The sequence below is a fragment of the Puma concolor genome, chromosome A2 (genome assembly GCF_028749965.1).
Source record: "Puma concolor isolate L17-30 chromosome A2, mPumCon1.1.hap2, whole genome shotgun sequence".
NCBI classification, from domain to species: domain Eukaryota; kingdom Metazoa; phylum Chordata; class Mammalia; order Carnivora; family Felidae; genus Puma; species Puma concolor.
In genome coordinates, this window is record NC_141668.1 from 87980986 (window position 1) to 88224778 (window position 243793).

Here is a 243793-nt window from a genome sequence, read left to right on the forward strand (position 1 = left end):
CAGCTTTGCTTTTCTAATATTGCTTTGGCTATTCAGGATTTTTGTGTTTCCATACAAATTTTAGGATTGTTTGTTCTAGCTCTGTGAAAAATGCTTATAGTATTTTGATAGGGGTTGCATTTAATGTGTAGATTGTTTTGTATAATATAGACATTTTAACAATATTTGTTCTTCCAACCCATGAGCATGGAAGTTCTTTCCATTTTTTTGTGTCATCTTCAATTTCTTTCATCAATGTTTTATAGTTTTCAGAGTATAGGTCTTTCACTTCTTTGGTTAGGTTTATTCCTAGGTATCTCATTATTTTTGGTGCAATTGTAAATGGGGTTGATTCCTTAATTTCTCTTTTTGCTGCTTCATTATTAATGTATATAAATGCAGATATTTCTGTACAATGATTTTGTATCCAGCAACTTTACTGAATTGATGTATCAGTTCTAGCAGGATTTTTGGTGAAGCTGTTAAGGTTTTCTTTTTTTAAATTTTTTTAATGTATATTTATTTTTGAGAGAGAGACGTTGTGAGTGAGGGAGGGGCAAAGAGGGAGGGAGACACAGAGTCTGAAGGAGGCTCCAGGCTCTGAGCTATTAGCACAGGGCCCAACGTGGGACTTGAACTCATGGACCACAAGACCAGGGCCTGAGCTAAAGTTGGACACTGAACCAACTGACACCCAGGCGCCCCAGCCTTTAAGGTCTTCTATATGTAGAATCCTGTCACCTGCAAATACTGTTAAAGTTTACTTCTTTCTTGCCAATTTGGATGCCTTTTCTTTTTGTTGTCTGATTGCTGTGGCTAGGACTTCCAGTACAATGTTGAATAGAAGTGGTGAGAGTGGACACCCCTGTCTCATTCCTGACCATACAGGAAAAGCTCAGTTTTCCTCCATTGAGGATGATGTTAGCTGTGCATTTTTCATTTAAGGCCCTTAGGATTTTGAGGTATGTTCCCTCTAAACCTACTTTGTTGAGGATTTTTATCATGAATGGTGTTGTATTTTGTTGTATTCAACCAAAATACTTGGAACAATTGAGAGAATAAGGAATATTCCAAAATAATTGGAATAATTTGAGAATAGGGATTCACTTTTCTTTAAATATTTGGTAGAATTTGCCTGTGAAGCCATCTGGTCCTGGACTTTTGTTTTTTGGGAGGCTTTTGATTATGGATTCAATTTCATTGCTGGTTATTGTCTGGTCAAATTTTCTATTTCCTCCTGTTTCAGTTTTGGTAATTTATATGTTTCTAGGAATTTATCCATTTTTTCTGGTTATCCAATTTGTTGGCATATAGTTTTTCATAATATTCCCTTATAATCCTTTGTATATTTGTGGTGTTGGTTGTTTATTTCTCTTCTCTCATTTCTGATTTTATTTGGGTCCTTTCTCTTTTCTTTTTGATAAGCCCGGCTAGAGAGTTATCAATGTTACTTTTTCAAATAACTTTTCCAAAGCTCGAGTTTCATTGATCTGTTCTATTGTTTGTTTGTTTTTTTAAGTTTCTATATCATTTATTTCTTCTCTAATCTTTATTATTTCCTTTCTTCTATTGGCTTTAGGCTTTGTTTTTGTTTTTCTAGTTCCTTTAAGTGTAAGGTTAGATTATTTGAGGTTTTTCTTGCTTCTTGAGGTATGCCTGTATTGCTATATACTTCCCTCTTAGAACCACTTTTGCCAAATCCCAAAGGTTTTGTTTGGACTGTTGTATTTTCATTTTGTTTCCATGTATTTTTAAATAACTTCTTTGATTTCTTGGTTGACCATTCATTGTTTAGTAGCGTGTTATTTAACTTAATGTATATGCAGTCTTTCCAGATGTTTTCTTGTAGTTGACTTCTAGTTTCATAGTGTTGTGGTCAGAAAGGTACATGGTATGATTTTGATCTTGAATTTGTTGAGGCCTGTTCTGTGGCCTAATATGTGATATTATAGAAAATGTTCCATGTGCACTTGAAAAGAATGTGTATTCTGCTGTAGGATGGAATGTTCTGCGTATATCTGTTAAGTCCATCTGGTTCAGTGTGTCATTCAAAGTCATTGTTTCCTTGTTTATTTTGTTTAGATGATCTTTCCATTGATGTAAGTGGCATGTTCAAGTCCCATGCTATTATTGTATTATTATCAATTACTTCCTTTGTTATTGTTTTATGTATTTGGGTGCTTCCACGTTGGGTGTATAAATATTTACAATCATCGTATCTGCTTGGTGGATTACCCTCTTTATTATTATATAGTGCCCTTCTGTGTCTCTTGTTACAGTCTGTTTCAATGTCTAGTTTGTCTGATATAAGTCTTGCTACTCTGGTTTTCTTTGGACATCGATTTGCATGATAAATGTTTCTCTATCCCCTCACTTTTATTATTCTCTTTTAAGTTTTATTTAAGTAATCTTTACACCCAACATGGGGTTCAAATTCATGACCCCAAGATCAAGAGTCACATGTTCTTCCAGCTGAGGCAGCCAGATGTCCCCATATCCCCTTACTTTTAATATGCAGGTGTCTTTAGGTCTAAAATGAGTCTCTTGTAGGCAGCATATACATAGGGGTTTTTTTTGTTTTTTTTTTTAATCCATTCTGACACCCTGTTTTATTTTTTATTTTTTATTTTTAAAATTTACATCCAAATTAGCATGTAGTGAAACGATTTCAGGAGTAGGTTCCTTAGTGCCCCTTGCTCATTTAGCCCATCCCCCCTTCCACAACCCCTCCAGTAACTCTCAATTTGTTCTTCTTATTTGAGTCTCTTCTGGTTTGTCCCCCTCCCTGTTTTTATATTATTTTTGTTTCCCTTCCCTTATGTTCATCTGTTTTGTCTCTTAAAGTCCTCATATGAGTAAAGTCATATGATTTTTGTCTTTCTCTGACTGACTCATTTCACTTAGCATAATACCCCCCAGTTCCATCCACGTAGTTGCAAATGGCAAGATTTCATTCTTTTTGATTGTCGAGTAATACTCCATTGTATATATACACCACTTCTTCATCCATTCATCCTTTGATGGACATTTGGGCTCTTTCCATATTTTGGCTATTGTTGATAGTGCTGCTATAAACGTGGGGGTGCACGTGTCCCTTCGAAACAGCATACCTGTATCCCTCAGATAAATACCTAGTAGTGCAATTGCTGGGTCGTAGGGTACTTCTATTTTTAAATTTTTGAGGAACCTCCATAGTGTTTTCCAGAGTGGCTGCACCAGCTTGCATTCCCACCAGCAATGCAAAAGAGATCCTCTTTCTCCGTATCCTCACCAACCTCTGTTGTTGCCTGAGTTGTTAATGTTAGCCATTCTGACAGGTGTAAGGTGGTATCTCATTGTGGTTTTGATTTGTATTTCCAGATGATGAGTGATGTTGAGCATTTTTTCATGTGTTGGTTGGCCATCTGGATGTCTTCTTTGGAGAAGTGTCTGTTCATGTCTTTTGCCCATTTCTTCACTGGATTATTTGTTTTTTGGGTGTTGAGTTTAAGAAGTTCTTTATAGATTTTGGATACTAACCCTTTATCTGATATGTCATTTGCAAATATCTTCTCTCATTCTGTCGGTTGCCTTTTAGTTTTGCTGATTGTTTCCTTTGCTGTGAAGAAGTTTTTATTTTGATGAGGTCCCAATAGTTCATTTTTGCTTTTGTTTCCTTTGCCTCTGGAGACATGTTAAGAAGTTGCTGTGGCCAAGATCAAAGAGGTTTTTGCCTGCTTTCTCCTTGAGGATCTTGATGGCTTTCTGACACCCTGTTTTTTGATTGAAGTGTTTAGTCCATTTACATTCAAAGTAATTATTGATATACATATGTATTTATTATCATCTTATTACTTGTTTTGTGGTGGTCTCTGGAGATTTTCTTTGATCCTTTCTTGTCTTTCTATCTTTCACGTTTTGCTAATTTTCTTTAGTGACATATTTGGATTTCTTTCTCTTTATTCTTTGCATGTTTATTAGTGGTTTTTGATATATGATTACTATTAGATTTGTATATAACCTTTTCTTTATATAGCAGTGTATATTAAGTTGATGGCTGTTTAGGTTTGAACCCATTCTTTTCTTCTTTCCGCCCCATGTTTTAGGTATATGTTACATTTTACATCCTTTTTTTTTTTTTTTTTCAACGTTTATTTATTTTTGGGACAGAGACAGAGCATGAACGGGGGAGGGGCAGACAGAGAGGGAGACACAGAATCGGAAACTGGCTCCAGGCTCTGAGCCATCAGCCCAGAGCCTGACGCGGGGCTCGAACCCACGGACCGCAAGATCGTGACCTGGCTGAAGTTGGACGCTTAACCGACTGCGCCACCCAGGCGCCCCGTCATTTTACATCCTTTATACGTGTGTGTGTGTGTGTGTGTGTGTGTGTGTGTGTGTGTGTGTGTATGTGTGTGAATTTCTGACTGATTTTTTACAGAAATACTCATTTTTACTGCTCTCGTGTTTCCTACTGTTATGTTGTCACTTTTGGTCTCCTCTTTCCATTCCAAGAGTCCCCTTTAATATTCCTTGCAGGGCTGGGTTAGTGGTCACAAACTAGTTTTTGTTTGTCTGGGAAACTCTCTTATTTTGATTTTTAAAAAAATGTTTATTTATTTTTGAGAGACAGAGTGTGAGTGGGGGAGAAGTAGAGAGAGAGGGAGACACAGAATCTGAAGCAGGTTCCATGCTCTGAGCTGTCAGCACAAAGCCCAACGCTGGGCTAGAAACCATGAACCGTGAGATCACAACTTCAGCTGAAGTCGGACACTAACCGACTGAGCCACCCAGGCGCCCCTCCTTCTATTTTTAATGATAGCCTTGCTGAATAGAGTATTCTTGGCTGCGATTTTCCCATTAAGCAGTTTGAATATATCATGCCACTCCCTTGTGCCTTAACAAGTTTCTGTAGAAAAATCTGCTATCTTTATGGGTTTTCCTTTATAAATCACTATCTTCTTTTGTCTTACTGCTTTTAAGATTTTTCTTTATCACTATATTCTGCAAATTTAATTACACTATGTCTTCACGTGGGCCTGCTTTTGTTCATTTTGATGGGAGTTCTCTGTGCCTCCTGGATATGGATGTCTGTTCCCTTCCCCAGATTAGGGAAGTTTTCAGCTATTATTTCTTCAAATAAATTTTCTGCCCTCTTTTCTCTCTTCCTCTTCTGGGACTCCTATAATACAGATATTATTATATTCGATGGAGTCAGTTCCCTAAGTCTATTCTCATGTTGCATAATTCTTTCTCTTACTCAGCTTCATTGCTTTCCATTACTTTGTCTTCTAGATCATTAATTCATTCCTCGGCTTCTTCCATCCCACTGTTCATGGCATCACGTGTGTTTCTAATCTCATTTATTGCACTCTTCATCTCTGATTCTTTTTTAACTTTTTTATCTCTGTGGTAAGGGTCTTATTGATGCCTTCCATCCTTTTCTCAAGTCCAGTGAGTATACTTATTATCATTGCTTTAAATTCCCCATTGGGCATGTTACTTATATCTGTTTCATTTAGATCTCTGGCCGTGGCCTTATCTTGTTCTTTCACTTGGGATAAATTCCTCTGTCTTCTCATTTTGTCTAGTTTCCACCTGCTTCTCTATGTTAGAAAAGCCAGTTGTGTCTCCTACTCCTGAAAGTAATGGCCTTATGAAGAAGTCATGTAGTGCCCAGGGCCTGGCACTTTAGGAGTGTCTCCAGTATGTGCCATGTGCTCTCTCCTGTTGTGTTCTGGATGCTCTATCCTTCAGGCCAGTTGTCTGCTGAGGCTCTCCTTGTTTGCTGTGGGCACTATTTGGTCCCTGGCCTGAATGTGGTGAGCTTCAACTAGGTGTGATCTGGTCTGCTTGTGAAATGAGACCTGTCACCACCTCCACTGTAAATGAGGCCCTGCAAAACTCTCTGGTCAGGAGATGTGCAGGCAGGGGTTTGTGTTGGTCTTCTTAAGGAGGGGCCCGCTGTACTGGGACTGAGGTATATGTGACTGAGAATGGCAGTTCCACCAGAGTACAGGGGGTGGGCCTTAGGATAAGCAAGTTAGGCAGCCAGTGTCCACAATGTGTTGCGTCCCACAGCTAACTCTGTGTTTATGCTGAAGGGCAGGGGAGGAGAAATGGTGCTGGCCAATTTTTCTTCCAGGAGAGGTGTCCCCGTGAACACTGCCACTCAGGGATATGCTCCAAATAGTCTCCACACCATGTGCTCCTGGTGTTCTTCAGGTCAGTTTCCACACTGTATATACCCCTGTATTGTTTGCTTGCCTTCTCTCTAGGAGCAGCACAGTGCTCTCCAGGGTCTATCCCAGCCAAGCCTGCTCATCTTTAAAACTTTAGGCCTTGGGGTGCCTGGGTGGCGCAGTCGGTTAAGCGTCCGATTTCAGCCAGGTCATGATCTCGCGGTCTGTGGGTTCAAGCCCCGCGTCGGGCTCTGGGCTGATGGCTCAGAGCCTGGAGCCTGTTTCTGATTCTGTGTCTCCCTCTCTCTCTGCCCCTCCCCCGTTCATGCTCTGTCTCTCTCTGTCCCAAAAATAATAAATAAAAAACGTTGAAAAAAAAATTAAAAAAAAAAAAAACAAAAAAAACTTTAGGCCTTAAGCCCCACTGGTTGCAAGAACTCACAAAATTCAGCCCCTCTCACTTTCCAAGCCAATGGCTATGGGGAAACATTCTTCTTGTGTGTTCCCCTGTGCATTCCTCTCCCTCTCGCCCTTCTGTGTGACTATGGCTCTCTCCCCTCTGCAACATCCAAAATCCATTTCTCTGCACTTCCTACCTTCTTCAATGTGGCCTCTTCTCGACCTTTAGTTATGGAATTTGTTCTGCCAGTCTTTAGGTCAATTCTGGGGTATTTCGGATGATTTGACAGTTATCTAATTGTATTCATGGGATGAGACAAGCCTAGGATCCTCCTACTTTTCCATCTTCTTTGTCTCTATAGAATATACTTTCAAAGGGAATAAAAGAAAATGTGGGTTTTATCATTAACAAAGTATAGCAACCTTGGGCAAGCTTCCTAACCTCTTTTGTGATGACAGGTTTTTTATCTGATAAGAACGTTGGACTAGGTGGTGTCTAAGGGCCTATGTGACTCATTCATTCATTCATTCATTCATTCACTCATTCATTCAATAGACTGAGATTTTTCTATGTATCAGGTACCATTTTATGTGCTAGGAATACAGTGGTGAATGCAGTTAAAATCTCATGGAATTTACATTCTACAAAATTCCTGATCATAAGGTAGTAATTCTCAAGGTGGTGAGGAGTGACAGGTGGGACAAATTTTCCAAGTCACTTGGGGAACACTTTTTAAAAAATATACTGCCTCATAGATCCACAGTCTCACCCCCAGTAGGAAGGCTCTGTGAGGAGCCAGTGCTATTGATAAGCATTTGAGGTATCCTTTGTACAGACTTGGCAGAAAAAGGGTTGAGAATCAGTGTTCTAAATGATACGGCAATTCAAAGACATGCCAGTCATATGCTCTATTTTGCATTCTGAAGGGAGACTCATTGAAAGAGCCAATTCCAAGCTTAAGGTAAGTTGGAAAGTGCAATTGAATTAAAAGTCCCTGATTAATTAAAGTCCTATGAACACTTGTACCAATCAATAGAAATATTAGAATGCTTACCCATCTTATTTTTGGCCATGATCTCTCATGCTGAACTCATGTGGCAAACTGTTTGATTAAAAATACCAGTATCCTTCTGACAATGAGCTTTAATATCCCAGGCCATGGCCAGTTTTCTGTATTTAAATACAAACAAATAAGCAAAAAAAAAAAAAAAAATTTAATGACATCATAGCATTTTGGTGGTGGAAGACCTGCATATTCTTTCATGTTGAGAATCATAACAAAATCTTAAATGTCGGGAAGTTTTAAAAAATTTATTTCCACTCGTCTGAAATCTAAGCATGATAACTAAAGTTTATGCTATAGTAAATACAACATTACCATAGAAATGTATATGAATTTAAAATGAAAAGAAAACAACAGAAAACCTTCAGTTTAACACTGTCAGCATAGAATATTTTATTTTAAACTTGCTGTTCAAACGTTCAATTACAACACATGTGGCAAAGAAACAACAGTTAACACACAACATCTGCCACAATTCTATCTCTGAACTGCCTTTTCTATATTATGTGATATGTTACAATTTCTTTCAATTTCTTACATTCACGGTATTCTTAAAGGCAGCAAATGTCAATTTTTTCTGCTTTGAAAACAATTCCATTAATATTTTGAAATTGCTTAAAATGACAACTTTTTCCTTTTGGTATTCTATTGCTGCCCACATTAGAGACATAATTCATAGTATTTATAGGTTGTTGAGAGGTATACTGTACTCAATAAATCAACTCCCAACTCTAAGTTAAAATGAACTTCAATCCAAAACAAGCATTTTCCTAAATCAGTATACTCAGCTACCTTTCTCAAAAATATTTCCATTCTGAAATAAGTTTTTTTTTTTTTTGTGAGATACAATAGTTTCATCTTTTATTCCTAACAGAACTCATGCTGTACTTTTTTTTCTCAAAATATATTTGATATATTCTGTGCAAAATGTTAAGTTCTGTATAGGTATGTACCTTATTCTGAAAAAGTTTATAAAATATAATTCCTAAAAACAACCTCAACATTAGACAATAGAGGAAGAAGAAACATATCAAACAAAGCCTAAGTTTCCACATGAGAAAATAAGTATGTTCTTAAAGCTCCAGTAATACATTCCTTGAAAGAACTCAGAATGCACTTTGGTCATTATTAAACATAGGAGAACATAGGTAATAAAACAAATTGCTTTTGTTGTTTTCTACATAAAGAAAATATACTACACAATGAGGCTGATCAAAAGGAATGGTAAGAGCAAAGTGATATTATGACATGGCTCTGTTCTCTACACATTCCTGATCTTAAGATTATGATTTGGGGATTAAAACTGCACCAATCAAATAAATCATTTACAATTAATTATTTTAATAAATTCCCTAAAACATGGTAAAAAATGTGAGGATATTCAACATGATATACCTTGCACCAAGAAAATTCTATACTGTTTCAAATAAATTCTTTGTTTTAGAAACTAGATACCCAGTTAAAAAAAAATTGCAAAAACATTTCATGTTGTATGTAATTCCTAATATATTCTTGATTGTACAAATGTAACAACTTAAAATCAAGGCCCAATGTAAGATATCACCATATTTGCCCTATCTACCTAACATGCCAACATGATATGTTTTCATTTGGACACTTGGCAAATTGTGTGTGCATGTGTATGTGGGGGGAGTAGGTAACTTTCCAGGTTAAAAGCATCTAAAATAGCCCTTATAAAATTGGAGGTGAGGGGGATGCACCAGGTTAAGTTTAGAGGATAGAATTTGCAAACTGAAGCTCTTTTCTGAAAATTTGGATATAGTTTTATAACTAGCAATCAAAGGAATATTTTATTGGTTCTTAACCTTGTTCTTAAGTTGTTCATTTGAGTGTGTATACACTATAGTGTACCATGGGGAGAAAATTATTTTACTTGAGTAAACATAATAATGTACTTTAGTAATATCAATAGGCACTTCACTTGTGAGATGAGTGTATACCTCACTCAAAAGGATACCATATCATGCCCTAGTACACTATAACATACCCCATATAAAGATACGCATTAAAAGTAACAATTTTAAAAAGTGCACATTTTGAGCATGCACAGTTGGAGCTGTGCAAACAGCCCAGTGTTTCAAATAAATACAATTATTACTAGTTAATTTTTATCAAAATATCTTACAGTATGGTAACCATTTACAATTATTGCTCTATTAAGAGTTTTATCATCAAAGAGCACTTGTTGACCTGTTATGTAATACCATATATATTAATACTGAAGGGTGTGTAACTGCAGCTTAATCAGTTCAGATCCTGGCATTGTTCCAAAATAATTCAAGAGAAACCCTGACTGGATCTTGAGTCACCAAAGAACACACTTTATGTGTTTAGCTGAGTCCAATGCAATATTCCAAGTTAAAGAAGTTTTCCTCAAGTAAGGCAAGTTCACGGCATTGATGGAGAAACGGGGCTTAGCAATGGCTTCTATTCTCACGATTTGTTATTTTGTCAATTATTTATGAACAATTACCAGGATCTCAAGTATCTGGATATCAGTTTTATCACCCTTTCGACAACTAAGTACATCAATGCTAAAAATAAAATATAAAGACTAAAATAAATGTAAAAAACAGTGAACAAGTAAAATAAATATAAGAATTGCACAAGACAGTCTGATGTAAACACTTCGATTTCCCAGCTGAGACTCCTGAAGCAAAGAGTCAGTGACTGCTTTCAGGCAGCTTAGTTGGTACTCTTATTCTGGAAAAGAGGCTACATCTTCTTTTCTCTGCATTGTCATGATTTAATCTTCCACAGCTAGTGAAAAAATAATAGAAGTAGTAACCATTAGAGTCAGTTTTTTTTTTAATGTTTTTAAATGTTTTTTATTTATTTTGGAGACAGAGAGAGAGTGTGCGCTTGAGCAGAGGGCAAGGAGAGGGAGGGGGACAGAGGATCTAAAGCAGGCTTCACGGCAACAGCAGCGAGCCCAATGCAGGGCTCCAACTCATGTACCACGAGATCATTACCTGAGCAGAAGCTGGACGCTCAAACAACTTAGCCATCTGGGCACCCCTAGAGTCAGTTTTAATACTGTAACTTATAAATTATATTACATAATGCTATTATCTAAATTTCATTCATAAACAAGTATAGGTTCTACTATTTTAAACTCTTTTATCCTTGCATTTTCAAGAATAATTCACCTTGGGGCGCCTGGGTGGCGCAGTTGGTTAAGCGTCCGACTTCAGCCAGGTCACGATCTCGCGGTCCGTGAGTTCGAGCCCCGTGTCAGGCTCTGGGCTGATGGCTCAGAGCCTGGAGCCTGTTTCCGATTCTGTGTCTCCCTCTCTCTCTGACCCTCCCCTGTTCATGCTCTGTCTCTCTCTGTCCCAAAAATAAATAAACGTTGAAAAAAGAAAATTAAAAAAAAAAAAAAAAAAAAAAAAAGAATAATTCACCTTAAATAAAAAAGTAAAAATCAGATTTCCCTTGCTTTCTTTTATTGGGAAGTAGCAATATACATATACCACTTGTTTAATATGAATAATCTACACCTTACTCACTAAGAGTTGTGCATATGCTGGGGGATATATGCATTGCTGTATAATAAATAACTTTTGGCCAAAAAAAGAAATAAGGTTCTTCTTTTCCTTTTTTATCACCTAAATTAGATTCAGATTATGAGTAAAAAATGAATACCTTATTCTATACAAGAGTCCTATTTGTATGAATACTGTTCCAAATTAGGAGTTCTATGAGCATTATAAACCAAGAAAATTATTCATTCTTTGTGCACAATATTATGAAAATTATTTCACCACTGTGCATTCGAGATCTCAAAAGACGGACGGGGTAAAATAAATGTCACAAGGTGTCACAGGGCACTAAGAAATAAAAATATACCTGGAAGGGGCACCTGGGTGACTCAGTCAGTTGAGTGTCTGACTCTTGATTGTGGCTCAGGTCATGATCTCACAGTTGTGAGATCGAGCCCCACCTCAGGCTCCATGCTGCATGTGGAGCCTGCTTAAGATTCTCTCTCTCTCTCTCTCTCTCTCTCTCTCTCTCTCTCTCTCAAAAAAGAAAAACAACACAAAAACTTGGAAACTCTTACCTTTAAATTAAATCCAAGCAAGTCACTGATAACGCCAGAAACAGCGGACAGTATGACAACCTGGGTGATGTTATAAAGCAGTGGATTCATTGTAAGCCCATATAATCTAAAGGGACTGTCCAATTCCTAGCAAAAGAAAAAACAAAAAACAAAAAACATGAGCCCAGAAATACATTAAGAATCAAGAGTTAAACTAATTCAGGGCAATATACAATGAGAATTTTTGAAAAAAACTTTCATAAAACAGTTACAAATTGTGGATAGTTTTAGAAAGGATAAACTTGGTTAAACTTAAACTATATATATATATATATATATATATATATATACACACACACACATATGTACATATACATATGTGCGTGTGTGTGTGTATATATATATATATATATATATACTTTCAGGTTTTTCTTTTCTTAGAAGTGACTTCCATTAAAAGAACTCTGTGATCTAAATTCGTAACTGCAATTTCCGTCTCAAATGAATGACTAGTAAAGTACTGGTCTAATAATTACCAAGAGGTATGAAAACATTTTCTAGTGTAAGAACAAAAAATGTAAGAGAATAATACCTTTTTGCACAAGAATTAGAAAAGTAGCCAAATTTTCTGCTATTATTAATACATACATAAAACTCCCTTTAAGACAATTACTTTTCAAATATAAGAATTAATTGATTCAAAGATTTAAAATTCTATGATTTATTTATTCTCAGATTCAAAGTTATATGGCAGGCCCTGTGTTAAGCTCTAGGAAGTCAGGATTTAGTCCCTGTGCTGACAGACCTTACAGTTGAATAGACATACAAATAAATAATTAATTGTGAGTCTCCCATAAAAGAGCTATTATTAAAAAGGCAGTGGGTCCTAGAGGAAGGTGCTCCTAAAACTTAGTGGGAGGAGGTATTCCATAAGACACATGAAAACATGGCATCTTTGAATGGCTACAGGTTGCCCAGCATTGTTAGGGGCCAACTGCAAGGAAAGAAATCCTTCAAATCTGTAAAACGGGCTACTTAGGTAAGGGTCATTCTTTACACAAATCGTACTAACAGACTGAATTTAATCAGGGAGAGTGTATCAGATGTGCACATGAGAAAGATCACAGGCAGTAGGGAAGCACTGTGGAAAAGGCGCTGGAAAACAGTGAGACTAGAAGCAGGAAGGCCTGCTTTGTTCAATGGATCAAAGCTCAAGTGAGAGACAATGAGGGCCTGACCTAGGATAGTACTGATAGGGAAGCGGAGATGAACTAGAGGATATTGGAGAGGTTAAATCAATGGGCCTGAGAATTTCTTGGCAGTGAAGAGTGACAGAGAAAAAACAATCTATATTAACTCCCAGGTTTCTGAGTAGAAGATTTGTATATGACTGTGTGTGATCAAAAAGGATCACATTGTTGTGCTCTGTATTTTCTCAAATTTCCCTCTACTCTGGGATTGAAGCTGCTTGTAAGTCTCATCCTGTCTAGCATAGTGCCTACACTCTGAAAATATTCAACACATATGTACCAGACAAGCCCACCCGCCTCTCTTCTGAACCTTGCTTGTCAAGGCCTATTATATACTGTGAGGCAGTACCTAATTAAGACTTTTTAATTGACTGAAGAATTAAACGTACTACTGAGAGACTACTAATTTTATACCATTCTCTGAAAACATTATATTCAATTTGTTACAGAAATTGAGATTTTAAAAAACATTTTCCTTTTAAGAAAGAAAAACATTACTAATACTGCAAAGCAATGCTAGAAATATTTTATCAAATTACCTCCAAAGAGTTATTATGACATCAAATATTTTGAAATTATATTTTCTGTCACCAAAAATGATTTGAAAATTTAAAGGTTTATTGGTGATATATATTTATTATAATTACTATGCATTACTAATTTTTAAGCTAACTCAGGCCACGCAGAAGACTGCTCTGAGAAATATAAAATGAGAAAATTTCCAAATTAACACCAAATCTCCCTTTTTGAAATCTATTTTAAGTACTAGGAGGCAAAATTTCCAAAGATACCAACCTCTAAATACTTTAAACATTAAAGTCTTAAATTTTCAAAAGTTATTAAAATTTCAAAATGATATGATTTGGATAACACTGGTTAGTTTTACAATAAGTAAAATGTACATGACACGAATGTGTTCAAATATAATTTGGAAACAATTTGGATAATCATAAAAACCAAACATAAGATAGGATCTGCAAACAAAAGACTAAGATAAAATGTCAGAACAGCATATTCTACATTATATCCATTTTCAGTTTTATTTTTACCTTTAGCAGTTTAGTAGCCAGCTTTAAAACATTATTCACTAGTGTCAGTTCCTCTTTTTTGTTAGGTTTCTTCTCCATTTTCAAGTAGAGGTTTATCTTTTATAAAAAAAGGAATGAAAACGAGGAATGAATAGTTAAAAATACTTAAAATTACAGCAAATACTCATTTTTAAAAGGAATTGAAAGACAGTCACTAAAACATTCATGGTGCTTCTCCGGGTATTGAGATTATAGATGACATTAATATTCTCCTTCATACTTTACTGTATATTCCAAATTTCTTACAGTAAACATTTTATAATAAAATTTTAAACTTTTCAGATTAAAGCTGACACAAGAAAGGAAAACTCGATTTCATTATTTAATAGGTGAAATACTTTACTCCTAGAGCCAAAACAAACAAAAGAGTAAGTAAATCTAACTAAAGTAGATCAATTGGTTTGTTTGCTGCTCTCCCCTTTCCCTTTAATTGAGCTCATGTGACAGGATTACTGATTCTTAAAAATCATACTTTCCCTGGCAAAACTACTCAAAACATTTTCACTGGCAGTAAGTTTCTTTAAGTAATTCCTATGGAATGGTAAGGAAAATATTAAACAAATTAATACACAACAAAGTCAACCATCAAAATTCTTATGCTTTATCCTTCCTACTGAATAAAAAATTCCTACTTCTTCAAATATGGCTCTGCTAGACTGCCAAGCAAACATATCCCACTAATGGTTTAAAGTTCATCACTTCTATAAATAGTACTTGCTTCTTGTCAAATCAAAGTGAAACAGTAAAACAACAGGTCAGACTTGAAAGCCGCATCAAGGCAGGAACATTGAAGAAAGGCTCATGTCCTATCAAATGTCAAGTTTTTCTTTGTAACACAAATGCAATCTAAAAACAGGTTCCTAAAAAACCTCAAGTAAATGAAAAGATTTTTAGTTTAATATGTAGATTATAGGCATTAACTTATAATAAACATGCATTCTCACCTGTTCAGTAAGTAATATTGAGGTATTGCTATATTTTTTACTTGTCTCTGATCCAAGGGTAACAAATCTTAGGAGAAAAAGTGTTAACGAGATGCACCAGATTACTAGTTCCCAATTGTAGTGACAATCAAGGAAGATCTCATGCACGTGAAGCAACTAAAAGTGTACGAAAAAGGCAACATGAAGCAGCAATGTGATTCAAACAATTTCTTTTTTAAAGGAAATAACATTTTATTTCATACAAATTGATCACGAATATAGTATTTTTATTTTAAAAACATTCCACATTTATTATGAAATATTTCAAACACATCAATAATGTAATCAAAACCCATAACAAGAAGGTAGAGAGGGTAACTGCCTTACTCCCAATTTTAAAGTAAATACCCCTAAGGTAATAAATATCGTATGTACAATGTCTGCTTTAAATTTTTATATACTTTAAGATTAAGAATAGTACTTTCCAGTCATTGTATTATGAATCTCCACTGAAATTCACCAATTTGTTTTCTGCATCTGTTAAGATGATCATATGTTTTCTCCCTTTTTAATCAACTACAGGAGCTCAAACCAGATTTGTGAGTTGAAAATCTTTGCATTCCGGGTATAAACTATATTGGTCATGGCATATTTATTGTTATTAAGTTGCTGGCTTCATCTTCCTAGTATTTTGCATTGAAGTTAATAAGGAAAATTAGCTCACAGTTTTCCATTTTTATACTGTCTCTCAAGTCAATTGGTATCAAGATTCTATTAGTCACACAAAATGAGTTGGGGAATAGTCCCTTTTTTTCTACTCTCGAGGTGTTTTGTGTAAGATTAGAATTACTGTTTATTTGAATAATTGGCAAAATTCAACTGTAAAACCACATGGGTCTAGAGGATTTTTGTTGGTGGCAAAGTTTTAAACTATTGAATCAATACTACTTTGTAGTTACAGGTCTCCTCAGGTTTTCAGTTTTTGAGTCAGATTTAGTACATTATGCATTTGTACCAAATTGTCCACCTAGGTTTTCAACTTTAATGATATAAAGTAATTTATACTAGCATTCTTTAAACAATTTCTCAACTGTGTCAGTAGCTTACAGTTTAATACACTATGCTTTCTAAATATTTGTTATTTATATGCTTTAAAATTTCCAAATGTATGAGTTTTTTTGCTGCTGTCATTGTTTTCTACCGTAACTGCATTACTGTTAGATTAAGTGGTCTACATTGTTTCAGCTGAGAATTACTTTGTGTCCAAGTACATAGGAAGGACAGTTTGTAAACTGTCCTTGTGTTTGAAAAGAATATGTATTCTCTAATTTTAGAACAAAATTTAAACTATCTTGTTTAGGTACATATCTTCATTGTTTTTTGTGTGTTTGTTTTTTGTCTGTTTAATCTATCAATTACTGAAAGAAATGTGTTAAAAACCTTCCAATGAGGTTTTTAAAAATAACTTCTTGGTGTTATTGATTTTGGCTATCTGTACATATATTTTGAAGTTACTGGATTACATGCATACAAGCTGAGAATTATTAGTCCTTGATGAATTATTCTTTTAATTTTTGTCACGCTTCCCTTTATCTCCCATTGAACTTAGATTACAGTCATTTCATCTGATATTAATATGAACTCACCAGCTTTCTTATAGCTAGTATTTGCCTGCCTCTTCCTAAGAGACAGAACTACTACAGGATGTACTTCAGGAACATGGAAATTAAGCTTGGAACAAAAGGCTAACATGCAATAAGGAACTGTAAGTAAAGAAATCAGTCTTTTCCTCCTGGTTGCTTTTAAGATTTTTCTCTCTGTTTTGGTGTTCTGTAGTTCTTCCACAATGTGTCTTGAGTGTAGATTTATATTTATTGCTCCTTCTTATTCTTGTTGTGCTTCCTAAATCCAAAGCTAAGGTCTTAGCAACACAGAAAAACTGTTAGCCATTATCTCTCCAAATATTGCTCTCCTTCTCCTTCCCATCTGGAATTCCTATGGATATATGTTGGCTCTCTCCCATGTTTCAATCTCCTTTTCATATTTCCATCTCTTTATCTCTGTCCTATATTTTGGGTAACTTCTTCCATCTCCCATTCACTATTTTTAGCTGTCTTCAATCTGCTATTTTTTATTGTGTTGTTAATGTCAATAACTGAATTTTTCATTTCTCTGAAGTGCTGTCAGTTCTTTTTCAAATCTGTTCTTTTTTCATAGCGTTATCTGTGTCTTTATCTTATAGTTCTTATCTGATCAGTTTATCATCTGAGGCAGCTAATCTCCTGCTTGTTGGTTCACTGACTGGCTCAACATGGATGGTTTCTTCAGTGTTTTGAAACCTCAAGAGGCTTCTTCATCTGTGGACATCCTGAGGCCTAGGCTGAAGTCACATTCCCCAAGAACCAATCTTGGTTTTGCTTCTGCCAAATATCCTAGGACCGCTTTTTATATTAACTTCTTGACACGGAGATTACAGGACAAGATCTGTAATGCACATTTTAAACCCTGAACCTCTAATAAGGGCAGACCTACAGTTACATATTCTTAGGGCAGAGACTTATCGCCCCATTCTAGTCAGAGTCCAGGCAGAGTTAGATGAGCTTTCTTATTATCCTCCTGGGCTGGTGGACAGGCTGTTTTTCTTATTCTACCTTTTCATGGAGACCGTAGTCCTGTAAGGGGTCTGGTTTACGGGGGGGAGCATGTATAAGGGTGTATGCAGGCTGAGGCCTCATCTTCTGTCCTCTTGTGGGCCTAAATCTGAAGTCTCTAGGATACGAAGATTGACAGTGTACCTCACCTCCTCATCCTAGCGCTCTCACAGCATTAACACATATACTTAACTGCTCTTTTTTTTTAGCTTTATCTTCATTTTTGGCCCCTTACTGTCTTATAAACTCAGATATGCATGTAATATGTACATAGAAGAGCTTATATATGAATATTAAACAGCTAAGTTTCCACCCACCCTCTGGACTATACAGTATTTTAAAGCAGAAGAATCTTCAGGTAATCTAGTATGTCACAGTACTTGAAATGGAAGTTTAATTTTATAACGCAGAATATCCTGAGATACTTCTGTGCTTCCTGACTAGTCTTGGACAATGAGAGTTCTTTCTCAGAGCCTGAGGCAGTCATGTCACAGTGACGATTCAGATATAAAATGAAAGAATACTACGTGTGAATAAAGCAGAGATTTGTGAAAAACAGTCTGAAACAATTTTGCAATTCTAGCCACTAATAAGTTTGTTTTGGGAAATAAAGATAACCAGGTAAGTGACTGAGAAAAAGTAATTACTATATATTCAATCAATAGACATCTGAGACTATGCTAGCCACTGCTCATGACACAGAGATGAATAAGACCCATTTATTTATTCTACTGAAAAAAAAAACTGCAAAAGGTCAATTTCAAAACTTGTATAACTAGGCTTCCTTATAATATTACTACTGTGGTTGTTTATTATTAGAAAGCCTTCTGGAGCCCAATAATTATAGATATGATTATCTACTTTCTACACAGAACAAGTCAACTCACCTGGGCACAACAGATAAATACAACTGATATAGTCAACAAGAAAGCAGATGAAACTATAACATCGACTGATCGCTGAGGACCTCGACGCTGGGGAAAAAGAGGAAAAATGCTTTTAAATATATTTACTAATTAGCAGCTAATTCCATGCTTTCAATTAAAGTGTTGATCCATCCCTGCAGGTTGATCATAGCTTACAATGTTGAAAATATACCTAATTTGTTGGATGAATTTTAATTACAAAGTGTTACTATTTCCTGAGGATTTGCAATACAGTAAACATGGTGAATACATAGCATAGAATTCTTAGCATAACTTCCACGTTTTTCATTTCCTTTCATTCCAAATATTTTGTCAAACACTAATCATTTATTCAACAGATATTTCTTGAGCACCTTCTCAGAATGAGGCGCTGTGCTGGGCACTGAAAATACAGCAGAGAACAAAACACACACAGTCCCTACCTTCACAGGAAGTAGCAGGAAGTCAGACATCAAGCTTATAGCCACAGATATAGGTGATCAGTTGTAATAAGTGCTATAAAGGAAAGGTAAAGGATGCTCGGAGAAAACTGGTAGAGAATTTGGTTTAAGTACCACTTCCTTAAGGAGATCTTTCCCAGGCTCACACTCCTAACTCTTACAGGCAAGTTAGGAAGATAACCTGGGAAGATCTTCCTGATACTGTGATGTTTATACCAGAATAGGGTGCTCAGGTATGATATAGCATATGGCAGTGTTCCTGGCAGAAGGAAGGACAAGTGCAAGAGCACAAAACAGTAAAAATAATATTGCATTCAAAGAACTGAAGCAGTCTGGTATGGCTGGAATGCAGAGAGGAAAGTGTTTCAAAATGAGACAAGGGAGACAGGATATCCTCAGGAGCTAGGTCACGAAGGGCATTGATAAGCCCTGTTCAGATTTTGTCCTTTAAGAGCAATGGAGAACCCTCAGAAAGTTTTAAGAATCACATAATGAGGGGCACCTGGGTGGCTTAGTCGGTTAAGCATCCGACTTCGGCTCAGGTCATGATCTCACAGTCTGTGAGTTCAAGCCCCGCGTTGAGCTCTGTGCTGACAGCTCAGAGCCTGGAGCCTGATTCAGATTCTGTGTCTCCCTCTCTCTCTGCCGCTCCCCTGCTCATGCTCTGTCTCTCTCTGTCTCAAAAATAAATAAAAACATTGAAAAAAAATTTTTTAAAGAATCATATAATGAAATCTACATTTTAAAAAGACCTCTGGTGGCAGACTGAGGAATGTATTGGAAGGAGGAAACCTGAATGCAGGGAGGACAGTTAACAGGCATCTATAGTAGCCCAAAGCAGATGATTGAAGGTTTCATTCAGGTTGCAGACATGGAAACAAAGAAGTAAATGGATCCAAGATATATTTTGGAAGTAGAAAGGGTGGAAAATGGTGATGAGTTGGATGTTGGAAATGCAAGAGAGGGGAGTAATAAATACCAAGGATAAATCCTAGGTCTGGGGCTACAGATTTTCCTTGCTAAATTTTAAGCTCCAAAAGGTAAGGCCTTGCATGTCATCAGTAGTGGATGTTAAGTGGTTAGCTTTAAATACATGTTTATTGAATGAAACAAACTATATACAAAAGAATACAACATCTACTTATATAACAGATTGATAATGAGGACGAATTACAGATGGCTTCTCACTAAGCCACGTAACAAAGATCATATTCATCCCTCCACATGACAGAAAAGTCACAATGAGTAAAAATAATCCATGCCAATTTTTAGCATTTCCCCATGGAGACTAACAAATTAAATCTATGAACAGAACAATGAATTTTTTAAATAGAAGGGTAGACAAATAGTGCAAACTTTTTTCCACTTCTTTCATTGTTACTTCAAAATGAAAAGCATTAAAGATCTAGGTATATCAGAGGGTTTCTGATCTTTTGGCCAGCTTTATTTAAGTACTGATTACTCCATGCATAATGAAAATCACTGCATCTTAACGTAGCAAAGAAATAATCCTCAGAAGAAGTGCTTTCCTAAACTTAATTCAGAAGTTCCCCATTTCCCTCCTGAGTTTTTATATCTTACTGCCATAATTAGGAAAGTTATTTTAAAAGATTAAGGGAAAAGAACAGCATGAAGAGAATGGCTTAGAACTGCAAGCTAATATTTTTAAATAGTAATAGGCCACTTCAGTGAGGATACTCACTGATTAGTTTTTTAAATTCTTTTTTAAGCAGTGGGCTCCCTCTGCTGGCTTCTGATAACCATTCTAGGTATGAATAAAATCTTTAAGCTTCTGAATGAGTAGAAGTTGGTGAGATTTATGAAAAAAACATTATTGTCAAATCTAAAAAACAAAACCTATGAATAAACAAACAAAAAGCAGAATCAGACCTATAAATACAAAGAACAAACTGATGATTGCCAGAGGGAAGGGGGTGAGCGGATAGGCAAAATGGGCAAAGTGGAGTAGGAGGTACAGGCTTCCAGTTATGGAATGAGTAAGTCGCAGGAATAAAAGGCACAGGTTAGGGAATATAATCAATGGTATTGTATTAGTGCTGTAAGGTGACAGACGGTAGCTACACGTAGCGGTAAGCATAGCATAGCATACCACACAGAGGTGAATGACTATGTTGTACACCTGAAACTAATGTAACACTGTGTGTCAACTATGCTTCGATTAAAAAAAAATTAAAAATTAAAATTTAAAAAAATTAAAAAATTAAAAATAAATAAAATATAAATCTATGACAATTTGATCTTGAATGATCTACATAAAAATGTATGTAAGCCTTTTAGGCCTCAGGTGTTTTATCTAAAGAACCAGTTAAACATTTATTTTCAATTTCTGAATATGGATTGAAAAGAACACTAAGTATGACCACGCAGCAGCATGTTGCGTACACAGGTGACTACACATTCAGACATACACCCATATTGAAAAAAGAGAAACTCTGAGAGGAAGGCAGCATGTTAAGAGTACTTTTATCACTACCATTCTACCTTAAGATAGGACCGGAGAGAGAGCCACATTTTTATATTCTGTACTTTCTTCAACCGGAAATGAGGAACCTCAGATTTTCGAGCCCTCCTTGCAGATGTTAAATGTCCAAACAGTTTTGCAAAAAGTAATCGCTAAAAACAGATTAGGATAAGGATTAATTTTCAAGTAGATTACCACAGAAAAACAAAAATCAACAAAATATGGCTTGTTATAGGATTGTATTTGCTTAAGTACTACAAAAACAAAACAGGAAAATAATTAGCGGGTCAAATGATTTAATGAAATACTAAAATACTTCAGGAATTATCTATTATGAAAAGGATAAAATATTCTCTATTCAAAATTCTATATTATACTCACCTGTTTGTAAGTTCTTTCTGCTACACAGAGCAAAAAAAAGAAAATCCACACAAGAGACACACGAACCACGAAACTTATTATAACCATAGAAAGAACTATGACATCTTCATTAGAACCAAATGCAATCACATAAAGTTCTGAAGCAGAGTGTGCTGTGAGTTGTTCCAAGTCTGTAGCTTGGGAGAGTCGGAAAACAAATGGAGTTAAACCCAGGATTAGAGAGATTGCATTTCCAAAAATCTGGTATCCTATTCCTGGTATATGGCTGTTCACCTATATTGAGAGAGAGAGAGAAAGAGAGAGACAGAAAGAAACCCAACCATACATAAATTTTATCTACAGTAAAATGAATTCCTATTAGGCATTATTTTATTTATAGCGGTATAAAATCATTTTGTTAAAATATATGAGTTTTAATACACGAATAATGAAATTTAAATTGACTCAAAGTTTGAGAGCATATTACAGGTAGATTGTAAGTCATTATATGTTCAGTTTTTAAAAACAGTTCATTATCAGATTTCTAATTCACTAAGTGGATGCAAAAGGATGAACTATTTTGGTCTTACCTAGGTCTGGGGAAAAAATTCTATAGATCTCACTATTTCAAAAGTTAGAAATATTCACAAATACTTCCATATTAAAAAGAATGAGATCTCATATCCACTTAAGCTCAGTACATAAAAAGAAAAATCTAGAATTACACTTATTTGATAAATTTGCAATCTGTGTTTTCCTTCAAAGAGCTCAGTATACAAATGGATATCTCCTTAATACTTTAAAACCATTTTAAAAGAAAATGTGTTAGAGGGGGGAAAATTAAATAAAAAAGGAGAAAAAGGGAGAATTATGAAAAAGGAAACTGGAAATGAAATAATGGGAAATATAAGACTGGTAGGACTGGGAGGGATCTAGCTAACTTTCTATCATCATATTATACATTCTGGAAACAACCTGCTAGTTCACAGACAGCTAAGGTATGGAGCACCAACTACATCCACATCTCCAGAGATTCCTTAGGAGTATGTCATAGGATGGAAATCAATTTCTAGAGCAGTTACTTTAATTTCTGTCCTCCATAAAGTATGCATAATAGTTCTTACATAATGAACAATGCATGGAAATTTAGAAGTGTAAATAAAATTTGGGTGCCTGGGTGGCTCAGTCGATTAAGCTTCTGACTTCGGCTCAGGTCATGATCTCACGCTCTTGAGTTTGAGCCCGGAGTCTGGCTCTGTGCTGACAGTTCAGAGCCTGAAGCCTGCTTCAGATTCTGTGTTTCCTCTCTCTGCCCCTCCCTCGCTCACACTGTCTCTCTGTCTCTCAAAAATAAATAAACATTTTAAAAAATTTAAAAAAAAGTCCAAGTTAAATCATGCCTAGTTGCCCAAGAGGAATCAGATAAAATTTAAAAAGTAGTAATGATTTCATAAAAGACACAATTTCATAACTGAAATTAAAACCCATAGTATTTGTACTCTACCTCCTGAAACTACTCAAGACCTGTTACCTCTAGCTGCATTTACTTCTATATATTTAAGTGGGCAAGCAAGTATCAATATAAATATTCTATTTTGATTTTTTTAAATAATAAATGAAGCAGGAGGGAGGACACAGGAAAATAAGCCTTCATCAACACTTGTGTATGTCTAGCACAATTTGATCCATGGAAAGCAAAAGAAAGGATAACATAAAAGAAGAAAATTTTATTTTATTTTATTATTATTTTTTTTTCAACTTTTATTTATTTTTGGGATAGAGAGAGACAGAGCATGAACGGGGGAGGGGCAGAGAGAGGAGGGAGACACAGAATCGGAAACAGGCTCCAGGCTCTGAGCCATCAGCCCAGAGCCCGATGCGGGGCTCGAACTCCCGGACCGCGAGATCGCGACCTGGCTGAAGTCGGACGCTTAACCGACTGCGGCACCCAGGCGCCCCAAAAGAAGAAAATTTTAAATTGCATCATCTGTTCTTGGTCAGAACAATGAAAACACTAAAGCATGACGGTGGTTTGGTGACAAATCACTGTATAAATCACAAACAGGACCAAATACAAATACTTTTTTTTCATGTTGAAAAAATGAGGTAAGTTGTAAACATAACAACCTAGTAATTATTTATTATATTAATAATTGCTGTCTTATTCTTGAACTAAAAGAATAATATTTAAGCACTCACTCTGTTCATTATCATTCCACTGATTTCAAGCACAGACATGTCTGCTTTCTTGCAGTCATTGCCTTCCCACACTATAGCACTTATTTTCTCTAATCCCGGGTGGGAATTATGGAGCCAGGGCAAATGACTCTATAAAAAATAAACAGAAATTGGTGAATACATTTATCACATTTCATAAATAAAACGTGTGTATATATATAAAATACACTAAAAAACAAATTGGTGAATGCATTTATCATATTTTATAAAACAGAACATATATATGTCTGAACATGGGTATACCTGTATCTACATACACCCAACTTCAAAGACACTAAAATTCTATCTTAACATTAATTAGCATATACATTGAACAGAAGGCATAAAAATTACAGTTATAAAAATGTGTACATTAAGAACTTCCTCTAATAGGTGTTAGGCAAGCTACTATTCAAAAATCCTCTAAAATGTGTCAGCAAAAGCCCTTAGTTGTCAATTGTCTACATAGCTACTAATATAGTAGTGTTCAAAAACAAATGGATATCAAATTGTTCATATTATTGACTCTCCAATTTACGGTCGTTCAATACAAAGCACATGACAGCTAAGATTTAAACCTCTCTGAAAGACTAAACAGTGATACAATCTCATCCTGGAAGAGACTCTTCCTCATGCCCTTACCCTCATTATTTAATTTAGTTACTTTTCTGTATTTTAATCTAGCATTTCCCCAAAGGATTAACTTTTTTTTGTTCCTTTGAGTATATATTGCAAATGGAAGCACATGATACTGAAAGTACTCTCTCAATGTTTCAAGAAATAGAAAAAGGCAAAAAAAAAAAAAAAAAGAAAAATTGAAAGCCTTAATACAAAGGATCAGATGCTTAAGTTTGTTTTTTTTGTTTGTTTTAGATAATTAAAATAATAAAACTTTGGGGTGCCTGGCTGGCTCAGTCAGAAGATGTGCCTCTTGATATTGTGGTTGTGAGTATGAGCCCCACATTAGCTGTAGAGATTACTTAAAAATAAAATCTTTAGGGGTGCCTGGGTGGCTTAGTCGGTTAAGTGTCCGACTTCGGCTCAGGTCAGGATCTCATGGTTCGTTGGTTTGAGTCCCGTGTTGGGCTCTGCACTGACAGCTTGAAGCCTGGAGCCTGCTTCAGATTCTATGTCTCCCTCTCTCTCTGCCCCTCCCCCACTCACACTCTGTCTCCCTCTCTCTCAAAAACAGATAAAACATTAAAAAAAATTTTAAATAAAATCTTTAAATAAATAAGTAAATAAATAAATAAATAAATAAAACTTCAAAATAGGATGGTTGGGGATTAAAGACAGCAACAAAATTCAACACTAATCTTTACCTTATCAGATATTCATGAGAAGTTAAAACATTAAAAGATCAGACCCAAAATGGGATGAATTTACATTACAGTATTACTTATTTTTATAACATATTTCATTAAAATAACTTCTAGCAATGAGTAGAAGAATCTACTATAGTTATAGTTATTCTCTGAAGGACAGAAATGTGATTAAAATATGGTAAAGGTAAGTTTTTTTAAAACTTAAGGAATGATTTTCCTGTAGGGAGAATAAAATTGCATTGATTTGTTTTGATTAAAGATATAAAATAGTCATTAATAATACGTAAGAAAACAGATATGGGTAGTTATTATCATTCTGAATCGAACATTAATTTTCTGCATGTAAAGCTATATATACCAGGTTTACTATAAGCAGAATAAAAATTGATGAATAATTACAGGCAAACCGTAATGCCACTAGCCATATTATTAGCAAAGTTCTTTTACATTTAGTTTACTTGACTACGAAAAAGTTTTCTCTAAAAATTTATCTTTTCCAAAGATATGGTATTCGGTATTTTAATATACACTAACCATCATAGCATATATTTCACTATTGGAGAGCCTTCAAAACTGTTAAGACACTAGTTATTAACTATCCACTTAATTCCACAAAATATTCTAACTAGGATAAAAGTTATTTGCTTTCCACGGAAATTTAATCATTATGAAACAACATGGGCTCAAAGGCTAGGAAGAAGAGCTAGAAGCTGAATGCAGAGTGTAAAGCCTGGAGAGACAAGATTTCAACCACTGATTTACAGGCTTCTAATCTTTTTAAACTCTCAGTCTGTTAACAGTGAATTAAAGCCTTCCCAATTACATGAAGCAAGGCATATCAAGGTCTATCTAGGACAGAAATAGGAATTCAAAAAGTTCACCCTCCAAAAGTATTCATTTTGCCCAGTCACCTTTGCAGTTACTTTACTTAGCATTTGATATCATCTTCCTATTTCTAGAAAGCCAACAAGTAGGAGAAAGAGAGCAACTAGAAACTGGTGAATTTAAAAAGAGTTAACTGGGGGAAAAAAAAAAAAAAAGAAAAACCCAACCCAACCCTGTATCTGTGTGTGTGAAATATATTCTGAAACCACAGTCTTGTTGCAACATGTGCTGTCTACAGTGTATGAAGAGCAGCATTACATGAAATGCTTTTTCAGAAAGGCTCAAGGAAAACTGAATAATTCCATTTCATAATTTTATCATATAGGTTCTTCTTGGTATATTTTTCAGACTAAAATCTGGATCCTCATTCAAAATCTCAACTGCTTTGTTTCATGTTCATTCAAAACTGCCTGAAAACATTAACACTTAATTGGTACCATGTTTTATTTCAAGTAAATTCACCATGACAACCGCTTTACTGCAGTTTCTACCTGTGGGAACTGTACCCATTAAAATCTGGCTTCACCTACTGCAAAATGAATTTCACTTGAATATGGCCTCATACTTTATTATATACTCAGCCACGACAGGGGGAGAGAAGTTTTCTGCTGTAGAAATGTTTCAGTTACTATTTCCAAAGAAAGTAAAACAAACAATAAAACAAAACTACAGATTTGGTGACATCCTGCCTAGAACACACAGATTCAGATGCTCATTGTTTCTTCGTAAGGAGGTATTTTTCAGTTTTTATGGTGGGCAGAAAACGGTCCTCCAAACCCAATACAGATCTTAGTCTAATAAGAAAAAACTGGTAGCTTTTCATTAAAGGGAGCTAATTTCCATTACATGGCTACTATTAAAACTGAAGATATGAGCTCATTTTTTAGAAGCCTGAGAATAAGAAATGTGTGTAAAATCAAGTCTTTAATCCGCAAGCAAAACCAATGTAAGTCTGTGATACTGTAATTAATATGCAGAGTAGAACATTAAAAATCGTACCAAAAAGGAGCAGAGTAGTGGGATAGATTTAGGGCCAACTAATTCTGTACAGCATTCTTTAAAAACAATTTGGAATGCTTTGAAAAAACTGTATTTCCTTTCATTCATTTACTCAATTTTTGTTAAACACCTACTAAGTACCAAGTACTGTGTGATACAACTATGAGCAAAAGAACACACAGTCCCTGTTTCTATGCCTCTGATGGTGTCACTGGGAAAATAGCTCACAGGCATTTTCCTAAACTTCAATTCCAGCTCTCTGCCCAGTGACTTAGATGAATATCCAGGTGACTCATCCAACAACCTATTCTCATGGATTGTTTCTTATTTTTTGCTTCTTAAATTCCAAGGACCTTCAGCTACTCCCATGGCCATAGTCTGGGCCTTGTCAACACACTGAATTGCTCGACTTCTCATCTTACCAGGTCTCACAAACCTTCATTCTAAAACACTTCTGAACACACCTATCCTTCAGTCTATCCCCTTCTTGGTTTCATTTTCTTCTCTGATATCTAACATTGTTTGGACTCTTAGCATTTCCATTATTTCATGGTCTCTCCTGTTCCTTGAATAACAACTATTTACTGAGCACCTACATTGTGTGACTTTGGGTGTGTTATTTAATTCTGAGCCTCAATTTTCTCATCTATGAAATAAATATATAACCATATATAAAAGATACACTACACTGTTGTAGGTTGTGAAAATTATATGACATAATGCTTCTAGATTACTATGCACAGTGCCTGGCATGTAGTGAATGCTTTTTAAATGTTTGCTTTATTGATTACCACAACTGTATTTCAGAGACTATCACACAACTGTGTGGACTGAGCAATCACAAATTCATGGTTTCAGATTCCATCTGGACCCTCAACAATATGGCAGTGCGACTCTTAATGTGTTCGTTGGCTTGAATACATGCACAAACTCTCTTCACTTTTCACAAATGATAACTATGAGCCGTCACCACCAACCCTATTATCTCACTTGTTGTTAACAGACCTCCTGGCCTCCTGCACTACATTAGGCAATAATCCTTTCATCATCTTACTAATTTTTCTCTGTGCACTTACTCCTCCTCCTATTTCAGCAGATGATGTGTTCCCCTTCCTATCAAAGGCAAAACTTCCTAATTATGGTTCCCCTCTAGAATCCTAAGAAATCTCATTCAACAACTTCTTCTCCTGTATCTCTTCAGTCCTTCCCTCCTGGGTTTCCCCTATGTACACAGGTGCTCAAGTATCTCACATCTTGGGGGGGGGAAGGGGGGGGTCAAAACATTCCCTCAATTCTATTTCTCCATCTTTTAACAATGTTTATGGCTTAATTTGTAGCCCAAAGTTTTAAATTTTAGGATATTTGTATTATTGACTGCCTCATTTTGATATTTGAATGCGTTTCTTGTGTTCTTCTTTAAAAAATTCTTCTCTTACCAAAAGTAACAAAGATTTTTCTCCTATATTTTCTTGTAAACATTTTAAGGTTTTGTTTCTTCACATTTAGGAACTATCTGGAATATATTTTTGTATATGAATAATCATTTGATCTATAACTATATACTGAAGAGTTCATTCTTCTCCCAATGGTTGTAATGCCACTTACGTCATATATTAGAGATCCATGTAACATGCACTACTTCAGGGTTTTTTATTCTGTCCCATTGGTCTATTTGTTTATACACTGCCTTGGTCTGCTTGGGCTGATATAAGAAAATACCACGGAATTTCTATGGCTTAGAAACAATAGAAGTCTATTTCTCACAGTTCTGGAGGCTTGAAGTCCAAGATCAAGGTGCTGGCAGTTTTGGTGTCTGATGAGATCCCACTTCCTGGCTCAGAGACTGCCCTCTTTTTGCTGTAACCTCATAATGGTAGAAGGGGCAAGGGAGCTCTCTGGGGTCTCTTTCATAGTGCACTCTACATATTCATGAGGGCTCCACCCATATAACCTAATCACCTCCTAAAGGCCCTATCTCCAAATACCATCACCTTGGGCTTTAGGTTTCACCAAAGGAACTGGTGAGTGGGAGGGGGAGGGCATAAACATTCAGTCTATAGCAGACGCCCATAGCATACTATCTTTATTACTCTATGTACTTTCTAAGTAAGTTTTTATATCTGGTAGGGAAAGTCTCCCTGTTGTTCTTCAAAACTGCTTCAGTTATTCTTGACATTTTGCTCTTCAATGTGGACTTTAAATCAGTCTAAGTTCAACCAGACAGACAAACAAACATAACTGGTGGAATTTTGATAGAAAAAGCAGTGATAATGGACGTCTCTGAGTGTTTCTGCCTTTAATAGAAACACTTCTAAAATCTCATCATTATAGGTTTTTAGAAGCTATAGCTCTTTGATAGCTACCTTTTAGTGGATTAAGGAAGTTCCCTTCTACCTCTAGGTTTCTAAGAGTTTAGTTGTTGGTTTTATTTTTAGGATTTGATGAAAAGTTAAATAAGAGAAAGAAGAGGAAGAGTGAAAATTTTAAATAACCACCGTGTTTCTGGACTGGTGAGTGGATGGATGGAGATGTCACTCACTAAGATTTTGAGTCCCAGAAGAAAAACAGATTTATAAGGGAAGATGGGGTGTTTGGTTAAATTTGAGATACTGGTGGGACATTCAAAAGAAGATATGCTATAGAGGTGTGCTGTCCAATATGGTACCCTATTCACATGTGGCTTTCAGTACTTGAAGTGGCTAGTCTAAATAAGTTGTGCCTGTCAGGGCTTACAATAGATTTTGAAGACTTAGTATAAAAAAAGCAAAATATTTCATTAGTATTTTTCACATTGGTTGTAAGTTGAAGTGAAAATATTTTGAATATACTGGGCTAAGTAAAACATATTAAAATTAATTTCACCTTTTTAAACATTTTAAATGAGGCTACCTGAAAATTTAAAATTACATATGTGATTCTCATTATATGGGCTCTTGGGAGATATAAATCTGGTATTGAGATATAGATTTGTGAATTACAACCTTATAGGTGGAGTTAAGGCCATGAGTGCTGGTCTGACCATGAAGTATGCTGAGGGAGAAAAGGACTAATGCATCTAAAACACAATTTGACTTACAAAACTCCATTTACCAACAACCTCTCAGTAGCAAGTCAGAGACACAACCATAATATAAGTACTGAGATTCTATGTTCCAATGAAGCCAGACCACAGCTCACATAAAAAGGAAAAAAAAAAAAAATCACAGGAATATTACTTTAATTGAATGTAAGCTTTTCTTTACCTCTATAAAATTTGTACATACATTCAAAAAAGCTGGACTGAGAGCCCCAAATAACCCAATGCTGTAAACTAACCTGATGAAAAGGGTCGTCTCTATATTCTTTTTTCACACTTGGATTAATTTGAGGATTTTCCATATCTGTCTCACTGGTACAAGATGACCGGCACTCTGCACAGTGTAACAAGTCTTCCCATAATACATCTTCTGTTTCAGATTCTGGCCTTGTACTCTCAGAATCCTGTCTGGAACTTGAACAGCGAGAGCTGCAACTAGTACCCGATTTAGGGGCATCCTGAAATCAAGATATTCTTTGACATTAATACAATTTATGTACCCTTTCCAAATCAAAGGATTCTATCAGAACCATACTTTGCTACTTTTTGTTGCAATGACAAGTACACTGTCAGATGACAGTGAAATAGAGAGCAAAACATTAAAGATATATATTAGTGTTTAAGGAGTAACAGAATTTTCTTATTATCAAAATCTATTTGATTTCACATCTCAGCTCAAGTGTTATTTTGCATGCAAAGGTTGTGCTTGTTTTCTCTTAAATTTTTATACAAAGTTCAGAATTCAGGCAAGCAGAGACCAGCCTAAGTTCATATGAACTGTATAGTCAATGAATATTAACCAACTTTAACTGATGTCTTTAACATATTTTGAGTATTAAGAGTATATTCTTACTCTCATTTTTTTTTTTTTTTTTTTAGCAACAGTGGCTCTCATGTACCTACTGTTTTTGTTTTTCAAACAGAAGTTCAAGAAACTGATGTAAAACTGGTAAATAATCTATACCAGGAAGATAACTACCAACTCATGTTTTTGAGGTCATCTATGGTACAAAAGTGAAACCTAAAAGGTAGAAGTTACATAATTTCTAATCAGTTTACTTCTTTTCCTAGGAGTTGTTATTGTACAAAATAAATATTCTGAGTAAAAGTTTGATTTAATAATTGAAAACGGAGTGCCTGAGTAGCTCAGTTGGTTAAGCATCTGACTCTTGGTTTTGGCTCCAGTCATGACCTTATGGTTTGTGAGATGGAGCCCCACATTGGGCTCTGCACTGACAGCACGAAGCCTGCTTGGGATTTTTTTCTCTTCCTCTCTCTCTGCCCCTCTCCTGCTCATATTCTCTCTCTCTCAAAATAAATAAGCTTAAAAAATAATTCAAAATAACTTTTACTGAATAAAGAATGGTAATCCTTACAGCCAAGTATGCTAAAATTTTCACATTTATTTTTAGCTATCCTATGTCGTCACTAAGACTGTCAATTTAACCTTTAAAATGTTTTATGTGTATCTCTTTCTCCTTCTCATGCTATCACCAGCTTTTATCATCTACACTTTGTTTGCTATAAAGAGGCTCCTAACTGACCCCTATCCGAAAGGGCTTCCCCACTTTCCAGATTAATCTTCCAAAAGTGCAGCTTTTTTCCATTCCTCTGACCAAAGTCCTTCTGTGACTTCATACTGCTCTCCTGGATAAAGTTCAAATTCCTTCACCAGCATGATTGTCTTCAAATGTGCTATTCTTTGGACTTTGGTTCTCCACTTGTCCCTACCACAACCTCTCCTCCAGTGACAAGGGGCTACTCCCCAGCCCCTAAACCTGTTTGTTCTTTGCCATTCTAGTCTCTAATTATGTTCCTACCTTGTATCCTACTCTCCTTTACAACCTACTCAACCAAGCGTCTGGAAAATGCCATCTGTATCCCTTTCTAGGTGGCTTACCTTGTTTCTGACCCTTAGTTTAGTCTTCTACCAAGGGGGAATAAAACCACCTATCTTAATTAAAGAGACACTGAAAATTAAATGAGCACTGTAGCTTTTAAGACAAACCAGGTACAAAGCAGGGGCTCCACCAATGTTAGTTCTGGAGCCTTCTATTTAAAAAAAAAATTTTTTTTTTAACGTTTATTGATTTTTGAGACAGAGAGAGACAGAGCATGAACAGGGGTGGGTCAGAGAGAGAGAGGGAGGGAGACACAGAATATGAAGCAGGCTCCAGGTCTGAGCTGTCAGCACAGAGCCTGATGCGGGGCTCGAACCCACGAACTGTGTGATCATGACCTGAGCCGAAGTTGGACGCTTAACCGACTGAGCCACCCAGGCGCCCCTGGAGCCTTCTATTTAGAGTGATCCCTTCGTCCCTGAAGTGAGGTATTATTATTATTTATTTTCATGACAATAAATTTTACATTCCTATTCAGCATCTATAATATTGTCTGTTATTAAATGTTCATGTACTTCATATTCTCAAATAAGTCATAACTCTCAATTACACTGTAAGTCAATGAAAGACAGAAACCATTTTTTTGCCACCCTCACCACAAGTTAACAAAATATCTTGAATGAATGAGACAGGTTGTTGATAATTAATTTACTGATATTAGAATGGAGCACCATGAAAACACATTTAGTGTGCTGATTACGGATTTGTGGGAGAATTATATGTTTGAAGGAGAAGTAAAAGTGTTTTGAAAGAGTTGAGCAAGAAAGTAAGTAAAGAAATCAAAATAAAAAAATACAGAAAGAAAAAAGGTAAAAATCAGTCTGCTTTGTCTTATAAAAAGCACTCCAAAAATATATGATTCACTAATGCCAACCAGAATACTTGAAGCATAAGCAGTTTTCATTACAACTGTTTTCATTAGCTAGCAAGGCACAGAATGCATTAAGAAACCAGTAATGGCTAGTTTAAATTTTTTGATAAAACTAGCTAATTATCTATCATTAATTTCTGATGTAGATTTGCTAATCAGATACAGAAATGAGTAACAGGATTAAAACCCTGATGATTATTTAACTGAAACTAATGGGTGATTTTAGGGATAAGAAATATCTCTAATTCTTTACAGATGCATTTTGCCAAATACTGATTAATAAGTGGGCTACTTTACAAATGTAAAATCTAAAAATTATGGTCTATAATGGATTACATGCCAAACAGAATTTTGCCTGCAATATTTAGGTGATTAATGGCCACTTTGGATTCCGCTACAAATTGCTGAATAAGGGCTAAAAATCAGAAATTTCTGAATTGAAGAAAACAGCTCAAGTTAATAGCTCATTTAATTTGGTTTGCTCTGCTCATTTTAAATCATTTTAGACATTTAGCTAAAACTGAGCATATAATCAAATTAAGGGGAGAAAAAATATTTATTTGAAAGGAATAAGAATTTATAACATAAATGCTTTGTGCCAGGCAATTGTGCAAATCTTATTTAATCCTAACAATCCAATGAGGCTTGTCTCTCTCCACTGTACAAACGCAGAAACTGAGACTCAGAGAAGTTAAATAACTTTTCCAAAGTCACTTAAATATTCTGAGTCCAAGCCCACAGTTTCTTTATTATGACTGCCATCAAAACTGAAACCTAATTTTCAATAGGGAATAAAAACTGAAAGGTATTTGTAGAGTTAAACAAAGCAGGATGGGGCAGGCAACTGGGCAAATGCCTAAAAGAAGATATCAATTCCACAGGACATCCCCTATGCCAGATAATCAAGTAACTCTACCACCATCTTCCCAACAGGAGACTAGAAGAAGACAACCAGATATACATAGTGGATAGTAGAAAAAGGCAAGAAACTGGGGCAGGAGTGGGGGTGGGAGAGTTGAGGGGTGGGAGGAAAGAAGGTTAAGTGAAAGTCTACATACTGAATGACAAGACCACCTCATTCCCAATCTCCTTGATGCCAAACATTACGGCAGCCTAATATAATATCTACCACCCAAACCACCAAAGATTGGATGATTCTTCCTGAAAAACTAAAATCCCCTAAAAAGTGTATCTATAGATACTGACATTCGAGAGCCTTATAACAAATGGCTGTATCCCTAAACACTCATTTTATAGTGAAGACCACCAGTTCCACCCAAGCACAAAGTGCTTCCCAAAATGATTCCTTTGTGCCTCACCCTGAAAGAAAAAAATATCACCAGTAATTTGAAAAGAACAGAATAATATATACATAAAGAAGTAAAACAATATTACAACACTATGGCTATCTGTCTCAATTTTACTTATTCAAAGGAGGTTTCGTTTTGCTGGTTTTTTTTTTTTTTTTTAATGTTTGTTTGTTTTTAAGAGAGAGAGAAAAAGAGTGCAAATGGGGGAGGTGCAGAGAGAGCAGGAGACACAGAATCCAAAGCAGGCTCCAGGCTCTGAGCTGTCAGCACAGAGCCAGATGCAGGGCTCAAACTCACAAGCCATGAGATCATGACCTGAGCCAAAATCAGATGCTTAACCAACTGAGCCACCCAGGCGCCCTTGTTTTGCTTTTTTAAAATACCCTGTGAGGTTGATTTGAGAGTCAAAATTTTCTTGAACTGAAATGTAGTTTTTAAAGAGATTTTTTTAAGTGTTTATTTAATTTTGAGAGAGAGAGAGAGAGAGAGACAGAGAGAGAGACTGAGCCCAAGCGGAAGAGGGGCAAAGAGAGAGGGAGACAGAGGATCTGAAGCTGGCTCCATGCTAACAGCAGAGTCCAATGCTGAGCTCAAATTCATGAACTGGAAGATCATGACCTGAGCCAAAGTCAGATGCTCAACCGACTGAGCCATCCCAGTGCCCCTGAAATGCAGTTTTTAAAATATGTTCTAGTCTAAAGCTCCTCACTTTACAGATAAAGAATCTGAAGACAAGATTTTATTTTTAGGTAATCTTTTACATCATTAAACAAAGATTGAAAACAATCAATGCCGATTTGCTACTTATCAGCCTTATTTAACCTGAAACCTGGAAGATTTTAAGCAACATATTTATTTAAAAGTTAAGATCAGTAGAATATTGTTCTGCCCTTCAAGAATCTCAATAGTTCAAAATATAGCTGCAAATCAAGAAGAGCAAAGATTATGGGGTGAAAACAGTACCTCCAAAGCCAAATAATTTATTCTCTTAGAGAGTGGAGACCTCTTTCTGTAAGAGGTCCTGAAATCCCTTCTAGTACCAACTGACTTCTAACGATACCTAGTGTAACACTGAGAAATTAACGAGACTGAATTTCACAAGTATATCAGATGATCCAGGTGAACAGGTGATCCAGGTGAGCAGACACACTGGCATTAGTGTCTGCCTAAAGGCAGCCACTGAGAGAAGAAACATAGCCACAGTCACCAGCAAGATTAAACAGAGCTACAACCACAGAGAAGAATGTACAAACAAGTAACTCTTCTAAGCTTAAAACAATCAAGGTATTCACACTCACAGCAAGCATAATATATTATTTTTCAAAAGTATAGCCCTAAATCATCCAGGAAAAAATTCTAACATAGTCTAAAAAGAGGAGAAGGCAATGTTTATCAAAAAGTGACACAAGTGACAACTGCCTTGAAGTCAGGTAATGAAGTCTTCTGTCCTTAGAATAAAAACTAAAAATACAATTGAATGAAATTCTTTTTCTATTTAAATAGTTTCAAGAGATGTGAAAAAGTTGGAAAAGGGTTTAGAGAAAACCAAATATTAATAAAGAAAGAATCAAAGAAGAAAAAATAATTGAATTTTATACTATAGGAAACTCAATAACTAGTAATAGTAACATGAAAGTCATTTGGAATGATAACTCTACTATAATCAAGAAGCTATAAAGCCTTTCATACTGTGAAAAAGACTAACACAGGCGTTCACAGATTCTCTCTCTAGGATGGTTGTCTTTAAAAGCAAACAATGAACTGAATGTATGAGAGTCTTTGGAGAAAATGCACAAAATGAAAACAAATGTGTAGCTATCTATCTATGTGTGGAATACACAAATCCAAAACTGCTACTCTATAAACCCAGGTCATATAACAAGGTATTCATACTGATGGGATATATTTATTTCAGTAATTTTATTCAATTGTTAAAAGAAGCTGTAAGTTAGTAACATATAAGTAAGTATGTATACATATACATAAGGACAAAATATATACCTCATTAGGGTAATGTTTCTTATAATGGTGTGATTTTCTGTTTCGAAGAATGCTCTCAGAAGTCCTGTCCACATGACGGCGTAATGGATATCCTGTTTCAGGGCCTTCTTCACTGGAGACTTCATCAGAAATATTTGTTATTGTCCTTTGAGTATCCTACGTTGAGAGTACAGGAAGAGACTTATTGGTAGTTTATGACTGAATTTGTTACTTTAAAACTGTAAGAGTTTAAATTATACATACATACACATATGTCTTCAAAAACCTCAAAGTGATTGATTAGTATTACCTGATTTTCTTTAAAAATGTCTTAAGTTAGTGACTATACTGTTATTTCAATTTTAAGAGTAATTCAACAGCTATTTGTCAAATACTGTCCTATAAAATTTCTGCTCACAAAAGGATGAGAAATAGATTCGAAAATTAAGAAATATAAAATAGGATAAAAGAAGAACAGAGACCATTTTTTTAAAAGGAACTGAGAAAACCGAGATGAACTTATTATACTATTTCTACAAACCCAAAATGCGGTCAGTTATAAGCCCATTACTGGTTTAATAATGGCTTATGAGGCAGGGGGAAGTGAATGGCAGTTGTATGTATGTGCATATCAGACAGACAACGTTATGTCCATACCAATTTGTAAGAGACATCCAGAATTTGGAAATTCTGAAACTGGGAGACTCCAGAGCTTTAGTTTTGATTTTCTCAATAAACTCATATAACTTTAGTAGGTAATACATAGCTAAAAATGTGTTTGAAAGCGGTAGGACTAAAAACTTATCTGGTGAATGATGATAGTGATGTGAAGCTCACAGTATTAAAGAGCTAAATGCTTCCAAAATCTAAAATCAGAGTAAGGGACTCTATTTCACTGCACCCCATGGTATTTATTGTATGCTACTGGTACTGAAAATACATGTATTGTCAAGTGGTAACACATATTTCACTCAAACCCAAAGAACCAACATAAATGTTCATGCTCACATTCTATATGTAACAGAAGCAAACATCTCTTAATTTGGCCATACTGTTTTATTGTAACAGTTTTTTAAAGAAAAAATTACTTAACAAAAAAAACTGAAAGAAACAAAGAGATATATAATATTACAATAGGCTTTGTTACAGTAAATGCTGGATTTCTTTATTATTTTGGAAAAGTAAACAATTGCTATCCTTAACAAATGTCATCAATAAGAATTTTTTTTCAAATTAAAAACAAAACAAAACGAAACAAAACAAAACAGAACAAATGTGCTGACACCAAAGGTAATGAAATGAAAAACAGGTAATATTTTCTTATGGAGAACATGGATGGAAAGCCACATTCCTAGTTCAGTTTCTAAAATTTAAATGTTCCATTCAAAACAAATTCTCACACACACAGAGAAACGAGGAAAGAGAAGGTAGGTTTAACAAACATCAGTTATAAATTATAAAGTGCTTTAACATTTAAATTTTTTTTTAATGTTTTTTAATTTATTTTTGAGACAGAGACAGGACATGAGCAGGGGAGGGGCAGAGAGAGAGGGAGACACAGAATCTGAAACAGGCTCCAGGCTCTGAGCTGTCAGCACAGAGCCCAACGCAGGGCTCGAACTCACGGACTGTGAGATCATGACCTGAGCTGAAGTCAGACGCCCAACCGACTGAGCCACCGAGGCAACCCCAAGTGCTTTAACATTTTGGAAAAATTGGAGCCATCAATCAATTCAGAAGGTACCAAATTACACTAGCAATCAAATTTAATCAAATAACTTTATTTTCAGCTTTATCAGTGTGATTTGTAAAGGCTACAGAATAAATTCTGGAAAAAATACATACTTCAAAGGTGATTCCGATGTCTAAATCACTTTCCATCAGCTGATAAAAGATCACACAAACAAACAATTTTAAAAATCACACTTACTTTGCTGGAAATGTTCCTCAGTGTTCCTGTGTGCCATGTTGTCTCTTCTGGTCCAACAGTTTCACACTGAGGTTCATGGCTTTGTATTCCCTCCTCACTGCTTTTAACAGTTTTTTTCCCTTCAAGGGATACATAGCCATTGTCAGTCTCAGTTGATTTATCAATTGAATTCTTCGCTTTCTTTGATCTAAAAAGAAGAAATTGCAGAAGCATGTTATGTAGACCTAGCTTATTTTCATGGGTTACTGATAGAAATTATGCTCTGTTAAAAATTAAATCTGGTAGTTATTTTTCAGAATTTTAATGGCTATCTTATTTTTTACAATAAATAATTTAGAAATAGAATACCTATCATAAAAAGTAAGTCAATAATTGTCAATCAATGTCCTAATTTAGCTTACTTGATTGGTTTTGAGGTCTTAACAAATATCAATTCTAAGAGACATGCCCTAACTTATCAAATGATTCTTGATTAAAATCACTTGGTCTTTGTGAAAAATCTATGATCAAAATTTTGCCCTTTTTATTACAGTTAATAATATATTTTAAAGTTTTATTTAAAAACTGTTTCTAAGGGTGCTTGGGTGGTTCAGTTAGTTAAGTGTCGACTCTTGATTTCAGCTCAGGTCATGATCTCAGGGTTGTGAGATTGAGCCCCAAGTTGGGCTTTGCACCGACAGCACGGAGACTGCTTGGGATTCTCTCTCTCCTTCTCTCTCTGCCCCTCCCCAACTTGCGAGTGCATGTGCTCTCTCTCAAAAAATAAACTTAAAAACAAAAAACAAAAAAACTGTTTCTATAATTATTAAATGGTGACTGGTGTTTTATCTTGGTTTTAATACTTTTGCTTACCCCAATACTTTACTATTAGTATATATAAATAAATATCTCTGATAAATTCATTGTAGTATACAAAGAAGCCGTATGACCTTTTGTAGCATAAAAATATGTGAAGAAAGGGAAAACTTTTTAATACAAGTTTCTGGGCGCCTGGGTGGCTCAGTCAGTTAAGCATCTGACTTCGGCTCAGGTCATGATCTTGCAGTTCACAAGTTAGAGCCCCGCATCGGGCTCTGTGCTGACAGCTCAGAGCCTGGAGCCTGTTTCAGATTCTGTGTCTCCCTCTCTCTCTCTGCCCCTCCCTCTGCTCTCTTTCTCTCTCTCTCTCTCTCTCAAAAGTAAACATTTAAAAAAATTAGAAAGAAATATAAATAATGGAAGAAGTAGACATGAACAACGCAAAGAAAATAAAGAAGTAACCTCTTTCACCCACTAGAAATACTCTGGAAAAAATATTAGCATCATGTAGCCATTAATTACCTAAAGGCTACCACTGAAATTCTTCACTTATAGGAATTTAATTATTTTCAATACATAAAATACAACATGTAAAATAATAAACAAGACTTTTTGATTAACAGGCCAATGCTTGAGGAGTCTTTTTCAGAAACTCTCAGAGACTACAGAGGGTGAAAGAATAGCTATCCAAAAGAAATAGCAGAAATATAGTGGAAGTCCCACACAAAATTAAAATGTGCTCAATGCAGATTAAGCCTAAATTATTAAACCTGTATTATTAAAAAGCAATTGCATTTAACTTTATTTAAATAAATCCCCTTGAATTTTCTGCAGAGTATCAGATTTGCAGGAAAAAAATTATATTGCTTTTTTAAAGGCCAAAAAACAAAAATTTTTTAAATTTCTCAAAACTTTTTAAAACAAAAGTTTTTAAAAATGCACACAAAAAACATATCTTTAATACTATAGTTAACTCAGTCATATTGGAATCTTTTAGAACTTTGTAGGACCTTAGAACTCACCTATTCTAAATGCTCATTTTGGAAACAATGGATCAGAGATATAAAGAGATCTAAGTAATCTAAGTAACTTATATAAGGTGACAGAACTAGTTAGAGGCAAAGCCAGCACTAGAATACAGACCTTCTGGCTATGAAGGTAACTATATTCTCCACACTACCTCCAAGTGCCTCCTCTTGGGGAAATTGCTGATAGGATTTCTTAACACACTCACCAAAGCCTAAAAAGCTTTTGTTTTATACAAACAGGCCTCTCTTCTTCCTGATCTTCTCCTGCAAGGTTACTAAATGGTACAGACCACACTTCCCATAAGCTTCGCAGATGTCTGATGCCTTCTAGTCATTCAGAACATATCTCCATAGAGTTGCAAGACTCAGAAGCCCAATCTCCTGACCCTTTTCTTTCTATATGACCCTAAGAGATGGAGAGACCAAGGGAATGAACCATCGAACAAAGATCACTTAAGAGTTACAGAGGGAAGGAGGAAAATGGATTAAAGTAGAGAGGAGAAAGGGCAAAACAGAAGATAAAAGACGCAGAGAAAAATGTGTGACCCTCTCTGCCTCAGGAATAAAGTGATAAAATCATCAGTTATTAATTGTTCCCTTCACATCTCTCCCTTAAACACTGCGCAACATGTGGATATAGAAAAAGACCTAGGGAAATACAGTCTTGATATCTCAAAAATGTGAGAATTGAAAAGCTAGACCAGTGTGCTGGAAAGGGATCTATGAAGGTTCTTAGAAATTACACTGGGGTGGAAAAACAGGGGGAAAAGGAGATGAATGGGAAGAAAGAAGACTGGAAAATTGGTAGAACTATTAATCAGACAGGATATGCAAGAGGAGAAATTTATCTTAGAAGATGGAAATGCTGGCCCTCAAGGGCCTAGGAACATCCTTAGAAAGATCACTAGGCAGTTGAAAACACAGGCCTGGAGGCCTATAGTCAAAGTAGAAAAAATAGCTGAAAACCTGCAGAGTGAACCAGAACCCTAAAGGGCAAAAAGATAAAGGCCTAGTGAAAAGGGCTTTGAATCAGTAGTAACTGCTGCCTCTGGGATTTTTCTGAGGGGAATGTACTCTTGGTGGAGGGGAGGATGGAAGTACTAGCAGTAACCCATTCCACATACCTTTCTGCTATCTCCCTTCCTCTCTTCTTTATCTCTACTTCCAATCTTCTCTGGGTTGTTTCTTTCCCCACTATCTCCTCAAAGTACATGGAACACCCTCAGGAGACATCAACAGTAAGTTACTAAGCTATAGCAGCTTTCTGATGTTTCTCACAAACTAAATGCAGAGAAGTTGCAAACCAAGCTGAAAGGACAAAGAAAATAGCAAATATAAGTACCACCCTCAGAGTTTACAAAGTAGCTCAAAATACAAACTGAGGCAGCTTGGCAGTGGCTGGTAGTAAGGGCTCTTGCTTGAGAAGTGCTGCAGTGGGGCAGCAGGGCAGACCGGTGGCAGCCAATAACAGCACCCCATTCAAGGACAATTCTGGGGCAAGGTGTCAGGTGTAGCTCAATGGGGTTTTGGGAATGGGCTACAAATGGAGACTAACTGAATAAATAAGTATACTGAGGACAATGGGAATCAGATTTTTCAGTGATAGAGAAGGAACATGTGAATATAAAGAAAAAATGAACTTTGAGGTACCATATTTGAATTGGAGCTATCATTGCAAAGTCATGGTTTATAATACATCTAAATATAGAAATAAAAGTAGAGGGATACACGCACACACACACACACACAGCACTTTCCAGCTCTGCCCACTAAGAAGGTCTGGGAGTTTGAACACCACAACAGCAATGAGCACTTTTAGAACTCAGATCTTGCTTTCTATATACCACCCTCCTCGAAGAAATGGATGACTCCAGGGCTGAGACAGAGGAAGTACAAGCTGAACCTAAAACATTTTGTTGTTCTAGAAAGTAAGAAAGTGATCAAGGAATGATAGGGAAATATCAAAAAGACAAACTGCTCAAAGGGGCTCCACTGGCCAAATTTAGGCCAATCTGATCATCAAAATGAATAATGACATTAACCAATTGAATAAAATGAAAATCTAGGAATAAATAAGGGAAAGCTTATCCTTAAAGCAGAATGTCAACTAATAAATGCAGAAGAAATGACAGAGAAAGAAAAATCACCATTTGGCAACCACCATAATTCAGGCAATAATCATCAAATAGATGCTAAAACTAGAAGGTGAAGGTGGGATGAGAAAGAAGTTATTTTTATAATCTTCATGTGTCTCCACACAGGAGATTTGTTGATTATAAAGGGAAAAGTAAATATACAATGGAGAAATCTGGTAGATATTATATTAAGTGATTAACGTCAATATCAGCAGTAAAGGAACAAATTTACTTTGTTTTCCATCTGATAGGATGCAATAAGAACTAAGTATCACTTCTCTGATATTCCTGCCAAAAATGCATAACTTGGGTTTAATCATGAAGAAACATCACACTACTAACTCAGTATTATGCTGCTAAATGTTAAACAACCAGCTCTACAGTCCTTGTTTGTAGTGTTTCCTGATTTCCATGGTGTAAGTAATCCCACCATGGCCAGTTTCAAGTACCAACCAACTGATAATGCTGACCTTGGAGTTAGGAAAAGATACACATATTTGGCACTCACAGGTCATTTGGAGTCAGATCCCAACCAGAGGCAAAACCTAAATTAAGTGACTTTGTACAAAATGACTTCCTTGTAAGTCTTCAGAAACGTTAAAAACGTGAAAGTTGAGGAAAGACTGATGTCTGTTCCAGACTGAAGGAGACTAGAGAGACATGACCCAGATTAGAGCTTCTGCCGGAAGGAACAAAGCTATTAAACAGAGACCATCAGAATTTAAATGGGGTCTCTGGGTGAAAGATATATGGGAGTTCTTTGTGCTGTTCTCTCAACTCTTCTAGAAGTTTGAAATTGTTTCAAAATAAAATCATATCTTTTAAAAAGTATAAGCTGATTTGTACCCTGATTAGGGTATTCTTTGGGTTTGAGCATCACAAAAATGCGGAAAGGAAAGAGAGAGTAGGAAAGCTAAATTCCAATTAATGGAGGTAAAGAGGGTCAAAAACTGGCTGCTCCAGGTGATGTTTAGTTCCACCACTGACTGCTGTGTTGTTCATAGTGCCATTAAGAGCTGAAAGTAAGAACCTCAGAGAAAAATATTAGTTTCTCAAAAGGAACACAGGTTACCAAGACTGAGATGCTTTCTTACCACATTCCATTGTTTTAGGGAGTAAAGATACTAGAGAAAGGGAGTAGGACTGAGAGATATATTTAAAATACTAATATTGTAAAATTCTACTTAGACTATTTTTTAAAGGGATGGGTACTTCATTCAAGTCAACTTTAAAATATGTACAAAAATAAAAGTAAGTGAATAGCATTTTGATTTTAAAACAAACATATGTATCTAAATCATCATTCTCTACCAAAAATAAAACACACAGTACAAAAAAAGCTGGTATTAGGAATTAAAGTACTGTAGTATAGAAATAAATGGTACCTTTTTCATATTATCCACAAAAAAAATCTACCTTTTGACAGCTACATTTAATGCATATAATACATTAACTTGGTAAAAACCAGAGTTAACAATTTTTTTCTTAGATCAACCCAAATACCATGAGTCACAGGCATGTGGGCAATGAGGTTAGCAGTGTGGTGAAAACAGGAGACATACTAGGCCATACTGCTCTTAGTTATTTCTGTGGTAGAAACAGTATTTCATGCGTTGGATTTTGAACAAAAAGCATTTGCAAAGAAACAATGTGCAATTCCACTGCCATGGTCAAGGCTTACCATGTTTTATTACTTTATAGTTAATTTTGTAACTAGCCTACTACATTAATCTTTGAATGGCATGACCTGTGTAGAATTGTTTTAAAAGTCTTATGCTTGACAAGTCAAGAAGGATAACTCTATGTCAAAAATACTCTGAGGAGGAAATGACTTTCAAAAATGTAAGCAGTATAATTAGCTTAGTTCCTTTGTGAGATGAATGATGATTTTGGTCTCGTCTGAAAAAATGCAAATAAATGTACAGCCTATGCCATAAATAAATCATGAAACTGGCTGCGTTTTTCAACACTGAAAACTTTAACCAAAAATGTAACACAACTTTTAAAGAATTTACTAGCTTATGAAATTTCAGATCTACTGTACCAAACATGAAAACCAGTGTGTTTCTATTTGAAAAACCTCATCAGGTAATCATAACATTCATGGTACTCTGTACTGCTATAGGGGGAAAAAAAGTTGGAAATGTTTGTTGGTGCCCTGGAAAACATTTAGAGGTATATAAATAGACCCAACTGAAGATTATCCTTCCAGTACTAAAGGATATTCGAGAGATGTTCCTATGTTTCGGGAAAGTTAACAGTAGCAAATAACTCTTATTCTAGAACATGGTATGAAATTTCTAGTCCTGCTGTCATTTCTACAAGGTTAAGAATCCAGAGGGAAAGGAAGATAGAGAGACAGAATGCATAAAATCTCAGACATTAGAAAATGACACAGAAGCCTACATATTACCTGTACTGTGTGCACAGCTATGCATACACCTTGATGACATGCTAACATAGCCCTTCAAAGACTTTTGGGCCCCTGTTTCCCTAGGTATCCTTTGTAACATGCAAATTTGAGAGGTGTGTACCAAATTATGTATTATGTACCAGGTTTATGTATGGTACCTGTAATTTTTCTAGGACTACTCCAAAACAGAGTGGCTCTAGCAGAGCTTAATGAATTAATCTAACTGTGACCTAAGATATAGAAAAAAATTTTTAACATTTATTCACTTTTTGAGAGAGAGGGAGAGACAGAGCAAGAGCAGGGGAGGGGAAGAGAGAAAGGGAGACACAGAATCCAAAGCAGGCTCCAGGCTCTGAGCTTTCAGCACAGAGCCCGATGTAGGGCTTGAACTCACGAACTGCGAGATCATGACCTGAGCCGAAGTTGAACACTTAACTGACTGAGCCACCCAGGCGCCCTTGGCCTAAGATATTTTTGAAAAATCTGTGATATACTGATATTTACATGGTCTTCATCCTTGTCTGTGGAAGACATGCTTCACCCAGTTCATAGCTTAAATGACTTAAATTAAAAATAAAATTTTAGGGGCGCCTGGGTGGCGCAGTCGGTTAAGCGTCCGACTTCAGCCAGGTCACGATCTCGCGGTCCGTGAGTTCGAGCCCCGCGTCGGGCTCTGGGCTGATGGCTCAGAGCCTGGAGCCTGTTTCCGATTCTGTGTCTCCCTCTCTCTCTGCCCCTCCCCCGTTCATGCTCTGTCTCTCTCTGTCCCAAAAAAATAAATAAACGTTAAAAAAAAAAAAAAATAAAAAAAAATAAAATAAAATTTTAATCCTTATACCAAAAATTTATGGTGGGACTGCATACCACTTTAATTCATTATGCAGTATACTACATTATGTGAAAAAAATAAATTTATTAAATCTTTAGGTGTTAAAAATAGTCAATATGGAGGTCAGCCATCTGAATTAACATATGACCAGTTTTACTCTGGCATCTGTCTCTCATCCACCAAGTCAATTTATATTGACTGTTTTTCAGTGATATTGTGATAGTAAATTAAAGGACAGGTAAGAAACCTTAGTATCTGAATTCTGAAGAAGGTATTATGCTGAAGAGATATACTAGCTAGATGTAATCCTTCCTATTCAATATTCTTAATAAAACTTATAATTATGCTAATTTATGACTATAATTCTTTGAAATTAAAGTACTAAATACTTAGGAAATATGGTTGATTTCTATATCTTTTTAAATTGCTACTTTCTTTGGCTTTGTTTTCTTAGGTTCATGGAATTCTTTTACAATAATTCCTAATTTTTTTTCAAATGAGAAATATTATGCCTTATCTAAAAAATTGTTTTATCCTGAAAATGAAATGTACTTAGAAATGATAAATAGGGCCTTCCCAACTTACAAATTCAGGACATAAAAATAAACAGTAGTTTTCATCCTAACATCTACAAAACCAACAGACACTCTACATGAAGCTTAAACATTTGTGTGGTCATACATTTATTTTCCTAGTTATGTTAATTCAGACACCTTAATGGAGGTATCTAGCTTTTCAATTTATTATCACCAGAAACAATTTTAAGTCTCAGTTGGTATTTCACTTTAAGGCCTTTCTGATTTATCAAAGCTTGAAAGAACAAGACATCATCAAGATTTCAGAACTCAGTTTAGAACTTCCAAAATTAACATTTTTCTTAAGATCTTTTTGTACCTAATATTTAAAACACTCTCATTCATATGCTAACAAACCCGTTCCAAAATCAGACAGATTAAAATAGTACATCTTTAAAAACATTTAGATTACAAAGTTGTCATTTTAAAGAAATAAATCCAAAGGGATTTAGCCATTATAATATCAGTGACTGGTAGTCAAGGTCATTCTATAGTCCAAAAGGAAGAAAATTGAAGTCTGAATCTCATTTGACTAGAGAAACATGGTAGAATTCCAAAGGCACTAACCTATTGATCTAGGGGGATTTTGAATACTATGTAATACAATTTTAGTTTTGGACAACCCAAACAACTAAATGATTCCCCAAAAGCAAAACATATATACTATGCTATTTATAAGTGCTCATCAGAAGGTCTTAAGAAACTGACTTCACAGTGATAAAACTTTCACATCCTACTGTTGGAAAGGACAGCTATTTATTAAAAAACAAACAACAACAACAAAAAACTAACAAAGACAATGAAATTCAAATTCAAAATAAAACCAAAGCCTGTATCTTTTCTGGACAAAGAACAGGTGGTTGGAATGGTCAGGGGATCCAACTTAATTTCATGTTACTTCAAACTTAGGCTTTGGTACAATTTCCCTCAAAATTACAAGCACTTGAAAATACTCCCAGGATACCATGGCTTAATTGTGTAACGTATGATAAACTTTATCATTAAGAGCACAATCACAAGTTGATGAAACAATGATACTAGTGGAAGAGTTAACAAAAGTGCTCAAAAATAGTTATGTGCAGTATCCCTTGATTTATTAACTTGGCAAGTTTTATCAATTCTGTGTTTTGATCATAGCTTTTTAACTTTTTTCAAACTTATTATGTCTATGTAAACTATTAATATAACCCTTACATGTTTTGAATCAACCATTAAAAATGACAATACAAGATTGAATTAGGTTTATTTTTGAAGTTTGCTGTAATTATATTTCCCTATTTGGTAAATCTTTGCTGTGATACAAACTATACAAAAAGCCCAATGTATAAAACCAGAATTTCATGCTATGGTATACATCTTATTATTTTAAATAATAATGCCTATATGTTTTATTTCAGATAATTTTACATAATTGAAGCAGGGATTAAAGAAAAATGTACAACTCACATGGCATTAATAGTCACTTTGACTAATAGTGCTGATAAAAATAAAATGACCAATTCAATAGAAGTCAAACAGTATTTGAAAAATCATTAAATAAACCAAAATCAAGAAATCCCAACTAAACATACTGTGATGGTATATACTCATTCTCATATAGATGTATTTACACATATCCCAAAGTAAACTTTATGGTCTCTGTTTTTCCATCATCTGTAGCATTATAATTTATCAAAACAAAATCCATACCAGAACTGCCATTTTTTAAAAAAATTTTTTAAATGTTTATTTATTTTTGAGAGAAAGAGAAAGAAAGACAGACTCTGAGCAGGGCAGGGGCAGAGAGAGAGGGAGACACAAAATCCAAGGCAGGGTTCAAGCTCTGAGCTCTTCAGCACAGAGCCTGACACAGGGCTCGAAATCACAAACTACGAGATCATAACCTGAGCCGAAGTGGCACCAACTGAGCCACCCAGGTGCCCAATTATAATATTGTGTCTTTGTGTCTTCCTTCCTTCCTTCCTTCCTTCCTTCCTTCCTTTCTCTCTCTCTTTCCCTCTCTCTCTCTCCTCTCCTTCCTTACTTCCTTTCTTCCTTTCCTTCTTTCCTTCCTTCCTTCCTTTCCTTTCTTTCTCTCTCTCTTTCTCTCTTTCTTAATTTTTTAAAATGTTTATTTTTGAGAGAGAGAGAGAAAGAGCATGAATGTGGGAGGAGCAGAGAGAAAGGGAGACATAGAATCTGAAGCGGGCAGGTTCCAGGGTCTCAACTGAGCCTAAAGTGGGGCTTGACTCACGAACTGTGAGATCATGACCTGAGCCGAAGTCAAGAGTCAGATGCTTAACCAACTGAGCCACCCAGGCACCCCCCAGAACTGTCATATTTAAAGTCATTAATAATCATTAACTGAGACTGAAGTCCCAGAAAAGGGATAGTGCATCTCTATGCCATACAAAGCCTTGAATAAATACAAACCCTGATAAAAAGAAAGCCGCGTGCCAGAGGTCTCTGAAGACAGCGCCGACGCCATAAGAGGTGCTGGTTCCGTGGCTCTGAACTGCTCCCTCCTGCGTGTTGTCTGTGGTACTAGAACCATCTCCTTCCCTATGTACTTCCAAATGGGCTGCTTTTCTTAATTTCCTTCATCAGAAGAGGTTAAGAGCCGATTAACTTTAAAATTTTAACAACCACTTTCTTGGCAGTACATTCAAAATTTTGATAAAACATAAACACAGGAACTTCAATACACAATAAAATTCAAATAAACTGGATAGAAGTTAATCCAAATGTTAAGGTACATATTCGAGAACAATTTCTATAAGTGTTAGGTATTGTTTCTTGCTCTTAATGACAGGTCAGTGGACATTAGGTTGTAAGGATAACACTGGACAGATTTTTACAAAAGCATTTCTTCCCTACTTGAATGCCACTTATCTGCAGAAGAAGGAAGAAGAAAGAAGAAAATTTAGATTGGAAAGAATTATAATCTAACTGATCAATAATGCTATTTATCTAATGAAGGTATTATCTTTTCAAAACAAAAAGGGCTTAAATCTCAACATCCCCATACTGCAAATGTCACAATCTCTTAGCAACGATATTCAAAAGAGGAATTGCTCCAAAAGACCCTTTAAACAGAACTCCATTGTGCTGAGTGGCCAGTGAGACTTGCTACGTTTACTTAATCAAGGGGCAATATGAAACAGCTTCAAGTAGCATTTAATAAATAGAATTTGACTGAAATTTTTTCTTGGCTCTTATTGTCAAAGTATAAGTACAAGATTTTGTAAACAGAGAGAATTATCAGCAATTCCAGCTAATATATTCCCTGCAATGATATTAGGTGCCTTGCAGATGAGCTTCAGAAAAGAAAGCAAAAACAACAAAAGTAGGTATGTGGTCTCACAATGGCCTTGAAGCAAATGCACAACCTAAATCTTCTGGCAGTTTACTCTGAAACTCCCTGCTTTATTTGAAAGAGTGACTTTACAAGATGACATTTTATTCAAGTCAAGAACAATCTTAGATTCAAGTTACAGACATACACAAAAAGATCACTTATAACAGAGTACCTCCTTCTTTTACCCCCTGTGCTCAGAGGAGGTTTCGGTGTTCTTGTTGACACAATCTGGCAATGCACAGTTCCCAGGAGCAGCATCAGCCATACTGGCCCAATCACTTCAGTCAGAGGTATGCTATGTGGGCTAGAAGCGGAACAGAATAACACTATTGCAGCAACTACAAAAAGGGAAAGAAAATATGTTTAATTATAGATCTGATAGTCACTTCTTCAAAACTTTAAAAATTGTTCTAACACTGCTTCTTGGCAGATTATTTTTCTAATTTTAAATGAGTTTAAGATGTTACTCCAGACAAGCTCTTTCAGACTATTTTTTCTTTGCCACTGGCTACCCACAGTATTCAGTAATAAACTCCTGGAACAAGATAACATCCAACATAGTCTCTAAAGTACACACTTTAACGCTATAGTGAAAAACAGATGCATATAAATCTAAGGGCATTCCTAGTAAGATCACAATCAAAAGAACCACTAACTTCTAGTGCTCTTATTTCTTTGTTTTCCAAACAAGGAAGTAAGTCTATGATGTGTGTAATAAGGCTATAAAGAGCTTCTTTTCAATAGAAGTTTATCCACTCAGAAATAGTAACATAAATTTACTTGGGTGTATTTTTCAGGAAAACCTCTAAACACTCACCAATACTAAGCACTGTCATACGAAGAAGAAATCTTGCTTTTGCCTGCTCAGCATCCTTTATACTTTCTAGACATAAAAGTGTCTACCTTTTGGGAGTCTGCCCCTTTTATCTGTCAATCAAATGGTCTTATTTCTCTGACTTCAGGGATAGAAATGTAATCTAGTCTTGCCACAGTCTTAATTCTGGGCACAGGAATTAATAAAAAGATGGGCGGGGCACCTGCATGGCTCAGTTGGTTGAGCGTCTGACTTCAGCTCAGGTCATGATCCCACGGTTCATGGGTTCAACCCCTGCATCAGGCTCTGTGCTGACAGCTCAGAGGCTGAAGCCTGCTTCAGATTCTGTGTCTCCCTCTCTCTCTGTTCCTCCCCCGCTCACATTCTGTCTCTGTCTCTCTCTAAAAAATAAACACTTAAAAAAAATTGTTTGTTTGTTTTTTTTAAATAAAAAGATGGGCATGTGCCTAAGTGGGGCCAATCAGAATCTTTTTCAGGGATTAATATAAGTACTTGAAAGAAGGCCTTTCTCCTAGATCACAAGCACTACTATGGAAATACAAAATTACCATACCACCTCAGCCACCACTCAGAAAAAAGCCTTCTTAAGAATGAGACCAGCATGATGAGAACAGAATCAACAACACAAAAAGACATCACCTGCGCCTCTAGATCCAGCAATGCTTTAATAAAGGGCCTAGGAGTTTCTAATTCTGTTTTGGAACAACTGGAGAATCTGAAAGTTAGGAGATTTTTGCTCATTCTGTTAGGTGTGATTGTTGTAATGTCATGTAATGTGCCTATTTTGAAGAGATGCATGTTGATGTATACTGGGGTAAAATGTCATGATGTATATAATTTACTTCAACAAATTATATTAAGTAAATATTCTAAAATATCAATGATTATTTAATCAAAGAGATGGGCATATGCTGTTTTGAATGACTATGCAACTTAACATGTAAATCAGGACTCTTTTGAGAGTGAAAGAGGAGCTGTGAAATAAAAGCCTCAGGACAACACAAGTAGACTTGGACGGTTGCACAGTCCCAGGCAAACTGGAACATACAGCCATCGGGCTATTGTTACTGACCAGTCTATCTAGTTTCCTTTTTTGTTTTTGTTTTTAATTTTTATAATAAGCAGCAAAAAAACAAAAACAAAAACAACACTTTTTGCAAAAGCTAGTTTGCATTTGGTTTTGCCACCTGCAACCGAAAGAATCCTGGTCTAGCACACCAAGATGGAAGCTTAACATACCACTTTACCTCCTAATATTTAAAGAGGTCCCATAAAAACAAATTTCAGCTTTATAATCTCCTAAGTAATAAGTTTCTTTAAAAAGAAAAAAGAGACTTAATTTTTTTTTTTAAATACCAATCATCTTTATGAACTACCCTGGAATTTAACTCAAAGTGTCTAGTTGTTTTATAACAAAGCTCAAATTTTGAAAAGTATAGTTTTTGATGTTTTTAATATGAACTCTAATGTGACCCTTATTAAGTCCCTTTACCTTTCTGAGCCTTGGTTTATTTATTTATTTTTTTGTAAAATAAAATCGGAGATAGGTACTAGAAATTCAAGTAAAACACTCTGAAAAGCTCCTTACATAGTGTGTATCTAACATTAGTGATAGTACTTCTATTCACTATCACTAAATTAACTATCTTTAAAAAGAAGGGGGACACAGGCTGCCCAGTTGGCTCAGTTGGAAGAGCATGTGACTCTTGATCTCTTGGTCATAAGTTCGAGCCCGAGGTTGGGTGTAGGGACTACTAAACAAATAAATTAAAAAAATAAAATAAAAAATAAAAAGAAGGGGGATGCAAATGCTACTTATGAGGTTCAGAGTTTCAGGCACAAAGAAGAACATCTTAAAGAACTTCAGATTTTATATAACCTCTTGCTGGTTATTTATCTGTATTCTTTCAGCCCTGTGACTACCATCCTCTCTGGTGGGGCTGGGAACCAACTTTATCCCTCTTTCTTTCTTCTGGCTGTGCCTAAGTGTCCATGTCCCTCCCATGGCCTCAGTTCCTGAGACAGTGGTTCCTGTATCCACAGTTCTGGTATCACCTCCATCCTATTGTTTCCCTTCAAGTGAGGGGTTAAGAAGAAAGCATTCACTTCTCTTACATAATGCTAAGTTATACTTTTCGATCATGTAATGAAGTCCTGTGAACTAGACAGAACTACTGGAGATTTTTGTTAGACAGAACTTCTACAGATTCCTCCAAGAGCTCAACTATGACAAAATGTTTATTAGGCACAAAAGTTCCAAAGATTCACATACTGGCCAAGCAGAACTCTAGGGATAATCATTAGAAATAAAAAACCATCTAAAGGTCAATTTTTAGGTCTGTCAGTCTTTGAGACTTAGTGACAGATGTTAGCCACTGGGAGTAGAAAGACAAATAAGACATAGTCTCTTTCCCTGCCCCTCCTCAATTTAGAGGAAAAGGGGGACATATAAAGAATCAAGTGGGGCGCTTCAGTGGCTAAGTTGGTTGAGTGGCCAACTTTGGCTCAGGTCATGATCTCGCAATCCGTGGGTTCGAGCCCCACATCTGAGCTGAGACAGCTCAGAGCCTGGAGCCTGCTTCGGATTCTGTGTCTCCCTCTCTGCCCTTCCCCTGCTTGTAGTCAGTCTCTCTCTCTCTCTCTCTCTCTCTCTCTCCCCCCCCCCCAAATAAATAAACATTAAAAAAAATTAAAAAAAAAAAAAGAAACAAGATACCAGTAATGGACTGAATTGTGCCCTCTGCCCTGTTCATATGTTGAAGCCCTAAATGGCCAAATGCATAGAGCAAAGGTTGAATGAAGTTGTAAGCGTGGAGCATTAATCCAATAGAGCTGGTATACTTCTAAGAGAGACACCAGAAAACTTTCTCTGCTCACACACAAAAGAAAGACCATGTGAGGACAAGTGAGAAGGTAGCCATCTACAAGTCCGTAAGAGAAACCTCACCAGACACCAACCTGATGGCACATTGATCTTAAGACTTCTAGCCTCTAGAACTGTGAGAAAATAAATCTCTGTCACTTAAGCCACACAGTCTGTGCTATTTTGTTATGGCAGCTCGAGCAGTACCTATAAAGAGTGCTGTAATATATACAGGAAAGACCTATAACTAAATTGGGGGGTTATGAAAGGATTCTCAAAGAAGGGGGCATCTGATGCCTAATCTAACTGAGAGAACAAGAAGACGCTGCTGACCAGGTAACTATAAGGAAAAAGGGTTACCCAAGCAAAGACAGTTGTATGTCCAAAGGCAGAGAACATTAAAAAAACAAAGAAACAAAAACACCCACAAAATGCTGAAGAAACAGCAAAGAGCTAATTTAGTCTGGTTAAACCTGGGGAAAGATTCAACAAAGGATTGACTAAAAACTTGGCTTTCACCTTGAAGGCAATGGTAACTAAAAGGAGATTTAGACCTTAAGTGGCTGGTTTGGATTTGCAATTTAAAAGGTAAATGGACAGGGCTGCCTGGGTGGTTCAGTCAGTTGAGGGTCCAACTCTTGATTTCCACTCAGGTCATGACCCCAGGGTTGTAGGATAGAGCCCCATGTCAGGCTCCCTAATGAGCATGGAGTCTGCTTAAGATTCTCTCTCTCTCGCTCTCTCTCTCTCTCCCTCTCTCTTGGGCGCAAGGGTGGCTCAGTCGGTTGAATGTCCAACATCAGCTCAGATCATGATCTCACAGTTCGTGGGTTCGGTCCCCGTGTCGGGCTGTGTGTTGACTGCTCAGAGCCTGGGACCTGCTTCAGATTCTGTGTCTCCCTCTCTCTCTGCCCCTCCCCCACTCACACTCTGTCTCTTTCTCTCTCAAAAATAAATAAAAATTTAAAAAAAAAAATCTCTCTCTGCCCCTCTCCCCTGCTCGTGCTCTCTCTCTCTCTCTCTCTGTAAATAAATAAATAAATGAATAGAAGGTAGAAGATATAAGGGCTCTTGGCAAAAATCTGGGTGAGAAATGATATAAGCAAAAAGCATAAATGTAGTTGAGGATACACAGTTGAGATACTTATGTAACTGAAGTGAAAAACTATACGTAGTTGTAAAAAACCAAATCTGACTGCATGTGATTCTTTCTACCTTTCAGGAGATAAGGATGGGATAGAGAATGAGGACACAACTTTTAATTAAAAAAAAAATGGAGGCACAGGGGTTTCTAAGGTGCCAACAGATTTTTGAGGGTCATTAAGGGTCATATCATCACTTTGTCACTGGCTGTGTGACTTGAAGTGGGTTAAGTCACTTCTTTAAGCTTTACTAGGAGAATATTCAGTGTTTATCATTTATGAACACTTATAATGTTAAACTTTGGTTCTGAACTGAAAAAGATCTGCTTTATGTCTGTTCTAACCTGTGTTTCTTATTTAACTTTGGCAAGCCAGTAAGTGAATTTCAGACACAACATGTGAACATCTAGTTACAATGGAAACTTCCTTGCCTTCAAATAGTAGAAAGCACAATGCACAGAGATTACAATCAATGGTACTGATTACTCATTACTCTCATTAGCAATTACAGTTTCTGACTACTTTAGAATAAAGGTTTCTCCTGTAGGTAAACTAGAAAGCATTAGAAGATAGCTACATTTAGATTAAGTTCTCTTAAATCTTTTGGGGAGGACAGCAAACACAAGATGGTAACTCAATAAAAATTGGGATCACTACACCTAGAAAATAGCGGATAAAAATACAGTTAGAACTATCATATAATAGCATTACTTAACAATAACAATAAAGGTCAAATTCTTGAAAGTGATTAAAAATTGCATATGAAAATCCTTGGACATGTTATTACACCCCATTGCAGGCATTCTAGGAATTTATCATAGGAAAATAATTCAAAATATAAGAAAAACTTCACAAATACATTCACTTCAGCAGTAATTCTAATAGCAAAAGACAGCAAAAAGCTTAAATGCTCAATACTGATGTAGGACAGTGTATAATAATTTAAAAATATACAGACTATGATACTTGTGATTACATAAGGCAAAAAAATACAATTGTTTATACAGAATAATTAAAACTACATAAAAAATGTTACAAAGTAAACTGAAGGGCAGATTACAGGCAGGTTTTTAAAATTTTTTTCCTACATTTTCCAAATTTTCTTCAATTAACATTTATCATTTCTTTAATCAGAAAAACACACAAATCTCTCTATTGATAAAAATCACAAAATCTTCATAGTTCACTCTCTTTTAGGTATATATGATGTACCTTGGCTCAAAAGAAACAACTTTACCTAAATAAAAGTCTGAAGGCTTTATTGTATTTTCATTTACTTAGAAGATACTTATCTGAAAAAAAAAATAAGATACTTAATCTTTTACTTAGAGTTTGTTGATGAAACATATTTAAATAATCATTCAGGATTACTATCATGTCTTTTTAAAAAAGCAAGACATTAAAAAGACTGAAAGGGTGCCCACTGAATTAAAACCACTGCTTTTGTTACAGTGCTGGGATGTGAGTGGTGTCTTCTTCAAGCCTCCAAACACTCTATAGAGCATCACGTATTATGCCTTGTGCGCTGCTGCTCTGACTGGGCACCAGAGCACTGCTGCGCTGGGAGGCAGCATAATGGAGTTGTGTTAAGCATGTGGCTTGGTAGTCAGATGGCTTAGACTCGAACCTGGATTCTACTGCCCCTGGGGACTGTGTGACTTGGGGCCCTCAGGTCCTTCGGGTCCCATCTCTATAAGCTAGGCAAACTACTGGTACCAACACTTCACTGCATGGTTGTTAGAATTAAGTGAGACTCTGAAAAGCACTCAGAATACTGCCTGGCAACAGACTCTCAATACAGAATGAGGACAGTCTCCAAATATGGTGGATAGAAGAAAAGAGAAACTATAGCTGATACAGGAAAAACGAACTCACATAGCTTGTATAAAAAAAGACTGGTGTGGGAGCGCCTGGATGGCCGAGTTGGTAAAGCGTCTGATTCTGGATTTTGACTCAGGTCATGATCTCCCTGTTTGTGAGACTGAGCCCCATGTGGCGATCTGGGCTGACAGCATGGAGTCTGCTTGGGATTCTCTGTCTTCCTCTCTCTTTGCCCCTCCCCCACTGTGCGCCCATGTGCAAACACACTCTCCCTCTCTCAAAATAAATAAACTTAAGAAAAAAAAAAAAGACTGGTGTGGTAGGTACATGTGATATGTATGTACATTTTGAAGAGACTTTCTAATTTTTAAATTCCTCTCAATTTGTGTTTTTCTTTAGCCATTTGCAAATTCAAGTTTTCATAAAAATTATAATGGAACATAACTGTTTTCTCAAACATTTTTAACACCAAACCAGCTGTGTCTTATTAAATGAAATATCACAACAAATGTGTATCTTCATACTCCATATAATTAGTATATGTTTTCTCAAAAGCCTTAGTAAGCCTAAAAACATAACATTCTGAAAGTTAAAAGCAAAATGAATTTCTATCACTTAACTATACCTTGAAGAAGATAAAGGACAAGAAGCCAGAAAAAGATGACTTTTGATGTTACTTGTAACCACCACCGGAAGAAAAAGGGAAAAAACACAACTCGAACAATTCCCTTTCTAGTCAGAGAAGTCCAAGGACTTTCAGGTTTTGCCTTAGCAAATGCAGACCCTGAAAAAAGTCAAATAAAATGACAAAATACATGCATCATTCTTTAATTTCCTTAGAGAAAATATTTCAACATTTGAAGGACAGAGAAAACCATGTATAATTTTAGTTTGCACTATACTATGAGTGAGAAATGCCCAATTTTGGGTGGTAGGCACTTTTAAAAACATTCTTAGTGCTATCTTATTAACTTAGGTACTCTGAAAGAAACCATTTTAACTGAAATAACAGCAGAATTTCTCCCAGATATTTTATAAATATAAGACAATGTTCAAAGGTCAGTTCCAATTAGAAATTAAAAATTACCACTTAAATTTTTATAAACAAGCCATATAGTTGGCTAGGCAAACACAAGCTGCTTTTCTTTTATTTCTTAGACTGATCTTTAGTGGGGAGAAAGACTAGTCAATGGTATTTAAATACTTCCACTACGTCTTTCTTGTACTATTCCCACCTTCATTTCGGCTCACATTTCTTTTATCTCTACATATATACTTAACCCACTTTGAATAATGTTTCTTCAGGGTCAATTTCTAATTGCATTAAGCTGTTATTTATTCAAGACTCACCTCTTACAAGATCAACATCTATGAGGTCTGGTTTCACATGCGCTGTTTTCTTTGGTTTATTCCTTAAACCCTATAATATATTAAAAGTAGGATTGGTAAGGGAGTAGATCTTAAAGTTCTCATCATAAGAAAAAAAATATTTGGAAATATGTATGGGGATGGATGTTAACTACTTATTGTGGTATCATTTCTCAATACATATATTTCTCAATATATAATAATATTGAATCATTATGTTGCACACTTAGAAGTAATATAATCTCCTATGTCAATTATACCTCAATAAAAAAGTAGAATTCAATTTACATATTTTTAAATCCAGAACAACAGAAAATAATCAAATTCTAAAGATTTCAATTAAAAAAACCCTGTAAGTAATACACTGGACAAAAATATAACACATCACATATTTGTTACAATTGGAACATAACTGTAGTATTGTAATAAATTTTATTACTTTCCAAAAGGATACATTTAGGGATGTGTGTAACATGTGAGGTCTGTTTATTACTAAAAGTAAAATTCTAAAACAAAGACTATCACAACCGGAACTCAATTTGGAGGTAAAGCCTGAGACGGTCCAGGAGACTGTGTTGGCCCCAGATCTGCACAGGAGAGTATACTGGGGCTGGCTGGGAGAGCAGTGGCCCTGAAAAGCTCTCAAGGTGTGATGTTGGGGGGGTGGCTGCAGGAAGCAGAAGATCACAAAGCTGGGGACAGACAGGGATGCAGACTTCTCAGCAGATGCCAGCATGTGGGGGTGATACTAGCTGAGACCCGGAGAGGATGATGCAGATCTCAGGGTCGCCACTACGTTCACATGCCAACCACCGATGAGACCACAATGCCACCTAATCACCTTAGAACTTAGATGCCATGCCCAGGAAGAAGAGGAGGGAAAGCAGGAATCATGAATTGAATTAGTTTAAACCCAGAATTACTGAACACTAAGATTAAGTTTCTGCCATCAGTGTATGGAGCAGGAGCAGAGGTAGAGATCAAAATCACTGAAAAAAAAAAAAATCACACTTTATAACTTAAGGGATGTTAAGAATTGGAAGAGCTTAGACTAAATTCTTTAGGAGTCAAGCGCTGAGATATGACACAGTGTGTAGGTAATTTGTTTACTATTCATTCAGTTAATCAGGTAACTTTGTAGTAAATTCTCTGTTTGGTCCTAATTCAAATAACAATGACCCGTAAGGTAATCATTTAGTTAAGTACTGTTTGCATCTGAAACATAGAAAAGGAGACTATTTGAGCTCAGAATTAATGGAGATGTTTAAATCAAAAATGTACCCTGAAATCAAGAAGCAATTAACCTTAGAACCCCTTCGAATAGTTGTCCATGTGAAGCTGAAAACCACTGGCAGGTACAAAAACAAAAGAGTCAGGACTGAAGACACAGCCATGGTAATTTTATATATATAGTCAATCTTCATATTCATAGATTCTGTATTTGCAGATTTACCTGCTCACAGAATTTATTTGTAACCCAAAATCAATACTTGCTGTGCTTTTGCAGTCATTTGCAGACATGCACAAAGTTAAGACTGGCAAAAAATTTGAGTCACCCAATGTGCACATTCCCATCTGAAGTCAAACAAGGCAACAATCTGCCTTCTTATTTCAGCTCTCATGCTGTAAATATGCATCCTTTCACAGTCTGTTTTCACAAAGTGCTGGTTTTTGCTTTTTTTATGCTTCTTGTTGGTATTTTTGTTGTTTAAAATTGCCCTCAAGCACAGTGCTGAAGTGAGTATAAGAAGGCTGAGAGGTGCCTCACTGAGAAAACGTGTGCTCCATAAGCTTTGTTCGGACATGAGTCATACTGTCGTTGGCCATGAGTTCAGTGTTAGTGAATCAACAATATATATTAAATAAGATGCCTTTCAACAGAAACATACAAAAACCAAGTATAAGTACTGATTGGTTGACAAAAGAGCTGTGACTAGAGATGAAGCAATGGTCAGTATCTGCTAGTTCAGTGTTTGTGGTGACTTTATAGAACAAAACTCCTGCAAATAACGAGAACTGACTCCGTCTGTATTCCCATTCTAACGTCATGATCGAGTGGCTAGCAGAACTGTAAATCACTCCCAACATTTTGCAAATTGGGAAAGCAATTCTAACAATACACATATGGAAAAACAAAATTTCTTTAATAGAGCACTAGATGTAGAAAAAAGTTTGAGATTTAATCTTTATTAGTGCCAACAAATTTGAAAATGGTAACATACTTTGATTTACTTCTTTTACATATTCTTTTCCTGATAATTTGAAAATAATCTTATTGCCAATGTTTTATGGCAAACCTGAAGCTTAATTTACTGCTATGTACCTATAATTTCTAAAGATTGTTTTAAGAACTTAAAGTCCTTTGAGAGGAACAGTAAATTATCTTGATTTATGCAATTATGTTGTTTTTCAACAACACAAGATTCATTCTTCTTGACCTTTTTTATGTGGTTCATTTCTTATTTTATATTTTATTAAAATATTTATTTTGAGCTACATTGTAGAATCATAGCATAATTGCCAGTTTTGATAAAACTCCCCTTCAAGGTAACCTATCAGACTATTTAGAGTGTTAAAAAAAAGAAAAACAAAGAAAAATTTCACTGATAAATCTTCTAACATTAATTATTTCAATTACAAAAATAAAAGATATTAGCACCCACAGGTGAGCATTCAAAAAAATCTGATTTTAATTAAGTAGATATTTTACGTTGGAAAAATTTTTAATTGGTTTAGAGTAGACTATATTCAAACAAAATAGCATAGCTTTCAGGTACTAACTATAATTATGGACCACCAAAAGTTTAAATGAACAAAAAAATAAAAACCAAGTTAGTTTAAAATAAAAGATGTTAATATTTTTTATTAAAATTAATTAATAAGATTTTCTAGTTTACTGATCAAACTAGAAAGTAGAAACAACTAAGTATTAGAAATATAATCTCTAAGAATCCAAATAATATATTCTTTATTGAATAAATACTTAAACTCTCATAGTACCTTCCTAAGGTGCAATGACACAAATTATATGAAGTTTTGAATTTTTTTAAATCTGTAAGTACACACAGATAATGTTGAGCCAAAAAGCTTAAAACAGCGGCTTAAATTTAGAAAGTACTTCTGTTCAATGATGCAGACTTCCCATGCATGGAACTATTATAATACTTAGACTCCACCAAAGGACGTAACCATCAGTTTCACTTTCCAGAAATCCTATTTAGTTTTCCCCATCCTGTTTTTCCCCTATAATGACTTTAAATAGCATGGTTCTTTTTATTGAAGCTTTGAAACTCTAGTAAGCACTAAAGCTGGAAGAAATTCCACATTAACTTTTAAATTTGGGTTAAGGTGATCAGAAAATGTAAGTTTTCAGTTATAATTTCTAAAGTGTTTAAGAAAAAAATAATCTGCAACTTACAAAAAACTTTGGCAATATCAACTAAAGGTCTCAATTAAAAAAATAAACATTTCCAAAGAATTTACTTTTATGGCTTTCTTTGGTTTCTTTAGTTGCTGCTCACTGCCATGACAGAGAGACAATCGATTACAGAGGACAAACTCAACACATTCCGTACAGTGTTTTTGAAGCACCAGGTGCTTTAAATCAAATATTATATTAATACACAGCAGCTATTTCTCTACCTTCCTTAGAGTAAATGCAAAATTATTTTACACTACAAACAATTTGCCTCCACTAAAATGTTTAGCAAGAATGGAATATTTTAGACTTGCCAACAAATTGGCCCCTTTAATTCAAAATAACAAGAGTAAGTTTTAATACCATTTTTAATTCTTCAATTACAATTACAAAGTACTATCTTTAAAGGGAGACATATTCCAGAAAAAAAGTTATAGTTCTTAGTCTTCTCCAAGTTCATCCTGTCAGTGCACAAAGGAATAAATAAGTAACCCTCCTTTACCCTAACCTCTGCTTAGGCATTAAAATAGTTCTAAAAATGAGGAATGTAGTTATTTGTACTGAGCAGCTTAAGAGGTTTCAAGGCATCTTACTAAACCTGTATGCTGCTCATTACTTGCTTGACTATTCCCATTTTTCCTGATAGTCTTGCCAGACTATTGTGTCATGGATCTCTTACTCTTCACTTATATCTCCCTCTTTACCTATTACATGTTGATGTTTCCCTGTGTTCTATTCTCAGCCTTTTCCCCTCATCATCCAATGGAAATCCCCTCACTCCTATAGCTGTATTATATGATATGTTATATAATACACATAGCATACATATACACATTCCTAGATATACACACATTCATACCAAGGACTCCCAAATCTCTCTCTCAAGTACCACCTGGATATTTCTAAAGCACAATTTTAAATCTGCTCCTCTTGTAGTATTTCCCATCACACTCAGTGCTGCCTAAGCAAAGTTTCTAAAACATAAATTTAATCAGGCAACTTTTTTGGCTTAAAATCCTTCAATGTCTAAAAACAGATAGGGAGGCAAACCATAAGAGAGAACAAACAGGGTTGCTGGTAGGGAGGTAGGTGGGGGGGGGGGGGATGGATTAAATGGGTGATAGGCATTAAGGAGGGTACTTGTTGGGATGAGCACTGGGTGGGTGTTATATGTAAATGATGAATCATTAAATTCTACTCTTGAAACCACTATTACACTATGTGTTAACTAACTTGACTTTAAATTAAAAAAAGCAAATATCATATGATTCTACTTATAAATGGAATCTTAAAAAAAAAAAAAGAATAAAAAAGTAGAATCAGACCTATAAACGCAGAGAACAAACTGATGATTGCTGGGGTGGGGGGGCAGGGGTAAGGAGTAGGGAGAGTTGGACAAAACAGGTAAAGAGGAAAGGGAGATACAGGCCTCCAGTATGGAATGAGTAAGTCATGGGAATAAAAAGCAGAGCATAAGGAATACAGTCAGTGCTACTGTAACAGCGATGCAATGGGACAGATGGTAGCTATACTTGTGGTGAACATAGCACAATGTATGAATTTGCCAAGTCACTAAAATACGATGCACCTTAAGTTAATGTAACAGTGCATGTCAACTATACTCAAATAAAATTTTTAAAAATCAAAGTAGCACAGCTCCAGCCATCCAAGATGCTGAAGGGAAAAAAGGCTAAGGGGAGGCTAGTTGCCCCCGCCCCCTCCTGCTGTCATGCAGAAGCAGGAGGTCAAGAAGGTGGTCAATCCCCTATGTGAAAAAAGGCCCAAGAATTTTGGCACTGGACAGGATATCCAGACCAAAAGAGACCTCATCTGCTTTGTTAAATGGCCCCGCTACATCCAGCTGCAATGGCAAAGGGCCATTCTCTATAAATGTCTAAAAGTGCCTCCCACAATTAACCAGCTCTCCCGGGCCCTCGACCACCAAATAGCTGCTCAACTACTTATACTGCCCACCCCCACCCCTGACACACAACAGAGACAAAGCAAGAGAAGAAGCAGAGACTGCTGCCCTAGGCTGAGAAGAAAGCTGCCAGCAAAGGTGATGTCCCCTCTAAGAGGTCGCTTGTCCTTTGAGCTGGGGTTAATACTGTCACCACCTTGGTGGAAAATAAGAAAGCTCACCCAGTGGTGACTGCAAATCATGTGGATCCCACTGAGCTGGTTGTCTTCCTGCCTGCCCTGTGTCATCAAGAGGGGGGTTCCCTACTGCATCATCAAGGGAAAGGCCAGGCTAGGGTGTCTGGTCCATAGGAAGATCTGCACCACTGTTGCCTTCACACAGGTTAACTGGGAAGACAAAGAAGCTCTGGCTAAGCAGGTGGAAGCTATTAGGACCAGTTACAATGACAGATATGATGATGAGATCCACTATCCTGGGTCCTGGGTCCAAAGGCAGTGGCTCACACTGTCAAGTTAGAAAAGGCAAAGGCTTAAGAATTGGCCACCAAACTGGGCTAAATGTATGCTGCTGAATTTGCTGCACATCAAAGTTATAAAAAGTTCTCTTTTTAAAAATAATAATAAAATAAAATAAAATAAAATCCATCCATGTCTCCCTCACTGTATTCCAGATTATATTCAGACTTGCAGGTAAGGCAGTCAAGCCCCTCCATGATCTGACTCCCATCTTCCTTTCTGGTTTCGTGCCTAACCATTCCAATTTCCTTCCTCCATCCACCCTATTATCAACCAAGCTCCTGAGGATTCCTCAGTCAGTCATGTTCCTTCCTTCTTGCATATTTATTTTCATATGCTCTCCATTCTGTCTGGAATGTTTTCCTCATTGTCCCTAACGTCTGTCAAACTCGGCTCATGAGTCACTTCCTCTATGCAGTCTTTCTTAACCTCCCTGGGGATGCCTCCCCCTGCACTCCCCATCACAGACCTACACCTCCCTTGTCTAACTGAACTGATCACATTTGTAATTATGTATCTTACTACAAAAATAAAATCCATTCCATCTTTTTGTCCCCATGATTTAATCCTATATTTAACATACTAGATGTTTACACCAACTTTAATTCTTCATGAAAAGTTTAAAGATTAAAAATGACCAATGGCAAAGAACCTTGCCCTTTATCATAGATGACTGAATTGTCTAAACACTGAGATTTTTTTTAAGTAACTATTAAAACTGGTTTCCAGTCTAATATACATCTTTCTATACAAGACAGAAAATGTCAAGCAGCTAAAGTAACATTCTCTGGGCTCAGATTAAATTTAGCTCGTGCAGGAACACACAGATTAGTATTATCTATGCAAATGAAAAATATAAATATTATCAAAAAAGAGCAACTGCTGAGAAACAGAATAAATTTGGTTAAAAAATAGTTTTCATGCTAGCAAGGAGCCTATGACAATGTCTTATCAGCATAAGTGATTACATGAAAACCACCTAACACAAAAACACTTTAATTAATGCTTTATTTTCCTAAGTTCTTTTAAAAAATGACCAACTTTTCAGCGAAACTATTTGCGTCCAAGTCATTCTTGTTAGTAGCACCAAAAGCAGATCTCAATGAAGCAGAGCGGCATTTGACAGGATCACTCAGGCGGGAAAAGTCCTGAAACACTTACCAGTTTAATAAACTGTACAGAGCAATGACAGCATCAAAAGGGAGGAAAAGCAAACTAGAAGTATAAGGTGACAAGTGAAAGGGGAAGACAGACAGCTGATAAAAAAATAATCATAAGAAATTAAATTTTAAAAGAACAGAAAGATGCTAAAAAGCAAAAACAATAAATAAATAAATCATCAGAGGTAAAGACACATGATTATGCCAGCATAAGAGTATACCTCTTTATTTAAAACTTTGGAGTTTATCTCGTTATTTAAAAGTACTTTAATTAAAAGTATATGGAGAGATATAAATTAAAATGTGGTTAATAATCAACTTATAGAACTATGTTTTAGAATATACAAAATGAAATAAACTTGTTACCTTGATTTCTCTTTGCTCAACAGATTTTTCCCATATTTGTTGATCATATGCTCCAATCTATGAAAATAAATAAAATATGACACTGCATTAAATGCCATCGTTGGTACTCATCCAATAGGTAGAATGACTCTGTTTGCATTACAAGCAACTCAGCATTCATTCAGCACAGATGAGATTCAGCTTTGTCTCAGACTTCTGCAATCAATACTGTACTCAGTGCCTCTCAAAGTATGGTTTCAGGACCAGCAGTTTTAGCACCACCTGGGAACTTGTTGGAAATGCAAAGTCTCTGGCCTCATCCCACAGTTGCTGAATCAGTAATATGACTAATAGCACCCAACACCCTGTGTTTTAAAAATTCCTCTAGATGACTCAGACACACTACTAAAGTTTGAGAACCACTACTCTAGGGAAACTTTTTATGTTTTTATTTTATTTTTAAATCAAAGGGGAGTTTATTAAAAAAGAATTAAAACAGAAACTCTTAAGTACCAGTGTGTACATTGTACACACTTAAATGACTCACAAGAATGAAGTTTTTTTCATATACATCAAGATCACACCATCTTGCTGTTTATCAAAAGATGTTCAAGGAGACTCCAAACGGCATACAAGACTACCATCTTAAACAGACTGCATTTCAAACATGCAAACCTGCCACTGGTAATAAAGCTTTGGAATGGGTGTTCATTCTATTATTTGACCACAAACAGGATAGAAAGCAAGATCATTGAGAATTTAATCTAAAATAGAATGAAAGCTGTCATTTTCTGCACCAGCATTCCTCACTCCTCTCCTGCCATTTTTAGCAAATACTCTTTGTGTATCTTGAAGGGTCTCCATCCCTCTTTGCTGTACAGATGAGAAGCACCTCTTCTTTTGTAGAAATTGATAGATGGTTCATTCCATTCTGCTACCAAGAAGTGCACGCTGCTGCAGTGACATTTCATTGCAACCTGGCTTAGGTTCTTCAGAATCTGTGATCCTATGCCAAAGCCTCTGTAATCACTCATTATGAATAAGTCCTCAGGATACAACAGTGTGCCAATCCGCAGGTCATACGTAAACTAGTACATGGCAACACCAACAACGCTGCGTCCTTCCAGAAGCCGGTGCTCCTTGGGCACTTCTGCAACCAGGCAGTGGTAGAAAGGGTGCTCTCCGAAACCATCCTCTAATAGATCTTTTTCAGTTAATGCCACTTGCTCTTCCATATATTCTTATTTGGCCAGTTCCTTGATCAGCCGCAGGATGTCACTGCAGTGGGTGGCAGGGGCTGGGCAGATGACGAATTTAGCCATTCTTGTCTTTTGCTTTTCTTCCTTTTATGGACCAGGCCCCTGTACTTGAACAGCAGGAGGAGGTGGTTCCTCATTCGTCTCCCAGGAGCGTCCCTTTCTCAGTCAGGCTGGCACCATGACCCGGCGAATCTCTGCAAGCGACGGAAAAGCTTCACCAGACTGAGACTAGCGCGGCACTGGGAATCTTTATTTCAAATAAACACAATTGCTACAGCTCTGGTACCTTCAAGAAAAAACTACCAATAATAAATTTTTTTTTTATAAATTTTTTTTTTCTTAACATTTATTTATTTTTGAGACAGAGACAGAGCATGAATGGGGGAGGGGCAGAGAGAGAGGGAGACACAGAATCTGAAGCAGGCTCCAGGCTCTGAGCCATCAGCCCAGAGCCCGACGCGGGGCTCGAACTCACGGACCGCGAGATCGTGACCCGGGCTGAAGTCGGACGCTTAACCGACTGAGCCACCCAGGCGCCCCAATAATAAATTCTTTATGGAGTTATTTTTAAAGAACAAAATGTCAACGTTTTACAGAATTAAAAATTCATAAACATGTAGATCACAATTACCATGTGGGTTACGGTTTAAACTGAAAAATAAAGTCTTGAAAGCAATTGAAGACACAGGGTAAACATCAAGTAGTAGAATTCCTTTTAGCTTCTATGCCCATCATTCTCAGATGCTGGAAAGTTCTCTGAAGTACACCTTCAGTGGGGCAGCATGAAGAAACCACTCTTATGGTCCATCTCAGTATTAAGAAACTAAATACTAAGAAACTAAGTTTCCCCTTAGTTCCCAATATCCAACAGGACACTGAAATGGGTCAATAACTTATAGTTTTAACTAAGGATTTTCACTTTTAGCATTAATTGAAAATTAGAATCCTGAGAAATTAAAACTATTTCAAATAATTACAATTAAGAGACGAAATGGACACCAGAAACAGAGATATTATGAGGAAATTCAGGAGAGAGCACTTTCTGACTCACAACATCATTCTACCTAAAAGTCCTCTTATTTACACATTAAAAAAAAATCTTGTTTCAAGGGGTGCCTGGGTGGCTCAGTCAGTTAAGTGTCTCACTCTTGATTTTGGCTCAGATCATGATCTCACATTTTGTGGGATACAGCCCCACATCAGACTCTGTGCTGATGGGGTGGAGCCTGATTGAGATGTTCTCTCTCCCTCTCTCTCTCTGCCCCTCCCCCTGCTCGCACGCACACATGCGCACGCTTTCTCTCTGTCTCTCAAAACAAATAAACACTCAAATAAAAATCTTGTTTCAAGGAATGAGAAATCGAGAATACAGGAACGATTTAAAGACAGACATGAAGGGGGCGCCTGGGTGGCACAGTCGGTTAAGCATCTGACTTCAGCCAGGTCACGATCTCGCGGTCTGTGAGTTCGAGCCCCGCGTCGGGCTCTGGGCTGATGGCTCAGAGCCTGGAGCCTGTTTCCGATTCTGTGTCTCCCTCTCTCTCTGCCCCTCGCCCGTTCATGCTCTGTCTCTCTCTGTCCCAAAAATAAATAAACGTTGAAAAAAAAAATTAAAAAAAAAAAAAAGACAGACATGAAGGAGGTAGAATAAAATGATTACATGATTCTGTAAGAGCCCTTCATTTTGATTATTCTCTCTCAGACATTATCTTATTCATACTAATTTCTCTGGTCCTATTTAAATCCTTTTCTCTTTTTCACTGCTTTCCTGTGACTCCTTTCTTATTTTTAAAATCACTGTGTGATATAATATACCCTGAAAATTAAAATCTTAGAACACCTAGACCAAGCCACATGGACTGAACAACTCACTTATATGTAACCGAATCTGCCATGAGTGTCTCTAAAGCAGGGTAGATAATCAGTAACCAACTGGTTGGACTTAGTGGCAGAGCTGACCTGCAGTGACTAGATGTCCTTTACCCTCTTAAATTCTGAATTCAATCAAACAATCATCTTCTTTAAAATCAGAAGAGGTAAGTATGGGGACATAGATTCCACAAGAGTAATTCTGCTCTAACTTGATAATTCAGAATGACTGGGATTAATTTAATCAAAACTTACCTTTAAAATGTGTAACTATTTCAATGGTACTGTATACTTTTTAGTGAAACAATAACCAAAACTAAAAAGCAATAGGCACTAATTTGTTTTAATGATTATATTGGCAGTATTTGTTTGCATGTACAAAAGCATGTACTAAATTCTAAAGAGAATTTTAAAAAGAACTATATTTTTTATTTCAAGAGGACTCAAGAATATGGACATGGAATCAGGAATATAAAATAATGTATATGCAAAAGACCAAATCAGAAATACATGTTAATTGTTGGCCTACCTAGGTTTGATACAATCCCAGTACACTACTCAGTAGCTCCAGGCTTAAAAAGGTTAGGAAAGTCTAATAAATCTTGAGGTGAAGCAGGGGCTAAAAGGAGAAAAGCTTTTTGAAGGCTGAGGTACTTGTAAATAGCATCATGTAACCCTAAAAAAAGGGCAGTGGTGGTGAGGGATGTTCCTATAAAAAGGATATATATTCCTATAAAGAGGATAAAGATGGCTTATTTTACTGGGGAGTCCATTTTTCCCGCAAAGATTTAATGGGTTAGAGGAAGAACAACTTTTACTGTAACAGAATGTGGGATCTTAAAACAAAAAACAAAAAACAAAAAAAACTAGAGAAGCATCACTTTCAATTACAAGCAATTAAATGTCTCTCCAAGTGGAAACATCAGTTTTCCTTTGCAGCAGACATTTTTTGTTTTAAAAAATACCACCAGAATGGACCCTTTAGTTACATAAGCAAATAGACTACTTCCCTGAAAAAAATTGTGAGGGTGCTGTGAACCTAAATGCAGGTGCTTTAGATGTTCGTGGCTCTGCTTAGTGATGCATATGCCATTAACAAATTACTCTTAAATAGACATTCAGACCTAATTGCGTCTGAAAATTGCTTGGTTTTTTGGGATATGTGTGTAGCACATCAGAAGTATCGTGAAATAAGGGTGGTGACAGGATACCAGAAGGGCAGGGAAGGAATTCTCAAGACCCCTTCTGGTCTAAAGCCTCATTTAATTCCACGCTGCAATCTGTCACGATAAATCGGAACCCCAGTGGCTGAGTTCAAGCTTTTCCCCTGAAAGAAACATGATCTTATGGTCAATCATCACAGAGCAAGAAAAGAAGTGAAACTCAGACTGAAAAACAGAAGAACCACCTTCTCAAGACTTAGGGTCAGGGATGAAGAATAAGCTGCAGAGCTATGCTAACAAAATTAAAAAACAAATAATTCAATACACTTTCCAAAGATTCTATTCTACACACAAACACTTGGCAGACTTGACTAAGTCACCTAACCTTAATAACTGTTGTTGTTGTTGTTTTTGTATTTCTTCTACATAAAATTAAGTCACAAAGCTGAGTTCAATTATAGTTCTCTGCAAAAGATCAGGACAAAAAAATTACATTATTTTTTAAATGCCATATAAAAAGTTAAAGGAATCTCAGCAGTAGCATTTGTCCAACAGAAAAGAAATTTAATCAGATAATATGTTCTTAAAAAAAAAAAAAAAGATAATATGTTTTTCCACCGAGAAAAGAATGTTATGTAATATTTTGGCTACTTCCAAATTTCAGTTACTTCCTCTCTGTTCTCCCCTGCCCTCCACTGTTTGGATGTTTAGAAAAGTGCCCCATATTCTATGGAAACAAAGGGATATACATACAAATAATGCTTTGTTGGTAAACAGACCAACCTTCTGTAAGGTACCTTACAAAATACCAACGTAATTAATGTATGAGTAGTTATATGGCTTTCAAACCATATTCTTCATAACTGACCATCTATTTCAAGGAGGAAAAAACACTTTCTCTCGAATTATGAGAGACTACTTTGAAATCCTGATTTACATTTGATGTGCAGGCAACCATTTTGTACACGTTAAGAAAGTTCATTATCTGCTGCAATTTTATTAACACTCTGGTTATTACTCCCACAGATTCCATGAACACCTAAGCCTCCGGTGTACTCTTACCCAACCAGAGCTGACCTACAGTTAGCTTTTTTTTCACCTGGTTCCAGACCAAACACTTTGCCCTCTACAAATCATTCTGTATCTGTAACATTCTATATCTGTAACATTCTGTATCTGTAACAACAGGTCTGGCAATCCTGTATTGATTTGTTACAATACTTCCCATGACAGTAAGGGGAACTCTAAACTTTCTTCCTACAGGCTTTAATTCCTAATTACTGTGAGCATTACCTCTCCTGGCAGAACATATAGCTAACCACTCCAATTACTAAGATTGAAGTCATAAGATGCAAATGTCTTCATTTCCTGTCTTCTCCATCTCTAGCATCCGTGTTCTCATCTATTACTTCTAGTATTATTTTCTTTCCTCCTATTTTGATAAATAAACTTTGAGCCTTTACAGAGGTTGACTGATTAAAAAAAAAAAAAAAAGAAGAAGAAATTGGGGCGCCTGGGTGGCGCAGTCGGTTAAGCGTCCGACTTCAGCCAGGTCACGATCTCGCGGTCCGTGAGTTCGAGCCCCGCGTCAGGCTCTGGGCTGATGGCTCGGAGCCTGGAGCCTGTTTCCGATTCTGTGTCTCCCTCTCTCTCTGCCCCTCCCCCATTCATGCTCTGTCTCTCTCTGTCCCAAAAATAAATAAAAAACGTTGAAAAAAAAATTAAAAAAAAAAAAAAAGAAGAAATTGAGATACTACAGTAATATCAAGTGAATTAAAATTGAATCAAATGAATACTATAGATACTTTCTGACCTACAGAAGACTATCATAAAACGAAAATGTAGGGTGCCTGGGTGGCTCAGTCAGTTAAGCGTCTGACTTCAATTCAGGTCATGATCTCACGGTTTGCGGGTTCGAGCCCTGCGTTGGGCTCTGTGCTGACAGCTCAGAGCCTGGAGCCTACTTTGGATTCTGAATCTCCCTCTCTCTCTCCCCCTCCCCTGCTCATGTTCTCTCTCTGTCTCTCAAAAATAAATAAATGTTAAAAAAAATTTAAAAAGAAAATAAAAAGAAAATGTACATGTTATAAATCTGAAACTAATGTGGCTAATGTTACATTAAGTATATCCCTAAATATATATAGTAGATATTTAGAAAGATACATGAAAGCCATTATTAATAGAGATTATCTAAAAGAAGTATAGGAGAATACTTTTACTTTTTTCTTTACATCATATTCCCCCTCATAATAGATATGTACTACTTTTGTAAAGATTCTAACCCAAAGTAATTTGAAGTAACTGTCTAAGAAATTAATGTTTCTATCACTAAATAGTATGTTTACAGGGAATCACCTACCTCTACCTATCATCAATCTAATTTTTTATCTTCCTGTACACTGAAACAAAACAAAATGGAGAAGGGGAAAAAGAGGGGAGGACAATGAGGGGAAGTCAGGGATAGACAGGGATAAGGAAGGGGAGGATTGGTGGGTGGAGAAAAAGAGTATCTTTGTCTAGGTGTCTGCCAGAATCAGCTCTGGCTTCTAAGGGAAAAAAAATTGTAATGAATATGATGGTATCAAGAGTACAAATGTTAAAACCTAGATGATGATGAAATGGGAAACACACATCACTAAGGAATTCTAGAAAAGAAATGTTTGAAAAACAATTTGAAAAGCTACTCTTAGGTGATCTGATTACCCCTTAGGTCATCACATTCAGAATGGCAGTGGCTCAAATATCAAGAGACTAAAGAAAAGGTGTCTTGCTTCAAAAACGTAGTTACCAATAGTTTAATTAGAATAAGTGCTTAGATAAAAGATTTAGAGTTAACAAACAGACATAAGCAGGGCAAATGGAGGCCCAGATTTGCACACATATTTTAAGCACCTCCTTTCCTTAGAAAATGAACACATACACCATAATACTATATATCAAAGTCCTACTTTTTCCTACTTCTATCATGCTCAGTTTCGGTTCTTGGAATCTCCTTTCAGAAACTCTGAAAAGCAATCTATTAATTCTCACAAACATCAAATTTAATTCAAAAAGTTAACACAGAACCCAAATCCCTTCTGAGTTTGGTCCACTCAATAAACTTAATCAGAGGCCAATCATGTGCCAGGACAAATGAACCTTTGATAGCAAAAGTGTGTGTGTGTGTGTGTGTGTGTGTGTGTGTGTGTGTGTGTGTGTGTGTTTTAATATATGAAATTTATTGTCAAATTGGTTTCCATACAACACCCAGTGCTCATCCCAAAAGAAGCCCTCCTCAATGCCCATCACCTACCCTTCCCTCCCTCCCACCCCCCCCATCAACCCTCAGTTTATTGTTTTTTTTTTTTTTTAATTTTTTTTTTTAACATTTATTTTTGAGACAGAGAGAGACAGAGTATGAACGGGGGAGGGGCAGAGAGAGAGACACACACAGAATTGGAAGCAGGCTCCAGGCTCCGAGCCATCAGCCCAGAGCCTGACGCGGGGCTCGAACTCACGGACCGCGAGATCGTGACCTGAGCTGAAGTCGGACGCTCAACCGACTGAGCCACCCAGGCGCCCCTGTTCTCAGTTTTTAAGAGTCTCTTATGCTTTGGCTCTCTCCCACTCTAACCTCATTTTTTTCCCTTCCCCTTCCCCATGGGTTTCTGTTAAGTTTCTCAGGATCCACATAAGAGTGACAACATATGGTATCTGTCTTTCTCTGTACGGCTTATTTTACTTAGCATCACACTCTCCAGTTCCATCCACGTTGCTACAAAGGGCCATATTTCATTCTTTCTCATTGCCACGTAGTACTCCATTGTGTGTGTGTATGTATGTGTGTGTGTGTGTGTGTGTGTGTGTGTGTTAAGAACATGACAAGGATACCCTCAGGGCAAGAAGCTAAAGAATCTCTTGAGACCACTTCTCAAAAAGAAAATAAAAGGAAAGATGCCTGTGACCTTTGTGATTCTTTCCATCTCTATACTGATAGTAAATATATTCTAGTTTATTCTGTGACTATATTTTTGTACATACATCATCAACTAGAAGACCCAAATAGGTAAAGGTCATGTTGCTTTTATACCTACAAGTCTCATATTTTAATAGGGATTTATTTTTTTTTTAATGTTTACTTATTTAGAGAGAGAGAGAGAGAAGAAGAGAGAGAGCAGGGGAGGGGGAGAGAGAGAGGAGAGGAGAGGAGAGGAGAGGAGAGGAGAGGAGAGGAGAGGAGAGAAAAGAGAAGAGAAGAGAAGAGAAGAGAAGAGAAGAGAAGAGAAGAGAAGAGAAGAGAAGAGAAGAGAAGAGAATCCCAAGCAGACTCCTTGCCATGAGCATGGAGCCTGACCCAGGACTTGATCTAACAAACCATGAGATCATGACCTGAACTGAAATCAAGAGTCAGACACTTAACCAACTGAGCTATTCAGGGGCCCCAATAGTGATTTAAATAGCTACACAACCAAAGATCATTTTTACCTTTGAGTCTTTTTTTTTTTTTTAATAAAAACAAAAGTTATCAATCAGAAAATACCCTTTGTTATATTTGGAGTGTTTGTGTTTAATCCTTTGTTCTCTCACTGCCTTAGCTGATTGACTTTTAATGTTTGCTGACAGGAGTAGCAAGGACCCCAGACTGTGCACCAGAAGTGGATTATCATCCTGCCTCCACCATGAGAAGTCTTATGGTCTTGGCAAGTTTCTTGACCTCTGAACATCTGTAAAATGGGGACAACAAAACATACTTCACAGAACTAGAATGTAAAAAGATAGTGTCTGGTATATAGTTGGTGCTCCTTAAATATTAGTTCTTTCCTTTCTTGGTAAATCAATTTCTCTAGGCTTCAATATCTCATTTTTAAATTGATAAAGTGGAACTATACTTAAATTAATTTATAACAATATTTATATTCACTAATGAGGATTTGGATGGCCATAATTTTTTAATGTATGAGTATGTGGTGAGAAAAGACTCATTACAACTATGAAAAAAGAAAGAACCAATGAAAGTAGCTATAAATGCCTGGGCAAAAGGAACAAAGAAGAAAGCAGAAATAAGCTGTGGAGACAAATGTCATTTTGACAATTAAAAAGTCAATGTTACACTTTTTAAAGAATTGTTTACAACTTATAAATTAAAACAGGGCTGTCAACACTCACGATCTAATCTGCCCAGATATCTAAACTATATATAACTTGCATTTTCACAAATTTGGTAAAAAAGAAATTAAAGCATTGAGCAATATAACAAAATTAAAGTTACTATGGACATTCTGAAATTAGACTTAATATTTCTGTTCATATCACTAAACCATACTAACGAAACTATTAGGGCCACTTCCATCAGAATTGTTGATTAACCTTGAGATAAATACATACTTGGTATTAGTAGAAACTGATTTTTTAGACTTCTTATAACTTTTAATTCCAAAGTATAGCTTTCAGGGCTTAATAGGTTTTCACTGTTCTTTGATCATAACTACTGACTTTCAAACAAATTTCTTTACTGAATGCCTGGCAATATCTCTCTTTTTTTTTTTTTTAATGTTTATTTATTGTTGAGAGAGAGAGTGCGAGTGGGGGAGGGGCAGAGACAGAGGGAGACACAGAATGCGAAGCAGGCTCCAGGCTTTGAGTTGTCAGCACAGAGCCCAACACAGGGCTCAAACCCAGGAACTGTGAGATTATGACCTGAGCTGAAGTTGGACACTCAACCAACTGAGCCACCCAGACGCCCCTATCTCTGAGTCTTTATAACTGCTCCTGAAGAGCCTTGTTTCTAATCTACTATATTGCACAGCAATTCCCATTACTTCTCCATTTTCGTGCTCTCTTGTTCTATTCTCTTATTTCTTCACAATGTCCTATTTTTTTTAATGTTTATTTTTAAAAGAGAGAGAGAGAGCGCACACATGCCAGTGGGGGAGGGTCAGAGAGAGAGCTGTCAGCACAGAGCCTGATGCAGGGCTCGAACTCACAAAAAGTGAGATTATGAGCTGAACTGAAGTTGGACGTTTAACTGACTGAGCCACCCAGGTGCCCCCACAATGTCCTATTTTAATCAAGATACTGCCCAATGTTTCTGATTGCCCACTGCATGCGTGCACATGCACCGCCCCCCCCCCAATACCTAGAGAGGTCAGACACTCAGGTGACTTTAATAATGAGGAAATATGAGGAAGTTGAATCATTTAATTACACAATATGAACTATGAATGAGGATGATGTCAGACAAAAAGGTGTGGTCTGAGGATATGGAAAGAGCTAGTAACCCTTCCAAATGTAAAACAAGTACCAAATTTTTTACCAAATCTTTAATTCTTCTGAATCAACGTTTTCTTAGAGCTCTAAAAAACATGAAAAGCCAAATCACAGAAGTCTTTAAATCCAATCATTAAAATATTTCACCACAATTCTAGTGTTATTTAGGAAAGGGAAGACATGGGTAAGTATTCAGAGTTAAGATATCTTAATTGGGGAAAGAATTCTAAATCATGGAATAAATATGAATAATTATAAGCAAAGAGTTTCTTTGTAACCTTTGCTTCAACTGTCCTTTATTTCTTCTGCTATTTGTTATTAGCAGAATCATATAATCAATAGTTTAAGTACAGGAAAGAAAAGCTGCTTGAGTAGAAAAGCAAATAAAAAAATAAAACTTTTAAAAAGATTAAAATCTTTGGGGGGGGGAATACAACTTTTCTTTTCTTTTTTTTTTTTTTTAATTTTTTTTTTTTCTTCCACGTTTTTATTTATTTTTGGGACAGAGAGAGACAGAGCATGAACGGGGGAGGGGCAGAGAGAGAGGGAGACACAGAATCAGAAACAGGCTCCAGGCTCTGAGCCATCAGCCCAGAGCCCAACGCGGGGCTCGAACTCACAGACCGCGAGATCGTGACCTGGCTGAAGTCGGACGCTTAACCGACTGCGCCACCCAGGTGCCCCGAAAATACAACTTTTCAAGAAAGAAAAGAGATTTCTAGAATCCAATCAATTATGAAATACATTTCTAGGTAGCCTCTGACATTCAGACGTAAACATCAAAGTCTGAAAACACATTCTCATCTGGAGATGCTAGAATCTAGGTAATTAGCAAAGATTCTATTCATTATAATAGTAGTTAAAGCTATTTAAAATCTTCCCACATATTTTGTCAATTTATGCATCCTCTTAAAATCACACCCTTTCCTGCATTCACCCTAAGAATAGTGTATTACAGGCCACATACATATAATCAAATCATGACCAATTTCCTATTGCCTAGGGAAAACCAGTTAATGATATAGTAAAACACTGACTCAAGTTTAGAAAAAATATCTTTAAGAGTGTTCATTAATTCAACAAAAAGAAATGATTATAGTAGAACTTGCCTCGAAGAAGTTACAAATCCAAAGAAAAATACTCAGAGAATTAGTTATAATTCAAAGCAGAATCAAGTAAGTACTATTGTACTATACACAAATGAGAGTCTGAAAAACAGCAGTACTTGTAAGGTAAAATGTACAACAGGAAACTTACGGGATGGGTAACTCAGTTAAGCTTTCAACTCTTGATTTTGGTTCAGATCACGATCTCACAGCAGGGAGATAGAGCCCCACAACAGATTCCGTGCGGGGTGTGAAGCCTGCTCAAAATGTTCTCTCTCTCTTTCTCCCTCTCCCATGTTTAAAAAAATTGGGGACAGGGGTGCCTGGGTGGCTCAGTTGGTTAAACATCTGACTTTCAATTTCAACACAAGCCATGATCTCACTCCCCAAGCATGGAGCCTGCTTAGGATTCTCTCTCTCCTCTCTCTCTGCCCCTCACCCTGCTCGCACACTCTCTCTCTCAAAATAAACATTTAAAAAGGAAATAAAAGAATGGCAAAGAGAAGAAAAAGAATAAAAAAAAACAACACTGTTGGGAGCTATAAACCTACTAGGAATTATGGCTAGAGTCAGAGTTGGAAAGGTATAAAATCTGAACTAGAGTTGGGAAGGTATAAAATCCAGAACTCAGGGGGCACCTGGGTGGCTCAGTCAGTTAAGTGTCCGACTTTGGCTCAGGTCATGATCTCATGGTTTGTGAGTTTGAGCCCCGAGTTGGGCGCTATGCTGACAGTTCAGAGCCTGGAGCCTGCTTCAGATTCTATGTCTCCCTCTGTCTCTGCCCCTCCCTTGCCCATGCTTTGTCTCTCTCTCTCTCTCAAAAATAAATAAATATTAAAAAAACAATAAAAATAAAATAAAAATAAAATCCAGAATTCAGCAGCAAAACCTAGGTGTTGGGACAATTTGTGGCTAATAATAATCTAGGGAAACAGAATGGCTTAAGGAGATCAATAACAAAATATTAAGAAAGACAAATATCCAGCTGGGGGGCAGACGTATCAAAGCCAGGTAAGGAGATTTAGAAAAATTAGTCAGGCAAGAAGAAAAGTGGGACAATACACTATAATAAAAGCCAAAAGAGGAAAGAGTTTCAAGAAAGAAGGTAAAATAAGAAGAGCTGAAAATATTGAAATGTTCTGAGGTGGTTAGGCAGTTAAACATGTTCATCTCAAATAATCTTGATCTCATTTAAATAGTAGGCAAAGTCATTAGCCAAGATATGGAAGCTTGGAGTTTGGAAAATGGGGGATAATAAAAAAGGTAAACAGCAATCATTCCTTTTACCACCAAGACTCAACACTCCAGGATCAGGAGGGGAAGAATTAAACACACACATGCACACCCTGCCACCAAATACCTACAGTATGCCAGGCATGATGCTATCACCTGGCAACACCCCTCAGTAAGTCTTCAAACGGTATAGCATCATTTCCCTTTCCCCATGCCTTTCCTGAACAATTCAGTGTCAACATCATTAGATAGGGCAGAGCCATGGGAGCCCAAAGCAAGGTCTAACACATAGGTGTGGCTAGGTGTGGGGTACCAGCCCAAGTGGGGTGTAGAGCAGGGGCTTGTGGTGTCAGGGAACTCAGAGCCTGAGCAGGGTCAGGAAGATGACCATATTTTGGGGTTACCCAGCACAGACAGGGTGTTAAAACCCATGCAGGGTGAGGAAGATCCTCACTTGGAGAACATCTATCCTAATGTGGGGTGTCAGAGCCCAAGAAAGATAAAGAGGTCTACAATAAAAAGTTTGAATGGGATGAGAAAGGTATCCATATACAGAATGAGATGGCAGCTACAATGGGAGACTGGTTACATATGTGGAGACTGAGGGCTCAATAGACTGAAAATGTTCACTGTGTTTATTCAGAAATCTCTACCTATAAACCTATTAAAGAAATAAGAGAGGAGCACCTGGGTGGCTCAGTCAGTTGAGCATCTGACTCTTGGTTTCAGCTCAGGTCATGATCTCAGGGTTCGTGAGTTTGAGCCCTACATCAGGCTCAGCACTGCTGGTGTGGAGCCTGCTTGGGATTCTCCCTGTCTCCCTCTCTGTCTGCCCTTCCCCTGTTCTCTCTCTCTCTCTCAAAAATGAATAAATGAATGAAATGAATAAAATAAAATAAAATAAAATGAAATAAAATAAATGAATAAATGAATAAACTTTAAAAAAAAACCTTTAAAAAAAAGGAAATAAGAGTTTACTTTTTAAAAATTTTAAAAAACGTTTATTTTTGAGAGAGAGGAGACAGAGCACAAGTGGGGGAGGGGCAGTGAAACAGAGAGAGACAGAATCCAAAGCAAGGTCTCCAAGCTGTCAGCACAGAGCCCGATGTGGGGCTCAAACCACGAACTGTGAGATCAGGACCTGAGCTGAAGCCAGAGGCTCAATCAACTGAGACACCCAGGCATCCCAGTAAGAGATTATCTCAACAACGTGAATGCTATATGTAGTCAGGGGAAAGGCTTAAAAAATAAATTATGGCATATTTATACAATAGAATATTATGCTCATTAAAATTATGTTTTAAAGGTTATTCAGGGGCACCTGGGTGGCTCAGTCAATTAAGCATCTGACTATTGATTTTGGCTCAGGCCAGGATTTTACGGTTCGTGAGTTCTCACTGTGCTGACAGTGCGGGGAACCTGCTTGGGATTCTTTCTCTCTCCCTCTCTTTCTGTCCATCCCCCAATCACATGTGTACTCTCTCTTTTGCTCGCTCTCTCTCTCAAAATAAATAAATAAACTTTAAAAAAGTAAAAGGATATTCAGTAATGTGAGAAAATACTTTTGGTATGTTACATGAAAACAGGATAATAGAAAAACTAGATACAATATGATCCTAATATTGTTGGGGGAAATTTCACAAGGTTAACAGTAGGGCAACTGTGTGATTTTACTATATTTACCTGCATTTTCCAATTTTCCTATGATAGACATGTATAACTTTTAAATCATAATAAAACCTCATTTAAAAACATCAAGAGAAAATGAAAGCTAATCACAGTAATAACAACTGTTAGGCACTGGACTAGATGCTCTTGAACACATTTTCTCATGGAAAAATACTGTTAAGAAGGGCAAGTTGTTAAGAAAGCAATTGCCACTGCACAAAATCAATTTAATTAAGTCTCACTATGAAAATAAATAAGGTTTTTCCTATGAGTTACAGAATGGAAATTTCAGCTAATAAGTTCTACCTTAATAAAAAAAGAAAAAGTTAAAAAAAAAAGTTATACCTTAACAATAAAACTGTCAAAGTTGAGTACTATAAAAGGGCAGACAGATACCAATATCCTGGCTAGGATATAAGGGGGAAAAATGGGTTAAAGAACCAAAATGCTAAAATATATAGTACCCCAGAAAACAACATTCCATAAGGGACTCTTGTGGCAGAAGGGTAACTTAAATTGCATTAGGTGGTGAGGGAAGGAATTCAAATGGTTCACACAGGAAAGGGAGGCAATGGAGGGAAGGGAGCCCAATAAACGGCTACATGGTAGAACTGGGAGAACTCCAAGTTCTGGGAGCCAAGGAGAGAAGGCCATCATCAGCTTTTTGACCTCTATAGCAACCAGCAGGGACTGGCCATGGACTGTCTCATCTGACTCCTGTTCTCTGTTCCCCCTCAGTTCTCAAGAGATTAAAAAGATTAACCCTCAGAGCTAGTGAGATTTACTAGACACAGTGCAGATTTCAGGGGTCCCTCAATGGTCCTCAAATGCCGAGCCCCATCTTTAATAAGAAACTAATTCTTTAAGATTAAAAAAAGCAAGTACTTAGTTGATTCAATACCTATCTCTCATGTATACTTAAGTAAAATCATTAAATCACTAAGCGTAAAGAACTAAGAACCTGCTATACTGTGTGTGAGGGGCACTCTCCAGGACCAGGTCACTGTTATTTGATCCTGCAAGAAACCCTTCTCCACGGTGATCCAAAGCTAGAGAGCTGACCCAAGCTGAGCCAATCAGGTTCTCTCCCCATTCAAACGTCAGATCATCAAGAGAAACACTTGGATGGCTAATAGAGGAGAATAAAATTAAACAACAAAGTCCTACAGACAAGTTTCTAGAAATTCTGCTGCTAAGGGGCCCAACATAGGGCTGGTTTGCCTTTCTTTCCCAGGTGTTGGCTGTTGCTGTTGGCGTAGTTTACATGCGTAGTGAAAAGTAGAAGCAGAACACAGTGGTGTTTTTTCCTGGCCCAACTTTAATGAGAACATTGCTGTTAATGCAAACCAACACCATTCTGCATAATTTACAAAGATTGTTTATTTTCCAACTTGCTGGTACATGGCAGTACATTCTCAGTGGATTTATTAATCAATGTACTGCCCAGTTAATAACCTTTCCCAAGAAGTCATCTTGGCAAAGACCATTTAACTTCTGCTTTTCTACCTAGCCAAACCTTGCATCATGAATTGTGCAGACCCTGCTAATGACAGAAAAAAAGATCATCACTGGTTTTTATATTAATCACATGAAATAATTCAAATATGCCTTACTTCATCAATTAAGCAGAGGGTCAAGACACATTATCCAGGGTAAATACTAAAGTTCTATTTAACAAACTTGTAACATATCTCCCCAGGTTTTAAACCTTTTATATAGACAAACCCTTAAAGTTTAATTTAATTAATAATTATCTGGGCTTTTCATTAAGTGTTATCTCAACAATTCGTTTATTAAATAAAAATGTAATTTTATTAAAAATAGTTAAAATAATTATTAAAATGATTTAAAGTGGCTTTTTTTTTTTTTAATTTTTTTTTTTTCAACGTTTATTTATTTTTGGGACAGAGAGAGACAGAGCATGAACGGGGAAGGGGCAGAGAGAGAGGGAGACACAGAATCGGAAACAGGCTCCAGGCTCTGAGCCATCAGCCCAGAGCCCGACGCGGGGCTCGAACTCACTGACCGCGAGATTGTGACCTGGCTGAAGTCGGACGCTCAACCGACTGCGCCACCCAGGCGCCCCTAAAATGGCTTTTTAAAAGCTATTTACTACTTAAAACAAACAGGTTAGTTAAAAAAAAATAAGGTTTCAGTTCTTTAGCTTCTAAATCATTGAAACACAGTAGAAGACCAAATAACAAACTTTATTCTCTCTTGATTTTACCACTAACAGCACTGTTCATATTTACATGTCAAACTTAAGGGGAAAAAAACTTCAAAAAGACATGAACTTCATCCTCCCACCTAGTCCAAGAAAGGGCTTTCACTGACAACAAAGGTCACAATTCTCTTAGCCAAATATGCATTTATAAAAATTAATTTACTCAGTTAAATAATAATGACCAAAACCAAGCTAGTCATTGTATGTACAAGTGTAATGCCTATTTCATGGGGTTGCTGTGATGACTAAATGCATGTAAAGACTTAGGAAAGTGTTCAATAAATACCACCTGTTGTTATTCAACCAGCACAACAACCATGACAGAGGAAGCTCTGGGCCAACTACTTTACTTACACAATGTCATTCGATTCTCGTAACAATCCTTGAAATAGTGTTCCAATTTTTTTTTTAACGTTTATTTTATTTTTGAGACAGAGAGAGACATAGCATGAACGGGGGAGGGTCAGAGAGAGAGGGAGACACAGAATCTGAAGCAGGCTCCAGGCTCTGAGCTGTCAGCACAGAGCCCGACGCGGGGCTCGAACTCCCGGAACGCAAGATCATGACCTGAGCCGAAGTCGGCCGCTTAACCAACTGAGCCACCCAGGCGCCCCAGATAGTGTTCCAATTTTAAAGAAAGCTGAACAGAGATAGAGAAGTTCTATAACTTGCCCAAAGTCACAAAGACAGCAAATGACCAAACCAGATTCAAACACAAGATGAGCTGGCTCCAAGGGCCTTATTTTTTGTTTTGTTTTGTTTTGTTTTCCTGATTGATTTTTAAGTTATAAGACTCACAGTGTATCCGTGTGTGGTACAAATACAAATTGAGTCAACATAATGTTTACTTCAAAAGCTCTCAGATACTGTGCTAGAACTTTCTTACAAACTATTCATAAGTCAACATTTTCACTCCAATTTTAAAGATAAAAAAATTGAGTCTCAGAGAGACTGAAACAACTTGCCCGGGGCGCCTGGGTGGCTCGGTCGGTTAAGCGTCCGACTTCGGCTCAGGTCATGATCTCACGGTCCGTGGGTTCAAGCCCCGCATTGGGCTCTGTGCTGACAGCTCAGAGCCTGGAGCCTGTTTCAGATTCTGTGTCTCCCTCCCTCTGTGACCCTCCCCCATTCATGCTCTCTCTCTGTCTCAAAAATAAATAAACGTTAAAAAAAAAAATTAAAAAAAAAAAGAAACAACTTGCCCATGGTCAGACAGCTTTTAAGACATAGAATTTGGACCCCATCTACAGATACAGTTGCCCATTGGCTGGCTGGCCATTACGTAGTCTTACCTTCCTAAGATAAATCTTAATTGTCTTTTCTCAAAAAAAATAGCAGTCTGTAGAAACTGCTATGCCTTAATAGCAGAAACCATTTCAAACATTTTTTTTAGAAAAGAATTAAGTAAATATATCACCTATTTCAGACATATCCATCCTTCGACTTGCCAAGACTTGTTTTTTTAATAACCACACACCCAAGAACAGCTATCACTTTTTCTTTGTATTCATGATTATAATTAAAAGTCCAATATTACTACTTCTTTTGCAAAGAATAGGCTAAATGCCATCCTGGAAGAGTGGGAAAAGTTCCCACCAAGGCACTTCACGTAGACTGAGGGGGACGAAAAAAAAGAAACATTTCCTTAAAATGAATATATATTTATATTGTCCTCTCAACTGTACTGTTTAACTATAACAGGTATTGGGCATGCTTTAACACAAAAATGCAACTTGTTTTAAAGTTCAGCCCACCTCGTAAATTCCTTAAACAGGGTTTCATCAGTCTAGTAAAACCAAAAGGAAAATTCCATAAATGTCTTACTGCATCAAACTGTAGATTAAATATTTATTTTATACCTTTTATTGCCCAACCTACAATGATGAAAAAAATGAAAATATTTTTTTGCCAACTGACATCTATTATTTGACATGTTTTCTTAGATGGTCCAGAAAGGGGAAAGAAAATTCCAGGACTACTTCATCAATTATCATCACACTTTGAGGAAAATGGAATAATAGTTCATGATAATAGGTAAGATCAAGACAAAAACAAAAAAACAAAAAAAAACAAACAAAAAACCTCCTACAACTCAACTAGTAATAGCAGAGTTAAAGCAGGAAATGACCAGTAATATGCCAATCAGCTAAGATTGATTATTTTTTTTGTGTGTGACAAGTAATTAATCTCTTTTCCTTTTGATTTTACCTGAAGAGGCCTAAATTTTAAATCACAATTCAAAGACTTTATTTTGCAGGATATAGTCAGAATCTTCGAGGAAACCAATACTTCACATGGCAAGGACCATGCCAGTTTAAGTCTCTTGCAGGATTTCCAAAGCTATAGTAATGTCATTCAATATAGACAATAAACAATTAATGAAAAGAAGTAGCCAGGCAAATTAAACCACAGAGACACTACTTCACATCTACTAACGTGGCCATAAATCAAAAGGACAGACAATAACATGTTGGCAAGGATGTGGAGAAATTAAAATCCTCATATATTGTGGGACTGTTAAATGAAGCAGCCACTCTGGAAAATAGTTTGACAGTGATGACCTGATAATTCCACTCCTACTTATCTACCCAAGAGAAATGAAACTCAATGTCCATACAAAGATCTGTACATAATTGTTTATGTCTGCATTATTCATATTAGTCAAAAAGTGGAAACAATGCAAATGTCCATTAATTGTGAACAGATAAAAAAATGTGGCACAATGGGATTCTACTCGGCAATAAAAAAATTTAAAAAAAAGAAGTACTCAAACATGCTACAACTTGGGTGAAATTCAGAATCATCATGTTAAGAAGCCAAACACAAAAGACCATGTATAGTAACATTCCATTTATATAAAATGTACAAAAGAGGCAAATCTATAGAGACAAAAATAGACTAGTGGCTACCTCAAGGTGGGAATGAGTGACTACAAACAAGAAAGAAGTTTCTTTTTAGAATGATGGGAATGTTCTGAAATTAGATTGTGGTAATGGCTGCACAACTCTATAAATTTAGTAAGAATTAGTGAGTTGGATACTTAAAACAACCGAATTTTATGGCATTTATTTATATATCAATAAAGCTGTTTTGTAAAAGAAGAAATAACTATATTTCTGTAAGATTTCTTTAACATGACATTTAAAGTGATAAACACACACACACACACACACACACACACACACACACACACAGGCCTTAGATCTTAGGGGAATTTGGAATGAAAAAACTTTTCCATCAAGTTTTGACTCCTAGCAGGCTATTCCTCTCCATCCAGAAGACTACTTCTGTTTTTTGTTTTGTTTTTTTTTGGTGCCTATGCTACATTATTATTAATTAATGTTAATCTTGGCCTAACATTCATTTGCATATTGGTAAGATTTACTTCCCAAAGGATTTGAGATATTTAAACGCTATGTGGTGTAAATTACAGTTCATTGCAACTGAGAAAATAAGTTGTCAATATAAAGAAACTGTTGGCTCAGTTGGAGGAGTGTGTGACTCTTGATCTCAGGGTCATGAGTTCAAGCCCCACACTGGGTATAGAGATCACTAAAACTAAACAAACTTTAAAAAAATATTTAAAAATTGTCTATGCTGTACAAATAGTTGCTAAATTTGCATTATTTGGAATTTTAAGGTTTATTTGAAAATATGCAAATTTTCAAATAAAAATTAAAATTATGTGACATTTCAAATAATTGAAATTATTAAATAGATAATTTTTGCTTGGATGACCAGGTAATTGCTACAATAGTAAAGGGTGAGAATGAGATTTTTTTTTTAAGTTTATTTATTTATTTTGAGAGGGAGAGAGAGAGAGAGTACAAGTGAGTGGGGGAGGAACAGAGAGAGAAGGAGAGAGAGAGAATCCCAAATAGGCTCGGCACCAGCAATGTGGAGCCCGATGCAGGGCCTGAACTCATGAACCATGAGATCATGACCTGAGCTGAAACCAAGAGTCGGACATTTAATCGACTGAGCCACCCAGGTGCCCTGAGAATGTTTTTTAAAGGCAAGGCTGTAAGCAGACTGAACATCTGGGCAGGCCATTTATATAGTGACTGGAGCACTTAAAAAAAAATAAAACAAATGAAAAAAACTTCTGAGCCTGTTTCTTCAGTAATGTTTGGGAAACTGGACCATGATGTGTAATTCATTGAGCACAACACTTGGTATACACTAGGTGTTTAAATTTTGTTTTTAACCCCAGCCATGTCTAGAATTACACAAAAATATCATATAATTTGGAGAGAATCTGTGTAAGTGGACTTCATCAAAGTGATCTCTCCTGAATTTTTGGATCAACACTGAAATAAAAGTATGAGTTCTTGATTCCATGACATAGTATTTCAAATACAATGGAGAGCTGAGTTAATTTCTGATTTTTAGATACGTTGAACTGTGGTATGAACTTGCAAATAGAAATGATAAGTAATTAGGAACAGTTTAAGCTATGAAGGAAGGATTTGAATGCTTATATTAATTAGACAACAGCAATTATTAAATTGAAGTATTCATTGGAAAACCAAGCTCTCTTAGCCTTCAATTTTGATTAGTTCAGCGGGGCATTTCTCTAAGCATCACAGGTACAAAAACAATTTCAATAAAGGAAATTTCCAAAGAACAAAACATCAGGAGATGGAGTCAACATACTATGAAAACAAATTAAACCTGAATACCTGTATCTAAACATTGGGGTTTTTTTTCAATTTTTTTAAATGTTTATTTCTGAGAGAGAGAGAGAGAGAGAGAGAGAGAGAGAGAGAGAGAACATGAAGGAGACGGAATCCAAAGCAGGCTCCAGGCTCTGAGCTGTCAGCATAGAGCACGACATGGGGCTCGAATTCACAGACTGTGAGATCATGATCTGAGCCAAAGTTGGATGCTTAACCAACTGAGCCATCCAGGTGCCCTATGAACATTTTTCAAACACCCCAAGAATCCCTCAACTTCTTATTTCTCATTGTCTGCATTTCTATGCAGTCACTTTTGCTTGGGGTTACATAAATGAAGATTTTCCTCATTCACAGGAATTTGTAATGTATCTCCAAGTGAATAAAAAGGGAGACTTGTGCTAATATGCATCAAGACATTAACCAAGGATACTGTACAGATCAGACTTAATATTTATCTCCATTTTGATTTGATTTTAAAAATCCAACCATATCAAACTACAGTCTGTTGACACCATAGTATTTACTTTCAGGGAAAAAAAATCATTCTATATTAGAAATGAAAGCAATTTTAAAAAAATGAACCTAGTCTTATTACATGTCCAACTTAAGACATTACCGTCTTTACAAAAAGAAATTAAATTAGAAAATATATATTCATTCTAAAATAATTTGTTTTATTATTTCTTTGCAAAAAAAAAAAAAAAAAAGGCAGGAGAACTAATTAGTAAGGGCACAGAATTAAATTCCTATATTTAAACTCCAGCCTCATTACTTACCAGCTCAATGAGTTCAGTCAAATTACTTTGAGTTCTCTGGGTTTTCTCATTTATGATAGTAGACAGACATTTCAGAAGAAATTTCCCATTTTTTCAAAATCTCTCCCCTAACCTTCCCCCTCAAGAAATCAAATAATAATAACATATTTATTAGGAGTTTTGTTTGAGAAACAGTATATATAAAAATTATGCATAACTTGAAAATAAATGTAGAAAAAAGTGTTGGTAGTGGGTGATAATCATTGAAAACAAACAACTTAAACACTACCCAAGATGGCAATAAGAGGCTATGTCTAAAATAACCATGGACTGACTGGGACCCAGCTTGGATGGAAGGTCCCACCACTGGTTGATGGAAGATATTAAGGTCTCTGGTTTCCACTCCCTTGTCAGTCAAGGCAATTGATATTGTTAATAATAGTAGTAACAGTAACAATAACGAGTTAGCATTTATTATTTATCAAGTACCAGACACATGTTCCATGTATTAGCTCATTTAATCCTTAAAACTCTATGAAATAGACATTACCGCATCCCTATTGCACAGTTAACAAAACCTTAAATTGTACAAAGCTAAACGTAAGCAGCAAAATACAGGAATTCAAATCCAAGTGACTGGCTCCACAGCTGAGCCAGTAGTTACCCACCAGTGATTTCATTCACATTCTTAACAAAACCCACCCATGTTCTCTTTCTTGTCTTGGCTCTGATCACTAAGAGGTGTCTGAAGAGTGGCAGTTAACCCCTAACTGCCATCAGAGACTTCTGTCTCTCATGTCTCTCCCTGGTTGCCTTCCTAGCAGGGGAGCTATCAGACCCTGTTAAAAGAGCAAATGAAAATACACGAAACTTCATGAAGTCCAACTTATTCAGCCCTAAAAATATGTAAAGCAGTTAATATATTAATCACAGTACCACTTTGAGGATTGAATGTGCTAACACATACTGAGCTAACAACAGTAACAGACACATAAGAACTCAACAAAATTATCTATTATGTCATTGGATGAATTACCCAATGCTTCCTTTTCCCGCATACTGCAGCATGAGACAAGGAAGGAATGCATATGCCTTATCTACATTCTTTCAGTTTTTATCATAGGATATATTCTCGTTTGTTATTCTAAAACATAACCTGACTAAACCACATATAAGTAATATGAATCAAGACTACAGTACCTTCCTTGTTTGCATATTTCTAATAGTGTACTATAAATAGCATAAAAATGTGTATCATATTTTTAAGGCAATTTAAATGCCAAGAGTATTACCATATCTTGGTTAGTTAAGTACATTTGTATTTTAGAAAATAACTAACATTATTGCTGTTCATTCATTCATTTGAAATAAAGAATGAGACCCTGAAACAGATCTAAATCTGTTCAATTATTCAAAATCAAATACATTAATTTGTTTGGCTTCCTTCCATTTATCTATATAGGGTAACATTACTATGGAGAAAAAACTTAAGATAAATTGCTCCTGGGTGCTTAGTCCAGATTCCTCAGAATTACAATCTAAGGGAGCTGGTCCACTGTCATCATTGGTCAAGAAAAGTTATGCTGTAATTGTAAGAATCCAGGCGGCTATAAAACTGCTACTGACTCAAGTATGCCTACAGAAGTTATACCTTTAATCTTAGTATGGAGAATTAAGGAAAAACTCTGCAGAAGAAGAAATAAAATATTCACTTACAGATTTTAACTTTATAATGAACTATTTATCTAGATACTAAGACTGTACAAAAGTACTAATTTTTGTCAAGTGGCTTGTAAAGGATTTGCAGTCTTATGCTGTATAGACCTGTATTAACTTCTTGTATTAAGAAGACAACTGAGGCTTTAAGAAGGGTCAGAAAGTTCTATACCTAGTATTTAGGGGCAGAACCCAAGTTCTGACTTACAACCCCATGTCCTTTCAGCTGAACCACATTCTTTTATGTAACTTGGTCAGCATTTTCCTAAGAATGTTCCACAAGCACTTGGGGAAAAAAAACCCAAGTCAAACAAATTGAGAAATGATATCTTCTTTGCCTCTTAGGTAGTAAATAACACTACACGTATTTGCATAATAAAACCCTGTAATCAGAAACTTGTTTATCTTTGTCTAGCTCAGTATCTCCCAAACTCTTTGATCACAAAATCCCTCTATTTTGCTAATGCCTACTGACATTATTCAGTATGCACTTTGGGAAATATTGCTATAGGCTAAAGCATTATGTTTAGCACTTAATGTAATAAATATTCAGCATACAGACAGAATTTCACACATTACCATTAAATAAGTTACTTGAATTAGTGTCTAACTTGGTGCATGGCACATCCTAAGCACTCAATATAACGAAGAACTACATGAACTAAATAAAAGTTTAAGGTAAGTATTGTCTCCCGAGAGCACTGTTCTCAAAGCAGCAGACATTTACCAAGTACCAACTATAAGGTAAAGCACTGGAATAAATGATGTAGATACAAACATAATGATTCCTACCCTTACAGATTAGCGGGGGGGGGGGGGATTAATTATAATGCAAGTCAAGCTGTGATAAATGCTAGAATACACAAATACCACTGTAACACAGAGATAAAAGAAAAATTGAATTTATAGAAAAATTCCCCTGTAATTGCTCTTAGATGTAGCAGAATTAATTCAGTCTATAACTATACCACCATCTCAACATGTTTATATCTAGGATGATTAAAAAAGGATCAAGATTTCTCTGTAGTTTTCCTTGTCCCTATGCAGGAAGGATTGCTCCCATTTCAAATTTGCTTCTTCAAAGGAACACAGTCAAATACGACTAGACACTCAGAAGCCATCTAAATAAGCTCCCAATGGCAAAACAGAACAATCTAAGCATGAATAACTGCAACAGTTTGAAGCATGTAAAGTATCTTTAAACCAAGAGTTCACAATGATATTTAAAAACAAACAACAGTGCTGACTTTTGAAGGATGGTATGTAACTACCATGTTACTTGGTATACTTGTAAAAAAGAAGAAGAATCAAGAAATAAAAAATACTTACTACTGCCATGAAAACAGCACACATAACCTTTGTATAGAAGTAGCTTGGGACACCTAATCCAGTCCCCATGGGGTTAGGAAAGATGTCCTTGAAGAAGATACTAGCTTTGAGTTTTAAGGACCAATTTGAGTGAGATTTAAAAAAAAAAAAGCAGATGTGGGCATCCCAAGCAGTAAGGTGAAAAGCAGCATGGAGAGACTTCAAAAAGTTGTATTTGGTGGAGGATGGAGTTAATGAATAAAAGCTGAAGGCTGGATGGGGCTGGAAAGCCAACTGAAACTGGATGTTAAAAAAATTCCTTAAAGGCCTTGGGAAGAAGATTATACCACACGTTAAGAGGAAATCTTGGAAGAGTGTTATTCAGTAGGTAAATGACAAGGTCAAATTTTTATTTAAGACAAGTCACCCTGGTGGGTTGTGAAGAGAAAATATTTGACTGAAAATAAGAATGAAGAAAACAATGAAGGAAGGGAGATCATAGGAAATCTGAAAAATATCTGGGAGATAAAAGTAGTGACAGAATGGTGACTGGAAAAACAAACTTAGATGGAAATTTATGTGAATTACCATAATGCTTTACAGACAATTCCACTGTAGCATTTACCATAAAGTATAATAGTTATTTGCATTTTGGTTCCTCCATGATGCAGAGTTGTATTAAGATAAGCGCTCAGTGCCTTATACATAGTAGGTCCATCATAAATATTATTTAAAGGTAGACAGATGCAAATTCTACCATGACATTATTTTTTTGGAGAGACAGAGAGACAGAGAAAGTCTTGGTCATAAAAGTCTTTAGTGTTAAAAGTCAAACTGTACTAGTAAAACTAAATGTACTGAATTTTCCCTAATTGAAGTCAATGTAATAAGGCTTCACCTAGCAATTTTCCTTTGTTTTCTACCAGTAAATAAAAATAAACCACACAGCAAAGTGTTACAGTGTCCATAAAGCGGTAATTAAAATATATCCTGCTGTCTACCATTTTGAGATTGGAAAAATAAGATCTCATCTTCTTGTTCCCTAATGTTTGAAAAGATTTAAATTTTAATAAGGCCACCTGACTTTCTCTTTACATACTGTCTTTTACCTGGTTAGAGCCACATACCAACCCATTTCTCCATAAACAAGGTAAACCAGAACTCTTTATCTGTACTTCTAATTCCCTCATGGGGTTGGGTGGGGGAAGACATTAAAAACAGAAAGCAAACTAAAACAAGATTCCACTTTAAGTGAATATAACATATCCTAATAAGGATATTAATTTTAGGCAAAAACTAGAATGAGAAATTTTTAAGTTTCATAGCTTCTTCAGCATTTCCTTCTTGTGAATCAGTCCCTGGTATTGAATTAACAGCTTTCATTTGAATAAACTCTAGGGGCCATATGGCAAAGAGCAATTTAGCTTCTAAGTTGCTCTGTTAAACAGCATTTATAAATGTTATTCATCGTGCAACTATAAACATTCAGCAGGTTAACACCAGTGTTTTAGACACTTTCAGGCCTTTTCAAAGCTGGTACATTTGCCTAATTTTAGGCAGCCAACGGCAACCTACCAACTTATTTCACCACTATGTCTGTTACCATGGTTAAAGATAAACTCCAAGATATTTGGAATATAACTGGCAAACATTCTATCCTTGGCTAACATTTCTATTCTAAATCTATTCATCAGAAAATGAAAATGGTTAGAAACTAGTTTTCCAGTATGCCATAAAATAATTTTCTTCCCAACTCCCAAGAGGCATAAGAAGCTTTATTCATTAAAAATGTCAACTCTAGTCAAATAATACTGTTTCTTGAATCTCCTCATACCTGTGTAAACAACTACTTTAATTATTAGGCACTGTTACTGGCAACTGCTGTAGGCACATAGATGTTTCCTTTTAATGGAATAACTATTACATTTATCCAAAAGAAAAAAAGATTCATAAGCAAATAAGTAAGAGAACCACAGCATTTCAAAGAGGTTATGTACTATGTAGAAATTCCTATTTCTGACGCATCAATGTATTTGCAAAGCAAAAACAAAACCTTCTATTTCCAAACACTCAGTTTCTAAAGAGGACAAACATAAATACTAACCATTTAGGTGTTTATGTCTTCACAGTTTAAAAAGATGTTGCAAAAACTTTAAAAATAGATAAAGAATTTTCTACTGAAAGTGTTTTTGTGAAACCAGTACTTCTATACTCAGGAGTACTGAATATAGGTCCCCTTGGAGTCTGTAAACATTACTGGGTAGCCCAGAAGGATATTGCTAGGGAATAGTGAAAGGTTTCTTTCTTTTTTTTTTTTTTCTCCAATTTTTTCCATTTTCTTTACCCATGGGAGGTGAAGCTGCTATCTCAACTAAATACAGGTTCTGCTTGTTCAAAAAGTGAAATTCTGTAACTCATGGTACAGCTGACAAGATCTCTAGACTAGATTTAAAAAACAAAACAAAACCTTGTTCCCTTATCTCTCAGTGTCTCAGTTTCCTCATCTGTAAAATAAAAATATTAGAATGGTTAATTTTAAGGTCCTTCCCATCTCTACTTTCTGATTCCTTAGTAAGAAGTTAGATTCTAGCACACGGCAACCTCAGGGATAGCCTCAGGCAAACACACATGAAGGAAAGAACGAAGGAAGGAAGGAAGGAAGGAAGGAAGGAAGGAAGGAAGGAAGGAAGGAAGGAAGGAAGGAAAGAAGGAAAGGAAGGAAGGAAAGGAAAGGAAAAGAAGGAAGAGAGAGAGAGAAAAGAAAGAGAAGAGAGAGAAGAGAAAGAAAGAGAAAGCAAGCAAGCAAGCAAGCAAGCAAGCAAGCAAGAAGCAAGCAAGCAAACTGGAGATTTCTGAACCTTAGAGATATGTCTGCAAAATCAGTTCACTGGAATACTTGACTTTTTACCCAAGGAGAAATTCCCTTGAGCCTTCCATCAGGTTTTGCTTCAGAGCAATGTAATTAATTTATCTTCAGTTCCACTAACTGATTAAACAACAAATGGAGAGAAGTTTATAGAAGTAAAAATTCACAGGAAAGGAAGAGAGATAAATTACAATGCATTCTAGATCAAAGCTGAAATTAACAGATGACAACAACCACTGCTCAGAAAAATATTAGAAATGGCTATTTCTAATCAATTTGCAGTTAAAGAACTTTTTGTTGGGAATGCAAGCTAGTGCAGCCACTCTGGAAAACAGTATGGAAGTTCCTCAAAAAACTAAAAATAGAACTACCATACAATCCAGCAATTGCACTACTAGGCATTTACCCATGGGATACAGGTGTGCTGTTTCGAATGGACACATGCACCCCCATGTTTATAGCAGCACTATCAACAATAGCCAAAGTATGGAAACAGCCTAAATGTCCATCGATGGATGAATGGATAAAGATGTGGTGTGTGTGTATACACACACACACACACACACACACACACACACACACACACACACAATGGAGTATTACTCGGCAATCAAAAAGAATGAAATCTTGCCATCTGTAACTACGCGGATGGAACTGAAGGGTATTATGCTAATTGAAATTAGTCAGTCACAGAAAGACAAAAATCATATGACTTCACTCATACAAGGACTTTAAGAGACAAAACAGATGAACATAAGGGAAGGGAAACAAAAATAATATAAAAACAGGGAGGGGGACAAAACAGAAGAGACTCATAAATATGGAGAACAAACTGGAGGTTACTGGAGGGGCTGTGGGAGGGGGACGGGCTAAATGGGTAAGGGGCACTAAGGAATCAATACCTGAAATCATCGTTGCACTATATGCTAACTAATTTGGATGTAAAATTTAAAAAAGAAAAAAGAAAATAAAAAAAAAGAACTTTTTGTAAAGAGTCAAAAATAAAACAAAGTTTGGTCATTTAAAAAAAGGTACCCAGAAAGTTCACCCAGCAGTGTAGTATGGGCCTGCAAATACCATGTAAAGTTAGGTGGCATTAAATGTAAGAAACTGTATCTATCCTTCTATTTATTTAATCTATCCACTTTATTTTTTTTAGAGAGAGAGAGAGAAAATACAAGTAGGGGAAAGGGGTAGAGGGAGGGAGGAAGAAAGAGAGAGAGAGAGAGAGTCAGTCCTAAGTAGGCTCCATGCTCAGCAAGAAGCCCAACTCAGGGCTAGATCCCAAGATCCTGGGATCATGACCTGAGCTGAAATCAAGAGTCAGATGCTCAACTGACTAAGCCACCCAGGTGCCCCAATCTATCTATCCACTTTTTAATGTATCATTTGTTTTGTTTATTCCCCAAACACCTCTTGCCAAAAAAGAAGAAAATGATCTCAGATAAATAATGACATATGCTGAGAAAAAAACTATTTGTGCTAGAAATTAAAGCAAAGGATAAAGGAGACAGCAATTAAATGCAAGTACAGAATACAAAAACACACAAAAGATTAACCACTTCTTTTAATGTTTTTCTATTTTAATAGATACAAAAATGTTCAGTTTACAAGAACTACTAACCAAAACCTTTAATTAACCAAATATATTATTAACAGCAACACTCCATATTTAGTGAAAGAGAACATAAGGCACAGGAACTGGTATTTAGCAATATTTACTGAATACCTACTATACACCAACACTGTACCTGGTGTTTACATGTTATCTCATTTACTCATCATAGCAATCTTTAAGGATTCTCATCTCAGTATTATAGACAAAGAAACTAAAACTCAGTAAAGTTAAGAAACTAGTGTTGTACATAATTAGCCCCAAATACAAGTTCCTGAAGCATCAAAGAGATTGATAATTGTTCAAAAGTCTGTAGCAAATATAGAAAAAAATAGAAAAAAAATGTTCTCATACATTTAATTCAATAAGAGTTTAAATTTTTTTTTTTTAATTTTTTTTTTTCAACGTTTATTTATTTTTTGGGACAGAGAGAGACAGAGCATGAATGGGGGAGGGGCAGAGAGAGAGGGAGACACAGAATCGGAAACAGGCTCCAGGCTCTGAGCCATCAGCCCAGAGCCTGACGCGGGGCTCGAACTCACAGACCGTGAGATCGTGACCTGGCTGAAGTCGGACGCTTAACCGACTGCGCCACCCAGGCGCCCCAAGAGTTTAAATTTTTAAAACTTCATAGTTTGGGGGCACCTGGTGTGGCTCTGTTGGTTAAGTGTCCTACTCTTGATTTCAGCTCAGGTCATGATCTCACAAGATTGAGCCCCATGTAGGGCTCTGAGCTGACAGTGAGGAGCCTGCTTGGGATTCTCTCTCTCTCTCTCTCTCTCTCTCTCTCTCTCTCTCCCTCTCCTACCCTCACTTTCTGCCCTTCCCTGCTCCCATGTACATGCGTGCATGCTCTTTCAAAAGAAATAAGCTTTGAAAAAGAAATAAATAAAACTCCATACTTTAACTCAACTGACACAGTTTTACATCTGAAACAACAGATTAATATTTTAAACACATTTAAATATTTACTTTTATATATAAAATTGTTTGGTTCTAATATAAACAATTGGCATTTTAAGAAACAGTCAAAATTGATCAAAAAGTAGATCTGATGACCCTTAAAGATTAGAACATTGAAAAATATACACTGTGGTTTAACTTACATGCAGTTTTAAAGGGAAAGAATGTTATTATTATCTATGATAATTAAGACAATAAACCTCATAATTAGATTAAATAAAGAACACAAATATCTATGTATTTATTAAGAACTGGAAGCAGAAAATTGTGTTGAATTCTATAGAAACTTCTTCCTTAACATTTCATATGGGAGGAGCTAAGTGATCACAATCTTAACTTTTAAGAATATAAAGAAAATAGTGAGGATCCTGATCTTCTACTCAGTACAATACTGGTGGTCTAGGACACAGCTAAACAAAAGGACATAAATAAAGCTACACATCTCCACACTGAATCCACTCAAACCAATCATATGCTTTAGACATACTTCTGTAGTGGGGAAAAAAACCACATGTCTTCCCAGAACTTTGGAATGTTACCTCACTTGAAAATAGGGTCTTTGCAGGTGTAATTGATTAAGGATCTCAAGATGAAATCATTCTGAATTTAGAGCAGATCTAAATCCACTGACTGGTGTCCTTATAAGAAGAGTCAAGAAGACAACATGAAGATGGAGGGAGAGATTGGAATGATGCATCAGAAAACTAAGGATTGTGTTCATTAGAAGCTAGAAGAGGGACACCTGGGTGGCTCAGCCAGTTAAACAGCCAACTTTGGCCCAGGCCACTATCTCATGGTTCATGAGTTTGAGCCCTACATCGGGCTCTGCACTGACAGTGTGGAGCCTGCTTAGGATTCTCTCTCCCTCTTTCTCTCTGTCCCTCCCCCATTTGTGTGCTCTCTCTCAAAATAAATAAACTTAAAAAAAAAAAAAAAGCTAGAAGAGGCCCATGGGACAATTTCTCCCTCAAGCCTCCCTACAGAGGGAACCAGCCCTGCTGACACTTTGATTTTGGACTTCCGGCCTCCTGAACTGTGAAGAAAAATAACTTCTGTTGTTTTAAGCAACCCAGTTTGTGGTCCTTTGTTACAAAAGCCCCAGGAAACTTATAAAACTTCTTATAGTATCTTGATATAATAACCACTGAGTTAATCCACTTCATTATCACAATAAATAAAACCATGAAAACAGAAACAGAAGCACTCTGAAAAATAAACGCTTTTAAATGTGAGGCAGTGCTATCACATCACCACCACCATCATCATATCACTATCATTACTGTTGTTAAATCAACAGATATATATGTATAATACTAACCATCTTTTAAAAAAAAATGTGTATCTCCTCACTTTCGCATTAGAAGTCATCTGACAATTAACTCTCAAATTAAACAAGAAAATCTTATAGTAAAAGTTTCTTCAGTCTGTTTTTCAAAGCTACGTTAGTACAGAAGGATGAGTGACCTGAAAGTCAGTAGACCTGAGTTTTGGTTTTATAACTAATTCATGACTATGATCAAGTTATTAGATCTACAGGCATCAGGTTTCTTACCTATAAAGCAAAAAGTTTAACAGAAACCAGATGATCTCTAAAGTCAAACTATCATGACTACTGCACAGCATAGTTTCTTTCTTCCTTATAACTAAAACTAAAACTAAAACTCAAATTATTTATGCTATAAATACCCGAACTGGAAATGGATAAAGGTGGAAAATCAAGGACTTCATGACTAAAACGGGGAGAAAAACCTTAAGTGAAAAGGCAAATATTTGAGCAACTAAACTAACCAATCTATTTCTGGTAGGACAAGTCTTATTTTTGGCAAGTAAGTGACATTAAAAAGGAAGAAGTGGAAAACATGATCAGTGACTGAAGCAAGGACAGTTGAAGTTTATAAGTTACACTTAATCATGATTTTATGGTATGAGTGTTAGACAACAAACGTCAACAAATACCCACTGTTTTAACATTGAATATTAGAAGCCTGACATTTTACATTTCTCATTTACAAGTAAGAATCTTTTTTTAGCCTCATGAGAATTTTTAGAATCCATGAAATAAAGCACTCTGATAAGTTTGGGGAGCAATTCATCTGATAAGTATGGTGAATATGAAGTAATAATAATAGAAATAATTCTCATTTATTGAAGGTTTACCCTGTGTGGAGCACTTTGCTTAACATTTTACATATATCATCAGTTACTCCTAAAATAAATACAAAAAATGGTATTTATGTACATGAAGTTCAGAGACATTACGCAACCTGTCCAAAATCATACTGGCTTTCAAGAACAAGGATTCAAATCTCAGCTTTCTAACCCCAAAATCTATGTTCTTGTTACCCATTAAGATACACAGCTTTGCACAGTGGTCACCCTCAACAAGGGCAGGTTGTGACTGAGAGGGAGGGATAAAAGTTCTGTAGAACTGGTTAACATTCTGTTTCTTGATCTGAGTTGTTTCATAAACAAGACACAAAGAGTCCTAAACACAAACAGGTATTCAGTTTGTAAAAATTCATGAAGCTGAACACTTAAAATCTGTGTGGTCTTCTGAGTATGTTACACCTCAATAAAATGTATATATATTGCCTCTGCATTAGTCAGAACTTTCTGTTTTGCAAGTAAAAATCCAATTCACACTAGCATCAGCAAAAAGGGGGGGAGGGGTTATTGGCTGACATGGGTAAACAACTCCAAGTTTGGAGTGAAGTTAATCTTGGGGTGAAGTGAATCCAGGGACTAGAGCGCTATGCTGGCCTGTGGTTGTCTCTTTTTTTCCCTATTTCTGACCTGCTCTGGTGCTGTCTCATTGTTTTCTGCCTGCTGCAGACTTTCAATCCTTCTAGCGCCTTGAAAGAAGCAACAGGGTCTTTTCATCACCTCTAGTGAAAAATAAAAGGTTTGGGGAGCCTGGGTGGCTCAACCTCTTGATTTTGGTTCAGGTCATGCTCCCTTATCTCCTGAGTTCAAGACCCTCATCTGTGCTATAACAGCGCAGAGCCTGCTTGGGATTCTCTCTCTTTCTCTCTCTGCCCCTACCCAGCTTACATGTGTACGTGCTCGCACTCACTGTCTCTCTCCCTCAAAAATAAATACATTTTTAAAAAATAAGTAAGTAAAATTACATTAAATATTTAATGGTATATATGAGAATATGGTTCAGGAAAAAAAACTTAGAAGAGAAAAAGTAATAAACCCATTTGTCTGAGGCTCATTACTTCAATTTAACAGCCCAATACTAATGGAAATCTATTCTGGTTTCTCCAATTACCATTCTTTTAATTTTTTTTTTTTCACCGTTTATTTATTTTTGGGACAGAGAGAGACAGAGCATGAACGGGGGAGGGGCAGAGAGAGAGGGAGACACAGAATCGGAAACAGGCTCCAGGCTCTGAGCCATCAGCCCAGAGCCCGACGCGGGGCTCGAACTCACGGACCGCGAGATCGTGACCTGGCTGAAGTCGGACGCTTAACCGACTGCGCCACCCAGGCGCCCCTCTCCAATTACCATTCTTGAGGCATTAATTTTTCTTCTCAATTAGTGACTGAAGATTATTTTTTTCAGTAGGGACTTTCAAATTATTCATGACTATGGATGGCTACGATAGTACCAAATGAAGTTTAAAATAAGATGTTAAAAGAACTTTTAAAAATTTCAAAATAAATCACGCAGAGAATAATTTATTTAAAGGTACCCTGACATCATCTAATTAGATTTAATACTTTAAAACTTTTGTTTTTATTTTCTCCTCGAAATTTCACATCTGATATTAGAGTTCATGTTCACAACAGTCCACAGATCAAGTCATGGTCTTTGGGGTTAGCTAGTGCTCAGTACTCAAAACAAAAATATAAAGATGTCACCATTTTTAAGTGGAAAAGGTGACACTAAAGTGAGTTACAACTAAACATACATATGTTCAAGAAAATGAAGCTGAACATTTCTTTTTTTTTTTTTTTTTTTTAATTTTTTTTTTTCCAAACGGTTTTTTTATTTATTTTTGGAACAGAGAGAGACAGAGCATGAACGGGGGAGGGGCAGAGAGAGAGGGAGACACAGAATCGGAAACAGGCTCCAGGCTCTGAGCCATCAGCCCAGAGCCCGACGCGGGGCTCGAACTCACGGACCGCGAGATCGTGACCTGGCTGAAGTCGGACGCTTAACCGACTGCGCCACCCAGGCGCCCCTGAACATTTCTTTTTTTAAAAGAAACTTTTTTTAATGTTTATTTATTTTTGAGAGAGAGCGCGCGCGCGCGCACACACACACACACACACACACACACACACACACACACGCCAGTGGGGGAGGGGCAGAGAGAGAGGGAGATACAGAAACCAAAGCAGGCTCCAGGCTCTGAGCTGTCAGCACAGAGCCCAACAGGAGGGGCTCAAACTCATGGACGGCGAGATCATGACCTGAGCTGAAGTCAGACACTTAACCAACTGAGTTACCCAGGTGCCCCTGAACATTTCTTGGTTTTATTTATAGCAATACTTCCTACTATAAGCTGAATACCACTGAATGATAGGTCACAAAAATTAAAGAATGTTAAAATACAAATGTTTTAAAAATTATCTAATTGAAGACTTAGAGGGTTCAAATCAGATGCGAAAATTTTATTGTGTTTCTATATTACATACACTTTTCTGGCAATAAGATCCTGAGAATTTGGAAAGTTCATCACAATTTCAAAGGGATGTATGATTGAAAAGCAGCTGAGGATGATTATCAAGTTAATGTAGTGAGTGGTAAGCGAAACTCAAATGAAGTTATTTGACCATGGTCATATAATCAGCAAGTATCATATCAGCATCAGCAGTCAAGCCTTCTTTTCACTGAAACTTAAACACCTGTAAAAGGACTTTTTAAATAAATATGTATTTAAGAAAAAAACAAATCTGTATGACCTAAGAGGAGTGAAGGGAACTCTCAGGCGGATGGTAAAAGAAAACTCAAAATGGATAAAGGACCTGAATGTGAGACAGGAAACCATCAAAACCCTAGAAGAGAAAGCAGGAAAAAACCTGTCTGACCTCAGCCGCAGCAATTTCTTACTTGACACATCCCCAAAGGCAAGGGAATTAAAAGCAAAAATGAATTACTGGGACCTTATGAAGATTAAAAGCTTCTGCACAGCAAAGGAAACAATCAACAAAACTAAAAGGCAACGAACGGAATGGGAAAAGATATTTGCAAATGACATATCGGACATAGGGCTAGTATCCAAAACCTATAAAGACCCCACCAAACTCCATACCTGAAAAACAAATAATCCAGTGAAGAAATGGGCAGAAAACATGAATAGACACTTCTCTAAAGAAGACATCTGGATGGTCAACAGGCACATGAAAAGATGCTCAACATCGCTCCTCATCAGGGAAATATAAATCAAAACCACACTCAGATATCACCTCACGCCAGTCAGAGTGGCCAAAATGAACACATCAGGAGACTCTAGATGCTGGTGAGGATGTGGAGAAACGGGAACCCTCTCACACTGTTGGTGGGAATGCAAACTGGTGCAGCCGCTCTGGAAAACTGTGGAGGTTCCTCAAAAAATTAAAAATAGATCTACCCTATGACCCAGCAATAGCACTGCTAGGAATTTACCCAAGGGATACAGAAGTACTGATGCATAGGGGCACTTGTACCCCAATGTTTATAGCAGCACTCTCAACAATAGCCAAATTATGGAAAGAGCCTAAATGTCCTTCAACTGATGAATGGATAAAGCAATTAGGGTTTATATACACAATGGAATACTACGTGGCAATGAGAAAGAATGAAATATGGCCTTTTGTAGCAATGTGGATAGAACTCGAGAGTGTTATGCTAAGTGAAATAAGTCATACAGAGAAAGACAGATACCGTATGCTTTCACTCTTATGGGGATCCTGAGAAACTTAACAGAATCCCATGGGGAGGGGTGAAGGAAAAAAAAAAAAAAAGAGGTTAGAGAGGGAAGGAGGGAGCCAAACATAAGAGACTCTTAAAAACTGAGAACAAACTGAGGGTTGATGGGGGGTGGGAGGAAGGGGAGGGTGGATGATGGGTAGTGAGGAGGGCACCTGCTGGGATGAGCACTGGGTGTTGTACGAAAACCAATTTGACAATAAATTTCATATTTAAAACAAAACAAAACAAAACAAAACACCAAGAGGGCAGATGAGAGGTGTGACATGAGAACAATCCCCCCAGAATGTAAGAGAAGGACAGAGAATTCTAGGAGGTCATTCCCAAAGGGGGGGTTTGTGGGGGGAGGCAAAGAACTACTAGAATATTTGAATATGACTGACTATAACAAAAGGAGTTTTATAGTTCTATCAGAGACTTTGGAGAATTAGAAAAATTAAGCAAAAGGAGGAAAAAGTTGCACAGACAGAAAATATCAGAGTATATGGCATGACATAGCTCTAAACAACGCATACACAAACAGCTCTGCATAGTGATTTCACCAAAATTTGTAGTCATTGGGAGGATTCGGGTAAGGAATACTGGTTGAGGAGGGACTCATAAAAAAGCTAAATCTTTATCATACAGTCAGAAATCAACAAGTAACATCTATAATGAAATAATCAAGAAAGGGCCAAGTTTAAAACATAAATATCATTTAAAAAAAGCAGTATAATTTAATAGGGCACTAATGCATTTTGAACAGGACAATTCTTTGTTGTATCGGGCTATGTTAGAGTACAGATAAGCAAACTAAGGCCTGTGGACCAAATCTAACCCACTGTCTGTTTTTGTAAATTAATTTTTATTGGAACACAGACATACTCATTCATTCATTCATTCATTTATGTACTGTCTATGGCTGCTTTTGTACCATAGAACAGCAGAACTGAGTAGCTGTCACAGATACGTATGTATGACTCTCAAAGCCTAAAATATTTACTATATGGCCCTTTACAGAAAAAGTCTGCCAACCCTTGTTTAGAGTATTGCAAGACATTTAGTATCTCTGATTTCTAACCCACAAATATCAGCATTCTCCCAAAAGTAATTAAGAAAACCAAAACTTCACACCCCACATTTGTAAACCATCCTTCCTAACTCCCTACCAGCGATGAGGAGTAGTAGAACTTTGGTTTCAGCTATAAAGAATGTAAAATCATTGCCTCTGGGGAGCAAAGCTCAGAGGCTGGGTAAGGACAGGGAAAGGTAGTACTGGTGGCTATTTTTTTTTTCCCAATTAGCCCAGAAACATTAATTTTTCAAAGTAGTCACATGTATTTCTTCAAGACAATTAAATTTAAAAGCAAAATTTAAAAATAGAGCAAATAAAATCTGGTTAATGGTTTTGGTGACTCAGTAACATAAAATGTGTGATTACATTTGCTAGATATAATTTGTGACATCTGTTATGGTTGCTCTGGAGAATTTTTTGGTTGCACATCTCTAAAGCTGCTAGGTAAATGACCCGCAGATAAGAAGGGTATTAGTGAGCTAACTGAATGCGAGTGTAATATTTCAAACCCTCCGTTACCAAGAAAGGACAGTAAATCTAGCATGTTCTACAAATGATCTTCAGTGAAGTTCGAAATGTTTAACATAAAAAACCAGATAGATAAAATGCTTAGTAAACATTACTAACTCTCATAATAAGTAGGCATTAACAGAAAAGCTTTCAAGGATTTATGTAGGAAATAAAAAATAACAAAAAATAATTTTGTTTTAGTTTCATTATTCAGTTTTAAGTTGAATGGAAGTTTAAAGGTAAAGATGACATGAATACAGAACTACAAAAGACAGAATTAATAGTATGATCAATGTCAATACTTCCAATTCAGTACCTTATATGAAACATGTGATCCTGTATATCTGTGGCATGTTCTACACAGAAGAGAAACACATCCAAAGACAGACTGTATTCTCAGGTTTGCTTAATCTTGAAAGCACTCTAATTACCATGTCCAATTCAAGTAAACTTACAAATTGTCTGATTTTACCCCATATGAGAAAAGCTTTAAATATATAATTATATTTTGTTAATAGGGACTTGAAGAATAAGGCATCAAAAATGTTTTAAACTATGAAAACAAACATAACTCACTATATACACTAAAAATCTAAAATACTACATATAACAACATACATTTTAAAGAGTCTAAACAACACTCTTTAGGAAAAAACACTTATTTTCAAAAAAGACATTTATTCTCTTGCACTTCATAAAAATATTACATTGAAAGCTTATTTTGAAATATATAGAGGACACAGCTAGTTTAGTAGTAAGGACAATTAATCCTAAAACATCGAAATAAACATTTTTACTATTTTGGTTTGAAAAACACAGACCTCAAAGGTTTATTTTATTTTATTGAAAAGATTCAACTGTTGAGTTGAACTTACAAGAAACAGATTAAGACTATAGTTTCTAGATATAAAAAGTTATAAAATTAAAAGACTTCTGCTAACCTAGCTTTAAAAGAAGTTAATGCAAGAAAAATTTAATGCTTTTATAAAATGCTAATTATATTCAAAGTCCTGGAAATCTGGCTTATATTATAACTGAAAATAATTAATCTAGCTACTTTAATAATGTGGAGTAAAAAGTGGAGAAAAACACTGTGAAGCATCATCTTTCTAATTTCTTTAGAAATAAAATTAGCACAAGAAAAACCAAAATGCTCCCATTCCACTCAAAAGATCCTGAAATCTATATGTCATTATATCAGGTAATATTTGACATAAATCCATAGCACCTTAAGAAAAAGCATGCATTTTTAGAATAAAAATATTTAAAAGGTTGAAAGCTTTGACGATCAACTTACCTTCTTTTGATACCAAACTATAGCATCTGTGACTTTGGACGCCATTTATTCCACTGAAATCACACATTCGTCATTTTAGGCTGTGCAAGAGAGAAAAACACACAGACGACTTTACTTCCACCGTCCAAAATGAGACTAAACAACACGCGAACATAGCACTCTGGTTACTTGCAGAGCAAGGGGTGTATGACTATACTTGTATTACACCCTTCCTCATTACTATTTTAGCAACAGGTTCTCTTAAGTAAACAAAAATCAGTTGCCATAATAAAAGGATCTTTCTAAGAGAATGTAACACTTGAATTTTCTAACAAGACGGATTTTTTTAAATAAGCCTTTTAAATAAATTTCAGAATTTCCCAGGTTATACTGGAACTTCTTCATTTAAAAGTAGAAATCCATTCATTCACTCAGTAACAGATCAGTTTTGCTACAGTTCCTATCTAGGAACTAGTGCCAATTACTGTTGCTAAAGGATGGCTTGATAAAGATGCCAAAGTTTATAATCATATTTAATGTTCCCTGGTACTCAGTAAACACAACTTCGAACTAAAATCAAATAACTGGAGAAACTTAACTAATTTATGTTAAATACTAAACTGATATTAGGGTTAGTTACAGAGGAATAATTAATATTAAACATTTCCCAGATATCAGTCTGCTAATCTTCAGAAATTTACCACAGACCATTTCATAAGCATCTTGTGTGTGTTTGTCTAAAAGAGTTTTGGATTCAAAACTTAATGGTTCCTTAGCCCTGGACAGAATTAATTCCAGGCTGATTCCAGTTAACTCTGGAATACTTCTTTAGTCATAAGACCAGGCTGGCATGGAGGGTATGGTGTTAAGGATGAGCCTAAACAGGTTCAAACACAAACACTTGCCCCAGAACTCATTACAAACCAGGATCATCTAAGGCTACAGAGGATGTCAGGGAAATCCTGGGAGTAAAGTACCCTAGTGAGCACATGCAGGTCTGCAACTATAGACATGCTACTGCTACAGAGTCTGCCCAGAGTAAACAAAATACCAGGTTTACAAATCATTCTTGGAAGCATATGAGGATTCAAATATAAAGAAAATTACTATCCACAAGTTCAAATGTTCAGATGATCAGTCTCTAAATAAAATTTAAGGCAGAATTTACTTGATGTGTGTATTTTTGACAGTGTTATAAACCAGATTGTTTTATTACCTTTCCTACGATAATAATAATTCCATCTTTAACTGACCAAATTCAACCAAACTATGTTTTGAAATTCCGGACAAACGGAGGAGCATAGAGTCTAAAGACCTGGATTCAAATACTGTCTTCCACTATCTGGTATGTAATACTGAAAAAAGCAACTTAATCTCTCTAACCTGTTTCTTTCACTAGTACAATAGGAATGACTATCTGTTCATCCCTTGGAGGGTTTTGTGACTGATAAGATGATATACATAAAATGCCTACCAGAGTCCAGCACGTAGAACAGATGTTAACTATGATTATTTTTATTACTAATTTTATATTTAAAAATCCTTCAAGCCAAGAACTGGGAAATGTTTATATTTCCTTTTTTAAACATGGCAAAAGGTTTAGAGAAGGAATACCTATAATCAGTTTTTGTTGACATTTAAAATAAAAACAGCTACCAGACTATCATAAAATCACAATGTCAATTTCCAACTACATGCACATGGGAGTATTTAGAGATTTCAAAGTTCACCGCCATTGAAGTTAGTCAGGTATGGCTACTTCCATTTTTCTCACCAGGGTTTTTGGGGAAGCTTTCCCTTACTGATTTAAAATCTCTCATTTTGGGGGCGCCTAGGTGGCTCAGTCATTTGATTGTCTGACTCTTGATTTAGCCTCAGGTCATGATTGATCCCAGGGTTATGGGATCTAGCCTTGAGTCGGGCTCTGTGCTGGGCATGGAGCCTGCTTGGGATTCTCTCTCTCTCTCCCTCTGCCCCTTTTCCCATTCGTTCTCTCTCTCTAACTCTCTCTCTCTTTCCCTAATTAAAAAAACTAAAATTAAAAAAATTAAAAAAAATAAAATCAGGGTGCCTAGGTGGCTCAGTCAGTTAAAGCGTCCAACTTAGGCTCAGGTCATGATCTCAGAGTTTGTGGGTTCGAGCCCCACATTGGGCTCTGTGCTGACAGCTCAGAGTCTGGAGCCTGCTTAGGATTCTGCGTCTCCCTCACTTTCTGCCCCTCTCCCACTCATGCTCTCATCCTCTCTCTCTCTCTCTCTCTCTCTCAAAAATGAATAAACACTAAAAAATAAAATAAAATAAAATAAAATAAAATAAAATAAAATAAAATAAAAATAAAATCTCCCACTTTTTTTTCCTAGACATCTCTGAGAGTAGTTCATTAGCTTCAACACATTTCATCCTAGAAGTTTTTTCCATTCATTCTCCCCTCTCCTGCCCTTCACCTTTGCCAAATGCAAAAGCAGAAAAAATGGTACAAAAACTATGAGAATCTCAACCTTTCACTTTAACCTCCTTTCACTTTACCTAACCTTTATTGACAAAAATTCCAGGTTATCTACCAAGATAAAAGATCCTCTCTCCTAATCCTCCAGGAGTGCAAATAATATGCATTTCATATACAAAATGTGAAAGGATTTTTTATTCACTCCATCTATTAAATGTATGAGATATTTAATATATTTGGGGAATCTTTAAATGGTTACATATAAACAGTAATAACTTTTTTAAAAAAAGCTTCAATGAAAGTGAGGAAAACATTGCCTGCTTCAAATAAAATGATCTAAAAGATTATTTTTTAATATACTTTGGTTCACACCAAGCTACACTTAGAAATAAATTTTGAAAATCATTTATAACAGGACACAAAGTATATGAAATGTTATAAACATTTTATTTGTATTTCTTTGGATCTACAGAAATAAAGAGTCAATCTACCTTTTTTTTTTTTTTTAAACAACCCTTTCCTCAGTAATGGCAAGGTTTGTTCTGCAAACTCATTTAATAGTTTTTCCATTGTGTCAACAGCCTTTCAGTGACACAAGTGGCTCATACCTATTTTTAAAACAGGTTTTATAGCATGCTGAGATAGATTTCTGAATTGGACATCTGAAAAAGTACACTCAGAGACACCCAAATTTCATATAACAAGAATAAGTCAACAAACGATTTCATGAATAATTAAGATGATTCTAACAGTCCAGAAACACAGGTTTACAGTCTCTATCATATTGATAGTTCATGCTGTTTTTAATGCTACATTATGACACTAAAGTTAATTTACAGACAAAAAGAGTGGCATAGAAAGCTTACTGGGTACCGTGAATTGAGAATCTTAATCTTTTTTGATCATCTGACCTCAGAGAAGGATGGGTATTAAGATATAGAAATAATCCAATTATAAACCATAGAGCTAACTGCAGACATAACATTTAAATATCGGTATAGACAGTGACTCTGAGCTAATTCTCTCCTTAACACTGCTTTAATCATTATACCTTGTCAAAACACCTGAAAATACTTTACTATGTCAAGGACAACGCAAAATGCATTTATGATGCCAAAGCCCAGGGTAGAGAAAAAGGACGACTACAAAGAGATCGTATGTTGAGTCCACCTTTATAAAATCTCACTATCACAAATATAGTAATGCCCAAGGGTATTCTTTGTAGCTTAAAAAAAAAGGGGGGGGGGAGGTTTTTAACCATTCCCTATGTTAGAACAAAACCCAGTCTATCAAAGACTAGGGGCGCCTGGGTGGCCCAGTCAGTTAAGCGTCTGACTTCAGCTTAGGTCATGATCTCATGGTTGGAGAGTTGAGCCCCGCGTTGGACTCTGTGCTGACAGCTAAGAGCCTGGAGCCTGCTTTGGATTCTGTGTCTTCCTCTCTCTCTCTTTGCCCCTCTGTGTGCCCCTCTGGCTCACACTCTGTCTCTCTTTCTCTCTCTCAAAAATAAACATTAAAAAAATGTTAAAAAAAAAACAAGAAAAAAAAAAAAAAAACCCAGTCTATCAAACACTACAAATGTTATAAGGAACTTCTCTCATTATTCTCAAACAAACTTCTCTGCTTTACCATGGTTCTCACCATGCTCCAAAACAACTCATTCATGCCCACCCCTGATGCTTCGCCTGTGCTGTTATTCTCATTCCTTTTCTCCACTCATCCATCCTCTTCAATCAGTTAGAATCCTACTTACCCTAAGATGAAGCTTCTTACAAGTGTTCACTTGGACAAAAAGTGCTGAAGCTTGATGTCTCTTTCAGACTGGTCTGTACTAATAAATCTGGTATTTAAATAAAAATGAAAAGCAGTATAGCCACATGTCATTTGATTACATGTAAACACTGTAAAGGAAAAAAACAGATGCATCTTTCTTCCTTTGTGTCTCTAAATACCCAGTACTTTAAAATAGGCGTAGAGGAAGTAGAGCAGAGAAAAAGCAATGACTAAGCATCAGGAGAATTGGGTTCTAGATCCAAGTTCTGACGCTAAATGAGATGTGCTTTTGAATTAGTTACTGAGTTCTCTGGGCCTTAGTTTCTCACTAGTGCCATCTAGCCAAACATTCCACAATTCAATAAAGACTAAACAACTAACAATTCTAATAATGTACAGGAGTTTCTCTGCATTCCTTTACTAACTCACCCCAAAACACGACCATTAGTTAAACCAGTGTTACATAAATGGAACTTAACATAATAAAACTTTTAGACAAAATGGAACACGGGTTATTTTTAAAAGGCAGTTTTCGGGCGCCTGGGTGGCGCAGTCGGTTAAGCGTCCGACTTCAGCCAGGTCACGATCTTGCAGTCCGTGAGTTCGAGCCCCGTGTCGGGCTCTGGGCTGATAGCTCAGAGCCTGGAGCCTGTTTCCGATTCTGTGTCTCTCTCTCTCTCTCTCTGCCCCTCCCCCGTTCATGCTCTGTCTCTCTCTGTCCCAAAAATAAATAAACGTTGAAAAAAAAAATAAAAAAAAAAAAGGCAGTTTATGCAAATCTCCTCAGACCCTGATTTCATTATTAGTCTGTTGCACAGCCTTGTATCACTATCTACTGCCTTTACAAACCTATTTAGACCCTCTACCCTTTAGAATTAGACTTTTAAAAATCTCACCCTAACCAACTTACCAACATTACTGCTATCATCTTCTCATACACCCTATTTTATTCATTCATTCCTTTATTCATGCACTCATTTATTTACAACCAGGTTGGTTAGCATATAGTGCAATAATGACTTCAGGAGTAGAATCCAGTGATTCATCCCCTACATATAACACCCAGTGCTCATCACAAGTGTCCTCCTTAATGCCCCTTGCCCATTTAGCCCATCCTCTCACCCACAACCCCTCCAGCAACTCTGTCTGTTCTCCATATTTAAGAGTCTTTTACATCGGGCACCTGGGTGGCTCAGTCAGTTAAGTGTCAGGCTCTTGATTTCAGCTCAGGTCATGATCTCACCGCTTGAGGGATTGAGCCCCGTGTTGGGCTCCAAACTGACAGTATGAAGCTTGCTTGGGATCCTCTCTCTCTCTGCTCTCCCCTGCTTATTCTTCCTCTCTCTCTCAAAATAAATAAATAAACTTAAAAAACAGTCTCTTATGTTTTGTCGCCCTCTCTGTTTTTATATTATTTTTGCTTCCCTTATGTTCATCTGTTTTCATACATCTTGTTTCAACCATACCATATTTCCTACACTTTTCCACCTCTGTGTCAAAATTAACACTTCTCTTTACAAAACAAGGGGGATTTCCAGAAGGCATCCTAAATTCCACTTTCTCTACAAGTTTCTCCCAAATTTCTCCACTAAAGATTTCTCATCCTGTTCTGTGTTCCCATTATACTTAGTGTATACTCTGTGTACTTGTTGATATGTGGCCCCGTTCCATCTATAAATTTTTTGAGAGCAGTCCAATGTTGTCATTATCTCTGAATTCTCATAAGAGCTTTTTTGTATATATTAAACACAATGTTTACCAACCAAATCTAAAAACTGCTAATGAAAGCACACCCACAGATGAGTCCATTTAAACCACAATTGAAAATTCTACCCATCCAACTCCTGCACTACTGTGACACGTGCATAAATACAGAAACATACTCTTTCCTAACACTAAGAGGTATAAAAATATTGTGAAGTATAATAAATATGGCTTATTTACTGACATATCAATCAACAAATATATAAATATTTGTAGATTTAAAAAGTATAATGAAAAGGAGTTAAAGTCAAACCTGCCAACTCTAGTCTAACTTCATTCTTAAATGCTAAAATTAAATATAACTCAGTGACTTCCTCCACAGCTAAAATAAGCCTTTTTTTTTTTTTTTTTTTTTTTTTGCTTCAGAAACTAGGAACAAAGCTGTTCTGACCTTAGAAAGGTAATGAATGCTAAAGTTCAAGTCAAAATTTGCTACACTGGTAGCAAAGCTGGGAAGACAGTGAAACTCTGGTAGAAGGAACATGGTATGGGCTGAAGGAAATCTACCAGCTTCAACGCAGCTACTTTCTAATCATGGGACCCACAGATTGTTATAATTTCCTGCAAAATTTTAAATCTGGAATGAGGATACGATTTCAAAGAAATGTTGTGAAGAATAAATACCACACACTACATGTTTAAAGTTGTTTTCAATCTTAGGACAGAAAAATGAAATGGAAAATAAGGTCTAATAAAAAGAGCTATACATTTCCTCTTATACCAGTTCATAAAAAGAATATTTGTTTTTTTTTTAATTTTTTTAACATTTATTTATTTTTGAGACAGAGACAGCATGAACGGGGGGAAGGTCAGAGAGAGAGGGAGACACAGGATCCGAAACAGGCTTCAGGGTCTGAGCTGTCAGCACAGAGCCTGACGCGGGGCTCGAACTCACGGACCGCGAGATCATGACCCGAGCTGAAGTCGATACTTAACCGACTGAGCCACCCAGGTGCCCCTAAAAAGAGTATTTGTAATTCTTATTTCCCTGCATGGAACCAGTGCATAGTCTGTATATTTGAGGCTGGAGGATAACACTTAATCTAAGAAGGAAAATTATAAGCACGCAACTCTCTAAATCTGTATTTACAAAAATATTTTGTGCTACTGTGAAATCCAAGAGAATCCCTAGAGTGATAGTTTTAATACTACCCACAAAGACCTCTTTGGAACTTCCTGATGGGTACAACCAACCCACCCTGTATGTCCCTTAATGCAACATTGTAAATTTCAGGGTTTCTTAACCTTAGCATATACCCACATCATCTCTATTTCTTGAGCATTTGGGGGGCTTTTCTTTTTTTTTTTTTAAAGTACTTAATATTTTTGACTGTTGTACCACTTGGAAAAATCAATGAGATACAATCTAAATGGCTTAACTTCCTCATTTACTCACAAGAAATTTTTACCATCAACCAATCAGGCGCCACTCAAATATAGCCATGTTGGGGTGCCTGGGTGTCTTAGTCAGTTAAGCATCTGACTTCAGCTCAGGTCATGATCTCGTAGTGGTTTGTGAGTTCCAGCCCCGCAATGGGCTCTGTGCTGCCCGCTCAGAGCCTGGAGCCTGCTTCGGATTCTGTGTCTCCCTCTCTTCTGCCCCTCCCCCACTCACACTCTGTCTCTATCTCTCCTTCAAAAATAAATAAACATTAAAAAAATTTTTAAATATAGATATGTTATTACTGGCCTCTAGTAGAAACATTCACTAAATAAATGGCCCAGGTACTCTTTATCAAAATAATGCACTACATGATATTCAAATGGTTTAAAGATTTAATAGATCTTAAAAATGATTTTACTTAGAGATTAAAATAGTTAACTATACCTCATCAAAAATGCTATGAATACAATTTGAAAATCATTAGAGATATTTAATCTGATCATTTAATAAAAATACTTATTTATTGAATACCTACTACTAATACTGTACTATTCTAGGCACTGAGGATACAAAAGTGAACACCAAACAAGGTCTCTGCCCTGATTAAACTTACACTGCAAAGAGAAAAGATAGAAAATGAACAAACAGGATAACGTGGTGTTGAAGAAGTGCCATAAAAGAAATGAACAGGGAAATATGATTGGGACAGGGTGGGAAACTTTTGAAAAGAATGGTCAAGAAATCCCAGTGAGATGATATGTGAATTGAGATCTTAGGGATGAGAACAGCCAACTATATGAAGAATTGAGGGAGGACACCCTGAGCAGAGGGAGGAGCAAACACAAAGACCTTGAGGTGGGAATGAGCTTGGTATTTCTAAGGAACAGAAAGGAAGCCAATGTGACACAAGTGACAGTGATTCAAGATGATGTATTAAAGGGAGGTAGGGGGTCATGGGATCCCAGGCACCATGGCAAATAATTTTATTACAAAGATAGGAAGTCACTGAAGTGATTTGAGAATGCAGTAATATTCTATTTTGCAAAGACCACTCTGACAGCTCTATAGAGAACAGACTGGACTGAAGAGCTAGAGTGGAAGCAGTGATGCTAGTTAGATGCTAGTTAAGAAAGTCTTAATCCCATGTAGAAGATAACAACATATTGGGCTCAGGTGCAATCAGGAGAGATGGCACTAAGTGGGCAGTTCTGAGTTTTATTTATGGGTAAAATCTACAAGACCTGGAAACGGACTAGGATGAAGCAGGTTGGGGAAAGGGATTAGAAAGAAGAATCTAGATTTTTGCCTTGAACCATTTTCTGAGATGGACACACATTAAAAAAAAAGTTTATGAGAGTAAATACAAAAATTTCAGACCTGTTAAAGTCACTAGACATTAAAATAAAGAAGTCAAACAGGTAGATGGAGAGATGGGTCTGAAGCTGGAGGAGACCAAGAAGGATGGTGATATGGATTTGGGAACCATAAACACATTGTCGATATTTAAAATCAGAGGTGGGTTACATAGATATATGCATTTGTCAAAAGTGAACAAATGCAGGGGTGCCTGGGTGGCGCAGTCGGTTAAGCATCCGACTTCAGCCAGGTCACCATCTCGCGGTCCGTGAGTTCGAGCCCCGCGTCAGGCTCTGGGCTGATGGCTCAGAGCCTGGAGCCTGTTTCCGATTCTGTGTCTCCCTCTCTCTCTGCCCCTCCCCCGTTCATGCTCTGTCTCTCTCTGTCCCAAAAATAAATAAACGTTGAAAAAAGTGAACAAATGCATACTTAATTGAAAGATGTGCCTTTCAAAGATCACTTCAATATAGATATGTGACTGACTTATAACAGCCACTGTGATTAGCAGCCAAACCAAATCTAATGGATACTGTTGGGCATACTTTTGGTTCACTCTTCTTTTCCAACAAAACTTTGTAAACACTGTTCTGGTGTCTTCTGGCTATTGACTGCAATTGAGGAGTCTGCAGTCAGCTAAATTTTTGTCCCTGCTTCTATAGGTCATGTTCTCTCTTTGGCCAGGATGCCAAAATAATTCTCTCATTTTTAAAGTTAGTTATTTCTAAGGTACAGTCAATTTTAATCATTTCATAAATTCTCCCCCCCCCCCCCCCCCCCGGAATTCAGTGCCGTTCAACCTGAAAATGCAGGTTTTATTTCAGAATATTTCTGAGTAATTGTTTCTTTTCCATTTGTTGTAATCTCTGTCAGGGATACACGCTATTCTTACGCAGGACAGTCTTTTTGTGGTCATTTCTTTCCTTTATTTCTTTCCTGTGGCATATCTGTAGAGCTGCCATGCCTTTTTTTTTTTTTTTAATCTTGATGGTGTTTAACATGGGGAGGGCTGTGCTAAGCTCCTACTTATTCTGATATCCAATAGGTTCTGCTTAACAACTTCAACCCCGTTCTCACTGTAGCTGGGATCATTTTTATTTCTGTGCTGACATGTGCAGGCATAGACAGACAGATGCACACACACACACACACACACACACACACACACACAATCTTCAATTTGAGAACTGGGTACTGCTTTTCATCTATTTTTCTATAACCCAAAGATGCAGGAAATGGGGTATTTCTGAATGCTAAAATTTCATTAAGTATCTTGTATGAGGATCTATCCCTCCAGTCAGAAGGCTATTACACTTTCGTGGGCTTTGGCTCTTGTCCTTTACCAAAGCGTAATTAAAATGGCAATGTTCCCTGACTCTGTGAGGCTCAGCATTAGTATGAAGATTCTTCCTTGACTTTTCGCTCCCTACGCACCTCTTAGCTCTGCCTCCAGGGGCAGTATTATTGAGCTTGCTTACTGTTCTGTAGGTCTTGTCTTCCTTAGTCTGGCTTCTGGGATATGCAGCGGGAATTACCAACCTCATCCGACACACCTTTTAGCTTCTCATTCTTTCCTTGGCCTCTAGTTTTTTAAGTATTTGGCATTAGTTCACACATACCCCTCTTTTGTCCTTTTCTATTTCAATTTTTGCCCTCTCCTCTTCCCACCCACTTTTTCCTTCTTTTTTTGGTTTTAGTGAAGAAAAGGTCTATGATCCTACTTCATTTTTACTCAGAAACCCTACCCTTACTTTTTTTCAACATTTATGTTTTAAGTACTAAACGTAATCTTTTAAGTTACTGACACAACTGAAAAGTAAAATTTAATTATTCTAAGATAGAGCTGTTAAATGTAAAAAAAAAAAAATAAATAAAAGACAACAGACTCCAAATGGAGTCACTTGTGCTAAACCCCATGTCAGCAAACCAAGACTTAATACCTAACCTAACTGCAGCTTCAACTCTTCCCAGGAATGTCATCTTAAACCAGTGAATCTGGAATTTCCTGGTCAGCACTAGTGAGGTAGTCTGTCTAACAGACCCCTTCCGACCCCCAAAGAAAGATGAAGTAATCTGCTCTTTCCTTGTCCCTACTTCTTCTGCCTATAAAAGTGTTCCATTTTGTTCAGCTTTTTGGAGCTCCTTTCTATTTGCTAAATGGGATGCTGCCCAATTCATGAATTATTGAATAAAGCCAAATGGATCTTTAAATTTACTCGGTTGTATTTTACTTTTTAATAAAACTAACAACGGCTGCATTTTTACTTCTGTTATTCCTAACAGAAGGAAGTACAGAGAAGACACCCAGTTTCACTTCTTCTTTTCAATTCAAGACACTCAACAGAAAATATGAGACCATAAATTAAGCTTTTCTGTGAACCTGTAATAAGTACCTCCAAGAAAAAAAAATAAAATGCATTTTCCCTTCTCAAATTGACTCCTCTTTTACCATCTATTCAATCTCCTATTCACACAAGCAATGCTAGAAACTTTCTTGGCTTTCTCCCTTTCCCACCACCACTAGTTTTTTATATGTGGCACAAGGGACCATTCAGTAAACATGAAGGAGTAAATAAATATAGTCTACTTTGTCGTGCTGCCAACACATCTCTCCTATAATCCTTCCGGGCCCATTATCAGGTCTGGTGCAAGTAAGTCACCATCATCTATTACCAGGAACACTCTAACAGTCTCTTACTACTTCTTCATTTTCTTTTTTTTTTTATTAAAAAAAATTTTTTTTTAATGTTTATTTATTTTTGAGACAGAGAAAGAATGCGAGTGGGTTAGGGGCAGAGAGAGAGGGAGACACAGAAGCAGAAGCAGGCTCCAGGCTCTGAGGTGTCAGCACAGAGCCCGACACAGAGCTCGAACTCACAAGCTGTGAGTTCATGACTGAGCCGAAGTTGGACGCTTAACTGACTGAGACACTCAGGTGCCCCACTACTTCTTCATTTTCTGAACTCCTGACCTCCTCATGTCTATCTCCTCTTCAAAAATATCTAATGATTTCCCATTGCCTAAGAAAAGAGTTTAATCAGTGGTGTCTGGGTGGCTCAGTTGGTTAAGCATCCGACTCAGGCATGACCGGTTTCGGCTCAGGTCATGATCTCATGTTTTGCAGTTTTGAGCCCCACATCAGGCTCTGAGCTGACAGTGTAGAGCCTGCTCAGGATTCTCCCTCTCTCCTTCTCTCTCTCTGCCCTTCCCTTGCTCACGTGCTCTTTCTCAAAATAAATAAATAAATAAATTAAAAAAAAAAAAGCTTACTCAGTATAGTAGACAACCCCTGTCCTTTTTTCACAACCTGATCATAGATTTATTGCCTTTACAATCAGTAGTAGCTATCTTCTTCCACACATGACCTCTCAGCTACCCTCTCCAATTTACCATTCATATACATATCCTACAATCTAGCCATGTGGGTTTCTGAATGTACCATACATTTTCATGCTTGCCTTCCAGTCCTGGTCATATTTCCTCTGTCTAAAATAATTTTTATCAGGGAGCTCGGGTGGCTCAGTTGGTTAAGTGTCTGACTCTTGATTTTGGCTCAGGTTATGATCTCACAGTTCATGAGGTTGAGCCCCGAGTTGGGCTCTGAGCTGACAATACCAAGCTTACTTGGTATTCTCTCTCTTTGCCTCTCTCCCATTCTCTCTCTCTCTCTCTCAAAATAAATAAACAATTTTTTAAATTAAAAATAAAATAAAATAACTTTATCCCTGTTCTGACCTATTTGACAAGACACATTGGATTCTTCTAGGCCAAGTTCATCAGGAAATTAAATTTTGAGAACATATATATGCAATAGCATTCAAATGACTTAATTACTTAGAGAGTAATTTTATATTTACGTATTTTAAACTACCAGAAAAAAAAAAGGCTAATTAAACACGGCATTGAACTTTACTCCTTTACGCTATGTAACTGAGGGGTGCCTGGGAGCTCAGTCAGTTAAGGGTCAACTCTTGATTTTGGCTCAGGTCATGACCTCACAGTTTGTGAGTTTGAGCCCCAACCTGGGCTCTGCTCTGACAGCACAGAGCCTACTTGGGATTCTCTCTCTCCTCTCTCTGCCTCTCCCTCACTCATGCTCCTGTGTGTGCACTCTTTCTCTCTCAAAATAAATAAACTTAAAAAATATATAATATATAAGGGAAATTACAGCAAAGGCATACATATATATGCACAGGTAAATAGAAAACAAAAATAAAAATGAAGCTTTAAATAAGATGTATGACTAGTAACTAACCTTGCAGATCTGAGAAAGCAGAACATGATAGTGGACAAAAGAGAACATCAACCCAATTTATACCATAAAAATCAACAAAAGCTTCAAGGGCTGTGGCCCAGGTTCCACTGGAAGTAGGAGTAAAGATCCGGCTGAAAGGAGGTCTAGTTAAAAGCTATTAAAGCAGCAGATGTGCATTCTCACTCCATACTATAATAGTGACTATTTCTCCATGCCCCTGTAGATCACCAAGTCACATGTGTATCTAAAGACAGGTAAATACAATATCAACTAAAAATGCTGAAAGTATTTGCCCCTGGGAAAGGGAAAATGTGGGGAAGGTGTTCTAGGGTTGTTATTTTTCCTAAACTTTGTATAACCATCTCTTTGTGATATTTTGATTCAGAGTAAGAAATATAGTTGACCCTTGAACTCAGCGGTTGGAGTACAGACCCCCCTGCAAAGTTGAAAATCCACACGTAACTTCTGAATTCCCTAAAACTCAAATACTAATAGGCTATTGTTGACTAGAAGCCTTACTGATAACATAAACAGCCAATTAACACATATCTTGTATATGTATTATTATGTATTATTACCCTACAGTAAAGTAAGCTAGAGAAAGAAAATGTTATTAAGAAAATGATAAGGATGAAAAAATACATCTGCAGTACTGCACTGTACTTATGGGAAAAAAATCTGCATATAACTGGACTCACAGCGTTCAAACCCCTGTTTTTGAAAGGTCAACCGTGTTTGGTCTTCATTCCTATTACAGACACAGAGCTACTAAAACCCTTTGAATTTCCTATGGGGAGAATGCTAAAGGGGTCTTTTGTTATGTTAATAAGATGACTTTTGGAAAGCACCTAAACAAGGACACTCTTTGCCAGTGGAGTCAAAAAGGTTGGAACTTTCAGTCCTAGTACTCCCTACCCTTCCCTCAACCTCCTGGGGGCAGAGAACAGCTGGAGATGGAGTTCAGTGATTCAGTCAATTGTGTCTATATAATAAAGCCTCCATAAAAAACAAAAGTTCAGGATTTGGAAAGCTTCCAAGTTGGAGACCATGTGGAGATCTGGGGACACTTAAGTGTGCGCAGACAGCATGGAAGCTCTAGGTCCCTTTCCCCATATCATGTCCTCTATGAATCTGCTGTATCTGTCTCTTCTGAGTTATATCTTTTTGTAATAAACCAGTAATCTAGTAGGTAAAATGTTTCTCTGAGTAGTGTGAACTGCTCTAGCAAATTAACTGACCTCCAGGAGGGGGTGGTGGGAACCTCCAATCTATATGTAAGTCAAAAGCCCAGGGGATGGTCTGGACTTGTGAATGACATCTGAGGCAGGGGGAGGGGCAGTCTTGCATGACTGAGTCCTTACCTGGTAGGATGTGATGTTATCTCCAGACAGATAGTGTCAGAATTGAGTTGAATTATAGGACACCCAGCTGATGCTGGAGAATTGCTTGGTGGTGGGGGAAAAACACACACATTGGAATTGGTACCAGAATTATACTCTTAAGACATGTATCTGTGGAACTCTGATAAAAATTACAACTTGAACCAAGTTTTAGATTTCAATTTCCAAAGTTATAGCTTCAGTAAACTGGAATCCTAGTATTCATAAACATGATTCAATTATGTAAGTATATTCCAAAACATTCATTTAACATATCGGACAGCCACCTCTTTCTTACCTAATACTCTTAATTATTCTCAGATTCTGTTATTTGCAAATTTGCCTGCTAGTTAATTGTTACTTGCAAGGTCAAAATACTCATAGTACTTTCCCTAATCATTTCCAGACACGCAGAGACTAGCAAAAAACTTGAGATGTCTGATGTGAAGGTTTCCAGAAGAGGTCAAACAAGATGATGGTCTGTCTTCTTAAGACAGCTTTCACACTATCTTTTTTTAATCTTTTTTAAACCTTTTTTGTGGTCTATTTTGTGACTTTTTTTTGCATGTTTTGCTTTTTATTGCTGATTTTTTTATTTAAAATGGCCCCCAAGGGTAGTGTTGAAGTGCTGTCTAGTGTTCCTAATGCAAGAAGGCTTTGATGTGCCTTATGAAGAAAATGTGTGTTAGATAAGTTTCATTTTCATATTAGTTACAGGGCTATTGGCCATGAATTCAATGTCAGCAAACCAACACTAAGTAAATAAGGTGTCTGTAAACAGCAACACCTATGAAACAAGGTTATGTACTGATCAGCTGATGAAAATGCTGTGACCAGTGGCTCATAGGAGCTTAACCCTGTATTTCCATAGGAGCTTTACTTCAATGTTCACTAATTCAGTGTTTGCTGCCACCTTATAGAACACAACTACTATGAATAACAGGAATCAACTGTAATTGGACTTACTGACTGGGCTCATTCTAAGAAGGCAGATGGAGGGTTAATATGGTGAAGTAGAAATGAGAACCAATTTGTGTTCCTGGGCTTCTTTGTCCTATAGTTACAGTGGCCAATTTAAAATTAGTATTTATGGCTTTAAATGTAACCAGAGTACTTTTTAGGGGCAAGTAAACTATTCAGGGAAACCAAGTCATTTTTAAAATGATGAACATATTGCTGGTCTGCAAATCTATTTTAGGTAAAACTATTATTAATATGTCCAGATCATCAATTCAGATTAATAAAAATAAAAGTTGGGGGCTTTGCTCCATATTACTACTAACTACCACACAAGAGGCCTAATCTGCCTGGAAATTCAGGAATGCAACACAATTTCACAGCCACTAAACTTACATTCTTCTAATCTGAGGGAAATTCCTATATATCAGGAAAAAACAAATACTTCAATTTCTAGCCCATTCAAATCTGTATCACAGAGAAAAGTACTTTATACACATGCTACAACTACTACTTAAACCAGAATCATGAGCTCAATTTCATGAGCTTTTCATTTTTGCCTAATCTTTTCAACAATAAAAACCATAGTAGGGGGGCACCTGGGTGGCTCAGTTGGTTGAGCGTCTGACTCTTGATTTTGGCTCAGGTCACGATCTCACAGTTGTGAGTCCTGTGTCAGGCTCTACAGTGACAGCGTGGAGCCTCCTTGGGATTCTCTCTCTTTTCTCTCTTTCTCTCTCTCTCTGTCTCTTTCTGCTCCTCCCCTGCTCGCACATGTTCTCTCTCTCTCTTAAAAATAAATAAAATTTTTTAAAAAAGACCACAGTAGGTGCTCAATCACTACAACTATTCCATTTCTCTTCTCTCCTTCACAGCAAAGTTTTGCTATCTTCTCCAATTTCTCTACCTTCTCTCTTCAATCCAATCATGCTTTTACTCCCCACACTCTACTGAAAACTCTCCTTAAGGATACCAATGACTTCTAGTTGCCAAATCCAATGATCAGGTCTTGGGGCACCTGGAGGCTCAGTCAGTTGAGCATCCAACTCTTGGTTTTGGCTCAGGTCATGATCTCATGGTTCGTGGGTTCAAGCCCCATGTCAGGCTCTGCACTGGCAGCACAGAGCCTGCTTTAGGATTCTCTGTCTCCCTCTTTCTCTGACCCTCTCTCACTTGTGCTCTCTCTCTCAAATTAATAAACATTAAAAGATAAAAAAAATAATAAATCCAATGATCAGGTCTCAGTTGCTCATCATACTCAACATACCAGCAGTATACAATGCAGCCAATTATGTTCCCTCCTCTTGGAAGACTTTATTCACTTAGCTTCTAGGAAACCTGTCTTGGGTTTGCTCTTAACTTTCTGGCTATTCCTTCTCACCTTTTTTGCTGGCTCTCTTCTTCTCCCTAAGCTCAGTACTTAGACATCTTCTCTGGCTTTGTTTAGTCCCTTGACGATCACTTCAGGTATCTTGGTTTAAATACCATGTATGTAGATTACAGCTGTAGCCTCACCTGTCCCCTAAATCCACTAGTTTAGAAAAAGTCAGATAAATTTCCTTACCTAAGGACTTCTCAGAGCCTTTAATATATTACTGTGCATTATAAATATCCAAGAGAAGAGTATGTACACAATATGTCTTATACTTATTTAGAACAGAATCCTTTCCTCACGACGCATCTTGTGAGATATACAATTAACTAAGCCACTAAATATACCATACTAAGCTATCTTTCAAGTAGTTCCAACTTCTCACAGCACAAATTAATTATATAAAAATGGGCAAAATTTCCCTCTGAAGAGGTAATGACTGAGTTTGAAGTTTTCAAGGCAGCTCACTCCATTAGAAGAGAGTTTGCCTCAAAATTTTCCTTATGCAGAGAGAAACTGTGTCTTTCTTAAGTTCCATTCACCTGTATTAGTTGCCTACTTTAAATGAGCACAAAACTTATTTATCACATCTTCAGCCTTCAAATAAAATAATGTAATAAATATATGCTGTTGTTAATCATTTTCCAGATTAAATGTGCCCAGCTCCTTCAATGTTCTCCATATAACATGATTTCCATACCTCTCATGATCCAAGGCATCTTCCTCACCAGATAAGATCTAAATAATTCCTAAAATGTAGTTGGCCAAGAAAATAATCTATTTATCCCAAGAGTACAAAATACAGTAGACTTATAACTTCTACTAATTGGGACATGATCATTTGGTCACGCAGCATAAGAATATATTCACTTTTTTATTCTTAGCAGCCACGACACTGGTTGACTCAATAATCACTTCTGAAAATAAAGGTGTATTATACACATCCACACACATACATACACATATGTATACAATACATTTAGCTATGTCCACTGAGAAGGCTTAGAAGCAGCGATTCCTTAGTAGCAATAAGCATATCTAGCAACCAAATCTCTAAACACCATTCTACAGTAAAAGAAACCAAGGCTCCTTAGAGAAATGTCTGATTCCAGTTGGCACAGAGACAGTACAAGGTGATTCTGGAACATCTTGTGGGGTCAGAAATTAAGAAGGTGCTCAAAGAATGAGAGGGACATTGTCAAAAATTAAAATAAGAATATACTGGTATGGGGCGCCTAGGTGGCTCAGTTGGTTGGGCATCGGACTTCGGCTCAGGTCATGATCTCATGGTTTGTAAGTTCAAGCCCTGCATCGGGCTCTGTGCTGACAGCTCAGAGCCTGGAGCCTGCTTCAGATTCTGTGTCTCCTTCTCTCTCTGCCCCTCCCCAACTTGTGCTCTGTCTCTCTATGTCTCTCAAAAAATAAATAAATGTAAAAAAAAAAAAAAAGAATATACTGGTATGAATGAATGAATGAATAAGAGGGAAACTTCTCTTTATAGCAGGGAGCCAACTAACACAGAAGAAATTAGAGAATTACAAAAACAAAGTTACCATTTGGCAACAATCTTCCTGAGATGTAATTGATACAGAACATTGCATAAGTTTAAGTTGTACATGATTTGATATACTGTGAAGTGATTACCACAATAAGTTCAGTTGACATATATCACCTCAGTTATATTTTTTTCCTTTGTGATGAGAACTTTTTTTAAATGTTTTTTTAAATGTTTTTTAATGTTTATTTATTTTTGAGAGAGAGACAGAGCACGAGCAGCGGAAGGGCAGAGAGAGGGAGACACAGAATCTGAAGCAGGCTCCACGCTCTGAGCTGTCAGCACAGAGATTGGGGCTCGAACTCACGAACTGTGAGATCATGACTTGAGCTGAAGTCGGATGCTTCATTGACTAAGTCACCTAAATGACTTCCCTTTTTTTTTTTAAATGTTTATTTATTTATTTTTTTTTTTAATTTTTTTTTTCAACGTTTATTTATTTTTGGGACAGAGAGAGACAGAGCATGAACAGGGGAGGGGCAGAGAGAGAGGGAGACACAGAATCGGAAACAGGCTCCAGGCTCTGAGCCATCAGCCCAGAGCCTGACGCGGGGCTCGAACTCACGGACCGCGAGATCGTGACCTGGCTGAAGTCGGACGCTTAACCGACTGCGCCACCCAGGCGCCCCTTAAATGTTTATTTTTGAGAGAGAGAGGGACAGAGTGCAAGCAGGGAAGGGGCAGTGAGAGAGGGAGACACAGAATGTGAAGCAGTCTCCAGGCTCTGAGCTGTCAGCACAGAGTCCGACGTGGGGCTCGAACTCATGAACCACGAGATCAAAACCTGAGCCGAAGTCAGATGCTAACCAAATGAGCCACCCAGGCACCGCCCACCCCCACCCCCCACTTTTTTTTAGTAAGCTCTATACCCAACATGAGTCTTGAACTCACAACCCCGGATCAAGAATCGCATGCTCTACTGACTGAGCCAGACAGGTATCTCTGTGAAGAGAACTTTTAAGTAACCATCTTAATAGCTGATTCATGCAAGAATCATCAATAAATATTAAAGCTAATGGGCAAATCTGTGAGTAATAGGATATTTACACAAATGTTCTCTCCACAGGTATTTTATTAGCTACAAAGAGTGACTTTACCTTGGAGAAACATGGCAGGTATCACCTTAACTAAATAACCAAAGTTATCATCATCAGTAAAAGGAGAAATTGCAGCATTTGCTTCTTGATATAATGCACTATGAAGAACACACCATTACATCTGTGGTATTCCTGCCCTTATAGAACCAGAATCTAGTTTTTGGAGAAAAATCAACCAAATTAAAATGGAAGGATATTCAACAAAATGACATCTCAACACTTAAAAAAATGTCAATATCAAGAAATACAAACATAGGCTTAAGAAATATTCCAGCTTAAAGGAAACTTCAGAGACATGACACTAAATGCGGCATATGATCCGGGATTTTCTTTTGCTAAGTGGATACTACTGTGACAACTGGTGAAATGTGAATAATACTGGCAGCTAGATAATAGTATTGTATCCATGTTAATTTCCTGATTTTTGATCATTGCACTTTGCTTATGTTGGAGAATCACCTGGTTTTTAGGAAACAAAACTGAGGCATATAGAGAAAAGGAATATCAGGATTCTAATAAGTCAGGAAAAAGTAATACATGTGTATGTATCAACATAGATAAAAAGGATAAAGCAAATATAGGAAAATGGTAATACACAGTTAATTTTGGCTAAGGATACACAGAAATTCTTTATACTGTTCTTACAACTTTTCCTTCAAACCTGAAATTATGTCAAAAAAGAAAAAAGCTACAATAAGCTTTAATTCAGTTTTAAAATACCTCCTTTTTTATGTTAATTTTCTACACACAAACTATCAACTAAATATACATAATGCTTCCTTTTATTTTTTTTTAAGTTAATTTTTATTCATTTTGAGAGAGAGCATGAGCAGAGGAGGAGCAGAGAGAGAGGGAGAGAGAGAATCCCAAAAAGGCTCCATGCTGTCAGCACACAGTCCGATGCGAGACTCTTAACTCATGAACCCATGAGAACATGACCTGAGGCGGTATCAGGAGTCAGACGCCCAGCTGACTGAGCCACTCATGCACCCCAAAGCCTTCCTCTTATAATTAAGTTTATTTTCTCATTAGTGTGGTTGCAGTGGTAGAGAATAGGATAAGCACAAGAAAACTATCCCTGTGTTTTAATTTAACAAATTTACAAATCCACCTCCATCAAAAGAAAAAGGTCACTTCAGTTGCCTATGATCAATGAGGAGACAGATTTTTAGATACTCTTCTAATATCTTTTTTTTTTTTTTTTAACGTTTATTTTTGAGAGAGTGAGAGAGAGAGAGACAAAGGAAGGGCCGGCAGGGGGTTGGGGGGGGTTGGTGAGAGGTTCCCAAGTGGGCTCCATGCTGACAGCAGAGAGCCCAATGTGGGGATAGAACTCACAAACTGTGAGATCACAATCTGAGCTGAAATTAAGAGTCAGATGCTTAATGACTGAGCCACCCAGCTGCCCCTCTTCTAATATCTTAAAGCCCATTTCCTCCAGAGATTTTTAACACCATTTAATACCTATTACTTCAAAGGTTAAGTTACAATGACTGCTCAAAATATAAAAGATAACTCTGGATCATAGCAGTATTTTTAGTCATTGTTGCAAATATTTTCCAATGATGATAAAAATTGAATTATTATACTTAGAGAAATAAACACTTCTCACTATTGACCCTAGTAATATTCTAGTCATATGTTTCACACTCACACAATTTTTGTCATAAAAACTGGATTTATAAAAGAAGCAAATGCAACTAATTCCTCACCTTTTAACTCATCATACATTCCTACATTTGTTTTAAAGGAAATAGGAATGCTGAGGAACATGAACATAAATATTTATCCAATCAAAACATAAGGTATCCTTTGGTTCTGGCTATGCAAAGCGAATACATTATGAAATCATGGGATTTAATTAAAACAATTAAAAAGTGGTGCTTTACATTTAAATTATGACTATAAAAATATACAGGGACTCCCATTTCTTTAAAAAAATTTTTTTCGGGGCGCCTGGGTGGCGCAGTCGGTTGGGCGTCCGACTTCAGCCAGGTCACGATCTCGCGGTCCGTGAGTTCGAGCCCCGCGTCAGGCTCTGGGCTGACGGCTCAGAGCCTGGAGCCTGTTTCCGATTCTGTGTCTCCCTCTCTCTCTGCCCCTCGCCCGTTCATGCTCTGTCTCTCTCTGTCCCAAAAATAAATAAAAAACGTTGAAAAAAAAAAAAATTTAAAAAAATTTTTTTCTAATGTTTATTTATGCTTTGAGAGAGAGAGAGAGAGAGATAGTGAGTACACTAGCAGGGAAGGAGCAGAGAGAGAGAGAGAGAAAGAATCTGAAGCAGGCTCCAGGCTCTGGGCCTGTCAACACAGAGCCTGACACAGGGCTCAAACTCACAAGATCAAGACCTAAGCTGAAGTCAAATGCCTAACAGATTGAGCCACCCAGGCGCCCCAACAGAGACTTTCATTTCTAACCATGATGAGAATATCAGGGGCCACATTAATCTTCCCATCTTAAATACCAAAAACATGGACAAAAGAGTAAAAAGTTTTCAGATACTGTACAACAGGTAGCACAATCTCTGAAAGAGGAAACAAAAGTAAGCCCTCTAATTTCTCTAGTGTTCTGTCCATAGAGTTTCTAGGATGCAGCACTAAGATGGGAAAACCAGAGCCAGAGAGACTCCCCAAATTGAGAAAACAATTGGGCACCTGGTTGGCTCAGTTGGTAGGGCACATGACTCTTGATCTCAGGGACATGAGTTTGAGCTTCACATTGGGCATGGAACCTACTTAAAAAAGGAAAGAAAGTTCAGTGATACCAAGATAGCTGGAGTTCCAAGGACAAAGTACCAGAGAGGAAAAAGCAGCAAAAAAAACCCCTCTGGAGTTCTGCAGTACATCCCCCCATAAGTTTCCGGCTGAATACTGATCAGCACATGTATGTAAGAAAGCCAGAGACAGAAGCAATCAGAACAATTACCAAAGTTCACAAAGGAATGATGAGAGTTCACAAAGTGAAGAAATCCTGTAACAAGGGGCAACAGCTAGAGCATTCAGAAGAGGATTATACCAGTACTAGGAACAAACTAACCTTACACTAAAGGATGCTCAGGTCTCACCTAACAAAGCTTAAAAAGCAAGCCTTGGAAGATTAAACTGTTTCTAAGTAACTTCACTGTGTCCCAGAATAAACCTCAAAAATTTAATACAAAGGAAAGGTATTTCCAAACAACAAAATTCACAATGTTTAACATTCAAACAAAAATTAGCAAGCATACAAAGAAATAGGAAAATACAATACATAATAAGGAGAAAAACCAGTTCTAAAAATGGACCCAGAAATGACAAAAGTGATAGGATTAGTTAAGGAAGGACATTACAGCTATTATGTACAAAACACTGCTGAAAAAAATTAAATGAGACAAAAATAAATGCAAACCAACCTTATGTCATGGATTGGAAGACTTAGGATTATTAAGAAGTCCACACTATCCAAAGTGATCTACAGATTAAATGCAATCTCTATCAAAATTCCATGATATTTTTTTTTGCAAAAATAAAAAAATCCATCCTGAAATTCCTATGGAATCTCAAAGGACCCCAAATAGCCAAAATAATTTTAAAAGAGAACAAAGTTTAAGGACTCACCATTTATTTCAAAACATTCAAAACAGTGTAGTTCTGGCATAAATGCATACAAAAAGACCAATGGAATAGAACAGAGTCCAGAAATAAACGTGTATGGTCACATATATGGTCAAATGATCTTTAACAAGAATGCCAGGATCACTCAATGGGGAAAAGACAGACTCATTAACAACTGATGCTGGGAGAACTGGATAGTCACATGCAAAAGAATGAAGGTGGCCCTTTATCTTATACCACATATAGAAATTAACACAAAATGGATAAAGACCTAAACCTAAGACCTGAAACTATAAAAATCCTAGAAGAAAACTTAGAGGAAAAATTTCATGATTTTGGACTTGACAATGATTTTTTAGCTATGACACCAAAAGCAGAGACAACAAAAGCAAAAACAAGTATGTGGGACTATATCAAACTTGAAAAACTGTTGCGCATCAAAGGATACAATCAACAGAGAAAAAAACCTATAGAATGGGAGAAAATATTTGCAAGTTATATATCTGATAAGGGGTTAATAACCAGAATATACAAAGAACAACTCCTTAACAACAAAAAAACAAATAACTTAATTAAAAAATGGGCAAAGGACTTAAATGGACATTTCTCTAAAGATAATGTACAAATGGCCAAGAAGCATATGAAAAGCTAAATAACATCACTAATCATTAGGGAAATACAAATCAAAACCATGACATATCACCTCACAACCACCAGGATGACTACTATCAACAAAACAGAAAATAACAAGTGTTAGCAATGATGTAGAAAAATTGGGAGCCCTGTGTACTGTTAGTGAAATGGTAGAAAGGTGCGATCGCTATGGAAAGCAGTATGGAGGCTCCTCAAAAACTCAGAAGTAGAATTACCATATGATCCAGCAATCCCACTTCTGGGTATATATTCAAAAAGAGTGAACGTTTAGTCTTTGAAGACATATTTGCATACCCATGTTCAGAGCAGCACTAATCCACAATAATCAAGAGGTATAAGGAAAGATCCCCAAATCTAGGGATCACTGGATAAAGAAAATATGGTATATACATACATTAAGATATTATTCAGCCTTAAAGGAAATCCTGTTATAACCTACAAATGGATGAATCTTGAGGACATTTTGCTAAGTAAAATAAACCAATCACAAAAGACAAATACTGCATAATTTCATTCATATAAGGTATCTAGCATAGCCAAATTCATAGAGACAGAAAGTAGAAGGGTAGTTACCTGGGTCGGGGGAAGGAGAGAAGAGGATTTGTTCAATGGGTATAGAGTTTTAGATTTGTAAGATCAAAAAGTTCCAGAGAGTTGTTTCACAACAATGTTAATATAGTTAACACTCTTGAACTGGTTAAGTAAAAATGGTGAAATGATTAAGATGGTAAATTTTGTTATGTATTTTTAACCATGACCTAAAAAAAATCCATCTACTATAAACTCCATTTATTCAAAAAAGTAGAAGACGAAAGCATGAGCACTGTTAAGGAGAGACATGGAAGTTATAAACATGATTCAAATCAAACTTCTAGATATAAAAAATACAATATCTAATAAGAAACATACAATGGATAAGATTAACAGCAGATTAAAAATCGGCAGAAGAAAGGTTAGTAGTTTTGAAGACATAATAATTGACAGTATCCAAATTGAGACAAGGAGGCAAAAAAAGAACTAAAAACAAAACAAAACAAAACAAAACAAAACAAAACAGTATCAGTTAGCTGTGGGACAATATTAAGTGGAATACCAGAATGGTAGGAGAGAGTGGAGGGAAGAGAGAAAAACTATTTGAAAAAATAATGGCCACAACTTTTCTAAATTTGATTAAAATGATAAATCCACAAACTAAAGAGATCATTTTAAAAGTAGCCAGAGGGGACACCTGGGTGGCTCAGTTGGTTGCGCATCTGACTCAATTTCGGCTCAAGTCATGATCTTACAGTTTGTGAGATTGAGTTCCCCACTGGGCTCTGTGCTAACAGCACACTGGCGGCTTGGGATTCTCTCTCTCTGTGTCTCTATCTGCCCCTACCCAACTTGTGCTCTCTCTCAAAATAAATGAATAAACTTTAAAAAAAAAAAAAAAAAAAGGTAGCCAGAGAAAAAAGACACTTTTAGTATAAAGAAATAAGGGGAACAGTAGATTTCAGGTCAGAAAAATGCAAATGAGAAGACAGTGGAGCATCATTAAAGTCCTATCTTTAAAGTCCTGAAACAAAGAAACTGTCAATCTAGAATTCTATACCCAGCAAAAATATATTTGAAAACTGAAGTACAAAAAAAAAAAAAAAAGATTTTTCAGACATATGAAAGCGGAAAAAATTCATCACCAGTTCAGCTTACAGTACATGCTAAAGGAAGTCATTCAGGCAGAAGGAAAATGATACCAGATGGAAAAGGAATTTGAAAGGAATGAAGAGCCTTGAAAATGGGACAAATGTGGGTAGATATAAGAATGTTTTTCCTAAAAACTATTTTTAAATCCTTAAAAGAGAATTGACCATTTAAAGCTAAAAAACTAAAAATATATTGTGCAATTTAAACATATGTAGAACTACAATGTATGACAACACAAGAATGAGAGGGAGAAATGGAAGCATAGTATTATAAAGTTCTTATATAATATGTGAAGTAGTATTTTACCCAAAAACAGTCTGTAATAAGGTAAAGATATATATGCATACTACAAACGAAACCCCCGAAACAAAAATACAGCAAAAAAGCTATAGATAATAAATAAGCCAAAAAAAGAGATAAAGGAGAGTCATAAAAAATACTCAAGTACTACAAAAGAAGGCAAAGAGCAAAACCAAAACACAGATGGGGCAATAAAACACAAACAGCAAGACAGGAGATTTAAACCCAACAATATCAATAATCATATTAAATATAAATGGTCTAAATTAAAAAGCAAAGATTGGGAAATAGGGTAAAAAAAAAAAAAAAAAAAAAAAGACTGAACTATATGCTATCTACCAGAAATCTACTACAAATATAAACACATCAATAGATAAAAATAAAAGTATGGAAAAAGAGCCACCATGCTAATACCAATCAAAAGAAAGCTGGGAGAAAAAAGAAAGCTGGAAAAGCAATACTGACAAAGTAGATTTCAAAGCAAAGCATATTACCAGAAATAGAGAGCCATTTCACAATGATAAAGGGATCCAATTTGTCAAGAAATCACAACAATCCTAAACATGCATGCATCTCATAACAGAACTTCAAAATATATGAAGCCAAACTTATGGAAGTACAAGCAGAAATTGGCAAGTCCACAATTAGAAAAGACTTGAGAAATTCTATCAATCAATTTGATCTGACATTTATAGCCCACTCCACCCAACTTTCTTTTCAAGTGCACATGAATCATTTACCAATATGGGCCATATTTTGGGCAATAAAACAGTCTCAATAAATTTAAAATGATTCAAATCTTGGGGTGCCTGGGTGGCTAGGTTGGTTAAGTGTCTGACTCTTGATTTTGGCTCAGATCCTGATCTCCTGGTTCGTGAAATCTTGCCTGCATGGGGCTCTTTGCTGATATAGCATGGAGCCTGCTTGGGATTCTCTCTCTCCCTCTCTGTCTGCCCCTCTTCCACTTGCATGCACACATACATATGCTTTCTCTCTCAAAACAAACTTTAAACAAATCAAAATCAGTAAAATGATTCAAATCTTATAATGTATGTTCTTTGACCACAGTAAAATTAAATCAGACATCAATATCTGAAAAATCTCCCAATATTTGGAAACTTATGTACATACTCATTTATAACCAATGGGGTCAAAGAAGAAATCACAAATAAAATCAGCAAGGATTTCTGAACTGAATAAAAATGAAAATACAACCTATCAAAATTCATGGGATGCAGCCAAACACTATTTAGAGACAAATTTTACAACATTAAACATTTATATCAGAAGACAATAAATTAATGAGCTAAGATTTTATTTTTAAAATTCAAGCATACCAAGAGCAAATAAAATGGAAATGAAATGGCAAAAAGAATATAATAAAGAATACAAATCAAGGACACCTGAGTGGCTCAGTTGGTTAAGCGCCCCACCCTTGATTTTGGCTCAGGTCCTAATCTCACGATTTGTGAGATCAAGCCCTTCATCAGGCTCTGTGCTGACAGCGTGAAGCCTGTTTATGATTGTCTCTCTCTCTCTTTGCCTCTCTCACTCTTTCCCAAAATAAATAAATAAATGAAAAACTTAAAAAATAAAAAAAAAATCAATGAAATTGAGAACAGAAAATCAATAAATAAAAGCAAAATCTGCTCTGAATATCAATAAAACAGAAGCCTCTAGCCAAAGTGAAAAGGAAACAATGAAAAAAATACAGAAATTAACGGTCAGGAATGAGAGAGGGGACATAGTTGCAGATCTTAAAACATTAAAAGATAGTAAGAGAATATTATGGACAATTTTATGCCAATTTAACAACTTAGATTAAGTAGACGAACTCTTTGAAAGATTCAAACTATTAATGCTCATTCAAAAACAAACAAATAAATAAACTAAATAGCTCTCTGTCTATTGAAATTAAAGTAATTATTAAAATCTTTCCCACAAAGAAAACTCTAGACACAGGTATGTAAGTCATTTAGTATTAAGTTTAAGATACATGGAGGGATCTAGTATTTATTAATTATCATCTTGTGCTGGCACTAAGGATATATTTTAATATGTTTATGTTATTATTCAGCAAAATCATTCTGGAAGGAAGCTGTGGGAAGAACTGATTAATATGAGGCTACATTAAAACCAAGAAAACTAATAACAATCTGGGAAAGAAACGACGAAGGTCTGAAATAAATCCATGGCAATGAGGCAAAAACTGGACATGAAAGGTATGGAGAGTGAAAGAGTAAGGATACTCCATGATTCTCGGCTTACACACTGAAAAACCACTCATTAGGATGGGAATATAGAGAGACAGATTTGGGAACAAGAATATATGTTTATTTTTCAACATATGAACTCATTAATATATAGAAAAACCATTCATTACGACAGGGAATATAGAGGAGAAACAGATTTGGGGACAAGATATGTTTATTTTTCAACATACGATATACTTAGACATTCAGTGTCCAAAAGATAAATAGCAGGCAATGGGATATATGGAACCAACACTTAGGAAATACATGTAGTTAATTTGCTCTATCTCCTAGGAGTCCCTGCAATTAAAGCCTTCTCTATAACTGTAAAATTAATGGCTTCTATCTGTTAAAAGAATTTTAGAGATAAGAAGGTGGTTAAGGAGTCTGAGAAAAGAAAGTCCCTTTCTGTACATACTAAATTCACAGTACAAGAGACCCAATTTCAGTGACTTTTTTATTGTCATTCAGAATAGCAAAACCTTATTTATTTACTCTATCTGGTTTAATGAGTCTGACATACTATCGTCAAAAAAAAAAAAAAACAAAAAAAAACTTCAGAATATGAAACCCTCTCCCCATCTTTTCCTTTGTTTTCTATGTGGCTGCAATAACTCAATTTTTTTATTCAACTTTGCCTGTTGCCTGTATGACATCCTACTGCCTCCCTTTAAGGTTTTATCTGTTTGCCATTTTCTGACTTTCCCTTACTCTATTTGAGAATTGTATTTTTAAAATAAAAACACAACTGTTTAACTTAACTTTAACGGCAACACCCTTTTTTTTAACATGTCTTATAAGCCAGGCAATGTGTCAAGTGCTTTACATACATTAGCAAACATAATTTTCAAATTAATATCTCCATTTTATGATTAAATAAACCTGAACCTTAAAAAGATTTCATAATGAGCCCAAGGTCACATAACTGACAGACTGAAGAACTGAGACTTGAACCTAGGTCTATAGAGCATCAAAACTTGTGCTGCATAACTTAGCAAAACGTTTTCTGCTATCTGTAACAGATGTTTTACTGAATGTTTTACTAAGGTGCTTTCATTCATGTAAATATAGAGGAGTGCCCCACTACATATCTTCAAAACTTCTGTTGAAATACTTTTAACAGCTCCTTTCCCCTACTGTTTCTGAAACTGGAAAGCTGCATACAGTGCACTTTTCCCCCCCTTTACTTCCTCTCATTAAATGTCAGATTCAATCATGTTATGATTATTATCAGGTAGTGGTGCAGCCACAGCCATTTCCTGCCCAGTTCCTGTTCACTACTCAGAAATGAAGTCCAGCACTCTTTCCTTGTGCTCTAAACCTACCTGTTCTAGGAAGCAGTTGGTTTTTCTCATCTGAAATCTGATCTCTGTATTTTGTGTCATTTTTGGCAATCTGTATGAGGCTAACACGTTGGAATAAAAATGCACCTTTCCTAAATGTCATTTAGTATCTTCAATTTTGTCAAATAATTCTGGTCACGAAGTGATCTACATTTATCAATCCAATGGGAACAATTATGGTTCTGTGCTAACCTGAAGGGAAGATACATACATGGGACTTTTTCTCAGGTTTTGAAGAACAGTCCCAATTTAAAACGTTCTGTCCCACTCCCATGTCTCAAATTTGGATTCAGAAAAAGCAGTCAACATATGCAATGGATAGTTTGCAATATTGGCTCTATGTGGCTACATACTAGATAAAGGGGTTAAGGGAAGGCAACAGTCACTTTAAGATTCTTCTTTTTTAAATACTCCCAAAATACATCCCACAAATTAAGTGCAAATGCCTCTAGTGGTGTTAAGTCTTCCTTTACAGTTTAGAGTGAAATATCACAATGAAATAATGAAAGTCCTTAGCTGGACATGTTTGGAAATGAAGTTTTAACTGACAGTGGGGAAAATAAGTATTAAAAGGTAAATATTAAATAAAAATACAAAAATGCACAAACAATTTCCTATAACTTAAATATCTAAGTATGCAATTTCCAACCACCAAAATTGGGTAGTACTCACCTTGCCCAGCCACATTTATATACAATTATCATTTAAATTTGGCCTTCGCAAATACTTTTTATACAAAGCTACAATTACTTGCCATTCCTTCAACAATCCACATTCCTGTTCCAGGACCCTGCCTCCTGTTCTGTCTGTGTAGAATGCCCTCCTTCCCCAATAATGAAAACTACTACCCACCCTTTAAGGCTCCAGAGATAGCTCTCTGCTAAACCTCCAACCCCTTCTCTACTCTCTCTGAAAATTATTCCGTCTTCTTTATTCAGTGCTTACCAGTGTGTCAGTACTTTATATATTCTGTTTAATATTTAATATTCCCCTTTGAAGTAATATTCTCTCCACTTAACAGATAAAGAAGCTGAAGCTCAAAAAGGTTTGCCATCATGTTAAAGGTCATAAAGCCAAATAGGAATTAAAATGGTGGTATGTCTAAACTTCAACTGATTTCTCTTCTATTAAATCAAAGATTTATGTCACTCTCTTATAGTATATGTTGTATTTTATTATCATTACCTGTTTAAATATTTCTCTCCCCCACTATGGCCAGAGAAGATGACTCCATCCTTATATCCCCAGCAACACTCAACAGTGTGTACTATACAATGACTCAAAGTGTTACTGAACACCTACAATATTCTTATTCAGTTTATGATTTTGCAGCATTATTTTCCACTGATTAGTCTCCTTGTATCAGGTCTCTAATAAGCCCCTGTGGTGGTAAAACTTATTGGCTTGGAATGTAGGCTTTGTAATGATTGCACAGATTTGAATTCCAACTCCACCAACTTATTAGCTGAGAAATCTTGAACAAATGAATTAACCTAAGTTATGGTTAACTCATCTATAACACAGAACAATAATCACAGTACATACCTTATAGCATTATAAAGATTAAATGAGATAGTATGTAAGCAATCCAACTATTTTTCTATCCTCAATTTTTCTACATGCCACTCTAAATTTTCTTTGGCTTAGTTTAGTGAAGCCTTTTTCATTACAAATTCCTTGCAACTTTGTATCAAATGGGCTAGTAAAAAGGTTGGTGGTTTAAAAATTGCCAGGCAATGATGTCTGGCTGGCTCAGTCAATAGAGCATGTGCCTCTTGATCTCATGGTTGTGAATTCAAGCCCCACACTGGGTCTAGAGCTTATTTAAAATAAACAAGTAAGTAAATAAATAACAATTTTAAAATAACAAAATTAAATTAAAAAATTGCTCAGGCCACCTACTCCATTTTTAGCGCCAACTGTCCAGTGCCAGTTTGGACTCAAAAAAAGTTTATTCTGGGAGGTTTGACTATGCCAGACCTCCACTGTACATTATACTTTTTCCTCTTATTACATTTTCATGCCCTATCAGAAAGTGGTAAAAATTAGAAAAGACATTTCCTACCTGACTAACATCTAACTTAATACTATCCCATGCATGCACACAACTAAACTGTGTGGGAGGCAAGCTATTTCCCCACCAAGAATTTTTCCTGGAACTACCTTGTGTCTGGGCTCAGGCATGGCTCATTCTCCTCAGACCTCTAGATTCCTTTCCTCTGGTATCTGGAGACTGAGCCACTACAACTGACAGGGGACACCCATTTCCCTCTCTTCAACTTAGCAATGTTTACTCCAAGAAGCTAGAATTTCAAATTGTTGTGATAATTTACAGTTCTTTAGGCTAAAGTGCATAGTTTCCAAATTCTCAGAATTCCCCCTTACAACTTTAAAAACGTTATGAAAAAATCCAGTTTGGGAGGAAACAAATTTTTAAAAAATAAATGATCTCTAAAAACAAGAGCAAACACCATGTCTATACCGAAAGTCTTGGAGAAAAGAAAAATCTTAAAATGGCTAGTTGGCTAAAGCTAACCAAAAACTATAAAATCAAAGCACACAACAAAATAACCTCAAAGTAAGCAGGATATACCATAAACAAAGACAGCGAGTGTAAATTAAAAAATGTGTAATACATTCACGAATTTAAAAATTACTTGATATGTAAATGCTGACATTAATAAACTGTCCATATTCTGCACTCCCCTAGTCAGTATATGATATAAAGCAGTTCCTTTTTTTTTTTTTTCCTTTGGTCAGGCTAAAAATAGTGATGGATCTGTGACAGAATGATCTCCAAAGTTACACAAGGAAGGTGTTGAGTTTAAAAGTCATGACACGAAGGAATACCAAAATACTGGCTGTCAACATTAGATAAAAATAAGAAAAGGTAAAGCAAGCTGGTGGACCGCAGTATTGTTTCCAGAGGGGAAACAGCCCTTAAGGCCCCTGAGAGGTTTCAGCACCCGCTCCGTAGTCAGTGCTGGAATCAGAAAACTAAACTGTTGCCTGCTCAGTGGGTGCAGGGCAGCGACCCTCCCTCCAACCTGCGTCCAGCGCGCGCACAGTCGCCCTCTCCGCCCGAGCCCGCTCCTCCGGCCGCTAGCTGACCTCTCCCGCCAGCCCAGGCTCGGCCACCCGATGCCGATGCCCCTGCACGCCCTCCAGGACCCGACGCGCCCCAACACAGCGCCAGGGGAAGGAAGCGAAGGAAAGGGGCCGCGAGAGGGGGCGGAGGGGCGGGAGGCGGCGCTGGGCTTTGGCCCTTCACCATCGAGGCTCGAGGACTGCACGGGCTCGAGAGGAGGGAAGCTGAGCCTCTGCCACCGGTCAAATGATGGGAGGGGACCGCGGCTGACCCCGGCGCGCAGGTGCCAGCGGCTGCCGGGGAAGTCACCAGCGGCAGAGGGCGATGCGTTGGCCCGGAGCCCCCACCTCCATCCTGCCCGCCGCTTTCCTCTTTCGTCCTGCTCCATCCCCAGGATTCTGTCAGAACCCAACGACCTCCACACGGCCCGCCCAAGCACAGAGGTGATGCCGGCTCTTACCGTAGGAGCGGGCGCCGCGCCGCTAGGAGGCGGCTGGGGTGCGCGCGGGAGACTCCGAAGCGAGCGCCGCCGCCGCTGCGGGAGCCGGAGGAGTCACAACGAGGCTGCCGGCGGGAGCGCTGCCTCCAGAGCTGTCGCCCCACCCCCTCTCCCGCAGGATTTTGCGCCGGAGCCTGCAGTCTCCGCGCGCCGGCGGGGAGGGGGAGAGAAGGGGCGGGGCGCCCTCGGGGGCGAAGCCGAGAGCTGGCTGGTCTGATTGGCACTTGTGGGCCCAATGGGACTACGGACACTCCAGGCTGTGCTTAGACTGACTTCCCTCCTAGCCCGTAGCGGTAGAGAGGCGGGCCTAGTGGCTTCTCTTATAGCCGCCTTTTTGACAAACCCGAACGTAAGAAAAGATCGGTTGGTTCGCACTGGCGGCCAAATGGTCCAATTACCACAGGAAAAAAAGGCCTCTGAACTTAGATTGGCATCCTCTCTACCTATAGGTAGAGAGGGTAGTCCCAGGGGTGGTGAGAACCTGCCCCGGATGTGGGCGTGGCCCTGAGGTAGAACATAGAGCCTCCGCCGCGGTGGTTTGGGGAGGCGGAACTGAGATCTTTTTCTTGATTATCATGTGACGGGTTCTGGATTTAATGGAGGAGAAAGCGTGGAAAAGGCCAAGGATCCAAACTGGCGAGTTTTCTGATCTTCGCGCCCCATTCCGCTCTCCGGCCAGCGGCGCTGCCAGGTGAGTCCCGGGCTCCAAAGGGCCGGGCCAGCAGTCTCCCGAGGTGCCTTTGCCCTGCCGGTGCCCCGGTGCTGGCTTCCCGAAGCCTCGGGGGGTTAGTCTCTACCTCCCACCCCCTCCCACTCCCAGCCAAAAGGACTGACACCTGCTTGGCACCAGGCTTCTGCGTGCGTTTTGGATCTTGTGCAGGAAACCTCGTTCAACTCTCAAAATGTACGGGGCCGCCCAAAGCGCAGAATGGGAACAGTCCGGATAGGGCGGACCGTCAGTGTTTGAAGACTAAGGGCGAGGAGAGTTTAGGAACATCCTGAAGTTATAGGAACAAGTAGGCCCGAAAACCATGTAAGTTGTAAGCAGAACGCTGTTCCTCTGAAGGAAGGTTAAGTTTTCCAAGGCTGTTGCAGCAGGGGCCTTTCAAAAGCTACTCGTTATTTAGAGGAATTCTGTGTTGTGGGCTCATAAGCAAAACTGTCTTTTGGGATGAGGCGAGTTCATTTGGAAGAGGATTGGCGGTAGCGAGAGAAGGAAATGGGGGTGGTGTGGGAAGCACCGTGGGCAAATCAATGCCTGCACACACAACTGATAGACGCTGGAACTGTGGGCAGAGCCCTTTCGATTTCCATTTTGGGGCGATGCAGAACGTTTTGACAATGAATGAGGAAGCATATGAACTAATAATTATCTTCCTAGTACCCGAAGTAACCACCTAAAATGGGATTTCAGTAGAGCAAATTTTTGTTTTGGAGAAGGCAACCCCCTCCCTTGAGGAGAAAGAAGAGTAGTAGTAGGAAACAAATAACGATTGCTTCAATTAGTGAAGATTTACGAATAAAGTAAAATTAACGTTGTAGCTCAGCATCCAGAATTCTTAAAGCATCATTTAAATATCGACATAGCGCTTTTCAGTTGAGGGCATTTTAGTATAAGTGCATACAGAGCTTTTGTTGCATCCCACATTATAAAACTGGAAGCCTTAAGACTGTGCTGTATTTTTCCACCTCCAATCCTAACGTGCCTGTGTTGAGTGCAGCTACCCTTTGACCAGGTGCTTACTCAGTCTTAACATGCAAAAATATGAACCCTAACTCATCCAATGGCTAGTGGAAAAGTGTGTTTAAGCAAGTGTATTATTGTAAACTTTTTAAAGGTTCACAAAAATGTTCAGATAGACTGGGAATCAGGGTTGAGAAAAACTTGCTTTACAGCATGAAATCCATTTGTAGTTAATAATCAGTACACACCCTTCACACCTCTTCCAAATTCAGCCCATATCCCACTATGGCAGCCTCTGGTCAGGAAATGAGACCTAGAGAAAATGCCTTCCTTGGAGTAAAAGCATCTGCTTTTCATACTGCAGTATGAAGCATCTGCCAGCTAAGTAAATGAGTGCCAAAAGATGAGTATAAGGGGAAGAGGGGTGTTTGGAGATCCATTAAGTCATTATTGTAATAAAACAGATATATGTTCTTGCCCTATGATAGCCACCCATTGTTTAAAGTAGTAGAGATGTAGCAAAGAATATCAAAGTTCTAAAATATAATTAATTAAACATGCTAGTTTAGGGCATTTTTTATTTATCTTATTTTCCTGCATTTTTCTTATCTTCTGCATTTCTAGTCCTAGCTCTCATGCTTTTGCCATCTACCCCACCACCTTCTGATCCTTTCCTCTTTCCATCAAGTATCCTCTCTCAATCTATCACTCCTCTGTAGCTTATTTCCCTCAGTTTATAATCATAGATTATTCCTTTACTGAAAAATTTCTTCTTAACCCTTTCTCAGGCTCATTATTTGTCTTATCTTTCATTTTTTTTCTCCAAATGTTTCAAAAGAATAAAATGTTGTCAGCTATTTGCATTTCGTTATCTTCTGTTAACTCCTTACCCAACTGCATGCAATCTGGCTTCTGATTTCCATTCTACTTACTCTTTATCCAAATGGTCACAACTTAAGTATAGAACATACTGTAAACTTGTATGTGAAGACTAAATGCTTATACCATATTATAGATTAATGAATCCCAATCAAAATTCCAATTTTTAAAGAATTAGTGATCTTAGTAGTGAAAAAATGAAAGGGCAAAATATTCTGGAAAAGAAATCCCATGAGTAGGTACTAAGCTTCCCAAATATTAGAGCATATATCCTGGAACATATCCAATCATAGTTATATAGTACTAGTGCAAAACAAATGTAGACCAGTAAGACAAAATAGAAGTATAAGAAATAGCTTCAGGTTGCCTGTCCGAGTCCTGAAGTTCAAGCCCCACAATGGGCATAGAGCTTACTCTAAGAAAGGAAAGAAGGGACTAAATTATTGAATAATTTGGCATCCTTTGGTAACAAAATGTCAAAAGTTTAAGTGGTCTTGATTATTGGATAGCAAATGATAAAAAATCATGATCTATACCACAAACCAAACAATATATAATTAGTATTAAAAAGAAAAATTCAGACTAATAGCTATTTATTAAGAATTGCAATGAGAAAGTTTAATTTAAAAAATATAAGACCCATAGACTAAACTATGTGAAAACCCAGTATTATCAACGTGTTCTATATTATTTTAGCCCAATGACCTCTTTACTTAAGTAATTCTACTTAATATCTTAATTTTTATCATTCCCTCTTTATTAAAACTTTCCTCCCTTGGCCTGATACCACTTCCTCCTTTTTCACTACTTTGATTTTGAAAGCTTTTTCTTAGTACATCTCCAAATTGAATGAAAATTTATAGATGTACAAATGTATAAAAAAGAGGTTAAGAATATCCCTGAGATGCAGGAATAAAGTCATGAGTACTTGGAATTGAGTGACCGCAAATGAAAAGGAACAGACTATTCTTGAGACTTTTGTATAGAGCTTATGCCCAGTTGATATACTAAAAATTTTATTGTATTTTGTCATAGGCTTTAAGGAATGATGGATATAATGTTGTCAAAGATGGCTACAAAATTTTACAGGTTTTGAAAGGCAGAATAGGATTTTTCAAAATTAGGAAATCTGTGAGTGGGGGAAGAACCAGCTTTGTTCACCAGGAATGGAAGTGATTTTTTTTCTGGTATCAAAACAATCTTGACTTTTTTTCCTTCTCTTAGGGTATATTTCCCTTTTTTCGACTCTGCAACAGCCTCTTTAAACTGTTTAAATGAGAATGTCCTTGGCTCAGAGAGTACTACTCACCTGGCTTTTCACATTACTCTTCTTGATCATGTTGGTGTTGAAACTGGATGAGAAGGCACCTTGGAACTGGTTCCTCATATTTATTCCAGTCTGGATATTTGATACTATCCTTCTTGTCATGCTGATTGTGAAAATGGCTGGGCGATGTAAGTCTGGTTTTGACCCTCGACATGGATCACACAATATTAAAAAAAAAGCCTGGTACCTCATTGCAATGTTACTTAAATTAGCCTTCTGCCTTGCACTCTGTGCTAAACTGGAACAGTTTACTACAATGAATCTGTCCTATGTCTTCATTCCTTTATGGGCCTTACTGGCTGGGGCTTTGATAGAACTTGGATATAACGTCTTTTTTGTGAGAGACTGACTTCTAAGGACATCATCTCATTTTATTGCTGTTCAACAAGCTGTCATTAAAGTGTTCTGAATCTTTGCAAGCTTGAAGAAATACCAGAGAACTGAGAAAAATAACCAAATGTAGTTTTATACTGCTTCCATAAAATAGTCTTTGTGAATCATGGACTTCTAGTCAATCCAAAGCTTAATTATTCAGTATTTGAGTTACTAATATCCTTATTATCCCTATATAAATAAAGTTTGTTTTTGACCTTATTTTTATACTTGACTCTTGAATAATCTGTTATAAGTATGTGGTCAATTCTTAAAGTAAGTAAACACAAAGTCTTTAATCTACATTATTTGGGTAGGAGTTTAATAGATCATGGCCCCATTATGACCAATGTAAATGGTCATTTGTGCTTGTAATTATGAACAAAGAAACCTAGTTAATGAAATACTTAGGTGTGCCACTTCCATGTTTACATTCAGAATCAGAGTTTGAGAGATTTTTATCTAGGCTAACTGCATTAACTCTCTCTCCTGTTTATGATCCATGAATTAGAGGTGGCATATTAGAGCAGAGGCTTGCCTCTTTTTAAATTTAGAGGGGCCTTTTATCCTGGTTAAATCAGGACAGGCCTCATTTATGCCTGCTGTCCTCAGTCTCAGGAATTTAGTGCCCCTTTCACTCTTAGAATATCCTGGCTTGAGAATTTATAGATCATCCTACCAAGGCACTTAACCCATTCCAGTGAAGCATAGGTGACATTACTTAGAAGAATTCCCAACAGTCTTAAGTGTATTATAACCCTAAAGCAGGTGATTGTTCTCACCCTATACAGCCTTCATTTTTAGCTTCAGAAAGAACCTAAAGTAGTATTTTGTCTTAAAAAATATCTAACACACAAAGTGATTCCTGGCTGCTAATACTTGAGAGGATTGTTTTGAATATAGCATTTTGGTCTAGTTCTCCTTTGTAAAGCAGATGACAGTTTAAGTTATAACACCACAAATTAATGTAGCTTATGAAACTACAGAGCTAAGCTAAATAAAAATTATCAATTACAAGCATTTTGCTGTCTTATAATTGGTATATATTCTATTTTGAGCATCAAAAAATAGGGTGGAGAGGGATAGTTAATATGGGGAACATAATGTTCCAGAATTGATCAGGTATTTCTAATTCAACTGAGAGATCCAAACCATTTGGTCTCTCTAATGATAGATTCAAAGGAGAAAAAAGTTTTCATCTCTTTGAGAAACCAGATAGGATTTTGAAATTCGGCAAAAGCTGTATTTGTGCACGTATTATCTCTCAGTATAATCTCTCACAGGGAAAAGGAAAAGAACAGCACCACATGCAAACAATTAGCTAGGTCAGGAGTCAGCAAAATTTTTCTCTAAAGGGCTATATAGTAAATATTTTAAGCTTTGTGGGCTATGTGGGTCTGTCTCAACAATTCAAATCAGCTCTGTGGCAAACAAGCAGCCATAAACCATGGCTATGTTCCAATAAAACTTTATGGACAATGAAATTTAAATTTTGTAAAATTTCCACATATCACAAAGTTACTATCCTTTTGACTTTTGTTCCACTTACTCAAAACTATCCATTCTTGCCTCACAGCCATTCAAAAAACAGACCCCTAAGCTAGGCCATGAAACAAGCAAATCTCTGTATGAGATTTTCTAAAAGAAAAATATGGGACAAGTCTCAGAGGATGAGAAACTAGGTAAGAAATATATCTAAAAGGCCATGTAATAACCAACCTGTTGACCCATGAGGATCAAGTAATTGTATCTGAAAGGTTCTCAGAAAGTAGAACTTTCTTAACTTGGTATACTGACACCATAAACGAACAACTTGAAGCAGCACAGTAAGTTATTGATGTATGCCTCCTTGATTCTGGCACCAATTCAGATGTGTTTTATCTCCATACCACCAAGGAATTAATTCAGTTCTGACACTACTTGGAAATCGTATCTCATCTCACAGGCTAAGGGTCCAATTCCAGCAGATGCCTCCTCCTCTCAAACTTCAAACTTCAGATACCAATTACAAATCCAGGTTGTTTCCTGTGCTTCTGACCTACCAGCATTGGATTGGATGTTCACATGACTCTCTCAATTTTGCTAGAGCAGCTCACAACTCAAAGAAACATTTTACTTATTACATTACCAGTTTATTATCAAAGGATGTAACTGAGGAACAGCGAGATGAAATGGTAAGGCAAGGTATGGGGAAGGGGCAAGGAATTTCCATGCTCTCTGGGCACACCACTCTTCCCCCATCTCCTTGTGTTCACCACCCCAGAAGCTCTCTGAACCCGATTTTATGGAGGCTTGACTACATAGCATATTAAGAAAATCAATGGCCAATGGTGACAGAAGTCAATCTCCAGTTCCTCTCCCCTGGAGTATAAGGACAGGGGGACTGGAAGTTCCAACCCTTTAATCACACGGTTGTTTCCCCTGGCAACCAGCCCCTATTCTTAGGTTACCTAGGAGTTTTCCAAAAGTCACCTCATTAAGTTCAACAGACACCTTATTACACTTAACATTTAAGTTCCAAGAGTGTTAAAATTCCTGTGCCTGGAATAAGGATGAAGATCAAATATGTATTTCTTATAAATCACAGTATCACAGCCTCAGTGGTTGGGATACATTTAAAATATTAATTAAAGATAGGATGGAAACTATGCTCACAGAAAAAGCAAAACTAATGGAATAAATAATATGAAGAAAAATACCTTCCCATTTGTTTATAATTATAGGCTATTACCTTTATAATATAAAGTTGTTTACTAATGGTGTTTATAAAAAGAACACACTCTGCCTTAAGAAACTTAAACATGAAAGTATGCAACATGAAGTTTCTTCGTGAAGTCAGTATTTTCCAGGTCAGCATGGACAAGAAGTAACTTAATCTGATTTGGGGTGAAAGATTTATCAAAAATTCTGAGTAAAAGCAACTTGTGAACAAAATAACTTTTTATAAGACTTGGAAATAGAAAAAGTAGAAAATATGAAAGAATGCAAAACTTAATTCAGCAATATTTCATTAACACAGAGGATGGGTATGGTGGTACAATCAACTTACCACATGAAACATGAGCCCACCAATGGAGGGCTTTCACGCACCAAGAAAAATAGTTGTGCAAAGCTTTGAGAAGTAGAGATCCGTCCGTGCGCTAAAGTTTACCGTAATTTTAAAAGTTATTAACCTTATGAATTAGGCTGTTTTCCATTCTGCTTTTTCACAGTGCAGCAAGTAAGAGAAACTGATGTTGATTAGTTAACAGAAGTAACGGTCAAAAAAGAAGAGGAAACCATAGAACCATTTTCATATGGGGCAGGCATGTTATTATACACCTGTGTCATCAAGAAAAGAATAGTCATTTCTCCTTCCTGAAGACAATCAGAGTGCTTTTAGTATTATGTTAAGAACCCACAAATTACAAAAGGAGTTTCCTCTCATCTTGATTGGTCACGTTTGCACAGTAAATGTCAGTCGATCTCAAAGTATTGTTGGTGTTCCTATAATTCGTGACATAGATAGTGAAGGTACACAGGAATTACAGTGTTAGAACCAAGAAAAAAACCACCTCATTACAATGACAGAAAAACTAAAGCACAGATGAATGAAATGTAAATCAGACCATGGTCATTGATAAATGGAGAAGTCTAACTCCAAATGCTATTTCCACAAATAGGTTTGCTATTGAAAAAAAAATAGAAAGTTATCAGCGGAAGATGCATACCAGTTATCAACTGCTAGGTAAGGTAACCCTGGGTTAAAAGCTTTTATGAGAGGGATCTACTTTACACTTTAATGTTTTACTCTCATTTTGCTTGCCCTATGTTCAAGTTATCATACTATAATCATACTGGTAATCTTACACCTCAAAGTAAATTTACTACCACTATCATGTAGATACCACAAACACAAATTTCTAATCAGGAAAAGGCAGTCTGTGACAAGACAGAAAAAGCAGTCTGTGACAAGACATGATTTTGAATTTCCGGCTCTGGGCAAAATAGTGAACTAGGAATAAGTTTGTTTTGGTATCTCCCTAACCTCTGCCACAACCTCACCTTGATCCCTTGATAAACTTTTTCCTCTTCCCAGATACCTATCATTTGCCCAAAATTAGCAGTATACAGAGAAGAGATCATTAGTGAGAAAGGCATGAAATGATTAGGCTGACCCAGAACATAGCTCTTCTATTCTTTTTACTATGTTAATTCCAGGATCAGAAGCTAACACTTGTAGTGTCTACAATATATAAATCAATGTGCTACGTAAACATTTGGCATGTTGTCATTTAATTCTCACCACAAATTAACAGAAAAGGTATTTCTCCCCACTCCGCCACTTTACATATGAAAAATACAAACTAAGAAATTTCTCAACATTATACAAGTGTATTATTCCCCCTTGATAGCTGCTCAAATGCCCTCAGCATAGTATCATACTAGTGAAGTGGGTTCACAGAGGGTCTGTGAAAACGTGCCACCTTTTTGTCCTTGCCCCACTCCTGCAACAGAAGGATATAGACTAAAAACACTAGTGCATCTTATCACCTTCAAAATTTTCAATTTTTGAATATTTACAGTATCAATAGGGAGACTTTATCTTGCCAAGCAAGACTTAGCAACAGTTAAAAATCTGCTTCAGACTGCTTCTTATATGATTATTTGCAATTTTAATCATTTTAGGTCTAGTTAAAATCTATCCCTAATTTGTAATGAATGTATGCCTGGTTGAAGGAAAAAAGTTGGATTTTACAGGTTTAATGATCTTTACAATATTTACTTCCTCCACATTGCTCAATGGGCCCAGATATTTAACAGGTCGCTTCTTACACTTTATTTGTAAGACCATAGTACAAAATAGAAACTTGGTCTCTTTATAGTGCCTGCTGATCTAATTTTCCTCACTTTTCTTTCTATTGCAATTCTGGAATTACATTATGAATTAGAGTCAGAGGCAGACTTTTTAGTAGAAATCTACATAATTTGTTTTTCCCACTCCCAGTAAAAGTACAACAGTTAAGGTTCCTTCAAATATTTATTGAATACCAAGTGTATATATTGGATGTTGAGGATACAGAAGGAAAAGAAAATGTAACTTCTAGCTTATGGTTTAGCCAGAGCCCAACATGTACTTAACTAATAAGTACACTAAATAATATGCACAAAGGAACACAAGAAGCAGAGGGAAGAAATGGTTCTACACCGACTTTGGGATAAGGGCACAAATGGAACAAATTCATGACATGTGGAAGAGATGTTTAACTAGAATTTCGAAAAAAATAAGTAAAATTTCACTGTGTTATATTCCAAGCAGAGATTTCAGCAAAAGCAAAGAATTTTAAAAGTACACAAGGGAAATGGCAAGTACTGGCACCAGGTAAATCTGAAAATTGGGCACACACGTTAATGGAAGGTGACAACAGATGAAGTTGGAAAGGAAGGGCCATATCATGAAGGCTTTTTGGTACAATGATGAGCATTTGGCTTCGATTTAGGAGAGGAGCCATGGAATATTTCTAAGCAAAAGAGTAACAATCATTGTTTGTCTTACAAAGATTAATCTGGTAGTAAGAAAGAATGGATTGGAATGGGGATAGGGGCAGAAGACTGCAGTCAGCCTAGAACATTTTAGGCTATTTTAAGAGTCCAGGTGAGATGAACGTCTACTATGGCTAAATATCTACTGTAACAAGAGAAGTAGACAAATTATAAAACCACTTCTGGGACCAAGACAAAATCTCACAATACACTGTATATAGTTAGAAGAAAAGATAGAGAATTCTGATTACTGTGAGAGGACTAGGTAGCAAGATAGTGACGCCAATAACCAAATTAGGAGGGATGGAACACCTAATGCTTGGGGGCAAGGGAGAAGAATTTAGATTTGATTACAGGGATCATTAGAGCTGCAGTGAGAATCCAAGGCTGAGTGAAGTCATGGGGTCATGAAGATAATTAGGGACAGAGTATAGAGACCTAAGGAACCGGAGACTGCTTTAAATAGTGAATAGGCAAAAGAAGACATCCAAACGAATGGAAAAGCAAAGCAGAACAGTTAGGTCATAAGTACAGAGTTTTAAGGAGTAAATGATTGTTTACAAGTGCTTCAAGGATTAAACAGAAGTATTAAGTGAAGCCACTGAATTTGGCAGTCAAACGGTGACCTTTGAGAGAACCACTTCAGCAGGGTGATTAAATCTGAGGCTTAAAACAAAATTGGAGTGAAATGAGGAAATGAAGGCAGACAGAAATTTCCAAGAACTGTCAGGGAGATGGAACAATAGTATAAACAAAAGCCAGACTGAAAAGTGTGTGTATGTGTTTTGTTTTTTTTTTAAGAAGGCAGACTTGAGATTTTTCACATAAATGTCTGGCTCAGTTAAAAACAAAATTTCAAAGAAAGAAGACACTTGGGGTGTAGAGGGAAGATGTGGAACTGCCTGTCCAAATAAAATTTTAAACACTACATTATGCAAAATATTTGCAGCTATACTGACTTGTCTCTGAATCTGCCTAGTAGTGTTAAGTAGTACAAAAGCAATGAACTTTATAGGAAACTATATAGATTTAACATTTTAAAAACACACAAGATGTATAAATCCTAAATTTAATAATGTGTAGAAGGATCCAGAGTTCTCTTATTTTGATAGTGCAGTTCTTGGAAGGCAGATAATAGTAAAAAAAATAGAAGTAGTATGTCTTTGCTGTACTCTTCATTTCTAGTTAACATATATTCTGTTTGCCCACATTTTATTCTTGGCTCATTCACATTTCCTGATTGGGTCTAAAGTCCTAGAAGGGAAGATAACCTGAAATGCAGAATGTTTTTTTCCCCCTCCTTTCCCTGGTAGAGAATATGATATGATATACAACCTAGTAGAGATATGATATACAACCTCTGTAAACTTAAAAAAGACATCACTGCTTTTAGCTTCTTGTGCTTGACATTCTAAAAAGCAATCATTCCATCTGCATTATGCAGTATGCCACAGAACAGAAAAGCCAGAGCAGAGATAGAGATTTACACTTCTCCCTAGTTGTCCTCTTAATTATCTTATCTGAGATACACTGTCAGTGCCAAACATAAGTCTTTCATGAAATAGACAAGGCATTCTAAAAACCAAAATTCTGTTTACATATCAAATTAGTTACATCAGGTGGGAGAAAGATTAAGCAAGAGCTCTACTACCACTCTGAAGATCTAAAACCCATCATGTCACTTTTTACCAGCTTAAAAGTATTTGGAAAACAATGGCACTTTTGTCCTCCCCTCAGGGGAGAGAAAGTCTAGAGGGAACGGAAGTAATTTAGCCCATCATCCTGGCACCCATACCTAACTAGTTTAGCAGTCTTAAAGTAATCCTCAGTATTCTAAAGTTGGCATGAATCAACTTTTGATAATTAAGTTTTAAGAGGAAAAAAAAATAGATTTTCAAATTGCAATTCAAGATCTTATGGTTTTGGCTAAAGACAGAGAAACAAGAACTTTTAAAGATGACAAGATGAAAATAAAATGTCAAATATAAGAAAATAATTACAAAACAAAGGTAAAAAGATTACAATTATCAATTTTAGTATTTATTGAAAGGTGGAAGACAAGGAAAATTCCTCTCAAACTCTAAAAACAAATCTTGCATCTTTGCTAAATGTAAAATGAATTTTTAGATATTTGCTTTACATGACAATGAACTTGTCCAACAAAATACCTGAATGCAAATTTACCAAAACAGTGCTAATCTATTATTTACAAACATGATCTTACCTGCCGTAAGTATTTGGGGAAAAAACTGTTTCACTCAGGAACACTAATGAAATACCTTGAAGACCTAACAAAAGAAATAAAATTTTTCCTGCCTTCCCTGGCCCCAACTCCCCCAAGTCATATAATGGATTAAAAATGGATATATGTGGAAATAAACATAATATTTCCAATAATCTTACACACATGCACACACACACATACACACACATACACATTGTTGTGCTAGATCAACCTAATCTTTATTTAAGGTCAACAGCCTTAGGGACAAGGGAGAAAATGAATATGGCTTTAGTAAAGTTTTCAACTAAATATCACAAATGTTTAATTCTTTTGCTAGCTAACCAGCTAACCTGAGTATGCAAAAGATACTACTTCTTAGCTAAAAGGGTATGAACAAAAGTAATTGAAACAAACAAACAAAAAAAGCACTGTAGCAGACACCACTGAGGTACCTTAGTTATTTTTTTAAAGGTCTGTGTATCAATTTAATAATTTACATAATCACTGTTTATATAGCATAAGATCATATAGAAACTACATCTTAAGTGCTTTATTATTCTGGTCCAACAAACTGGAAGTAACCAAAACAAAACAACAACAAAAAAACCTAACAAACTTGTGTTCAGATAAAGAACTGGAATGTACTAACTAGGAAACCATTAATATAATGCAATATTGAAATAGAAGTTATTTGTGTGTAACAAAGGTAGTCAGAAAGTTCTCAGATTGCATCTGAAGAGGATTTTAAAATTATAACCCGTAAGACAAGGAACATAGCATTATTCAAGGTGACAAGGCTATATCTTGAAATCTGAGCCCAGTGATTTGTATTTCACTTCCAGAGAAATGTATGCATTTTACAAAACATTACGTTTTCAAAATATGGACAAGTTTTGAGTATTGTTTATAAAAGAAACTATACCTAAAAGCAACCACTGTGGTTGTTTTAGATACATCTTTTAGTTAAAATTTAAGGCTCATAATATTTTGGATGGATACCCTAAAGACATTTTATTACCGTATGATCTCATGCATCTATGTGTATACTACTGGAAAACTGAAACGAAAACGTTGTTAAATATATCACCCTTCAATTAAAAAAAGAAAAACAGAAAAACATTTTAACCACATGCTCTCCTACTTCTCAATACTGGTTTGTTATTAACTTTTGTATCCAAAAGGTAGATGCAAACGATAAATTCAGCTTAAAAGAGAAGATTTAAGTGGTGAAGAGCAGGCTAAGGCAGTAACATATAAAACAAAATCCCTATTTACATTATCATGATTTATACCTTCCTTATCCCATGAAAATTCCTATGTTACAAACATTGATTTCCTGTAAACCACTGAGATTTCCTACAATATTTGCCTACCCTTTTAAACTGTGAGCCAGAAATATCACTGCTGCAATTATTTTTTCTCCCTAACCAGAAAGATAAGCAGTTTTATGGGTACCACAAATAAGGCTGGGACAGAAACAATTTAAATAGCAACACTAGCCCAAAAGAACCACAGTTAAAAGTCATCAACCAAAGTAAGAGCCCAGAAAAATACCAAAGGTAAATAAAATTGATCTGCAATGAGAATTCCTTATATCAAAGCTTACATTAAAGACATTTGTTTGACTTTCAATTACAGTAGTGGAAGCAGTCTCAAATAGTGCTGAAGTCCATCACTGAAGAGATTTGTTTTAAGCTTTAGGTAGGCACTGGCAATCATGTTTCTACCCTAATTTTACTTTCTAGAGCTTTTTTGGGGGGAAAAAAGTACTCTAAGTTGTTTACCTGCTAAGGTAGGGAGAAGGATCCTTAGAAAAATGAGGTAACACATCTTATTTTGTTAGTTCTATCTCTGTATGGCAGCTGAGTCATTGCCCTTACGATTTTGTATTTGTTGTATTTTCCTCCTGTTCTGCAAGAAAAATGTAAAAAAGGATTTTAACTGCTCACAACTAAACATTCTGTAACTAAAGATTTTTACTCAGCTTCTATGAAGTATATATAGTACAGATGCTGATTAGTAAGAAAATTTTCTCAACTTATCATTCCACACACTACAGAGAAAATTTACCTTAGGGCTATGCAATCTGGCCACAAAACTTCATTAGTTAGAAGAGTTAGATATCACTAACAGACCTTGTTTCTCCCAACTTTATAAAACTGTTTCTATTACCTAAACTGCTTTCTTAATGTTGAATATAAATATTTTAAAACATATTCCAGGGAGTGAGGCTAGGAAGTTTCACATATTCATCTTATTCAGCAATTTAAGAAGTTATGCAAAATATGATATACATATATATATATATATATTCCCATACATACATACATATATAAATATGCTTTCATAACTGAACCTTGGTTTTAAAAATGCTTACACAGTGTGGAGAATTTAAATATTCACTAGATTTGAATACGTACATTGCACTCCATTACCACTCTAAATGCATACACCAACAGAAACATAACAGACCAAATGATTTAACTGAATTGTCAGTTTGTCTTTATGCAGACCCAACAGAAAACATATTTATTATTATGAACCTTTATTAAGTGGCTCACATTTCAGTATAAATCACACTAAAAAGATTTTTTAAAAGCTATTTACACTACAGTGCTGACACAGTAAAATGAAAAAAAAATTGGTATAAATAAGCTCTATGGAAAAGCCTTTAAATTGTCAAAAAAGAATTCTGGCTCATATTACAAAATATATATATGTATATGTTAATACATATATATATACATATATATACATACATATGTATACATATATATATGTAACATATATATATATATATACATATATATATATGTTAATGTCAGCTCTATTCTAAAACCTACAATTCCAAATCCAATGATTTTTTTAAAGACTCCTTTTGTTTAAACCTGTAATGTTTACAGTGCATCTGGCCCTAAGTGCTTTGATACTTCACAGTTATGGACAGGCACTGAGGAATGTTACAAAGCTACATAAACTCTATTTTGTAACAGACTTGGGAGCAAGTCCTTGGCTTGCTTTCAGAATTCATGAATCTTTATTACATTATTAACTTAAAAAAAAAAAAAAAGAATTGTAAATGGTATGTACAAATTCAGCACAAAATGTCATCATCTTTTCTATCTTGATTTGAATGTGCTGAACTAGGTTGTCTTGTATCAACTAGACTTATGTGACTTCCAGGACATAATTCTTCCTTTAAATCTTTGTTGGTATTTTCAAATTTAGAGTCCACGTCAATCTTAAATTCTGTAAATTGAACATGATCCAATTTTGCTTTAACATTCTTGCCATCCATATTCGGTGCTCTAGTCTTTTCAGGAATATAAACATTCACAGGTTCTTCCTTGATTCTTACAGATGGAATAGGTTCATGTTTAATCTGCTGCAGTTCAGATTTAGAATGAAGTTTGTCTGAAAAATTAGAATCCAAGGAGGTTTTGCTTATAGCACAAAGCATGTGGTCAGTGTGAGGTCCAAGAACTGATGATGTGGTATCTGGTGATGTGCCTGTTTCATGAGTAGCTGTATTCTGTACAGTGTCCTCCTCTAAGTGATATAACTTGAGCCGAACATGCCATGCTAAACTGCATACAGCTGAAACTGTCTTGAACTGATGAACAACATTCCTTGGAATAAAATAAATGTCATTATCATACAGCTGAATTCTGGCATAACGGATGCCTTCCCTCCTCAGTTGATTAAGTTTTGCATCATCAACCCACTGGACACACTAAAAAAAGAGACAGAAATACCAGTAAGTCTTTTCCACAATAAAAATTAAACTGAAGACAATAATGGTTAAAGATATACCTGGGACAGTGGAGGTTCATGTAAATCTAACTGCATTCGTTGAACTACTTCTAAGAAATCTTCAGCATGAAAACAAATTACATCTTTGGTTATTCGGGGTTGAGCAGGCCTACAAAAACATGAAACAATGAAGAATCTTCCATTAATGTTTCACTCAGTTAAGTCCTTATTAAATTTTATGGTCAAAACAAAAGTACTTAGAAATAAAGTCAAAATGTTTAAATATGTAAAGACCACTTTACATATTTAAACAAAGGGATAAAACCATGAGTTTTGGCTTAAACATAAATAGAAAAACTCGCTTCATTTTATTATAGCTATGTATAACCGTATTTTGAAAAAGCAAAATAATTTGAATTGGTTAATTATAGAAATCAAAAAAGTAAGGGATTATCTTAAAGGTCAATACTTCAACAAATTAAATGCTAAAGATGAAATTACTAAATAAAAATTAGAGGTAAATATGAGAAGAGAATACTTTCAATAAAGACATATATAACCACAATTATGTGTAAAATTCCTAAGTCACTCTTAATAAATTAAGAGACATTCACTAGAAAAGTGCTACTAAACTATTACCACTCTATTTGCGGGGGATTAATAGTGTCTTTATAATTCTAAAAAATCCCCAAATTCGTCAATTAATTAGCAATATACAAATACATTTTTATAGAACATGCTAAAAAATGGATTTTGAAATGAAATTCCAAGCAACAGAACTACAAAACAATCATACCAGGGCAAATCATAAACAGATTTTTAAAAACCAGTGATAAAGAGAAAATCTACAACTTATACATTACACTGATACACAGGGAAAGTAGGGTAAGATCATCAGGGACAATGATGACACAGTAAGCACCAAGTGAACCTTAGTTTTTCTTTAACCTTAGTTAAGGCAATTGTTTTTACTTCTCATCACTTAGAAAATCAAATTATTACGGTCCAACCCAAAAGAGTAAACGCACATTCTAACAATTAAAAAATTTTAGTGCAGTCATACAATTAGTCATACAAATACAGAGAAAAATGGAACTTTCTTTCCCCACAGGAAGAATTACTGAGAAACTTCCCAAGAAAAATTTTAGAAGCCAAGAAAACCTTTCATTAAAATAGCAGCAGTCAAAAAAAAAAAAAAAAAAAAAAAAGAAAAGAAAAAGCAGTAGTTAATACATACCACTCTCCACAGTGCACAGCCTTCAACACTCCAACAGCAGCTGTAGTCTGTCGTTCAAAACCTTGTCCTATATGATCTGCATGGGCTCTTGTCCTGTCTTCAAAGAGCATCTCACGGGGCTCACTGGTTCGAGGTAGGTACTGCAGGTTTTTTATTTCATTGGTAGTTCTGTTAAAATAAAATCAAAGATAGACAGGTAGGAAGGGAGGAAGGGAGGAAGGGAGGGAGGAAGGGAGGAAGAGAGGGAGGGAGGGAGGGAGGAAAGAAGGAAGGAAGGAAGATAAATAGAGGAGGTGGGGAAAGAGGCTGGCCTACGTATTAAAGCTTAATCGCCTTCAAACATTTGTATTGATGTACTGAGGCTTAACTGCCATCAAGGATTTAGTAATTACATAATTCAGACAAAAGGAAATTTTACATCACCTGCTCCCAAATCAAGTTCTATTTTTAAAATGAACAAGTACAAACAAAAATGCATATAATCCCCTCCTTTTTCTAACACAGTCTTCACAAAAGTGGCCACTGTAAGGTGGATAAACAACTAAATCATAGATGTTGTGGTTTACCCAGGTTCCCTTCCAGAATCTTTACCTGAGGTTTGGGTCTTATCTGTAGAACCATGCCCCTCATTCAAATCACGTGGCTAATGTAAGATATATTATCTGGAACAAACAGGTAACTTTCAAAAATGGGTTAATTAATATTTATAGAATACCTACTGTATATTAGGTGCTATCTAGGCACTGCAGCTAGTGAACAAGACAGTAGTGAATAAAACAGACAAGTTCCCTACTTTCATAGGAGTTGATATTCCAGTGGAGAAAGACTAACAAATAAATAAATAGGAAGAAAATACCAAATAGTAAGTACTTCCACAAAACATGCATGATTTATTGGAGGCAGAAAGGAAAACCTTAGCTCCCTCTTAAAGGACATCCACCTGCATTCCCCTATGGCTCACCTAGATAAGCATACAGAAGCTGCTACTTAGTCTCATTCAATGCAAAAACCCTCTAATTTTGCTGCAAAAGGGGAAAAGGGTGAGAACAATTTCTTTGGGAGTCATCATCTTGTTTATCTTCCTATGTGGTTTTCTGTTGCTTTCAGAGACAAATCCAGATTGCCCCCATAATTTTCTCCTCTCATCCTAGACTTAACCCCTAGAATCACTCTTATTAGCTCTCTAATTTCCCACTGTCCATCTCTACTACCACTGCTCTTTGTGCACTCTTGTATTACAACACACACACACACACACACACACACACACACACACACACACACGTGATGCTACAACATACTTTTTTGCCTTTTGTGACTATGTTCTACAGGTGCCAGAAAGCTAGATGATAATTCCTGTGGAAAGCTAACAGGCTTTCAAGCCTACAATTCTAGTGTCATTAACACCACATTCTAATGAATTAAAACTTTATATGAAACATTTAGCACAGTGCCTTGGGCAATATTGTTATTAGTTGGTCAGACTACTACGTGATATATAATCATCACATATACATGGATTCTAATCCCTGAGGGCAGGCAGTTTCCTCACAGGGCTGGTGAACTCCCTTAAATCACATGTAAAATTCTGTGTATATCTGCACTGTTCTGGGGAGAAGCTTTCACAGTATATTTCTCACTACAAAGAATGCTGAAATTAACATTCTTATACATTTACCTTTAGTGATTTCATTTCTTAGGACAGATTCCCAAAAGTAGTAGCTGGATCAAACAGTATATATGCATTAAACTTCATGAGCTATTGTTAAATTACTTTCACAGAATGATTATAGCAGCTCACCTTTCTACCAACAATATATAAATGGTTCTGTTTCCTCATACCTCCCAGCCTTCTAATACTTTTTGTTTGCCAATGTAATAGGTAGAAATAGTATCTCATGATTCTTTTAATATAACTGGCTGAAGCCTATTTTTCTACTGGGTTGTGTTACATTTTTGTTGTGAATTTGGGAATGCTTTTTGTATATTAACTTTAGTCTGGCACACAATATAAATGTTTTAGTCCAGTCTATAATGGTTTTGAACTTTGTTGTTCATGTCTTTTTTCTCACAAATAGTATTACTATTATACTAGATAATACTAGATAGTATTTCTATCTTATTTGGTCTCTCCTAGGTTTAAAGTTTTTATTCTTATATTTTAATTTTTTATCCATTATGTTCAAATCTCTGACTTCTTGATAAGGGCTTGAGATAAGGGCTATGGTTTTGTTTTCTTTCAAATGGACTTCAATTATGCCAGCATTACTCATTAAATAAATCTTCCTTTTCCCATCCATCTCATACATTAAGGTCTCAACATATTTTGATCTATTTGGATACTCTATCGTATTCCAGTGACGTTTTTGAGCTTTAGAATAATTTTTAATATCGAGTAATACAAGGCCCCCTCACTTATCTTCTCTTTCACAGTTTTCTTGGAAATTTGTTGACTTTACTTATCCTTCCTTCTTTAAAATCATTAAATCCAGTGCTGGAAGTGTGAGTCCAACTGGAATGCTAAAAATTTCAAAGGACACTCATTTTTATGCAATCTAGAACACAGTAGGGTTTTCCATTTATTTAGGTTATTATTTTATATCCTCCAGGAGATGTTTTAGTTTTCTTAATATGGGTTCTGAATATTTCTTATTAAATTTATTCCAAAATAGTTTATAATGTCTTTGTTGTGAATGACATTTTTTCCCATTCCTACTTACAATTTATTGTCATTTGCCTACATTACTCAAGCCTCATTTATACTTGATATTTTATAAAAAAAAAAATTATCAGCACGTGTAGCCATTTTTGAATTTACATTTCAAGTATGCTCTAAACTTTCCCTTCCTTCTTTCTCCAATTTCCAACAAACAAACACACACACACACACACACACACACACACACACACACACACACACACACCCAGTGTACAGACATCTATCCCTGGCAATAAAAATTTGTATTCAACATACCTTTTCCTTTTGAAAGGTGACTTTGGCATATCAGCCACAGGGATCATTTGTTCTCCTGGGCGCACCCACATGATGGGACCATCATCACTGTCTTTTCGACTCTCTAATTTTAGACTAGATAGTGTCCCCCATGGCAGTGTACACTAGAGGCAAAGAGTTACACAGAAACCAATTATTTTCAAAATGCATCTTCCAACATACATTAAAGAATACTGCCCCCTCGACAAACTTTCATATATACCTTTATACTTATACATTTAAAACACATACCTATTTTGAATATATTCCTATGTATTTATACATTTTCCTTCAAAAAATTCTATTTCAAACATATCAAGAGTAATTATTCTCAGATGGTTCTCTCCTCTAACCCTGGCAGAATATGATTTACTACATTCATCATTTGTTATTCCTCCTTCTACCAAATAAAAGGGTCATGTGATGTTAATAAGCTGGCAAAATAAGCAAGTGTTCTCCATGAGAATCCATAAAAATGAAATGAGTTATAAAAACTAGGCATCTCAAAAAAAAAAAAAAAAGATACCTCTTTGAATAATTATCATCAAAACCTAACAAAACGAAAAGGAAAACCAAACCAAAGTCAAAACTTATTTCTGTTTAGTAGTTGCTTGAAGAGGTTGCTGGTCTAAAAGCAACTTTTTTTTTTTTTTTTTTTTTTAAAGAAAAGAGAAAAAAATGTCTAAGGGCCATTGTCCTGGGAATGGTGAAAATGGTATTAAAAAAAAAAAAAAAACACAACATTTATCCTATCATTTCCAAGAGGGGAGGATTGTCACATGAAATTTCCCCTGAAAGAATGCATTTAGCTCATTTGCCTTTAAAATTAAAATCTGAAACAATGATGTTTAAATAATGGTATTTTTTTTTTTTAATTTACAGTTTATTTTGAGACAGAACGAGAGAAGGAGAGTAGAGAGGGAGAGAGAGAGAATTCCAAGCAGGCTCCATGCTCAGCACACAGCCTGACACAAGGCTCAAACTCACGACCTGTGAGATCACAAACTGGGCTAAAACTGAGTCGGATGCTCAAGCAAGTAAGCCACCCAGGCACCCCTAAATTACGGCATTTTAAAAATACCACTCAAAATAAATACAATCAAATTCCATGATTTCACTAGTAAAGGAATAAAAAAATATAAGGGGAATGGAATGGAGTGAAAAAGTTAGAAAAGATATGTATACACACATAGATTAGAAAATGGAACAAGAAGTGAAAAAAGAAGAGATCTACAGCGAATTATGTAGCAAATATTAGAGATAAAGGGATCCTGTCATATTCTGACCTTTAAATTACTGATGAAAGAACTACACAGCTCAGAAATTTCTCTCTCGGTGGGACAGTCCCAGCAGCCCACAAGAAGAAATATTTTCTAGAATGCAGAGATTATTGAAAAAATAAATCTGGGGGCGCCTGGGTGGCTCAGTCGGTTAAGCGTCCGACTTCGGCTCAGGTCACGATCTCATGGTCTGTGAGTTCGAGCCCCGCGTCGGGCTCTGGGCTGATGGCTCGGAGGCTGGAGCCTGTTTCCGATTCTGTGTCTCCCTCTCTCTCTGCCCCTCCCCCGTTCATGCTCTGTCTCTCTATGTCTCAAAAATAAATAAACGTTAAAAAAAAAAAAAAGAAAGAAAAAAGAGATCTGGCTAGAAATCATTTAAAAAATTTAAAAGGGCCTTAAAGCCACATAGTCTAAATGCAATGTTTTATGGATGAGGAAACTGAAGTCCAGAAAGTTTAAATGGCTTGCCCATCCCAGGCAAGTAGAGCCAAGATTGAAATACAGAGGTATAATCTCCCAAGCCAGTTTTCCACAATGCCAAACTGCCATTACTTTGTCCTAAACACTTAATTTGTAGGCATCCTTCCTGTACTTTAAATCCTCTGGTACTCAGTTGATACAAAGCTGACAAACGGATGGAACCTAATTTCCTCAAGTGGGAGCAACAGGCAAATGTTACTCTGGTCCACCACTTAGCTCTGCCATTATAATCAGTACCTGAGAGGTCACGTGCACACACACTACACAAGAATTCTATTTCTTTTTTTTTTTTTTTTTTTAATTTTTTTTTTCAACGTTTTTTATTTATTTTTGGGACAGAGAGAGACAGAGCATGAACGGGGGAGGGGCAGAGAGAGAGGGAGACACAGAATCGGAAACAGGCTCCAGGCTCCGAGCCATCAGCCCAGAGCCCGACGCGGGGCTCGAACTCACGGACCGCGAGATCGTGACCTGGCTGAAGTCGGACGCTTAACCGACTGCGCCACCCAGGCGCCCCAAGAATTCTATTTCTGAAACAACCATGATTTGTGTCACCCGTAGTGTGAAAGTGACACCCACGATTTAGACTGCTTGATACTGTTTTCTCTTACTTTTAAAAATGGTGAATCTTCCAACATGTCAAGGAACTCAGGGAAGTAATCTCCCACTTCTTCATCAACTGCTCCCACCAAGCTGATCTGTCGCATTGGGCCAGCTCTGTAAGTACCGTGAGAATATGTTCTTTTTACCTGAAGGATATGGATTTAATTAAAAGTTACACATAAGATAATGTTTACTATCATTCTGTAACACTAAATTATACTGTCTGAGAACATAAGAACATAATGTGAGGTAAGCAAAACAAAATAAAAGCCTTTACAAACAGTTAAAGGAAAAAAAAAAAGCAAGAAAAAAAATCCATACTAAGGCAAGCTATTTTACCTTCTCTAGCTATTCCTACACACTGCTTATAAAACCACAGATGAGATCAACAGCATAATTCTAGACACTAACTTCTCACAATACAGTTAATTATATGATCTATAAGGCCAATTAAATTATATTAAAAAGTTGTATACCAGTTTTTCCTAAATGCCTCATATCTTTTTATTGGAATTTCCCCCTGAAATGTTACATTTATCTGATACCAGTGGTTTATACGTCTGAAAGGCCACCAGGAATGATTTTCCCTTCTAGATCATACTATATTACCTAGGATCCAGTTTATTTTTATGATTAACTCTGATAACAACTACTAGAGATTGAGAATCTGGAGTCCTAGGTTCCAACTCTACCTTTGCTATCTACCAGCTATGTAACCTTCAGAAATCACATAAATTCCTTGAGTTTTAGTTTCCTTAAGTGGAATGATTTACGTCAGATTGCTGAAGAACACTTAACAATTATATAAAGCTATAAAGCCACCTGCACAATGCTAGCAAATGGGCGGCATTCGAGTATCAAGTGAAATAAAACAACCCACACCTCAAGAATCTTGGTACTTGAATTCTGACAAGCACATTTAAATGCTGCAAAGAAATCTATGCCATTTCATATCCTAATGGGAGTAAACAAAAATCTTTATAAGGCAAAACAACTTCCTTTCATAAACTTTAAGCAAAATCCTAATTATCTTTTTCATCTCTGGATTAGCTTTGGTGGGCACTAAATTTAGGGAGATCAAAGTATCTCACTTTGCCTGGGTCTATGGCAGTTTTAAAATTCAAAGTCCTATATATCTCAAGAGGCAAACCTGGAATGGTTAGGCTTTTGTCACATCATGGATACACTCTTAAAAGATATTCACATCACAAATCAAATTCCTATTATCACAGATGGCACAGTCTTATGTACCCAAGAATGTAAGCCCTCCACCCCCATATTTAAAAAAAAAAAGATGACAAAAATTCCATCACAATAGATTAATTTGACTCAAATACTAGAGAATTTCACTTCATTTTTATTATAATCAGCAAAAGCAATTAACAATGATACGTTAATTCCTTAATAAGTTTATTTACCAGAATTCCAAGTTTAAGTTTTGATTAACTGTCAAAAATTCACTTCTTAGAACCATAACACACTCTTCCAATCCTCAAGTTAAAAAAAAATTGGAAGTTCTGTGTCCCCATTTTGTACTCATGATTTCATCTTTTTTCCTGTATCCCAAAAGTTCTTAGCATCTTCAATACTGAGAGAGCTAAATGTTAAGATCTGACTGTACTCTAGAGGTTCTAGATGGTTACATGTACTAACAGTACTACAAGAAAATTAGTCATCAGTGTGCATTCTGAAATGTAGTCTAACAAAGCTAAAGGTTATTATCAATTCAAAATTAAGCAAATTTACCAGAACGGACATAACATTAATTCTATTAGGTGATTCTGAGTTTGTGGCTTCAGTTTTGGATCTGCATATGATTGTATTAACAGACCTCATGGCCATTCAGTGAAATCAGACTTACACTGCAAAACTCAAATTTTCCAAGTGCTTTGAAATACATTATTTGACCTGTAAAAGTCACAGTAAGATAATAATATTTCCACTTCAAACCAAATTTCTGTGCCTCAAATCTCCTTAATTTGTTTAACTCAGATAACTCATCTAAATCATTAACTAGTTCTGGGGCGCCTGGGTGGCTGAGTCTTAGGTTAAGCGTCTGACTTCGGCTCAGGTCATGATTTCACAGTTTGTGAGTTCAAGTCCCTCCTCAAGCTCTGTGCTGACAAGCACAGAGCCTGGAGCCTGCTTTGGATTCTGTGTCTCCCTCTCTCTCTGCCCCTCCCCCACTCGCCCTCTGTCTCCGTCTCTCTCTCTCAAAAATAAATAAAACATTAAAAAAACTTTTCTAATTATTAACTAGTACTAACAAAGCCAAAATCAAGGAAGTCCTTGCCACCCAGCTTGTTCATTCTACGACATCACATTATCAACAACAATCAACTGAATAATTGGGGCAGTGACTCAATGATCAACTAAATAATTTGGGAAGGAGGAATCTTCAACAATCAAATTCTTCTAAAATACTAAGCACAACTCAATTTATGAGCTCTCCTAAAGAAATGGGCACTTTGAACATACTTTTCAAGAAAAGTCAAATGGGTGGATGGTCCACTGGACTTTCTTTCCAAGTGCAAAAATTAAATGTGTGCATATAAAAGATAACACCAAGAAAGAATGCTCTTTAATGTGAATGTTAGGAATCAAAGATAATCTTCTCTGAGGAAATGTAAATATGAAACCATAACAATTTATGTAATAGGTAAAAACAGGTCTTACTATACTTGAAATAATTTTTTTCGCAAATAACTGAGGTAGTTTTCTGAGTTCTACCTAGCAGTTGCCATACAATTCAAATTGCTTCCATCCTACAAAAAACAAAAACCTACTAAAAGCATTATTAAACTATAGAGAAGACGGGATAAATACAGTAATCAGAAAACCAGAACTAATTACTAACAAATTTAACATTCAGCCCTCTTAAGAGTATAATTTCTGTGTTTAAATGTTATGTAAAAATGTATCATTTAGTAACTGAAAAAATGGGTAAAGCTTCTTGGATGATAATATCTTATAACTTAAGTACTTCACTAACTGACTTAACCAGATGTTAACCAGATGTTATCTTAGCCTAGAATGATTATTAATTGAAAGGAACATACTGACCTAGTCATCTCATTTCATTCAAATTACCTTTACATTAATTTCTAAGTTATAAACGTTGTTTGTTTAAAACTAAAATGAAACGTGCTCGCTTTGGCAGCACATATACTAAAACTAAAATGAAACACATCTAAATTAGTACAGACTAATTAAAAACTATTAAAAACTTTAACATGATACATTAAATAAATTAGAACAAACTTGAGTCCCCCTCCCACCATTTCTATTTTGAGGCCACCTAAAAAGAGGCTGTATCTTTTGATGATGTTTTAAAATATGGTCCTATTATAAGTCATAAATATTTCAAAAGATAATTGGGAAAAACTAAATTTTCAAGAGTAAAGTAATATAGACTCTAGTCGTCAGCTTATAATCTTAAATATTGTATTTGAATCTTTATAGTTCTTGTCACCTCATGGCAAAATACATATATATTATATATGAAATTTACTTATATACGTAATTTGCTATAATAAAAGTACAGGTCTCTCTCCTTTTCACCAAAATGTGCTAAAACTGTAAAATACATCCTATTTGTCTACTATTAAAACCACACAGGTAAATTCTACTAAAAGTATGGTCTTTATATAAACTATGTATACTTATCTATCACGTTCAAAAACAAACAGTAATTTTCTTCTAAAACATTTATTCTCCAAATATTAAAGATAATACTCTGATAACTCAATACGATGGATACAAATATATTTAAATTTAAAACTAATTTTTAAAAATTAAACTGAAGTCATCAAAATCTTACAAAATTTCACAAAAGTAATTTTGTGAAAGCAATCTTTTAAAATACACTGTAATATAACTTTTAATTATATACCACTTAACTTTGTAATTTCACAACCCAATATTCAAACATAGACTAAATTAGTCGGAATCACTAATTTAATGTTTTAAACATGGCATATTCCACATAATAATGCATTCAAATTCAAAAAGTATGTATCTCTTGATAAAATATACAGATGGCACTTAAGTGGTTACAACAAAATGTAAGAATATGATAAACACACCTTTCACAAAAAAATTAAGTACCTCTTGATTTAGAGGACACCTATTTTACTGCAATACTACATAGCAAATATCTATTCTTACATGGCATGAAATTAAACCTACAATATCATAAGATAAAAAGCTTCAACTCTCCAAAAAGCATCTATTTAACAATTATAACTAAAGGGCAGTGGGAGTTGAGGGGGAGGAAACAGGTAAGGTTCTAAAGAATCTCTGGAGAGCCAAAATAAATGCCATAAAACCATGACTCATAAAAGGGTCTCTTCTGACATATGTTTCTACATTAGGCACAATCCTAACTAATCTCTAAAATCATAAAGGATAAGAAATCACAAATGTGAAGTGGGGAGCGGTGACAAGAAGCAGGCATACATATTTGCAACTCCCCTAGCATGCATTAGAGCATCAGAATGACAAACCTAGACTGAAAACAGAGTTAAATTGTATTGCATTTGCTTTTAAAAAGGGTATTTTCATTAAAATCTTGGCACCTAAAACTATGGGCTTCCATTATCTAGAAAAACCACCTATCTGAAAAATATCACATCCTGATGACACTGGATATGAGATTACTTTATTTGCTTTGACTCACTTCAGTAAACAGTAGTCAAGCCATCAGTTTTCTGATGCAGTTAAAAAGTTTACTAGAAAATATCAAAACGTGTCACTGCTTTAAAACAAATCCTATATGCTAAAAGAAAAATGCATTGTTACAAAAAGTACACATATTTTTCCTCTCAATTTAGGTACACTCAAACGACAACACAATAAAAGATAGAAATGACATTTTTGCTTATATTTAAATAGTTAAATTAAGCTCATCTTTAAAAAGTGCCTGTTAGAAGCAGATGGAATATTTTTAATCTAAATCTCCTCCCTATAGCTCCCTTCACCGCCGCCCCCCCCCCCAGCAAAACCTACCACCATCATGATTGCATGTTTACCTTTCCCCTCTCATATTCTTTATAAATGTTATAAAGGGAAAGAAAAATCAGGAATAGGAAACTTCTTGTACCCAATGCCTGTTTAAGTGTCAAAAACAAAATCTAAGAAGTTCTGGTTAACAAGAAATGAACTGTTTAATTAAATCATGTTTAAACCGAAATCCTATTCATTATTCCTCATGAAAAGTAATCTTTAAAATAAATGAACAAAAAGAAGACCTTATGATTCTGAGGTCGGCCTGCTTACAAAAAGAAAAAAGTAGACTTTCTGACAAGAAAAACACAGCCAAAAATAAATCCGTAAGACTCAAAAGTGTTTTATTTTATGTATAAAAATGGCTACAAGGGAAGAAGCAAATATGGTAGTAAGTAATTCAAAAAAAACATGAAGAATGACTCATTTGAAACAACTTGCTGTTTCCTAAAATATGTTTCTTGATATGCCAGCCCCTGCAAAGAGGATTCTATACAGTCCAATAAATTTCGGAAACTCTTCCATGTGGGAGGTTTACCACACACAGGGACTATTAGCATTTCTGTGAGGTCTCAAGGTAAACATAACTTATTTGACCCAGCCTTACACAAACTATTCTGGCTTCAAAACCAGTTTTTCTCATACTTGTTTTAGCATGCCTACCAACATCCTGAGATAGTAATGGTTCCACAGAATAACAGTGAGCCATAATAAATACAGAAGATATTACAGATGTTCCTAGCTAGCTAGTATCAGCATCAATCTGAAGAAAACACAAAAACAGGACAGTTATCAGAACCAAAAATTTAGGGGGTGAGGGCAGAAGAGGCTGTCAATTCTGCTGGGTGTTTTGAGGGGAGAGGGGGAAGGAGAGGGAAAGTCTTATTTTAAAAAAAAAAAAAAGCTCATCCCATTCTTACTGAGGCAAATCTAAAATCTAACATAAATGAGTATGCCACAAGGGGGAGCCATTCCCCATCACATCTGGCATATCTTTTCAAATCAAAATCTAACACATAATGACATTTAGTCAACATTCTATTTCAAAAATATCCATGTAACTTCAACTAAAATAAGGATAAAAATATCATTATTCATTTTTAAAACAGTACAATAAAGGAAAAAGTCCCCTTTCTCATTTAGAGCACCTGGCATTTGCTACAGTAATGTTTTGCATAGATCTGCTCCTAAGCATTCAAGGAAGATGGGACAGGCACAAATGGTCAAAATAAAATTTTAATACAAATGCAGCCAATGGTTCAAAGATGGCATATCTAATCATTTTTACTGGCCTAAAACAGTGAATGACCCCAGCAAGAAGCCAACAAATGTTAACTGTCTCATTCTGCAGAGGGACAAAGCTTAACAAATCAGATCAGATTTAATAACTTTCACTACTAAGGTACCAGCCATTTAATCATGAGTTAACATCATGACCTAAGTTATTTGATACAAACAACTCAGAACCAAGATGAAATAAAACCAGGATTCAGAGTTTGGGGAGGGGAAAGGTGGTCAGAAGATAAGTGCTCTGGTTTTCATATTCTCACAGCTCCAACCACAGTGTTCAGAGTATGTGCTGATTAAATACTGAGTGACAAGAAAGAAACCTCATTTATACCTTAACAGATAAAACTCCTGTCTTACTTGCCTTTTTGTCTTCTTACTATCAAATGAATATTTGAACAAAATGGAGATGGTAGAAAAACGAGGACAAATGTGGAGATTGCAAATGACGGCCACAAATTCTTCCCAAGCATGTATGCTCACTTTTTTAAACTTTTTTTTTTTTAATGTTTATTTATTTTTGAGACAGAGAGAGAGAGACAGAGCATGAACAGAGGAGGGGCAGAGAGAGAGGGAGACACAGAATCTGAAACAGGCTCCAGGTTCTGAGCGGTCAGCACAGAGCCCGACGCGGGGCTCAAACTCACGGACGGTGAGATCATGACCTGAGCTGAAGTCGGACGCTTAACCGACCAAGCAACCCAGGCGCCCCTAAACTTTTTTTTAAATGTTTGTTTATTTTTGAGGGAGAGAGAGAGTGCAAGCGGGGGAGGGGCAGAAAGGTAGACACAGAATCCCAAAACAGGCTCCAGGCTCTGAAATGTCAGCAAAGAACCCAACACCGGGCTCAAACTCACGAATCTCAAGATCACGACCTGAGCTGAAGTTGGACACTTACCCGACTGAGCCACGCAGGCGCCCCTGTGTGCTCACTTCTAAGCAACATGACTGCACCAGTCCTATCATCAAGAAGTGAATCTGGGCCTGGCTATTTCACTTCCTTTGGCCAAGAGACATTAGCAAACCCAACAGAAGCAGAGGCTTGTGCACTAGGGATTGCCCTCTTTCTGCTCTGTGGAGTCCTGCACCTACCACCATGTGTATGAGCCTAGGCTAACCTGCTAGATGATGAGAGAAATGGGATCATCACTCCAGGTGACAGCACAACAACCACTGGACATTCAAGCAAGATCTCCTAAGACCAACTGACCTGCCAATCATCAGACACGTGAATGAAGCCATTCATACCCAGCCAACCCAACAAAGACCTTAAGAACTCTCCAGACAGCCCAAAGAATTGTGAGAAATCACTTTAAGCCATTAAGTTTTGAAGGTTTTGTTTGCTGCAGCAAAAGAACTGACAGGTTATTAACTTACAACAAAAATCCATGTATATATGTTTCTGTTCTCAAAAAGACTTTTATCATACACTTTGACTGACATTATATCACTAACCTCAGAGCCACAACACTACTGACATGACATGACCTACTAAAACAACATTATAATTCTACATGGTCTTTAAAATTTTCAGGCAACCTGCAAGGATACAGATGAAGATAGAAAACATAATTACACAAGTAAAAAGAATTCTAAAACCAAAAGAATTCAAAGACTAGGAGGTCTCGATCATCTGTCACTGCCGTGTGTGTGTGTGTGTGTGTGTGCGCACTGTGTGTATACACACACACACACACAAAAAATTTCAAATTAACACGTTTCAAGGATAAAGACTGAACAGGTGCAAAAATGAGTTTTTGTGAAAACTACAGAGTAATATTACAAAGATAAACACTATAAAGATCATAGGAATGGTTACATAATTTGTCATCTTTTACTTTCCACAGAATTGAGGACAAATGAATTTTGGTTGATCAGATTTTAATCAGGGAGGAAGGAAAGAAGGAAGAAGGGAGGGAAGGAAAGGAGGGAGATAAGGAAACAAACTAGTCTCATGAGGATGGACTTAGTTTGGGTTCCACAAGCCACTGGTAGTCAGGACCATCAGGTTGCACTATGAATAGGTGCAGTAACAATTTTATGTCAGCATATACAGCAGCCCTTGCTGGTAGTATTAATTCTCTGGGTCTGATCTAAACTTGGGCATATGAGGACCTATTTTAAGTTGAAACAGATGAGGTTTTTTTTACATTTTAAGCTTCAATATTTGCACAGAGTACAATACTACAATACAAGGAAACATAAAATACATATTTTAACATTATTATACTGTTTTATCCACTAAAAAATAGTGCTAATTCATTACAGATACGCATTATCATGAATTTTTCTTTTGTTAAAATTTTTTAAAGTTTATTTATTTGAGAGAGAGCGCACATGCACATAGCACAAGCAGGGTAGGGAGAGGGAGAGAAAAAGAATCCCAAGCAGGCTCTGCACTGAAGGGCAAAGCCCAATGTGGGGCTTAATCTCATGAACCGTGAGATCATGACCTGAGTCAAAATCAAGAGTCAGACACTTTAAATGACTGAGCCACCTAGGCGTCCCTATCAACAATTTCTTTAATGCTGCTAAGTGCATTTTCCAAACTAAGATTAAAGAAAAACAGTAAAGGTTAGATTTGCACACTTGCTCTCTATTAACTCATTCAATTATCTCTTCTCACATGTTTCTAGATCTTTTGAATATTGCTTTTTGGACTGGTTTTGACTAAATCTGAGGTTTTTCAGAATATAAAAGGCAGAAAGAGGAATTAAAGGATAGTGAATTACAAAATTTTAAAATTCAAAACTTCTCTATAGATTTTCTTTCCTCCGGTCTGTAAAAAGTATTATCTCTGAACTATACCAGGTTCTAGTAAACCTAACCTATTGAACTCAGTTAATGAGAGGTCATGATCAAATCATCAAACTAGAACATGAATTTGGCTTTGTTTCCCACACCCTGTCTTTGTTATGGTTGATATTAAGTGAAACTACATTCCAACACTGATACCTCATTTTCTTCCTCCCGTAGAATACTACCATGCATGAGTCCAATAATGTTATCTCAACCAATTCTTTTGGTGAAGACAAATGCACATGGCAGGATGTAGGCTAATTCATTTGACATCACCAAAATATATAGCCTCACTATATGATTCTACTAATAAGCATGCTGCACAATAATGCCATAGGTAAAGGGAAGAAGGGTGCTGAAAGAGAAATAAGGTACAAGACATATTTTCAGTTTCTCAAGATGAGTGTTAATGTCATATTCTAAGAGGTACTCAGAACTTCCAAGTTCTCAAAAACAGTGATAAATAAAATGAAGTCCTCAAATACCTAGGAATGAATCTCAAAAGATGTATAAGATCTGTAGGATGAAAAACAAAAAATATTATTGAGAGAAAATAAAAAACTAATGAAGGAAAATACCATGATCACAGACTGAAAGATTCAAAATTGTAAAGACATCAATTGTACCCAAAGTTAATTACAACTTCAATGTAATCCCAATCAATATCCTAAGCAGATTTTTTGTGGTATCTGACAACTATAGAGTTTATACACAAATCTAAAGAGCCAAGAAAATCTTGAAGAACAGCAAAATTAATACTCTACTAGATATCAAGAATTATTATAAAGTTATAGCAACTAAGACAAAAAGAATAAGGAAATCGGAAAGAGCCCAGAAATGCACACCATATATATGATTCAGCTGATTTATGGCTAAGAGGACATTGCAATGTAGCATGGAATGGGTGCCTTTTCAATAAATGATCATGTCCATTGAGTACTTACATGAAAAAATATGAACCCTGATGGTGACCTCATATCATATACAAAAATCTATTCAGAAGAACTGTAAATTTAAATGCAAAAGATAAAACAATAAAAGCTTCCAGAAGAAAACTTCAGAGAATACATTAGTGACCTGGGTTAGGCAGAGATTTCTTAAGCAGGACACAAAAAGCACTAATCATAAATGGGAAAAAAAAAAAAAAACCCTTATAAATTAGATTACATTAAATTAAGAACTTCTAGTCATCAAAGCACTCTTAAGAGTGAAACGGCAAGCCCTTTCGAGTAAGAGGATATATGTGCAATACATATAATTGACAAGATTCTTATCCTATCCACAATATATTAAAAACTCCAACAACTCAATGAAGAAAAAAAAAAAAAGCCAGTAGGGAAATGTGCAAAAGAGTAAACTAGTTACTTTCAAAAAGAGGATATCCAATTGGACAATAATTATATAAAAAGGAACTTGACTTCCTTAGTCATCAGGAAAATACAAATTAAAACTACAATGAGATACTACTACACAGCCACCAAAATGGCTAAAATGAGGAAGACAGACACTACTGAGTGTAGCCAAAGATGTGGTACACTGCTGGTGGGAATGTACATTGGTACAATGACTTTGGAAAACCTGCAGTATCTAGTAAAGCTGAGCATGTGCATACTTTTTGATCCTGAAATTCTAATTTTATATACATAGCCAACAAAAACAAATACATATGCTCACCAAAACACATGTACAAAAATATTCATAGCACCCCTACTGTAATAGCCACAAACTGGAAACAATTCAAATATTCATCCATATTAAAAAGAACAAATAAATTGTGGTATGGTCATATAACAGAATACCATACAGCAATGAGAAAATAAACTGTTGTTACACACAAGATAAATGAATCTCACAAACATAAAGATAAAAGGAAGGAAGCCACACAAAACAATGCACATACTATTTGATTCTGTCACATAAATGTTCAAAAACAGGCAAAATTTATCTGTGATATTTGAAGTCAGGAGGTAGTTGCCTGGGTGCTTGTGTATGTGCTGGTGGTGGGGTGCAAAGTAGTGATAAAGAGGGGTTTGGAGAAAGCTCTGGCTACTAGTAATATTCTACTTTTTAAAATCTCGGTGTGTTCATTTAGTAAAGATTCATCAAGCTATGCATTTATAATGTGTGCATTCTGTGTATATATACTTCAATAAAAAGTTTATTTAAAAAATCGATTTAACAAAAGCTTAAAGAAGTTTATCTTTTACAAAAATTTTAACGAAAAACGAAAAATAAAACTATCATATGATTCAGCAATTTCACTTCTGGGTATTTATCTCATGGAAATGAAATTACTGTCTTGAGTAGACAGATGCACCCCTATGCTTACTGCAGCATTATTTATAATAGCCAGGACACAGAAAAAGACACAATGTAAGTGTCCATTTTTGGATAAATGGATAAAGAAAATGAGGTGTATATCAGCATACAATGGAGTATTAGCCATTAAACAAAGAAGGAAATCCTGCTGATTCCAGCAACACAGATGGACCTTGCAGGTATTATATACTGAAATAAGTTCAGACAAAGAAAGACAAATACTGTATGATCTCACTTATATGTGGAATCTTAAAACAAAACACAAAACCAAGCTCATAGATCCAGATAAAAGATTGGTGGTTGTCAGAAGTGGGGTGGGAGGGGGTAAGAGAGGGTGAAGGTGGTCAAAAGGTGCAAGCCAATTATAAGATAAGTAGTAAGTCACCGGCATGCAATGTTCAGCATGGTGACTGTAATTAATAATACTGTATTTTTTTTTTTTTCAACGTTTATTTATTTTTGGGACAGAGAGAGACAGAGCATGAACGGGGGAGGGGCAGAGAGAGAGGGAGACACAGAATCGGAAACAGGCTCCAGGCTCTGAGCCATCAGCCCAGAGCCTGACGCGGGGCTCGAACTCACGGACCGCGAGATCGTGACCTGGCTGAAGTCGGACGCTCAACTGACTGCGCCACCCAGGCGCCCCGATAATACTGTATTTTATGTTTAAAAGTTGCTAAGAGAATAGAGCTTGAAAGCACTCATCACAAGAAAAAAATCTGCAACTATGTGTGATGGTTGTTAATTTATTGTGGTCATCATTTTGCAATATATACAGATATTGAATCATTAAGTTATATACTAAAACTAACATAATGTTCTACCTCAATTATTGCAATTAAAATTCTCAATAAAAGGGGTGCCTGGCTGGTTCAGTCAGTGGAACATGTGACTCTTGATCTTGGAGTTGTGAGTTCAAGCCCCATACTGGGCACAGAGATTACTTAAAAAAAAAAATTAAAGTTAAGAAAAAAAGTTTTGAAAATCTCAATAAAGTAAAGGCAAGAAAGAAAGAGAGAGAAAGAGAGAGAGAGAGGGAGGAAGGAAGAAAACCTCATGTCCATTAAGCAGTTACTCCCAATTTTCCCTTTCCCCCAGGTCTTGGCAGCTACCAATCTACTATTTCTATAGATTTACCTATTCTGGGTATTTCATGTAAGTGAAGTGATACAATATGTGACCTTTTGTGACTGGCTTCTTTCACTCAGCATGATGTTTTAAAGGTTCACCCACACTATGTAACAGTATCTGTATTTCATTCCTTTTTATGGTTCAATAATATCCCATTGTGTGCATATATCATAATTCAGTGAACTCCTTATTTGTATATAAAGCATTTGTGGTAATTTTTGACCTTCAGTACTTGCTGAACTCCCTACCATAAATTAACACACTTTTAAGAATCCTCACTCAGAAGTCAGTTGTCACCTATTCAACAAAATGGAAAATTTTAATATTGCACTAAGTCACTATAACAACTCTCTTTGTATAACCTGTTAGTAGTCTATGAAATATTGCTAACAACAGCCTTGTGAATTAAATAATATTATCCTTATTTTGTAGGTGAGAAATCGGAGACAAAGAGCTGAAGTAGCAGGCTAGTGTCACAGTGGGTAAACGGCAAGATCCTGACTAGACCCCTTCTCTTTCCATCCACCCCACATCAGAGTTCAACCAGCTATTCACACTAACCCAGTCACAACTCACTACAATGACTATAAGATATTACTACAAATTAAATTTTGAAGAGAGGTTCTCACATTCAGGACAAGAAAAGGCTCAAGTTACAAACTGGTTTAGCTCTAAATACATGTTTATAACTTAGTCTCTGTAATTCATAAAGCATTTTCCCAAATAAAAACCTATACAAATGGTTAAATAATTTCCTGGAGGGATACCACAAATGAGGTTAAGAGATGGGGGTTTACTGGGAAGAATCAAGAAACCAGAAATAAAAATAAGCTACAAAAAGTATACTCATTTCTCTCCTATTTGCTCTTTTTTGGATTCCGTTCAGTTTCAGATAGCTAGCGCCTAAGTACAAACACAAGGCTACCTGCCCCAGTCGGCAGCAAACAACTTCTTCCTTGGTTTCCTCATTTTGTTGTTTTTATAATGTTTTTATTTATTTTTGAGTGAGAGAGAGAGACAGAGCATGAGCCTGGGACGGGCAGAGAGAGAAGAAGACACAGAATATGAAGCAGGGTCCAGGTTCCAAGCTGTCAGCACAGAGCCTGATGCAGGGTTCAAACCATGGACCATGAAATCATAACCTGAGCTGAAGTCAGACATTTAACCAAAACTGGGCCACCCAGGAGCTCCTCAGATACCTCGTTCTTAAAAAAACAAGAAATACCAAATGAGCAGTTCAAAGTAGCTCTTTGCTGGATATTCTTCCCCACACCACAGGAATAACTCAATCTGGAGGATCTTGGGGCAGTGAAACATGGACCTTGCATAGGCAGCTTCCTGCCAGTAACTATAAAGCTAAAGAGGTAAAACCTGTCCTTGCAGCTGACAGATCATATAGGGGTGAGAGCCACAGCTGGTAACCAAGAACTCTAGCATCTGCCTAGCGTTTCCTCTATGTAACATGTATTATACCAAAACCCTGGATAGGTAATGAATGGTAGGTGGCTCTTCAGGGACCCGCAACCCACAACCTGGCCACCCAGTGGCACAATTAATGAGTCCCAGTATCTCATTTTAATTCATAACAAAAGCACTTATTACACAGTAACATGAAAATTCTTGTTTAATAAAAAATTCCTAATTTGAAAGAAAATGTATTTGAGAGCTATTTGAAAAGCAAATGTATTATGACATTTGAAAGATTACTGAAATAAACTTGCATAGCATGGCAGCAAGAAAGTTTGTGATATAATGAAAATAAGTGGGATTGGAAGTCAAGAGGCCGAGCATAAAACCTAGCACTTAGATGTATAATAAATGACAAGTGAATGATCTAGTACCAAAGGACTATGGGCAAGTTATTTCTTCTCTCCCTATTTCTAAAATTAGATTGTAATAAGGCTTAAATGAGTTATTACATTTGTGTTTAGAGCAGTTCTTGGCACAGAACTATTTATTGACTAAATAGTAGACACTATTACTAGATACTAATAGATACTATCACTAGTTCCACCACGAGACAGAGGTGTAATCTCAGACAAGTTACTAACCATTCTAGAATTCTATAAAATGACAGTGCTAATAATAGATGCTCTATAGCTCCCCTTCAGCTCTAAAAGAATATTTACATTCCGATTCTCAAACATGTTACATTAAGGAGTATCTTCCCACAGGCACATTAAAACTTTAAGTACTACTGTATTTTCCAGACAATAGTATATTACAGAATATATACCAAACATACAGTGGGGGAATGGGGCTTGGACATGTGGATATGACTGGACGTACAGACTATCACTTAAGGTAGAGACTGTACCTTAAACACATATCACAAAAAGAAATATACTCAGAATAAGTAAAACAGTTCTGGATGAAGATTGAGGAGATTGTGTTCTACTCCTGACACTGCTACCAAACTTAAAATAGTAAATTACTCCTATCTATGTTTGTTTGCTTATCTGTAAGGTGAGAAAGGTTGCAATACATGATCACTAAGATCTCTTTGGGACTTTTTTCACTTTTTTCCTTCTTTCCAAACTAGCATAATGTCAATTATTACTTAGAAAACTGGGAACTTTAGCACCCATAAATATGAAAAGTTGGCTGATCTCCTGGCCTAAGCAAGCAGTCCCTGATCTGAGAGTGGGTGCAAATGGCAATGGCCTTTTATTATTTTTTTTAATGTTTATTTATTTATTTTTTATTTATTGAGAGAGAGAGAGAGAGAGAGAGAGACAGACAGACAGACACAGAGAGTGAGCAGGGGAGGGGAGAGAGAGAGGGAAGGAGAGAGAATCCCAAGCAGGCTCCTCACTGTCAGCATACAGCCCAATGTGGGGCTTGATCCCACGAACCATGAGATCATAACCTGAGCCGAAATCAAGAGTCAGATGCTCACCTAACTGAGCCACCCAGGCACCCTGGCAATGACCTTTTAGATGAGCCCACATTCACTTTCAAGAGCCAGTGGATTTGATTTTGCCTCTGCTTTCTAAAATAATGTACATTCTATACCATAGAGAAGGGCAGGAAAAGGAAATTAGCTCAATAAATGCACTGATACACTAACCTTCTCACATAATTGCAGAATTAACTGATTCCTTTGTACTAAAATATATTTAACAGCCAACATTTACTGAGCACCTACTATGTGAAGGATCCACTGGTAAGTACTTTTAAGATAGAAAACAAGATAATTTTAAGTGATCTTTAGGTAAGAGTACTGCTGTAGGGGCTGGAAAATACATGGCTACATCCATCACATTTCTTTCATTTCCAAGATAAATCCTTGCAAAAAAGGAAAACAGAATCTTATTTCATTATCTCTAAGAAAAAAGAGATTAAGTAGAATCTGAAATTTATTTTTTTATATTACTTATTTTTTTGGGGGGGGGGGAGAGAGAGAGCATGGAAGGGGAGGAGAGGCAGAGGGGGAGGGAGAGAATCTTAAGCAGGCTCCATGCTCAGCACAGAGTCTGACGCAGGACTCAATCCCCCAACCCTGGGATCATGACCAATGATGGAATCAAGAGTGAGACACTCAACTTAGTCGCCCAGGCACCCTAGAATCTGAAATTTAAACTCTTATGTTCACATCAGGACAGTAATTTATTCTTAATATTCCCAAAAGTTGTCATTATAGTCTTACCTTTTTATTTCAAACCCACAGCAAAATAAAAAACAGAAATTTGTTTAAAACATGTAACTAAAAGTTAAAAAAACCCAAAACCTAAAAACCTCTTACCTGAGCATGAAAATTGGACATAGTCGTTGTCTCTATATCCTTCTTTCCTAATATCTCCATTTTCACTGGTGAATTGGGAAAATTAAATGAAAAGTAGTCTAAAAAGTCAGGTAAATAAGTAGCTGCCCCATGAACAATACCCATTACATAGAAAGCTGCAGAGTTTTCATTTTCACTGAACACTAGACCCACAAACTCTTCTGCAAACCTCTCCATCTCCACAGGAGACAGGTGGGAGAGTTCATTACTGTAGGCGTGGATAACAGATGCGCCTCCATTAGGCTGGTGCTCAATATGAATGAGCTGTTTGAACTCCAACGTGTCCAACCTTTTGAGGTTATTCTGAACCCGTGGCTCCTTTAATGAGACAAATGGAAACTCACTGTTCTCTGGAATTTTGGAATCATAGTTCTTGGTATCCAAATTCTTTCCACTGTAATCCTTTACGTTATCATTTAGGATGCCTTTGGCTTCTTGATCTTCAACATCAGATAGCAATCCTGAGCAGATGGTTTGAATAGATTTGCTATACATTTTTGGACGCTTCCGTTTTTCATTCTCTTTGTGTTTCTTTTTCTTTTTCTTCTTTACTTTTTTAATTTGTAAGTCGTCTGCATTTGTTTTTGGTTTCTCCTTCCCACCTGTTGAGAAAAAAAAAATTTTTAACTCCATATTTTAGTTACTTAAAAATCATGCTTAAGGAACTATTGTACAATAAATAAGCAAAGTTTACTCAGATTTGAGTTTGTATCTGGGACTTGTTTTACACAATATTGATAAACATAATTTAGTCAATCTCCTTCCCTCTCTACACACACACACACACACACACACACACACACACACACACACACACACACGAAGGCCTACGACAAATTTGTACCTATCGCGCATGGTACCATTCTGACATGTAGCAGACGTTCAATCAGTGTTTACTGAAGTAATGAATGGATATTTTAGAAACCTTAATCTTCAAATTTAAATGTAAAAAATCAGAAATGGGAAGTTGAATAGAGATCAGTCAGATGTTTCCCACTGACACGTATCATCATTTTAATGCATCTAAGTTATTTAAAAATTGCATGTAGTCAAAAGACTTATAAATCACAAAGGGAGAGAACTACTTGCATTGTATGAGCAGCAACAAACACAGCAATTCCTTAGCTTTTTACCATATTTCCTCCTTACTATTCTTGCATCTAAAATGGACTATTTTAGAGGTCCACTAGATTTTGCAAAGTCCCCAATGAAGACCCAATAAGGCAGCATAAAGGAGATGACAAAATTAGAATAATTTCACATGTCCTATAAGCATAAATGATACCCATGTACTAGTAAAGAGATGAATAAAAAAGTAAAACATTTAGGGATTATAACCATATACATTAATAAGCTTCTGTAACTAAAGTCAGGTAGATTCTGAGTCCAGAAATTTAGAACTCCAAAAAATACAAGAGTAATGCACAGAGGCTATACAGCTATAGACTAAGTGTACATATAAATGTGTAATTTTATCACAATATATTTATTTCTGTACAGCAAGAAAAATAGGAGAAACCAAACATCTTCACAAGAAAGTATTATGCTGGGGCATCTGGGTGGCCCAATAGGTTAAGTGCCAGACTCTTTATATATGCTTAGGTCATGATCTCACAGTCCTGAGATTGAGCCCCGTGGCAGGCTCTACACTGAGCCCTCTCTCTCTGCCCCTCCCTCATTTGTGCTCTTTTCTTTCTCTCAAAAATAAATAAACTTAAAAAACATACTATGCTTCCTAAGATAGTATGAGAAAGCCATATGCTAAGAGTTAAGAAGAAAAAGCATTCACTGTTTCTACCTGTTATTTCACTTTTATAGACAACCTGTTATAAATTAAACCTTCCCAATCTGTTTCCTTACCTAAATTTTTCCATATGCACATATGGCTTTTATTCCTTTCTGTCTCCAGTGAGTGAGATGTCCTGCCTACTTTTCAAAAATAAGTCCCTCCCACCAACTCCAAAAACCCTTACAAAAATAGTTCCCTATCCTCTTCTTTTGATCAAACTTCTCAAAGCAACCATCTATGCTGAGGTCCTTCCATTTATTACCTTATTCTTATCCCTTAAATTCTAAGTCTGCTTCAGTCTACTCAAATTTACTTTCCCAGAATGTTCAAATACTAAATCCAATGATATTCTCTCAATTCATCCTTCCTGATCTCTCCAAGCTTTAACAGAATTATCCAGTTCATCCTTGATTTTTTGCTTCTTTGACATTACTTCCTTGCTAATTTTTAGTTTAAAAGCCTCATGACTGTCTTTCATCCTGAATGCTGGAGTCATATTAACCTTTCTATAAATTTTATATATTGTTGGCTATTTACCCTTTAAGTAAACTGCTTTGAAGGGTTCTCAATGCCTACCAAATAAAATACAACCTCCTCAATATGGAATCCAAAGACAATGCTCTCAGGACAACTGGACAGCTCAGTTGGTTAAGTGTACGACTCTTGGTTCTAGCTCAGCTCATGATCTCTCTCACAGTTTGTAAGATCAAGCCCTGTCTTGGGCTCTGTGCGTGAAGCCTGCTTGGGATTTTCTCTCTCCTTGTCTCTCTGCCCCTTCCCGGCTTGCTCGCAAGCATGTACTATGTCTCAAAATAAAAAACAAAAAACAAAAACAAAAAAAACAGACAATGCTCTCAAGTACTTCATTCTCTAGTCAATGTGTACTCCTTACAATTTCTTATAAAACACTTAGCCTGTGTTGTCTTTCTACTACTTGCAAAGACATCTCCTCTTCCAAAAATACCCTTGTCCTACCCAGCACATCTGACCTCTTTCTTACCATTCTTTAAAGACAACTCATGTCATTTTCTTCATTTTGCTTTCCCTCTCTAGTTGGAATCACTTCATTCTAAATTCATATAGGGGCACTTGGGTGGCTCAGGTTCCTGGCTCTCTCTGCCTGACTCTTGGTGTCAGTTCAGGTCATGATCTTTACGGCTCATGAGTTCAAGACCCACATCAGGCTCTGCACGGACAGCGTGGAGCCTGCTTGGGATTGTCTCTCTCTGCCCCTCCTCAGTTCTCTCTCTCCCTCAAAATAAATAAAAACTTTAAAATAAATAAATTCATATGGGGCGCCTGGGTGGCTCGGTTGAGCGGCCGACTTCGGCTCAGGTCACGATCTCACGGTCCGTGAGTTCGAGCCCCGCGTCGGGCTCTGTGCTGACCGCACGGAGCCTGGAGCCTGTTTCGGGTTCTGTGTCTCCCTCTCTCTCTCTCTGACCCTCCCCCGTTCATGCTCTGTCTGTCTCTGTCTCAAAAATAAATAAACGTTAAAAAAATAAATAAATAAATAAATAAATAAATTCATATAGTTATTTTTTTCACTCATAGGATACCTGTATATCACGTCCTTCCACATACTATATGAGCGAAACAAGTAACTTTTATATGAATTATAAGAGTTAAGTGATACTTTCCCCCCTAGCCAGGCATTGTATTCCTCATGACATTTAATACATTGCTACAGATGAACATTTAATAAATCCATAAATGAAGAGATTTCTTTCACCAATAAACTAACTGAGGTCTGTGGGTTTTTTCCTTGTCCCTCCTTCAGCCAAAGTTTTCCACAATATAAATACCACTAAATCCTAATCTTGGAAACAACAAACATAAAAATTCTCTTAATAGCAATTCTAAAAAAGGGAAATTTAATGTTAACTTGTAAAAATTCATTACTTCTAAAAATTTATAAATATACAATGAAGACCAAATTGGTATAATTATGTAAAGCAAAAATAAAAATCTTTCAACATTACTGATTACATAGGTTTGTAGAGCCATAAAATGCAAAGTGTTAATTCTCTAATGTCTACACGTAAATAAATGAATATATTAATAAACTCATACTTGCTACCTAGGAATGAACTATCAAAACATTAGATTTAAGTTAATATTTTAAGAACAAAATTAATAATGAAAAAAATTTAAACAGGGAGTTAATCAGCATGAAAAGATAAAATAGGTATATATATGTAAGCAAAATCCAAATGCATCAAGGAAAAAAAGCAGTGAATTAAAAAATTATAACTTAAGGGGAGTCTGCGTGGTTTCAGCCAGTAAGTGTTTGACTCCTGCTCTCAGCTCACGTCTTGATCTCAGGGTCCTGAGTTCGAGCCCTGAGTTGGGCTCCACATTGTGTGTGGAACCCACTTAAAAAAAACAAACAAACAAACAAACAAAAAAAACAGAACTTAGTATTATATGCTGAAGCGAGCTCCAAAAACAGAACTTAAAGTTTAAAAGGCCTAAGTACAGTAACTAAATGGAAAATATATATAAAGTTGCACAAATTAAATGGGCTGCCAAAATAAAGAATTTCATTTCAATGAAAATATAAGCTTCATATCCTATTACATTTATACCTAACACATGTTTAAAAAGTAAAATAGAGGGGCGCCTGGGTGGCGCAGTCGGTTGGCGTCCGACTTCAGCCAGGTCACCATCTCGCGGTCCATGAGTTCGAGCCCCGCGTCGGGCTCTGGGCTGATGGCTCAGAGCCTGGAGCCTGTTTCCGAATCTGTGTCTCCCTCTCTCTCTGCCCCTCCCCCGTTCATGCTCTGTCTCTCTCTGTCCCAAAAATAAATAAAAACGTTGAAAAAAAAAATTTTAAAAAGTAAAATAGAAAATATCCAGCCATTAGAATCACATGTTACTTTGAAATGAATTAGGCACAACAGTCTATTTTCTATTCACAAGGATGAATGAAAGTAGTAACAGTATTAAATGGTCAGAAACTGAAAAATGCAAAATAATAAGAAATCAGTTAAGAGAGTCTTATAATGAGCAACAAGGAATTAAATTCCCAAGACAAAGTACTCTGTAATTAAACACTAAAGCGAGCACAGTATGCAGAAGAGACTTAACATAACATGGCTGAGAATGCTGGTCTTAGAAAGGCCTGCTTACAGGGGTGACCTTGGGCTGGTATCTGAGAAACTGGTACTTTGGGAATGTCCCCACAATTCCTTGGTAAGAGTGGCTCACTGTATCTAAACTTTCCGTGCAAACAATATGGTTTATGTTGACACCTTTTTCCTTTTGGGAGCCTGGAATTGTACATGCTAGACAAAAGATGCCTATGTAACCAACCCCCAATAGAAACCTTCAGCATCGAGTCTTGAGTTTTCTGATAAACATTTCACATGTGTTTGTCACAATTCCTTGTTCAAAGAATTAAGCGCATCCTCTGTGATTCCACTTGGAGAGGACTCTTGGAAGCCTGTGCCTGATTTCCTCCAGACATTAATTACCCCATGTGCCTTTTCTCTCTACTGATTTTACTTTGTATCCTCCACTACGGTAAATCATAGCCATGAATACATCTATATGCTGAGTCCTACAAGTCCTCTCAGCAAATCATCAAACCTGGGGGTAGTGTTGGGGACCTCTGATGGACACAGGTAACATGCATTCTTTACAAACTGAGGCACTAGCATTCACTAGATGTATTTTTACATTCACTAGATAGATTTTTAAGGTTTTATATAATCTGTCACTCATTTCCTTTGTTAGAAAGACACGTGAAATGCAGTAGACATATAGGTAGACAATCATCGTAACACCTCTGTTCTTACAACTTTTCACAACATAAAAATGGCTGAAACATATAAGTATGCTCAGAAAAAGTAGGTGGTAGATGTTAAACATAAAAGGATAAGCTAAATCAGCTTATTTGTTCCTTTACACTATTTCTCATAAAGCAAATAATCCTATTTTGTCAGTGAAAAACATTTACAAGATTTATGCACTAATAAAAATTTTTTAGCATGTATATAATCATGTATTTATATACATAATCTAGTCATACTCAATCTCATGCAGTTTTTGATAAAAACCTGGAGGAAATGAGACTGGTGCAGAGTTAAGAGTTAGGATCTATTTTAGATGTCAAACACTGTCATTAAACAATCAATGCCTGTGTGTGCCATACTTTGTAACATTATCAGGAGAAAATAATACAGAGAGAAGAAACGTTGAAAGGAAAACAGGGCACAAAGGGCACACAGTAGTAAATACCAGCACACTGTCCCCACCAACAGATTCTGTTGTTGCTCCAGGACATCACCTCTCCCTGGTCATAGACTAGCAGGGCAAATTGTTTCCACTGGATAATAACAAAAGCTAACACTTACTTGGTGCTTACAATGGGACAGGCACTATTTCCAAAATAGATCATGTTTTATTCACTTAATTATCTATATTTTACCTAGGGAGGAGATAATTTTGTTGTTGTTTTTCAATCGCAAGAGTTAATCTTTCATACATGTTTACAAAAAAGATTCATATCCACTTAATGAATTATCTGTGGGCCAGACACCATGGTTGGCGCTTCCACCATACTTTACCTGATTTAATCTTCACAACCCTGTAAAGCAGTAATTACATTATTATTTACCTTCATTCTATAATTAAGTACATTTTCCCATGGTCATCTCAGAGGTCACTAAGATTCATTTCTAAAACTATCTCATTCTTCCCCTTTATCATTACTAGGTTTCAGTTTAGTTCAATTCAAAATTTTTCCTAAATTTTTCATGTACTTCAAAGTCAAGGTTACTATTGCATACTACTGAAAAATCTCCATTTTCTTAGGCTATTTTAAATTTTGTTTGCATATATAATCTCTAGATTCACATATTTCATATGAATGGTATGTAAGGAATCCAACATTCACCCAAGTGACAGGAATTTCCATCACTGTACATTCCATTGGATAAGAAAATGACTATCTGACTAAACCAGTAAAAAATGACTATTTGACTAAACCAGCAGGGTAAAGTTAAGTAAACACTTCAAGCATTAATCATTAGCACTAGAGTGGTCAGATTTGAGTCCCGCCTCAAAGGCTTGCAATCTAATTAGACAACACAGCTAACACACGCTGTCAAAAGAAATAGAATAAAAGGACCATGAACATTAACTAACCATCAACTTAAGCTCTGAACTGTTTCTTCCAAGGTCAAAAGAATTTTATTAAAAATGAAGTTCTGACAAGTAGAAAATAGCTCAAGAACATCTGGAAACATGACAAAGAATGAAATGAAAATACAGAATCTAATATTCTGTTTATCTTAAATAATATAAATTAACCAGTTACTTCATTACACATACAATGCTATAAGCTTTTCTTCCTAATGTATATAATGGTTTATTAACACATGAGTTCAACATCAAATTAATCAAAGTCAATGTATTCTGATCCGTAAATTCTCGACTTAACAGGGGCAGCAAATGAATTTGTTAGCTGTCTAGCAACCAAATTGCCATGGATTCTTCTTGCTATCTGACTGAATTTAAGACTTCTTACTTCTCTTCTACCACATATTTCCTGAAAGGGTTTAGATTTATTGATAGGATTAGTATTATTACTCAACCACCCAGCCCCATGTATAAACAGCAACTGAAAACAAACATTAACAGAGAAAAGGCAGGAAACAAAAACAGGATATTCTTTAGGTATGCAAGCAACACACAGTAAGAGTATACCTTCTAATTCAGCTCAGAGTAAATGATCCCTGTATGATACCAGACTTTGAGATGGTGATTACTGTCAAATATTTTTAAGATCACTTCTTCTACCACCCATCCCTCTTGTACTAAAATTGTTTTAGTCTTTAGATGATCTAAACATGGGTAAATACTAGTAATGCAAACACAGAATTAAATAACCTATATTTAAGGAAACTAATAGTTTGATGAAGCTCAACCTTTACTACTTCTTCATAAAGTATACTGAAGAAATATACTACTAACAACATTATGGATTAGAACTCCCTACTATTACAATAACTTTCCATATTCTAACCATTAAAGTTTGCTCTCAGCAAAATTTGGCAACAAACATTAAATCACTAAGTCTGAAAGTACAATGAGCAATATAATATAGTACAACTTACATCACTAAATATAAACTTACTTTTCAGCAAAATCTTTATTTCTCCATTTTCTTTCTTGATCTCATTCATTACTTTATGCTTCTTTTTCTCTCTCTCTTTATCTCTCTCTTTAATTTTGTCTTTGATTTTATCTGAAAGACAAAACAAAGGAAATATTTAAAATCATTTTGAAATAAATAAATAAAATCATTTTATAATTTTTCCCCATGAACCATAGTCCAATTTCTAGAGTTACAATATACCATGAAAAATCAGAATGAAAAACAATCATGGCTTTTGTTCTTCCTCTCAGGTTTGGGGGAAATAGATTTCCGAATTTCCTGTCATAAATTAACATGGAACACATAATATACACATCATATATTGTCAAAATTTATCATTATAAAGATTTGTAGAGATTCTAAAGAAAAATCTTCATTCTAAAGATTATTCTTCATTTAATTCATGTCAACCACAATATTAGACTACCTTCAAATCACTTAAAATAACTGCCTAATTGAGATAGTAAACTACAGTGGAAAAAGTGCTAGCTTTGAGGTTGGCTATATCTGAATTAATACCTTAACAATGAAAAAACAATCACAGTTTCTTAAACTATAAAATGGCGGTTATTATCTTTCTCACAGGTTATTGTAAGGATTAAATAAATCAATTTATAAAATGACTACCCACAGCCTGGTTTATATAAGACTAAATGGAGTTCCCCTACCTTTGCTTGCATCTTTTAAAAAGGATATGACTGATATGGCTAGCTGGTGATATTAGGATATTAAGATAAAAGGTATAGGGGCGCCTGGGTGGCTCGGTTGTTGAGCGTCCAACTTCAGCTCAGGTCTCGATCTTGTGGTTTGTGGGTTGGAGCCCCGCGTTGAGCTTTGGGCTGAGAGCTCAGAGCTGGAGACTGCTTCAGATTCTGTGTCTCCCTCTCTCTCAGTCCCTCCCCCACTCTATCTCCCTCTCTCAAAAATAAACATTAAAAAAAATTTTTTTTTAAATAAAAGGTGTAAGAACTCTAGGAATCATTGATCTGCATTCTAAAAATTTAAATTTGAGTTTGTAAGATTTATTGCCCTATTCTTGTTCAATCAAGCTCCAATGCCCCCAGCAAAAGAGAAGATCTAGAGAATTTTAAAATAGTGATGTACTCTCTGTTCTCAAAATGCTTCCCATTGATTACAAAGTCATGATTGAAGCACATAAAATCTATAAAATATCTTCTAATGTAACAGAGATTATATAGTGTATATACACAGACTACAGAATTTTTTTTTTATTTTTTTTTTAACGTTTATTTATTTTTGAGACAGAGACAGAGCATGAACAGGGGACAGTCAGTGAGAGGGAGACACAGACTCTGAAACAGGCTCCAGGCTCTGAGCTGTCAGCACAGAGCCCGACACGGGGCTCGAACTCACGGACTGCAAGATCATGACCTGAGCTGAAGTCAGCCGCTTAACCGACTGAGCCACCCAGGCGCCCCCAGACTGCAGAATTTCTTAAAATCCCCCCTTACTGTCCTTTCCATAAATATTATTCTGAGGCCATAACCACCTTATGATTAGATTACCATCTATATCAGTACTGCCCAGTAGAAATATAATGCTTACCTGATATGTAAATTTGAGTTTTCTAGTAGTCACATTAGAAACAAAAACTAACAGGTGAAACTAATTTTAATAATACGTTTTATTTAGCTAATGAATCTAAAACATGGTCATTTCAAAATGAAACCAATATTAACCAATTACTGAGACATTTTACATTATTTTTTTTCCACAGTAAGACTTCGAAATCCAGTGTATATTTTATACTTAACGGCATATCTCAATTCAAAGTATTCAACAGCCACATGAGTGACACTAGTGACTACCACACTGAACAGCTCAGGTCTAGACTACTTAAACAGATAATTCTTAGAAAAATAAATTAATGCACTTAACAATTTAAAACTTACATTCATTAATAAAAAAAATTCAAATAGCATATTCTACCGATCAAACTTGACAAAGTGCTTTTGCAAAAATGATAATACTCAAAACAGAGGAGAGGACAGGTGATGGTAGAGCAAACGAAAACAGGGACTGACTTAACAAATATGCATTGCTGAGTATAAGAAAAGGGTTAGGGAAATACAAGTAAGTAAGGTCCTCATCTGTTCACATATAACTTAAATTCTAGAAATACATTAAGCTGTTCTCACACTTCAGATTAGTTTACTTTTTGATGCTTAAAGTCCTTGAGATCCTGTCATAGGCTGTCATCCAGCTATTAAGTGTTTACTCCAACTAGCTGGAGCTTAGACACATATATAAATTAATATTTCCTAAGTAAACATACATTTTTAATGAACTATTTATGCCTCATTTAAAAATCACAACTGAGGGGCGCCTGGGTGGCGCAGTCGGTTAAGCGTCCGACTTCAGCCAGGTCACGATCTCGCGGTCTGTGAGTTCGAGCCCCGCGTCGGGCTCTGGGCTGATGGCTCAGAGCCTGGAGCCTGTTTCTGATTCTGTGTCTCCCTCTCTCTCTGCTCCTCCCCCGTTCATGCTCTGTCTCTCTCTGTCCCAAAAATAAATAAAACGTTGAAAAAAAAAAAAATTAAAAATCACAACTGAAGAAAATAATCTGTCTCTGCATTTATTTTCCCAATCATCCCTGTTAGTTTATTAACCTAAAAGTGTTATTTCAATAACTATTGAACTTTTAAAGTTTATTAAAGTATAATATACACACAGAGAAAAACATGTAAGTATACAGCTCAATTTTCACAAAAATGAACAGCACCTCAAGGATCCCCGTCTTCCCTTCCAGTACCCCTAAGAGTAACCAAGATCCTAACTGCTAACCACACAGATGGAAATAACTACAGAATTTTAATGGCATATATGTATACAAAGACTATGATATAATATAAACTTACCACAGTCACAAAATATAAATATTTTTCAGAATAAAATTAAACTAGCTTCTCAGAAAATAAAATTATAATATGGTTATGACCCAATTTTTTAGTAAACTTTATTTATATACTTATAAATATATTTATTTATAGACAGTATAGACTTTAAGAGCAGTTTTAGGTTCTCAGCAAAACTGAACAGCAAGTATATACAGATTTTCCATATAGAACTGCTACCCCTATACATCCCAATTTTTAAAAAATTATAATGTACACACATTCAAAAGACTGAAAAATAATAGTTCAAATTATTAAAAGCTATTATTTTTGGTGGCACCTGGGTGGCTCAGTGGGTTGAGTGTCTGACTCTTGGGTTTCAGCTCAGCTCATGATCTCAAGGTTGGTAGGTTTGAGCCCCACTCCCTGCTCTGCGCTGACTGCCAGTGTGAAGCCTGCTTAGGATTCTCTCTGCCCCTCTCCCACTTGGGCTGTCTCTCTCCCTCTCTCAAAAATGAACAAACATTAAAAAATAAATAAAAAATAAAAAGGGTGGTAAAGGACTGAAGAAAAGCGATACAAACAGACCCATGATAAGAATTTGAACCCAGAAGCAAAAGGAATATAAGAATGGAGGAAAAGAGAAGGAATAAATGACTAAGCATTATCAAACTAGAACAAGCTGTAAATTACAAAGTTGAAAAATAAACATTTGCTAAAGACATATACCATATGTAAAAGTTAAGATATAAAAAATAAAATTGATTAAAATAATTTCAAATAACATAAATGGGATTTTCTTTTTTTTTTTTTTTTAATTTTTTTTTTTTTTCAACGTTTATTTTTATTTTTGGGACAGAGAGACACAGAGCATGAACGGGGGAGGGGCAGAGAGAGAGGGAGACACAGAATCGGAAACAGGCTCCAGGCTCTGAGCCATCAGCCCAGAGCCCGACGCGGGGCTCGAACTCACGGACCGCGAGATCGTGACCTGGCTGAAGTCGGACGCTTAACCGACTGCGCCACCCAGGCGCCCCATGGGATTTTCAAACATATATTCAATTTATTGAATTACCAGTATATTTCAGATTTAATGCACCCAATATATTTCTATTGAGCACTTATGTGCAAGAGATAAAAAGAGTAATAGTGCTGTACTAAAGAATCTTACAATCAACGATATCAGTTGATATTGGTTGATTCTTACTGTTGGTACCACTATGGAAAACCAGTTAAAACAAACAAACAAACAAACAAACAAACAAACAAAGACTGGTTCTTAAATAATAAAATCATTGTTTTCATCTTGTTATAAAATTTACTAGTCTCCACCAGTATTACAGTCATTATAATAATATAGAATGAAAACGCACACACACATAAACAAATATTAGGTGAATCGGTCCAGTATAAAGAAAGTAGAACTTATAAAAAGCATTGTTAGAGAATCCTTTTGAGAGATTTCTAATACGCCAACAATCCATTTATCTGGAATCTTCAGAATAAATTCACAGTTCCTACATAACAAAAGACTGCCACTGTTTTTTAATCATTCTAATAATTTTCAAAAATGTATTATACTTCCCTGCTTTCAAAAATCTAAGAAATATATAGTCTTTTCATTATGACAAAAATTTAAACTCTCACTATCACACTCATATTGATGAACTCAAAAACAAATCAAAACAAAATTTACCTGTTCAAAACTAAAAAACAGTATTTGAGTATCATTTAATTTTTATTGTCTTAGCTGTCATTTATCATTCCACATACAAGAGGTGACAGCTATAACTTCTGGCAGTCACCAATAGGCTCATTCTCATCTGCTCTGTCCTAAGAAATTAGACCAGGTCCATCAATACTATACTGTATACAACAGTATGCAGGTTCTCTATCTCTAGCCCTATTAAAACAAGTTTCACACTGTATTCTTTCTAGTTATAAACTTACCTTTCTCCTTATAATCAATCCTCCCCCACCAGTATATAGTTTATCCTTGAGAGTAGAAAAGACTCTACCTCAATAAATGCTTGTTTGATACACAAAACAGGTCCTGTGATATAGTAAATTACTGTTATTTTCTGAAGCACATTGTGACTTTCCTTTTATGCGCTCTACGTTGATCTTTATTAATTCTTCCTTCTTTTCCTAGCCATACCACAGCAAGGAAGGGAATTCTTAGCCCTTAAAGCCATCCAGGAGTAGTTCCTCAAATTTATTTCCCCTTCTAACTACCCTGGTTGTTTCTGACAAAAAATCCTGAGATTTATGAAGTTGCTCCTCCAAAAACATTAGGGTTCCACAATTTTTCTAAGTCTCAATAAAGGCTAATAATTTTCCCTGAAAGACAATGGGGTAATTTCTCTTTTATGTAGATCTCTTTTTACATGAAGAATTCTTACAATATAACATCTAAAAAACTAAGAAAAAGAAAGTAACAGTAGGAAAAGCATGTGACTCTCGATCTTGGGGTCGTAAGTTTGAACCCCATGTTGAGTGTACAGATGAATAAAACAATAAAGAATTTTAAAAAGAAATAAAAAAAATTTAATAAAAAAGAGAAAATAGAAAAAGGTGCAAAGGACATAAAAAAATTTCAACCTTACCAGTGTTCAAAGGAACACAAAACAATATAAAACTGTGGTGCCTGCGTGGCTCAGGCAGTTGAGTGTCCTCCCCCACTTGTGCTCTGTCTCTTAAAAATAAATAAACATTAAAAAATTTTTTGAATAAAAAATAAAATAAAAACACAGTAGCAAAGGGGTGCCTGTCTGGTCCAGTCAGTGGAGCATATGACTCTTTGATCTCAGGGTTGGGAGTTTGAGTCCCATGTTGGGTGTAGAGATTACTTAAAAAATAAAATAGTATCTTAAGAAAAATACAATAGCAAAACTGAAAAGCTAAAAACATGAAGGTAAAGTTGGGATAATCTTCCAAAAAGAGAGCAACAAGACAAAGTGGAAAACAGCAGAAAAAAAGGTTACCTAAAGGATCTCTTCAGGAGATCCAATATCAAATTAACTGAAATTTCAGAAAAGAAAAATAGAATTTAACAGGGAAGGAAAATATCAAAATGAATAAATGAGAAATTTTCTCAGAAAAAATGAGTCACCAAACTTTAAGGGATGAGCAAAGGGGCTCAGTTGGAAGAGCATGGAACTCGACCTCAGGGTCATGAGTTTGAGCCCCCTGCAGGGTGCAGAGATTACTTAAATTTAAAAAAAAAAAAAAGAAAGAGAGAGAGGAGAACAAAGAATGGAATTCACAGTGGTAGCCCCCCTCTCCACATACACACCAAGCACATCATCATGAAATTTTAGTTTCAAGAGAAGATCCTAAAAGCCTCCTGAGGAATTAAAAAAAAAAAACACAAAACAAAACCAGATCTCACATAAAAGATCAGATAACACTGTGGAACTCAACACAATAGATGGTAGAAAGCAATAGGACGACAAGTGCCTTCAGAATGCTGAATGAAAGTAATGTTTAACCTAGAACCATAGGATCTGTCAAACTATCAACCAAGTACAAAGGAAGACATGATCACACAAGCAAAAATTCAAACACTGTTACCACACACACCCCCTTTCTTAGGATGCGCTTAAGTAAATTAAGGAATAAACAAAGAAGGAAAAGGAAAACGGCATGAGACCAAGGAAACAGGAGACCCACCACAGGAAGGCACACAAGAAAGTATCAGTATGAAAACTGTGTAGTTGGCTTAAACGATAACCAGTTCAGGTATAGAGCACTGCAGAAACCACCTCCAAGAATAAAAGGAAATTGCCAGATTATCTCTTACCACAGAACACAAAGAATAGGGCAGAAAATGAAGATGCCAATACATATAAATAGAACTTCCTGGACTTATAATGGGATTTCGTCCCAATAAACCCTTTCATTGTAAATTAAAAATACTGGGGTGTCGGTGGTTCACCAACCATGGTTCACAGTTAAGTGTCCGACTTTGGCCTCAGATCATGATCTCCCAATTCATGGGTTTGAGCCTCACAGAGGGCTCTGTGCTGACAGCTCAGAACCTGGAACCTGCTTCAGATTCTGTATCTACCTCTCTCTCTTTGCCCGTACCCTGTTCCTGCTCTCTCACTCTTGCAAAAATAAATAAATTAAAAAAAAAAAAAACAAAGAAACATTTTTTTTTCATTAAGTCAGAAATGCATTTAATACACCTAATTTAACAAACATGCTCAGAACCCTTACATTAGCCTACAGTTGGACAAAATCATCCAACACAAAGCCTATTTTATAATAAAGTGTTGGATATATCAAGTAATTTATTGAATATTTCACTGAAAGGGAAAAACACAATGGCTGTATGGAGACAGAATGGTTGTAAGCATATGGGTTGTTAACCCTCATGACTCCATGGTTGATGGGGAGTTCACCTCACTGCCACACCCAGCATCACCAGAGAGTACCCTACCACATATTGCTAGCCCTGGGAAAAGATCAAAATTCAAAAATATAGTTTTTACTGAATTATATCACTTTTGCACTATCATCTAGTCAAAAAATTCCAAGTCACTGTAAGTCAGGGACCAATATGTATGAAAAGAAAGGCCATTTTTAACTATTACGAAAATCCAGAAGGCCATACAGAAAAGGATCTCTGATTTGCATTGAACAGTATTTGCAAAGTCATAATAGGCACTATTATTGCACTTTAAGTTTTATGAAATTACTGGTTAGGAAAGAAGCTAGGTTATAAAAGTGCTAAATTCTTATTACCCTTAACAAGAATGAAATATAGTGTGTCTAAAACCGATCAGTCAAAAAATAAAAGGCACTATGAGCATTTTATTCAGAAATTTGGAATTAAACGATGAGAACTAAAAGAGTTAACAACTGGGGGTAGGGGTAGGGAATGCAAAGAGTTAGGGCCATTTCTCATTATAAACCTTTCAGTATTTAATTTTTAAAATTTTTATTTTTTTGAGAAACAGACAGCAAGAGCAGGGGATGGGCAGAGAGAGAGAGAGAGAGAGAGAGAGAGAGAGAATCTTAAGCAGCCTCCACACCCGCACAGAGCCCCAATGTGGGGCTCGATCCCATAAACTGTGAAATCATGACCTCAGCAGAAATCAAGAGTTGAATACTTAACCAACTGAGCCACCAAAGCATCCCGATTTGATTTTTTAGATTAAATTTTATTTTTAAAATTTACAAAGTCATGGCCTTCCTTTCAAAAACCCATCTCCCCATTCCAGTTGTGAGAAAAACATCAGACAGATCCCAATTGAGGGACATTTTATAAAATGCCTGACCAGTACTCCTGAAACTATCAAGATAATCAAAAGCAAGAAAAATCTAAGCAATTGCTGTAGCCAAGAAGAGCCTAAATAGACATAATAACTAAATGTAACGTGGTATCCTGGGTGGGATCCCTGAACAGAAAAAAAGACATTATGGGGGGCATCTGGTGGCTCAGTCAGTTTAGCATATGACTTCTGATTTTGGCTCAGGTCATGATCTCACAATTCATGAGATCTGGCCCTATGCCAGCTCTATGCTGACAGTACAGAACCTGCTTGGGATTCTCTCTCTCCCTCTGTCCCTCACCCACTCACTCTCCCTCCCTCTCTCAAAAATAAACTTAAAAAATTTTTTCTTTAACATTTATTTATTTTTGAGAGACAGAGACAGCGCCAGTGGGGGAGGGGCAGAGAGAGGAGGAGACACAGAATCTGAACCAGGCTCCAGGCTCTGAGCTGTCAATGCAGGGCTCAGACCCACGAAATGCGAGATCATGACCTGAGCCAAAATCAAGAGTTAGACGCTTAACCAACTGAGCCACCCAGGTGCCCCAATAAACTTTTTTAAAAAAGGACACTGGGTAAAAACTAAGGAAACCTGAATAAAGTATGTACTTTGGTTAATGATAATATATCAATATTCATTCATTAATTGTGACAAATGTATCATACAAATATAAAATTTCAAGAACAAGAGAAAGTGAGAAAATTTCAAGAGAAAATTTTTCTATAAATGTAAAGCTATTCCAAAATTGAAAGCTTAATAAAACTTATATTTATCTAAATTTATAAAGGAAAAACTTAATTGTAAGAAAGAAATATAGTGCTTGCTTGCCTCAGCAGCACATATACTAAAATTGGAATGATACAGAGAAGATTAGCATGGCCCCCAAACAAGAATGACATGCAAATTCATGAAGCATTCCATATTTATGGGACAGACAGTGGCTGCACTTGTGGTGATCACAGCATATGTATAAACTGTCAAATCACTATTTTGTATACCTGAGGCCAAAGTGCCATTGTATGTCAACCATAGTCAAATACACAGACACACACAGGTTTGTGCATGAGGCTAATGTGACATTGTGTGTCAACTACACATGCATACATAACACAGACACATGCAGTTTGTGTGCATGTGTAGATAAATTTCACTCTAGGTAATGGATAGAGTTCCAAGACACTGTTAAATAAAAAGAGCAAGTTGCACAAAAGTGGTATAATATTTAGGCTTTTGAAAATAGGCTACATATTCTTTTCTGTGCATGTATATGTACACATGTACATATGTAAATGCACTGAAAAAAATCTGGAAGGAAGAACACAAAATACCTAACAGGTTGCTCCTATGGAAGGAACAAAAGAACTTTAAAAAATTATTTATTTATTTATTTATTTATTTATTTATTTATTTTGAGAGAGAGAGAGAGAGAGAGAGAGAGAATGCACGCATGCACAAGCGGGGGATGGCAGAAAGAAGAAGAGACAGAATCCGAAGTAGGCTCTGCACGGTGCAGAGCCTGATGCGGGGCTTGAACTCACAAACCGTGAGATCATGACCCGAGCTGAGATCAAGAGTCAGACGCTTAATCAACTAAGCCACCCAGGTGCTCCAAAAGGAACTCTTGATTCTTATTTTAGGTAATTCTAAATTATCTGAAATTTCTACAACAGAAAGGGATTCATATTTATACTTATGTAATTAAGTTGTTAGCATACATCTCTTTCCTGAAAGAAGAATTGATAATTTCATGTTTAGACAAATTTTTTTTTAACTGGATTTACAGTTGAGCACCTGGGTGGCTCAGTCAGTTAAGCATCCAACTTTTTGACTCAGGTCCTGATCTCATGGCTTATGGGTTTGAGCCCTGTGTTGAGCTCTGTGCTGACAGCTCAGAGCCTGGATGGAGCCTGCTTTGCACTGTGTCTCCCTGTCTCTTTGTCCCTCCCCTGCTCGCATTCTGTGTCTCTTTCTTTCTCAAAAATAAATTAACATTAAAAAAAAAAAAACTTTTTAAAAGATTTAGAATCACTCAAGGTGTATCAGAAGGAAAGAAATAAGAAAAAAAAAACATTTCAAAATAAAAGAGTGACTATGTAACCTAACACACAAACACACATGAAAATAATGTTACTTTTTCCAAATTCCTTACTTCATTAAAATTGTTCAAGTGTATTTCTACTTCACTTTATATACATTATCTCAAGGTTATGTTATAGTTAACAAAAGGAACAAAAGGAGAAAATATGATGCAATTATACATCTATTCTGAATATGTATATATGCATGTACTACTTGTTAGATTTAATAGCTTTTAAGGAAAAGAGAGAAATCCCATAAATGACTCATTAAGCCACAGAATTCTGTATAAAGGATCTTCATGTAGATTCATTAGATTTTTTTTTTAAAAGACGTTGTCAGAGGGGTGGCCTGGCTGGCTTACTCAGTAAACTCTTGATCTCAGGGTCTTGAGTTCAACTCCTCCCATGGGCATAGAGCTTACATTAACAAATAATAATTAAAAGTAAAAAACAGGGGCACCTGTGTGGCTCAGTCGGTTAAGCACCCGACTTCGGCTTCGGTCATGATCTCATGGTTTGGGAGTTTGAGCCCAGTGTCATGCTCTATGCTAATAGCGTGTAGCCTAGAGCCCACTCCAAGTTCTGTGTCTCCCTCTCTGTCCCCTTCCCGCTCACGCTCTCTCTCTCAAAAATAAACAAACATTAAAAAAGTAAATAAAATAGGGGCATTGGGTGGTTCAGGTAAGCATCCGACTTCAGCTCAGTTTAATGATCTTGTGGTCCCTGAGTTCGAGCCCTGCGTCAGGCTCTGTGCTAACAGCTCAGAGCCTGAAGCCTGCTTCAGATTCTGTGTGTGTGTGTGTGCGCCCCTCCCTCACTTGCACTCTTTCTCTCTCTCAAAATAAATAAATAAATAAATAAATAAATAAATAAACAAACAAACAAACAAATAAAAATTAATAAAATAAAAAAATAAAGTCTCATAAAAATCCACACTACCTGTTTTTTTTTTTTTTAATGTTTATTTATTTTTGAGACAAAGAGAGACAAAGCATGAACGAGGGAGGGTCAGAGAGAGAGAGGGAGACACAGAATCTGAAGCAGGCTCCAGGCTCTGAGCTGTCAGCACAGAGCCCGACGCGGGGCTCGAACTCACGGACTGTGAGATCCTGACCTGAGCCGAAGTCAGCCGCTTAACCGACTAAGCCACCCAGGAGCCCCTCCAAAGTACCTGTTCTTAAGGAGTGTTGGCAGAATTTTCTACTGAAGACTTCAGTTACAATACATTCTTGTACCACAAACCTCAAATAGGCTTCACGCTATGAGTTTTTCCTGCTTTGGGTATGTGCCATGATTCACACTGTAATAATACAGTCTATGAAATCAGTTAGTCTGAACAACAACACTGATCTCCTTAAACACCTTCCCCAGACAGGAGTAAGTATAGCTAGGAATAGATCTGAAAATAAGCAATAAATAGAAGAAAAAGAGAAATAATACAGAATTTAAGTGGGGAAGTAGAAGGGAAGGTAACATTACAAAAATGGAAAGAAAAAGATAAAGGATATAGTAAAAAAGGGAGCAATGCCTTCTCAGCCCTTTTTTCTTGGTCCTTACTGCAAAAGACATTACTAACCCCTTCTTCAAAACTCCTCCCTAAGTCTCAGTGGTACTGCACTATCCTGTCTACTCAGTAACTCACGATCCTATCATCAAAACTTGCACATTCTCATTAGGATCTACCTTGGGCATGCTTCTTTCTCTCTTCTTTTTCCATTGAAGAAAATGCATTCCTATGATTCAAACTATAACCGTTAGGTAAATGAATCCTCAGACTAATATCTCAACTCAGCCTCTTGGCCAAGCTCTACCACTTATTTCCGTAAGAAATATTTAACACCTTGGGGGGTGCCTGGGTGGCTCAGCAGGTTGAGCACTAGACTCTTGATTTCAGCTCAAGTCATGATCCCAGGGTCATGTGATCAAGCCCATGCTAAGGATGGGGCCTGCTTGAGATTCTCTCCCTCTGCCCCTCTTCCCTGCTGGCGCTCACTCTCTCAAAATAAAAATAAAATAAAATAAAACTATTAAAAGAAAAAAAAGAAGTATTTAACAACTGGGGATGCCTGGCTGGTTCAGTTAGCAGAGCATGTGACTCTTAATCTCAAGGCTGTGAGTTAGATTGAGCCTTACACTGGGTAAAGAGATTACTTAAAAATGTTTTTAAATCTTAAAAAAAAAAAAAAAGAAATACTTAACATTAAAATTACCATCTTTCTCATATAAATAAAGTTCAAGCTCTCCTTTTAATTCCTTGTTTATGTTAATGGCACAACATCCTCCAACATCCAAATTCAAAAAATTCTCAAAAACCTTTATAATACTTCCTTAACGTTATATTATATACAATAACATATTATATATAATAACCTATATATTATATATAATAACTTTCCCTAACATTAAATCACTTTCTCAGTTCAGTCTATTTTTCCATTGAAATATGTCTATCTTCCTTTCCCTTTCCATAACCATTACCATAACTGATTACTTATCTTTTGAAACAAGTGATCTTCCTACTTACAGTTTCTCTCTCCACCAATCCACTCAGCAGTGACCAAAAAATATTCCTTGAAAATATAGTTGATCATGTGACTCTCTTCTACTTTAAACAAATGAACAAAACCACCCTACATAAAAAGAGAAAATTCCCACAGTATGCCATTCAAGAATCTACATATTCAAGACACATTTTAATTTCTTCTACTCTTCAACCACATGTATATCTACACAAGATTCCAGACTGATTCATTACTACAACTTACTCCAATATTTTTGTTAATACCATTTAGTTAGGATGCCTTTGCCCATCCCAATTCTTGTTGACCAAAATCCTACACATTCTGCAAGAATCTACCTGAAATTCAGCTTTTCATTAAGGACTCTTTGATCCCTTCAACTTGAAATGACCACTGCCTTCTTCTCCCTCTCTTATGATTTGAATTCTGTTTGTGTACCTTTTTTATCTGCTCTGTTGGATTATACACTCTTTCTTGGTTATTATATCTAATGTATCTTTGTTGTCTTCTATAGAACCCAGAATAGTATTTTGCACATAATTGATGCTAAAAATGAATGAGGACTCCAGAGGGCAAAAGAAAAAGGGTTAATACAAGTAGGAGCAAATTATTACCAATAATCATCTGAAGCAATCAGAGAAGACCCCACCCAAAAAAAGCAACACACAGAAACAGAAACAAGATGAGTAACAATACAAAGTGTCTCTTACATTGCAGCTAATAATCTTTCCAATTAAATTATAAATCTTGAAGGAAAGAAATACAAACAACTTTTCTCTCTGCATTCCCCTACACAATACCAAACATATGGCAGGCAGTAAGTGTTTGTTGAATCATTTAAGAAAGAAGCAGAGGACAAATTAGAGAAACTGTGATATAATTTCAGAAAGTAAATGCTTTTATCAGTATTTTATATGACTCTAAAAATAAGTAATAAAAAAATAGAGCTCTGACAAAAATCAATAAGATAGTGTTGAAGCAGGACAGTTACCAGAAAGTCTTCCACAAAATTAGTTTCTTTCATAAGAAAAAATTAAAGATTTCACTTATTCTCCTCATTTTATAGAGAATAAAAGTCAGGGCTCAGAGCAGATAAGATGTTCTCATGCACAGAGACTAAGTGGCAGAACTAGGAAAACTCCCAAACAGGTCCAATAGGAGTTAAAAGCTCCTATTACTACACTATAGGAAAGAAAACCAAAAACATATAATAATTCTTTGGCCACAAATGTTTCATTGAATTTAGCTAATTGTAGATAGTTCCTAACTTAAACCTGCACATGGAAGCAGCACCACTTCTACCTCTTCCGCACTACATCTTCATAAGGATATAGTAACATTATAGGGGAAGGAATAACATAGAAATGGGTTTCAGAAACTTGGAAGGCAAAGAAGAAAACCTTCCTTTCCAATTAAAGGATGGCTGAGATGTGACAGGCATGAGTCAGATGGTATTTAAAATACCTGATGCAGGGGCGCCTGGGTGATGCAGTCGGTTAAGCGTCCGACTTCAGCCAGGTCACAATCTCGCGGTCCGTGAGTTCGAGCCCCGCGTCGGGCTCTGGGCTGATGGCTCAGAGCCTGGAGCCTGTTTCCGATTCTGTGTCTCCCTCTCTCTGCCCCTCCCCCGTTCATGCTCTGTCTCTCTCTGTCCCAAAAATAAATAAACGTTTGAAAAAAAAAATTTTAAAAAATAAATAAATAAAATAAAATACCTGATGCCTCCTCTGGAGTTGTCTGCTCATCCATAGTGAGGGGAAAATGCTAAAAGAGTGAAAGGTCTTCATGGACCTAATTGTAAAAACTGCTACATGTTATGCACCCTGAGATGTGAAAGACTTGTGCAGTTCCAGTAAGTAAGAACCGAAGGACTTGGGAACTGCTAACCTGTGAGAGGGCTGCAAGCTTCTGCTGCTTGTACTTGCAAATCAGGGGCTTCTGCTCACTGAGCTCTGATGACCCTTTCTCTTCTAGTGTTCCCCAATTCTGTGCTTCTATTTTCTTATGAAGGGGAAAAAACTTAGTATAATGACTCATACAGCAACAATGTCCTATATTTTGTACAGTAATGCAAAAAATGTTTCTGCCTGAACATATTATGAGGAAGTTCAGATTGTACAATACTTATCTCTTACTATTCAGGGAAAGGCAGGCTGCTTTGGCTAACATATTGAGACCAAAAAAACAAGGAAGAGAATGTTGAAAATGATATAGTTTAAGACAGCTGTGTATTAAGAAACTCTAAATGTACTGTAATATGTTGGAAATAACTCAGGCTTTGTAATTAGACATATTTAATTTCCAGTTCTGCCACTCACTGACACAAATTACTTACTAATTACGTTGTGCCTCAGTATTCTCAATTGTTAAAGATCACAGCACTTACCTTTTTAGACTTTTTATGAGGATTAAAGGCAACATATGCATTATTTCCAACTATCCCCAGTTTATATTGCAGGCACTTGACAAAAGTAGCTATCATCATTAAATATAAATAGATTATTAGGAAAGCATTTAGTAATATGCATACACTGGCAAAATAATAATAGTATAGTAATAGTATAGTAATAATCACAAGAATACAATCCCTAAAAGGAGAACAAAAAAATTAATATAGATGTACCTACATGAAAGCCAAACCAGGCATAACATGAAACAGTGGTCTGGGCTCCTTCTTGTACCATAATTAAAAATTTCAGGTCAGGTTTTCTTCACTAATCTACCAGGAAGACCTATTTCTAAAACAGAAGTAAATACTTCCTCTCCTCTCTATATATTATAAAAGAAAGATATAAAGTAGTGAGACATTATATTTGGTATCTAGATTATAAATTAAATCACTGTATTCATTGAATTTTATACTACAGCTGTCATATAAAATGTGACCCACATACAACCAGGGGCATTCTAGACCTCTAAGTCAACATTACACAATTACTTTATTTAATTAAAACTATATTCTATAATGCAAACAGTAAACTATATAGTTCTTTTTGGATAATGATAACAGCATATATGGGAATCATTGCTTTTATTATATATGCTTATGTTTTTTCATGCAACCAATTAAAGTTCTAAATTTTAAAAAGTTATGGGGCACCTGGGTGGCTCAGTCAGTTGAGCGTCAGACTCTTGACTTGGGCTCAAGGTCATGATCTACAGTCGTGAAATAGAGCCCCATGTCAGGCTCAATACTGGGCATGGAGCCTACTTAAGATTTTCTTTTCTTTTCTTTCTGTTCTTTCTTTCTCCCCCCCCCCCACCCCTCTGCCACTTGTGCATGCACGCACGCACACGTTCTCTCTCAAAAATAAGAGTGAAGAGCTAAAGATGTTTAGCAATATATAATGTCAGAGCTACAAAGAGAATCAAATATCTAGAAATTATTTCCTTCTTTGTTTTATGACATTGTATAGGTGTTTTCCTATCCAATTCTATGAATGTTACACTTCAAATAAAGCTCTCCACCTAAATTCCTTCATCTCTTTACTGAAATCCTACCACACTATCCTTCAAAGATTCGCTCAAAAATCCCGTCCTCCCTGCCTACCTGCACTTCCACCAGTAGTACCTCTACTTTCCATTTGTCTTGTGGTATTCAACTTACTGCACTAATAATTACTTTTTCTAGTATCCTGCTAGATTAAGGTACTTGAAGGCAGAAGCTTTATATTGTTGATTTTGTCATTTTATTAAAACCTACCATAGCACCTAAGCACTAAAAATATTTGTCAAGCTGAATAGTTATACCGTGCTAATAGAGATCTCAGATTTCAAAGACAAACACAATGCTTGAAGTACCACAAAGAGTACCATAACTTCCTGAGTATTACTAAGTATCATACTGTAATTCAACTGTTCCTGATTATGAAGAATTGGTAGCCTTTCACTATTATATAATTACATACCCAACTACTAAGTGTATGTAGAAAACCCAAAAGCTTTCTTATATACCAGTAACAATCTGGAAGAAACTCCCCAAAATAAAATAAAATGCCAGATGAAAACTCATAACCTGTATTAAAAATCAGTACACTTTATGGAGACATATAAGAATACAAGGGTAGGTCAGGGTACCTGGGTGGTGGAGTTGATTAAGCATCTGACTTTGGCTCAGGTCATAATCTCACGGTTTGTGAGTTTGGGCCCCGCACTGGACTCTGTGCTGACAGTTCAGAGCCTGGAGCCTGCTTCAGATTCTGGGTCTCCCTCGCTCTCTGCCCCTCCCCCACTCACACCTCTATCTCTCTCACTCAGAGATAAATATTAAAAGAAAAAAAAAGAATATAAGGGTAGGTAAAGACATACATGTAACTTTTTAAATTTTTTTTTTTTAATATTTATTTTTGAGAGACAGACAGAGTGTGAGCCCGGGAGGGACAGAGAGGAGTCACAGATCTGAAGCAGGTTCCAGGCTCCAAGCTGTCAGCACAGAGCTCGACACGGGGCTTGAACTTCTAAGCCCTGAGATCATGACCCGAGCCGAAGTCAGATGCTCAAAATGACTGAGCCACCCAGGTCCCCCCTTTTTTTTATTTTAAACGTTTATTTTTGAGCGACAGAGCATGAGTAGGAAAGGGGCAGAGAGAGAGAGGGAGGCATAGAATCCAAAGCAGGCTCCAGGCTGAGCTATCAGCACAGAGCCCAACACAGGGCTCGAAGTCATGAACCACGAGATCATGACCTGAGCCGAAGGTGGATGCTTAACCAACTGAGCCACCTAGGTGCCCCAAAACATACATGTAACTTTTGAATATAAAGAAAATTCTGTAATTAAAATCTGCCCTTAATTTAATCAACAAATTTAATGAAACACCCTAAGTGATTAGTGGGTTGGGAGAGTGGACTTTACAAAATAATTCTCAAGTTAAGCAAGAAGGAAAAATAAGAATAAGGGCACTTTGATCCAAACCTCAAATACAGAAGTTTTCAAAATGCACTACAGTCCTAAAGGTAAAACCTAAAACTATAAAGTATCTAAAAGGAAATATAGGAGAAAAACCCTTGTGATTCTGGGTTAGGCAAAGCCCTCTCAGTTAAGACACAAAAAGCATATTCCATACAAAAAATAAATAAATTATAAAGTGGACTTCATCAAAATTAAATTTTTCTGCTATGAAAAAGTGTGAAGGACAACATTAAGAGACTGAAAATTCACAGAATGGGAGAATACATTCATGAAATACATATCTGATAAAGAACTTGTACACAGAATAAAGAACACTCACAATTTGAAAATAAGAATAACAGATAATCTGAACAGATACTTCACTAAACAAGAGACAAGGATGGAAAATAAGTACATAAACGATGTTCAACATCAGTAGTCATTAGGGAACTGCAAATTAAAACTGCAATGAAATACTGCTACACCCACTAGGATGACTAAGATTTAGTAAACTGACATCAAAAGTTGGTGGCTATGAAAAAAGTACAGCAACTTTAGAAAAGTATGGCAGTTTTTTATGAAGTTAAACATAAACTTAGCATACAACCCAGTGATCCCATTTCTAGATATTTGCTCAAGAAAATGAAAAATACATCTACTACAAGATTTGTCTGTGAACAATTGTAGCAGAAACAAAACCCAAAAACCAGAAACAATCTAAATGTCCATCAATGGTGAAATGAAAAAACAAACTGTGGTATCTCTATGCAATGAACTACTCAGAAATAAAAGAAATGAGGGGTGCCTGGGTGGCTTAGTCGGTTAAGTGTCCAAATTTGATTTTGGCTCAGATCGTGATCCCTGGGGTCATGAATGAGATGGAGCCCAATGTTCTCCGTGTTGAGTGTGGAATCTGCTTAAGATTCTCTCCCACTGTCCCTCCCCTGCTCACAATCTTTCTCTAAAAAAATAAATAAATAAATAAATAAAAAATAAAAGGAATTAATTGATTACTGCAACAACACTGATAAATCTCAAAAAAGGAATATGCTAAATGAAAGACACCAAACATGAAAAAGACAGTGTAGGATTCAACTTTTTTGACAATCTGGAAAAGGATTTCCATTTATAATGCCATTACAGATATGGTAAACACATGCAGATTAAAACCTAAAATATCCTCTTTGTGTAATGTATTGATTAGCTTCATTTGTTTGACATTAGAGTATATAAAATGTCAATTCTGGTAACTCAAGCGGAGTCAAACACAATACAATTTAGTATCATCTACAGAGTCTTTCTAGTTCCTGTGCCCTTAATACCTGCCTTTTGTACTCACTTGACAATTTAACCATCGTCTGTGAGTTGCTGGTCAACATCTCATCCCGTTATCACTTTTCTGCTGTTCTTAGTTGGAAATACGTGCCCAAACTTTCCTGAATAATAGGCAGACATCTCTTCTGAGCAGGCAGAAAGGGCTGACACGTAGTATTACTCATTCATTTCCCAAATAGTTATTGAGGACCCAGAGGTACCCTGACCTAAAAAGAAGAGAACCACAGCCCCCAGTTTTCACAGGTTATGTCTAGCGAAGAAGACAATTAATTGATTAAAATGAAGTGAAGAAGATAGAAGAAGTGCAAGGTGACATGGGAAGAGACAGCAAGGGGACCTAACCTAATCTAGAGAATAACAAAGGACTTCCTTTCATGTGGAGTCCTGATAGATGAGTGTAGTCATTAGCTAGGTGCAGTAGAAATGTGGAACCAGGGAGGGTAGATTAATGGGTACAGAAAGTCCTAGGCAGCAAGGAGCACTGAGGAGAAGCTGAAGAGCTAAACAAGAATATGATCATTCAGAGAGTTGGAGGACATTTTGGGATTTGAACATCATGTCATAAAGAGAAAAGTGACATGATCACATAGGCATTCAGATCTCTAGTTATCACTTAAGGCTGTAGCATGAAGAACGAATTGAAAGATCACAGACCTGAAGTAGGGATTCCAACAAAGAGGCAGTTATATAATGATCTAGGGTAGAGATAATGGTACTTTAAACTAAGACTAGAAAGGACAGTGAAAGGACACAGATATGAAAGATAGTGATTAGAACTGACAAGACTTGGCTACAGGTTAGACAAAGGTAAAGTGTAGAATCCAGTTCTAAAGCTTGAGCCACTAGATATATGATGGCATTGAGATAAAGAACATACACAGCAAGACAGATTTGAGTAAGGAAGGCTATGAGTTTTGAACATATTAATTTTACAGCTCTACGGAATATCTAATAGGGATTATGTCAAGGAGGCAGTTGAATCTATGGATCTAAAACTCCAAACTAAACTAAGATTTGGGGAGTGCTAACAACAGACATTAGAAAACCAACAAGGAGATTAGCAAAGTCAGAGAGAAGAGTACTGTAAAAGAGCCCCAAACTAAACCAAATACTAAGATAAGGAAAGAGATAAGAAAAATGGTGGGGGAGGCCGGAAGACGGAGGACAAATGTGAGATAAATTGTTAAATTGTTAGACCATGTCTAATCTTGATGTTTTTTAGAGCCCTTTTAAAGGCTGTGAACAGCTGGTTACCTAAGAACTAAGACAGGATCTGAAATTATTTGTTCCTCACAAAAAAACCAGTGGTTGTTATCTGCTACTATCAGTGACTTCTAAAATGTTCCCCTCCACATACACAATACTGAAACATACACACACTCACTGAACAGAATCTCCTAAACATTTTAAAACTTTAGGGGAGCCTGGGTGGTTCAGTCGGTTGGGCATCCGACTTTGGCTCTGGTCATGATCTCACAGTTCATGGGTTTGAGCCCTGTGCCAGAGCTCTGTGCTGACAGCTCAGAGCCTGGAGCCTGCTGTGGATCCTTTGTCTCTCATTCTCTCTGTCCCTCCCCTGCTCATGCTTTGTCTGTCTCTCTCTCAAAAATAAACATTAAAAAAAATTATTTTTAATTTTTAAACCTTACACATTGACTCACCACTAATTGGAGCTTCACGTGATTAAGAACTCTAACATAAGGTACTTGATTGTATCTCAAACTTATATACATCGTTTCCAACCAGGTCTCCTGCAAGCTTACCCACATTTTTTCAATGATATGCTTATTTTCTCCATCTGAAACAATAAAATTAAATACATAAATCCTTTGTTGCTACATATTTGTATTTATGAAGCCCTATCATACATTCCCTTTCAAAATCTTTTCTGGGGTGTCTGACTCAGTCAATTAAGTGTCTGACTCTTGATTTCAGCTCAGATCATGATCTCACAATTTGTGAGATGGAGCCCTGTGTCAGGCTCTGCGCTGACAACAAGGAGCCTGCTTGGGATTCTCTCTCCCTACTCTCTGTCCCTGCCCTGCTAGCACTCTCTCAAAATAAATAAATAAACTTACAACACACACACAAACACACACACACCTTTTCCTTTCCATGTCCAGGAGTTCCAATCATCTTACTACTAAAATCACTTCACTTTACTACTAAAGTAGTCTCCAATATCCCTGTCTCTAATTTTTCTCTCAGCCAATTCATCCTACATAGTGCTAACAAATCAATATTCCTAAAATACGAATCTGAATAAATTATCACTCTATTAAAAAAACCCAAAAAACTGTGCCTTGCTGTTGCCCACAGAATGAAGTCTGAACTCCTTATCCTGGCAAATAGAAGGCATATCATGGCAAACTTTCAACTGGCATGCAGTGTTATTTCCCAACTTTGTACAAAATCACCAATCCCAGCTGAATGGTTCTATTCACAGACTACTGAACATGCCATCCACACTTCTGCTTCTGTCTCTACGATCTTGCTCACACCATTCCCCCTAATAAGCCTGTCTCCGTCATCTCCATTTACCTAAGTCCTATTCTTCTTTCAAAGTCTGGTTATTTGGTAAACTAGCTCACAATGTAAGGTGCAATTCTGGATGAAGGAGATTTAAAAACATTAACCCAGTTTGCACAATAGCGTAGAGCTGGGGCTCTGAAGTCAAACTACATAATGATCTAAAACTTAGATTGCCTGTTTATTTAATATCCTTGGCAGGTTACTTAAATTTTCTGAGCTTCCATACAATACTTAAAAAAGGCTAATATCTAACTAAACTTTAAAGAAGTTGTTAAAATTAGATAGAAACACATAAAAGTGCTGAGTACAGTTCTGTAAATGTTACCTATTGGTATTATTGTTATTGTTTCTGTCCTCAAGAAGCTTAAATTCTAGCTCAAGCTGCATCCAATTACTCATTGTATCAGCTTGTGGCCCAACTCAGCCTGACAGAATTTACTAATTCTGATATTTTCATCATCCTCAAAGCAGTAAATTGAAAAATGGTGGCTATTTGCTCCCTCTTAAGGTATAAAGTTCATCAGATTTAGCCAGAAAATGAATGTCTGGAGACATCCATTTTTCAGAATATTGTTCCACATGTCAAACCACTGAAGTGGTTCTGATTTAAGTAATATCTAAAGAAAGTGTATACCCTTTCTATAAAAAAGCTAACAAGTGTAGCTACTCAAATTTGCAATGCAAAGAGGACAGATAAAATTAATTTCTTAAGGGGCACAGGGGCACCTGCATGGCTCAGTTGGTTGCGCATCTGACTCTTGAATTTTGCTCAGGTCATGATCTCACAGGGTCATGAGATCAACCCCACCTGTGCTGCGCATGGAGCCTGCTTAAGATTCTCTCTCTCTCCCTCTACCTCTCATGCTCTCTCAGTCTTTAAAAAAAAAAAAAAAAAAAAGTATTTTTTTCCTTCAATCACTGAGAACAAGGCAAAGATCATAAAATGATGACTATAATGATGCCTGTTCTGAAGGCATTGATATAATGTAGTTAAACAAGAATTTATATAGGTATATGGCTAATTTATAATAGTCGACAGAGGACATTATGTAATAGAGATTATAATTTTGAAATATATATAGTTTTTAACATGCTATACTATTATATATTTACTATATTAAAAAGACTGGTAGGAATTTCTTATTTTTGGCCCGTGTTACCAATATTGTAACAGATCACCAATTGTAACTAGACTACTACACTCAATCTTTAACTATAAGCATTCTGCAAGTAGTTTTCCAAAATTCAAACTATGGTGAATTAAGAATTCAAGAAACATGTTTACCATGAAATTCTAGTCAGACCAATGAACTTATTTACTTTGGTACTCCAAATCAAAATAGATTGCCAAATGTTAATCGACATATAAGAGTAGCAATTTATTATGAATTCTTAATTCCCAAATCTAATTCATTTTTTAGTTAGAAATAGTTTGGCATCATTCTTTAAGTCCCAATGGAATGGGTAACTCAGGCAGAAATCATTGATACTGAAGCCATGAGGTAAAAAATAACTGAGAAACTGGATATTCACAAAGCATCAACACACAGATTACATACTAAATGCAAACAAAAAATGAACTATAATAATGGGGACAATGGGCACCTCAACCAATTTACTAACGGCACAACCTAGATATTATATGCATCCTGATGGGATATAATATGAAATATGCCTATGAAATATTCTCACCAAAACTAGTTAATCTGAATTTAATCAGCCTTGATCTTGATACCTAACTTCCAGGTTATAATAAATAAAAAGAATCAAGTTAAATACCACCACAACATGGGTGTAGATATTAAAAATAAAATCTTTAAAAATAAATAAATAAAATACCAGAATGAAATAAATGTTTAAAAATCACGAATATAAAAAAAAATCTACAAGGAACAGGTATGTTGAACTAGTATCTTCAAAAAGTCAATCTTGGGCGCCTGGGTGGCTAAATCGGTTAAGCCTCTGACTCGGTTTTGACTCAGGTAATGATCTCATGGTTCTTGAGATCAATCCCCAAGAAGGACTCTGTGCTGAGACCACAGGGCCTGCTTGAGATTCTCTCTCTCTCCCTCTCTCTCTCTGTCCTTCCCTGCTGGCCTGTGAGCACGTGCACTTTCTCTCTCTCTCTCTCAAAATAAATAAATTTTACAAAACGTCAACGTCACATGAAAAATGTGAGTGGGACGGTTCTAGATTAAGATAAACAGATGTAATGTGTTTGTGGTACAATGGGGAAATTGGGGGTTATTGGAAGACTTTGAATACACACTGGCTGTATGATTATTTTCTTAAATGTTTTAATGTTATTTTAGTTATGTGGTTACTTTTAGAAGATGAAGGCTGAACTATTTAAGAATGAAGTATCATGGGGCACCTGGGTGGCTCAGTCGGTTGGGTGTCCAACTTCAGCTCAGGTCATGATCTCACAGCTCGGAAGTTTGAGCCCTGCATCAGGCTCTGTGCTGACAGCTCAGAGCCTGGAGCCTGTTTCGGATTCTGTGTCTCCCTCTCTCTCTCTACCCTCCTCCACTCATGCTCTGTCTCTCTCTGTCTCAAAAATAAACAAACATTAAAAAAATTTTAAAAAAATGAACTATCATGTCTTTTAAATAATTCCGTTCTTACATATGATAAAATATTAACAACTGTCGAATCTAGGAGGAAAATCAACATAAGATCATTGTTATTCTCTCAGCTTTTCTGTATGCTTAAATTTTTTTATAATAAAAATACAGGAAAAAAGAAAAAGTTGGAAAAAGTTTTAAAGTTCATCTTCACTTTCTTCTTCCTGTTTATCACAGTCTAAAGGGAAAAAAAAATTAAGTTAACTGTAGCACTGTGTAGTTAGGCTCAGACTCTTGCAGAGATGGGGTTGATCCAAATTCTTTACACATTAGCCATGCAACTCTGAGCAAGCTAAGAAAAACTCAGAGTTTTAATCTAAAAATATTGAGATAATACCATGGCACATGACAAGCACTCAACAAATGCCTTTCCTTTCTCCCACAAAACCCTCAAATTTTATTTCCTAAGCTGTTGTGGCTGCCTGCACACTGACTTCACAAGTATCTGCTCCAATATAAATGTTATTGGGAGGTTTTTGTCTGCTTGCTTGCTTATTTATTTATTTATCTATTTATCTATTTATCTATTTATTTATTTATTTATTTATTTATTTATTTGGGGGAAGAAGAGAGCACACACAAGCAAGGGAGAGTGGCAGAGGGAGAGAGACTATTAAGCAGATTCCACACTCAGCAGAGAGCCTGAGGAGGGGCTCAATCTCACCACCTGGGCTGAAATTAAGAGACACTCAACTGACTGAGCCACCCAGGTGCCCCTTGTCTGCTTAGGTTTACTTTGATGATACTAAATAGTTAACTCAACCCTGGGGCACAGCTGGTGGGAATATAAAATGGTACAACTGCTATGGAAAACAGTATGGCAGTTCCTTTAAAAAACTGGAAGATTACCATATGATCCAGCAGTTTTACTTCAGTGCACATACCCAAAAGAACTGAAAGTAGGGACTCAAACAGATATTTGTACCCATGTTCATCACAGCATTATTCACAAAAGCCAAAAGGTAGAAGAAACCAGGTGTCCATCAAGGGATGAATGTTTAAACAAAATGTGGTATATACCTATAATGGAATATTCGGCCTTAAAAAGGAAATTCTGACACCATGAATGAATCTTGAAGACACTATGTTAAGTGAAATAAACCTGCCACAAATGGACAAATACTTTACGATTCCACTCATACGAGGAAATGCTTAGTCAAATTCAGAGGCAGAAAGTAGAATGGTGGTTGCCAGGGGCTGTTGTGGCTAGTGGGGAGGAGAAAAAGGGTAGTTATTCTTTAATGGGTATGTAGTTTCATTTTGGGAAGATAAAAAAAGTTCTGAAGATGAATGGTGGTGATGGTTGCACAACAATGTGAATGTACTTAATACCACTGAGTTGTACACTTAAAAATGACTAACATGGTACGTTTTAGGTATATTTTACCATAACTTTTTAAGAAGTATTTTTTAAAAGGAGTTAAGCAATATGTATATATATGTATATATTTATATGCGCACATCTACTCCAAAAGGAGATATGCCAAATCATTAATGAGTTTGGGACTACAGCAGATTTTCACTCTTCAAAAGCAGACATATAAGCATTGTTGAAACTTTACAGGCATTATTAGTTCCATAATGCAAAAAAGTTTCTATCCTACTTATTTTGGGGTGAAATGACAGATGCTGGGAATATGCTTTAAAATACCAGTTCAAGGGGCGCCTGGGTGGCGCAGTCGGTTAAGCGTCCGACTTCAGCCAGGTCACGATCTCGCGGTCCGTGAGGTCCGTGAGTTCGAGCCCCGCATCAGGCTCTGGGCTGATGGCTCCGAGCCTGGAGCCTGTTTCCGATTCTGTGTCTCCCTCTCTCTCTGCCCCTCCCCCGTTCATGCTCTGTCTCTCTCTGTCCCAAAAATAAATAAAAAACGTTGAAAAAAAAAATTAAAAAAAAAAAAAATAAAATACCAGTTCAAAAAATAAAAATAAGTGGAGGAAAGGAAACGAAACTTGAAGTGTTAAATGTTAACTGTTAAAGCAGTGTGAAAGGTAGACTCAGAATTCATTATATTGTTATGGTTTCTTTTGTATTAATTAAAAATTTTTCATGAGGAAAAAACTAAATTTTTTGAATCTACAGTTCAAGAGTAAATAATATGTACAACATATTAATGTACCTTGAAAAATAAAAATGTCTGAAGTTATAAAAATATTAGTTTAGTTAAGAATGCACTTTTACCACTGATTCTCCTAATCTCATACACAAAGATTTTATGTAAGCCACAATATTTCAGAATTCTTTTTACTCTAGCACAAAATAAGCATCCTTATTTTTTCAATACTCTATTTTAAGTAGTTTATGTGTAACTTGGAAGTTTAATTCATTTAAGGATGGTGAAAAATACCATTTACCAAAATAACTACACCTCGAAAATAAAAATTTCTTTCAAAAAGTTAGTATAGGCCATACTAAATACCAGAAATTCCCAGAAACCAGGATACCAGTGGAAAAACTATACAGGTTATACCTATCTGTAAGTTCAGTGACATGAAATGTCTCTGTTGTGTTAGATAGGAAAGAAGAGTTAGGAACTAAGATCTGTTATAAATGGGTGCTATGGCTAGATTCATGTAACTCTAACAACCACACCGTGAAAAAGGTATCGCTAGAAAACAGATAAGTTGGGCTCAAAGAGATTAAGTGATTTCATCAATGTCACAAAAATAGGAACACATCAAAATAAGGCTAAAATTTAAGATCTAGTTTTAAAAAACATACCCAAACAATAGAGAGAAACAGAAATTCCATCTTTCATGTAACCAGGAGATACCGTAACTGTAACCTGAAATATAATGTATAAAGGCAGAAAACCGGCTGATGGTAGAATGGTAAACAATTTAGCATAATGGAAGGTTAATGTTAAGTCCTACAGAGAGAATACCAAACAATCCTATTTACTATGCAGTACCCTTAGAAAGGCTTAAAAATTGGAGTTGCTAGGGGTGCCTGGGTGGTTTCAGTCAGTTGAGCATCCAGCTCAGATCATGATCCCAGGGTCATGGGATTGAGCCCTGAGTCAGGATTCTCCCCTGAAGCCTGCCTGGGATTCTTTCTCCCTCTGCCCCTCTCCCCCACTTGCACTCTGTCTCTCTAAAATAATAAGAAAAGAAAGAAAGAAAGAAAATAAGAAAGAAAGAAAGAAAGAAAGAAAGAAAGAAAGAAAGAAAGAAAGAAAAGAAAGAGAAAGAAAGGGAAAGGAAGGAAGAAAGAAAAGAAAGAAAGAAAGATAGGAAGGAAGGAAGGAAGGAAGGAAGGAAGGAAGGAAGGAAGGAAGAAAGAAAGAAAGAAAGAAAGAAAGAAAGAAAGAAAGAAAGAAAGAAAGAAAGAAAGAAAAACTGGAGTTGCTAGAAGCAGGAGAGCAGACTCAACCCCCACCCCTCCCATACACACACTCTCACCCTCCCTCCCTCCCTCTCTGTCTCTCCTAAGGGAATGAGAGGTATGATCTCCAGCAAAACTGAATCAGAATGGCTCCAGGTTCAGGTGCATCCCACACAGAAAAAGGAAGAAGTGACATATTCATATGAAAACAGGGAGACTAAATGAAAATCCAGAAACTGAATGGTGAAACTTACAGTTTTCTTCCTTGATCCAGCATTAGAGTCTTACCATCTAAACTTATTACCTCTGCCAATCCCCTCATCTCCATTATTCCAGTTATACAGATGGACAGAAAAATGAAGGACCTTTATCTGAAGAAATTGAAAACCTTGTCACCTACTACCCAGGGAAAAGAAGATAAAATATGGGAGGGGTGTCCAGCTGGCTCAGTCAGTAGAGCATGTGACTCTTGATCTCAACAAGGTTAAGTTTGAGCGCCACTTTGGGTGTAGAGATTACTTAAAAATAAAATCTTGAAAAACAAGATAAAACATGGGAGTTCATTAGTCACTAAGCCATGCTCATGCATGCCCAGTGAGCTTTCAAATCAGCTTTGAATGTTTCTTGAGTATGAAGGAACGGCTAAGGATCACGGAGAGCTGCAGAAAGCCTCCAACAAAAAGAAAAAGTCCAAAACCAACAAAAAAAAAAGTTTTAGAGGAACCAAAAATAATACAAGAAACAAAGAAATTATAATTAATATTCTTGAAGAGGTAACAGAAGTGCTACACCCATGAAAAAAGAACAAGATGCTACAATACAGGATCAAAGAACAAGAGTTCATAAAACATTGTTTTAAAAGAGAGCTAAAATTTAAAAATTCAATGAAAAGGTTGAAATCTCCCAGATCACAGCAACTTTTTGAGATCAAATTTCTCAACATCAACACTGGAAGCTAGACAATATGGGAACACCTCCAAACTTTTGAGGGAAAATGATTTCCAATATACAAACCTCTCAACAGCCAGTCAACTGTGAGGGTAAAAATAAAATCCCCCCCCCCCGAAAAAATTATTTCCAACATACACTTCCACAGTAATAGTAGAGGAAACCAAAATGAAGGAATAAACCAAAAGGAACACATAGGATCCAGAAAAAAGGGACTCAACAAAAGTGAAAGAAATTCTCAGAATGTCAGCTAAGGGAAGTCCCAAGATGACAGCTTTGCAGCAGGCCTAAAGAGAAAACAATCCAGACTAAAGCAGGAAGAAAGACAGCTACAGAAGAGATGACTACAAGAACAAATAGAACTGGTAAGTTTATCTGACAGATCTGACCATGTGGAAAATTGTACTGAGAAGCATTTTATGGAGCTGCTGGAGGGTATAGAAAGATTTTGCTAGACAAAACTAAACAAATGAAAAAACAAGGCATGAGAAAAGGTTATACAAGAAAATGAAATTACAGTAAACTATGCCATCAGTGACAAATATTTGGCCATAATGATGAAAACTCTAAAACTGAATTTAAAGTAAAATCGTGGAATTAACAATATTAGAAAGATAGGGGAAAGTATAGTTTGAAAAGTCTTCCAACATCTATCACTGACATTTACATACCTTAAATTATTCATTTCTAACAGACTCTTGACTATAAAGAACAAACTGACGGTTATCAAAGGGAGGGGAGAGGGGTTAAAAGCTTAAGGAGGGCACTTGTGATGAACACTGAGTGATGTATGAAATTGTTGAATCACTACATCGTGTACCTTAAATGAATAGAACACTGTATGTTAACTGGAATTAAGATAAAAACAAAAATAACTATTATTCAATTCTTTAAGAATCTCTATTTTCATCAGAGTTAAATTCTGTAACTATACTTTCAAGGCAAACATTCTGTGAAATGCTCTGGTTTTATCTTTAGATACTTCACAGAATCATTCTAAGAAAAAAAAAGTTAATAAATGCAAAGCAAAAACACTAACAAAAATTAGAAGATCTATACAAGTTTTACTGCTTACTTGAATCATTAAAGCACTTTGTTATCTAATAATATGTTTGTTTTGCTCTTTGCTAGAATATAATTCTAAATGTCAGATACTTCCAGCACATGTCCATTTTTTACCTTCCACATTTACCAATTCAAAAATTTTACCATTTCAAAAATTTATTCACTCCTACAGGAAGATGGAATGTGAATTCTTCAGCAGATTACCTCTATAACCGAATCTGGTTATTTTCTAGTTTTAAAAATTTAAAATGTTTTGCACATCTCCTTTTTGTAAGAAATAAATTTAACTTTCACATGATGACTCAGGCTATCATGGAAATCAGCTACCGCACTACGACCAGATGGCCTCACAGGTTTTAGGTGCATAAGGCATCAACCTTTATGCTAAATGGGCTTGAACTGCCACATTTTTGTTATTCTGTTGTTTATCACTCTTAACTTTCAAATCCACTGTCAATGATCCTTACTGTATCTGGACTAATCCACTTTTTAATTTGCTATGGGGTTAAAAAATCATGTTTCTGACTCAAATAACATTGACTAAATGGCCTGCCAAGGCTTTTCATACACAGTTTCATTTAATCCATGTAATTCCTGTTAGAATGGTAGCCAATAAAAAAAATTAGTTCTCACTAAAGACTTAAAAAAAAAAAAACACCCAAAAACCAAACCTACTACATACAGTACAAGAACTTAACTGGTAAATGGGGTAGTGGGCTAGATTTTTTGGATTTTTGTTGTTGTTTGCTTTTGCAGGGAAGATTCATTCTATTTTCTTTGCTTAGATGTCTTTATAGCTCACTTCCTGTTCTGATTCAGATTGTTCAATCATGAAGCTATGGGATAATTGGGGTCACTGAACTATCCTATGTGCTATCCATGAACTATCCAACTTAGAGCAACACTAGAAAGAGATATACACACACACACACACACACACACACACACACACACACACACACACACACACACACAACACAACAGACCTAACCACTCACTAAGATTTTTCTAAAGTAAACTCTAAGCCCAACCTGGGGCTTGAACTCAAGGTCCTGAGATCATGCATCACATGCTCCACCGACTGAGGCAACCAGGCGTCCCCCCCCACCCCCCCCCCCCCACACCATCCACTCACTAAGATTCTTATATAAAGCCCACAGAAATGAGAATTGGATTACAAATTAGGATTTTCATATTTGCAATTATATTTATATTGAATTGATGTATGTAACCTTGCTATTTTAATAACAATTGCTTAAGAGTTTTCTTAATTAAAATAAATTTGATTTAGTTAAATCTGAACTTTAGAAGGATAAGAGTACTTCTTAAATTAAAAGGGAAAGATTTCCACCATTAAATTTATCAAGACACTGAAAAAAATTCTTCTCTTTGATTTTTAGTTTTTTCTCAGTAAAATGGCAGCATTTCTCTCTCAAAAAAAAAATGAAAATCGTACAATAGTGTTTACATCTAGTCATACGTAAAAACCCTACATAAATCATGGAAAAACATGTTCCCCACATTTTAATGTAGCAGCTATCATTCCTCATATTAAAGCATAATATAAGCTGTGACCTTCAAAAGGAGGAGCCTAAACGTAAAAGACTACAGAAATTTCTCTTTAACAGCCATTTCATTTTAAGGGCCATTTTTATGCTCCATTATTTTAAGTTAGACTTGTGAAAGAATGTTTACTTCTTTATTTTCAGCCATGCCAATACACTGACAAATGTTATACCCCACATTCACTTCCTCATTCAAAGAATTCAGAAGAACAAATACACTGTTTACACACCACAAATAAAACTAATACCAAACTGCAAATGCACAGACTTTCAGGCACTTATAACTTTTCAAGGTAACCACTAAAACAAAATAGCTTTAAAATACTAATCATATTAAAATTCCAGAGCTAATAGTATAAATTCCATCCTCAAAACCACTTTCCTAGAAGCAACACAGTCCAAAACTGAGAGAACTTTACTCAGTGCCAGAGTTCCTGATGGCTATGCTTAGATGTCAAAGCTTTGCTATAAGCAAAACAGCAGGGAAGAAGTAACCGTTACTACATACTCCTGTGCAGCATTTTTAAAAACTGTGAAAACTGCCACTCAAACAGCATTATTCATGATTTAAGCTACAATTCGATCAGCAATGCTAACACTGCTTGACATGTCGTTTTTCCTAAGAAACAATGATACTTTCACAGTACATTTTCAATGTATATTTATAATAAACATCATTATATGCTTTAGTCTTTTGATCACATAAAAATCTACTTTTCAACCAGTCTCCATGTTGTGCCACCGTCAGATCACTATATATCAATAACGAAATAAGTAGGACCATCTATTTTAAAATAAACACTTTCGGAAAATTATATGGCTAACCTACATTTTAAAAGAAAACTGCCTAGCCCTGTCTGAAACGGACGCTCGTGAATTTGCCATTTTCTGATGTTAAAACATTTTGCAGTCACTTGATCTGACCAAAAAACGTCAACGCTCCTGATTTTATCATTTGCTGCAGGAAAAAAGAATATGGCTGAAAATTCTCTCCGAAGGGTGGTGGTATTCCAAAGAGGACCCCAGAAAACACTTGAGAATACGGAGCGGTGCGGAAGGTACCTTATGAAACAGCACACTTCGGGCCCTGCACACTACCTCATTTCCCTAATAGGGATGAAAAGCTCGGGCCTCTGGTAGCTTCCAGCTGACGCCAATGCTCTCCACACCCCTTTTTTGACAGGATTTTCTGGCGCTGGAGCCTGTGGTCACAAATACGAATTCCGCGATCACGTCTAAACGGTCTAAATAATCAAGAATCTTTTACAAGACCAAACCCTTCGCGATCCCATCACCTCCCATCTCCCTCCGTAGTCCAGCACACCTAAGCGGGTACTGTAGACCGAATTCTACAAATCTTTCAGCGCATTAACTGGGAGATAGAAACAATATTTAAAAATGAGAGTTTCGGGCATTCCCCTCGCTGCAACTGAAATTACAGGCTCCATTTCCTGTCCCCAAAGGGACTGCAAAATCGTCCGCTGAGAACGGGACGCCTCCCGCCCCCTCCAGGCTGGCGCCCGCGACCGCCACACTCCCCCTGCCCGGGCCCCGCGGGCGCGAGGAGGTGGCGGGGACGCGGGGACCCGGGGCGCCCTCCCCTCCCCCTCCCAGCGCCAGCACCCACCTCGCGGCAGCGGCTTCACCTCCCCGTTCTCCTCCCGGGCGGCCCCGCTGGCCTCGCCTGCCCCGCCGAGGCCGTGCCTCCTCCTTTCCTTCTCTCGCTTCTCCTTGGGTCGGCGCGGCTTGGCGTTGGCCGAGGAGGTGGCGGCCGGGAGCAAGAGATGGTGAGGCTGAGCGTGCAGCAGCGTAGGAGGGACCAGCAGTTTGCGCGGCACCGGCTGAGATGAGGAAGCAGAGGCTGACGAAGGGACCGCGGTGCCAGCGGAAAAAGAGAAACTGCTCCGAGCAGAGGACGGGGAGGAGGCAGCAGACAGACCGGGAAAGCTCCAAGACGCAGGGCTGCCATAGCTCTGAGGCGAAGGTGCCGCCAGCGGCTGCAGCTGCCTGCTGTTCCCGCCGCTGCTCCCTTCTCCGTTCAGTCTCCTCGGCGCCTTCTTCTCCTCAGTCCGGACCTTCTTGGCCGACAGAGGACCTGGTGGGTCCCGGAACGGGGGCTGCAATTTGCCAAACGGTTCTTTCTCCGAGACGGCAGCGGTAGCGCCGTGCACGGGGCTCGGCGGTTCCGCCATTTTGCGCTCCTGTTGTATTTACTCTCCTCGGCTCCCGGGCGCGGGGCAGGGGCGGGCCCTCAGCGAGGGGCGGGCGAGGGGCGGGGGAGGGGCGGAGCGGACGGGCCACCGGCGAAGCCCTCCATTGGACGAACCATGCTGAGGGATCCCTCTGGGAGCCAACCAAAGGCGCGAATCTGGAGCCGAAGAGGCAGGATCGCCAAGCGGACCCGTTTTGGAGGTCACAGCTCCTCTGGGCGCGGCTTAGTGGCGGAGCTTGCCGTGAGGGGAGGGTCTTCCACTTGTCGCCAGCGTGAACTCTGGTGCCCCGTGAGTGTTCGGAATGGACCCCCAAATCTGCCCCCGCCAGGTCGCACTCGACTCTGTTTCGACGACTTTTTTTGTATCACTTTCTCTTCCTTTTTGCCTTGGGGTCCCTTTGGTCCCTCCCTTTCTCTTCGCTCTCAGAAATCCGAGTTTCGCAGATGCTTAGCTCAGAGGAGAAAATTATGTGCGGAATTAAGTCCTTCCTTCTGTTAGGCAGTTGGATGGGAGGGACCAAAAATCACTTGGTGTCCTGACAAGATTTGTTACTGTTGCTAAGATCGTCAGCTCTAATGCTTTGAGGGAGATAACTTCCTGCAAACCTAGAACTTTCGGATTTCTTCCGAACTTGAAGGTAAGACGCCCTGGAGAATTTTTCTTTTAAACTTTTATGGTACACCCGTAAAGATCTTGATTTTATTGCAGTTGTTACAAATGAAACTTGCTAAGAAAAATCCGTTAGCGATATTTATTGATGTTTGAAAGGCAAAAAAATTTTTTTTAACTGTAAAATAGTGGTTAGCATCCTGAGTGTTCGATGTTTTATAAGCGTGTGTTTTGATTTCTAGCTTAGAAGATAAGGAATTGGGGGAGATGAGGTACAGTAGTACAGTTGCAACCGAGGCGAGGAGTAAGATTTTAATTTAACTCTGAGGTCTCACAGGAGATTAACAAGTCAAAGGAACAGACGTAAAAATAAAAGTCAAATCAGGAAATGAGCAGTCGGAGAATATTCTTAAGTCTTAAAAGGAGCCCCAAGTAACCTGTAACTTTATGGAAAACAGTTAAAAGTAACTTTCCAGGATTATCATTTCTTGTGACCGTATGAAATTGGAATTTTTTGTTTTCCCTTTTTTGTTTGTTTAGAATACTTTGGAGTCAAAATTTAATAGTGGTCCTTTTTTTAGGTGCGTCAGATTTTTAAAATAATCAAAGTATTTACTTCCTTTAATACATATCAGTGAAAGAAAGTGAAAACTTAGTGGTTGCAATTGATTGTCAGCATATGTATTCACGAAAAGGAACATTGGTGGGAAAGCAGACTAAGAGGATGGGGCTGAAAATCATCAGCTACTAACTAGCTTTGTGACCTCCGTCACAGTGCTTCATCTGTCAGAGCCTCTGTTTTAGCGGAATAAATTCAATTACATGATCACTAAGGTCTCTTCCATGCTCTAAACTTCTGCCATATGCAAGAAGCTTTACAAAGTCACACTGAAACCATTACAATTAGAGTAGCTTCTTTTTTTTTTATTTAAAAAAAATTTTTTTTTAATATTTACTTATTATTGAGAGACAGAGCATGAGCATGGGAGGGGCAGAGACAGGAGAAGACACAGAATCCGAAGCAGGCTCCAGGCTCTGAGCTGTCAGCACAGAACCTGACGCGGGCTCGAACTCACAAACTGTGAGATCATGACCTGAAGTCAGATGCTTAACTGACTGAGCCACCCAGGCGCCCTAGAGTTAGCTTCTTAATTGTTGACCTTCCAAGCGCATAAATGTTTCTCTTGTGTATGATAATATGGTAATTGGAAACTTGTGCCATTTATTTTCTCATCTCCCACATAGAAGTCTAGGATGTCTAACTTTGTAAGGGCCCAGCTATGATGTACTCTCACCTACGATGTACTCTCACCTTCAGGAATTTTTTTCTGCTTGCACTATATATAGTCTTTTATACTATTATGCACTCTTATCAGTCCTAACCTTAAATTTGCAGAGCCTGGGCAAATGTGGCTCAGAGGCTCACGTACCATGTGTCTAAACATTTAAGTTATAAATCAAGATAACAAACTATTATAAAAAAAATATTCTGGGCCACCTGGCTGACTCAGTCAGTGCAGCATGCAACTCTTGATCTCAGGGTCTTAAGTTCGAGCCCCACATTGGGTGTAGAGATTATCTAAAAAATAAAATCTTAAAAAAAAAATGTATTCTATTCTAATACATGATGTATCTACTGAAATAATGATCTGGAAGGCCAGGTTTAAATTTAGAACTCTCATATTTCTAGCATTCTCAGATGCATCCCATTCTCTTCCCATTCCCAGCTTCTTCACTTACCACACCAGAAGAAACCTTGCATGTGTGCATTCAACATGTCCAAGCTTATGTCCACATCCTTCACTTCCTGCAAATAGTGATGTCTAATCAGCACAGCTCTGTCTGCCCCCTGATCTGGGCACACATGGTCCCCTGATCTCATGGACTCCTTACACTTTGCAATTGGAGGAAGATCCTTCCAGGTAATTCAGTTTGCACTATTATTGTTATCAGCGTTCAATTAACTGTTTTCTTTCCTGTGTAATCAACCATTCTCTTTCAACTAGATCATTCCTTATAATATTAGGAGAGAATTCCCATCACTGTCACCAATTCCTGTTGGCTTAATCTCTGCTGCCTTACTGAAACCATGCACTTTTCTCCATGCCCATTGTTGGTACCCTATTCAAAGTACTGCCCCCTCGCACCAGGATAACTACACTGACCTTTGTTGTGATTTCCCTATATTCTTGTTGTCTCAAATCTGTTCTCCATTCTACCCAGAATGCTCTTTTCAAAACCTAAATTTGGTAATGTCTCTTTCCTTGCTTCACACCTGCCAGTGGCTTCCATTGCTTTTAGGATAAAGAGCAAATCCTTAATGTGACCTACAAGACACATCATGATCTAGTACTTTCTTCTGTATCAAGGTAAAAGCTCTTTAGTTTCTAGAATGCACCATGCTATCTTTCAACCTAAGAATATCACATATGTTTCCACTGTGTGGAAAGCTTCTCTCCTTACCTGATGCTTCTGTGATGGTTTGGTTAATGAGCATAATGGAGGCAGAGATCATGAATACCTCCATTATTTCTAACCTGCATGACTTGATGGACAGTGGTACCATTCACTGAGCTAGGAAACATTGGAAAAGGGACAAGTTTGGACTACTTCCTGACCTTGGACCTGATGAACATGAGATGCTGGTGAGAAATCACTTCCTTTGGATCTCAACTTAAGCCAATTCTCACTTGTTTAGAAAGCCTACCTTTTCTTCCCCATCAAGACTAGATTCCTTGTTTGTTCCTGTTCTTTTTAGCCCCATTTCTTCTGCTTTTCGTTGTTGTTATCAACTCACTGATAATCTTTCCCACACCTTTTCATTCTCTCCTCTATAACAAGCTCTGTTGAAAACATACCCCATATACCCTGCTTCTCCATCTTGTTTGAAACCTTGAGGACACAGCCTGTACATTTGAAAGTTGTTTCTTCTCAGGGCGCCTGAGTGGCTCAGTCAGTTAAGTGTCTGACTCTTAATTTCAACTCAGGTCATGATCTCGCATCAAGACTCCACACTGGTCTTGAGCCTGCTTAAGATTCTCTCTGTCCCTCTCACAGAATTTCAGGTTGTTAGTAGTCTTTCAAAGTCATGTCAAAATCCCTCCCTCCTATCAGATTTTTGTGGTATGGCTGTATCATCCTTCACTGACTTCCTGGTCATTTTGCCACACTTAATGAAGATTTTGATATTTTGCTTATGTTCATGCCCTGTACCCTTCAGCCAACATTTTAACTGACCTCAGTGTCCACACTAATGAGCCATCCAATATTCTTGCCTCAGTGTTTCTTCTAGGACTTGCATTTCCATTCTGTTTCAGTCACAAAATAGCCCTTTCCTGATCCTTTTCATCACTCTTCCATCTCTGAAATCCTAAACTACAGTGTCTTAATATTCAGGTTCCTCATTCCTCTATACCATACCCTTCCCTTTGACCTCAGGAGTACTCCCAGACTCTAGATCTTTCTTTTTTACCTAATTATGATTGCCAAATAAAATATAGGACACCCAGTTAAATTTGGATTTCAGGTAAACAATGAATAAATTTTTAATGTAAGTATCCCCCTACAGAATTTGGAATGTATTTATACTAAAAAGATAATCTTTTTTTAATTAAAAAAAAATTTTTTTAATGTTTATTTATTTTTGAGAGAGTGCAAGGGGAGGGGCAGAGAGAGAGGGAGACACAGAATCTGAAGCAAGCTCCAGGCCCTGAGCTTTCCACACAGAGCCCAACACAGGGCTTAAGCTCATGAACCATGAGATCATGACCTGAGCTGAAGTCAGATATTTAACCCACTGAGCCATCCTGGTGCCCCTAATTTTTTTTCTTAATGTTTATTTATTTTTGAGAGAGAGAGATACAGAGTACGAGCAGGGGAGGGTCGAAGAGAGAGGGAGACACAAAATCTGAAGCAGGCTCCAGGCTCCAGGCTGTCAGCACAGAGCCCAACACAGGACTCAAACCCACGAACTGTGTGATCATGAAATGAGCTGAAGTCAGCTGTTTAACCGACTGAGCCACCCAGGCACCCCAAAAATATTCTTTATTTATCTGAAATTCAAGCTTAACTAGATGCCCCTTTTTAATTTTCTCAGTAAATCTGGAAGCCCTATAGTAATCCATCCTTTCTATACTTTCTTCACTCTCCAGCCTAGAGTCTATAGTATGTAATTGGTAGCAAACATTTACTAACACCTCAGTTCCTCACACTCTAATTCTCTTCCTCTCCATGCTGCTGGCAACGTCTATATCTGCTCTTCTGTAGCCGGCCTGAGCATTGTTCCCTCTTTTCCATTTAAATGTTTGGCATATGTCCCTGCTCTCGATCTCACTTTGCACACTTCTTTGTGATAGTATGCATCACAGTGTCTTCTGATCGCTCACAAATGCTGACAGTTCCCAACTTCCCACCTGCCTTAACCTTGTATCTGATTACTGACTCTTACCCAGATGCCAAGCGGACATAGCCACCAGTGTGGCCACAAATACCTCTGAGTTCATACCACCCATTCCCATCCTCCCCTGTGTCATCTCCTACATTCCTTACCATTCAAGCTACAAACTTGGGAATCTTTGACTTCTTTTTTCCCTCCTCCTCCACATTCAGTGGGTCACTGTCTCTAGCCAGTTCCTCTTCATTCTTGCTGCTGCTTCTTGCCTTCGGGCCTCAAGCCATCTTGGGTTTTGTCAATGATTTCCTTACGAACTGGTCTGTCTGCGTTCAGTCTTGCATCTTCTAAACTATGCTCCATGTTGCTACCAAATTGTATTTCTAAAATGTAAATCTGGAGGTGCCTGAGTGGCTCAGTTAATTAAATGTCCGACTCTTGATTTTGCCCCAGGTCATGATCTCATGGTTTGTGAGTTGGAACCCTGTGTTGGGCTCCATGCTGACAGTGCAGAGCCTGCTTGGGATTCTCTCCCTCCGTCTCTCTCTCTGCCCCTCCCCTGCTCGCGCTCGCTCTCTCGCGCGCGCTCTCTCTCTCTCAAGAATAAGTAAATTAAAAAAAAAAAACCCTTTAAAATGTAAACTCAATTATCCTTCAGTCTCTTCAGGAATTCTCTTTTGCATATGAAATAAAAGTCACTTTTTAGTGTAGATATGAGCCATTCTTGATATATAACCCCACCACTATCTTTCTAACTCTCTTACAGCTTCCCTCTCTTTCATCTATTCTGAATTATGTGTAATTGCTAAAAGAGTTGCACTCCCTGTCGCCATGTGCATTCTGTTTCCTCTGCCTGGAATACAGTAATAAAGCTCTGCTTGCCCTTTCAGATTTAGTTTAAATATCTCCCTTGGCGGTGCTTCCTGACTGGTCAGTGAGAATTGAGCATTCCTTTGTGCCATCATCATTCTACATAGGATCATTGGTCTCTGCTTTTAGCCTGTGAGCTCCTCTATGACAGAGATAATGCAGTATTTATATTTGTGTGCATAGTATCTGGGATGATCAGTGCTCAATAAATGTATATTGAAAAGACCTGTGTAAAGTGCAGGTTTGTGATCTTTATGGTAAGATGGGAACCTGGGGCTACAAACTTGAATGCCACATGGTCTTGGTACATTCAAAAATAATAAAAATAAGGCAAGCTGAATGTTATCTAGTAAGAAGTGGTGAGGACTGTGGAAAACTAAGAATACTTGCCTTATCTACAAGGTACATTTGCTTCTCAGCTCTAACTGATATTTCCATATGGAAATGCAGTGGGCCTACTTGCTAGATATCTAGATTTTTTTAATGTGAAGTTTCCTAAGAAGCTGTGTGAGCCAAACAAAACTTACCAGGTGTGTAACCCAGTGTGACTTCTGATCTAGAAAAGAACAGCTTAGTTTGGGTAAGGTAGGTTTTGAGAGTTTCGTTTGTTAATGCACAACCCTACCTTTGTCAATTGCTGAAATAGATGCTAAGTAAATGCATTTGGCCCTTGAATGACATAAATGTCAACTACATGGGTCCACTTATACGTGGATTTTTTTCAATAACCATAGTACAGTGCTACAAATATTTTCCTTATTAGTAACATTTTTTCTAGCTTACTTTATTATAAGATTACGGTATATAATATAAACAACATACCAAATATATATTAGTTTACTGGTATTGTTAAGGTTTCTAGTCAATAGTAGGCTGCTAGTAGTTAAGTTTTTGGGGAGTCAAGGTTGTATGTGGATTTTTGACTGCACAGGTAACAGTTAGGACCTCTAGTCCCCATATTGTTCAGGAGTCAACTTATACTCAGGTTTCCAGCCATAATGTTTGTTAGCAGAGCTTAGAGCTGCCTGCTGCACCTCTTAGAATCTGGTTTCTGTATACATGATGCCCTCCAGTATTCCTGAGCTGAACTATATTTTCACTGTGCCAGTACACTATCCTCTGGCCTTGTCCAGGTTCCTGACACCCTTGGCTGAAGGTCTTTGTGCTTTATAAAACCCCATATTAACCTTAAAGACATCTCTTCTACCAATCTGGCTTGGACATCTCAAAGCCCTGCTTCTACCACATTGACCTGCTCATCTTTATGTGTCTTTCTGACTTGAGTTATTGCTTGTAAAGAGTGGTTCTGTGCTTTAAGAAAGCCTGACCTTTTCAGCTACCATGTTGTCAGTTCTAATTTAGTCTACGTCTAGTACAGGGGCCAGCAAATTTGTTTTTAAAGAGTCCAGTAATAAATATTTTAGGCTTTGCAGACCACATGGTCTTTGTAGCAAATATTGTTTGTTGCACAAAAACAGCCATAGATAGCATGTAAATGAATGGGTGTGATTATGTTTCAGTAAAACTATATAAAATTAGGAAGCAGGCTAGATTTGACTGCAAGAGATAGTTTGCTGACTGTTGTTTTAGGATTTTGATTTCTACCTTTATACCATGTGAAAAGATGGTTGAAGATCGCATGCCACTCTCCACTCATGCTGCATTAGCCACACTAGCTTTCTCTCTTTTCCTTAATCATGCCCATTCCTATCTGAGACCCTTTGCCCAGGCTGTTTCCCCTGCCTGGAATGCTTCCTCCCTCCCACCCCCAACTCTCTATTCTTGCAGGTGTCCTAAAGGCTATCTTTGACCATTCAATTGAAGGTGGCTCTCTTTTCATTATTCTCTATCACAGTATTCTCTCTGTTTCAGAGCACCTGTCACAGTTTATAATTACTTTACAATTATTTCTTTACTTTTTATCATCTCCCTCGGTAAACAGTAAGCTCCATAGGACACAGATCATATCTTTTTTTTATTCACTCTGATTCACCTATGTATCTGTAGAATCTAACAAAATGCCTTGTATACATTAACCATTCAACAAATGTTTATTGGATATATCAGTATAGATAAATCAGTCAGTGAGTCAGTCTGAATTATGATTTGCCAATATAATTGTTTTCACCAGAAAATGATAGAATAGTTCTATAGTAGTCTAAAGGTAAAACCACCAAAAAAAGTCAAAATTTTAGCTTTCTGATGAATCCAGTTATGTCCACATATGGGTTTCAGTCATAGTAATTGTTTCCTAATATATTTGTACATTCATGCACTGAAAATTCATACAACTAAAATGCCATTCTATATAACTTTTTTCCCCAAAGGTACAGAACGGCTCCAGCTGAATAAGTAAAACAACACCAAGTGATAGCATGAGATTTTATGTGGCATTATATCTCCTACAGGGATGTTCAAGGCTATAAGAAAAACACTGATTATAATTCTCTCCTTTAGGAAGAAAGGTATGTTTAGATAATAGATGAAGTAGTGACAGGAGTAAGAGGGTCAATTTTGATTCTTTGGTAGCTGTCTTCAGAATTATAGAGTTAAGCAACTCTAAATAAATTTCAGAAAGAACTCTATTAAATTAGAACACAACATAGTATCTAAGGCTACTTAGTCTCTTTGTATGTATCTGAAAACCTTTTGTTGTACTAGTGGAGTAAAAAACCTTTAGATCAACATTGCATCTATCCACACCTAACCTGTTAAAAGAACTATTGGACTTACCTTCAGAAAAGGAAACTTATGAAGCTGCATATATTACATTATTGCCCTTTCTACTGGCAAATAAGATTTCTATCAAGTTTGAAGTCCATGTATACATATATGGCAAGAACCCACTGAACCATAGATACATCATCAATTTCTTTGGTATACCGACACTGGGCTCTGTAATGATTATGTAAATCCTTTCCCTCACCCTAATTGTAATCACTGAACTTACGAAGTAGAAAAGAAGCTATTTGAGATCCCAGGGTTGAAGCATACTATATGTTGTAAATAGAAGTGTTTCATACAGAAATAAATAAGAGGCATTCAATTATTATGAGATACGAGAAAGAATTAAAGTACCCAAATAGCATTTATTAACCAAATAGTATCCAACATAAAATGTTTTTTAAAAAATAAAGGATCTAGGTGGGTGCCTGGGTGGCTCAGTTGGTTAAGTGTCTGACTTTGGATCAAGTCATGATCTCACGGTTCTTGGGTTCAAGCCCCATGTTGGGCTCTGTGCTGACGGCTGGAGCCTGCTTTGGATTCTTTGTCTCCCTATCTCGCTGCCCCACTTGTGCACGCGCGCTCTCTTTCTCTCTCAGAAATAAACATTAATTTTTTTTTTTTTTTATAAAAAATTAAAAGAAAGGATCTGGGGCACCTGGGTGGCTCAGTCAGTTAAGCATCCAACTTCGGCTCAGGTCATGATCTCACAGTTTGTGGGTTCAAGCCCTGCATCGGGCTCTGAGCTGACAGCTCAGGGCCTGGAGCCTGCTTTGGATTCTGTGTCTCCCTCTCTATCTGCCCCTCTTCTGCTTGCACGCTCTGTCTCTCTCTCTCAAAAAACAAACAAAATAACTAAATAAAAGATGGGGGCGCCTGGCTGGCTCAGTCAGTGGAACATGTGACTCTTGATCTTAGAGTTGTAAGTTCAAGCCCCACTTTGGGTATAGAGATTGCTTAAAAAACAAATAAATAATTTAAAAAATAAAAGATGAATTTGGGACACTGGAAGAGGATTATCTGTTAAATTCAGCAGCCACTTTGAGTTCAGTTGGATATCTCCAAAACTTTTCGGATTTATCATGCAGCTCCTTCTCACAATATTTTACAGGTTCCTCTTCTTCTCAAGCATTAAATAGTAGAGGCGCTGAAATTTCAAGGCAAGGACACTTTTTTCCCTCTCACATTATTTTTCCTGGCCAATCTCAAACATGCCATAACTTTAATAAATTAGTTTTATAGTTATAGCTCCCCAATGGACATCTCTAGACCTGACTGTTCCTGTGTGTTTATGACCTATCTAATCAGCATCTTCCATGGATATGTCAAAAACACCTCAAACTCAACATTTCTGTGGCAGAGATGGCTAGTATTTGTTTGCCCCCTTCTTCCTTACTACCGGAACCTTTATTTCATTTAGTTTGCAGTGTGCCTAGGTTAACAAGAAAAAATAGCCTTCCCAACCTCCCTTCCTCTTGGAGATGGCAATAATATGGTGGATGTCTTTGGGTGAGGTTTTCAGGAAGGCCTTTTAAGGGTGGGAAGAGACACTTAGCCTATTTTCTCTTTCCCCTTTCTCTCCTGCCTGGAACTTGGATAAAGGAAAAAAAAAAAAAGGGCAGTAAATGGTCAAGATTGAAAGCTTCCAATCCATATATTTTTTTATTCAACATTTTAGATGAGTTAAATTCTCACCTCTTAACCAGTAATATCATTTTCCAACAAATATAAGCCAACCACTTGCTCAACCACAATCTTCTTTCCAGTTTGAGTATGCACTCAAGTTCAGCAGAAAGAGAGCAAAGTAGAGGAAAGTGAAGTTGAAAAGTGTAAGTGAGGGAGTAGCCCACTGTTTAAAGGCTTCATTGAAGAGCCAGAAGGAACCACAAAGCAGAAAGAAGGTATAAAGAGTAAAAGGGGCCAATAAAGTAAATAGAAACCATCTATAAATATGTCTCTTCTGGAGTTAATTTTGCTGCCAGAATTTTTATATGGGAGGACATCAGATCATTTTAGAAAAGGATACGAAGCCTATAAAATGTATGACGGAAACCTTATTCAATGTTGTAAAGCTCTTAAAAGCATGTTTTGTCGTTCCACTCAATTCTCTGGGAAGAAGGAACTATTTTAGTTGATGACTGGTGGGTAGAGGGTAAAATATAACCATGAAACCTAGGTATGGCAAAGAGGTGTAAAGAAAAATGATAAACTCATAGAATATCTGGATTGAAAAACCAATCCTATACCCAGTTTGTGAATTTTCTTTACTACATACCCTTTCCTTTCTTTTCGAACAGGAAAACTTCACCTCCAGAATAATTGTTCTCTGCTTTGTAGCTTTAGCCACACTATCTGACCATTACTATGGGTAGAAGGATAATATTTACTGAGTGCCTCATATAAGCCTCATATTTGTGGACATTTCACTTTATCCCGTGTTTTCAAAAAAGTTTTCCAAGGCAATTTTCAAAACTGAGCTCGAATGGCACATTCATTCTGACTCTAAAGCAGTTTTCTTTCTAATGTGTCCTGTCTTGCAGGGGAGAGCAGAACTTTAAAGCATCAGAAAAAAAAAATTGTTTTTAATTTTATTTATTTTGAGGGGCAGGGGGTGGGGAAAGAGGATCCAAAGCAGCCTCTGTCCTGACAGCAAAGAGCCCCATGAATTCAGGAACTGTGAGATAATGACCTGACCGAAGTCGGCTACCTAACTGACTGAGCCACCTACGTGCCCCTAAAGCATCAGATTTTAAATTCAAACATTTACCAGACCTTTTTAGAAGTTTCAGTTAATTAAATTGCTATATTCTGAAAATGGGCATTCAAAAAAGGTACCATGTTTCTTAGGGTACTGGTGCTTTTTTATCTCCCAGAAAAGAATAGGCCAGCATTACTACTAGGGGAAGGAGTGAGAGTGGGAGAGAGTAGGAAAGACCAACAGACCTATAGAAACAGTGGCCTCAGCTTTTATTTTATTTTATTTATTTATTTATTTATTTATTTATTTATTTATTTATTTTCTAATGTTTATTTTTGAGAGAGAGAGAGAGACACACACACACACACACACACACACACACACACCCCGAGCATGAGCAGGGGATGAGTCAGAGAGAGAAGGAGACACAGAATCTGAAGCAGTCTCCAGGCTCCGAACTGTCAGCACAGAGCCTGACATGGGTCTCGAACTCACAAACAATGAGCTCATGACCTGATCTGAAGTCAGATGCTTAACTGACTGAGCTACCCAGGCGCCCCTGGCTCCAGCTTTTAGAGAAAATTTATAATTCAGTTGCCGAGAGAAAGTCTGGGTAACCTGAACATCGTGAAGCAAGTCTAACAGATTCCAAGGGGCAAGGGGGATGACCCACAGTTAGATGACAACAGTTTTGTGCAAACACTGCTCCTAGAACCAGGGAATTATGAAGCTATGACTGTCACAAAGTTATCATTTCATTATTTCAGTTTTACAGATTTTACTTTGAAAAGCTTTTTTGTATAATTTGTACAGAGCCATGAAGTAACATGTATCTTGCCTTAGATTCAAGTGCTGGCTCTTTATTCTCATCAGATGAGTAACTATTTCTATACCATTTGATTCAAAAATAGATGTATAATTAAACAGCTATACTAAAGAACCATCAAATAAATAACCACTTTTTAAGTTAACTTTTAAATCTAACTCAAGCTGTATTGTAATTCCTATTCTTTTTTTTTTTTTTTAAGAACTTATTTTTAAGTAATCTCCGCACCCAACATTGGACTCAAACTCATAACACTTACATCAAGTCTCCCACTCCACTGACTGAACCGATCAGACACCCCTGTAATTCCTATTCTTAGGATTTTATTGTTGGTCTTTTCTCTATATTCGATTTTAATGCCTAAAAAATACTAAGTTCTACACTATTGTCACTGGGAGTTTTAACATCTATTAGTGAAGAGGATGGGGAAAAAAGGTACAAATCTGGTACCTGGAAACCTTGAATACCAAGGCACAAAGCCTCGGGTCAAAGTTTGCCATATCCATCCTTGCCAACAGAGATTGACAAGTCCAATGGCCAAAGTGGATGAACTTTATTTTTGTAAAGTTATTGTAACTTGGGTGGAATTTGTCTTGAAGTCTTAATCTTGCCATTTGAGTTCACAAATACTAGCAGTGTGCCTGGCTCATCACCTTGATACAGGTCACAAGTGTGGGGAGTATAGATGTTGAGTCTCTTCTTCTTCACCGTGAACTGTCAGCACATAGGCATAGCTATTAGAGGCACAAAAGGTCTAAATACCAATGGAAGTGCTTCAATGATTATCATAGGAAAATAAGCCTAAAGTAATGCAGCATCAATATAACTACAGGTATACAGTCATAATGTGTAGTGCTTATAAATCAATAAATAACTTAGTTTGGGGATTAAATACTATTTCTGATACTCCAGGTAGAGGCATTAAACAGAAAAATATAAATACATTAGTGGCAAATGATACAGATTTTTTAAAGATGCGGAGGACATCATTATTTTTATTTCTATTGGGATACTAATAATGCCAATTACCGCTGTATAGATAATTGAAAATACAAATCATATTTATCTCAACTCACATTAACTCTTCTGCTTCCCAGGATAATCTCTCATGTTTATGATGAGAGATTTTAGTAATTAAAAATTTTTTTTTCTAAGTTTTTTAACATTTATTTTTGAGAGACAGAGATAGAGCACAAGCAGGGGAGGAGCAGAGAGAGAGAGGGAGACACAGAATCCAAAGCAGGCTCCAGCCACCAAGCTGTCAGCACAGAGCCTGATGCAGGGCTCGAACTCATGGACCCCAAGATCATGACCTGAGCTGCAGTTGGCCGTTTAACCAACTGAGCCACCCAAGCACCCCCAAAATTTTTTTGCTATTCAGTGATGTTATTACTTTCTACAGTTTCTTTATTCCTTGATATACTACGACTTACGCTAGAGGTGCTTGCTTTTCTTACTACCTATTATGAATTCCCCTTTTCAGTTTATTTTCAACTAATTATTAGATAGCCTGCTTTTTATTGTCCATATGCATTAAGTAGTTAGCAGGTACTTATTTTTTTCTGTTTTTGTTTAAGTAATCTCTATACCCAACATGAGGCTCAAACTCACAACCCCAAGATCAAGAGTCACCAGGTGCCCCAAGTTAGCAAATACTTACTAAACATCCACTTGGTACCCAACAGTAGGCTAAGTTCTGAGAATATAGCAGTAGACAAGGCAGACATGGTCCTTGTCCTCATGGAGCAAACCTTACTATCTAGTCACAAGATCTGTTTCCAATAAGCCTTTCGTTGATGCTTCATTATTCAAGACTCTTCTCTCATTTCTTACTCATTTATTCATACAACAAATAGTAGTGAGTATCTGTATGGACCCAGGACACCATGACGATATAATTGAGAAAACAGACATAACCTACGTTATAGCACTGTCGTTAAAGTAATGCAGTGGTAGCATGAAATATATACATTGAAAATAGAAAAGGCAGATCAACAGCTCTGGATGGAAAAGAGAATATTCAAGCAGAATTAAAGATTAGTAAGCAAAGAAGACGGAGAAGGACTCTTGAGGCTGAGGAACTAGCATTTGGAAAAAGATAAGGAATGACATGTTCAATATGCTATTCTCTGTAAGAACTTCATTGTAGTTAAGTATAAAGGACACAAAGTGCCATAAAAGGAGAGGAGTCTCTCAAATGGGCTAGAGCCAGATTGTGAAAGGTTTTGCTCACAACTGCCTTGGCATGTTGGAGTCATTGAACACATCTTATTAACTTAAGGGCTTAAATGAGGAAGGGTGAAAAATGTTCATGTAACTGTGTTTCACTTCCTTCTAATTGCTCATGGGGTTCACCAGGTGCTTCTTCCTGACTTTAACTGAATAGTTCTTGCCATACAAGACTCGTTTGCATTTTAACTCTCATGTAATACTTAAACACTATTGCAGTTATCACAGCTTTCTCACAAACCGAGTAATAATAGGCACAATTTGAAATTTGAAATTAGATTTACTTTTGTTCTTACTAATAAATTGTTTGAATTTAAAATGATATATTCATTTCACACAACTAATCTCTTCATTTAGCATACAAATACTTTGAAAGTAAAATCATTAAATACTTTGATGTTGGTTATAAAACAATACTCAGGTAGCTTCTTCCTGCTATTTCTCTATTTTTTTTTTAAGTTAAAAGTCTATTTTGAAGAGATTTTTGCCACACATATAAATGCCAAAGCAGGGAAAAATGGTTTAAAATACCGTTAAACTAGGGGCGCCTGGGTGGCTCCGTCGTTTAAGCAACTGACTTCTCCTCAGGTCATGATCTTGCAGTTCATGGGTTCGTGCCCCGTGTCAGGCTCTATGCTGACAGCTCAGAGCCTGGACCCTGCTTCGGATTTTGTGTCTCCCTCTCTCTCTGCCCCTCCCCCTCCTCATGCTCTGTCTCTCTTGTCTCTCAAAAATAAATACACGTTTAAAAGAAATTTTTTTTTAAAAATAAAATACTGTTAAACTAAATAAAGGCAATGAAGCTTAAACCAATCATTATTCTTATGGGAGGCACCAAGTCAATACTTATCCCATTCTTGAGAAGAAATATCTGAATGCAGGATGTTTGTGGTTTTAAAGTAAGTCTTTCCTTAAGTTCAGGAAACATATATTAAGTACTTACTCTATGCCAAACTTCATTTTAGTCACTAAAAATATAAAAATGAGTAAAACATGCTTCCTGCTCTCAATGGACTTGTCATCTACTGAAATGTTAAGTTGAACCATATGAAATTGCTTTTTTTAGGTCAAAAATGGTCAAATACCAGTTCAGCCTAACATGTATATGTAAACAGATTTTCCATGATAGAGATAGGAACGAGGTACTACACACACTGAGAAAGTGCTTCATGCTGCCTAGAGCATTCAGTGAAAGCTTCCCAAAGGAGATGACATTTGAGCTGAATTTTAGAAAATGATTGGGAGTTCACTGTGTGTTTACAGGAAGCGAAGAGAATGAGGGCATTCCAGAAATAGGAAACAGCATGTGCAGAGTTGTTGAAGCGAGAATGAGCCTAGTGCATGTGGGAAATTGCACATAGTTCAGACTGGTTGCAATGCCAGATATGTTGGGGGTGACAGGAGACGAGGCAGGTGAAGTAAGCAGAGGGCAGATGGTGGAAGGTTGGATGTTTTAAGCCAAAGAGCTTGACTTTATCCTTGAAATTGGTGAGATGTCTGTAATCTAGGGAGTGTGCAAGGCAATCTGTCAGGAGTCAGAAAGAAAATATTACTAGTTATATGTATATATTTTTAAGTTTACTTATTTATTTTGAGAGAAACAGAAACAGCACAAGCAGGGGAGGGCAGAGAGAGGGAGAGAGAGAGAAGCCCAAGCAGGCTCCATCATGCCAGCACAGAGCCCAACATGGGGTGTGAACTCCTGAAACCGTGAGATTGTGACCTGAACCAAAACCAAGAGTCAGACACGCAACCAGCTGAGCCACCCAGGTGCCTCTACTTCATGTATATTTACCTTTGCCTTATCTTTTTCAAATTTCCAATTAAATAGGGGGTATAGGGGGCGCCTGGGTGACTCAGTTGATTAGGCATCTGACTCTCCGTTTCAGCTCAAGTCATGATCTCAGTTCATGAGTTTAAGGCCCACATCAGGCTCTGTGCTGACAGCATGGAGCCTTTTTGTGATTTTCTCTCTCTCTCCCTCTCTCTCTGCCCCTCCACTGCTCTCTCTCTCAAAATAGTAAATAAATAAACTTAAAAAATAGGGGTTATAATGTATATAATTCTTAATGCATTACTGGATGTGAATACTGTATAAATAAATGTACATGTATTATGGTGTGTTACAGATTGAATTGTGTTCCCCAAAATTCATGTTGAAGTTCTAACCCCTAGTATCTCAGAATATGACTTTGTTTGGAAATAGGGTACTTGCAGATGTAATTAGTTAAGATCACACCAGAGTAGTGTGGGCCTCTAATCCAGTATAACTGGTGTCCTTATAAAATAGATCACGCCACATGAAGATGGAGGCAGATGTTGGACTGATGCTTCTACAAGCCAGAGAACTCCAAGGTGGCCAGCATATCATCAGAAGCTATGGGAGAGGCATGAAACAGATCTTTCCCTCACTGCCCTCAGAAGGAACAGGTGGTGCTGACACCTTGATCTCGGATTCTAGCCTCCAAAACTGTGAGACAATTTTCTCTTGTTTAAGCCATCTAGTTTATGGTACTTTGTTATGGTGGCCTTTGAAACTAATACATGGTGCATGGTCGAAAAGTTTGGAGACCCCAGTTAGAGAATGAGAGCCATGGAAGAATTGGTATATGTTTAAGAGTCCAAACTATATATGTCCTGTCTTTATTCATTTTCTATATTTAATAACTTATTTTAGGGCACCTAGGTGGCTCAGTTGGTTAAGCATCTGACTTCATTCATGTCATCATCTCACAGCTCATGAGTTTGAGCCCTGCATTAGACTCTGTGCTGACAGCTCAAAGCCTGGAGCCTGCTTCTGATTCTGTATCTCCGTCTCTCTCTGCCCCTTTCCCCACTCAAGTTGTGTGTCTCTCTCTCAAAAATAAATAAACATTAAAAAAAAAAAACTCTAAAAAGTAAATAACTAAATTGAACAGATTTCTTAGCTTATCAGTACTTCTATTAAAGGCACTATAGTAGAAAACAATGTGTTCATCTTTGTGTTTGGTGTGGTTTATGTTAAAGGAAGGAGGAATTAGGAAATACTTGACTTAGTATACTTTAGTTCAAAACAGGGCCAGTTTTAGGGAAAAAATTTATATTTAAGAACCCCATTAGGCAGAAGTGGAGCCAAAATCAGAAATAGGGTCCTACCAACAGAGGTCATACCTGTGAACAGTCTGAGAGTTTATCATCAATGCTGAGAGGACTGTAGGCAAAGCATATATTATTCTAGCTGTGTAATTTTCAAGTGCTAAAGACAACCTGTCCTTTTTATACAAGTTATACATTAGTCATGTGTGTGAGATTCCAAAATAGTATGATTGAGACAGTTTTCAAGGACAGGGGTAACACCTTAAACTCAGATGTATCTCTTTAGAACCTGTGTGTGGGTCAGCAAAATCTGGAAGTCAGCAGTACATTAATTAAATAGCTTATTATTTAATAGTAACTAATCTATTAATATAAAACCCAGGTTAGTAGATATTAATTAATATATTAGCTAATTATTATGTTTCTATAGTAATACCAAATGTATTTACACATTAATGAATTTAACATATATATAAATATTTTGTTATTTTAGGTCTTTGTTAGCCATGGAATATTTGATCATTTTTGGCCTTATTTATGCAAGTCAGTGAAAACATTTTGAAGTCCTACTTTTTAAAAAATTCAAATGTATTTATAATAGCTGTGCCATCCTTTAGACTTTTTAAAGTAATAGAATCATTTCTTCAAATAAACTCTTGTGTGGAAGCCCAGTATGCTCGTAACTGCATTAGCAGTGTACCCATTATAGAGGACTGGCCATTTATTTTTCAACGTTTATTTATTTTTGGGACAGAGAGAGACAGAGCATGAACGGGGGAGGGGCAGAGAGAGAGGGAGACACAGAATCGGAAACAGGCTCCAGGCTCTGAGCCATCAGCCCAGAGCCTGACGCGGGGCTCGAACTCACGGACCGCGAGATCGTGACCTGGCTGAAGTCGGACGCTTAACCGACTGCGCCACCCAGGCGCCCCGAGGACTGGCCATTTATAGAAATATATCCTCATGTTTTAAATCTTGTTTCTTATATCTAGTCTGGAAATTCTGTACTTTGTGGATATATTTTCTATATTCACTATAATTTGTTAACAGAATGAAAAAGAAATTATATAGAAGAGGATAATAAATATGCTACTGACCTATGATCATAGAACCTGTGCTTGGAGTTGCTATCCAGTAGTGGAACTAGATTTGTAAGAATACATCCATCATCTCTAGTTTGGACCCCTTTGTAACCAGCACTGCAGTCTGTGACCTATAGCTACTTGGTCCAGAATATAATGTCTACTATCCCTAGAAACACATTTCTCATTAAGGAACTTCCTTTTTGTGCTTCCACTACTGTTCTTTTAACAGTTTCTGTTTTTGCTCTATTCAGCTACACCTTTGCCACCTTTGGACTCAAAAACCTGTTTTGCCAGTTCAATAAATGTTTTTTTTTTTTTTTTCTCTCTCTCTCTCATTCATGACTTATATTGTAAGCTCATAAATATTTGGAACTGTATATACTTTTTGTATGTTTAGATTGTTATAAAAACTGGCACCATATGGAGAAGTTGGGCATTAGCAGTGGAGTCTTTCAGAATTAAGAGTTTTTGCCTTCATGGTATTTATCACATGGCTATTTTTAAAGAACAAAATAAGTCAGGTAGCCAATCTGACTGCCAGTAAATTGCAATTCAGACTTTTCCACTTTTGTCTAAAATGTACATATAAAAAGATAGAAATGGGGTATAATTTGATCATCAGTGAATCTTTTCTTTTTTTTTTTTTTTTAATTTTTTTTTTTCAACGTTTTATTTATTTTTGGGACAGAGAGAGACAGAGCATGAACGGGGGAGGGGCAGAGAGAGAGGGAGACACAGAATCGGAAACAGGCTCCAGGCTCTGAGCCATCACCCCAGAGCCCGACGCGGGGCTCGAACTCACGGACCGTGAGATCGTGACCTGGCTGAAGTCGGACGCTTAACCGACTGCGCCACCCAGGCGCCCCATCAGTGAATCTTTTCAATAAAAATATACCCAGAGTCTTTATTCTTTTTTTGTTGTTGTTATTGAAGTATAATCAACATACAGTGTTACATTAGTCTCAGGTATACACTATGATTCCACAGTTCTATACATTACAGCCCAGAGTCTTATATCAAATAATGTTTATTGAGACGCTACCGTGTGCTCATTATGCTAAGCCTTGGGAGGTGGACAGCAAGAAGTCAGATTCAGTATACAGTGGCAAATTAAATGAACATGATCCTGGCCTCATGGCATAGATATATTACAAATACACATATATACACACACACACAAATATACTAATATAATAAGTATAATATAATACTCTGATACAAGTTCTGAAGGAAATAAACAGAGTTCTTCAGTGGGAGTAAAAGAAGTTACTTTAAGTAAAACAGTCAAAACAGGAATGTGAAGTGAAAAGAAAGCATTCTAAGCAGAAAAATAGCTTGTGCAAAGGCCTTGAGGCCCACTAAAGTACTGGGCTTATTCAAGGAACAAGACCTTAAGTTCCATGAGGAAAAGATTTTTTTCTTTTGTCTAAAACAACATATGTTATGTAACAATCACTAAAGAAATATTTGTGTACAACTGAATGAATATCTGTATACCTAGGATTTAGTGAGTGCAAGTTGAGGTTGAAGAGGTAGGCAAAGATCAGCTATGCCAAGCCTTGTTAAAAATTGAGGGACCTAATTCACATTTTATAAAGGTCACTCACAGCTGTGAGAGGAACTGTTTGGTAGAAGAAGGGAAACCCAGGTTCATGATGCAGTGGAGGTAGAGACAGTGGACCAAAGAAATCAGTAAACAACTATGTTAGAGCCAAGGTCAATGGGTTTAACTTCCTGCCCACTTCAGCAGCTTAGCAAAGTGATTGTGTCCAATATAGATCTTTATACCCCTGGAACTCCCATAGCCCTTCAACCCCCAGACCAAGCCTGGAAAGAAATTAACCTTTAGCTGAGAATTTAATCAAGCCCTTAAAGAAAGTAATTTCAGAGTTTCTCCTGAGTCTTTGTGTAATTAAGGGAATGACCATCTTAAATGAAGTCACAAGGACGATCAAGAATATAGATTATTTTATAACTGCTTTGGTTTATGCCCAATGAGTATTTCTTTTGAAGAGATTTTACCACACATACAGAAGCAAAAGCAAGGTACAATCATTTTTGGAATAGTGCTAAGCTAGGGGCCCCTGGGTGTCTCAGTCGGTTAAGTGTCTGACTCTTGGTTTTGGGTCAGGTCATGATCTCACCATTTGTGATTTCGAGCCCCACATTGGGCTCTGCGCTGAACGTGCAGAGTCTGCTTAGAGTTTCTCTGCCCCTCCCTTTCTCTCCCTCTCTCTCAAAAAATAAATAAACATAAGAAAGTTTAAAAAATAGTGCTAAACTAAATAAAGCCATGATACTAAACTAATGGTTATTCTTAGAAAAGGCTTACCTCTCTCACACTTCCTGTGGCAATGTTGCAAGGAAATAGTTGTTTTCATGGAGACTCTACCTGTTGTTCTAGTCAGTGGCCAATAGAATTGAGCCTAGGGACTGGCAGAGAAGTGTCTGGGATGCTAAGGAGCAATTGCTTGGTGGGTAGCTTAGAAGGACATTAAGACAAAGCCTCTTTTCCCCCAACATATACTAAAAATAACCTTGACCAGAGCTGTGAAGCTGACAATTGTTTTATAACATTGATTAGCACATAGGTTCTCAGTGAATCGGGATTTGCTACCTCACAGGGTTAAGTAGCCTGTTTCACTTTTGTATTGATCTAGTCATTAGAGTTACTTCTTTCATTGAGCCAAGGCTTTTCCACCTTTATTCCCACCTGTTGTATGTAGTTTTACTCTCTCGATCTCTAGCAAATAAGGCTGATCACTTTTGTTGGAATTTTAAGATTTAATTTATTTTGGAATGGCTGCCTGGGCTACTTTTAATCCTCTAGTATATTACAAGAGAAAATGAATCAGTGGCAAGAATTAAACTTACAAGATGCAGAGGACAAAGTGCTGCCTGTGAAGGTAAATTTTGTCTTAAGATTTGCCAGTCCCTTGCAGCCCTTTTAATGAGGCAACTCAGTCTACATCTGTCTAGCCAAAATAAGTAAAAAACAGATCATTGCCCTATTCCCTTCCCCTCCTCCATTCCTAAGCCACATACATAACTGGTAGAAAATTACCAAGATCCCCCATTGAGTTGTAAGGTACCATCCTTCCACAGCCTTGACTTTGGCTGTCCCTTTCGCTGCACTCTCCCTCTGTGTATTGTATTCAGTCTCCTGCCCTCCTTCTTCAGCAGCTATTCCTCCACCCGTTTTGCCTCTTCCAGAAATGTAACCTTTGTGCCATACTCGTCATCTTGTAGTTTAACCCCTTTTTAAGAAAAAAGTTCCTTTATCCTCATTGTATCTGGGCCTCTTGGAGAAGAGAGAAATACGCACTGTCCATCAGCCAGTTTGTACCAGAAACAGTAATACAACATGTATAGTCAACTGTACAAACATGTTAAGTTTGGAAAACAGGGAAAAGTAAACATCTATAATCATACCATAATAACACAAATCCATTCATCTGTTTATTGATACGCTTATTCATTCATTCAAGTCACCAGATATTTACTGACTACCTATTATGGTAGTAACTGCCATGCCTTGTAGGGAATTATGTTCTGGTAAGGGAACTGTAGCTAAGTAGAAACAACCACTAAAATACCACTGTTTCGGTATATTTTTATTGTATCTTAATCTTACAGTTTTTCTAATACATTGCAGTTATACAGTCTATACAGTCTTGCATGCTTTATTCTACTTTTTAACTTACAGCACATGACAAGAGAGGGGCAAAACTATTTATTCAATATTTTTGCCTGTCAGGAATAAGATCCTATTTTTTTTTTAATGTTTATTTATTTTTGAGACAGAGAGAGAGCATAAGTGGGGGAGGGACAGAGAGAGAGAGGGAGACACAGAATCCGAAGCAGACTCCAAGCTCTGAGCTATCAGCACAGAGCCTGATGCGGGGCTTGAACTCACAAACTGTGAGATCATGACCTGAGCCGAAGTCAGTCACTCAACTGACTGAGCCACCCAGGCACCCCAAGATCCTATTATTTTTAACCTGAGTCTGCAGTTCATATAGCAGGCCCTGTTCCTGATCTGCTTCACAGAGCCTATCTCTAGCTATACTGTTTGTCCACCTTATAACTGGGTGAGCTTTGGGTAGATAGGTACTTCTCATTGCCCAGCAGTCTTCAATAAGGGTGCCAGTTGAGCTCACTCTTATTTAATTGGAGGCTGGGGCAGAATAGGCATCAGTCTGAAGAGGATCAGCCCTGGGCCAGCTATTTCAGTTCCTTACAGATCAGCGTGCGTGCGGATGATAGAGGTGTCACGACTTGAACCATAAGACCGTGATCCTGTGGATGTTTTCTCATCTCTTGACTGGACTCTTCTTCCTTTATTCCTTCCTTCCTTCCTTCCTTCCTTCCTTCCTTCCTTCCTTCCTTCCTTCCTTCCACAATCTTATTGTTTTACCTCTTCTCCTCCCAGATTTTCACAAAAGACTACTTGTTTTTTTTTCTGGAATGCCACCTCTCCACATGGAAGAGTGAAGGCCTAGTTCATTTGATTTCTTCTTGTGGTTTTACTCTCAGGAATAGAGAAGGGGGAGGGAATAGGGCAATGATCTGTTTTTCACTTTTTTTGGCTAGATAGCTACAGATTCAGTTACCTCATTAAAAAGGCGGCAGTGACTGGCAAATCTTAAGACAAAACTTACCTTCACGTGGGGTACTTTGTCCTCTGCATCTTATAAGTTTAATTCTAGCCACTGCTTCATTTTCTCTTGCAGTATATTAGTCTTACAAATTTCATAGCCTCCGGTGTCCATTTGGGGTCTGTAGCTTTAGCCCTTGCCTGGTTTCTGCTCTCTTTGTAGTTAGAATCATATTTTAATATAACTAAATCATACCCCAGTATTTTTTTTTTTTTTTTACAATTCAGTGGTTTTTAGCATATTCACAAAGTTGTGCGACCATCACCACAATCTAAGAACTTTTTCATCACCTCAGTAAGAAACCACACATCCATTAGCTGTCACTCTTCATTTCCCTTACTCTTCTGCCAGCCCTAATTAACCACTTGTCTATTTTCTGTCTCTGTAATCTGTCATTTCTACTGTTGGTAGAGAGGATAAGTGCAGATGGGGAGAAAGGTGAGCTCTGGTTCGGAAGTGAGCTTCTGCTTCTGATTTCTGCTTATCTGCCATCCCCCAAACTTGAAGTTAAATAAAACTCCTTGCCTCTTTGAAGATGTTCTTCCAAAGATTTCCATCTGATCTCCAAAAGATAATTATACATAATATCTGTAAACGTAAATATATTCCTAAATGTACTCTTATTTCATAAGTTTAATCTTATTTCTTGTGAATGAGTGATCCTAGTGCACACACATGCACACACACTCACCTGGCCTCTATATTTCAAAGCCTTCTTCAAAGCCAGACAAAGCCAGACAATGAAGGGCATCATGCCTCAAACACTGTCCCCTAATTTCCTGATTCCTAGGTTTTCCAAATCAGGCTGCCATGCTTATATCTTGGTGATTTTTAGATATCTTACAATACTAAGTAACAGTAAAGAGTGGGAGTCAGTAGAATGAACCATGGGGAATGACTTGGGGGAAACACCCCCTCTCTGCTGTGTATACAATTAGAATTGACCAGGGAGAGACAAAGAGGGGTGGCAGGGCAGTATGAGAAGGCTCTTTAGCAGTTATCTTTTCCAGCTAGAGCATCTTGGCCTACCTAGCATCCCCACCCCTCCAGAGTGGTCCTTTGTGATGTCTAAGCTCCTCTTAACCACCATTGGCTGCAGTGAGTGCCCTGCTGACTAAACAGAGCAGAAGGGGTGTGACTCCCCATTGTTCTGGGAGAGGTATATATACAGAGGACAAACTCCTGGGGTTAGACAACTGAGAGGCTGCAAGATGGCAAAAGTGATGAAGAAATCATGGAAACCACAAACCACAGGCACCAAGCGGTGGAAGAAGAGGAAGACCACCTCTCAACCCAGATCAAGAGGCATTAGCAAGGTCAGATGACCCTACCCAAGCTTCTCTTCCTTTTCCCCATTTATGTTCCCCCTACCCCACCAGTCCCCTCTCCAGATAATCCTGCCTCTGCCTGGCACAAACCTCCTCCTTAGCTCTCCACTTTCCACCCAGCTCTCCACTTTCCCTTGTCCCAACCCAGTCTCTGGGCTCAACTTGTTGCCTTACCAGGTGCTAAAGACATACAAGAAGATGAAAAGATCACTTCACATGAGTTTAAGAAAAAAATACTCTCCTAAAGTTATAACTACTTCAAGAAGAAAGAAGAGAGCAAGGAGGGCCAATTAGTTTCACCCATAGACTGAGCCAAAAGCAGCCAGGCCAGACCCAACGGACTCTATAGAACTACACCACTCCAAGACAAGACCGGTGGAAACACTACATATAGAGCAAGCTTCAGAGACCTCAGACAGTCTGCCTCTAGAGTCCTGGCTGCGGAGAAGTGGCCAACTGCGTAGAGACTGATACAGATGCTAATATGAAACATGGAACACAAATGGAGGTGATTAAAATAAAACCAACAGGGTGTAAGAAGCCCCTCCAAAAAATAAAATCAGGCATTCTGCGTAGAAATGAATCGTGTTGCATTACTGCTTAAGATTGTTCCTCAGAATAAGAGAGTGAAATGACAGAGAGGTTTAGCATCTTTGTTGTAAACCAAGCCCTTGGCCCCCTGATGTCTGCCTGAGGAGAAAATGTACATACAGCTTACCAGGGATGGAAAAATGCCCTTTACACCAGAGTCTCTATCCATGGCAGATGAGTTTAACAACTTCCTTAATTCCTTCCTTCACCTATATATGGGTGAAAATCAGCAGAACATAGCAAATGCCCATGCTCACTCTAATAGACTTAAAGGCAAGGGGGGCCAAAAAAAAAAAAAAAAAAAAGGAAAAAGCAAAGATGTCCCTAGGAGTCTCTAACTTTGTCAGTCATGATTCACAACTGAACTGCTCAGGTCACTTGGGAATAATTTAGTTGGAAGTTGAAGGTCCCTGAGCTTCACTGGCTCCCTCATCCTCTATTGACCTTCTGGTGAATTGTAACAAAGGACAGCAGCACCAGGCCCAGACACCAGGAGAGGGTACTCATGTGGCCACATCAAGCAGAGGCCTCACCAGATACTCATCTCTGGAATGATTCTACCCAGCTTACCCAGTCTCACCCTGCCTCTCAGTCATTCATACCCTTTAAAACCCAGAATGGAGCATTCACTCAGTGTGCCCTGCAGAGTCAAAGTTTAAATATTTTCTAAGGCTATAATTTCTAATTTATTATAAATATTGATATTTAAAATAAACTTACATTAGTCACTTTTTTTTAAATCTGCAGTATTTTCAGATAAATTCTACCCCTCTTTGCTATGGATTTAAGCGTGGGAGGTGCCACCAGACAGGGTTATTATTTGGCCTGTATTTTTCTCAGAAAACTTTGAATCTGCTTAAGTATTTAAACAAGCATATGGTGAGACCATTCTTCGCCATGCCATATGAATGAGATGATTTTTTTTTGTACATTCTTAAAGGCTACTATTATCTGATACTGGCCTGAACCATAATGACAAGGGCAGTCTGACCCCTGTGCACTCTGTGCTTGCAAGATGTGTTAGCTGCAAGCTGTACCTCAGCAGTAGAGCTTATTCTCTCTATATCCATAGAGCGAATATCCATAGTTTATCCATAACTAATTGTATGGAGTTTAAAAATCAGATGTCCAGTGTTGAATAGCATCTTCTGTGAACAGGAATGTTTTGACCATATTTTGCTAGTGAAAAATAACACAGGTGTTATCTATATCGATTAGCTGAATATTTTTTATTTATTTATTTTGAAAGTGTGATGGGAGGGGCAGAGAGAGAGAGAGGGAGAGAGAATCCCAAGCAGGCCCCAAGCAGGCTGCACACTGACAGAGTGGAGCCCAATGCGGGGCTCTAACTCATGAACTGTGAGATCATGACCTGAGCTGAAATCCAAGAGTCAAACGCTTAACCAACTGAGCCACCCAGGTGCCTCTAGATTAGCTGAAATTTAAAATGCTGATGGCATAACATTGAAAACAGTCTCTCCTTCATCACCTTTGGCCCTTTCCAAATTTTTTTTATTACATTTAGAACAAGTTCCTTTGTCTCTGGAAAGATGGATCCACAGAAAACTGACAGCATTAGTTGCCTCTAGGAAAGGAAACTGAGTAGCTGGCACTGGTGTGGGAAGAAAATTCCCATTGTCTGTCCTTTTGTGTCTATTGAATACTAAGCCATGTGCATTGCATATTCAAACTTAAAATACAATTTAAAAAATAAGAGTTAACTATGTAATAACTTAAAAAAAAAAAGACTTTGCTTGCCAGAATTGTAGTAAGATGTATTTCTTTTGATTTTCAATCATTAAAACATTTCTCTAGTTCTTGAAGATTTGTCCACCAGCATGCACTGTAATAACATAATGGCAACAAAAAATTACTGGTAGGAAGACATCAAAACAGATTAAT

General features: G+C 36.8%; 3 protein-coding genes, 2 long non-coding RNA genes, 1 other non-coding gene and 1 pseudogene across 12 annotated transcripts; 4 read left to right on the forward strand and 3 right to left on the reverse strand.

The window, feature by feature from the left end:
* Nucleotides 1-7971: 7971 nt before the first annotated feature.
* Nucleotides 7972-137055, reverse strand: PHTF2 (putative homeodomain transcription factor 2). 4 transcript variants are annotated; one of them, XM_086696850.1, is made up of 18 exons: nucleotides 136916-137055; nucleotides 104232-104311; nucleotides 64802-64858; nucleotides 57404-57473; nucleotides 56679-56837; nucleotides 49565-49730; nucleotides 48468-48632; nucleotides 38278-38464; nucleotides 36369-36524; nucleotides 30525-30743; nucleotides 23983-24111; nucleotides 21805-22077; nucleotides 21444-21575; nucleotides 18463-18549; nucleotides 14946-15101; nucleotides 13963-14058; nucleotides 11685-11810; nucleotides 7972-10384 (listed from the first exon to the last, which is right to left on the reverse strand). In XM_086696850.1, the coding sequence occupies exons 2-18, from the start codon at nucleotides 104274-104276 to the stop codon at nucleotides 10364-10366; spliced, it is 2244 nt and encodes a 747-aa protein (XP_086552976.1). In that variant the 5' UTR covers nucleotides 104277-104311; nucleotides 136916-137055; the 3' UTR covers nucleotides 7972-10363. The 4 variants fall into 4 exon arrangements, with proteins under 4 accessions (XP_086552976.1, XP_086552977.1, XP_086552979.1 ...); XM_086696851.1 differs by lacking the exon at nucleotides 30525-30743; XM_086696852.1 differs by lacking the exons at nucleotides 7972-10384; nucleotides 11685-11810; nucleotides 13963-14058; nucleotides 14946-15101 and adding an exon at nucleotides 16637-16826.
* Nucleotides 65209-66294, reverse strand: LOC112866773 (diamine acetyltransferase 1 pseudogene; annotated as a pseudogene).
* TMEM60 (transmembrane protein 60) lies at nucleotides 136181-172691 on the forward strand. Of its 3 annotated transcripts, none has more exons than XM_086696854.1 (3): nucleotides 136181-137645; nucleotides 153828-154086; nucleotides 172281-172691. In XM_086696854.1, exon 1 carries the CDS (start codon nucleotides 136509-136511, stop codon nucleotides 137169-137171), a length of 663 nt encoding a protein of 220 aa, XP_086552980.1. In that variant the 5' UTR covers nucleotides 136181-136508; the 3' UTR covers nucleotides 137172-137645; nucleotides 153828-154086; nucleotides 172281-172691. The 3 variants fall into 3 exon arrangements, with proteins under 3 accessions (XP_086552980.1, XP_086552981.1, XP_025785535.1); XM_086696855.1 differs by having other exon boundaries at nucleotides 153966-154086; XM_025929750.2 differs by lacking the exons at nucleotides 153828-154086; nucleotides 172281-172691 and adding an exon at nucleotides 140742-141438 and having other exon boundaries at nucleotides 137297-137645.
* RSBN1L (round spermatid basic protein 1 like) lies at nucleotides 148758-216828 on the reverse strand. Of its 2 annotated transcripts, none has more exons than XM_025929749.2 (8): nucleotides 216223-216828; nucleotides 183564-183674; nucleotides 175594-176234; nucleotides 159317-159454; nucleotides 156928-157070; nucleotides 153954-154121; nucleotides 152777-152885; nucleotides 148758-152696 (listed from the first exon to the last, which is right to left on the reverse strand). In XM_025929749.2, the coding sequence occupies exons 1-8, from the start codon at nucleotides 216785-216787 to the stop codon at nucleotides 152058-152060; spliced, it is 2514 nt and encodes an 837-aa protein (XP_025785534.1). In that variant the 5' UTR covers nucleotides 216788-216828; the 3' UTR covers nucleotides 148758-152057. The 2 variants fall into 2 exon arrangements, with proteins under 2 accessions (XP_025785534.1, XP_086552968.1); XM_086696842.1 differs by lacking the exon at nucleotides 216223-216828 and adding an exon at nucleotides 196322-197246.
* LOC112867138 (U6 spliceosomal RNA) lies at nucleotides 192536-192646 on the forward strand. Its single transcript, XR_003224180.1, has one exon. It is a non-coding gene; the product is annotated as a U6 spliceosomal RNA (small nuclear RNA).
* A 63-nt stretch (nucleotides 216829-216891) lies between the features above and the next one.
* Nucleotides 216892-234049, forward strand: LOC147583294 (uncharacterized). Its single transcript, XR_003224126.2, has 3 exons — nucleotides 216892-217445; nucleotides 219145-219339; nucleotides 233445-234049. It is a non-coding gene; the product is annotated as an uncharacterized LOC147583294 (long non-coding RNA).
* A 3570-nt stretch (nucleotides 234050-237619) lies between these two features.
* LOC147583295 (uncharacterized) lies at nucleotides 237620-241883 on the forward strand. Its single transcript, XR_015248061.1, has 2 exons — nucleotides 237620-241288; nucleotides 241478-241883. It is a non-coding gene; the product is annotated as an uncharacterized LOC147583295 (long non-coding RNA).
* The last annotated feature ends 1910 nt before the right edge of the window (nucleotides 241884-243793 follow it).

Excerpts from the sequence above, each read along its gene's own strand:
- PHTF2 (XM_086696850.1), bottom strand. The coding sequence starts at position 104,276 with ATGGCGTCCAAAGTCACAGATGCTATAGTTTGGTATCAAAAGAAG. Across the intron at positions 21,576-21,804 it reads CAGAAAGAACTTACAAACAG|CGATTACTTTTTGCAAAACT; the intron begins GTGAGTATAATA and ends ATCTGTTTTTAG. Across the intron at positions 10,385-11,684 it reads TGCTTGGATTTAATTTAAAG|CTGTGGAAGATTAAATCATG; the intron begins GTAAGAGTTTCC and ends TTTTTTCACTAG.
- TMEM60 (XM_086696854.1), top strand. The coding sequence starts at position 136,509 with ATGCCGATGCCCCTGCACGCCCTCCAGGACCCGACGCGCCCCAACACA.
- RSBN1L (XM_025929749.2), bottom strand. The coding sequence starts at position 216,787 with ATGGCGGAACCGCCGAGCCCCGTGCACGGCGCTACCGCTGCCGTCTCG. Across the intron at positions 183,675-216,222 it reads GGTGAAGCCGCTGCCGCGAG|ATAAAATCAAAGACAAAATT; the intron begins GTGGGTGCTGGC and ends TTTGTCTTTCAG. Across the intron at positions 176,235-183,563 it reads AATAAAGATTTTGCTGAAAA|GTGGGAAGGAGAAACCAAAA; the intron begins GTAAGTTTATAT and ends TTTTCTCAACAG.